We start from the raw sequence: 288,358 nt of genomic DNA, 5'->3' as shown, positions 1-288,358 counted from the left end.
ATTGAGTTATTCTGATGTGTTTAGCTCCGACGATTTGGACTTGGGACGCACCTCGTTGCTTTACCATCATATTGACACAGGGGACGCTGCCCCTATTCGGTTGAACTCGCATCGGATGAGTCCGGCGGAGCGAGATCAGGTTCGAGGGGCAGTGGATGACATGTTGGCTGCGGACATAATATCTCCATCTAACAGCCCATGGGGCGCACCTGTTGTTTTGGTTAAAAAGGATGGCAAATTGCGATTTCGTGTCGACTTTCGAAAATTGAATAAAGTGTCTGTGGCAGATGCGTACCCCCTGCCGCGTATGGACGACTCCCTCGATGCCTTGTCGGGGGCGAAGTTCTTTTCAACGCTAGATCTCTCTTCGGGATTCTGGCAGCTTCCCCTTGACGAGCCCTCGCGGGAGAAGACTGCTTTCCGTACGCCGCAGGGGTTATTCCAATGTAATTGTCTTCCGATGGGGCTGAATGCTGCCCCTGCCACATTTCAAAGGTTGATGGAGTTGGTGTTAACGGGGTTGCAGTGGGAGACATGTCTGATATATTTAGATGATATTATCGTCTTCAGCCGCACATTTGATGAGCATTTACTGCGGTTGGAGGCGGTGTTCGCCAGGATGCGTTCCGCAAATTTGAAATTTAAGCCTAAGAAATGTCACCTACTGCAACGGTCCGTGCGCTATTTGGGGCATATCGTAAGTGCGGACGGGGTGGCCACGGATCCGGACAAGACAGCATGCGTCCGTGACTGGCCAACCCCGGCCACGGTGGGGGATGTACGTCGCTTTTTGGGGTTTGCCTCATACTATCGGAGGTTTGTTCCGGATTTCGCGACGATCGCGAGGCCCTTGCACCTCCTTATGGGTAAAGGAAGGAAATTTGCTTGGGGACCGCCGGAAGAGGCGGCGTTTCAGGGCCTGCGCGATCGACTGGCTGCGGCACCGACGTTAGATTATCCGGATTTCGATCACCCCTTCATTCTGGATACGGATGCGAGTGACACGGGCATTGGGGCCATGTTGTCTCAATCAAAAGGTGGTGTGGAACGCGTGGTGGCGTATGGTAGCCGGGTTTTGTCTCCCGCAGAAACTCGCTACTGCGACACACACAGGGAACTTTTGGCTATTGTTTTCTTTCTCCGCCAATTTCGACCGTATCTCTACGGTCGTTCGTTTATTGTTCGCACGGATCATGCGGCCTTGCAGTATGCTCTTAAGATGGACCAGCCATCCGGCCAGTTGGCACGGTGGTTGGACACGCTGCAAGAATTTTCCTTCCAAATTCACCATCGGAAGGGGGTGCGTCACGCGAATGCGGACGCGCTTTCTAGGTTGCCGCAGCGATCCCCTTGCGCGTGCGCGTCGGGGACGCATAGATGTGCGCCGATTCAGCAACCCCCTCAGCCTGTTGCGTTGGCGGTCGACGTGCCAGAAGCTCCAAAGGAGCCGGGACCGGCTGATGGGATTCTGAATCTTCCAAGGGCTGTGTGGATTCGGGAACAAATGTTGGATGGTTCATTGGTCTCGTTACGAAATCGGACTGCGAAGAAGAGTAGGGGACTGGGTACGGGGGTATGCCAGAAACCGCTCTCCGCGATGGTCTGCTGATGTGGAGGGAAGGGTTACAGGAACGCTGGCATCTGGTTGTACCGGCATCCTTGCGGTACGAGTTGATTAGGACTCTGCATGGGGACACACTTTTACATCTGGGGGTGCAGAAGACCCTATTGATGCTGCAGCGAGACTATTTTTGGCACAGCATGACAACGGATGTCGTCGGTCACGTTCGCGCGTGTCCCGATTGTGCCCGGCGAAAACCACCTAAACAACCATATGTGCCGCCCATACAGTCTATTCAGGTGTCTAGAGTTAACGAATTGGTGGCGTTGGACATTTTGGGACCCTTCCCGCCATCCGCTAAGGGAAATAAATACTTGCTAGTTGGGGTAGAGTACCTCTCCCGCTGGCCGATGGCCTGGCCTTTGCCTGACCAGTCAGCGGCGTCTATCACAGACGCCTTTCTATTCGGGTACGTTATGGACAAGGGGGCGCCGGAGAGGCTCCTCACAGACCAAGGCTGTAATTTTTCTTCTAAATTGTTGGGGGAGGTGTGCGCGGCTCTTGGAACTAAAAAGATACGGACATCTCCCTACCATCCGCAAACGGATGGTATGGTCGAACGGGTAAATCGGACATTGTCCGCCATGTTGTGTCACACCGTGAGTGAAAAACAATCGGATTGGGATTTGCATATCCCTGGGGTACTTTCGGCATACCGAATGATGCCGCATGTGGCTACAGGATATTCGCCGTTTTTCCTTATGTACGGTCGCGAGAACGTGCCGCCAATGGATGTGCAGTTGGGAACTGGAGTGAGGGGACCTGTTAAGCCTCTTCCTGATTACATTCGGGATACCGTTCGCCGGGTTACTGAGGCACGGGAGGGGGCCCGCATGGCTACTGCCAAAGCCCAGGCCCGGAACGAGCGGTGTGCTCGATGCTCGAAGGGGGAGTGCCCCTGGAAGGTGGGGGACATGGCCTGGCTCCATTTCCCGCAGGTGCGGCCAGGTACCTCTCCTAAATTACACAAACCATGGCAAGGGCCGGTCCGCCTCATCGAGGTTCCCAACCCACAGTCTGCGCGTGTTCGGTTTGGATCTCGGCGTTGGTTCGTTCACACGTCGCGCTTGAAACCATATGTGGCCCCTCGAGACGATGCGTCATCTCCCGATGTTGCCTTGCCGGGGTCTGTGGCTGCCGACTCATCCTTGCCTGTGCCTGTTGACCTTGCAAGAGAGCCTGTCGTGCCTTTTACAGACAAGCCGGCCGTGACATTGCTGGAGACAGGAGACTCTGCTCGGGGTGTGCCTACCACGGCTGCGGGGACTCCGAGCCCCGCCGCCCTTCCGACCCCGTCGCAGACACGATCGCGACGCACCCCCGACGCTGGGCCTTCAGGGACACGGGACCGGGACGATGACGGGCCTCCAATAGCGACAGGAGGACTTCATCCTGTCGCTCCTAAAACCTCGTCACGTTCCCGGTCTGCAGGAGGGCCGCCGCCCGTCCGGGACGGACCGGCGACCCGAACGCACTCAAAGTCCCTTACATTTCGTTAAATTTTACTGTTGTGTTTTGTTGTTGTTATATTTATTGTATGCTTCGTTGTCCTTGAATGTGTGATGGTTGTGTTAGCTCGCATTACTTGTCTCGTTATTGTTCAGCCGAGGTCGGCTGGATTTTCTCTACGGGGGAGGGTGGTGTAATGCGGGCGTAAACGGCTTCGCGGATATGACGTCATGGGGGGAGGAGTTAAGTCACGTGTGAGAGAGGGGTGAGGTCTTAAGGGAGAGATACCGGAAGAGACGGGGGAGTGTGGGAGATAGAGTTACAGTGAGGCCACGCAGGGCGGAGGTCGAGGAGTGGCGAGATCGCCACACACACGGAGAGTAAGACTTGGCACCGTCGGCCAGCGGTGACCAAGCACGGAGGAACGACGGGCAGCGGTGGAGCTGCAGTGAGGGCAGCGGTGGAGCTGCAGTGAGGGCAGCGGTGGAGCTGCAGTGAGGGCAGCCGGAGGACTGCACAGGGGATCTGCAGTGGAGCTGCAGAGGTGTGGAGGCTACGGGTGCGAGGGCAGCTATGGAGCTGCCAAGGGGAGAGCTCTGAGCGAGGGCCATGTGGGAAAAGTGTAAGAACCCGAATAAAGGACAACGGAGACAGACCCAGGATCGAGTCCTTTATTACACCTATATAGCCTCTTGTTACAGCAGCCCTTTTGTCCACTTCAGCAATTGTTTTTCTTGCTGTGGTTGTCCCACCTGATGACGGACGCTTGTGTTACGCCCGAAACGTCGTGATTTTATTCATTTTATTTTATACCTACGTGACTTTACCGAAAGAATCGAAGAGTATGGATCCCTGCAGTCACGAAAACTTCAAATCTAGATTGAACCACAATGCAGTGTTAGCCCTCGTCGATGGGGGATTTTACATACGTTGTAGCTAGTCTGAAACTGCACTGTCCCACTACCGAGGAGTGTTTCTGCACTCACTTTGCTCTCTTGTACAGTTCAGGAGCAGTGGGCCTCTTTGACGTAAGTCACCTGACTGCACTGTCCTTTTGTATTTTAGGCATCGTTCACATGCTGGAGTTGTCTTCTACAAAGCACAACATTCAATATGGCGAAAAATTATTGAATCCTTAGAATTCAGTGAATATGCCAGATAGTCAAACGCCCTAAAGGTTTTATAACGAAATGTACAACAGCTAACATTTTGATGTGGGGTTAAGGGGATATAGCTCAGCATTAATCAGAATCTTTATTTGCCCTGCAAAAATCCGATGAACTATGAATATCTTTTTTCACAGATGTTCAGCAACAGCTGCTCTATGATTATTTTAAGTACTCAAAATCGTGTGATAGTAATTTTGCCAGGATTGGCAATAAAACGAACCATCTCAGAAGAATTCCCTCATCAAAACTCTACTCCACAGAGCTCGATGTATTTCTGACCATCACCACCGAGCCAGTGAACTGGAACACGTACACCAAGACCTCAAGATGAATGGATATTCAGACTACATAATCCGTAAAGCTATCACCCAACTGTTGGGAAAGAACCATCTGAGGAACTAATAAAAACCATCACCTTGCCAAACATAGCAGGGGTCACCAAAAAGATTTTCAATATTATGAGCAAACACAAGATCCGGGTTAGATTCAACACAGTACATAACATTCGTGATCTGATCCCATCTATGAAGGATGTGATACCTGACATGCAATACCCCGGCGTCTACAAACTAAGCTGTGTCTGCGGCAGTAGTTACATTGGGAAAACTAAGCGACATGTCTCGGACCGTGTTCGTGAACATAAGGCAGATCTGAAACACGGTAGGATCAATACCTCAGCCGTGGCTGATCATTGTTTTAATGCTGTGGGCACACACGAAATAGATTTTTCCAAGACGAAGGTACTTTGCAAACCCACTGGCTATCAGCAAAGATTCGTTCATGATGCCCTCCAGATATATAAACACGGACACAATTTCAACCGAGAAGATGGGTACAAACTGAGCAATCATTGCAAGGAAGTTATTAACCAGTTTAAGTCATAACTGGCTGTGATGTTCAGTAGTTATTTTCAACTCTCTGGTGTTACATTAACAGCAGGGGCGGTTTCTTCATTAGGGCGATTGGGCGACGCACCACCAATCTCATTCAATCACAGTTACGCTAGGCGTTACTGTGCCTCTGGATATAGTCCAATCAGCGTCATGTCACGTTCTGTGGAGTACCGCCTCTTTTTGGGCGATTTCACTCCGGCTGAGAATCGCCCAGAGTGTTCCCATAGACTTACATTCAAAGATGTTTTTTTTCGAACGGCAGGCGCTGCAATGCATTCTCTATGGCTTCCGGGAGGGCTCGCACTAACGTGCTTACGTCATCATACGTAAGCACGTTTCAGTCAACAATATTATTTGTCGCCACCTAGTGGAATCTTTAATAAAAGAAACTGAGTGGATTGTAATAATAGTGAGTATAGAAACAAACAAGATGTATTGTAAGAGTCACTTTATTTTTCATTAATATTAAAGAAGTGAAGTTGCCTTTACATGCTTAAGCTGTTAATTTATCCATTGCATGGGTGGACCTTATCCTTATCAATCATCCAGATATTTGCCCCCCCTGAGAGATTTTGCAGGAGCCGCCACTGATTAACAGGTTCAATGTCTTTACATTAACAGGTTAAATGTCTCACTGGCACAGCCACCGTTGCTCGTTTTCCTTGACGTGGCGGTGGCTCTACGATCTTACATTGACATGCTACCTCTCACCATACAATGGCCACCTCCGCAACTTCGTCGTCCTGGAGGTAGCTCAGCTCTCCGATTTTACATTTACTGTGCATGCAAATTTCTTCACTAGCCCCGCCCACTACGCTTATGACCCTTGGGCTACACCCATCTCAAACCTTTATAACATCCTGCCTCAGCAGCTCTCTCGCTATTTTTTCGCCTGATGACGATTTCTTGTGTTGCGATCGAAACGTCGTGATATTTTTATTATTTTTTCTATCTACATGGCTTTACCGAAAGACCCAAAGAATATTTAATATCACCCCTCTACTAATGAGCTTTGTAGATTCTTGCTTTCCAGTAGAATTTCTTCGAGCATATCCCTGCATAGCTTTAATCTAGGCATGAAAAGTGTGGATTTTTTAGAAAGAGTATTTGTTGAAGCTGAGCGAGGTTTTTCCTCCTCTTTTTTGCCTAAGACTAACTGTCTCTATATTACGCGTAAGACATGTTTCATGTTTTTATATACAGTGATACCTCGGTTCACGTACGCTTCTGTTCACGAACAACTCGGTTCACGAACATAAAAGTTCATAAAAATATGCTCCGGTTCACGAACTCCGCTTCGGTTCACGAACAGGAGCCGCGGCCATTTTAATGCTATTTCCAGGCTGTCACATGGTCGTGACTTCCTGTAGGAAGATCGTGGAGAGAAGAAGAGACACATAAAGAAGTACTGTGAGTACTGTGAATACACTTTCAGTGACTTTTTGCTTTTTGGTGTGCTTTTTAGCACATACAATACTGTACTGTACTACTGTACTGTACAATACTGTACTTACTGTATTGTACAGTTCACCCGTTTGAGTGCTTACTGAAGTCATCTCAAGCAAGGTTAGTGTTCTCTCTTTATACATTACTATACTGTACAGTACTAATGTGTATTGTAATTTGTTTCATATTTTTGTGCTTCAAAAACCAAAAAAAAAGGTCAGAACGGATTAACCGGATTTACATTGAACCCTATGGGAAAATGTGCCTCGGTTCATGACCAATTCGGTTCGCGACCAGAGTCAGTTCACGAATTAAGTTCGTGAACTGAGGTATCACTGTATATGCAGAATATTTTCTCATTTTCAGAGGCTCTGTGTGATACTCTTAGTTCTTTCGGTAAAGTCACGTAAGTAAAGAAAGTAATAATAAATAAATATAAAATAAAAGATAAAAAAATAAAAAAAAATCACCACGTTTCGATTGCAACACAAGCAATCAAAACGTCGTGATTTAATTGTATTTAATTTTATTTTATGTTTATTTATTATGATTTTCTTTACCAACACAAGCAATCAAAACATCGTGATTTAATTATATTTATTTTTATCTTTTATTTTATTTTTATTTATTATTATTTTCTTTACCTGCGTGACTTTACCGATAAAACCAAGAGTATGGATCCTTGCAGTCACGAAAGACTTCAAATCTAGCTCTGTGTGATGTGCTTGTCTTGTTTGTTTGTACATTATCTTGAGATGCAGCTGCATTGAGACACTACGAGATTAAACCGAAGTGCATTGTATCATATTATTAGGTGCATAAGGATCGAATGAGCTGATATTTCATTTATGAATCATGGGACATTCTGATTGCAAAAGTTTTGGAAATCAACATAGTATTATAATAACTAAATTAGAATAGTTTTAGTGAAAGGCAATGGGATTTCATTCAAAGAAGATTTTTTTCGGTAATTAACACAAAATAGCAAATTACCCGAGCTAACTTTTATCAACTACTAGCAGAAGTACCCGGCGTTGCCCGGGTGAAAAATATATTTCTTAATAACCTTACATATATACACAGATACTAAGGTATTGTCAAAGCCCGGTGGGCTTTGACAATACCTTTCACCACTCACCACTGACAACTCACCACTCACCAAACTCCCTCACCAATCTCCCTCACCCTCACCACTCACCCTCACCACTCACCCTCACCACTCACCAATCACCAATCACCATTAACCCTCACCACTCACTCTCACCATTCACCATGACCATTCAGCCTCACCACTCACTCTCACCATTCACCCTGACCACTCACCCTCACCACTCACCCTCTCCCTCACCACTCACGCTTACCACTCACCCTCACCACCACCACTCACCCTCACCACTCACGCTCACCACTCACTCTCTCCCTCTCCACTCACCCTCACCACTCACCCTCACTACTCACTAATCACCCTCACCACTCACCACTCATCCTCACTACTTACTACTCACCTTCACCACTCACCTTCACCACTGACCCTCACCACTCACCCTCACCACTCATCCCCACCACTAACCCCTAACCGCTCACCCTCACTACTCACCATCACCACTTACCTTCACCACTCACCACTCATCCTCACCACTCACCATCACCATAAACCCTAACCACTCACCCTCACACTAACCCTCACGACTCACCCTCACCACTTACCCTCACCACTCACCCTTACTACTCACCACTCAACGTCACCACTCTTCGTCACCACTCACCTTCACCACTCACCCCTCACCATCACCACTCACCCTCACCACTCACCATCACAACTCACCGTCACTACTCACCATCACCACTCACCCTCACCACTCACCCTCACCACTAACTCTGACCCCTCACCACTGACCACTCACCTTCCCCACTCACCCTTTCTACTCACCACCCAACCTCACCACTAACCCTCACCCCTGACCACTCACCCTCCCCACTCACCACTCACCCTTCCTACTCACCACTCAACCTCACCACTGACCACTAACCACTCACCCTTACCCTCACCACTCACCCTCACCACTAACTCTGACCCCTCACCACTGACCACTCACCTTCCCCACTCACCCTTCCTACTCCCCACCCAACCTCACCACTAACCCTCACCCCTGACCACTCACCCTCCCCACTCACCACTCACCCTTCCTACTCACCACTCAACCTCACCACTGACCACTCACCACTCACCCTTACCCTCACCACTCACTCTCACCACTCACCCTTACTATTCACCACTCACCCTCACCACTCACGCTCACCACTCACTCTCTCCCTCTCCACTCACCCTCACCACTCACCCTCACTAATCACCCTCACCACTCACCACTCATCCTCACTACTTACTACTCACCTTCACCACTCACCTTCACCACTGACCCTCACCACTCACCCTCACCACTCATCCCCACCACTAACCCCTAACCGCTCACCCTCACTACTCACCATCACCACTTACCTTCACCACTCACCACTCATCCTCACCACTCACCATCACCATAAACCCTAACCACTCACCCTCACACTAACCCTCACGACTCACCCTCACCACTTACCCTCACCACTCACCCTTACTACTCACCACTCAACGTCACCACTCTTCGTCACCACTCACCTTCACCACTCAACCCTCACCATCACCACTCACCCTCACCACTCACCATCACAACTCACCGTCACTACTCACCATCACCACTCACCCTCACCACTCACCCTCACCACTAACTCTGACCCCTCACCACTGACCACTCACCACTCACCCTTACCCTCACCACTCACTCTCACCACTCACCCTTACTATTCACCACACACCCTCACCACTCACCCTCAACATCAACACTCACCCTCACCACTCACCCTCACCACTCACTCTCACCACACCCTCAGCACTCACCCTCCCCACTCACCCTCACCACACACCCTCACCACTTAACCTCACCACTCAACCTCACCACTCACCCTCACCACTCACCCTCACCATTCACCCTCAACACTCACCATAACCCCTCTCCCTCACCACTCTCCCTCACCACTCACCGTCACCACTCACCACTCACCCTCACCACTCACCACTCACCATCACCAATCACTCTCACCACTAACCCTGACCCCTCACCACTGACCACTCACCACTCACCCTCACCACTGTCCCTCACCATCACCACTCACCCTAACAACTCACCACTCAACCTCACCACTCTTCGTCATCACTCACCCTCACCACTCACCCCTCACCCTCACCACTCACCCTCACCACTCACCCCTCACCATCACCACTCACCCTCACCACTCTCCCTCACCACTCACCACTCACTCTCACCATTCACCCTCACCACTCACCCTCACCACTCACCCTCACCACTCAACCTCACCACTCAACCTCACCCTCACTACTCACCATTCATCCTGACCAATCACCACTGACCAATCACCACTCACCACTCTCCACTAACCCTCACCACTCAACCGCACCACTCACCCTCAAAACTAACGAATCACTCACCACTCACCCTCACCACTCAGCACTCACCCTCACCACTCACCCTCACCACTCACCCTCACCACTCACGCTCACCACTCACCACTCACCCATCACCACTCACAACTGCCACTCACCCTCACAACAACCACTCACCCTCACCGCTCACCACTCACCCTCACCACTTACCCTGACCACTCACCCTCACCACTAACCCTCACCACTCACCCTTACCACTCACCCTCACCACTAACCCTCACCATCACCACTCACCCTGACCACTCACCCTCACCACTCACCCTCTCCCTCACCACTCACGCTTACCACTCACCCTCACCACCACCACTCACCCTCACCACTCACGCTCACCACTCACTCTCTCCCTCTCCACTCACCCTCACCACTCACCCTCACAACTCACTAATCACCCTCACCACTCACCACTCATCCTCACTACTTACTACTCACCTTCACCACTCACCTTCACCACTGACCCTCACCACTCATCCCCACCACTCACCCCTAACCACTCACCCTCACTACTCACCATCACCACTTACCCTCACCACTCACCATTCACCACTCACCCTCACCACTCACCCTCACCACTCACCCTCAATACTCACCGACACCACTAACACTCACCACTCACCACTCATCCTCACCACTCACCATCACCATAAACCCTAACCACTCACCCTCACACTAACCCTCACCACTCACCCTCACCACTTACCCTCACCACTCACCCTTACTACTCACCACTCAACGGCACCACTCTTCGTCACCACTCACCTTCACCACTCACCCTCACCACTAACTCTGACCCCTCACCACTGACCACTCACCTTCCCCACTCACCCTTCCTACTCACCACTCAACCTCACCACTAACCCTCACCCCTGACCACTCACCCTCCCCACTCACCACTCACCCTTCCTACTCACCACTCAACCTCACCACTGACCACTCATCACTCACCCTTACCCTCACCACTCACTCTCACCACTCACCCTTACTATTCACCACACACCCTCACCACTCACCCTCAACATCAACACTCACCCTCACCACTCACCCTCACCACTCACTCTCACCACACCCTCAGCACTCACCCTCCCCACTCACCCTCACCACACACCCTCACCACTTAACCTCACCACTCAACCTCACCACTCACCCTCACCACTCACCCTCACCATTCACCCTCAACACTCACCCTAACCCCTCTCCCTCACCACTCTCCCTCACCACTCACCGTCACCACTCACCCTCACCACTCACCCTGACCACTCACCCTCACCACTAACCCTCACCACTCACCCTTACCACTCACCCTTACCACTAACCCTCACCATCACCACTCACCCTTACTACTCACCACTCAACCTCACCACTCTTCGTCACCACTCACCCTCACCACTCACCCCTCACCACTCACCCCTCACCCTCACCACTCACCCTCACCACTCACCCCTCACCATCACCACTCACCCTCACCACTCTCCCTCACCACTCACTCTCACCATTCACCCTCACCATTCAGCCTCACCACTCACCCTCACCACTCACCGTCACAACCACCACTCACCCTCACCACTCACCCTCACCACTCAACCTCACCACTCAACCTCACCCCCACTACTCACCATTCATCCTGACCAATAACCACTGACCAATCACCACTCACCCCTCACCACTCACCCCTCACCCTCACCACTCACCCTCACCACTCACCCCTCACCACTCACCCTCACCACTCTCCCTCACCACTCACCACTCACTCTCACCATTCACCCTCACCATTCAGCCTCACCACTCACCGTCACAACCACCACTCACCCTCACCACTAACCCTCACCACTCAACCTCACTACTCACCCTCAAAACTAACGACTCTCTCACCACTCACCCTCACCACTCACCCTCACCACTCACGCTCATCACTCACCACTCACCCATCACCACTCACAACTGCCACTCACCCTCACCACAACCACTCACCCTCACCGCTCACCACTCACCCTGACCACTCACCCTCACCATTCACCCTCAACACTCACCCTATCCCATCTCCCTCACCACTCTCCCTCACCACTCACCGTCACCACTCACCACTCACCCTCACCACTCACCCCTCACCATCACCACTCACCCTCACCACTAACCCTGACCCCTCACCACTGACCACTCACCACTCACCCTCACCACTCACACTCACCACTCACCCCTCACCATCACCACTCACCCTCACCACTCTCCCTCACCACCCACCACTCGCTCTCACCATTCACCCTCACCACTTACCCTCACCACTCAACCTCACCACTCAACCTCACCCTCACTACTCACCATTCATCCTGACCAATCACCACTGACCAATCACCACTCACCACTCTCCACTAACCCTCACCACTCAACCTCACCACTGACCCTCAAAACTAACCACTCTCTCACCACTCACCCTCACCACTCAGCACTCACCCTCACCACTCACCCTCACCACTCACGCTCACCACTCACCCATCAGCACTCACAACTGCCACTCACCCTCACAACAACCACTCACCCTCACCGCTCACCACTCACCCTCACCACTCACCCTCACCACTCACCCTGACCACTCACCCTCACCACTAACCCTCACCACTCACCCTCACCACTCACCCTCACCACTAACCCTCACCATCACCACTCACCCTTACTACTCACCACTCACCCTCACCACTCACCCTCACCACTCACCCTCACCACTCAACCTCACCACTCAACCTCACCCTCACTACTCACCATTCATCCTGACCAATCACCACTGACCAATCACCACTCACCACTCTCCACTAACCCTCACCACTCAACCTCACCACTGACCCTCAAAACTAACCACTCTCTCACCACTCACCCTCACCACTCAGCACTCACCCTCACCACTCACCCTCACCACTCACGCTCATCACTCACCACTCACCACTCACCCATCACCACTCACAACTGCCACTCACCCTCACCACAACCACTCACCCTCACCGCTCACCACTCACCCTCACCACTCACCCTCACCATTCACCCTCAACACTCACCCTATCCCCTCTCCCTCACCACTCTCCCTCACCACTCACCGTCACCACTCACCACTCACCCTCACCACTCACCCCTCACCATCACCACTCACCCTCACCACTAACCCTGACCCCTCACCACTGACCACTCACCCTCACCACTCACCCTCACCACTCACCCCTCACCATCACTACTCACCCTCACCACTCTCCCTCACCACCCACCACTCACTCTCACCATTCACCCTCACCACTTACCCTCACCACTCAACCTCACCACTCAACCTCACCCTCACTACTCACCATTCATCCTGACCAATCACCACTGACCAATCACCACTCACCACTCTCCACTAACCCTCACCACTCAACCTCACCACTGACCCTCAAAACTAACCACTCTCTCACCACTCAGCACTCACCACTCACCCTCACCACTCACGCTCACCACTCACGCTCACCACTCACCACTCACCCATCACCACTCACAACTGCCACTCACCCTCACAACAACCACTCACCCTCACCGCTCACCACTCACCCTCACCACTCACCCTCACCACTCACCCTGACCACTCACCCTCACCACTAACCCTCACCACTCACCCTTACCACTCACCCTCACCACTAACCCTCACCATCACCACTCACCCTTACTACTCACCACTCAACCTCACCACTCTTCGTCACCACTCACCCTCACCCCTCACCACTCTCCCTGACCACTCACTCTCACCATTCACCCTCACCATGCAGCCTCACCACTCACCCTCACGACTCACCCTCACCACTCCCCACTCTCCCTCACCACTCACTCTCACCATTCAACTCACCATTCAGCCTCACCACTCACCACTCACCGTCACAACCACCACTCACCCTCACCACTCACCCTCACCACTAACCAATCTCTCACCCCTCACCACTCACCCTCACCACTCACAACAACCACTCACCCTCACCGCTCACCACTCACCCTCACCACTCACCCTCACCACTCACCCTGACCACTCACCCTCACCACTAACCCTCACCACTCACCCTTACCACTCACCCTCACCACTAACCCTCACCATCACCACTCACCCTTACTACTCACCACTCAACCTCACCACTCTTCGTCACCACTCACCCTCACCCCTCACCACTCTCCCTGACCACTCACTCTCACCATTCACCCTCACCATGCAGCCTCACCACTCACCCTCACGACTCACCCTCACCACTCCCCACTCTCCCTCACCACTCACTCTCACCATTCAACTCACCATTCAGCCTCACCACTCACCACTCACCGTCACAACCACCACTCACCCTCACCACTCACCCTCACCACTAACCAATCTCTCACCCCTCACCACTCACCCTCACCACTCACAACAACCACTCACGCTCACCGCTCACCCTCACAACTCACCACTCACCCTCACCACTCACTAATCACCACTCACAATCGCCACTCACAACCGCCACTCACCCTCACCACTCACCCTCACCACTCACCCTCACTACTCATCCTCACCAATCACACCCTCACCATTATATTTTTGCCCCAGTCAACGCCGGATATTTCCCATTCGTAGCAGTTTATATCAACTCTATAACCAACTTATATTAAACGGGAACAGCGCGATCCTAAAGTAATCTACAACCTTCGATTAGTCCTTTGTGCGATTCAAAGAATCGATTCCTGGCATGTTGGGGGTTTACATTTTGAATGACAGAGTTTTATTTTCATTGGTATGTTATGTTTTAATGTTTTCAGGAGTTTTTAATTACATTTTTGCCCCGGTCAACGCCGGATATTTCCCGTTTGTAGCAGTTTATATTGACTATAACCAACTTATAGTAAACGGGAATCGTCCGATTCTAAAGGAATCTACAACCTTCGATTCCTTTGCACGATTCAGAGAATCGATTCTTGGCGCGTCGGGTTTAAAAGTAATTACACAGTTGTATTTTCATTGGTATGTAATGTTTTAAAGTTTTCAGAAGATTTTAAATGTATTTTCCCCCCGGGCAACGCTGGGTATATCGAGTTTATACCACAAAGTCGTCGCTTGACACGTGTGGGGTGTCGAGGCCTAGTACCGTGCAGAGCCTCTTGCCTCGCCTAGATTGCCCACCCGGCTGAGGCTGGGTACTGGGGCCGTTACCCCCCCCCCCCCCGCGCTACAATAATACTGTCTAATCGCTATAATTTTATTATCTACCGACCCTATAATAGTAATTGCACACATTGGGGTGGGGGGGGAGTGAAGAGGACGTGAAACTTTGATGAATTTACCTCAGAGTCGCGTGTTAATGCATGCGCATATTTTTAACGGGAATTAAAAATGGCGACCACCCCGCAGCGAAGGCGTTGCTACCCGTTGCCAGGGGCAACCGCCGTGGTCCGCGCCGGTCGGCAATAGTAAATAAATAAATAAAGAATTACATAAAAAAATTAAGAGAAATTGCACTAAGTTTATAGACGAAAAATCGGAAATGCCTAAATTTACCGGGGGGCCGGGGGCGTGCCCACCTGCAAAATTTAATCTCGGCGAACCCCACGGTCCGAGAGCTACATCCCCCACAAGGGAGCGTACGCAGACGGACGGACAGACAGACAGACAAAAAATGAATTATATAGGTTAGATGTAATGCATAATGTTAGTGGCGTGAGCATTAGTAGCAAACGGCATTACAAGTTACATCGTGCCATCGTTGTAGAAAAAAGCAGACGGAATAAAGAGCTCAAGAAAATGTGCTAAATTGCAATCAGGATGTAATCTTCATTGGACAAAAACAAGCGGTAATATAAATCCTCAGTGAGGTCATTCACTCATGTTTACAGGAGGTGAGGAAGTGGTAAAATTTATTTAAATTACACCAATTCCCATATGTTGTAGATCGTAGATATGCGTGTCTTGTATAAGGTTCACTCGCCTGAGTGCTGGTGCGTTCTATTTAAACGCCGAGAGCTGAAATAAAACAAAGGCTGCAGGAAACGTCAATGTTCAGATGGAGCTGGATATGTTGTACCTGTGAAAGGACCTTAACCACTGCAGCAATGACCTTGCCAGACCCTGCGTCTTGGCTGCAGTAACAATCGCAAATAAAGGAAAGATGTTACCCCCAAGCAGTGCTCATAAAAGCCCCACTCTTGACCAAGACATAAGTCCACACTGGTTGAATTGGTTCTGTATCGCGGTAACGTTGTACTTGTTGCACAAAGGTAGGGGGCAACGTGTAATGGTCACGTTTGTTGTGGGGAATGACAGCGCAGATTACTGAAGGGGGAAAAAACAGTGACGAAAATACTTCTGCCTGAACGTATGATGTATTACGATTAATAATTTGATTATTATTTATCAGATTAAAATGCAATTCAGATATCCATTACATGGTACTTTGGTTAATGTGTCCGTAAATCATAATATTTGTGTTTAAAAAAACGACACCTTGCTGTGTGAACTAAGTAATGTGCGACATACATCACTGGCGAGGTATGCGGCCCCCCATCCATAAACCTACGCGGATTACACATCACAAAAATCCATACTGGATCTATATAGAATGCAGACATTTTGCGCTCAAGTTATTTTGGACACAAAAGCGTACGCACATTGTGACTTCAGTGGCAGTAAATGTTGAATAAAAACTTAATAAATACTTGCCATATAAAACTCAACATTGTGACCAAGTTCTATGGTGTAAATGTGAATTCATACCGACGCAATACAAAATCGAATGATATTGGCAATCTTTTTTTAGCATAATCTTGAAAATGGAATCCTTCAGATGGTGTTCCTGGAAATTACCCGATTGTACATTGTGATATTACCAACAGGCTGACATGATTGCAATCAGTCAGCATGTTATGAGAGCCTCACTTGATATTAGCGTCAGGGAACGAAAAGGATGCATGGTTTTTAAGAGGTAGCGTTATTATTGTCGACCAATTGGCAGTAACCTCTATAGGTAAATAATGCATCTGAAAATAACTCGTAATGCCATTGTGTCCCTTATCTGCATGACACGGTTTAAATGTACATGACTGAAGCTGCTACAGCAGAAGGGCAGAGGTTGAATAGAACGGAATGTGCAGCCAAAAAAAGGTTCTATGGTGTTGCAATTGATGGATTTATCAACAATGGACCAGGAGACATGTTTCAACAGTGATAACCATATGCGAGGTTCTGCAAGATGTGAGATTAGGTTTGGGCGTCTTACGTTTTTAACCGTTGTAGTATATTCCGTATAAATATTTTAGCAAGGCAATACAAAGTGTATTCATATAGCGTCAAGATGTGACTGCATGTCAGCACGCTGTCCAGAATCGGCGTGAATATATTGTTGAAAAAGGACAGGAAAGAGTACATTATTGAGCCTGGATTTGAATAGGGGCAGGGAGTCAATTGCACGGATGACTGTGGGGTTGGGATATGCAGACTATGGAGGCATCAGAGAAGAATGAGTGACCTCAATTGAGTAAATGTTGACTGGCAGCTTTGACAATAAGCCTCTGGTTACCGGAGTAGAGAGTAAACGGAGGGGAGTAGAGTGAGATGCGATAGGTAAGGGTCAGCCCATGGAGGAATTTGAAAACAGCGATGGTGATGTTGAAGTTGATCGAGGATTGGAATGAGAATTAGTGGAGGGATATGAGAGTGATATGCTAGGATTTATGGTGTGGGTGAGAAGTCTGGGAGCAGCATTTGAGATCAACTGGAGTTTAGAGATAAGGGGTTTGAGGAAGCCATAGAGGAGAGAGTTGCACGAGGGCGAGTCGGGGTGTGGTGAAAAAATGAATGAGTCTTGGCAGCAGCCACTGTAATGAGATGGCTGCTATGGGAGATGGTGCACGAATGGAAACATGAGATTGTGCTGAGTTGAGATGTGTGGGAAGAGCATGAGGTGTCAATGGCAACTCCACAGTTTCACACAGTCTAAGACACCACATTCGGTATATGTATATATTGTTGACAGCACTGAAATACTGTACTAAGCAACAGAGGGCACCTAATACATTGCATATTCCTGTGCACAAAACAAAATGCCTTTGTGTCGTTTCCTCCATTTATGTGGAATGTTATATACTTCGTTCGCATTGTATTGTGCTAAAGGAAGAAATAATAAAGTAAAGTAACCCCCCCCCCTCTTTGTAAAAGCCAGTTTATTTCGTGTTGATGCATCTGCATCGGAAGTAAATGGTGACATTTGCAACAAAACGGCAGAATGTAGCTACATTTTTAAACAATAAGATCCATAAATAACTCATGAGTGTCGATGGAGCAGGAGAATGTTAAGCAGAAGCCCACTAAGATATATGGAAGTAGGATTGTATATATTATTCAGTTAGGCATGTTGTCAGTACATATAACATGCCATATATTGGGATGCAGAAAATGTCTGATAATTGGACACGGGAGACCCTTCCAAAGGAAACTAAGCAGAACCTTTGTCACCATGAAGTTGTCAATTTACGCACATGATGTCACGGTATTTCGGTTGTAAACATCTAATTGAAATGCCAGAATTGAATTGCAGCAGTGCATTCGAACCTCTAAATATATCCGGCAGCACTATTGATATGCGTACTGGAAAAGGTTGCACTGTGCGCAATGAGTACATATACGCTCTGGGCTCAATTTCCCAATGAATATTTTACGGGTTACCAGTTTATTGGAGTAAGCACGCGGGTATTAGCAGCAACCATATTATGGAGATGTATACTGGATGTGGAGTGCCAGGCACGGACATCTATTCTGAGTAGCCTGCGTGTACAGGCCCAGCTGAAATGAAGCCCTGTGTCCCCCTGCTACAAAACCCCTTGCATCACCGCGTTGACAAGATCAATGCAGCTCAGGAATCTCAAAATCAATCACCCAAGCGCCACACATTAAAAACAAATGCACGAAGTGTAATTAAGCGTTAAACTACCAAAAGCACCTTCAAAAAACACTCTGTGATGTACATATGCTTTAATTGATAGAAAATATTACGGTAATTTTATAAAGTAAGTCCCTCGACTGTGAATTGACAAACTATTGTGCTCTATGTATTTACCACTCTGTATGCAATAGAGTGCATTGGCAAAATGGGACCTTTTTGCAGGTATCAAAGTATGAAAAAATAAGAATAGGTTTTACCCTTTCTGGCGATAGAACATGTGTTAAGATCTCCAAACACCAAATAGACACTTTTTGCAAGGAATGAAGTCTGCACTAACCACACGTAATTGTGGTGAATATGCAAACAAACATGCTCTGATATTATATGGGCATTGTCTTTGAAGCTGATTGGCCTACACCAGGGAGTATATTACGTAAGTATCTAAATGCCAAATTGGAAAAAAACAGAGCCACTAAAATAATTACACATCTCCGCAGTTTTTGAAAATTTACTCGTGTTATAATTAATTTAAACGTACACAAACTTACAAAGTTACTGGGAAAAAAGGGAAGAAAAAAAATCCAGCGATATATTTCAGGCACTGGCCAGAGTTAAATAATTTGTCTCAGGAAAGTGCACATCATTCATCACACCATCCAAAATAACCAAATAGCAAATCTGGAGAGCCATGACAAGGTAAAATATACAGTCCAAAACTGTGAATCTTTAACGGCTAAAAATACACTTGCACGCCAGACAAATAATCATTTTAGCAAAGCCCAACCTGTATGTTCTCAAACTGTTGAAGCGGATCAACTGCATCCCACTATTAAACATACTGCGGTAAAAAAGTAAAGGAATACAAATATATTTCAGCGATTTTTTCTTTTTTTACGTTGTACAATATTTAGCCTCGAGTACATCACCTAGGACCTCATCCGATACCGCCGTCTGGCTCCATTCGGGCACGTTGCTCGCCTCTAATCAGACGCTTCTGGCTCACCTTGTGGCCCTGCGGTCGAGTGTTGAAAATAGATCCGGAACAAAAGCCAACCCGTCCGTGGGCTCACCACCCAAGAGGACGTCCACGCTCTCGCTGGTGCTCACCGATTAGCGCGCCCGATGATGCTGACCCATGCCCGTCCAAGAGGCCTGTCTGGGGACGATGGATCGTCACACCTGGAGGAACATTAGACATGGCTTGGTGACTACTACTACGACTACTCCTGTGACATCACCACCTCACACTTCAAAACTCAGGCGTAATCGTGTTTGGCATAAAGTAGACTACGGTACGTGTGGTTCGGTGATTACATTTGTAATTATTTCACAGTGCTGCAATCGGTGCAGAAACATACAGGAAGCCAGGTTTAAATTGCATGGGTCACTAAATTAAACAACCATTACATTAATGCTTGTGTTATTATGCTAGAGTTTGAGCGCAGTAAATGTAACTCTACGCCTAAAATAAGTATTAGAGAACAAAGTCCCCATGCAAAATTGTGAAGAATGAATAAACATTTATTGGATCTTGGTACACTGAGCTTTTTGGAATTGCAGCGAGGGCTCCTTTGAATTTAGTTAAAATGTTCTCAAGATGTTGCAGTTGTATGGCAGCATGTTCACACTTGCGGAACGGGTTTTCCCAATCAACACACACCAATCGCATGTGGCCTCGATATGAACGTATCTGCAAGTGTGTGAACATCTTTTTTTTTAATATATGATCCAGTGACAATGTTATGCTTGGCTGAGAGCATAGTTACAGTTGTGTTTGTGAACAAGTTGTGTAAATCTATATATTTTATTTGATACATATTTAAAACTGGTTAAAAATATCAAGACAAGGGAGCACATATTGCAAACGACTTTAAGAAGACCTGAAAAAACATATCACACAAAACGGCTTGTTTTATTACAAGGCTGTTATGTAACTAGCATGCATTATTAGGCTTCTGAAATGCATTTTTAATAATGGCACGTTGCGTAGCAGCAAAATTGGCTGCTAATTCAAGTCAAAACATGGCTGCATTCAGAAAATAAAATGCATGTGAATGAGCAAAACCGGCATCCAGACTGCTCTATTTAGGCGTCGTGAGCAGTGCACCTCATTGAACGATCTCAGTGTTCTTCCTGATCCCAAAAACAACACGTGTTCCTTTCCACGTATCAGCAACGTTGACTTTGTGTGTTTTTTTCTCGTGACCAATGAGGCTGAGGCCATCAAACTCACTGCGTGTCACAATTGTCACAGACAACGGGGAACATTGGAACAACGTTCATTCCCCCCCCCCTACTTGTTTGCCTCTGGCGGCTTAACCCCGGGATCACAGAGGCGCTAGCTCAATACCCTAACATCACTATTAGTCCCCTGAGCCACTCAAATGGCTTGTGTCAACACCTTCTCTCCACACAGATTACAGCTTTATCAAATAATAACAAAAGCAGCGTCCTTAATTGTAGTATGTACTGCAGTTTATATTTCATTTGAGAGTATTTTCATACCCTGATTCTAGTGCACTGATGCTGCATATATATACGTGCACACGTATACATTCTACCAATGCATGTGCACAACTTACAATTTGCTTACACAGCATGTACTTATGGGACTGTGGTGTCTGGGGGGGGGGCTAGGGCTTTGATATAATCGAGTAGCCCACATCATATGAAACATTGCGATTTAGAACATTAACTCATTCCAAAATTCTGATTAATTCCACACGTAAAAAAAATAAATCTATCAGGATTAGTCAGTCGGTCCAGCATGGTTTGGATCGGATAGACTGCCCATAGTCTAACGGCTGCTGGAAAAATGTCTCCCCATGCTGATGCTGTCACTCACGATTTTTCAGTGCCACGATCTGTCTTGCTCACGCATGCCAGACGACCTCATTCCACCATGCCGTGGATGTCCACCTTGGGTTTGTTTTCTTCTTCAGGTGCCATTCCATCACTAATGTGATTCATCAGCCGTAATCCCATGTGTTCTGCCAAAGCCCACTTTTTTCTCAGCAGTCAATATGATGTCTATAATTTGGGTTTGTTCTACGACCCATGTGTTTTTTTCCTCATTCTATCTCACATTGTAATTCCCAGCATGCATCTCTTCATGATTATATGTATACTTTTCAACTTTTCTTCCACGGTATTTGTCCGGCAATTCATGTCCTGGAAGGTGACATGCACATATTGACAACTTTTTGAAGGTGCACTGTTCGGATGCTTTCATTACCAACTGTGCATTTTCAAAAGTTCTTGCTCACGTCTATACTTCATCATTTTTGCACCTCCGATTAGTACGGTTGGCTACATACGATGCGAAACAAATTTAACATAGATGTATTTTGATCCTAGTCTGCTTTCAGGAAGTGTCCTAGATGTATAAACATACGTGAATTCTGCCATATTCCACTTTTGACCCTTCCATAATTAAATTTTATTCAGCCAACCTGTTTGGAATTAATTTAGCTTCGATCATATTTATATTTAGCCCCATTTTACAGTCTTCTTTTCTTTGTAGTTATTTTAGCGTGGCACGAGGTTATATAGTAGGCCTCGGCAGTAGGAATCCATACTCTTTGGTTCTTTCGGAAAGTCACGTAGGTAGAAAAATAATAGATCACGACGTTTCGATCGCAACACAAGCAATCGTCATCAGGTGGGACAACCACAGCAAGAAAAAACTGCTGAAGTAGGCGAGATATCTGCCGTGGCACGAGGTTATATAGGCCTCGGCAGTAGGGGGGGGGGGGAGATAAGGGGGGGGGGGGGGGCAGAAAGTGGACCCCGCAGCAGCACCCGGGTCACTGGAGTAAACTTCCACTTTCTGCCCCACTTCTCTCTCCTCCCCTGCAGCAGACCTCTCCAGTGCTGCCGCGGTGGCCCACTTTACTCCAGCTGCTGCAGGGTCCACTTTCTGCCCCGCCCCCTCTCTTCCCCCGCCCCCTCTCTTCCCCCGCCCCCTCTCTTCCCCCGCCCCCTCTCTCCCCCCCGCCCCCTCTCCCCCCCCCCTACTGCCGAGGCCTATATAACCTCGTGCCACGGCAGATCTCTCGCCTACTTCAGCAGTTTTTTCTCGCCGTGGTTGTCCCACCTGATGACGATTGCTTGTGTTGCGATTGAAACGTCGTGATCTATTATTTTTCTACCTACGTGACTTTACCGAAAGAACTAAAGAGTAATAATAACTTTGTTCTGAATCGTAATAAATAATACATTTAATTAAATATATAGACATGCCAATTTCCCTTAAATATCTTCTAAAGTTGCTGTCAAAAGGACGGTGCTTCAATGCTGTGTACATGCAATGGAGAGACGCCACTCGGGAAACCCGTGCTACGTGACCATTGCGTTGCGATATATACAAAATAAAAGTGGTATGTACAGAATGCATTATGTTTTAATCACGTTCTCACGTCTTGTGTATACTGTGCGTAGAATGTGCTTTTATTTCAATACCGTACCTTGGACAGACTGCTTGCAATGATATGATTATACCCCACAAAACACGAAACCCAGCTTGTCAGTTGTGATTTAACATTGCATGTATAAGTTCAGTGAACAAAAAGCGTAAGTATTGATTTCTGGAAAACAGCCACTGCATGTCTGAAAGGCAGGAAGTGTGCTTTGGCTTTATCAAATAGGCTTTAAAGAAAATAATGTATTGCTTTAACGGCATAATGATATAACGGGTGGCTCAGATGATGATATAAAATATGGTTTATTTTTCTGTCTGATGCTATTTTAATTGGTTCATAAGGGTTGGCCTTGTTCTGCAGTCCATCCATCTGCCTCTGCAGATGATCCAATCTACATATCACATGCTGTCAAATTAACGAATTCATCACGATTGATTCAGAACATAGTGCATTTCTCTTTGGCGCCCAATCCTTTTTGAAATGGGCGTATTGTTATGTTCATAGACTGCGACATGAAAGAAAAAAGGAAATTAGAGTTGACGGTTCTAACTTGAGCGTCTAAAACAAGCAGCGTTTATTTTGGGAACTTACAATTTTTGACTTTAGAACACTCATCCCTTAAACATTTCCTTGGCACCTTTTGGCGATTCGTGACGGGCTGTCATAGTCATTAAAGTGGTTGCTTCAACAAGCCTGCGGGTTGCCTCACTCTCCGCACCCTGAGTTTGGCATCGCTCGGCGGTTGGGTTTTTTGCGACGACTTGCCAATTCGTGCCCGGCGAAAATCATCCATTAGCAAGGTGCTGGAAGCAGTCAACGTCGCTTCAAATATTTGTCAAACATCGGCAGCTTATCCCAGCAGCCACTACTGGTGTGCCGTAGCGAGCGTCACAAGCTGCTAATGGAACCTCAAAGGAGTGCAGCGGCTCCCTCCTGGTAGGATATCACAAGTCACCTTCTTGCTTTATTAAATGCAATTCGCCACCCGCGTGGCAGCATCTGTCGACCAATTGTTATATCCATCCTGTTGCACCAATCCGCCATAGCATAGCGCAATGACGACGTGCGTTCATTGCCTGCCATCTGCCGAAGTGCGACGGATCGTAATGAGTGTACACTGACGGCAACTTGAGATCACCTCGACAATGCAAAACAAGTAAAGTTTTACCCGTGCGCTTTTGCGTAAAAAGCACATGTAATGGATTTGAAATGAATACCTTTTTTCGTACTTGTAATGACCCTGATGTTTGAGTAAGTTGTGACAGATCACTCAAATCACAATTGAAAGTGCGTGAGTTGAGATTATGGTCGGGGGCTGACTCAACCCATAATTCCTCTGTTAATAGCGGTTATATAGAAAGAATGGCCCTATCATAAGTTGGGGTGCCATGGTTACGAGATATTAACTACCTTGCCTGGTATACAGAAAACAAGGGGTTCGATCCTGACCCTGACACCTGCACATTTGAGGTTTGCATGTTCTCCCTGTGGTTGCCTGGATTTTTCTCCGGGTCCTCTGTTTTTTTCCTCCACATTTAGAAACATGCATTGAGGTCACTTCTGAAAAAAAAGAGCTATATAGCTCAGTGAGCCTTACATAATAAAATAAATAAACAAACAAGTAAATGTGTACCACTATTTCAGACACCTTAACATAAATGAGCCTGGCTCAAAGCTTATTTGGGCCTGATTTGTGCAGTCACGTCACTTTATAAGCAATATATTTTGGCGAGGAAATCAACCCCAATGCACATTTTGCTATTTACGTGGGAACAATTCCACGGGAAAAAAAACCGGCATGCCCATTCTGCGCCACTCACGGCCACCGCAATTGCGGAACGACCCAAAGTGGGCAGGGTTGAGTGAGGGTGCAATTAGTCGATGACGGCGGAAAGTTTCCGCATATAGCGGAAAACCCTCTTTTGCCGTCGTGTGGACTTGCGTCAATAACACGATGGATGTTGCTTGTGGTGGTACTTAGAGTGACCTTTTCCACCATAATTCAGGCACGTGGAGCTCATCACCTCCACACCACAACATTTCTTCTGCATTTAAGCGTAATATTTAGAGGTCCGTGCTACGTGGCAGAACGGAGGAACCGGTGAAGATCAAGGTTACAGTGATGATGAAGGCAAAGAAGATGGGACTGATCTCCATAAGCATGATGATGATGCCATTGATGACTGTGATGACAGTGATAATCATATCATTCGATATATTAATGCTGCTGATAAAATTGATTTCGAGGACGATTTTAATAATGATAATGTTCCTGTTACTGACGTTGCTGCTACTGCTTGGAATGACAATGACTGGAGATCTGTAAAAAAAAGAGCTTCATAGCTCATCGGATTCCTCCAAGATGAATAGATTCTCATTCTGATGACGAGAATGATGATGCTAATGAGGCTAACACTGGAATTCCACATACGTATTAAAATCAACTCTCCATATAAAGTCTGCTCCTCTGACTTTGCATTGAGATTCATTGCATGGCATCTTTGCACGCATATCAAACCATGTCACAATTTGGATTTTTTTTCTCTTCCATAGAAGAAATATTCCCCACGTGATGAGAAAATGTATTATACCGCATATATGGCCAAAGTCCGGTACCGGTATATTTATTTCAGCTATAGATGTGCGTAGCATAGATGCAGTGTAATGTTTACAGCGTCTTCCTGCTGATGTTGCAAAAAAATGTACTCCATTTGCAAATACTGCATGAGCTGCATTTGAATGTAAAGGCGCAGTCCTGCAATGTCTCGCTCGCGCCACTGTTGGCAAAAGGGCGTCCACTCGAGGGAGCTCAGGAGAGCCCCGAAAGACTGAATTTTCGCCTCCTTTTTTACGCTGGTCAAACATCTCGGAAGAGATGGGAGTACCCATACTTTACCCCACCACACATGGCCTGCCGATTGAGTTGGGCACGGAGATTTTAGAATCGTGCCCATTCATTCAACTGCTTTAATATAACTCACGTAATAAAAGTAAAGCTGAATCCTGTACTTCAGGCACTCTGTCTTTAAACAATGAACAAATGAAATGGTTTGCTCGTTGATGACCCTTGAAGATGATAGTTTGTTCATTTTTTTAAAGCGAATAGTTTCTGGAATAAAGTAAATTGTTTAAAAGCAAAGCCCACTATCAACATTTTGAAGGCAGCGCACTGGATCCCATAGTGCACGCCGTCTTTGACGAGAGGGAATGCAAAATACCTGGAACTCAAAGCCGCTATCACACACACACACTGTGGACCCTTGGGGAGCACTGCAGAAAGGAGGCCAAAAAGGAGTGAGTGGTTCACTCGAGTTGACAGTTGCTTCAACACAGCAAAGCTGCGTAAACGAGAAGCCAAATCTTGGCGGCGCGTAAGCGTAACTCAGGAATTATTGAGACCTTGGTACAACATCTGCGGCAATATACCACCGATTAATTTGTCTTTTGGGGATAACGTGTTATACGGATATAACTGCTAACTTCGGGATGCGGTGGCACCTTAATGCAAATGTGATTGTGTCCACTGCGCCTTGATGTCACGGGGTGATTAATCACCACGAGTCATGGCTCCCCACCCCCCAAAGAAGGACATCGCTGGTAAACAAACCGTGCGCACGTTTTAATCACGCAGTTGTACATTTCAATAGGAATACTCTTTAATGTCTCTTGGAATAAAATACAGCATATCCAAAGCCGACAGTAAATGCTTGAACACACATACCGTCAGTAAAAACACAAAAACAAGACTGTATCCTATTAACACGGAAGAAAAATCATGCATATGCATGGGTTATGTGACACTTTCCAACATGCATTTGTCCTTGAAATGTTGTTTATGATAATTAATATATACTACGTGCAATAAAATACGGGTGAGAGGCATGTACGTTAATGAAACAAACGCAACAAAAATTTGAAAGCTCAAAAACAAAACTGAGATAAATGCTTTGAAATACATTGAGAGACGGGGAAATTGCAGGTTCATGACATCGTTCAAACTGGTCAGTACGTCTGCTTTGGTAAGACACGTAGCTAGAAAAAGGATGATGGCCAATAGTCAAGAATAACGATGGAGTGCCAGCCAAGGAGATGGAATGCGTTCAAGAGGACACCGACAAAGGAGATGGAGCAGTCAAATTAGCCGAGAGATGGTGACTGCTCGGGGAGGCATTCAACCAGCAGTGGATTAATCATGGCTGTTGATGCTGAATAACTTTGGTGTTCGAGCCAGATGACGAGATGACCTCGCAGGACAGACGATGCTGCAAGATGACATCACCAACTTTTGGTTAACCTGTTGATACATTTGCAATTTGTCTCTAGGGTAAGCCCCAATTAGCAAGACAACTATCTCATAAAATGGAACTAATATTGGCTCATCTTTACTCCCATTTACTGACGTACAAACATACGGACGGAACTAGTCCTCAAAATTTTCAACCGGCGTTGGAAAGCATTAACAAGGGAAGAACATTTCTGCATTCGCATAGAATTTGTCACATTTTCCAACATGGATTTATCCTCCGAAGTATGATATCAGTGATAATAATGATAGCGCTCGGACCAGGCATCCATAGGCCACGCTGAAACTCCGGGATTCGGACAGTGGATAATCCTTTGATCAATTTGTTTGGTTTCATACTGGATATGGCCCTAAAACAAACACAACGTCAGACTCAAGTTTCGTGCGTATTTAATACTTTTAAGAGAGATATCAGACAGACGGACAAAGTGAATGCATTAAAACGTTTAACCTAAATTGCAAAGCATTGAAAATATGGGCAGATTAAAAACAATTAAAAAATGTTTTCTTAGTCTCTTCCACACATAACTGTGTTTTAAAAAAGCTATCCAGGCATACATTGCAAAGAAGATTTGATGTGAAACGTACATGTAACCTTTAATATTCATCACAATAAATGTTATATTGCCCTAGATATCATTGCAATTTATACAACCCACTCAGAAGCATAATTGAAACTTAAATGCCATTTTAAGACCGAAATGGATGACAACATGAAAACAAATTTATGCAAAGTGCAGGTCTGATTTAGATCATGAGTTTAAAGAGTTAATATCTAAATTCCTGAATGTGTTATTATATGTGAACAAAAAAAACCAAGCCTTTCCTACTATCTGTGTACATACTGAATTATGCATTTTATAATGGACTCCTTTAAAACCTATGCCAAATACATAAGCATATACAGTACATCCTGACTATTCTCCTGAAAATGTTTGGCTAAACCAAAGCGCACATCCTAAACCAACTCTTTAGGAAAATTCTGACCCCACACTGATTCCATTATATTGTCAATGATGTTTCAGTGGCAATCTTTTCAAGATGGTGTGCAGAGGAGCTATGACTTGACATGTAATGAGGGAGCTGAGGTTAATAACATTGGAAGAAATGTCATCATGGTGCATTACAGATGTTTATGATCCAAAAAATGCTGTCCATTTTTGCGTCACCCGAAGCCTACCTGTAAAGGCCTAAAAAATAATATAGTAATGTTATATGATAAAGTGTAATCACAACGTTAGTTTTTATTTCTTTATTTAGATTGTATAACTGTCATAATTTAATCCCTCAGAAGAGTTCTGGGAGGAGATAAAATCTCATCAAAATCTCTCTTTGCATCACGATATTCTTCTGTAGCAAAGGCAGGGTCAGGTCATAATTTCTGTTTTCAATTTTTTTTTTCTTGCACCTTGGAAAATTGAAAATCTGCAGCCACAATTGATGTGCATACAGGTCGAACCAATATGGTATTTTATGCATCGTTCTCATCTCCGAAACGCCACAGTAACTAAAGCATGCGAGAGTGGCATGTAGGAATACATAATTTTAAGGTCTACATTCACCGACTGGGCAAGTCAGTCACTGCAAGACTATAATGACATAGGGGCACGAAGTCAGTGTAACATGGCCAAGTTGTTCCTCCATTTAAATGGAAACACCAGAATGTAAATGCATATTGGTGACATTACCAAAACCCCATCTTACAAAGTGAAGAGGCTTCCTGCAGGGTTATTGCACGTTGTACATATTCTACGGTTGCAGAATCAAACTATGGTGGAGTACGTTACATTTTGCGATGCTTCAACAGTAAAGCTATGCATATAATTGCCATCGTCAAAGAGAACAAAGACACGGCTGGTACAATATGATCTTGGAATACGGAGAGGAAGCTACCAGTGCTGTTTATACTTGGCTGTGTATCTTTGCAATGAATTCAGTATCCGATCCACAGAACACATTATCTATAAAAGACTGTTCATGCAAAATATGTATCATTGGCATGATAAACACAATGTGTGTTAATCATTGTAATCCCATGACCCTACACACTTTAAAATGGCACTGTATTGTGTATCAGCACTGCAATAGAGCATTTTGTGTGGATATACAAATAAGTAGTAAAAATGTTTCGATAGAATTGATAAACACCTTCAGCTGGTCTCCTTAGCTCAAGAGCTTCTTAATACAACCTTAAGCGACTGATTTCATAACCATTTATACATGTTGCAAATCAAAAAGGAACAAGAAAACCTTTAAAGAAGATTTAATCTAATCCACTGGGCATCAATGTGTTGATTAATATCTACTTTTATGCTTTTGCATCCAAGGGCTTATTAAAGAATTGAAATTTAATTGATATTCACAATTTATGGAAATTATATGCGACTGTTAAATTAGACTTAGGGAGAGAAACAACCTCGTACAACAGACAAAATAGAAACAAACAAACATACATATGAGATGATAAATATGGAACCAAAAAATCACTATTGAATTGAATTACAATCCCAAAACAGGGCATTTCATTTCATTGTTTGGGTGGTAAAGCATTTCACATCTACCCAATCAGTTGACAAGCATTGATTCTCATATATTTTTATTACACGCTTTTAACTCACTCCGTCTGTTGTCGTATCCTCAAACAATATTCTAACTCAATTTTACCCCCTTCCCAATGTGCTATCGACTGCAAACTTGGTATACTTATGTAATACTGATGACAGGACTATATTCTATCATTCAAATTTTAAAATATATATTTTTAAACATTTTACATGCTTATATTTAACTCACTCTGTCGGTTGTATCCTCAAATATTGTAGCTCAATTGCAATCGTCTTCCCAATGTCGTATCGACTGCAAACTTGGTATAGGTATGTCATACTGATGAAAATACTATATTCTATCATTGCAAATTAAAAAAAATATTTTTAAACAATCTTTTTTACGGCTCTAATTGTCCACGCTCAACTCACGTTGCCTGTAAATCACCACGTGGTCCCTTACATCACGGCAAGCTTCGGGGAGCCACGCCGAGGGGCGGGGGATATGGAAGGAGGGGAGGGGCGATGGGGGAAGGGGGCAGGGGGAGGGGCAGCTCGGACAGTACATTTCATTAAAGCGTGTTTTTTTTAAGTATTTTAAATATGTTACTAGCATAAGTACCCGGCATTGCCCGGGTGAAAAATATATTTCTTAATAACCTTACATATATCCACAGATGGGCTGCTACCCCTGCCCCCCCCAGCCACGATCTCCTGGGCCGCTGTGCAGTACTATGTACGGCCTATAGTGTGGTGGGGTGTCGAGGCCTAGTACCGTGCAGAGCCTCCGGCCTCGCCTAAATTGTTCACCCGGCTGAGGCTGGGTACAGGGGCCGTTACCCCCCCCCCCCGCGCTACAATAATACTGTCTAATCGCTATAATTTTATTATCTACCGACCCTATAATAGTAATTGCACACATTGTGGTGGGGGGGGAGTGAAGAGGACGTGAAACTTTGATGAATTTACCTCAGAGTCGCGTGTTAATGCTTGCGCATATTTTTAACGGAAATTAAAAATGGCGTCCACCCCGCAGCGAATGCGTCGCTACCCATTGCCAGGGGCAACCGCCGTCCAATGAAACTGCGTATGGTCCGGCGACACACAGACAGACAGACACACACACAGACAGACAGACACACAGACAGACAGACGGACAGACAGACAGATTTGCGATTTTATATATATAGATTATTGTTAAAATACATGTGACGCGTATGCAGAGTGTGCACATTGTATACATATGATGAACACACCTGGATTCGCCAGAAGAAAAAAAAACTTAGAGCAAGCATTTCCACTTGCACCAAATGAACAGATGTTGCGTGTGTAAATGTATTGCACAATTTACACAAGAATGGGTGATACTGGCTGATGTGACAAGATGGGCTGTGCATGAATCCTGTGGCCTTTAGGCCCTAAGCCCTGCATCCATATGCCACCCTTAAAAAAAGCTGAACATTCATTTGAAATGTTATTATTTAAAAGGAACTTGTAGCATGTGATAGAACATACACTCACTTTCCCACATATTCATATTACTCGTTTAGATAATTTAAGCCAAATGTATAATTTTCGGCAGGTGCCAAAAAAGAAAGCCTCACTATGCCAACATATGACCTATTTTACATCTAGTGAAATTAATAAAAATTAAATTCCATCTGGTTGCAACCTATTTTACGCAAGATCGTGGTCAGGCATATACAAACACATTTCTTCAGATCATGGGATTAAAGTTCCACGTGATCATTGTGGAGTCAGAATTCGACACCTCATCAACATTAAATTAATTCCATTTAGGAATTGATTAATTATTCTCTTAGTTTTTTCGGTAAAGTCACGTAGGTAAAAAAATGAAATAAAAATTAATAAAAATAAAATAATGAAAATCACGACGTTTCGGAGGCAACACAAGTCTCCGTCATCAGGTGGGACCGTCACAGCCATATTTGCTGTATCAAGTGATTAATTATAATTAATTATAATTTTATTTAACAATAACGTATAACATACAAACTGAAAAAAGTGTGATTCGTACACGCGATCCAATGCATGTATCTTGAGCTTATATATATTTTTTTATCAATGTATATTTCCACCAATAATATTAACACTGCTAAGAGTCACCCATCTCAGTTGGTTTATGTTAACATTACTTTATAGGAATAGTAAAAAGAGGAGCGTTGGGCCGAGTGGTTCAAAGGTCACAGCACCATGCTCGCACAGCTGAGATCATGGGATTTAATCTGGGCAGCCACCCATATTCAAGTGTAGCAACTTAAATATTTCAGCCTGATAAGGTAACAAAACAATGGTTACATTAAATTTAGTTTTTCATTTTTACTTGGCTAAATTCCAGATATGAGAATTAAATATATATGTTTGACTGTCATGCTACAACAAATTAATAGCAGAGTGTGGTTGGAAAGTGGGGCCACTACTGTGTGAAGGATAAACAGGCCAAACGAATTCCTTTTTGGAGAAATCCTGCAAAAAAAATCTCCTCTAGAGCCATTTTCGATGGGAAACAGAGCAGCAATATATTAAGGGATTTTCCGCATAACTTCTTCATCTCATCACATGATGTCAACAACATAAATGGAATAAATGGGGGGGGGGGGAGACCAAAAACAGATGATGATAATGATGATGAAGAAGGAAAAGAAGTAAGAAAAATAATTATTAGAAAGGTAGATAACCGCATGGATGAACTTATATTGTACACCATTATTCACTACAAGCCTATAATACTTCACCGAACTGCACCCTTTAATGGTCACTCTGAGCAGAGTAAATAATGCAATGTTTAAATTATTGTGGGAAAGCCAACTAAACGCTTTTGCTATTACTTAAGGTTTCAAAACAGCTGCAGGCAAAACAACTCTAAACTATCATTTGATAGTTTAATCTTATCTGGAGTTGTATGCAAAATCGTGAGTTGATGGGAAAATGAGGTCTGACCATTTGGAAATCCTGTCTTGAAATAATATCCTGGTGATCACACCCAGTAATTCTCAATTATAAATACTGCCCAAATAGATCCCACCTGCTTGCATTTGTTTTCTTTAAGAAAGATCAAATTTGACTTGACAAAAATGTACTGTAGTCTGCCAGTGAACCGTTCTCTTTATAAATGGCAAAATAATACTGCATAACATTCTGTAATAAGCGTTTCAATTATCCATACTGGTGGGAATATTTCTTAAACCACGATAATCATAATTTCCAGCACTTGGCAGCTTCTAGTGTAACAGATGGGGAGCTCTGTCTTTATGGCTGGACATCTGCAGCTTATAGTGCCTGCCATTTGCATGCAAACGCCACGGTCCATTGCCATGCTGTTGCATCCTCAGGCATATCCATGGAAAGTCTCCAAAGTATATAGTTTCAATTGGGAGTTTGCAGCACCGCAACGAGCATTAATTCGCTATGCGAGAACGTGTGATTAAAAGCATTCCTCTGGGATTCCTGTGTCACTGTCGTCATTCCCTGATGGAATGCATCAACCCGCAGGAGCTCTTAAAGTACTTGCCTTTTAGAGCGTGTTTAATTGCACCCAACTCACCTCCACTCAAACATTTCCTTCTACTTCCAAAATCGCCACACTCGTCTAAAGGTTGCCTTCATGTTAATAAGCCAAGATCAATTAAAGTTTCAGAATTGCTCCTCGGTGACCCTGTGAGGACTGGTCTGAAAATAAATTAACCGTGAAGTTATATTAGTTTACCGACATGTGTCCATCCTCACTTAACCGTGCCCGTTTGTAAATGACATGCTCGCCCTCCGTCCCGACACGTCTCCATTCATTGTGTTGAGCACTACGTGCAGTCTTTGATCACCGCTCCTCCTCCCTCCCGACACGTGTCCATTCATTGTGTTCAGCACTATGTGTAGTCTTTGATCACCGCTCCTCCTCCCTCCCGATACGTTTCCATTCATTGGCTACCACAGCCTGATAAGCTCTCCACCCCCCCTCTCCACCTCCGTTCAACTTGCTTATAAGGGATTACATCTTGAATCATTGCTTCACTTGATGCAGCTAATTCGGCTGTGACGGTCCCACCTGATGACGGAGACTTGTGTTGCCTCCGAAACGTCGTGAATTTTATTTTTGTTTTGTTTTATTTTACTTTCATTAATTTTAATGTTTTTACCTACGTGACTTTACCGAAAAAAAAAACCTGAGAACTATTAAGGGGTGTTAGCACCGTTTGTCAACAACATTAACATTTAATTCTCACCATATATTTTTTTTAAATTAAGTTTATGTTCCTTCATTTGTTTTCCACTACATCTTATCTTAAAGGAATTCATATACTGCCTTACAAAGAATTAACAACGGTACATATGAATGCAATGGTGGAGATGATGAGGTGAATGAAATAGATGAGAGGAAGCAATGGGCAAATCTGTAACCAAAAAATGTGGTGCTGCGTGCAAGTTTTAAATAATGGCACCGTGAATATGGCAGTTAAACAAAAACCACACTGCTACAAACATTTGGTACTTGATGCTGCTCAGAAGAGGGGGGGGGGAATGTGTAGGTCTTGAAATCCATGAGGAGAATTGTAAGGTTATAATAAAAATGGGTGCCTGGCCTCGGAGACCAGCCTTTAATTTAACTGCAGAGGGGAAAAAACATTTGAAAGATATACCAACAGTGATGGCAGTTGAGTACGCTACCTCTCTGAGATTAGGCAAGTGGTAGCAAATACAAGGTGAGTGTACAGAGCGAAATGATCGATATACAGTATCAATTAGTGGATCTTTCAGTTGAAATGTGGTTAATTCATTACGTTAAAAAAAACTTCTAAATAAGCGACGCGAAATACATATGAATGAACAAAAGCACCCTGTTGTTTGTAAAGGTCAGTAAAAAAAAGCATCAATGCTAATTACAATATCTTATGTTAGATACATTCACGGACTCAAAGTAAATACATCGACAAAATGATTAACGTCTTTGAGTGGGTTCGAGTATATGAATAAGTGTAACATCTGCTAAATATATCTAAAAATAACATTGTACATTTGTAATCCTGCAAATCTCCCAGAGGTAAGCTTTGTGCTACATATAAAATCTGTAATCTATAAACGTAAACGTTTCCATTTAGATGCCAGATACTTTTTTTCCTGTACTGCTCCACAATTTAGACTGAAAACTATTGCTCAAGTGTTATGAGCTCAAGCAACAGATGTTTCCATTGTCTCTGCTATGCTAGTGTGGAGATCCAGAAACAGCTAGTATTCCATCTTGCTAGGTATTCTGTTTGTAATACATTGTTTCAAGTGCTGCAGTCAACATTGCGAACACAGTTATTGAGGTTAAAAGGCAACAAACTAATGCCTGATGGATATTCATAATCACAAATCAGTGCTGAAACATGTCAACAAAGTGATATATCTTGCTTATGCTGCAAATGTATCTGTCCATCACTTGCAAACCCACGCATTGGTATTGAGATCTTGCTTTTAACTCCAGGCAGTCTATCATCCGTGATTAAAACAAGTTCTTAAGGCTAGCAAGTTGATGCTCTCAGCCTGACCACTCATGACTGTACAAAGATAAAAACAATAACAATAGATATGCTACTGATTTAGCTAATTTTCAAATCTAAAAATCACAAATATCGTTTGTACTGTCGTGCGACAATCTCACTGCAAAGCCAATGAGAAAGTTTTCCCCCTCCCGTGTAAAGGAGCAAAAAGGCCAATTGGAGGATCGTTGTTAGAACTGCTTCGAAAATATCTTCAATGGCTCATTCTTTCACACATGGGAGATGCTGTTGTGTGATATTACCAAATGGATTATTTGTATCAAAACATGATGCCAATCGTACATCGGGAATACAAATGGGGGGGGGAGATGAATACTATAACTATTCAAAATATTGAAATAATATAAAAGCATTACATGCAATATTATAAAAAATATTGTACCTTTGAAATTGCCCCATTCAATCTAACGTACAGATGTATATATGATGTGTATTTGATGATCGTTTGCCAGAAAAAAATATATGTTATGCTCCCTCATGTACCCAACGCCTTGCTGCTATATTCAATACATACAATTTCACTTGTTTGGTTAATTCTCAAGAAGGCCAAAGTAGGTGACTCCCTGAGGTAATGATTTATTTTTGGGGTGTGGAGGAATTTTAAAAGCAAACCATGCATGCAAAAATCATTATTTTCTATACATACTATATGTAGTAATTTTATGCAAAGGAAAACCCACGGATATTAATTCAATTCACAAAAGCTCAGCATTCGATTCACACACATTTAGACTGTTGCATCAATTTTGGATAATATCAGTGATTGAGATGGCGTTGATGTAATGATAACTTGATCTGTAGCAATGCATATCAAAACAACATTCTTTTTTACTCTATTAACGATTGAAACAGGAAGACTTATTCACAAGTCTGACAAATCGCCTGATTGTATTTACCAGTGGAAACATCGTACTCAAATTGTAAAGGTTGTGGGTGTGCTCAAGTAGTAACTAATTGGTACGTTTTGTGTACGTGACACACCTTACTAATTGGCTCTGTTGGGTGGTGGTGGGTTAGCGACACATTAATATTTACGCGATCTAATCCAAAAAAAGTAACATTATTGTGAATGTTGGTCGTGAAAGCCTACGTGTTAAACATTATTCTGTCACCTATAACTTAATAAAAACAAATGAACACACTTGACAGTAAATGTTTAAAGAGAGTTTCCACGATGAGAATTCTTTAAACAAATACAGTAACGCTGTTGAAAAAAAAATGTGTTGCTAAGGTTTAGGCATATTCCAAGCCCCCCCCCACCCTCTGTGGCAAAGGGTAAAATGCTTCACAGCTTTCCCTGAGGGTTCTGCCACATTTCACAGCCATTAGCAGAGATCAGTGAAGGGCTTGAGCACCCAATTTCCCAGAAAAGCCCTGTGGCTTGGCTCTCGGCCGTTGTGGTATTACAGCCACATTAAGCATCTGGAACAGGCAAAATAATACCAGGCTACCTCTTGGGAGGGAAGTGGGTGTTGGGGGGGTAGTTCGAGAGGGTCACTGGTATCGCCATTACGTTATGTGATTACGGCATTATCCATACATTAGCAGGGATAACAACAAACGCAAGCGTTTAACTCCTGGCTCTTAAGTTATTACCGTCACATTAAAGAGACCAAGAAGCAACATACTGCTGGCATCTTGTGCCTGAACGCCCAGGCGGCCGCTGGGTTCAATTTGCCGCGTCAATGCTCCTATCATTTTTTCTGTTAGGAGCTACCACTCAGCGTGGCAGACAAGGTTTATAGGGAACGCGAGCTTTACAGCTTCCAGTATGGGAGCTGGGAGATGAAAATGGCAGACTGGGGAGCCTTGGACAAATTTTTAAATGAGATGTTAGAAAGATTTAAAATAGCGTGGGCCGCTTTATGGTCTGGATCAATTTCCCAATAGCTAAAGATTTTAGACTAAGAACATGGAGTATAAAATAACTATATGCCGGACATAAAAGGATACATGCTTGTGGTTTTGAGACCCTTCAGATATTTGAATTTAATGATAAAACGTCCTTTTGTCAAATTCGGAAGAGTTTCTCAATTCGATCAAGGACATTGTGGTCATAATCTTCATTGCCGATGCCTTAGCTAATGGAAAATTCCAGAATCCTATTTCGGGATCCGGCTTAATTTACTAATAGTGACACGCACCTTATTGACCCTAAAAGGATAGATAGGCCTAGTCTCTCCCCAACTGGGATTTGAACCTGTAACCTGATTGCAAGTGAAGCATTCTAATATGTCCGAAATAAGATAAATATAGAGTCTGTACAAGTATAGACACACATATATACACACACAATATGTGGTTATGAAAGAAAAGTGCACTTCTCTTTTTGATATGGAAGCATGCAATTCCAATTTTGTGCGCTGAACAAATGTGTCCTGTGCGTTTAAGCGAGGCGAGACAATGCGTCAAAAAGTGCAGCTGTTTATCAAAGCTCTACAGAGCAACTCTATAGGACATAGCACCCAGTGGGACCCAGTACAGTGGACACAAGAGCGGCAAGTAATAACTATTGGATCAGGAGGATCATAGGCAGGCAAAGATATGAAGGCAGGGCTAAGGAAAGCACGGCTCTCGGCCTGTGGCCTCTTCCCAGTGGCATGTTTTGTCAAATAATGCAGCCTACGGTTTTTGATTTTTGTTTTGTTAAGTGGAAAAAAGCTGCACATATTTCAGTATTTATCCTTTACACGCATAATCGACCTAACAGTGTCCTTGTGTAGTTATGCACTGATTAGATACAGGGTGATGACCAACCTGGCCCCAATGTTGTGGAAGGTGTTGTATGGAAATTGCAGTGACACTGCAAGTCTGGCTACCTAATCTGGCCACATGCATGCAGTCACGAATGGCCAGATTCAAATTGTTGCTCGCAAAAACCGGCGTGAGTCTTTTGGCTCGGCGATTTTTTTTCTCTCATCTCCATTCAAGGTGACAACATAGGTTAAATGTGAATTGTGCTAGGCATATGAAGTGGGCTTGCCAACTCTATTGATCCACTCCAGAATGTGTTTTGTTTCCCTCCATGACAAATACGTACTGTCTTCTTGTTCTTCTTCGTACGGCCGCTGCTCCCCACGTTGCTATGGGTTCAGCTGAACTGGTCCCGCTCCTCCACTGATGGCCGTCAAAGGCCCCCTCCCTCTGCACCCTTCCTTCTCATCCCAGCCACTTTCCAAAGTCCCCTTTCATGTTGTCCTTCCATCTCGTCGTTGTTATTGCTCCCCTACCTACAATCTATCGTGAATGCGGCACGTGATGTACATCTTAATTGTTTATTACAATTAGACCAAAGTAGCTATTCAAAAAGAAAACATTCACATGTGAATAACTCCTGCTTAAACAAGCATTGGGGTGGTTCTTAAACCAGTGTTTACATCTCTGAGACGTGGTGAAGCTTCTAATTTTATTACAGAAATTATTATCTAAAAATTATTATCTAATCACTCTTAGCTGAGCCAACCCCTCGCAATAATTTAAACTCAACCCTTCTAATTTAGATTTAAGTAATCAAACCACGTGCATTAACGATATCAACGTCACGAAATGACATGGCCTGAGAGGAATTCTCCATTCAGAAACTCTTGTAACTAACAGTGTAGTGCACTAAGTCTGGGAACAGCCCTGTTAAACCATATTTTCGTTTATCTTCGAACTGGAACAAGACAACGTTATACATTAAATACGTAAATTGAATAGATATAAATTATTATATAAATTAGTTTTATATATTGATGTATAACTATACTGAGACCATTAATTCGTAGTGCACGGGAACCCAGTTTAATCAACGGTAACTGCCCAGATTTCCATCCAGGATCTCAGGAGTACAAGCTTGGTGCTTTAACATGGCATTTGTTCGCAGCGACTCCAGGCCACTGCCACAGTCCTCTGGCAGGAAGAACACCACTGGTCAGCAATGGTTTGGTAAAAGGGAGGCCCAGGATTGGTCCAATTGTCATTTAGCCACAGCTATTACCGATTATCGGCAATTGTTCTCATTAATATATATTTAAATGCAGCAATTTAATTAATGTTCAAACAATTGTTTATTGGACAGGAATAGCTTAAGTTTCATGGGGGGCCTGGGACTGTTAGAGTTTGAGGAACCTCTCTTGCTATTTTCAGTTCCTTCCCTTGAGCGTTTTACCACCCACCCATGGCCCAATGTCAAACACTCGAATTATCTCCCCTGAAGAATGCAGTTCTGGTTTTTAGATGTAATTTACGAATAGGAAAGCTAAATCAAAATGAAAATGAGCCAGTTGTAATTGTAATTTTGCCAGATAACTCAGTAGTAGCATGCATAGTGATGGATTTAATGATCAAATTACTGTAACTATTAGATTTATCATAGTGCTGCAGTATTGTATTTCAACCATTACAAAGCGATGTATATAGGGATGCCTCAAAATGCGAGGCACGAGGCTGCAGCTTCGAAAGCCACTGGGTTAATCCGGCCTAGTATAAGACTACTACTGTGTACCTCCATCTACATGCACTGTACACCTGAAGCTGAAAAAAGCAATATATTGCTGGCTTTAAGAAGTGTATCACTATTATAAGTGATGGATGAGCCTACACAAACTGTCTTTTTTTACAGATTGCCAAAAAGAAAGAAAGTTTTACATTAAAACTGAATTCATTTCCATAATTATGTATGCATATACTACCCAACCATGGTTTAGCTAAGACCTTCGGAAGAAAAAGGATTGAATTGAAGCACTTTATATTGTATATTATATGGAATTTAATGTGATTGACAAGACGACTTTGTCAAGTACGTATGTTGAACTTCTTTCGCATCGTACATAGCCAACCGTGATAATCGAAGGTGCGGGGGAAGGACAACAAACTAAACACAAAAAACAGATATACGTTTTCAATCTAGTACTGTCCTGTTTACCTGAACCCATTCACCACATTAGCTACCATATAATTATTTACATGATTTGGGTGTTATACGTTGACACATGTTACGCCACTTCGTTGAGCTATCATTTGTAGCCAGGTCGCTTCTGAAAAAGAACCTAACAACTCAGTGGGCTTTACTTGTTAAAATAAAAAATAGTTTAGTTTTATTTGTATTTTTGGGGGATTTGCTTACAGTGAGGGAAAAAGTATTTGATCCCCTGCTGATTTTGTACGTTTGCCCACTGACAAAGAAATGATTAGTCTATAATTTTAATGGTAGGTTTATTTGAACAGTGAGAGACAGAATAACAACAACAACAAAATCCAGAAAAACGCATGTCAAATATGTTATAAATTTATTTGCAATTTAATGAGGGAAATAAGTATTTGACCCCTCTGCAAAACATGACTTAGTACTTGGTGGCAAAACCCTTGTTGGCAATCACAGAGGTCAGACGTTTCTTGTAGTTGGCCACCAGGTTTGCACACATCTCAGGAGGGATTTTGTCCCACTCCTCTTTGCAGATCTTCTCCAGGTCATTAAGGTTTCGAGGCTGACGTTTGACAACTCGAACCTTCAGCTCCCTCCACAGATTTTCTATGAGATTAAGGTCTGGAGACTGACTAGGCCACTCCAGGACCTTAATGTGCTTCTTCTTGAGCCACTCCTTTGTTGCCTTGGCCGTGTGTTTTGGGTCATTGTCATTCTGGAATACCCATCCACGACCCATTTTCAATGCCCTGGTTGAGGGAAGGTGGTTCTCACCCAAGATTTGACAGTATATGGCTCCGTCCATCGTCCCTTTGATGCGGTGAAGTTGTCCTGACCCCTTAACAGAAAAACACCCCCAAAGCATAATGTTTCCACCTTCATGTTTGACGGTGGGGATGGTGTTCTTGGGGTCATAGGCAGCATTCCTCCTCCTCCAAACACGGCGAGTTGAGTTGATGCCAAAGAGCTCCATTTTGGTCTCATCTGACCACAACACTTTCACCCAGTTGTCCTCTGAATCATTCAGATGTTCATTGGCAAACTTCAGACGGGCATGTATATGTGCTTTCTTGAGCAGGGGGGCCTTGCGGGCGCTGCAGGTTTTCAGCTGCCTTGAGATCATTGACAAGATCCTCCCGTGTAGTTCTGGGCTGATTCCTCACTGTTCTCATGATCATTGCAACTCCACGAGGTGAGATCTTGCATGGAGCCCCAGGCCGAGGGAGATTGACAGTTCTTTTGTGTTTCTTCCATTTGCGAATAATCGCACCAACTGTTGTCACCTTCTCACCAAGCTGCTTGGCGATGGTCTTGTAGCCCATTCCAGCCTTGTGTAGGTCTACAATCTTGTCCCTGACATCCTTGGAGAGCTCTTTGATTGATTTCTTCTGTGAACAGGTGTCCTTTATACAGGTAACAAGCTGAGATTAGGAGCACTCCCTTTAAGAGTGTGCTCCTAATCTCAGCTCGTTACCTGTATAAAAGACACCTGGGAGCCAGAAATCTTTCTGATTGAGAGGGGGTCAAATACTTATTTCCCTCATTAAAATGCAAATCAATTTATAACATTTTTAACATGAGTTTTTCTGGATTTTGTTGTTGTTATTCTGTCACTCACTGTTCAAATAAACCTACCATTAAAATTATAGACTGATCATTTATTTGTCAGTGGGCAAACGTACAAAATCAGCAGGGGTTCAAATACTTTTTTCCCTCACTGTACCTTTCCTAGACTATGCATTCCTATCATGTTTTTGTATTATTTGTTGTTGTAACTTTATGACCCTCCTGAAAATCCTCCAGAATAAATAAATATTATGATTCTGAATATTGAGGTCATAGGACGCCTAGTTGCACCGAGAGCATTTCTCCTTTATTGTCAGCCAAGTTCAATCTACTGTTGGATGAAGTCCTCCCCAATATGTCAGCATATCTAATTGTCTGGCAATGCAATAGCTCCTACTGCATTTTGCCTGAAATACCTGGTGCTGGAATGCCTGAAAATAAACTCTGCCACAGAGTTCATTGTATTTGACTATAAGCCATGGTATTTGATTTTCATTTGCGACACAGATCTGCATAAATAAAACGTGGGAAAAAAGTATTGGTCAATTCAGTTTCGCCGACGACATAGTCAGATGTAACAACCAATGGACATTAACTAGAGGACATGTTTGAGGAACTTACAAAATAAGGCTGAAAATGTTGAGCTCATGATACATTTGAGAGATATCAGTGTCACAAAAGAAAGTTCGCTGAACAAAACAAAGTAATTGTTGGACCCCTCCAACAATTGTAAACCAAAGTGGAATACCTCGGGTAATAATTGAAGGTCGCTTGGGATAAAAAAAGATGATGAGGAAAGTGCTTATGGAAAAAAAATTTCTATAATGAAAAGCAAAATACTTATGTGCAAGAAGAAAGTTATACAATTTGAGTATATTACCCTCTGGCATCAATGAATAAGCATGGAAATACGAATACTTGGACCTGCACTCAGAGAAATAAATAGGTTCACATGAATTAGAGAACATACGAAGGTTAATGTTGCTGACCCACCCATACTGGACATCTTTGAAAAAAAGCTGCATAGCTTATCGGATTCCTCCAGTCTAACTAAAGATTCTAATTCCGATTCTGATGACATCGTTCAAAATGTCGCAAAAAGTAAGTTGGCTTTGGCAGGACATGTGACTGTAGGTGAAAGCCAATGGACAAAACTGGTGATGGAGTAGCAGCCAAAGGATAAATGCAACAGAAAGGATGACCACTGCAGAGATGGGGCATTGAAATTACCTCATGTGTAGGAGTGATATGGGTTGTGTTACAATGTAAGACCATGAGGAATAAAGACTCTGTAGACAGGCCTCTTTCCAGTAATAGATCGACTGTGGCTCGTGATAATTAAGACAGGCCATGAAAACATCACTTTTGCATTTGCTGAGTAACTTTACCATACCTGAGTACTAAAATGCTCGCCAAAAGGCAAGAGGTTAGAGTGATTCGCTCACAATTGGTTGAGTATCGACTCTGCAGGGTATGAGAATAAGTACCACGTTACATCATGGGACCTCCTTTGCAAGTACCAAAATATGAGAATAGGTTTTCCCCTTTTTTGCTGGCAACAAAACAGGTGTTAAGATGTTAAAACAACCAAACTGAAACCTTTTACAAGGAATCATGGCTGCATTAACCACAATACTTGTGGTCAGAATGCAAACAAAAAACACTCTGATAATATATGCATTATATTTCGATTTAAAGCTTTCGTGACTGCAGGGATTCATCTTCTTGGTTCTTTCGATAAAGTCACGTAGAAGGGAAATAATAAAATAATAAAAATAAACCAATTAAATAATTCTCACGACGTTTCGGCCACAACGCAAGCAGCCATCCTCAGGTGAAGAACAGGTCAGACGCTGTCTTTCCGACAGACCTGTTCTTCACCTGAGGACGGCTGCTTGCGTTGTGGCCGAAACGTCGTGAGAATTATTTAATTACGTTTTATTTTTATTATTTTATTATTTCCCTTCTACGTGACTTTATCGAAAGAACCAAGAAGATGAATCCCTGCAGTCACGAAAGCTTTAAATCGAAATATAATGCCTATATTATCAGAGTATGTTTCTTGTTTGCATTCTGACCACAAGTATTGTGGTTAATGCAGACATGATTCCTTGTAAAAGGTTTCAGTTTGGTTGTTTTAACATCTTAACACCTGTTTTGTTGCCAGCAAAAAAGGGGAAAACCTATTCTCATATTTTGGTATATATGCATTGTCTTTGAAACTGATTGGTCCACACCAGAGACAGCTTTCTTCGTCTCAAAAGGTGTTAGACCAGAGGACGTGCTCTGGACGTTGTAGTAACTCAACAGTGGTCATGGCCCTAGTAATAGTGGCTCCTGTTCAAAGGAATGTGGAACTTCATGTTTGATTCAGCAGTGAGACACTGACTTTTTAACTTGACAGAAAAAACAAAGAGGATTGTTATTTATTCATTCACGTTTTATACTCTGCTAAGTAATATTCAGTGGCGCAATTGGGCATTCATTATTAAGGGTACGCTTTCAATGAGCAGGGGTTTGAAGGATTCAGAGTATGTCTCAGGGGTGTTTTGTTATAAAAAAAATATAGTACGGATAGTTGTATATTTATTTGTACACACCTGTAGCAAGGGAATTAGGAAGGCACATCTAGCCAAACACCAACTCTGGAATGTATTTATCATATGCATATGGCTGGTATTTAAACAAGTAATCAATTCCCCGTTTAATATTAATTGGAATAGCGGCGGGGTACTCTGCAACATAACCTGTTTCAGTACTCAAGACGGTAATGTAACTGATTACATGATAGATATTTAAATGTATCCCTAATGTGTCATATATTGCTGCCGATCATTTAATTCCCCTGAGAAAATGCAAGATGCATATTCAATTTCTGCATGCCTTAAATGATATTAACTTGACTATTTAACATTTTACGCGCATTCAATTATTGAAACTATTACAGAATTTGTTTTACCTGAAAACCAATGTATTGTAAAGAGTAATCATAATCATCAGCCATGTTTTATCCACAGCCGGAAATTAAATGTCCTGTTCTGTAATAATCCGATTCAAAAAGTACATTAAAGTAGTCCTGGTATTTCGGGATGTATGTTTCCAGTCCAATTTTACTCCATCAGGATGCAAATCCAACTCCAAACTGATTAGATCCACGATTCCACAGCCATAATTAAACTAAATGAAAAATCCTATTTATTAATTATTTTACCAGGTAAAACCAACTGAGATAAATAGCTCTTTTTCAGAAGCAACCTGGCCACAAATGTTAGCTCAACAATGTGGCTTATCATGTGGAAATTTACAGCAGCATTACTCTTTGGTTCTTTCGGTAAAGCAGCATGTTTCTAAATGTGGATGGAAAAACCAGAGTACCCGGAGAAAATCCACACAACGACGGGGAGAACATTGAAACTCCAAATATACAGGCATCAGTCTGGATCGAAAACACGACTACCTACATACCAGGCGAGGGAGTTGACATCTCGCCACCACACAATAGCCATGGTTGGTTGGCCTGGATCACATTTTAATTTTGTAGAAATGCATTTCGCAATACCGTAAGACTTAAATAACAATACCAACAATATCAGCCACAATCTTGATTTGAAGCCACATTTAAGTTGACAAAATTATAAAGTAGGTTTACTATTAAACATTCCTTGCTTCTCAGTATATCTACCAGACCTTTAACTTTGCATTGACTAAAATAATGTTTTATACACGTGTAAAACAATGCATTTGAGAATTGACCATTTGCAATGAATAGAAACATGTATGTGATCGCATCATCGAAACCCTGCAGCCACTATCGATTAAATATGGTAAAAAATCAAATTCAATCAAGTTAAAAGCTGTTATTGATTTGGTCACATTCCGATCCATGCTCAGTTGATCCAATTATCTGATCTGATTCCAAATTGAATCAATGATACACCCACATGGTTTATGTAATGCGTGTCATTACAGTATCCAGCATTGGGTGTCAAGATCCACGGAAGAAAGTGAATCAACCATGCTCTCGGCAAAAGAGACACTTTGAACAAATATAAACCAACATAACCAGCCAGGGGCACATAAAAGACAACTTTGATTACAGAGTGTTATGCAAACAAAGACGAACAAGCAAGCATGAAAGTTACTCGTTTGTCCCCTGGAGAGATGCGTGTAATCAAAAGTGCACCATCTGCTTGCTTGCAGATGTTAAACTCCCACACCTTTCACTCGAGCCAGCCAATGCTGCAGTATGAGATGATCAAATTGAATTTTGAAATTTCAATGTGAATACTTAATATACCTCCAAATGCAGCTGTCTCATTGTAAACGTAGTAAATTTCCATCGAGGGAATCACACACACACACTGCTATATATGTATGATAGGCAAAGAGGATGCGGTATATGAATGGCAATGTCACAGAATATAACACACATTTTAAATATGCACATACACACACCACAAATGAAGTGCAGATCAGAAACAAAGATCCCCGTATAGCCAGAACAGACTGTTGTTAGCGAGGAGTATCTATGAAGGCCGGCACAGCACACGAGGGGGTGGGTGGCCAACACCATGCCCGACCGCCTTTGTCTCCCTAGTGGGGATGTTTAAACACCACACCAGGTTTAAGGCAGAGTCGACCTAGGGGAGGCCCAGGACCGGTTCAGATAATCGTCACTGGTGTTGGCCGCGAGCGAGAATCGTACTCGGGTCGCCGGGTTCATAGCGCAGTGCGCTAACCGCTACACTACCGCTCCCCACCCAGACACATGCACTCATAAGTCTTTGGTAGGAAACCAATTGAAACTTCTAAAATGGTTATTTGGTGTAAATGTGGTTGAGAATTGTAATCCCGCTTATTCACAAAGGCAGTCATTAATGCACATGCCCCTACAATTTTTTTTTTCTCATGCGTGGCACTCAAACGCACAGTGGTGGATTGATGGGAGATGATGGAGAAGCAATTTTGGGAAGATGATCGGCTCAGGGGGCGACGCATACAGCACTTCGTAGGTGACTAATGCGTTGCTTTGCAAGGTTACATTGTTCGCTCCTTTACGGCCTGACATTCGGATATACAAAATCTAGTTCTGTGGGTGTGCTAAGACGATAGGATGTGGTTCGTTTTGCACCCCCGAGGTAAAATGCTAGGTTTGTAATTTTGCATGTTTGCAGGTAATAGTTTTTTTTTTATGAACCCGACATTATCACGACTTAACATCACACATGATAGTTTATCTGATTAAAAAATATATAATAAGTATTTGTCCTGACATTTTCTGCTTGTAATATAGATATTCAACTGGGTAGCAGCACTGTGGTTAGAGTGATGGACTTTCAATCAGAAGGTTTGGAGTTGTCAGGAGACTGCTCAAGACTGTTAACTCATCAGTACCCCTCCGTTGGGAGTCAACAGTGTTTGTTGCACAGCAAGACTGTGCCACACCACAACAATGTGTCATTTTTTCACCACTGGGTCTGGGCAACTAACGGAGATGATCATTGTTTCACACTCATTTTAGCAAGGAGGTTATTTGACTTAAATCAAAAACTCTACAGACAACAAGTAATTATATACGTAAAAAAAAACACAACAGGAACGGGAAATTGAGGTGTCGCCGTACAGCTTGCATACGATGTGCTAAAGTAATTCTAGATTTGAAGCTTTCGTGACTGCAAGGATTCATATTCTTAGGTTTTTTCGGTAAAGTCACGTAGGTAAAACATAAAAATAGCCTCCGAAACGTCGTGATTTTTATTTTACTTTTATTAATTTTAATGTTTTACCTACGTGACTTTACCGAAAAAACCTAAGAATATGCTAAAGTAATGTTAATAATTACAACATTGCACATATTTAGACAAGTTATTTGTTGTATGCAATGAGTTAAAGTGACCACATGTTAAGTGAGAATGCCATTGTTTCCCTGTTCTCCGAGTCCCTCTACGCACGGTGAATGCTCGATAGCCGCACACACCGTGACTGGCAGTTACAGCCCGGAGCGATGACGCCGTCTGTGACTTTACACTCATTAACATGTAACACGACCAGTGAAGGATAGGTTGCTTCAGCTGGGTTAAAAAACGCACTCTCAGGGTCCCTCAGGAGGCAGAATGCAGTGATTGCATGGGTTAGAGGCCTGAAACCTGCTGCAGGGCATGGATAAATGATCAGCATTTCAATTTTCTCTTCGACATAAGGAAGATTAGCCAGGCCAGAGGAACAAATGAACATTCCGAAACAAATTACAATGCACACGGCTGTATAAATTATTTAGTTTCTGTTAATATGTGCCAATATCGGTCCAACATCTGTATGAATCAAGGCCAAATTAAATGGCTCTTAATGTGGTTTGAAATGGCTGCAAGGTAGTGCACGCTATGCAAGATAAGTACTGAATGGTGCTACAGTAAAGGCTACTTAACATTGTGCCAGTGGAATCCTAAGCAGACGTGACTATTTCAAAGTAGACAAGACATTAAAATGACATTGCCCAACATTCTTGGAGATGTTAGTTCAATGGCACCATTCGTTTTCCATGGGATATTGCAGACAATTGTCGCTTTGGCAAAAAGCCTCAAACCACCACAGGGCATGGGAATGGCATTCCGAGGCATCATAGTTTTTGTGATATTATTTATTTACTTGCCTGGAAAGATGCTTCCAGATAGCCAATTGTAGCTGCTTAGATCACAATCACGAAAGCACCCTACATGATTTATTTTCTCGTGGATAATTTGGTCATGATGTTGTTATGGCTTTTTACTTATTCAAAGAATGTAGCAAGCAGACAGCTCACTTACAAATATCGCTCCAGTCATATATTCCTAGGTGGACTGTGACTGAACATGCGATTGAAAGGATGAACATTGAGAGACAGATATAAGCGTAGAACCTTTACATATTTGTCTGTTTATCTTTTTACCAGGTAAGGCCCACTGAGCTCTTTTTCAGAAGCGACCTGGCCACAAATGATAGCTAAACGAAGAGGCTCATCATGCATGTGGACATTTCTAGCAGCCACATACTCTAAATGCATGTTTCTAAATGTGGAGGGGAAAACCAAAGGAACCGGAGAAAAATACATCTGACCATGGGGAGAACACCGAAACTCCAAATATGCACACGCGCCAGGGTCGGGATGGAACCCACGACCACTTGTATACCAGACGAGGTAGTTAACATCTCACCACCGTGGCACTCTATCACCCATACAATATAAGGAGTAATATTAAAAATTGCAAGTGTTTTTTAGTAACTTGAGAGACAATTTAATTAGAGATGAAGATGGGCTTTGCCACTTATGCCATGTGTAATAGAAGGAATTGTTATATCTGCATGACCTGAGTTTTCAGTGTTTCACGGTTCCACTTTGCACCAAATCATGAACTACACAGAGCAACCTAATGGCTCTCAATGGAAGAAGTGTAAAATTATATTTCGGATATAAAGCCAAAACAATTGAGTGCTGAGCGATATTATTATACATATATTGTAACGCATATTTTCTTCAATAGGCAATTTAATACCACGAAAATGACATCGTTTAATGCATTGTAACCATTAGAGGTAGTATTGAAGCATTTTTGAATTATATAACAAGTGATTTTAATCTATATAATGAAAGACTATAGCAATTTGATTATCCACAATAATGAAATCGTGCTGTATGGTGTTTTTCTCGAGGTCAGTCGGTCACTTTCAGGTCTTCTGCATCAGGTGGGCTTACTGATTGGCCGTGTCGGGTGGTGGAGGGTTACAACACATTTATAAATAACGCGATCTAAATCCAAAAACGTTGATTATGAATATTGGTCGCGAAAGCCTACGTGTTAAACTGAGGTGGGCTTCTCTGCAGCGTTCTACCACGTGATGCAAGGAAATGTTGAATGAGATTTAGATAATCCCCACTAATGGAACGATTTTAATTAACTTACATAAATGGAAAGAAGAGGACTGAGAGAAAAGCAGGGACACTGTAACTGCTCCCAAGGTTGTACGATTTGTGCGTGTGTGTTTTAAACAGCTACGCAAGTGCATTGATCCATTTTTGCCAGTATGATACTCGCAAAAAGGTCCCATTTTGGAGCTGCTCACCCCGAACTATAAATGCCCTGATAGTGCATTGTTTTTGTACTCTTCGCCTTTTGCGTTCTCTGGTCAGACACTCACCTCAAGTGTGTGTGGCTAATGCAGACTTGATTCCTTGCAAAAGGTTTCTATTTCTCTCTGTGTATCTTTGTGATATATGTCTGCTTATATGTCTGTCTATAGTTTTCTGGTTAGATTTTTGTTGCTATTTCTTTTATACCTGATGATTATTGCTTGTGTTGCAATCGAAACGTCGTAGTATGCTATTATTTAATTGATTATTTTATCTTTATACGTGACTTTACCGAACGAACCAAATAATAATTTCTATTTGGTGTTGAGCATCTTAACACCTCCTGTTTAATTACCAGAAATGGTCAAACCTATTCTTATTTTTTTTTATGCATTTATATCCCTTTTGCAATTAATTTTAAAAAAGTGTTTTTTAAGATAATATTATTGCACGTTTGACCCCCATTACTATACGTTTGTGAGAACAACGTAAAGTGATTATAAAAGGTTCCACTTAACCACTTAACTATGCATGTTTTGTTTTATGAAGCAGTTCTTGAACATTATGTGGTTTGTGCGGGTGAGTTGAGTAAGTTTAATTTCGAATTCCTCGATTTACAATTGTGCACATTCCCTTTCCAGAATCATTTTTCAAATAAAGGGTCACAGTTATCTCCATGGTTTTGCTGATTGGGAATTTTCAAACCTTTGACCTACCTTTGCGTTGACGTCAAAAGACCAGGGTTCGATTCACCAGACGAGTCCCTATAATATGTAGACAGGGTTAAACCCAGAAGGTTGTTTGAACTCAATTATTCTATGCAGCTTCTGCTTCTTCAGCTACCCAGCCAATGCCATGGATGCTCGAGCAGCTGGGGAGTGGGCCCATGGAGGGGGCTATGTGGCAATACATCACCAACCCACCATAAGCAACGTGGTATATGTAAACCCTGCTAAATTACATTAATCCAGCCAGTACTTACATGTGAGTATTTCAGTTCATGACTAAGTCTTAAAACTATCCTCTTTGGTTCTTTCGGTAAAGTCACGTGAATTTATTATTATAAAAGGGTAAAAACCTACTATTATATTTTGCCACTGGTAAAAGAGATCTCATAGTGTAAATGCTTACCCCGAGCTCTCAATACTCTGATATTGCACTGTGTTTGAGTTGTACGCCTTTGGTGTCATCTGGCCCTACTGGTACCAATGGGGACTAGGCTCTAAAGAAAGCCGTCTCGGGTGTGGGCCAATCAACTTCAAGGACAGTGCATATTATCATCCTTATCAGAGTTGCTTCTTTTTGTTTGCTTTTTTGACTACTTGTGTTGTGGTCATTGCAAACATGATGCCTTGAATAAAGGTGTCAGTTTTGTACCAGTTAAAAGGGTAAAAACCTACTATTATTATTTATTTGTTTTTATTTTCACCTACGTAACTTTTCCGAAAGAACCAAATAGTATGGATCTTTGCAGTCACGATAACTTCAAATCTAGAGTCTTAAAACTAGTAAAACACTATATATATTTTTTATATCAGCACAACATATTCGTGATTTATATTTTGAAAATTTTACTGCCACAGCTCTTAGTCCTTGCTAAAAATATGGATATATAATCCAGACAGAGATAAATAAAATACCTAATTTTATCTTGTTTCATCCAAATTATACTAATGAACAATTTTAAATACGATCGATTCTAACGACCAATAAAAAGATTATGTACTGAACAAAATATAGGGTTTCTTGGGGGTTAGATTGCGTAAAGAGTATGGATGATATTGGTCACGAAAGTATGGGGTGGTGGGTGTGGATTGGTGAGGATACGCTACCTGACAGCGCGAACAGCAATCATGCAGGCAGCCACCTGACTACACAATACTCCAGTGACAGTGACCATAGTAAAAGCTGCTATATTCAATAACTTCAACAATAATACCACTATTCCTCCAGAAGTTGATTGCAAGTTACATTTTACCATGGCCTAAGAGGACATGCGAACCACTGACAAAGTACGAGGCAGCATCAAGCGTATTGTTTCAGGAGGGAGGGGAAAATTATGAAATGTGTCCTCATTTTAAATAATGGTCTAACTGCGTCGGAAAGTGCAACGAATATAGTATGTAAACAGAGCTTTGCTAAAAACATGGACAAAATAATAATATCAGTCATTGAAGCATAGTTATGTTTGGCATTCACAGTCGCATTCACAGTGACACTGTGGAGGTGAACTCGAGTTTATAAAAAAAAAAGATTATAGGTTTACATCCCCTAGCCTCTTGATAGATTAAGGCCAATTAAAGGCAAAAATGCTTCAGTGCTCTCCACCTGCGCAAGAATTTCAGAAGCGTGGCTTCTTTTGATAGTTGTTTCATTGAAAAGTAATCTAGGTCATAGGGCCTCTGGGAAATTCAATGTATGTTCACTATATTAGGTTAATGACTTTCCATTTGACTACAAAAGACAAAGACCACCCATAGAGTTTTAACAGACTTTTGGGGCAAATGCTGTTAGCGAGCACCTGTCAAGGGCGTCATGACACACGAGGGGGTGGGTGGTCAACACCAAGCCCAGCCGCCTTTGTCTTCTAAGTGGTGATGTATACACATCACACCAGGTACTCATTTTAGGCTGAGTTAACCTGGGGGAGGCCCAGGACCAGTTCAGATCATCGTCACTGGTGTTGACCAAGAACGGGAATCGAACTCGGATTCGTAGCGCAGCGCGCTCATTGCAAACACACAAAATGTGTATCTGTTAAAGCTTCTACTCTTACAGAGACAATTAAATGTTGACAAATTGGAGGTTATTTGGTACCAAAACGATCACTGAAGATATGCCGCAATGATATTTCCTGATATTACATTCGGAAAAATTCTATTGAACTAAAATTCTAAAATCTGATTTTATTCTATAATTTTAGTGGCTCTAAATCAGAAAATATTATTTTCCATAACGAAAAAATGGTTGTGTGTACATTAGTAACATTTGTATTGAATGCTTTGACCGTGTAAGATTGTCTGTGCAAGGCTACAGGCACGATGCATGAATTTTCACGGAAAGTGACAGGCTCACAGAACCTCAATGTGCACATTCTATGCAGGCACTATCTACGAATGCTACTTACCACATTCGTTTACAATCACCTGATATCTGATTTATTCCCCACGTATCAAACCCACCTTTTATTAAAACCCCCTTCAAACGCAAACTATTAATCACATTTTTTTGCTGCACGATGCAGTTGTTGCTGCGAGCATGCTGGATGCCGTTGGTTTGTGTCGGCTCAATTCTCAGTTCTCAGTTATAGTCTAAAGGTCAGCCCTGACAAGTGAAGGTACAGACATTTTTTTTGCATATAACAGCCACTTTCATGTTCGCACTGGGGGACTCTTTTTCTATGCGAAATATTCTGTAGATCAAGAGCTGGTGCTCATAACCACGGTATCGTTTCCTCTCCCACCCACGCCATAGCCCCCTCGTGAAGCTGCTGTTGCAAGGACACTCCTTTGCCCTTCACACATTTATTTCAGAGAACAGACAAATATAGAAACATGAGTTTGTGGATGATTCAAAGACGGCACAAACTGTCCAATATTCATATATAGGTTTCATTAAAAGTTGTGTTTAGTACTGCGTCAGCAAAATGTCTATTGTCTGTAGAAAAATAGGCACTAGAAGTTTTGTAAATATGTAGCTTAAAACAAACTCATTTAGCAAATGAAAGCACTGTATTTGCCTTGGCTATGAGCTTTTGTTAAATTTTACCCTCATAAAAATTTTAAACGTGGCAATGATGATAGTAGTAAAGGCATACTACTCTGTGGTTAAGAATTAACTTGGGCTAGGGTAGTTAAAAGTTAATTTCAAATGGGTAAGCGATCTGTAATGGATGCCATCAAACCGTGATGAATTCACAATTCCTTTGTCACATACATACCTTTAATTAGTAATTTGCAAATAATTTAAACTATTAAAAAAATATGATTTCAATATTTAATTCTACTTGTTTTTACGTTGGTTTTGTTTTTTATATAAGTGACAATATTTTAAGAAGATGACCGATGAAGCTTTGAAAGTGGCTCTGAAAAACGTTACTTTCAGAGATATGAAACAAATCAGTCCTAAAACAGTATAAAGAAAGTAATTCTGACAAAGTAATCATTCATTTAACAGCACACACCTGCAGCATAGCTTTAGAAGCAGGGGTCACGCTTTGTGAGACTCCAAAACCTGCCTGACCACAAGATACCGCAGGACATGGTAGTTCAGCAAATGGGTGTCTAACATAGCTTGTGCATACCTCTGAAACAGTAGAACATGCACGTTCTCCATAGCGTTGACACGACTTGCTTGGAGTCAATACCGCGGCTAAACTTCCCCGATATGGAAGCTCCGGGCAAAAATCTGGCAAGCAAGTGCAAGGGGCCAATCCATCTAACGTGCGAGTTGAGTGCAGACAGGTTTTCTCGTTGTTGGTGAGCGCAGTGGTCCCGCTGGTAGTGTAATGGAGAGACGTCTCAGCGGAGTGGCCCTTTCGTTGCAGCAAGCCATGACCATCTGCTGGGGACAGATGCTTGCTGATCCTCAAAGGACGCTAATGAAACATGTTTGAGAGGCAGAAAAAAAGAGAGAGACCCAATCCCCAAAAAAATTTTCTCTAATTTCCCTCAAACGCTGGACATGAATTGTTTTTTTAATGTTTTGTCGTTTTTTTAATCAGTATGTGGATTTGCTTGATTGTAATATTGTATTTGTTATCTTTGTTATACGAAGTTTATTCTGCAGCAGCAGGAGCACGTTGTTTTCTTTTTACCAACAACACCACGTGTGTATAAATCAACAAATTACATTTCTTAACCTCTTTTAAGTAGATAAAACGTAATGCATATATTTGTGAAATAAAGCACTGTGGTGAAATTGAAATATCAAGTGTCCTACGTGATAATATCAGCTCTAATGATACACTTAAAGCGTTACTGAAATAGTGGCCACTCATTAATGCCATCCAATAATGGGTTGAACAGTGTTAAAAAAAACAATTCGAGCTAATTACGAGATGTCATGGTGATGTGGTGACATAGTTAGATGCAAAGCAAATGGCCAGTATTTTAATGGTTCCTAAAAACCAAAGGAATGACATGTCCATTGATGAGCTCTGCATTATGTCTCAGGAGACTTTACGCAGCGTAATAATTTAAGTCAATGATTTTGCAAGGTTGGCCAGATCTCCAGAACATCAAAGGACCATCCCTGGGGTCACTTTAAACAAAGAGAATAACAAACCATGGCAGGCCAGACAACACCGAGAAGAACTTGTTAAGATGTATTTGAGAGATTGCTTATTGCTTCTGAGTGACCTTGAGTTGCAATTCAGTCGTGATGATGAAAGGTCGTTTTGTGTATTGATGTATGATGTTGTTGGCGCTTTAACGAGATGCTTGACATTAACTTTGTTTTTGACATTCATTTTGAGAGTAATTTAACAGTATATGCAATGGGATATAACTGGACATAAATTACCTGTAAACTGCTTTTATCTTTTTAAGTCATCCACATCGTTATTCATCACGCATCATCCTTTAGCAGGGAAGCAATGTAACTTAAACTCATATTATTCCCTGGAGTAGATAAACCCATAGCTTGATGATCACAACAGCTATTCTTTGAAAGCAGCCCATCCTGCGCATCAAAAAGCAAATATTATTTCATTCTGTAATGGTTCCGTTAGCCTCGAAAAGGTCTCGCAGCGTCAGCAAATTCCATCGCTATACATTATATCTTACATCGGCACTTCCAAAGCAAACAATGGCTCCGGCACTATAAATGAGAATGCATTAGACATTGTGGAAATATTCACTGTAAACATTACTCCTGCCAAGGATTGTGATGTGCTATGAGCATCTGCAGCTGATTAACCTCTGCAAACATTGAGGACATTTTGGGATGTGAACTGCTGAGTTGATGGAAACTGTTGACAACTTCACATTTTTCACAACTTGACCCTACATGTTAGACTCGCTTCACTCTCAGAGACTGCAAAACACATTTGCTGCACAGTTATATAAATACATGCAGAGCGTAACGTTAATTACTCTAAGCATTGCTAGATATTCTTGGTTATTTCGGTAAAGTCACGTAGAAAGGAAATAAAATAATAATAAAAATAAGATTGCTAGATAGCATATTGTGAGCATTTTTGCAAAAAAAAAAGCTTAATTAGTGGCTGTTAACAAACCCGTTAAGGCTTGATGTGATATTAACAAGCGCATAACAGTTACGCGTTTGTTAAATGTGTATTGCCGATATCTGAAATAGAGCATTGCCAACGTATTAATTGGAAATTGTGGCTTGCAAGTCCACGGCATGAAGAAGGCAATGATCCCACGCTGTTATCACACTACTGGAAACCCTGCTTCTTCTGTCAGGCCTGGTCATGCATCCCTACGGGTTCATTTGAGTGCACGCTAGATATCATGGCAGAGCACAGCACAGCACGACATTGGCCAAGAGCCGCATTTGTAAAGTCTTTGGGCGTCTTGCGCCAGAAGGCATTCGCGGATAGCATGATAACAGCTCGGCGTGCCGATGGTGGGACGCAAATGCCCTAATGGGAAAAAAACAAAGTGAAATGGTGACAACCCCTGTAACATTGCACACCCTTCTGCGGCCACGCCATTAATCATTCAGCTGTTACCCCATCCACACCATCATCACCATCACCACTGCTAGCTGCCACGCTCTCCACCAGCTCATCTGTCACGACCGGCAGCACAATGGCACACACATCACAATGTTAGCGCTGTGGTCCTCTCACCTAAACGTGCGATGGGCAAAGGCGTTCACGCTGTCAGTTTGCCATGCTCAGACTGAATATTAAGAGTCGTCCGCACGATGCGTCATCGCCGGTGCCGGAGTGAGAGGCTTTAAGTGCGACCAGCGTTCAAAGCATCATATCGTCTTTGCATTAACTGCTCAATCACGCCATCGTGAAAATTGTGTGCGCGCACAGCATTGCAATGGCGTGATACGGGGGGGGGGGGGTGGTGAGCTCCATGTTTTGTCTCTCCCAGTGTACTTTGTGCACGACTGTACTAACATCTCATTATAATATCCATTCTGTCTACTTACGCAGTAGCAACGTACAATATAATAGCAAGGCAATGCCAGGATCTGCCCTGAGTAGGGTGCAGTGGTTCTCTCTTTCTCACGATTCAATGAATTGTTGTGATTCGGGGAAAAGATTTGTTTGAAGAAACAATATTTATTTAGTTTACATTGTGGGGAATGAAGCCTAATTCAATGGTTGGTTGACGTCGTGTGAACCCATCATATACAATACACTACTGTATATACGAAACGAAACTCATGCATTTTTACACGCTTTTATTTAACCTCACTCTGTCTGTTGTTGTTGTCGTATCCTCAAATCTTGTAACTAAATATTAACCCACTTCCCAATGTGGTATCAACTGCAAAATTCGTATACTTATGTCTTACTGATGGCAATACTATATTCTATCATAAAAAAATAAAAGAAAAATATGTTTAAACATTATTTTTATACGCTTTCTATTAACTCACTCTGTTGTTGTCGTATCCTCAAATCTTGTAACTCAATTTTAACCCACTTCCCAATGTGGTATCGACAGCAAACTTCGTATACTTATATCATACTGATGACAATACTATATTCTATCATTAAAAATAAAATTAAAACATTTAAATCTCTTTTTCATACGTTATGTTTCGTCTTGGGTCTAATTGTCCACGCTCAACTGACGTTGGCTGTAAATCACCACGGTCTCTTACGTTATGGCAAGCCTCGGAGTCACTTCTTGGAGTCGTGGAGTTCTGCCATTACGAGTACGGGTACATTTCATTAAAGCGTGTGTAAAATAAAGTTTTTTTAATATTACTTATTACCACGAGATCTAATGCATGTATTGTGACCTTAGGAATTGATATCGATTAAAGGATGCGTCATTACACTCCCAGTGACGATTGCCAGGGTTCTTAATTCAAGTAGGTCATGCTTATAATGCGCTCTCATAGCAACTGATAGTTCTGTGTAGAGGCAGTGCGATGGCTTAAGCAAACGAATCAACACCGTAGGGCCCCAACAAACTCGATTGGGCCCGGGATTCATGGGGAAATAGGGGTGTGGACCAAATATCAGCTCAAGCTCATATTGTTATAAAAAAAAGATCTCAAGTCTAATAAAACTGCAAAAAATTTGATTTTATATAAGAATATGTATATAGACGTCATTAGTTCAGAATTGTGATATAATACGAGTTGCAACTTGCCCAGAATAAAATGTTTGGAATCACGTGACACATACAAAATACAATTCTGTTTTAGGCCCCCATTGACAATAGCACCACCGCTGTTTTGTGTTTCTTTAATGGTGCAGGCATTCACACGCTGAGTACAGACCCTTTGCTCTGGTAGGGAATGGCATTTGAGATGCAGGGGGAAAAAACACACTCCATGGAAGGTATAGCTGATCGGCATTTCAATACTATAAAAAAAGCACACATTACTAAGATCAAAACTATTATTTGTGTTTCAGCTAATTATGCAAATTGCTAATTCATAAAATGAAACAAGCAATTAAGCAGAAAGCAGAATACTAATATTTTTACATAATATCGTTAGCGGTATTTAATTGAGAAATCGATGTTAATTTTCAAATGGAACATTATGCTTTAAGTAAAACAAAAAATACAATTGCATTGGCTAATTGGTGTACATTCTCAGGTATCATAGTTGCAGTTACATCAAACAATATCAACCTCAATTATTATATAAAACATTTGAAATGATAACTGTATAGAAGGAAAAAAACCCTGTTTTAAAAATTACGTATTGTACTAAAATCATTAACTCATTGGATATCCATTTGAAGCCCTCATTGTTATATTACTCCGAGCATTGATATTAATTTTAAATATGAATGTATTACTACCTTATTAAATCTACTTAATTGAATACCCTGAACATGGGAGTCGTGTGTAATACATTTGCACATCAGGATGAGAGCCACATTTAATAAGATGCATTTATGTGGACAAACAGACCATTAGCTTCCTAACATACATACAAAAAACTCTAAACAAAGAGCATAAAAAAACATTTTAGACATTTTAAATGCAAACGAACAACACTTGCCAGCTATATTTAGGAATATATTCTGCCACTGCCCACACAATACTATCAACCAGATCCTAGAAAAGACCAATGTGTTTCAAATATCATTGTGATTTATTATGGAAATTCCTTGATACAGTATAAACTAAAGCAGTATATCCAAGATTTTTTTAAATATAAGGCCTTCGAAACAAAATATCATATATCAATACAGTTTACAAAGAAGTAACCTCACTAGGGTTATAACCTGCAACGTTATTTGTTTTTTGCTCCAGAAAACAGATCAGAGTAATAAAAGGCATAGACGTAAATTGAGAAATAATCATTCATCTCAGATTTGTTGACAAGTTATTAATCATAGCAACCAATGCAGATGTATTACAAGAAAATATTCAAGCATTGCACAGAGAGATTTCAACGTTATGTTCAAGATAAAAATGAATAAAGAAAAAAGCAGCATAGCACAAGTTTGCTAAATGAAGTAAAACTGTAATTTGGACACGAATGGATATACCTGGGGCAATTGTTGAAGATCTATTGCGATCAAAATTATTACATTAATAGACCGAAAAATATCAGGATGGAGTGCTTTTGGAAAAGTCCACTTTAAAATTATAGGCGGCATACTGATATGCCTTAATAAGAATGTTTTCAATCAGTGCATACCACCAGCTGTGGCATAGATATGAAATATGGACGTTGAAAAAGACATGAACAAAAGCTGAAAAGTGCAAGTTGGGTTTGATGCATGCCCAAGATTACATCATTATGAAGGAAGATAAATCAATGCACACACACAACACGTCGGAGTCTTAAAACCTAGGTTTTTGTAGCTAATACAAAAGTCCACATTTGTTTTTGAGTTAGGCCACGTGGTAGTTTTATGTCAAAATGATTGTCATTAACCCTCCAACATATGACAAAGATATTATTTGTACGGTATGTGTTAAATGTATAAGTTCCTGTTGAATTCAGCCATGGGAATTCTTAAGCCATGGGTGATCTTTATTGGTGAAAATTTGATCATTACAAAGTGGAGACATTGTTGCCTGTTAAACAGTGCACTCGGGAAAGCCACACGTCCATCGAATGTATTATGGCCAAGGCACAAGAATAATAGTGGAATGACAGACAAAGAATAGAAGGTTAACACGTAGGCTTTCGCGACCAATATTATTAATAATAAACGTTTTTGGGTTAGATCGCGTTATTTATAAATCATTGCACCTGATGAGTTCAATGATGACGTCAACCTGCTGCTGCTCTATTTAAGACCGGGAGCAAGAGCAGAGCCTCACCATTCTGGCGAATTGCCCGATGATGCTGGATGCAATTACCAGCAAAACGTCGTACTCAAAAATTTGTAAATGTTGTGGTTTCACTCGTCAACACACCGGTGACACTTTTTTGTTGTTGCTGATTGGCCGCGTCGGGTGGTGGAGGGTTACGACACATTTATAAATAACGTTATCTAACCCAAAAACGTTTATTATGAATAAAGAATAGAAGGTACCACTGAGGACAACCACTGTGGAGATGTAGCAACTAGGTCAGTTCATAAATGCAGGAGGAGCAAAAGAGATTGTGACATTCCAGAACCGTGGGGGTTGGTGATGGAATCGAGAGGCTTTCATACGTGAGTTAATAGACGATGTATGATGAAGCATGATGACGACGATGATGTAGAATAACACAGTGAGTGAACGTGATGCCAGAAGGAATGAGATGTGTTTAAAATAACCCAAAAAGTCAATAGTTGTTTCAAGGTGCTTCAGCTTAGAGTGGCGAAACGGCCAAGTGGGCAGACCCTTCTCCACCGACAAAAAAATGTATGTGAAGTCGGAGGCTGAATCACTGCAGCTGCTCTTTAATTTCCACTGGGAACTACCCAAATGTGACACTTCCAATAAAACTGGTATTAAAGACGCTGTGATAATAATCATCTCCAAGACTAAGTCATTGCATGGCGTTCTCGCAATCTAAACTCCTCCCAAAAAGTGTATGTCCTCATGTAATTACAGCTTTTCAGGTCTCTCTTGCAAAATAGATCATGAATTTCAATGGATTCTCAGCGAGAAAAACGTTATTTACGTTTAAAAAAAGATTTTTCGTTGAAGCGACGTAATGATTTGACCAACTCTGCGTGGTTAAGAGCCCTTCACCACACGATACAGCCAAACAAATTAATTGCCACATTTCCAAGCATTTCATGAGGCAATTATTATTATTTCAGCTCACTCGTAAGTTGAAGAACAATCCTCCCGACAAAATTTAGCAATATTATATTGTTTTGTTTGCGTTAACTCAAACATCATCAGTTCTTGGAATCAGGAAATCAGAACAACAATGCTATGAAGTCAGAATTTAATGTTAATATACTTCCTTATTGCTGTAAACAGCACATTCCCCCTCATGAACTCAAGATGCCATTGATAGTTTTGAACCTTCATTGACAGTGCTCGCATTATTCATTGTGCATACTCAAGAAAAGAAAAACAAACCATCAATAGATCCGCTTTTATTTTGTTTCAGCTTGAACAGTATTGCCTTATTACAGTACTGTACTGATATATATATAATGCACTATCTTGTACTCACAGCCAATATCCATTGCAAAATGTATATTTACAATCCGTTTCCATTATGGAAGATGATCTTGCAATTGATTAAGTAATTAATTTACTATCAAAAGTGCAAATAGCCAGCAATTGCCAATGATACTTTTGATTGCCAGACTTTTTGGGAGGGTTTTGAAAAACACTTTGAAAATCCCACTATCTCCGAATGTTGTCCAAGGTATGAGGTGAATCAGTCACCCACAGTTCAATGAACTTAATTTTACACCTGATCAATTTTCTTTGGCAAGGATAAAAAAACTTTTAGAATTGTCAAAGCAGCATCATTGTGAGGAAAGTTATTGGAAGAGAATCTGCACTTCTCATGCTATGTCAATAGTTATATTTTGCCAAAGCAAAGCAAGACGGCCATTATTTAGATAAAAGTGTTTTGGGCACAGGAATCATCTCTCTACCAATAAGCATTAATATCTCAGAGATAAAAAAGACACTGCAGAATTATCACTGTATTGTTTGCGTGTAGTGATGGATGAGTGACCAACACGGGCATTAATATCGTTGCAAGTAAAAACCCATTTTTATTCTTGATTGCTATGACAGCTATTATGTTTCCTGGAAGGCCGAATAGCAAACACTTATTGTGTGGCCCTTTTAGTTTTACATATTCCAGTTAAATTTCGATTTAAAGCTTTCGTGACTGCAGGGATTCATCTTCTTGGTTCTTTCGGTAAAGTCACGTAGAAGGGAAGTAATAAAATAATACAAATAAAACATAATAAAATAATTCTCACGACGTTTCGGCCACAACGCAAGCAGCCGTCTTCAGGTGGAGAACAGGTCTGTCAAGTAGACAGAGTCTGAATGGCACGCTCCAGGCTTGGAGCGACTATTTATGCTGGGATGGAGGGGCGAAGAGCGTCTTGACAAAATAATTTGCATATCAAGAGGAATTTAGCATATTTATGGAAAATGCAGATATGCGATTAGTACTACTTGTGAAATGCGTAGGAGGTTTGGCGAGGGGTTTAAAGTCATTATGCCCGTGCATTATGCAGGATTAGCAGTATCAAAAGGAGGGAGTAAGGTTAGAATTAATAAAGGGAAGGAATGTTAATAAAATGGCGCCGCAGCAACTAATATATTTATTTACTATACCTTATCATTTTACACTATGTATTATTCTACCCGCCCAACTGTATACCACACTGCTGTATATTCACTATACAATTACGATACTATATATTACCTCATACATTGTATTAAACATTACACTTTAATACTATTTATTATTATACAATATGCTATACACTATACCATTGACCGTCGCGTAATAAGGTACTAAGAGAAAGCAACGAAATATGTCAATGGGAGAATTGACATATTTCGTTACTATTTATAATAATAAATAGTATTAAAGTGTAATGTTTAATACAATGTATAAGGTAATATATAGTATCGTAATTGTATAGTGAATATACAGCAGTGTGGTATACAGTTGGGTGGGTAGAATAATACAAAGTGTAATATTACAATGTATAGTCTCAAAACATATTAGTTGCTGCGGCGCCATATTATTAACATTCTTTCCCTTTATGAATTCTAACCTTACTCCCTCCCTTTGATACTGCTAATCCTGCATAATGCATGGGCATAATGACTTTAAACCCCTCGCCAACCTCCTACGTATCTCACAAGCAGTACTAATCGCATATCTGCATTTCCCATAAATATGCTAAATTCCTCTTGATAAGCAAATTATTTTGTCAAGACGCTCTTCGCCCCTCCATCCCAGCATAAATAGTCGCTCCAAGCCTGGAGCGTGCCATTCAGACTCTGTCTACTTGACAGACCTGTTCTCCACCTGAAGACGGCTGCTTGCGTTGTGGCCGAAACGTCGTGAGAATTATTTTATTATGTTTTATTTTTATTATTTTATTACTTCCCTTCTACGTGACTTTACCGAAAGAACCAAGAAGATATTCCAGTTGTTTGGATTTTCCTGTCATGTTAATATGTCCCACTACACATGCAAACATTCCTTCGTATAAATTGTAAGCAGGTAGATTTATGGCCCTGACCTCTGCAGAGATATCAAAACATAGTCAATTTGTAAAGATGTCACATTGCACCGGAATGACACTCCCATATCCAAGGCATCTATGGAAATAGAAAAATAATAAGAACAATCTGCCACAATCACAGTGTTGGCTTCCTTTGAAACTATGCTACCTCTATACACCGTAATGATGCTGCCCTGTACGAAGATTTTGATATAAATAAATCCCACTGAGGTATATGGAGCCAGATGGTTGAATCGACCCAGCTTGCCTCTGATTCATCTGGGATGACAGTGCAGACTTGGGTCAAACTGGGATGGCATTGCAAAGAATTATGTTCACCCCAACTTAATATTGGGGGTCTGCCCAGACATGCACACACTTATTTCTCTCTCTCTCAGACACATACAATGCAACAGTGGCATTGCAGTATGGAGATTGGATCAACGTTACAGATTAAACTGGACGTGTCTTTATAGCAGCTTTTCAACATCTCAGTCAGGGGTTGGCTAAGCCCATCATTATTTAGACTGGAGATGATAATCTTAAGTAACCACCATGCAGAAAGTCAACCGTGATCGTACTTTGGAGATACTGTTGTATATAAATTGAAGGTGGAATTTTAATTTCTGGTTTATGGGTTGTGGAAAAATCATTTCCCAATACTTCTTTGAATTCAGGGACACTTTACTTTGGCACTCTGACATGACAATCTTAGAAATTATCTTTCATTTGTTCTTTATAATCGCTCCATGATGATAATTTAACGTTGGATTTATTGCTTTTAATAGAAGTCAGGTTAAAGTCAAACAATAATTACTCTGCGTGGGAGTTTAAATCTAGTTCAAGATTTTATATAATGCATGTGCAGTATGCAGAAAATAATTATATTTAGAATTTGGCACTGGCACTCATATTGGCAAAGGATATTAATGCTAGAGCATTAATAGATCATGCTCTTTCAAATGTCACCCTTGTGAATAATATAGGGAGTCAGGTGGGAAAGCTGCATAGATTTCAAGAGCAATGATTTATAAGGATAAAAAAGATGAGGTCAGTTTTTTAACCCACTTCAGCTCTCCAATACCTCAACACATTTCTGCAGCTACCCAAGGGCACAATGCAGTCCCTAGCTGCCCTTAATTAAAAATATTCAATCAACCAAGATAATTCAAGGATGATGCTTTAACGCTGCACTTAATTGCAAGCTTTGCATTAATACATAAATTGAATTTATGTGACAATATGTCTTCCTGATATACTAATAAGCACTTAATTCACCACCAGTAACGTTGTCGGCGCTGCATGGGCAATTCTTAACGGAAAGGAAATGCTGCAGAGCAATATCATAATCTGAACTTGCTAAATGTTTTAACCGATTTGACTCCTTCATAAGGGATTATGAGAAAGGCCAGTGCATGTGCTCTGTGACCTCTTGAGTGGTGATGGAGTTTAAGAAATACGCTGTTTGTGAGCACAGCACTTGGGGCTTCATTACCGCATTGCATCCCGTAAAGTTTGGTCCTGAATTTTCAAGTCGTAATATTGGACATTCCTTTACATAATAATTTGGCAACATTCCAAGCAGTTTACATTAACGATCAGTGCTGTCTGCAGTATAACACATTTCAGTGTATTCAGGCCAGAGTATCAAGGAAATCTGATTTTTATTATCCACATTCCCATGAACTTGCTGCAGCAATTATCACTAGAACTGTTAAAATTGTATCCTCACATCATTACAACTTTTTTTTCGATTTAAAGCTTTCGTGACTGCAGGGATTCATCTTCTTGGTTCTTTCGGTAAAGTCACGTAGAAGGGAAATAATAAAATGATAAAAATAAAACAATAGAATACAATTCTCACGACGTTTCGGCCACAACGCAAGCAGCTATCCTCAGGTGAAGAACAGGTCTGTTGGAAAGACAGCGTCTGAATGAACTCATTCATGAACTCATTCAGACGCTGAACTCATTCAGACGCTGTCTTTCCGACAGAGCTGTTCTTCACCTGAGGACGGCTGCTTGCGTTGTGGCCGAAACGTCGTGAGAATTGTATAATAATAATAATAAAATGATACAAATTAAACATAATAAAATACAATTCTCACGACGTTTCGGCCACAACGCAAGCAGCCGTCCTCAGGTGAAGAACAGGTCTGTCGGAAAGACAGCGTCTGAATGAGTTTAGCGTCTGAATGAGTTCATTCAGACGCTGTCTTTCCAACAGACCTGTTCTTCACCTGAGGACAGCTGCTTGCGTTGTGGCCGAAACGTCGTGAGAATTGTATTCTATTATGTTTTATTTTTATCATTTTATTATTTCCCTTCTACGTGACTTTTCCGAAAAAACCAAGAAGATCATTACAACTCTCATGGTGGCGAGAAGCATCTGCTTAACACATGACCAGTCACAAATGAAATAGCCTAAGGCAAGTCTACAAAATTAAAACTCTCGTGACATTGTTTTAGAAAGAGCTAACATACATTACACTTTATACCAAGTAAATATTTATTTTATGTGAATAAAAACAAATTCTACATTTGATAATATAATTTTGTAACTATATTTAAATGATAAAATTTGACATCCTTCAAATTGCAATAGTCATTATTAATTCTGCTACATGTTGCTTTATAAATGTTAAGATTAACTCAAGTGAAAGCTCGTAGGCGTCCATATCTAGCAAGGTGGAACTGTGGGGTTTAGAGCGCTTAAATTAAACTCGGAAGCGTCCAAGTAAAAAATTACGTCGGAGAGTCATATCAGCCCATCATCCCGTAAATGAGTTTATAACATCTAACCTATATAATTCATTTTTTGTCTGTCCGTCCGTCCGTCCATCTGTCTGCGTACGCTCCCTACCGGGGGATTTAGCTCTCGGACCGTGGGGTTCGGCGAGATTAAATTTTGCAGGTGGGCACGCCCCCGGCCCCGCGGTAAACTTAGGCCTTTCCGATTTTTCGTCTCTAAACTTTAAATCGGACCGATTATCGATTTAGTGCAATATATCTTTATTTATTTATTTAACGCTTTATTTATTTATTTACTCTTGCCGGCCGGCGCGGACCACGGCGGTTGCCCCTGGCAACGGATAGCAACGCGTTCGCTGCGGGGTGGACGCCATTTTGAATTACCATTAAAAATATGTGCACGCATTAACACGCGACTGAGGTAAATTCATCAAAGTTTCACGTCCTCTTCACTCCCCCCCCCACCCCAATGTGTGCAGTTACTATTATAGGGTCGGTAGATAACAAAATTATAGCGATTAGACAGTATTATTGTAGCGCAGGGGTGGGGGGGGTTAACGGCCCCAGTACCCAGCCTCAGCCGGATGGGCAATCTAGGCGAGGCCGGAGGCTCTGCACGGTACTAGGCCTCGACACGCAAGTCTGTCAGGCGTCGACTTTGTGGTATAAACTCGATATACCCAGCGTTGCCCGGGGGAAAAATACATTTAAAATCTTCTGAAAACTTTAAAACATGACATCCCAATGGAAATACAACTGTGTAATTAAAACTCTAAACCCGACCGCGCCAAGAATCGATTCTCTGAATCGCGAAAAGGGATCGAAGGTTGTAGATTCATTTATAATCGCCTTATTTCCGTTTAATATTAGTTGGTTATAGAGTTGATATAAACTGCTACGAATGGGAAATATCCGGCGTTGACCGGGGCTAAAATATAATTAAAAACTCCTGAAAACTTTAAAACATAACATAAGAATGAAAATAAAACTCTGTAATTAAAAATGGAAACCTCCTATGCGCCAGGAATCGATTCTTTGAATCGCGCAAAGGAATCATCGAAGGTTGTAGATTCCTTTAGGATCGCCCTTAACATGTGGTGAGGGGGAGAGTGGTGAGGGGGAGAGTGGTGAGGGGGAGAGTGGTGAGGGAGAGAGTGGTGAGGGGGAGAGTGGTGAGGGGGAGAGTGGTGGTGGTGTGGGTGAGTGGTGAGGGTGAGTGGTGAGGGTGAGTGGTGAGGGTGAGTGGTGATGGGTGAGGGTGAGTGGGGAGGGTGAGTGGCGGTTGCTAGTGGTGATTAGTGAGGGGTGAGTGGTGAGGGTTAGTGGTGAGCATGAGTGGTGAGGGTGAGTGTTGAGCGTGAGTGGTGAGGGTGAGTGGTTATTGTTGAGGGTGTGATTGGTGAGGATGAGTGGTGAGTAGTGAGGGTGAGTGGTGAGGGTGAGTGGTGAGGGTGAGTGGCGGTTGTGAGTGGTGATTAGTGAGGGGTGAGTGGTGAGGGTGAGCGTGAGTGGTTAGGGTGAGTGGTGAGGGTGAGCAGTGAGGGTGAGCAGTGAGGGTGAGTGGTGATTGGTGAGGGTGTGATTGGTGAGGATGAGTGGTGAGTGGTCAGGGTGAGTGGTGAGGGTGAGTGGTGAGCGGTGAGGGTGAGTGTTGAGGGTGAGTGGTGAGTGGTTAGGGTGAGTAGTGAGGGTGAGTGGTGAGCGTGAGTGGTGAGTGGTGAGCGTGACTGGTGAGGGAGAGTGGTGAGGGAGAGTGGTGAGGGAGAGTGGTGAGGGAGAGTGGTGAGGGAGAGTGGTGAGGGTGAGTAGTGAGTGGTGAGGGTGAGTGGTCATTGGTGAGGGTGAGTGGTGAGGGTGAGTGGGGAGGGTGAGTGCCGGTTGTTAGTGGTGATTAGTGAGGGGTGAGTGGTGAGGGTGAGCGTGAGTGGTGAGGTTGAGTGGTGAGCAGTGAGGGTGAGTGGTGATTGGTGAGGGTGTGATTGGTGAGGATGAGTGGTGAGGGTGAGTAGCGAGGGTGAGTGGTTGTTGTGAGGGTGAGTGGTTGTTGTGAGGGTGCATGGTGAGGGTGAGTGGTAAGAGTGAGTGGTGAGGGTGAGTGACGGTTGTGAGAGGTAATTAGTGAGTGGTGAGGGTGAGTGGTGAGGGTTAGTGATGAGGGTGAGTGGTGGTTGTGAGTGGTGATTAGTGAGGGGTGAGTGGTGAGGGTGAGCGTGAGTGGTGAGGGTGAGTGGTGAGGGTGAGCGGTGAGGGTGAGCAGTGAGGGTGAGTGGTGATTGGTGAGGATGTGATTGGTGAGGATGAGTGGTGAGTGGTCAGGGTGAGTGGTGAGCGGTGAGGGTGAGTGTTGAGGGTGAGTGGTGAGCGGTGAGGGTGAGTGTTGAGGGTGAGTGGTGAGTAGTGAGGGTGAGTGGTGAGCGTGACTGGTGAGTGGTGAGAGTGAGTGGTGAGGGAGAGTGGTGAGGGAAAGTGGTGAGGGTGAATGGTGAGGGTGAGTGGTGAGGGTGAATGGTGAGGGTGAGTGGTGAGGGTGAGTGGTGATTGGTGAGGGTGAGTGGTGAGGGTGAGTGGGGAGGGTGAGTGGCAGTTGTGAGTGGTGATTAGTGAGAGGTGAGTGGTGAGGGTGAGCGTGAGTGGTGAGGGTGAGGTTGAGTGGTGAGCGGTGAGGGTGTGCAGTGAGGGTGAGTGGTGATTGGTGAGGGTGCGATTGGTGAGGATGAGTAGTGAGGGTGAGTGGTTGTTGTGAGGGTGAGTGGTGAGGGTGAGTGATGAGGGTGAGGGGTAAGAGTGAGTGGTGAGGGTGAGTGACGGTTGTGAGAGGTGATTAGTGAGTGGTGAGGGTGAGTGGTGAGGGTTGGTGGTGAGCATGAGTGGTGAGGGTGAGTGTTGAGCGTGAGTGGTGAGGGTGAGTGGTGATTGTTGAGGGTGTGATTGGTGAGGATGAGTGGTGAGTGGTCAGGGTGAGTGGTGAGGGTGAGTGGTGAGGGTGAGTGGTGAGAGGTGAGGGTGAGTGTTGAGGGTGAGTGGTGAGTAGTGAGGGTGAGTGGTGAGCGTGACTGGTGAGTGGTGAGGGAGAGTGGTGAGGGAGAGTGGTGAGGGTGAATGGTGAGGGTGAGTGGTGAGTGGTGAGGGTGAGTGGCAAGTGGTGAGGGTGAGTGGTGATTGGTGAGGGTGTGATTGGTGAGGATTAGTGGTGAGTGGTGAGGGTGAGTAGTGAGGGTGAGTGCTGAGCGGTGAGGGTGAGTGGTTGTTGTGAGGGTGAGTGGTGAGTGTTGAGAGTGAGTGGTGAGGGTGAGTTGTGAGGGTGAGTGGTGATTGTTGAGGGTGTGAATGGTGAGGATGAGTGGTGAGTAGTGAGGGTGAGTTGTGACGGTGAGTGGTGAGGGTGAGTGTTGAGGGTGAGTGGTGAGTGGTGAGGGTGAGTGGCGGTTATGAGTGGTGATTAGTGAGGGGTGAGTGGTGAGGGTGAGCGTGAGTGGTGAGGGTGAGCAGTGCGGGTGAGTGGTGATTGGTGAGGGTGTGATTGGTGAGGATGAGTGGTGAGTGGTCAGGGTGAGTAGTGAGGGTGAGTGGTTGTTGTGAGGGTGAGTGGTGAGGATGAGTGGTGAGGGTGAGTGGCGGTTGTGAGCGGTGAGGGGTGAGTGGTGAGGTTGAGTGGTGAGGGTTAGTGGAGAGTGGTGAGTGGTGATTGGTCAGTGGTGATTGGTGAGGATGAATGGTGAGTAGTGAGTGTGAAGTTGAGTGGTGAGGGTGAGTGGTGGTTGTGACGGTGAGTGGTGAGGGTGAGTGGTGAGGGTGAGTGGTGAGGCTGAATGGTAAGGGTGAATGGTGAGAGTGAGTGGTGAGTGGTGAGGGAGAGTGGTGAGTGAGAGTGGTGAGGGTTAGTGGTGAGGGTTAGTGGTGAGAGTGAGTGGTGAGGGTGAGTGGTGATTGGTGAGTGGTGAGGGTGAGTGGTGAGGGAGATTGGTGAGGGAGGTTGGTGAGTGGTGAGTTGTGAGGGTGAATGGTGAATAGTGAGTGGGAGTGGTGAGTGGTGAGGATGAGTGGTAAGGGTGAGTTGTGAGTGGTGAATGGTGAGGGTGAATGATGAGTACAGTCAATATGCACTGCTGTTATCATACCAGGTAACACCACCACAATATGTACTCCTCTCATCATAGCAGATACCACCACAGCAGTATGCACTGCTGTAATAGCAGGTTCCACCACAATATGCACTGCTGTCATCATAACAGGTACCAACACAGCAGTATGCACTGCTGTAGTGATAGCAGGTACGACCTCAGTCGGTATACACTGCTGTAGCGATAGTAGATACTGCTATCGAGTTGGTAGATACCGCTATAGTAAATACTAAAACAGTCAGTATATACCGCTACAGTCAGTCAATACTGCTACAGTCAGTATATACTACTATACAGTCAGTACATACTACCACGGTGAGTAGCTACTAGAGTCAGTAGATAGTTAGATACTATTATAGAGTGAGTAGATACTGCTATAGATTTTGTAGTTACTACTATAGTCAGTGGATACAACTATAGAGTCAGCAGATACTATCCAGTTAGTCGTTACGAGTATATAGTCGGTAGATACTACTGTAGGCCCAGTAAATACTACTATGGTCAGTAGTTATTACAGTCACTAAATACTACTACACAGTCAGTAGCTACTACTGGCTCAGTAGATACTACGGTACAGTCAGTAGATACTACTACAGAGTCAATAGATACCACTTCCTCTGTTGTATGTAAGGTGTTGTTAGTATATATACCTACGAGGGGTAAAGATATTTTTTGAGGGGGGGGGAGACCGCAATTTTCGGAAACCTTTTGACATCAACTATTTACCCCACACTTTCTACAACTTTTTGGACTTGTGAAAGCCTCTTATATATTTGTTGGTGGAGAAATGTACAAACAGCCCACCGGGCTTTGACAATACCTTAGTATCTATGTATATATATGTAAGGTTTTTAAGAAATATATTTTTCACCCGGGCAAAGCCGGGTACTTCCGCTAGTAAGTAATAATTTCGTGAAAGCCATAAAAAATTGTTATTTGACTTTTATTTTAGTGTCAAGGCATAGGTGAAAGGAAATAATCCACTCTGATAATAACACTGCAGTGTTGATTCCCAACATCATCATCATCATCATTCCAAAGCTGCTTGAATTTTAGCAATGAAATTCCCTGGATTCATTGATCTTTGATAGCCCCAGGAACGGAGGCTACCTGAGAATACCTGTCACTGTAGGCTTTGGCTGTGAGGTGACTCGGAGATGGAAGTACAACACGGGACTCGAGGTGAAGCTATCTGTGTGGAGCTTTGAGTGTTACCCTCGTACCGCCTTACATGTGTGTGAGTTTTTTTTCCGGGTTACTCAGGTTTGCACCCTCATGGCAAAACGTATTACTGGCCAAACATCCCATTTCAGGTTCCTTCTGAAAAGGAGACCCTTGGACTCATTAAAGTTTCCTTAAATAAAGGGGCTTTACGATCATCATTGTGTCTGGCTCAAGACCTGTAACTCCCCAAGAAACTCAGCCGCAGCTTGCTTTGATCTTACGTGTTCCTATCGAAAATGTGATACATTTGTTAGGCCATGCTCAACAGCAGACAGCTGATACATTTTTGTTAGAACAGAAAATACTACGTTGTAAAAAAATCCCCGTACATTTATTGTCCTATTTATGCACTGGTTTGATACCGTGAGCAAAGTGGCACCATCCATCTCCCGAAGCAAGTTAGCGCTTCCAGTAATGAATGCGCATTTAACCGTGTGCCTTCTCACCGTCAAGAGCAGATCTACTGCAGCAAACACAGATAATTGAATGATGGATAGTTTCATTTCGCAAATCATGGTGAGATATCTATTATTATGCAGCCAAGATGTAATTTTACGCATATATGCGCAGAAAAAGTTGTATTTTACACAGTTGTGCTTCGTTCATGTCACGTCAATGGTTCTAGGCTTCATTCTCTTGCTACAATTAGCAACTCTTTGATATCAGTTGCGTCTTTTAGAGTACACAGTATAACTAATTTTTTTTGGTGTTTAAATGTATGTTGGGAGGGTCGTTATGTAATTAATATCCACGTGGCATACGTTATTAAACTAATTGTGTAAGATATCATAGACAATTCTTTTCATGCCAATTTAAAAAGCATTCTTATTGTTAACAGCTCTTTGTTAATCCACTGCAGGATGAAGGCCTCCCCACCCTGTGTTGCTCATGAGGGTTGATTGACCATAACGTCATCGCGCTGTTTAGTGTGTTGCTGACGGAGGAACCCAGGATTGGTTCGGATGTCGGTTATTAGCCGTGGCCAGGAATCAAAACGAAGTAGCTCTGCTCGTAGTACAGTGCGTGAGCCACCTGCACCACCTCTCCACCCCATATAAATAGTAATTTACACAAAACTAACTTTACATGGAATCACATTCACGATGTGTTTTGCCAGAATTTACTGCGTCAAATTGAGCCTTGACTGCAAATGACTGCACCTGACATGCGGCGTGCCATGAAGCAATGCCAAATGATGGCAAATCACCTTTGCTGACCCAGACAGTGGTCTGTGCAGAATACAAGTAAAAGTAGGTGCTTTTAGGCAGGCTTTGGGGAGATTGCAAAGGTAATGGCAAGCTGTTCGCAGAGCTTTCTCACCCACCCACACTCACCCTTGACCCCAACCTCTTGGTAACAAGGACTGCCTGCAAATGTATGTATTCTGACTGCCATAAGTTGGTTTGCGAGCCCCTGCTGTAGTGGATTGCAACTCAATTCTCCACTGGGAAAATGGGATCCAGATCCTCCGTGCGCTCAGTCGCTCTGCTTTAATTGACGACCCATTATCCGTTAGTGCTGTGCTCAGCGATACGGGGGTAAGAAATCTGAGTGTCTCGTAATGCCTGCAGTGGTCATCTTGCCCAGTGGCTAAATCTTTCTCACCGCTTTATGTGCAACAGGCAACAGCAAATGAGATGTGCTCGCCCTGACATAAATGCAGCCAGCCAGCCAGCTAGCCGGGCTTAAAATATTCCAAAAGCACCTGATATCCGTTTAAAAAAAATATCTACTAAAAAGGGATGACGGCAGTTGGTCAGGCAATATTGCAGAATGGCGACCATGAAGGGAACACGACAGCACTCACACGGAGGAGAGGGAGCGATGAAATTGGCTTGCGTGCAGGTGCTAGGTGGAATATTGCATCACAGGATCGTGAGAGGTGGCGAAGCCCTGGGGAAGTCTTCATCGAGCAGTGGATTGCACATGGCTTGCGGCAGAGGTGTGGACTCGAGTCATGTGACTTGGACTCGAGTCAGACTCGAGTCATGAATTTGATGACTTGCGACTCGACTTGGACTTGCATAACAATGACTTTGTCCCACCTCTGAGATGTGGACTCGAGTCATGTGACTTGGACTCGAGTCAGACTCGAGTCATGAATTTGATGACTTGCGACTCGACTTGGACTTGCATAACAATGACTTTGTCCCACCTCTGGCTTGCGGTGATAATGCAAACAATTGTGGAGATGCTGGTGTGCGTGCAGATTATTTGAAGGACGGGTTATATGTTATTGGAGAAAGTACTTTGGAAAAACGTGTTTTCTTGAAGTTTAATGAAATCAATATATTTTACAAAAAGCGCCATTTACACTAGGCGTAAGGAAAATATTACAAAGTGAAAGAGCATAACAAGTATATATAAAAGGGCATAGTTCACATCTCAGCAATTGGTGCAATTTCAGCTGTTTATGTTGAAAACTACGGGCGTAGGCACGTAACAACCGACATGACAGAGTTCCTACAAAAAAAACCACGGAGCTCTTTAATTTGCAGATGCAGTTAGCAGCGTTGCCACTAAATTGGGCAAGGCTGAAGCAAATATGCAGCTCAAATCTTGGAGGAATTTGCGCTCGCCAACAACAATGAAGCACACGGAGGGGGAGAGAGAGAGTCGCGCGCGCCTCCGTGGACACCACGCGGTGCCCCGTGGACACCACGCGGTGCCCCGTGGACACCACGCGGTGCCCCGTGGACACCACGTGGTGTGTGCCCTGTGGACACCACGCGGTGCCGTGCCCCGTGGACACCACGCGGTGTGTGCCCTGTGGACACCACGCGGTGCCGTGCCCCGTGAACACCACGTGATGTGGTGGCCCGTGGACACCACGTGATGTGGTGCCCCGTGGACACCGCGCGGCGTGGCGCCCCGTGGACACCACGTGGTGTGTGCCCTGTGGACACCGCGCGGTGCCGTGCCCCGTGGACACCACGTGGTGTGGTGCTCCGTGGACACCACGTGGTGTGTGCCCTGTGGACACAGCCGCCCCCCGAACTGCACACACAACCCCCACTCGTCTTGCCCCCCCCCATCCCGACGTGTCAAGAGGCTTACAAACCTTTTATGGTGGGCCAAGTAGATGCATTAACGGTCCAAATTAATTTACTACAATGAAATGGTATGGCCTGTGCTGTTATATAACAGTCCAAAAAAAGACTGCATTCCTGCCGGATTAAAATTCAATGTTGATATTTGATGCACTAATTTTTGCTGTCATCAATCATGAACTGCTTCGAGTTGCTTGGGGGTCTTCGCTGTTGTTTATTCTGCTTGTGCCGAGCGCTGGCCCTAATAGGTGCTACGGGCTGCTGCATTTTGAGGATTGAATCTGGTGGTCAGAAACAGTTTGGTGTGTGATCAGAATATCTAATATAAGAGTTGTGCCCCGTGGAGTGAAAGTTTATTATTATAATTGCAACGAGTAGAGAACCCGTTGACACAGCAACGATTGCACAATTTGTATAATATTAGGGGGAAAGGCAATATAAAACAACGAAGCTATCATTGGGCATATGTTTTACAGCGGTTATCCATATACTCAATATGTCAAAAGGTGGTATGTACTGTATATAACCCCCCCCCCCCCCCAAAAATCTACTGACTTTAAAAACATAAATGCGTTGGTGGGAGTCAAACGTTATAATACATCTTATAACAATACATGCTTGCAGAGTTACAGTTAATTGATTCTTGACATAACCATCATGGTCAATAAAATCCAAAAGGAATGATTGATCATATTATTATTATCTTCCAATAATGGCAACGGGGGTAGAAACGGGAGGCTAAATACGAGGAGCTCCATTACCCAGCTAATGACTACATCCTTGCCCGCTGCAGTCCACTTTCTCTATTTCAGCCTTGAGTGAGGCCTATGAGCACACCATCAAAGGACTCCAAATCAAGAGCTTCCAATCGTTTAATTTGTAGCAGATTGTTATAAATTATAAGTCAAAATAGCCAAGCGTGCCACGTTCTTTTATACAATCGCGCCTTGAGATGGTGGCTGCGTTCAGATGCAATACAAATCATAACCGTATTGTAATTGTGATAGTCACTCGTTACTGCACTCAGATTGTAATGTAATGAAATGGAAAAGGCAAATGAATAGACACCGTACTTGAGTAAAATTCGCAGTGTGGCTATGTAGCAAAATCACAATGAAGACAAAGTTCACTCTAAAATACGTTCAAAATTGTGTGTTCGCCAACATCGTCGTGGGCTATGGCTTATCTCCTACTAGATGACAGGCTTCCCCACCGCCACCATAATTCGTGGCGTGACGATAACACAATCCACCTCAAGTCTGCACACGAGCATGTCTCGTCACTCCATCTCCGCAAGTGGAGTCCCCTCAGGTGTATTCTCACCTTTGGCTGTAATTCTACCAGCAGTCTAGTCCATTGACCAAAGTCCTCTCGATTAAAGTGTCTGGCCCAAGCGCACTAACTGGCCATAAGAATCAATATCTAAGGTGCGTGTGAATTACTTTATCCGTGCGTTTATGTTATTGTCTCTTAATTGTATTATCAAAGAATGCATCTCTCCATGCTTCCTTTTCCGATCTTCCGATTTTTTTGAAATTTATTTGTCAGTGTCCATGTTTCTGAACCGTACGTTGATTATTTAAACACATACACACACAAAGATTCCCCGTCCAACCTATTAGACCGTTATGGCAAAATACCACAACTGTGTTGTGGCCAGGACCATGCTTTGCCACCAGTATCTCTCCATGTTTACACACTGCACTAGATACTCATTTAAGGCTCACATGACCTAGGGGAGGCTGAGAACCAGTTTATATATCAACCACCATTAATGTGATGATGACCTGGAATAGAACTCAGGTTTGTACAGCAGTATGCAAACCCCTATGACACAACTCCCCTACAATATACAAAACAAAGGCGCATATTCCCCATATAACCTTTAAAAGAATGTTGAGGCAAGTGCTTTTATTTCCGTACTAATGATGGACGGCATTTGGTACATTAGGGGGTGGGTGGCCAACAACATGCCTGGCCGCCTTTGTCTCCACAGTGCTCATGTTTACAAATCGACTGAGAAAATGCACAGGACCTATTCAGATATTCGCCACTGTTTTCGGCCCTGAATGGAAATCGAACTCGGGTTCGCCAGGTTGGTAGTGCAGTGCAGCGCTAACTACTGCATTACCATTCCCCACACAATGTATATATACAATGCATCCAGACATATGCAATGTGACAGCTTCCAAATAATGTTCTTCACTTTGGCCCTCTTGTTAAATCCATTTGTCTCTGGCCACATTACTGATGAGGTGCGGTTCGTATAAACTCCGTTTCACGTGAAATCAACCTACAGCTGTATCGCTTAGGGTGTGCAACCCCGTGCGTTTATTGGCGGTCAAGTGCTATAACACTTGTGTGTGCAATACTGATCGCGTGTACGCTTGCTCCGTGTGGCAGCATCACATTCATTCTGATTACGAACTGGGTACACACTTTAACACTCCGTCTCCTTCCCAGTAACACAATCACATTTGTGACACTCACTTGCTGTCAATCTCCCTCAACAAAAGCGCCATATTCTCTACCCGTATTCACAACATGTTGTCCTCAATGACAAAAGGTGGAGGCTTGATATTATTTGTTCGTTTAAAATAATATGGGTATTCATTGGGGGTGGGGGGTGGGGGGGGTGTTTTAACCATATTTCACCGCACAGGTTCCTGTGGATTGGTTAAAGGGGTTGATGGTGATGACCAGCACTGGTCCCAATATGACCACTGATGCTGGCCGTGATCATGAATTGAACTAAGGTCGTTGGATTAATAGCGCAGTGCACTCACAACTTTTCCACCTTTCACCACCAATATATTTTAATAAGTTGTAATATAGAGACACTTAAAGAGTTGGTGTTTGAAGAGCTTATGGCCACGTCTAATTTGGTATATTTTTTCATTGATTAATATCATAAAAAAAATAATATCACGGGTACGTCTAAATATACTCAAATACGTCTCGGGTTAACATGCCAGGACACCTGGAGATACTGTAAAACTATGATTGTATATAAACACACGTAATCTTATAACAACAAAATAGGATACTGTGTATATTTTATTGCATTATATATACACTTCATGTGCATGGGTGTCTGTGCATATTATATACACATTCTTCAATACATGTCTCAGGTCATTAATTTTCCAAGAGCATATTCCTGCAGGGACAGAAATAATATCTCAAACAAACAAGATAAAAATGAAACCCTTCATTTTGCAATTGTTCAAAGCAGACAGCTCAACGGCAAATGTCAGTTCCACAGACGAGCGCTTGTGCACGGCTGCATACACCTTCACATAATGTCAGCGTGTCTCTGAAATGCGTTGCTTTTTAACTTGTATTCTCCATGTATTTCCTAACCCCCCCCCGCGCTCCTCCCAAATAGCACACTGAGAAATTAATAATTTTACATGTACTCTGCACTAACCTATATTGTATACAATAACAATTTAATACAATTCCAAGTAGGATAGTGATACGAATTACACACTATTTTCAGGACAAATTGTTAATGAACCCATGCATTTTGCTGTACTGAATTGTTAATGCAATAATTATATCTTTACCGTATTACTATGGTTCTAAATATATTGTGAATTATTTAATATGATATGGTACAGTTGTGCATATGGAGGCCGCTCTAGCATATACCAAGCATAAAATGTCACGTCACACTTTTTTTTCAGCTGCTGGCACTGACAACTCAGAACTCAATTATATTCACAATTTGTGGCCTGCTTTAATGCATCTGAAAAGCACGTTTATAAATGTGTTTAAACATATAACCAAAGGAGTTCTCACTTTTTAATGTGTTTTTTTCAATGTCTTTGCATGCCTTTCATCAATTGCAGGTGTCAGTGTTCATTTTCTAAAATTACTCTCGGTCGTAATTGCATTTTATTGCCGCACAATTCATAACAGAACCAGGTCGACATCTGGCCAAACGTAATTGACTATGTTTCGCTATCATCGTTGAATACTTCGGGAGTTTCAAGTTGATATAAATAAGAGAAACGCTGATGGTATCTACACACACAGTTGACTAATAATGTCCTTCTCATGATGTACAACAGCTGCTACGCTGCATTAAATATCCACATCTAGGATCTAATAAACTGCACGAAACCAAATTAGTTTCATTGCGTATAACATGGGCAAATATAACCGCGAATAGACAGCCAATTCAGTCATGACTATAAAACGAGACGTTGTAAATACAAATGTAACACAGAGTTCTGTATTAAGGATACATGTCTAGGGTAGAGTATTATAAAAACCACCCTTATTCCGTTTTTAAGCAGTATGTACACAATTATCATAACTCTCTATCACGGCTGGGTGCTCCAGATGGTGATAGCATTGCTTTGCTTCAGAGACACTTTGTGTATTCAAAGCGGTATTTCATTTTGTATAGTTTATGCGCACAGTGTGATAACCAACAGGAATTCAAGGGGGCAAGGATTGAAAAATGCCAGAGTGAGGCTGGGTGAGACCTTGAATTAAAAGTCTGGGTAACTTAGACCTAGAGGGTAACGCTATAGTGCCTCAGGTCACGAGCAGCTACGATCCATCTCACTTCCACATGTTGTCCGCATTTCATCAATCCATTTCCCAGATGGTTCTCCGGAATCGAGATTACGCCAACGTTGCGCGATTTTTTTGGTTGTCGTGGACTCTTCGAATGCCTTGTCCTATCCAAGTTCACGTTGCTTTTCTTCGGAGGGAATGCGATGTCCCTCTCACCTTGATTTGTTGTCAAAAACAATTGTCTTCTTCAGAAATAAATCTGAGAAATGTTGTCTTCTGCATACACCCACTCGCCTCGATACAAATGTTTTTTTAAGTGTTCATTTTTTTAAATATATAAAATAAGGTTCTCACTTTTGTTCTTGTAGACTGTGTGCATTTCCTGCACCTCCGATTAGCATGGTTGGCTACATACTGTGCGAAAAAATGTCAACATACGTTTGTCTGTATTTCATATTGGTTGATGATGAACAGATTTAGTAAAAGTAAAGTGCAAATGTGATATCTTGGATTGTGGTGAGATGTGACTCTAGTTACTTTCAGCAACACATGCATCTCTGCATCTTCACCTTGTGTGGTGGCTTCTCTGCTGCGACCCTCGTTATATCCTCCCAAGATAATTACTCCGGTAAAACACCCTTAGACAGAACGTGTCAGACATGAATACGACTAAGTGATACTGTACTTGATAAAGGACATTATATTTTAATCACAAAAGATTTTATTAAGTCACATATTGCATTGTTTACAATACAGTAACTACCTGAATAGAATGTTGCTCACAAATACTTTGACATGGTACAAATCTTATTGACTTAATTGCTGCAGTGTATTACTTTAATTAATGAATAATCAAATAAGCAGATTGATGGAAGTTAAAATCACTGACCATTTGTTATTAAATGGGGCATGCAATATCAGTTTGGTTATCTTGTCATGTTTACTAGCTAGATTCCTGAAACATATCTGGTTTTCAATGCATGAACCATGCTTTCAAATATGTAAACAAGAAAAGAAAAGTTGGGCATGAAAATACAGGAGTCCTGTTAAAATATTTCAGACTTATTTTCGTGAACATAACTTAACCATATTGAAATGCAAGCAATGCCGTCTCATCTGATTATTTACCCCCCTGAAAAGCACTATCACAAGGGCTTTTAAATATCAATAGACATAATCCATGGACATAATTTGACAAATATTCTATACAAGATGTGAAACATGCCACCCTGCACAGGAAGTAGTTCTATAAAAATGTGAACATCTGTTTTTCTACGTTCAAATGTATTAGTAGTAAACTGATAAAACAAATGTAAAGCAATTAGATGATAACAAGGTCGCAAAATCCTTATAGATGTAATGAGATAGTGACATATACTGGTTGGAAAAGGGAAGCACGGGTACAGGCACCACTATAAACATTATTCAATCCCCAAGGGAGAGGTATCTGGGCCAAAGGTGAAGGGCGGGGCTGGCCGAGAAACTCCGAGAACCGGCTAGAAAGTTCCACGAGAGGGCGTGGCCGGAGGCGGAGCCTAGCCGCCTCTGCGGAAATATAAGTGGAGGCGGAGGAGGAGTCGGGGTCGGTGTGTGGAGTCTTGGGTCCGGACTGCGTCGTTCCTCGCCGTCATCTCTATCTGTCGTTTGGCCACGTGGCAGATCTTCTGCGGAGTTCCACCGCCCTTACCGGCACGCCGTCAGCCAGCGGCAAGGCCGGGAGTGGACGGGTGGAGCCCCGCCATGTGATCAACGTGTGTGTAGTCTGTAACAACGTTAATATCCAAAGTGTGTTTTCGGAAGAGGGAGAAGATAATGTTGGCCTGTGCTGTGCCCAATTGTGAAATAAAGAAGAGTTCCCTCTACACGATGTGTCGTGGAAGTCGCGCATTACATATATTACACACCATGTCCATTGTTGCTGTGTTATAATGTGAAAAGAAACACTTTTTCTTTATTTAAAGTGACGAAATTAGTTTCATTATATTGCTTTTTTTGGGCATTTCAATCTGGTGTATAACTCCTCTTTTCTACGATTCTATTATCTGCAATGCTTATTAACCACGGCAGCTGTAGGTAGGCTTCGGCAAGGTAACTTTTCCCATTAAGTCTTTACAGAATGGCATTATATGAATCGTGATTGTGAATAAGAGTAGTTCTATGGTAAAAACATTATCAGTGGGGTTATTCACAGTGGTTTTTTTTAATGTACCGCACAGAAACACACAAACACATTCCTGCGGAGGGAGCTGATAGGAACGTTGGGATACTCGGTCAATGGCCATGGTCAACGGGTTTGTGGTGTATTCCGCAAATATGCCCGACTGTGAGGGTGGGCACAAGCCGGCGTGAGTAGGTTAAACGTTGAGTTTTATAAGGGCACCACGGGGTGACCAGCCCCTCCCCACCCAGCCCCACCCCTCCCACCCCCCACCCAGCCCTACCCTCCCCACCCAGCCCCTCCCCACCCAGCCCCTCCCCACCCTCCCCACCCAGCCTCTCCCCACCCTCCCCTCCCCACCCAGCCCCACCCCTCCCACCCAGCCCTACCCTCCCCACCCAGCCCCTCCCCACCCTCCCCTCACCACCCAGCCCCTCCCTCCCTACCCAGCCTCTCCCCACCCTCCCCTCTCCACCCAGCCCCACCCTTCCCATTTTTGGATTCACGACGGACGGACGGACACAATAATCCCCTGTGGGCTGGTGTAACCAGGAGGTTCCTACCAGTAAAATGGAAACACATAGACAGAGATAGAGGCACACACATAGAGACCGATATGCACAGACAAGGAGATACACAGAGACGCAGACACGGAGACACAGGGAGATACACAATGATTGGTAACTCACAATCATCAGTTCTTGCAGAGCAAGATTTCACAATATCATAATTGAAAGAAAGAGTCGTAAAACTAGTAACGGAGTCCTGGTAAATTCCTAAAACAAAAACATTTACCCAGAGCGCTTTCCACACAATAATTGGCTTACATCGCATCTCATCTCAAACATTTGTAAGGACATCCCACAGCGGCAGCTGTCCCTGTATGGCACAAGTTAACTCTGCACCTAGGCTGCAATTAGGTATTCGTCTGCAAGAAGGGGACAATGTTTGCTTTGTGTACTCCGAAGCGAGCAATTTGCAGGTAATTTTGTGAAAATTGGCGAATATGGAGCATGACACGTACAGCAGCTAGCACGATATTTTATTGTTAATGCACCCACAGGAATAGCCATATCTCTGCAACAAGTGCCGAAAGTGTTACCGCTGGCCCATGTCACCACTTAAAAGGAACCTACCTCACGTTATCAATCAGAGTAATATTGCCCGCTACGACACGGATCGCTAACATTAACACTGACAAAGAAAATGTAACAACAAAAAACTGACAAATTATGACAAAAAAAGCAGTGAGAGGTCCATGTTGGGAATGACAGTCTGCGGTAGAAAGAAGAACACACGGATGTTAGTCAGAAAACAAATGCAAATTAGAGGGACACCCTGTCGACCAAGTGGGCTTAGGCAGGACAAATCACTGTAAAGGATGACGGCGAAAGGATGAGATTGGAGATGGAATGACAGCCAAAAGAGATAGCACGCAGGAGAGAACGGCCTCCGTGGAGATGGACAAATGCGATTAGCTCACGTGTACGGCGCTGGAGCGAGATGGATTGCGTCAAAAAATCTGGGAGGTCGTGTGCAAGACGTTCGCTACGTACAATTGTTCGGCAAATTTTCTGCACAGTTACGCAACTTCTGAAATGTTCTGTCATTGTAACGTCCAATAAAAAGTCAACGAGGGAAATGGTATAATCTCCATATATATAAAAGGCAAAGTTGTGATTATGTGTCTGTTCAAAATGTTGAGCTTACTTCCCGACATGCAACAAACTTAAAATTTGCCATGTGCGTACTTTTCAGACTGTGCACCATACTCGAACCCGGCGACCCGAGTTCGATTCCTGCTCACGGCCACCACCGGTGACGATTATTTCAACCGGTCCTGGGCCTCCCCTAGGTCGACTCAGCTTCAAACGAGTAACTGGTGTGGTGTGTGAACATCGCCACTAGGGAGACAAAGGCGGCCCGGCGTGGTGAATCCAAGTCCCGGGCGAAGCCGGGTAGTGAAGCTAGTAAGTTAATAACGAAGGCTGCTAAGGTGCGCGCATGATGAATATGTGCAGAAGCTTTGCACGAGTACCTTAATCCATGTATGGTCATTATCTTACCATAATATAAATTTAATATGCTAATGTATACAAAACTAATTAATACACCATTGAGATACACTGTATCACTAATCAACTGTAATGGAAGAATAAATGTACTTTCAAGTGTAGCCATTCTGCTGTCTAACCTATCAGTTAACTTACAATTTCCCCGTTATCAGGTAATTGCAAGGGTACGTACGTAGCACACACACACACATGGGTTAATCATGTTTTGAATTATTCGAAATAGATTCGTATTGCTCCTCTCGCAAATTGTTTGTATCATACAGTAACAGAGAAAATAAAAAACCCCACACAAGTAAAATGGGTGTGCAAATGCATTTTCTTTAAAGGCACGTCTTGCACTCGAATGGGGAAGATACATTATCATTACAATTATTTTGGAAATAAATTGTTTTTTTTTATTGACAAATACAAAAATAAAAGTGCGTACATATTCGTATGGTCACCTCGTGTTATCAAGCCTTTACAGCCGCCCCAATTCACTCTCATTCAAGGAGCGGTGGATGGGTGGGAGGGCGAAACAAACCAATGACAGCACCAGGACAACATGCGAGCAGCATTGTTTTACATATTCAAGAGCTCTCATCGCCATTTAATATCAGACGACCATCACAGCCTCACAGTTGCTGTAGCAAGACAATGCACTTGTGTGTTTTTCAATGCAACATTGGTGAAACGGTTATTTGTTGCACTTAAAACAAGCTCCACATTGTTTTTGTCTGACAATGGTCGTCTCATTAAGGTAATTAATTCACAAACACATTCCATCCTCAGTGTCACCACCAAAGGACATTTATTTAACCAGACCGTGAATAAAAGCCTCGCCCCACCCCCCTCTGGAAAAATACCCACTTGCTTCATATCGCCACAAACAAATAAACATAGCATCCATGCAGTATAATGTGATGTGCACGCACGACTGCACGTGTTTACATTGGCTCAGTATTGTAACAACGGTACTGAGATGCAAACTGAATGTACAGTATACTCTACCCGACGGCATTCAATATTCGACCGTGAATGTGTAGCTTATAATTTCAGGTTTGTGCTACGTTTATGGCTCACAACATTACCCGGAGATTGCAAAACACATTAACGAAGTTTAAATCTCTCGTTAACCAGTACACTCTCAACACTCTTGTAAAATGCTGGAACAGATAAAGCAAATTCCAGCAGCTAAGATTTTATTTGAGATAATTTTGTTAAAAATAAGGCCTGAGTAAACCCTATTTGTTGTTGTTTATATTTTGATTTGTTTGCTTGGGATTTGATAAATATCGCAAAGCTATGAAGTGTGCAATGGACTAGCTGTCAGCATTTTCCAGAAATCATGGATGTGAATCCGTGCCAGATTTGGCAGGACTTGTTATGAAAATCAGCAAGGGTCCCTACCCACTAGTTGGCTCTACTACAGTCATTTGTGCACATTTGGGGTCTGGTGTTCAGTTAATGGAGGGTAGGGGTCACAGCCCTGTGATCTTGTAAATCTCTTTTGAGAATTATGAGAAGAGGGTTACGCCCCAACTTCACTCTGGACAAGAGTAGCTGCGGATTTTGGCCTGTTTTGATGAGTTGAAAAAGGAAATTAGTTGGTTTGTCTAGTCCAGTCACAAATCTGTTGCAGGCAATTTTTAAGGCGAGGTCAGAGGCAGCACCCACTGGACCTCTCTTTACCTCTGAAGACACCTTCCTGTTGGAACCTCTGGCAACGTGTCCTTTAGAATCACTGATGCTGGAAACGGCGTTCTTGGTCGCCATTACCACGGCCAGGAGTATTGAGGAAATCCACTCAATGGTGGAGTCATCCACTCACGGTCATTCCACAAAGATAAGGGTGGTGTTGAGAGCATCGTCAAGGTTTACTCTCGGTAGCAGAATCCAGATTTCACATAAAATCATAAAATGACGTTGACCTTTTTGTGTCAGAGGAGCAGAGGTGCCTGCCAATTATGGACTTGGTTTGCTGTTCGAATTTTTATTCAGAGCAAAACCGGGGATTGGAGAAGATTTGAGCGGCAGTTTGTGCTCCATAGAATGCTTGCCGCTGTTAGAAAACCAGCTGCAAACCCAGCATTGATATGTATCATACTGTATATTGTTTTATTTATAAATACACAAACAACTGAGACTTGTTTGCATTACAATGTTGTATACACGTCTAGAAAAATAAATAAGAGAAACCATTTTGACAATTATTCAGGGAGGGCAAATAAAAGAGAAACCTTACACATTGGAGTGTTTTTTTATCCCTGGGGAGGTTTCATAATCCCAGCTGAGTCACTGTTTATTCTGAGCGTAGTCATAGCTGTAGTAGAATTTACCTGCAGAAAGCAGTGTGATATAGGGATTGGCAAAACATGTCATCGATGATTTATTTAGTGAAAGATACTAGGATTCCCCGGGCTGGTATGTAAAGGTTGGTACCATCTGTCATGCAGAAGTTGAGGTTACTGCTATCTGAAAGCAATGCTGAAACCTGCCAAGCATGTGTAGCACTAATTCAGCTTCCATCGCCGACCTATGGACACTAATTACCATCTTGTTTTGACACCAAGAGCCACTCTACAGCCTAACATCGGCTCATGTAAACACGCTGTGGTGTATAAACACACACACGCCAATAAGATATGTATCCACTACCCTGGTGAATTGTGCACAACAAAAACAAATAAATAAGGGGGCTTGTTAAATGGCCAATATCAAATAACGTTTGTGGACCTTATCCATGGCATCAGGACATCCAGTACCAAACCTTTTCAATGGGCCACAATGCTGATTTGACTCCGTGAAAAATCAACACAACCTGAGGTTTTACATTTTTAAAGCATGAATCAGAAACACCAGCAGTCGATGGTCCTTTAAGATTATTCGGAATTTTTTTTTTTAATTACTTGCGTTGAGTTTTTAAAAATATCATTGCATATATTTTTATAATCTTTTTATATTACTTGGTTTTTTCAGTAAAGTCACACATATAGACGTGGCTTTACCGAAAGAACCAAAGAATATGAATTACTGCAGTCACAAAATTTTTAAGTCAATATTTTGCATGTATTTTTGTTCAATAAAAATAATGCATTATGCCAATACTTTCATGAAAATGCAATCTAAAAATATTCTCAAACTTGAATAAAATGAAAAATATATTCCATTATAAATCAAGCTACAATACTGTATTTGTTCTGTTGTTGGATTGAAATCATACCATTGTTCTAAATTATTGCATGTGTATGAGATGCCCTGTAAGACTGAAACAGGTAGACTTATTCGTAACTCTGGCTTATCGCCTGATGAAGCTCGTTGTAATCACTAGAGAAACGTCGTACTCGAATTGTAATTGTTGTGGGTTTACTCTCAAACACACTGGTGTGCTGAAGTAGTAACTAATTGGCAAGGTTTATTTACATTACAAACCTTACTAATTGGGTGTGTCGGGTGATAGTGGGTTTAACGACACACTTATAATTACGTGATCTAACGCAAAAAAATATCTTAATTTTGGATAATATTTGTCAAGAAAGCCTACATGTTAAACTGACCTAAGGAAAGTTTACAAGTTATAATGGTCTAATCTAGATTTGAAGTTTTCGTGACTGCAGGGATCCATAAAATAAATTAAATCACGACGTTTCGGGTGCATCACAAGCGTCCGTCATCAGGTAGGACAACCACAGTAAGAAACAATGGCTGAAGTGGGCAAAAGGGCTGCTGTAACAAGAGGCTATATAGGTAAGAGAGGGGGGAGGAGCCACTATTGTTTTATTTTTGTTATTGTATTATTTCCTTTCTACGTGACTTTACCGAAAGAACCAAGAATATAACCCCCACAGGTCTATCTAAATCCTGTGACTCAAAACAAACGGGTCCTCCGGTGTTTCTCTCCACATTTAGAAACATGCGTTTAGACTATTTAGATTATATTGCTCTTATAAATGTCCAAATGATAAGCCACTTCGTTGAGCTATTAATTGTGGCAAGGTCACTTTTGAAAAATAAGTTAATAGCTCAGTGGGCTTTGTTTGGCAGGATGGGGATGGTTTAGTTGTATTTGTATGTGTTTAGGTGATTTGTTTACCTTTCTTGTACTTTGCACTCCTATCATGTTTTTGAGGTGTTGTTGTTATAACGTTCTTACCCTCCCCGACTGGACATCTGTAACACATTCCTGAGGAGGGAGCTGGTAGGAACGTTGGGTTGCTCGGTCAATGGCCAGGGTCAACGGCGGCGTGGTGTATTCCGCAAATATGCCCGACTGTGAGTGCGGGCACAAGCCGGCGTGAGTCGGTTAAACGAGTTTTATAAGGGCACCACGGGGTGACCAGCCCCTCCCCACCCAGCCCCACCCCTCCCACCCCCCACCCAGCCCCACCCTCCCCACCCAGCCCCTCCCCACCCTCCCCACCCAGCCCCTCCCCACCCTCCCTTCCCCACCCAGCCCCTCTCTGCACGACGGACGGACACAATAATCCCCTGTGGGCTGGTGGAACCAGGAGGTCCCTACCAGAAAAAAAGCCTTATAGCTCATAAGATTCCTCCAGTATAAATAAATACTCCGATTTTGGACAGGAATTGCAAAAGACTGCTGCGATTGTGTGGCCACTTGTCCAGTACCCAGTGCACATCTTCAAACAATTACAATAATGTGGGAGACCACGTTTAAAGTATCATAAATGTTTCCAAGAAAGTGTGGTGCCCATGTTTGGTATAGCATTGTGAAAAAATACCATGAGGTCATTCATTTGGAATCATTGCTCTAATTTACTTCAGATGTGACTCCTCGGGCCTCAGTCCCTTGAAGGCTCTATGGCTGATCTACAATTATTTGGTGTAGTAATATCGGAAGGGATTTTTTTTATTTGTAACTAAGTGTCTTGTGGAAACTAATAATAGTCAATACAATACTATATACCATAAAGACTCATCGCTGTATTACTGTCAAATGCAATTAAAATACCATATGGTATTATGTGTCGTACTTATGTAACTTTCTGTGCTTTAAAAACACCTAGAATTGGACCACAATGACGTAATTGACACCGATGAAAAAGGCAAGTGAGATTGAGCAGATCACACCACTAAGCAATGACAGCCAATGGTAAAGAATAATGACAGAGGAAGGAATAAAAAAATTGTTAGAGAGGCCGTCTACCGGGGAGATAAAGTGATGAAATCAGCTCATGTTGCGCAGGTGCTAGGTGGTTTAATATGTCGCAAGATCACGAGAGATAGCGAAGGCTTGAGAGAAGGCCTCATCCAACGGTGCATTGATTGTGGCTCATAATAATCATAATCAGACCATAGTTTGGGCTGTAATTTGGCAAAGAAAATCTAACTGTTCCATAAATGTCCCCAACAACAGGCAAGCTCATATGAGGAGTACTGTAATATAACATGGGGATTTCATTTTAGTAGGCTGCAATAAATGTTGCATATAGAAAAATCATTGCCATGCAATGACTATTAATAATTAATTGCATCAGATGTCACATACATCACATTGGGAGGATGTTTCTATGAAGACACTGTGGGAATCAATGCATGACAATTTTAATGGCTTGCGATAGCTGTTTCCGTTATGGCAAAGACATTGGCATGCCTTATTCTCATTTATAGCTGTCAGCTTAACAACATTAAAATAATTACAAATGAATAAAAACTAAATGTTAATTTGAAAACTTTAAACTTGCATATATAATGCATTATTTGATGAACCCACAGACAATGATTTCTTATGAGTTAGCAAAATCATCCCAACCAGTGGCAACGTTATAGTTCATGGTCCAGCACCAACCAAATAGATAATTATTGGGCCATACAGCCAATCTTATTTCACTCAGAACAGGTTTGCATAACTTTACCCCAGAAGGCATTATGTAACCAAGACCAAATATGCCACCAGATAACGTTTGTCATAGACTGGGATATGGGTTTATGTCTATACGATGGGTTCCACAGGATTGGAAGGATGCCCTGATGGTCCCCATTTTTAAGAAGGGGCACCACACTAATTGCATAACTTCTGCAGCATCTCCCTCTTTAGTGTGCCGGGAAAGGTCCTAGCCAGGATTATTCAACATCGCCTTGTCAGACACGCTGAGGAGAGGCTTGCAGAGCCCCAGTGTAGTTTCAGACCAGGGTAGTCCTACACAGATGCCATATTCTCTGTCTGCTACAGCAGAGGTATAGGGAATTCCAAAATGGCCTACATCTCTGCTTTATTGATCTGGTCAAGGCCTATGATACCATCGGCAAGGTCTCTAGGTTATTCTTTGTGCTTTCCGAGTTTCGGATCCGCTGCTCACAATCATAATGGGTAGGACCTTCATGATAGTGGGTAGGTCTGGTTAAAACCGCGTGGCCGGGATTCAGACCAATTTTCTGTTCACTTTGGGGTGTGGCAGGGAAGGTGTCTGGTGCCTTCACTCTTTAACATCTGCTTTAACCGCATAGTTCGAGAACCTTTCAATGGCTGTACTAGTGGAATTTATTTATGGTACAGATACAATGGAAAATCTGATCAATGTCTGGGTGTGGTTAACGGATGGCTCCCTATTGGTCAGCCATGTTATTTATGTATGCTGTTGATCTGCTCACTCTGAGGAGTCGGAGACACTACTGCCGAATCTGGATCATGCTGCTTAGAGAAGAGGACTTACCATCAGCTACACAAAAACAAAACACCTGCCTGAGCATTTGATGTCATCAAATATTCCACCTCTTCTACCCACTCCCCATGAATGATGGGGCAGTTGTGGAGAAACTAGAGATGTGTTTGTACCTTAGCAGTGTGCTAATGACTAGCTCTGGTTTGGAAGTGACCTGCTCCCTCACTCCATATGAAGCTTCACATCTTCTCAGCCACAGTTGTGACCTCTCTGATTATACAACGTTGAACCCTTTAAAAAGGAACATCTACGCCAGTTTGAAACATTCAGGCTGGCCTGCCTATGATCCATCCGGGGTTTAACTAGACTTGATTGTGCAAGGTGCTCGTAGGCCTTCATGAGCTCCTCCGGCGAGCGAGACTGCATTGGCTGGGTCAAGTGGCCCGCATGCTTAGTCACCGAATGCCCAAGCAGCTTCTGTTTGGCTGGACAGAGGGTGCTAAATGAGTGTGGCATGGGCTAGAAAAGAGATGGATTGATGTGGTACAGAAGGTCGTGGAGCTGATTGGACTTTTCGATGTCTGGTACCAGCAGTGTCAAGATCGGCCTCTGTGGAGGAGGCCCGTGAAGGGCGCTACTGGGCAGTTGGAGGCAGTCGTTCTCCAACAACAATGGAAGACAGAGGAGTGACATTCAGGACAACGAGTGCAGGGTGGTTAAAATACAGCAGATTGGCACAGTGGGGAGCACAGGTGGTGCATCTCCTAGTCATCTGTCAGTCAACCTATAACATCTGAGCATGTCCCATGGCATCCTGCCAGCAAGCCTTTGACACGTCACGTGGCCTCAACGTGCACCTAGGCCGACACAAGTGCCGTGGTGATACCATCACCACCACTTAGTGGCCAACGGCGGTTGGTATGGCTTCGTATACTTGTGAGTATAGACATGAGTAGGATTAAGGAGACTATAAACTGGTCCATAAAGAGCTTTACACCTGTAGTGGAGCATGTCTATAATGTCGAGGCTTGGGAGGTTACGATTGTGGATCATGTGTATCTATGCGACCTTTTTGCCAATATCCAAAATGATGACAAATAAGAATAGGTTTTGCCCTTTCGAGCAGGTGTTAAGATGCTCAAATGCCAAAGAGATACCCTTTTCAAGGCATCGAGTCTGCATTAACCAAACATACTTGTGGCAAAACATTAAAACAAATATGCTCTTAGGTTTTTTTGTGTGGCAAAAAAACATTAAAACAAATATGCTCTGATAATATATGCATATGAATATATAAGAGTAAAATCTATTCTTATTTTTCATCATTTTGGATACTGGCAAAAGGGTCCCATAAATATAACTGCTCGACCCGAGATATCCGAGCTATGAGTGTTCTGAAACTGGCATTGTCTTTGTACTGTTCATCATTTGGCATTCTATGGTCTAACATTGGTGAGGTTAGGCCATAAAGTAGGCTGTCTCTGGTGTAGACCAATCAGTTTCGACGAGAATGTATGTATTATCAGAGCATGTTTGTTTAGCATGTTTTGCCACAAGTCCGTGTGGTTAATGTAGACTTGATGCCTTGCAAAATGTTTCTATTTGGTGTTTGAACATCTTAATATGTATTTTATCACCAGACAAAGTAACACCTCTTCTTATTGTTCATAATTTTGGATCGTGTGTGTCTGCATGGTGAACTGCAGCACGAGACAGCACAGCCAATGAAAGTGTTCATTAAAAGGAAAAGTTACGTTTCACCACTTATACATAACGCCAATTACTCCCTCAGCAAAGCCTTGCCCTAGTCTCAGGACTTGTTTTCACCAGGGCCCTGCATTGAGACATTTGGCCAATACCATTCATGAGTGTTTGACATTATGGAATTAAGTACCTGGAGAAAACCCATAAATACTGTACAAGGGATTGATTCGGCACTGTCAATTCCTGGGCCACCTTGCAGCCTCATTCCTTATAACATCTGCCAAGGGCTGGTGGTCATCCATACACGTGTAAATCGGGCTCCACTTTGCACGGTTTCAGAGATCTGATATGACGAGGTGAATTTATGGCAATTTGGTGATGTGTAAAATACATTTTGTACACTATGCTGGATGCTGACATAATTGACGAGTGTGAAGAATATTATTCTCTCATGCAAGTCTTGAAACTCAATGATACTTTCATGGCATTATTAAATTGGTATGTTTTTTTATAGAAATAAAGTTTATGCCAATTAATTTCTAGACCTGTCTTTATTATGGAGATCATCAATACTGCAGTGCCTTTTTGTGAAGGGTCAATCGTGTTGTTGCTTAATTTCACAAGATATATCACGACAGCTCAATATATGAACAAGAGATATCATACGAAAAATTTGCTTCACAATTTCTCGGAGTCCATTAGAAAATATAGTTTTAAAGATAGTTTTAAATTGCAACATTAACAGTTACTAATAAATGAAAGAAGAGTTTTACCATTACTAAAAACAAAGGAAAACGTTGATAACTCATGCAAAAAGGATGTTTATTAAAGCAATTGTGGAATATGGCTTTTACCCCTGGGAATAAAGTTACATCCTAGTAATGGTCTCGAATTCAAATCTTTTCAAATAAAGTTCACATGTTTAAAGCGCGATAAATCATAACTCGACACAGCACGTCTCTTTACACCCTCAGAACCTAGTTTGAGTGTAGGACACGCATTAAACCCCTCTCCACCTCTACCCATGTTTCTTTACAAGCCTCTGGTTTGAACTGTTAGAACCTGGACACTCACGAAGGGCCACAGAGCCATGAGGGGGAAAAAAGCGATTATGACCTTTTGGCATGTTCTATTCATTCAGGAGGATATGCCAGCTCCGAGTCCAGAGATGCAGCTCATTACTGATTAACACGCCACCTTTACCCCCTGCTAAAAACATGTTGTGTCTTTGAATTATTAATATGAACCATAAAAGATATTTTTTTTATCCCGCGTTCCATTCAACTTTTGAAACACGACTTTTTTTTTAAATCTAAAATAAAATATCCATTTCCAACAGCGCACACTTATAATAGTGTGTACGGATGTCGAGCATCTCCATAGTTAAGTACATTTTTATATTTGTCTGAATTTGCCGTGTGGTTTCATACTGTGCCCACCGTGTGGTACTCAACGAGATGAATAAATGAGTGGGCTCTGGAATGGGAATTTAACTTGGGTAATATCGTGACTGGCGGCCTTTGTTGCTTTGCGAGCCACGCTATTTTGTGGCCTTTGTTTTGCACGCGCGCGTGTAAATGCGGGCTGTTATTACCGAATTCAAAATTACGTTTAATGAGACGCCTATATATCTCAGTATCTTTCCCTGTACAGTATACAGTAGCTTAATTTGTACCTGGTAATGTTAGTTTTCTATCCCCTTTCAAAGACAAGCACATTGCACAATGATAATCGTGTTATGCATCACTGGGGAGAAATATATTGTGGACTTTCCAAAAATTGCCATTAAGTGCATTGTCACTACTCACTTAGTGCACTTACTTCATGAGCATTTCAAAGTCTTAGAGCAAATGCAATCGCTCTAATAAAATAAAAAAAAACGTGTTCAAAGTTTAAACAATGCTAAGCACTGAATTTAAATGACAGCAGAAACATGGCTGATAGATTGCTAACGTGGCAAAGGTCTCGTGTACCTCAGAGAAGGGAATGGTCGGTCCTCTTGGCGTTACTCTGAAATGCTATTGCGTTGTAATTTATATCACAATATATTATTTAGATCGCAATGCTTGCTGTGGTGTCAGCAGTGGATGAACAAGGCTGCCAGACCTTTCAGTCCTGTTGGCACTGTAACAGCACACCTTCATGAATTCATTTATGAACCGATAAATAATTTACCCAGCAAACCTTCAAATTGCCATATACTGATTAATAGTTTTACTAACCTTTCTGAAGCAATCTCCTCCACTTTTGGAAAAAAAGCTTAATATTCCGCGGTTGCTGCGAAACATGTTTGGGTACGAGAAATTGTGAACTGGGACATCACAAAATGCCCCTGGCTTGTTACGAGCTTTCTTAATTGTGTTCAGAAGTAATAACCGTGCGAAGGTGAAGTCGTGGATGTAACTCCATGCAGACTTCTCGTTTTTAAGAGAAGTTGGCGATAAAGACGCCGTGTATTATGGAGGGCTAAATTGCATTGGTTGCGCCGATACACGGCGCAATTAATTGTAACAATAAAGTTAACTTGTTCTTTTATTGTTGTTTCACTTTCCCTTCATAAGTCATTCCTTTCACCCGTACCATAAAGCAAACACGTGTGTTGCAGCTTACACCGATGCATTCTTGTTAAAACTCTTGGGACGAATGTTGTCCTGTCTCTGTTTTTATTCTCAAACCAATTAAGCCATCACCAACAACATATGAATGAGGGGAGAGCAGTGCGGCAGTTCTATTCGCTGTTAAGGAATGCTGAGATGCAGTGAGGACGAATTAATCTTAAAGGGCATCATCACGCTATTACAGCTCAATTTCAAAGTTGTTCACGTTACCAGCTTACAGGAAATTGTATTTATCTTTGTGGTAAATTAAAGAATGTTTAAAAGTTGTGCATGAACACGAAAAAAGGTATTAAGCCGCAAAGAGGAGCCATGTAGCCAATCACATGCCCCATCGAATCGGGTTTTCTAAACAAATCACAAGGTAATGGGAAACTAATGATACATATGATCACTCCTATTATAGCATTTCATTGCTAGATGACCATGTTTATCCTGAACCGTTGTAGTTTTCAAATGCAGGCTAAATTAAATCCATGTGCATAGCTATTCTCACCAGGACCAGGCTCTGTTGGTTCATTCATTTTCCCTTTAAAGCAAAAGTGATGTTGGTATCAGAAGTTTTTAAAACAGATGTGCATTAAAATAGCACCATTGTCTCCAGGCAATATTGCTATGCACTACAAATGCAGTTTGTTTTCTTTCCCTCCATTTTAACTTACACATGTTTGTATCATGAATGCACCAAACTTTATCAGTAAAAACAACTTGCACGTGCCCTAATGGGGAACTTGTAAATGATTCTGGTTCTAATAACAATATTAAAGAGCACAATTTGTATTGCTAGACACAAATGTTGGATCGTGAACCGAGGTGTGGAGCCAAAGCTTCAAGTGCCTCTTTCATCCTGAACTTGTAAAACTGGATGGGGTAAGCCCTGAGCTGTTGCTTGAAGGTGGATGGTGCTTGAGAGGATTCCAGATGACCGGTGCAGCTAAGGAGAAAGCCACTCAGCCAGGACAGTCCTGGCTCTGAGTACGGCGATCATACGTTTAGATGTGGTCAATGGGACGCAGTGATTTGCTGTGGTCAGTGGAGTGAGAATGGTGCAGAGGTATGGCCGGAGACTTTGAAAGAGATCGTTCATGGGGGAGCCAATGCAAAGTTTTGGTGACATCATGGAGGCCATATTGCGGTCACTAATCCGCAAGGTGGTACGTGACAGGTGGTTTGTAAGCCGCTGTAATTTGCTGAAGTATGTTTTCTGATGTCCGAGTATGGATTGTGTTGCAATAATCAAGGCGAGTGCTGACAATGCTACAAACCAGAGTGTATTCAGTGGCAGTGGTCAGTATTGGGCGAATGTGCCCCAAGGCCCTGAGATGGCAGTGGCCTGCCTTTACAACGGTGTTGAGGACCACGCCTCTGATTTGCACGGTTGGCTACGTACGGTGCGAAAAAAATTCGACATATACATACATACAGCACGTGGTTGTCAAGTGGGAATGTAGAGTTCAAGGTGTTAGAGGATTTTCAAGTGATTTTGGAGACTGATGGTGGAGCGAGCGGCGAGTTTTTTTTGAGGAAGCGACGCGGTGATTAGTCTGCTTCCTGGATGCTTTGAGAAAATGGGGCTAAGGTATTTTTGGGAGTTTCATTGGAAGTGATTTAACCAATACCAATGCTGTGAGGTTGGAGGTACAATGGCAGTGGTTGAGTTGAGTTATGAACGTGGATTTTAAAAGTACATATCCTCGAACAAGTGCACTGTAGAATGAGACCTGTGTGGTGGTTTATGATTGAATCAAAACGTACTGCGAATTGGTTCCATTGTAATGCTGATTAATTTACTTGTGTTACCCACGGTGAATAACACGTCCTTGTGGGTTGCAATGGTTAACCGGATGTCATTCGTCAAAATAAAATGTCCTATTATGTTTAGGGTTTTGGGGTTATAAAGGTTGTCCCATTACACAAAACACGCGCACAATTATTTGTAATAACATTACCGCAGTCGGTCTATTTCGAGGTAAGGCCCATTGAGCTCAAAATCTCTTTTCCGATGATGACCCAGCAAAAAAAATGGCTGATACGGCAGCAAGTGCATTACATGTAGAGGGAGCGCTTACAAAGGTTACCATAGAACAAAAAGCACGATCATTTTATATTTATTGAATGCAGTATTGTGATATTTTGAACTGCAAATTGTAATTTATCTTTAGTTCAGATGCACTTATTGTTTCCCTGAATTATCAATAAGGTTGCGTGCCGACATACTTGGCATGTACATGTAGCAGAACTATTTACATTTTACGTAAAATGCAAATTCAACACCATTTGATGACATTTAAACATAAAGCAGGTCATAAATTAAGTTCTCCCTGAAATAATTCCATGTTGATCTACATAGTCCATCTGCAATACCACTGGCTCAGATGCTAAAAGGGTATTTTCTAGTGCTATTTTATTATATCTTTACATTCTATTCAATGACATTACATTAATGTCAGTTCTCGGTTTCCTTTGTGCAGGAAGCAAAAATGTGTTGCTTTCATTAAGTACGCACTTAGAGGCAAAGCCACAGCGATCAAATTAAACCCGAGCACTTCCATGACAGATCGATATAAGCAATATGCATAATCATTTGAAAGAATGCATTATTAATGAAAGTTGAAACACTCGATACGAGAGCATAACGTTATTCACGCAACCTTGACATAAACGACGCTTGCCCTCTTCTGGATAATAGTTTTACTGCAGTTGCAAAAAAATCTGTCATGAGCAACCTTGAACAATAAGTGAGCTGCGCTACAAACCTTCTACAGCTTATCTTGGATTGGATGTTAAAATCTGACCCTGCTCTTCATTGTTGCAGTTTATGCATCAACTATCATTTCCAACCATTGTCCAGTCACTGTGAAACACTCCTCTACTCTAAAACCTAACAGCAAACCAACATGCTCAATTTGATGTTTACAAAGACACATCATAATGGTTCACATCATTTCCAGTCTCGCTTACCTTTGCATTACTGCTCATATTGCAACTGCGTGGCTCAGCTGTCAATGACATTGTAAATCTACAGTCCCAACTTTTGCACTGTGTAAAGCAATGAGAGCCTTCCAAATATGGTATCAAAGTCAATCACTCCCCCCTCCATCTCATATCAACTATAACATTCATAAACATTCTCTTTGGTTCTTTCGGTAAAGTCACATAGGACGACAAAAGAATAGATCACGACGTTTCGATCGCAACGCAAGCGACTATCTTCAGGTCCTCTCACCTGAAGACGGTTGCTTGCGTTGCCATCGAAACGTCGTGATCCATTATTTTGTCTACCTATATGACTTTACCGAAAGAACCAAAGAGTATGGATTCCCGCAGTCACGAAAGCTTTAAATCAAGATTAATAATCATGTCAAGTGCAAATGCATGATAATGTCATCACGTCTACAGTAGGTGGCTATCATCTTTTGCCAAACCAGTCTCCATCAACTTCTGCAAGACGTTTCCATCAATATCATATCAATCTGGGTTTGCATTCTTGATGAGTAGGATACAGCCAACTTATTTTGCTCGAGTCTTTCATAGGACTGACCTACTGATGGACTGACCATCTTAACTTCATTACAGTAAAACTTCTTATTCAAGGTCAAATTGGAGAGTGATAAGTAGTGGCAGATCCTATAATCCACATTTATCCATTCCAAAAAAAGACTCATTTTATCTACACATAAAAGTGCGGATACAAAGACAAATACAGGAGGATGCATTTGCCACAACTTCCACGCAACTCATGTATCTATTTTCTAAGTTGACGACGAGCTGAGTTTAGTACCAGCACACATGTCCACAATTATAATTTGACACCCTCTATTCTGGTCCACTGCAAGGCTCAATTCTGTCCTGATAAGATGTATTTTTCTCTCCATTAAATCACTTATTTTCTTATACTTACTATCTGATCCATACTTTTTTTACGACATCACTCTTCACTCAATACGCTCATTCAAGTCACAAAAGCAGAAACAATATTCACCAACTTCACACTGACCAACGTTGTGACATATGGCTGTCAAATAACATTCTGGAGAGACACGGCATAGTAGTGAATTGACAACAGGCTAAATATAGCCTGTTAAATATAATTTATATAAATATTATTACAGTATTTATCATCTAAATGAAGTTTTACATTTATGCAGTACTCTATTGTGTTGAATTTATTATAGAATGGGTAGGATGGGAGATGAGAATTTTCATGAATTGCCGCAACAACCTTTACCAGTTGTTTGGCGCACACGCACACAATGTCAGCATGTGCATTTCCTGGACAAACAACTACGGAAAAGAAACTGCTCCAAAATCTCCAGTCACTCTTGAGTATGTCAACATTGCCAACACTCAAGACTACCTCTTTTCTGATGACGAGTAGAGCACTCATAGCCAAAGATCACTGATAGCCGATTAGTGGATTTGAATTTCCTTTCACCATTCCGTTCCCTCTTTATACAAATTCCGATTGGTTTAAATATAGAGTAGGGAATTAGGTTTTTTCGGTAAAGCCACGTAGGTAGAAATATATAAAAAATAATAATAATAATAGAAATAAAATAATAAATCACGACGTTTCGGAGGCAACACAAGTCTCCGTCACAGCTAAATTTACTGTATCAAGTGACGGTCCCACCTGATGACGGAGACTTGTGTTGCCTCTGAAACGTCGTGATTTATTATTTTTTTTACCTACGTGACTTTACCGAAAAAACCTAAGAGTATGAATCCTTGCAGTCACGAAAGCTTCAAATCTAGAATAGGGAATTGCACTTCTAACATTGCCATTTTGGCACAGAAACTGCTCTTTTTGTACATATACATATTCGTATTCAATAGATTCTGGTCACACAATGGCTCATTATTGCCAGACTGCGCCTATTTGAAAGAAGAAAATAGTTGTGAAGATGCTTGCACGCTTTAGAAGCAATGATAATAGTCACATGAGTGAATCAAACATCCCTGCATGGGCCTGTGAATAAACAGATAAACACCATCAAACAAGTGCAATTGCCTTTGGAGAGAAGCCATCGACATCCCATATGGAACTCATTCTTGGAATGTTTTTTTCACCTCTGCCCATTGTGAAAAGGAAATGAGAAAAATGAGGACCAGCTTTTAGCGAGATAAAAATTCAGGATTGTCTGCAAACTTATTTTTTATTAAAATTAAATCCAGCTCTGTACATTACTGTCAAGCAGGGCTGGATTAATTGTGAAGGGGCCTTGGGGTTGTATTTACTTTTGGGGGACCCCTCTTTGTATTACAGTATAGTAATCCATTTCTTCTCTTTGCCGTTGGACCACCATCCATGCGTGATGCCAAACACGCCATTGTTATTTAACTTGGATAGTTTATAAAATGTGATATGAAACATAAAATTTAAAGTAAAAAAATAACAAAACCATTTTACTTTCACCACACATTTGGTACTGTAGTAATATCGGTGTTACTTTAACAAATTATCTGCAGGACATAGCATAGTGCTACAGTATTGCATAGCAACCATTCTAAATCAATATGTATTTATGGGGGCCCTGAAATTCTGAGGCCCTAGGCTGTAAGCCCCTTAAAGCCCCTCTGTTAAATCCGGACATTGTCATTATGGCTCATCACATACTAATTCCAGTTTCTCCGTGACATAAAGCTACTTCAAATAAATATCTTAAACTGGCGACATGTAAAACACATTGCTTATGACAAATCATATGCAGGAGTATACTATTTTGCAATGAATACCTGGATTAAGACCTCGCGACACGATGCCGCTCATGACAGTTGAATGACCACACTTCCACGCTGGCCAGTGTTGGTTGGTGAAGGCAAGGGGTTAGGAACAGCTCAGACAGCAAATTCCACTGGTGTTAGCAGTGTCCAGGGATTTAACTCAGACGGCCAGATTTATATCGCATGGCAACCAACCACTGCCCCCCACTCCCTGCATCCCGTTATACGTACATATGTGTGGACATATTGCATACGTGTCTACAGTAGACTCGATTATCCGCGTGCGGTTTACCCGGCGTCTACAAACTAAGCTGTATCTGCGGCAGTAGTTACATTGGGGAAACTAAGAGACATGTCTCGGACCGTGTTCGTGAACATGAGCCAGATCTGAAACTCGGTAGGACCAATACCTCGGCCGTGGCTGATCATTGTTCCAATGTGGTGGGCTTACACGAAATTAATTTCTCTAAGACGAAGGTACTTTGCAAGCCCACTGGCTATCAACAAAGATTCGTTCATGAAGCCATCTATATATATAGACACAGACACAATTTCAACCAAGAAGATGGGTACAAACTGAGCAATCATTGGAAGTACGTTATGATGTTCCCATCCTACCACATTCCGATGTTAGTTGTCCCCTACGCCCATTTCAAACTTACACTTTCACAGTCAATTCGTGCGACGACCCCTTGGTTGCGGCGCTGCAATCTCCATTAACATGCTAATCTCTCTTTAACATGCTAATTTTCACCTGGCAGCCCTTTTATTGGTGGAAAACTAACCACCGTCGGGTTGGCTGTCCACCACGTACATTATCATTGGCTGCTGACATTTGGGCTGTGCCCATTTCAAACCCTTATAAACAGTTTGCCTTGGACGCAAACCCCCCTTTTCCTGAAGACGACCGCTTTTCTTGCGATCGAAACGTCGTAATTTTTTGTTATTTTCTTTGAACCTATCTACGTGATTTTACCAAAAGACCCAAGAATATTCTTGAAAATGTGTATTACAAGTCATGTGCTTCAACGTGCTGTGATTAATCCGAAATTCACGTGATCGCCTCTACAGTACAGTAGTCGCATACCTTTCCAACAGTGGGCGGAGTTTGATTGATGTTGATTGGCGTGGCACTGCTGCTGTCCACTTAGTGGGCCTCATCTTCTGCACGGGAGCAGGAAAGTGTCATCACTGAGCATGTGCATCGACCGGTGTTGATAGTAATCGTTATAAATTGAAATAGTTACAATCAAAATTGTAGTTATGCTTCATTTTGAGTGGTTCATCCGATAATTTATTTCGTGAGTTTTAATTGAGGAAACTGTCCGATGGCAGAGAAATGTAAGCGTGTTTTTTTTTACTTTAAACCAGAAACTAGATACTATATGTAATTTTCAAACATGTTTAAGTGAGTGTGTTTTGTATGGACTTTTGTATTACAAACAAAATCAATAAAAAAAATACTGCAAATTTTTTGTTCATTAACAAACTAAATTTTCTTCACTTAAATATAATGTATACCTACTGTAGTGATTTTTGGCACAGATCCTCAGAAAATTCATATTTTTGGATTATCCGTCATTAGCGTGGATAATCAAGTGTACTGTATTTATATGGATGCATGGTATTGAATATGTACAGTATGCATGCATATGTGCACACCCCTATAAACGCAGTGACGTGGGTTTGATTCCTGAACAAGATGCATATTTAGCAAGCGTGTTATCTAAGCATTTCAAGTATCATCTGAGCCTGCAAAGTTCCCATTAAAAATACTCTTTAAGGTCTACCAAATCTGTTGTACGACACATGTAAATACAGAATGTGGGGTTCCATTATATTAACTTAATTGCTGGTACTTGTGTAATTTTCAGAATACAATAACGCAACAGAAGGCATACAAAAGACAGTGCTGTAATTCATGAACATTTGCTGATGTGGCAAATTAAGTGGCAGAGAACTTCACCTTGCGAAATAACAAGCTTCCACCCCATATATATGTATTATTACATTTCCTGTGGGAATATATGCATGTAATATTGTTGCAATATTTCATGGCATCCAATTAAACCGTCAAGAATTTTAGAAATTGCACGTTAACATTTTGCAAAATCACTCTTATTACACACGGTCTATTACTTAATTTAGCAATTATGTATCATGACTCTTACCGTAAATATACATTTATAAAGCAGCTTGTGTGCCTCAAGATATTCCCAAGGCTGACATGACATTAAAAACGGTCTTGTTCTATCTTGTTTGACCACTCATGAATAGCTGGAGCCAAAACACTTATGTTGTCTTACCCTACAAGCTGCACCAATATTCTAACAGCTGGTAGTCGAGTTGCCCCTCAATACTCGACTCATCACATCCTACAAAGACTGCAGTGACTATTTAAGCCACTTCACTTAAACACCTCGCCCCCTTAAGCTGAAGTTGAGTACGACTCTGCTCCGACTCGCGTCGCATTCTAATAGCTCTGGAGAGAAGTGGCGGCGAGTGGTTTCCTAAAGTGCTGTACCATACCAATTCTCACGGACTCTGAAATTGTGAGAATTGGTACTCTCACCGTGGTGACACACCGAGTCGCATGTCACTGGCTATGCTCCAGAGATATGTTCTTGTGAAAAGCTCGTAACAACAAAACTATATTAACGTTGTGCATCTTCATCGCCATAATCTCGGAATTATGTAATTCTAGACCATTAAGGGACATATTAACGCGTTGAATTTCGCGACCTATATTATCCTCAAAAGTTTTTTTTGGGTGAGATCGCGTGAATATACATGTGTTCTTTAACCCGCCACCACCAGACACAGCCTATTAGTAAGGTTTGTCATGTAAACAAAACATGTCAATTAGTTACGAGTTCGGTGTAAATGTGGGTTTTCTCTCCAACATATAGATTTACACGATCAAACCCAATAAAACCTATATTATCAATTGAGGGACATTTTCTTTACCTTTTATAGAAAGCCAGAAGATGACCACGACCATGATTCCACCCAAACCAAACCTCCCACTTCCATTTTATCAATGCAATGGAGTTTACTCGAGAGCAAGACCTGCCTGTGTTAGGCCTTCACCAACAATGTGCACCACTAATGATAAACCCACATTCCGGCCTATGCACCGAGAATAACTCATAATTGGGGTTGTCAATGTCACGCCATGATGGTATTTCATATTAACCACATGGCACATAAACTGTATAATATGTTACATGTGTAGGGTTTTTATAAGTACTGTACACTAAAATAAAATTTTGGATTTAACAGTAAACACCAATTGTGTTTACAACTTCAGTACATAATATACTGCATTAGCTTACCTACAGCAATTTACTATGACCTGAATGTCCTTCAAGCCATGTATTCCTCAATTAGACAGTAACTCAATTGTAACGATGCAATTATTTCATAATAAGTAACACCATCAATTCTGATTTAAAGGGTGTCAAAAAGTAAATAGTAATTTCCCCATGCCTTCCGCACACAAATTACCAAACACAGGAACTTGCAGTAGTGTGTATTTTTTTTAAGAAATGCAATTTAATTACAAAACATGCCAACCCATCAATAAAGCACAGATATCAGATGCAATGCAATACTGCAGTCAGAACAAAGTCATACAGTAGAGCAATGTAATGCCTTTGCTTCAACTTCAGGATTCATAAACCGGTCAGAAATACAGATACAAAATATAGGCCAATACAACATTTATAACCATTCCAACACAGTAAGTACTTACCAAAGCAAGTATAACCCACCCTCTAAAACAGCCAATACTGCATTACATTTCATAATACGCACTTACAAGGTATACAGCTCCCAAAAATGGAGCAGCGTGAGCGGTTGTCTTGATATTCATTGGCTTTCAAAAACACCAGATACGAGAGAACCCCTCCTGTAGCAGCCTCTGTACGATAGATACAATACTTCGTTGCAGTGGGACCACCACAAATGACCATATGTAATGGATACTCGCAATGTGTATTGTATATAAGAATCACTTGTAAGGGTAGGGGTCACAAAACTGGATGTTATAACAGCCATGTGTTGGCTTAGGGTTGTATCGGAGCACGCCAAGCTGTTAATAATGAGCCTATTTCTCCCATTAGGATGAAGGGATATGTCAATTGTAATTGCAAAGAGCACGGAAACAATGTGCCTTCAAATAATTATCCACCGGTCGGTCCAGTTTTTTTACATTACGATTCAATTACAGTTGTAACCACGATTTCCCACCAATTGTAATCCATTAAGTGGCCTTCATGTGGGACGTACAGGGTGCTTTGATTGATGCCGATTCATCAATTTACACAGGCTATTATTTACACATTTTAATTCGGCATGTAATTACAGCAACACGTTGATCTTATTTTCCGTTGATATTTGAAACCCATTGGACCCACGCACGTGGTGTTTGTGTTTTGGCACCAACACTCGAGCTACTGCAGTGCACGTAACTGTGTGAACACAAAATGGCGTCTTTTCCCACACGATAAGTGAATTCCGTACATTTCAAATGGGAGCAGCATGCTCATAAAACCCCACAGCTGTTGGTGTACTATTTAAAGCACACGTTTGTTGACACTGATTCTGTACATGTGGCAACAATGGGTTCAAATACATGCGGCGTTGATTCTCTGTTTAGGATTTAAATTACAAAATAAGTGGCATCGACGACAATGTGACCGCGCGACTGAAACAGCCAACACAGAATGTAGGCGATCCTGAGATGCGGACTTTGTAATTTATATGATTGCAAGGAATATGCAGTTACCAATAACTGGATGACAGACCTTCAGTTTGTCTTACTCTGTATGTGATAGCCGAACGGCCTGTATACAGACGTTAACAAGAGTGGCCAGAGAGGTAAGACAACTACAATACACATGTCGCCAATGTTCAGTATTCATAATTAACTTACAAGTACAGTATCATGTACAATCACAATGGAGGATAACACCTACGGAGATTTAATTTAGTGAATGCTTTAACTTAATTCAGAAGAGTTCTCAATTGAAATGTTCGAAAAAAATGTGTAAGAACGAGAGGTGTGATATTATAGATGCAAATATAGATCCACTTGTGTTCTCCAGGTAGGTTTGTTCACAATTTTATATATTCGACAAATTAAAGCCAAAGTTGTTGACATCATGCTTTATATACTGTTAATAGCTCAGTGTGCATGCAACCTTTGATTATACTTGACTCTAATTTGGTTGTGTTCACATAATATGGTTGCAAACATTTGTGTTTATAGCTGTTCGTGACAGGACAAAACAATTCCATAGTCGAGTATCGTGTTTTGGGAATTGACTGGTTTAATGTAGCAGATGACATGAACCAATCCCAATAAAACCAGACGTGAAACCAACAAAATCTGAAAAATAACCATAATGTGAATGATTAAAGTCAATACTTATAAACACATATACTGTATCTTTAGTTTTTTTGGCTTTTTAATGCATTTCCTTAATGTGTTTTTTTGAAAGACAAAATATAATTATGAAAGGGCAAATATTGCTTTCATCCCTTTATTTATTTTGATAGCACTGTGTACCTAATTGATTATATTACACAACCGTGTCAAACCTTCTCTTCCATTGCCGTTGCCCTTTGATTTGATAACGCTCATGTGTGGGCACGCTCAGTAAAACTTTACATCATTCTCATCTGAGCGCTGGCTGTCAGTCTGGACCTTGCACAAACACGCTTTTTCGATAACATCCTTTACTCACTACTTCGGTTGCTTCCTTTGGAAGGTGCGGTGCAAGCAAACGCACCAGGTTGGTGTATTTTTTTGGGGGGAGGTAACATTGATCGAGCTCCGAGGCTCAAGTTGTTATACGAAGGAATGCCTCTTTGATCTTGTGAATGCCCCTGTCTCCATGCAGAGGCTGGAAGTTTGTCGAGTTCTCCGATGCCAGAGCCTGGATGTCAGCGAGGCCAAAATAGACAATCCTTTCCCTGAGCCAAGCCTGCAGCTCATACTCATGCCGAAACGGATAAGGGCTCTCCTGAAGGATGCGAATCCCACTCACCGTCTCTGAAATTGATCTGCACACACAAAAAAAACACGGTACAATGTACACACAAGCAATGCTGTCATAAATACGGTCAAATTCCGTTTCTGTGACCTGATTATATGTGAATTGTTTATTGGGGGTCAGCAAAATATGGTTCTTTCTTCCAAATATCTGGGGTCCAGACCACGGTTTAGCAGAATTAATCATCAGATTATTTTAATTATCCACAGTCAGGACCACGGATACATGGAGTTATTTGGAAAATTCTCCTAATATCTGGGGTTATCCGTGGTCAGGCCCTTTCACCAGTACTGCCTGGGCATGGTTGCACCTTCACATGCTTTTCTAAAAATAACACTACAATCACCACGACATTTTTTATGTAATTATGAGGTAAATGACCACAGGGCAAGCTAATTAATCCCCACTTGCCTGATTTTGCTCCACTTGTACAGGCCGCTAGCCATGGTGAAGGCACCGATCTCCAGCTGCTGCACGTGCATGGCAAAGATGCGAGCGCAAGGAATTGTGGGGTTTTTCACGTGGCACCCCTCCTCCATCAGACACATGCCATCGCGCTTGAGAAACATCTGACAAGAGAATAAAGAATATAATGAATTGGAGATATCATAACCAGTGGGATTGCCGTGCGGTGCGTGTGTTTGATTAAAATCATTTTATACATCAGTAGAATATTCATGGATGCACTTTACACGTACAATACATTAAAGAGCACGAAATTTATATGAAATTAAGTGTCTACCTTGACATCATTCAGTTGGTTCATAATGTTTGCCACCTTTGGTGGAACGTGCTTCCATACCTGTAGGCACAACAAATTACTTAGGAAATTGCTTAATTCACATGAGAAAGTACATTTTTAAATAAAGATAGGTCATAAATAGAATTAATAATGAAACCAGTTATCCCAAAGGACATATACACAACAAAATTAAATTGACTTTCAATAATGTTTTATTCAAGTTGCTTTACATAAGATATAGTTATATTATTTTGGTTATTACTAATCAGTATGTTTATACTGTGGTAGCTAGGCAACATGATTTCTAAAATCAATTCTTATCAACTTAAATGTAATCACCATTGAACGGATATATTGCTTAATTAATGTATCTATAATGTGCAATTATACGGGGGCATCTATTAAATATGGGTTCTTATTCTAGTATTGAATTAATTAAGAACTTGTTAAAATATTCACATCTGCAAATTAAGGTTCTATTTATCAAATGGAAACCGGAAGAATGGCATAGCCTATGTTAAAAGGTCATTCGAAATTAATGACCAGACCTTTCAAGAATATATATGTGTATGTGTGCGTGTACGAAAAGGACATTTATTACATACTGGCAATTGTCTGACTATGATGTTCTCCATGCCTTGCAGTATCTGCATGCCAGTGGAAAAGTTTCGAATGTCACAGCAATGTTTGGCCACCCACAGCAGCTTGGAGAGCACTGCCAGCTGACTCTGCAAAACAAAATGAACCAACACAGTTCAGCACCCAGTGCCCAAACATTAAAATGCCAGAACAACGATGGTGGAATGCCAAGTCGGACCCTCGTCTGTCAGCCTGTGCTACGTGATCCGAGAAATGTGCTCATCACAGAGAGTGGCTGCTCGTGGAGTTATGCCAATGTTCTCCACATGTTGCTCATTTACACGCACCGTGTGGGGTAAAATAAAAAGGCATTTTCTAAAAATCCATCAAACCATGGCTTTATAATATTTGACACAAACACCTGGATTGTAGGAAATGAGACTGGAAAAAAAATCTACAACTTTGAAGAAGATAGCCTTGAGGTTCAGTTTGAGCACTTCCGGGATAAATAAAGACATTGTAATGCCATTGCACAGGAACCTCACCAACGCAAATTCCCTTCTTACTTTCTTCACCAATAATGGATTTCCTCACCAATTACATCCTAGTTGTGTAGGGGACAGGGTAACCTTTCATCATTGCCTCTGCATGCTTGGATGCTATGCGCGAATAGGAATATATAAGCCTCCATCCGGCGTGTGCGTATATATTTCATGGAAGGAACCTCAAGGGACATAGCATGTGCGAACCAGGTGTGAGACGTTCATTGTGAAGTGCGTCGCGTTTTAATAGCATCTTGTCCAGGGACATTGAAAGCACAGTGGTGCATGTGTAGTGATGTTAAATGGATCACTACGGCGCGTAGCGCCAAGTGCCGTAGAAATGGGGACAGAGGCTAACACACCGTGCAGTACCATCCAGTGGGCCACTAGGGGCATGGTACTCGGTGCGAGCAGAAGAAAGCCTGATGAGTCCTACTGACAGAGTAGGGGATAACAGCCTCCGCCAATGCCGCAGGTAATCATCACAGAGTCGGTCACTGGGGGAGTGTGGTGGGGGCGGCTGGCAGTGGGGGGGGGCATGTGAGGACCAGTCACCCCGGCACCGGGTTAAGCACGTGCGTGATGGTCCGGGGTGAGGAATGTGGGCCAAGGGTGAACGAGGGGACACGGGAAGAGTAGCTGAGAAACGTCTGGAGCGTTCACGAAGGAGGCGTGGTTAAGGGCGGAGCCAGAGAGGGAACAGGTGCGGTGTCGCCTGGTACTGTCGGGAATATTCCAGAGGTAGGCGGGGCTGAGGGTGGAGCCAGGTTGCGCCGGGAAGGATAAAAGGGGAGCTCCGATCACATATCGAGGCTGTCTGCAGGTGAAGAGGAACTCAAGTGCTCCGGCTACGTCTTCGTCTCCATCTTCGACATCGTGGGTCAGACAGCACGTTGGCTGCTCTGACCCGGTTATAGTTATCCCGTATGCGAGAGGAATAGGTGTCTTATGGTCCCGTGTGTAACAACAGTGAGAGATAGGTGTATTTAGTCATGTGTGTAATGGTGTTACGTAAATGTAGGATAAACGTTGCCTCCAAAATAGTGCCTCTGAATGACTCACTACACATGCATTGCAGTCACAATTACCGTAGTGTTAAGCCTCTTGTCTCTTGCTGGTAAACAAATGTTTTAAGATTTATGTATGTATTTTTTAAATGGCTAAATAATATAATGTCATGATCTATATCTCACAGTTCCGAAGAATTCAGGCCCTAGTGGAAATCACAAATAGTGTTGGTCTCAGCTACTGGTGGTGCGGGAACTATGTGTACATGTTTAAGCACAATGCACTCTCAACCTGCAATTTGAGTTTGATTTCTGGCCATGGGTAACATCAGCGGTGACTTATAGCTGAACTATTTCTGGGCTCCCACTCCCCACAGCTTTACCAACTTGTACCAATCAGCCTGACAAAGTCGGGACAAACAGCGCCCACGAGTGATACAGACCGTGGAGGCCTTCAGCAGCGGAATGGACAAAGCACTGTTAATTATTTATTTTCCAATGCCCATCCTGAAGTTGCTTCAGGAAACATTTGGAAAAATTTCACAGCTATATAAAGACAGACGTTTGTAGACACATTTATATGACAATTAACAATATATGTGTATGCTATATTTCAATGATATATTTAAGGGGGTTTAGAAAATATAGCATTGGCGGCAATGAGCTACATGGTTGTATGATGTACAGAATTGTTGGATATATTCATGTAAGTACATTCTTGGCACTCAATTACCAACGCTGCATACAAAACTACATAGCTGTTATCATAATGTAACACATCCATGAGGGTATGTTGATTTGTGCATTGTATTGAAGCAATTACCACGTCTCTCCTTCTACATTTATTTAAATCATTTCAACAGACCACCAGACTGAACATAAGAAATCACCAATCCCTCAGAAACAAATATCAAAAGATAACAGTTGCCTACTGGGCATTTGCGACGTGTAAAAAACAACGTGCACATTTTCATATGCAAGTACATGTGTTTTTTTCACGCATTGAGTAAAACTAAATGAGCCCTGTCACACTCAAAGGTGATCCGCAAAGGCCGGAAACAGCCATTACCTTGGCACCATCGCAGGTGACAATCTCAGCAGAGATCCACGTGCTGACTGTGTCGGAGTGCTCGATGAGACGAGTGATGGGATGATCGTTTGTGCACTCCGGCAGGAACAGACTTGGTGGGTCTGTGGAGGCAGGTTCTGCCGTGGGTCTGAAAAACACGAACACCCAATAGCGGAGGGATTCAGCCCCGTAGCGTTCGGAGGCCTTGGGTGGAAGATATAACGATTCAATTGCCCGATTAAAAAACGTGGAGGTTTCACGGCGATCTGCTGCTCTACTGCCGATGCAATGATCTGGCTCAAACATCTCAATGTAAAATTATATTTATTACTCTACACCAACATCAGCTCTATAAAGAAGGGGGGCTGGAGGGAGCTGAGCACCCCCCTCCCCTTCTGTAAGCTCAATCACCCTCTCCTCCTCCTTATTAATTCATATACTGAAGTCAAAGATGACTGCGTTCTACATATTGTAATTACTTCACGCACACACTGCCTAATCGGCTTAGGTAACCTTATTTTGATTTGCAAGCTTCATTTGATATTAAACGTCTGTTATACAAACTGTCTGACATACTCGGTGGGGTCTGGACAAATTGGAAACATTTGTACAAATAAGCGATGGGCCCATCGTAGCCTTTCCTAATATGCACGAGGGATTGAGAGCTTCGTGTATTATAGCCTTTAACACATTCTTTAACGTTCATTTAACAGTGACTGTCATGGCCCCCCTTCATTTTTTTGTATGCCCCCCCCCCCCGCCACTCTAAATGTGGTTGGAGGAAATATCAACAATGTTGGAAAACTGACTTTTGACAGAGGAAATGTTGTTAAGGATTGGGAGTCATTGAATTAAGAATAAGGGCTACAACTTGTACTGTAATTTATGGTTTGAATTAGATTTCATTTTAAGGCGAACACACCGCTCAGTCTCACTTGCTGTACAAGACACACACCTGACACAGATCCCATTTTCTCCCACACTGTTAGAGATAACTGCTGCTCGTGATCGCTTATTATGACCCGAATGGCTCAGGTGTGGGATATAGTGACAGAATGATGGCCAGGTGCCATCATCTCTCAAGTGCTGGTGTTAACATACTGCGAAACCAATTCAATTTTGGCCAAGTAAACCCAGGGGAGGCCCAGCATGGTCATAGATACCACTTTCCCGTGATATTTTGCCAGTTGAAGATGAAGCCTGGCTGACAGGGGTTCAAGCATATTCGATAAGCACATAGACAAATACATTCAAGACTAGAGGAATACACACATTCAAGACTGGAGGTATACAAACTAACCCATCATAAAGGAATGCAGAGACCACAGTCTCAATGAGTGCAATGAGACCTATGATAATAATAATAATTTATGTGGGCATTATGGTTCGGGTCATCAACCAGGGTTAGGAATGTTTAAAATAATCCTGCTGAGCTAGCATATGTGTTCTCTCACCCAATTGAAAAGGTTTACATATGGCAACACCATAAAATCTGTGATTTACTGCAGCCTGTTGTCGTTCTTTATGACGTTATTCTCCACCGTAAGCTAGCACATGCTGTAACTCACACTAACAAGTCTAGAGGTGGTCGTAATTATTTGGTCATCCACTGATGAAAACATTACCATGTGAGCCACACTGCATTTGCAGTGTCCGGAGATTTCTCCTCCGTGGTTATTTGGCCATTGTAAAGCCACTTATAGTAGAAAATGTACATATTCCTAACGTATAAAATAAATAGATTTACAGCCCTATGTCAATCCATTGCTGGATAAAGGCCATCCGATTCAATGTCGGTTTATGGGGATTGTGCTGAGCATAGTTCACCATGCTAGTCAGTGTGGATTGATGAAGCCCAGGACTGGGTCATATATTACTTGACACTGATTTTAGCCACGACCAAGCATATATCTCAGGTTGCTGGGTTCATAGCACAGTGCACTGACCACTGTGCCACCTCTTCCCCTTCTGTATACATAATGTGGTCCTCCCAAAACATGTGGATGTATTAGATGCTATTTGGTCTATGCGTGTATACTATAATTACATTTCGTATTGATTAGAAGTGTTTCATAATTTATAAAAATACAAATTTAGAATGATTTTTTAAATTTAATTTGTAGGGTGTTTAGAAGTTATAAATACTGATGAATGAGTGTCACATTGAATAATTAACCAATCTTAAACATCAACTTGAGTACTTTTACTATATGCTGTAAATAGCAATTCTTATAACCAGTTAAGAAGTTTGTGAAATAGCTATCTAGCCAATGGCAGAGCCAGGATTTTCAGGTAGGGGGGGGGCAACCCCTCCAGCAATGAAAAATTAAAGGAGTTGTTAGTAAGTAAGGACTTGTCCCTTGCTTTTTATTCGACGCGTGTGTGCCGATGGCACAGCCATCGATCGAGGGTCGAATTCGAACTGTGTGTGATCGGCATCGCGCTCGCTGAAGGTATGCCTTCAGGGAAGTCGTGTACTGTATACGCAACTGTGCACAATTATGTGAGTCACTTATAACTGCTTTGCTCCATTGGAACCTCATTTGCGAGTAAAAAATATGAGAATTGTTTTTTTACCCTTTTATCTGGCAACAAAACTGACACAAGGAGTCATGTTTGCATAGACCACAATACCTGCAGTCATAATGCAAACAAAAAACATAACTCTGATAATGTATGCACTGTCCTTGAAGTTGATTGGTCCACACCCGAGACAGCTTTTTGTTTGCATTATGACTGCAGGTATTGTGGTCTATGCAAACATGACTCCTTGTAAAAAAAGGTGTCAGTTTTGTTGCCAGATAAAAGGGTAAAAAACCAATTATAAACTGCTTTGCTGTTACTTATTGCCAATTATGGACTCAGACTATTGTCCTATCATCTGATAGTCCCTGGCACGTAATAATAAGCTACACAGTGGTAGTGGGGGTCGCAAAATGCCAATTTATTACTAATAAACCCCAATGATCCGATCGAAATGAGGGATTTCTATCGGATCGTTGGGGGTGCGTGCCACCCCACCCCCCCCCCGACTGGCTCCGCCAGTGTATCTAGCCATGTGTCATATTTTTGATTACCTTCATATGGATGTATAAAAAAAAATTATTCAGCCAGAAATATGGAATTTGGGAATGTTGGATGCTCATATTGACGTGCAGTGGGACACGTTGGAAACAAGATGTTCTGACCTTAAAGGCCCTGTTTCTTTCAGCCCAAGAGCACGCGTGTTCATGAAGTCAACCGGATGGCATTGGAGAAAGAGCTCCTGAACAAGAAGAGTGGGGACATTTGCAATGGATTATTGACATTAAAAATGTACCTTAAAAATACAGTGAACGTAAATAACAACAATTATGGCACGACTACTTGGAAGGCAATTTGTTCATAAAATGTTAATAATTAAAAGCCCGTTGTCAATCCAATGCTTAATGAAGGCCTCCCCACACCATGCGGGTCATGAGGTTGCTTGACCATACTTCACCACACTGGTCAGTGCGGGTGGTGGAGGGTTACGACACATTTATCAATAACGCGATCTAACCCAAAAACCTTTATTATGAATAATATTGGTCGCGAAAGCCGACGTGTTAAACTGCTTAAGGGAAGCCCAGGACCAGTTCAGATATCCCTCACCACTGATGTTAGCCATGGTCGCGAATCGAACATAGGTCTCCAAGGTCATAAAGGAGTGCAGCAACCACCACATCATGGCTGCATCGCTGGTTCATGTGTACATAATATAAAACATTTCTTATCAGGGCCAAGTGAATTGAACATTTGGACACGTTTCATAATATAATCAACAGCTTCTGCGATACACAAACAAGTACTGTAAAATAGGTGTATTAAATTTAGTCTGTTGTAACATTGCTGCTGGAGGGTAACGTTAATGTCAATTCTTTTACCATCGGATCTGTTTCAAAATAAATGACAAGTCTAATTTAATTGAGATGTTTTGATGTAATTATCTAAACCCATGTCTCCTTTGAAAAACATACATTTTATACATGTTTTGGATTACAAGTTACTGCAGTACAATATGTGATTCATGAATATTGGAAGACAAGATTAATTATTTGAATTTAAACCATAGCACTCTGCTTGAAATAATTTCCCGGTAATATTGTTTTTTAAAGTTGGTTAAGGTGGCCAGCTATCGCAAAGGTCAGAGCTTGAGTGTATGGGTTCAAATCTGGGCAAACATCTCTGATTAAACTGGCTTCTCAAATGCATTTAGTTACAGTTTGAGCCCCATCACCAAGCAGAGCACATAAAACAAACCCATCATATTAATTTTAAGTTATGAACCGTGGACTGCTCCTGCAGACGGGGTGGTGCACTGATTGGTTATATGTACTTCATTTTGTGACAATTGGGACAAGTTTGGTGAATTAGACAAAACTTTTTTTTTCAGAAGTAATTTGCCTCCGTGTAAGAATATGCTTTATTCAGGCGAGGCTTGCCGAGGCCCGATACTGTTTTTGAGGTATGTGCTGCATTTGGATGTTTGCAGCCAATTCCATTTTTAAAGGTTGTTTTTTGCATGTGGGATAAAAGCAGAGCACTCGGATAAACCCCATGCATACAAGATAATAACACTCTAGGTAGGAAAAAAACCCACTTGCTGAACTGACATGAACTTTGCCATTTAACCCTGGATAGTGATTCAGTATGATTGAAAAATGATGACGTTGCTATATTGACAATACATTATTTGTAGTTTTTTTAAAATAAACCATTAGTTTTTTCATGCAGAATAATCTTTGGTTTCACCTGCTGCATCAAGGAGAGCTGCTGAGCCAGCTGCAGCGCTGTCACCTCGCGATGACTGAACAAGGTCTTGTCTGCTGCCACGACGCGGCACGTTGGGACGTACAGCCATGGGTCAGCAGGGCCCGCCAGAGATTTCCAGCCCTTCCCCTTGTCCCTCTCCCATTCCCGCTCCTTCGCAATGGCCCTCTCCCTTTCAAGACCTCTCTCCCGCGTGCCTATCGATGGCGATCCGCCGTCTGGCCTTCCGGCCCTTCTGCCCAGTGGAAGGCGTTTGAGGGGAGAACTCTGTGAAAATGTATGTTTACATATATACATGAATAAGCAGACAGGACATGTACAGGGGTTCTCAACAGGATAAACACGAAGCTGACACATTTTAGGCTGACACAAGTTAAAGTCTTGTAGAACTTTAAATGTGTTGGGTGAAGAAAATAATATCCTCGAACATAAACATTGTGTTTATGATGATGATGATGGAGAATAAAAAGTGCAAACAAATGTGGGTTTTGTTCAGGTGGACCAGGGGACACTACCGGACATTGTGATTACTGGACAACTGGGAAACAGAGCTTCATAGCTCATCGGGGTTTTGCAAGATAAATAAAGATTCTGTTTCTGCTTAAACACGTATAGCATTCAGCCATCTCTGCTGACGGTCTGAATTCAAATCCAAGTTTCATCCACTCAAGATTACAATGAACTCTCAAGTGCAGTAATTTCAACAATAAACTCAACACCAGTTTAGACTAGAAGGGTCTTTTCAGCCGTGCGTGGCCTGTTAAAACAACCTCAGTTGGGATGCCTGATGTTATAAATAACAACACTTCATGAACAGTGAGACCTATTAAACCTGTGGTATACCTAATTTGTACAAAATATAGTATGCACTGCCATGCTGGATTGTATTCATAAACGGCATTTTCATGCACATTTAGGCAATCCATCTGCATTTGTAGAAACTGCCAAGCACGTCCAAAATGTTGACTTTTGAGTCAAAATCAGGACAGGGTTTACCTGCTTAAAGAATTTAAGCAAATATATATATGTTCAAAAGCACCATATAATATTATTTGTCATTTATGTGTCGACATAGTTTTGTAGTGTCAGGGGAATATTATATGATGCTATGCTGGCTCCATTAATTTATATAGTACATGCCTTCGTAAATTAATATGATCTGAGTGGCACAATTATGACATAGAGCAATTCATAATAAAAATTCCGCCCCCCAAAAATAAAAAAATAAATCCATTGAGCCAAATACACGTGTTAGCAAAAAATTGAGTTTTGACAACATTGGGTAGAAATAAATGTCCAAATGACTTTACAATCTGCCAACTGTTTATATCACTCCCAAAAAAAAAAAGACGTGAAACATCAGAAAATAATTTCTGCCAAACATAAATCAGGCCACGTTTTTCTCAACTGAATAACTTCACCCCTTTACCTTTTTGCTTGCATCTTCCATGGGCTGCACTGGAATTCTGTCAGATTTGATGAACAGGGGCCCCTCTTCCACGCCCACGGGTTCAGTGATCGGGGCCAGAGGGCCAACCGCACGATTCGGGCTTACCCCACTCTCGTGCAAGCGCAGCAGAGCCAGCAGCCGCTCTGCACGCTGCTCCTCTACCCAGAGCTGCCCCAGGTAGACGGAGGTGGATAGAGACAAACAAAAATTTACACACATACCGCAGATGCCAGTAAACATGGTGGGTGCCAAGGGACGCTGTGTGGGTAGTTGTTTTGATTAAAAGTATTGAGTTAACGATGCCCATTTCACCTAGATGATCGTATTAGGTGTGTTTAAGGGAAACGCGAAAACGCGTAATAGGTGGAGCCGCGAGAAGGCTACCATCTCCCAGGAGACACTTTCATTGGAGACCCAAACATTGCACCTCCTGGCTTTGATATTCTGGTATAACCATCAACCGCATCATCTCCTTCATTATGAATATAAAATTAAAGACGTGCTACCGTGCGAGTGTGGCCATGCAACCCAAACTATGGACCATATCATAAACCACTGCAGTCCGCGCTCCTTCAAAGGAGGAATAGCAAAACGACACAAACTCTCGCCTGAAGCCCTCTCGAGGCAAGCAGACCCCAGCAATGGCATTGAGAGCCTGAACACCATATTGTCACACGCAAGAATAGAATATAATGAAAACACTACACATATGCAGTGCCTCGCAGACAATTACGATTAATTTGCACAATAGTTCCTCACTGAATCTCAAGACTCTTTTTCAGGAGGGTCCTGTTTTTAATCTGTGGCCAATTTATCATTGAGTATTTTGCACTTTGGAGGAAATGTAAGTAGCTAAAAACATACATACTAATTCACAGCCCTTTGGCATTCTACCCCTGCCCATGCTGTGTTGGTAATGGTGTTGTTTGATCATAATTCACTGTGCCAGTCAATGGCGGTACCACTGTTTAAAAGCCATATCAAAGTCCTACAGCTCGGGTGCCTGGCACACGAGCTGATGAATGTGTAATCAACCAACACCACTTGGACAGCAATGGATTGCAGGCGTGCACCATCGCAACGTTGATTAGACAAAGACTTTGTCTGTGTTGCAGCTTATAGGACATTGCAGCTAGCCAAAGGGCATGCCATTTTTATTTTTTTAAATGTTTCATTGTGTAAATGTGCAGTTGAGAGCATGCACTCCTTCATTAATATTACAAGTAAAACGAGCTTACTTTCTTCTGGATGAAAGTCTTGAGAAGCTGCCTCATTTCAGGGTTGGATTTGAAGTCGATGTTGTAACAGTCTCCCACCCAGAGACTAAGAATGTCCAGGCTCCGGATGCGAATGCTGGCGACCTCCCGAGGCTGATTGACTGCCCCGCTGGGAAAACATGAATTGGAGTTATGTCAAATGCATTTACATGGAATTAGTAGTTAATTGAATAGGCTGTATGAAATGGCTGAGGTAAAAGACCCACTGGCTTAAAGAGCCAATTGTTTTCGCAATTGTTTCGGTCTAATTACAGTTATCTCATCTATGCAACACTTCAGCCAAGTGTGCTCTGCATTATTAATCCTGTACAATCGTGGTCGAAAACATTTAAGTCGCAAGAAATAAACAAGTCGGTGGCACAAGATGGCATACAATCGTTTAAATAATAGTACTATGATATATTTAGTGTGCAAAATAGCCCCATCATGTACAGATTTTGTCAAAAATATCAAGAAATGTCCTTCCACCCATGCGTTAACCCGGTTAGATGGTGGTGCACATTTGTGCGTAGAGCTACCAAGATTTTATGGATGCCATACACTATACTCATAATTATCGTAACTGTGCCATTATTTATCTCGAAAAGACTTCCTGAGCTTCAAGACCTTACTAAAGAGTCCTGCACTGGGATGTTTGGCCTATTCCTTTTTTATGAACGGTTTTCACGTGCAAAGAAACAAGCATAGCTAAAACACAAGCATAGATGGGAATGACACTTAGAAGTGTGCACAGGTTGATCAATGACAATTGCTGTACTGCCATCTCTTGGCCACGTTACAGCGCAGTATCAGCAGCAACGTAAAATCTGCATTTCTTACCAACCCCGTCATTAAAGTCAAGGATTACAAGCTGTGCCTACACATTGGGCAAAATCCATTCTAAAACTTCTTACTGAACAACGAATTCTGCAGGTCTGAGTGACACCTCCGATTAGCACGGTTGGCTACGTACGGTGCGAAAGAAGTTAAACATGCGTACACACATATGTTAAAGGGACGGCCAATACAAACCCAGTTGAGGATACAAGTAACAACTGGCCGGTAGGGTAGTGCAAAAGATGGAATCTTATCGCAAGCCTGTCAGCCTGTCTGACGTGAGCTGAGAAATGTGCTAATCATGGAGAGTGACTGCTCGTGTATTTATGCCAATGTTCTCCACATGTTGCTCATTAACACGTGTTTGGGGCAGAAAGAAAAGCATTTCCTAAAAATGTATTCAACCATGGCTCTATAATATTTTACACAAAGACCTGGATCGCAGGAAATGAGACTGGAAAAAAAGTCTACAACTGAATCCTGAAGTGCTGAGAAGATTGAGTGGATATAACCACACAATTTTGATAACTTTGCATATCAAGGGTTGCATAATAGCAATAACCATGTGACAGCTAAATGTAATATAATTGTGCCTACGGGCAAGAGTATTGTACACATGTGCTGCAGATTTAAGCAAATCCTATTGGCTGTAATAACATGTCTAGTCACATCACGTACAAATGTGTTCCAATCACTTGGCTCTCTAATCAAAAACATGCTCTACAGAGCCACATGCATTGCAAAAGCCAAGTGAAGTGCAGGCTAATGTGTGTCACACATTCAATCCAGAAGCTGCTGTAAAGCAAACATTTACAATCATTTCAAGTGGACGTTTTTGTCAATTGCAGTTCTTTGGTAGGCATGTGGCCTTAACTTGCGTGCATGCTGGCAGCAGTGTTAGGGCGTGATGCTGTTACACACTTCAGCGATGACAGCTGGTGCTTATAGTTGATAGATGAGGTTATTTATCCTGTTATAATAATACCATTGAAAGCATCGAGCCAGAATATTCCATTCCATACAAATCCTGCCTTCAAAGTTTAACCATGGGATGTGAATGATGTGCACTTGTACAACTTTGCCTGAAGGGGGCAGTCAAACACTATTATGAAACAAAACTATGCTATACTCTTTGGTTCTTTCGGTAAAGTCACGTAGGTATAAAATAAAATAAATCACGACGTTTCGGGCGCAACACAAGCGTCCATCATCAGGTGGGAAAGCATGCTTTATTTTATTTTATACCTACGTGACTTTACCGAAAGAACCAAAGAATATGGATTCCTGCAGTCACGGTGTTTCGACATACACATCCTTTAAAAAATCATTTTTCTAAAGTATAACATTTATAATGGTAAGTAGTCACTTTCCAGTGCTCATATGTGGTTAATGTCTTTACAAAAGTAAATATATGTTTTTATTGTGGATCTACTCGGGTCCTCTGAAAAAGATAGACAAGGAACTATTCAACAAAATTAACAGAACATTATACAAATTATTTGTCGCAGAAGAAACTATCACACTCCTTGATTTTACTTACACATTCCTATAATAATAATTAGAAGAAAGGTAATACAATTTCCAAAATCATATCTTGAGCAGTGTCCAATGTACTGTACTGTATGTTTGTGAAACATGAGAAATATAAATTTACATTTAAATATGGTGAAGTTAATCTCAGCTGCACAACTATTGTGATACATTTTTGAATAGCGTAATGTTAAACTCCAGTGTATATAAAAAAACATGCGTATTAAACAGAAAATTGCACTGCAACCACTGCCATTGTGGGTGGAACAATTAACTTCCTCGGCGATTCTGTGAATTGTAAAAGACTCAGGATCGAAATTATTTTTGCTTTACTTTGCCGTAAATAATAGTGCCTCCGGTGGCTACAGGAGTAACGTGAACCCATTACTTTTAAAATGCATTAATCTCAACTCCAGTACTGTGATCAATGCTTTACACGCCTGATTTGATCCAGTTATCCTGAGCATGAGAATTGACATGAATACATGAAATTAATGCATCGTTCCATCCCTATCAGGCAGACAAAATATGCTTTTCGTGAATGAGAGCATTCTAAATGGATCTACATTGCAACAGACCTGCATGTGGCTTCCAGACGCTCCAACAGGAACTGTAGCAGGTGGCTGGGCACGCAGAAGTAGCGGAAAGTGTACAAGAAGTGATGGATGAATCCGTCCACTGCAGCGAAGCTGTCAACAGTGCAAAGTGTGGGTCAATTAATCAATGTTCATTTGCATTCCAACTGGCAGTCGTGTACTTTCTACATTGCTTGGAGAAAAACAATGAACCTCGCTTTGTCACTCGGTATGGAATGTGGCTCGAAAAAAAAAGTACAATATTTTTTCTTTGTGTGTACACGTGTGTGTACTTTGTTAGTGGGGAGTGGTGGCACAATGATTGCTGCTACAATCCTAAGAATGTGGAATCGATTCTTGACTTTGCAAATCATTGGGTGATTGCGTCTAAACATGCCATAGGTCTCCTCTTGGTGAACTTCGTCTGAAATGAGTGTGAATGTCAGCACTTGTGAAATAAACAAAAAGTCTTTGATCATGTCACTTGCCACCGGCCATATCATCTTGTTTACCGTTCTGAGGCACATGGATTCAAAAGCGAGGGTCCTCTGGCAGTGGGCAGTTCTATTGCTGGAATATGATCTACTGGGTTGTCAGAATGGATGTGTTGGAAGTCTGCTTTGTTTTTGTTGACCAATCCAACGTGTGGTATAGCACGGCGAAGGAAATCTGCCATAGTTCCATGATATCACAATATAAGACAAATTCCCCCATGTAGCCTTCACAGGCTGTTGGGGCAGGTTCTGCGAGTGAACACCTATTAAGGCCAGCATGGCACATGAGGGATGGTGTGGCCAGAAACACGCACAGCTAACCTTTGTCTTCCCAGTGCTGACTTTTACACACCGCACCAGGTACTCGTATAAGGCTGAGTCGGCCTAGAGGATGCGCAGGACTGGTTCAGATATTTGCCACCGATATTGGTCATGAGCGGGAATCAAATTTGTATCGTCAGGTTCGTAGCACAACATTCTAATCACTACGCTACCACATCCCATACCTACACACTGCAGGCGTCTGGAACACATGCTGTCAGATGCGCCTCTGCGGCCGTTTGGAACGTTCTTCCTTCCAATATTAGGAAGCCACTGGAGCTATCCACTTTTAGACCTAAATTGAAAATATTTTTTTTTGAACTGCATTTTGTGTGGAGTTTATTGTCCTTCCCCTGCACATCCGATTAGCTCGGTTGGCTATGTGCGGTGCGAAAGCAGTTCAACATACATGCATGTGTGTGTATGCATGTGTGCCTGGTGGGACAGTCATCGAGTAACCAAACCATCGAACTAGTGATGAGGGGAACTCCATTGACAGCTGTGAGCCAGTGGTGGAAATTCCACATAACCTTGGCAGGCCACAAACTCTCCAAAGACCACCAGCAGAAATTAATTTGATTGACTACAGACAGATGATGAACATGATGATATGATATTATTGATGCTGATGATCATGTTAATACAGTAAAGGACATGATTATTATGTTGTTGCTGTTGCAACTGCTGCCACGGATAATACAAAATGATAGAGCATGATGACGCTAAATTATTGCATGTGTCTGTGCATATGTGTTGCCTCTCTTTGTATGTGTGAATGTGCGGTTATGGACTTCACATGACATTCGGTAGAGGTGAGTACTGCTTGTGACGCTGCAGTGGCTCCATCTCTGGGAAAGTCAGGAAAGCAAGCGTATGCAGGACTGTCTTCTGTTGTCTCACGCCACCACGTGGTAGCAGAGTGGATGTGGAGGATAGTTGGCAGCTAACAGTAAACCAACCTCTTTGGTTCTTTCGGTAGTCACGTAGGTACCGAAAGAACCAAAGAGTATGGATCCCTGCAGTCACGAAAACTTCAAATCTAGAATAAACCAACCCCAGATATTAAAATGTCACGAATTGAGGCTCAGAATACAGGATGTTTGGCTTGTTTTTACTGCATCACATCCACTGATTCGTTTGTCCCACTAGCTTAATTGAACAGTATACAATGTACATAGAAATTACCTGAATTGTAAATTGTATATTTCCTCAAGGTTTACATGTGCATTGTGCCGGTGAGAATCAAAGTAAAATTCATGAAATGATGCAAGGCCACTACTAGAGGGAGCTCCAAAGAGGGTATTGGGCCTACTCATCCATGATAACGGTGCTTGGCCTGAAATTCTGGTCAAACTAAACAAATTATATTGATATTTTATGCACGTGTGTTTGAGAATTATTAGAACAATATTTAAATACGGTACGTGAGATGTTGACTATTTTGTAAAATGTTGTCATAAAGATTCTCTATGTATATACTAATTTAAGCATTTTTTAAACATATTTTTTATATTAAAATATCATGTACGATTTACGACATACATAGAATACTATTCAGTTATGTCAATAACAGACCTATTAATATGGCAGGGAGAGTATTCTGTAAGAATAACAATCACCTCATTAGTTTTGGTGAAATGCAACATGCACTCAACACTCTAGAGCCTTCAAATTATCAAAGAACATTTTTTTTCATTTCTATAATTTTGTTAGAACTGGTTCAATAATGTGTTTTTTATTGCAATATTCATCTTCAATGTTTTTCAAGATGATTTAGTTACATGCAATTGTTTCTAGCGTGCCATCATTCTCATCCTGTCCTATTTATTGCATCTCACTCATGTCAATTCGTCTCATTAGGGGGCCTCAATTCCACCAGTGTGACCCTCAGGCATTCCCTGAAGTCTACAAGCAATGAGACTTCCTCTTCGCAAGCCGTGCAATAAAGGCCGCTTCCTCCATCTAGTTACAATGACATGTTTTGCTTGAGGCGAAATATTAAATGCGTAATGCAATATTATAGTGCTGCAGTGAAAATATGTTTCAAATGCTGGCAGCAATATTCTTTGTTGTGGTTGAGCACAAAACTTACAAAGCTCTCGATGAGGCCCGATGGTTTTAAAATCTATAATACCATGTGTTGTGTACTTACTATATTCTTAGGTTTTTTCGGTAAAGTCACGTAGGTAAAACATCAAAATTAATGAAAATAAAATAAAAACAAAAATCACGACGTTTCGGAGGCAACACAAGTCTCCGTCATTTTATAAAAAAGATACAGTATTCTCAATATGCTTTTGTCAGGATATGGCTTTAAAATCAAACTCTTGTGTAGCATGGTGATATGAGCAATTGGCGATGTGATTGGCAGTGCAGAAAAATCCACTGTTGTGTTTGTGTTCTGTGCTCCTGTGTCTATGAACCCAGCTTCATCCAGGTGGTTCTGTATGGTAAAAAAATAACCCCCACGACTCACGAAGCAGGGGAATGCTCTTACCCAGCATTGGATTAAAATACGCATAACCATACTTTTTGGTTCTTTCGGTAAAGTCACGTAGGTAGAAAAATAATAGATCACGACGTTTCGATAGCAACACAAGCAATCGTTATCAGGTGGGACAACCACAGCAAGAAAAAGCTGCTGTGGTTGTCCCACCTGATGATGATTGCTTGTGTTGCGATAGAAACGTCGTGATCTATTATTTTTCTACCTACATGACTTTACCGAAAGAACCATAGATTATTGATTCCTGCAGTCACGAAAGCTTCAAATCAAGATACGCATAACCACTCCAGACAATTTAAATACCTGTAATTCTCCGCTTTTTACAGTATTACGAGTTAACTCTTTTTTCCCCACTGATATGAATATACTTTTTTTTTTGTAACGAGGCAACTCTACCGTCAGTAGTACCTGGAGTAGAGGTAGCACATGAGGGCGTGTGGCGTCCCGGCCTGCAACGTAGGACGAGAAGCCGCCTGGCCTGCATGGGCCGGCTGGAATACAAGCTCCGGGCTAGGGGGAGCCGGTTGCAGGCACAGCGGTGCAGGGGCTCGCCAGCCCAGGAAGGCCCTCAACAGAGAGATCTCCAGGCCCCATTCGTCGGCGAACAGCAACTGCAGAGGTTTGGCACGGGATGCGGTGATACGGCTCGTCATGTTAATGTGCGAGCCACCTGCTCGCCTTGGTGTGTCAACTACGACTCATTGTCGCGATGTACGTTCATCTATAACGACGCGACCTCTTCGTGTGATGCATGATAAATGCGGCGACTCCTATAATGTCGTTACATTCGTTACCTGTACGTGCTCTCGTTGTATTATATATTTTTCAAAAATGCACTCACTGCCTACGGGACACTGTATTCATTTAGAAATAAATGCTTGTGACCGTGCATCAACAGTTATTACAAAAGCTTAACACAGATGTCAATAACACTGAGCTAAAAGGAAATATATATTGTATATAATAGATGATGTTTAGGGTAATTTGATCTCTGGAAAGAATGGCTATTGCCAAACATGTTGCCTCATTCTAGATTTGAAGCTTTCGTGACTGCAAGGATTCATATTCTTAGGTTTTTTCTGTAAAGTCACGTAGGTAAAAAATGAAAATTAATAAAAGTAAAATAAAAATAAAAATATTTTTTATTACTAATTTTAATTTTAATTTTTTACCTACGTGACTTTACCGAAACAACCTAAGAATATGTTGCCCCATATATATTCCTTTCAGGGCAGTGCTTTTGATGAACAATTCGAATGTTTGTATTCGTTTAACAATTTAAGGCATTTCCCTTGAAACTAAAGCACAATTTATTAAGGCCAATTGGCCAATATTGTTTCGTTTTTACTCTTAACAGAACATAATATTAAATTGCATCTATGTAAGAATACACAAGTGTATGTATCGTTATCTGCAATCTATTTTTACCCAAAAAACAGAACTGTAGCTTAAGGATATATTTTTAAAGAAATAACATTTCGAGAGCAACTCGTTTTTTAAGTAAATAAAAAAATATTTTTGGGTAATTAATGAAGCACGGTATTAATGCAGATGTAGATCAAGGGTCAGTCATAATATCCAGAAGTCCTATTTTAAATGTAAATTGTACGTTAAAATTTAAATTGTTTTTCTTTTACACTTTACTTTTTGCACAGACTTCAAACTTTCTCTCTGCTAGGCTGCGATTGATTTATGGATCGTACCTCAATGTATCTTTTTGTGGTTTGCAGGAATTCAATCTTCTCTCTCATTTCTTTTACTTGCTCTTTTAACTTCGAAAGCACACCTTTCGTTTCTGCGCATAAATCAACAAGAGAGGGATGCTCAGAGTAGCTGTTTCAACAGTTTTAACATTTCACAACGTGGCTGGGTGGTTCATGCACCATTACCTATGTACTGAGTTAGCACAGCTTCAATCATGGGCTCGTATAATTTTTAAAAGCATGGTGGATGAGCAAAACGCCTAAAACACCAAGAGACCTGGAACAAACAGCACTATTTAAAATATAATAGACAAGAGTTATCATATTCTAAAGATTATGATGCACATTTCCTCTATTTATTTTAAAGCAAAAGTTGAGTGTGTGTATACACGTGTGACCATATTTATATAGCTTTAATGACACCAGGCACATGTTTGGAGTGCATCTGAATTTCTGGAACGTCAAATACTACAGAGAATATGGTCACGTGTTTCCTGTAATTGATCAAGGTTGTTAGAATGTCGTATAATATATGAAGGGAATTCCAAAGTTGAGCAGTGTGAGGAAGGAAGCAGAGAAAGAAGTGATTTTAGCTGGAGTAGGGTGGATAGTATGGATGAGATTAAAAAAAAAACAGTTTAACACGTAGGCTTTCGCGACCAATATTATTCATAATCAACGTTTTTGGGTTTAGATCGCGTTATTTATAAATGTGTCGTAACCCTCCACCACCCGACACGGCCAATCAGTAAAAAAAAGTGTCACGTTGACAAAAGACAAATAGTTCACTGCTTTAGCCCACCGGTGTGTTGAAGCGTGAAACCACAACAATTTACAATTTGAGTACGACGTTTCGCTGGTAATTGCATCCAGCATCATTGGGCAATTCGCCAGAATTGCCCGATGACGCCAGAATTGCCCGATGATGCTGGATGCAATTACCAGCGAAACGTCGTACTCAAATTGTAAATTGTTGTGGTTTCACGCTTCAACACACCGGTGGGCTAAAGCAGTGAACTATTTGTCTTTTGTCAACGTGACACTTTTTTTTACTGATTGGCCGTGTTGGGTGGTGGAGGGTTACGACACATTTATAAATAACGCGATCTAAACCCAAAAACGTTGATTATGAATAAAAAAAACAGTTTGGAAGACCAAGTGAAAGTTGAAAGAGTAAAATGTATAAGTTTGTGGGAACTGGAACCGTTGTCTGATGCTATATTTAATATTTAACAAGGTTCTCATGGTAAGAAAGTAGGAGTTATCTGGTTAGTCACAAAATAACTACAAATAAGAAGGTGAAAATCCTGTAAACTTGGTATTGTATTACTTAAATCCCTTAAATAGCCACCTTAAAAATGGATGACCAACATGCAGCAACCACTTTCCACCGAGGCAGGAAGGAAAGGCTGATTAATATTGTACAATGCCTCCTGAAGTGATTTAGTATGCTTTCAATAAATCCAAAATTGGTTTCATTTTTCCAGAACTATTAGATGGCTTGGAAGTGAAATTTAATGCAATGCTGACATGAGGGTGCCTGGTGATCAAATTAAAAAAAAATGGAAATGTTTTATTGTTTTTGTTCATAAGTGATTTTTCAAATACAGCCAGTTCAAAGGTACATACCCATTCACTGACTACTGATTTCTGCAACTTGGATAATTCATAGCAAGCTCATATCTCCCCACATATCACCCAAAAGGGCAGAATAACTTATATACATTTTCTTAAACTCACTTAAATATTACCCAGTGCACCATTCACCCTTTTCCATTTTGCTTTCAGACTGAATTAAATTTTTATATAAATAGCACGTACGTATTTCATCAAACAGGCCATTTGATACACATTCCGGAAAAGCTGTTATGGCCCTTGCCATTATTGATCAGTGCATGATTACTTTTGTCATCGTACTGAACATTAAAATGAAAACAATAGGGAAGGCATATGGGGATAGATTTTGGTATCATTTAAAAGCATTGGGATATTAGATATGATGTAGGGTGTCATCAAAATCTGCTCCTTGCAAACTTGTTGACACTGAAGATAGCCTGATTGCCACATGTCTATCGTATCGTGTTAATCATCATCAATTCTCAATGACCATCATTGGTACCACGTGCAACATATCCTGAATGTTAGCACCCAAGTTCTGAAAACGTTAAGGAAAAATACACAATTTACTATTTCAACAAAAATATAAACATGCAAAATATGCAAAGGAAGTAATAAAAAAACTGGTCAGATATAATGAACACCATGAAATACGTACTTGATAATGTTGGTCTTGGTATACAATGTATGACAGCAATATGACCTTGCCAAGCATACAATGTGCTATACAAAGACATACTAAATGTATAAACACAACAATACATGCAAATGCATGATATGTTAAATACCGGTACGTAAAACATGTGCGTGCCTGGTTTCGTGCTAAAACCTGAGCCTGGAATTGATTTTGAGTTTGAGCAGAGATGCTAATTTTCTAGTTTTTCTATAAGCCCACAATGCTGTCTTTATGCTTGCCGCACACCAGAATACTAAACTCGCTCTGTTTCTCAAAACACTTTGACCCAGTATGACCCTGTCTTCATGCCACTGAAAGGGTTAACAGTTATCAAGGGGCTTTTGTGAGGGAGAGAGCAGCCACCCACCTTTGCTGGCTTGACCTTGTTGGCTCAGCTTGTGAATCAGAGCTCTCGACTTTCTTAGATTCTTCCCTTCCAGCATAATCTGCTGATCCACCTCCTAGATACACATCACAAAACAAATATTGTTAAAGCCGAGGAACGTAAAAGCCAAAGGTGCAGCCCTGCAATTACCTGTTCATGGCACTTTTTGGCAGAAGGGCCTCTACAAGAGGGTATTTTGTGTTATGCTGGCCAGACATTGTTTGAAGAGGTGGGAGTGCCCACAATTTACCCCACAACACGTGACCTGCCGATCGACTGCCATGTAGCCATGTATACTGCCGGGTTAACAGAGGGAGGGGGCATTAAGAGATTTGCCCTTTGTTTAAACTGGCTTTCCGGGAGATCACATTGAAGTGATAACCCCTGGAATGCCAAGGCCAGTGTGCTAACCCTTACATCGAGGCAACATCCAATTGTGAGCTCTGTACTGTAATAATGTATATGTTTCCCTGGGAAAGCCTTACTAAGTCGAGACTTATTTTAGAGTATTTAGAATTTGGGAGAAATATGTAGTATGCAGAGCAAACCCACAATCTCTACTACACAAGTAGACTTCTGGAACCTTTTTTATGCCCTGCCACATTGCCTAGCAGAAGAGTTTTGCGTGTAGGTTCCATACAGTATATGCATGATATACAAAATCCTGCATTCAAAGTCATTGCAATTTAGGCATATACTACCACATGGCAGTATGTTATATATTTTGTGGCTTTTATGAAATAAAATAGTGTGCATGTGCTGCTTCAATATATTTGCTTCAATATATATATGCCTAAAAGCAATTGTTTTGCCAATTAAAATGTTTTCAAACCATGCATTTTAACTTATTCTGGTCAAACAATATTGAAGGTAAGGCATTGGGAATGCAGTACATGCATTTTTTTCATCATTTGCACTATTTATAGTTTGACTTACATAACTGTGAGGACAAACATCACACAAACATATACAGCACTACAGCACTGTGACACTTTTCCATTAAAGTGAACTTCACCTACAAAATACGACTGATGTAATTCACTTTTTTCCCTGAGCAAAAGTTTATTGACATAAACATATAACAAATTGAAAAAAATCAGAAAGCATGCCACCATTCGTATACCCCTTATATTTGCAAAATGAAGTCATCCAGTATTTGATGTGAAAGAATAAAATATTTTCTCAGGAATAGCTTTAACGTGTCTGCAAGCCTGTGTCCATGCACTTGCATTTAGCTAAGTTACACAATAAACTTTCAACGATTCACGTAAACAGGTCATCTCCACACGACTATTTACAAAGGGGCCACGTTTCCACGCTGACCAACGTCCACCACACGTGACAATGCTCATGGAATAACTGTGCTGTATCCATTTACATTGCTGGGTGGACAGAAGATTTAAGAAACGTGCCCACTGCGATAAAACGTATAACACGAAAATATCTACAAAGTCCCATAACACGCATTGCATGCCTGGTTTCACACGCGACTCCCGCGCACCAGCCTCAGAGACATCGTACCTGCAGCTTGGATTCGAGGTTAATGTCGCTGCTACGTCGTGCCCTCTGCTGATGGACGCAATCTTTGACGTCGTTGCTGAAGAATCCCGCTCCGTACCTGAGGCTCTCCCAGGCCAGGAGAGGTTTCTTGAGCTGCTGAGACCCCTCGGGACATCCCCGCATCTGCGCGAGACCACCCAGTGTGCCCTCCCCACCTGCTGCCATGGCCGCACGGCTCTGAGTTGGGCCCTCACTTGCAACCGATCCAGCCATGGAAGGGGCACTTTTTATTCTTCGGCTAATGGCTCTTCTCGGTGGAACCCTTGATCTCTCGCTTCTTACCGATTGGCTCAGTGTATTGCCACCTGCACGATCTTGTTGCTCTGTAGGTGCATGCAGCAATGCATACATCGCATTAAAAAAAAAAATTGTGAACAGTTATATGTAATAATTAGAAGAATCAATGTCATCATCCCATTGTGTACATCTCAATGTCCCCTGAGGCAAGGGATTCTCAGTGGCAGCACCCCATGTGTGGCACAAGGTGAACGCAGCACCAACCCACATGGGAGCATTAGTCTGCCAGTAGGGGGAGATGTTGCTATTTGATTTTCCCAAATAAGGCATTTAAATAACGACAGCATGACAATCTCAAAATAACTACTCTGTTTTCAATTGTTTTACCTTTTACACAAACGTTGAATATTTTGTGATAGATTTAAAAACAAAATACAATTTTACTGTATCTAGAATTAATCGATACATATATATTCTTTGAAAGTTTAAACAATATGACAGTATATTACAAAGTTAGCTTTTTTGTTTAAGTAAGAATTGGGTCACAAAACAACATAAAGCAGCATGTGCTAAAGGGCAGAACAAAACGGTACGTTGCCAAAATACTTAGCAACACGAACAGAAGCATACATTCGTAAACTAAACATAAAACATCTGGAAAAACAGTAAATATACCAGATCTTACCCCAACCAACCTCTATGGCATTTTTTTACCAAGCCACGATGTAACACAATTTGTATCCGCTGCCAGTTGCAGACAACGGGGGCAACCCAGGAGAATGAGCGACCTCCCACGGAGCAAAGGTTGACTGGGAGCATTTGTTGCGTAATATAATTGTCGCCGTTTAATGGTCTCTATTTTTGGGTATAATTAAACATTCAAATGAAAAAAAAAATCCAAAATAGAACGTTATACCTACATTTTCATTAGAACGTAGAAATGCACCATTTTAATTTGCATCGTTGTGACAGTTTAGGAAGTTTCTGTTCTATCTGCACCGTCTTGGCTAATATAATCGCTGCTCTTTACATAACCAGTTCAGAACAAACTGCTTTGAAGAGTACATTTTCTAAGATAGACTACGATTACAAGAGTCAAATAATTGTTTTTAAATTTTATTTGTAGTTAATGTCATTTAGATGTGGATTTGTAGTTAGTTCAGATGACCCAAGTTCGATTCTCGGTTGCATCTGATATACGTGTCAAAGTATATCGCAATGACCAGGGTGGTGAAGTATGATCAGACAATACCGACCATGTGACGTAGGGAAATCGTCATCCAGCAGTGGATTCACAAATGTCCTTTAATAAAAATGTATGCATTACTTCATCTATAAAATTTGATTGACCTTAACCATAGCACTAATAAATATTCACAACTGCCCCACACCCATTTGAGCATTTGAGTAGGAAGAATACCAGACTTTGTCATTAGATGAGGGACATTAGACAAGCATATAATGGCCAACTCTTGTAAATGATGATACCGGCTCATTACAGCACCCTTCATTACAGACTAAGTGCATTAACAATTCCCAACAGAACTTAACCGTGCAACAGTAGCAATTGAATCATTGACTCGGAACAAAGTGGCCCCAAGTGGCAAGCTTGCCGATCATCAGTCTATCCGGTGGCCCCGATAATGCAGACTGGCAGTGCTGAGTGAAATGGCTCACCCCTGTCTGTGGAGGCACCGGCCTTGTGCAAGTCATGCGGGGGGCCTGTCTTGCGTTCTGTCTGCGGGGTCACCCTGGGCGAGGCTTTGGGATTGCCGGCTTGTGCGTCGGTCGGCTTCCTCACAGGTGTCACTTGGGCCAACGCGTGATTGGATTTCCCTTTGAATGAGCACACGGCAACATACCACGTGGCAATTTTTTTACGTATGCTCCTGAACATGTGTCCAAATAACTCAACGCGTTCGTCAATAACGCCGTGGCATTTTAAGAGAAAATAAATATGTATATATAACACGTGATGTTTTGGGAAAATAGGTGAGTGGGGGAATTTCCTGAAACGTCACCTATTATATATTTTTTCACATAAGGCAGTGTTACTGGCAAGCTTATTGAGTTTTTGTTACTTGTGCTTGTGCACCACTGCCAATGTAGTTTCAGCAAATAACCTGGACATATGTGCGTGCAAACTGCATACACATACACAGTGTAGATGTGACAAAGGTGCAGCACCGCAATTTCATACACCCGCCACTGCCGGCGCGAGGGTCTGCACGAGAGGAAGCTCTAGGGAGCACCTCGTGAGGGTATTTCAGACATCTTAGAAGTGGTGGGATTGCTCACACTTTACTCCACCACACGTGACATGCCGATCGACTGTGGTGTAGCCATTAACATCACTGGGTTAAGAGGGGCAGAAGATTTTAAGAAACTCGTCTATTGTTTCAACAGCCTCGCCAGGAGATCAAACCGGAAACCTCTGGATTGCAAATCCTGTATCCCGAATATGGTGATTTTATTACATATGCTACTGAATATACATTTATGCAAGCTGCATAAATATATCTAGTGTATTTAGGAAGTTTAATTACTGGAGTAATGACTTTTGATAAGATTCGTTTTTATTTTTTGACGATTCTTTTTTAAATTAACTTATATGAAGTGATATTGTATTAAATATTATTTGCAGCCCCTTGTAAATCCACTGTTTAATGATTTTTGTCATAAGGGTGGTTTGCCCATACTTCTTCGCACTGGTCAGTGTGGGTTGGTGGGGTGGAGGTTCGGGAATCCGTTTGTCTATCGTGTTAGCCACGGCCAGAAAGTAAACTCGAGTCTCTGGATTCAGAGCATGGTGTGCTAACCAGTGTGTCACCACTCCGCCCATTAAGAGATATGTGGTGAAATTATCAGGCTTTCACAGTACAGTGTATACATATGTAGAGGAGTAGTGGATGACGTCGTGTCACCCTGGGGGAGATAATGGATGACGTCAGGTCACGCTGGGATATAAGCTGGGACCGGTGACGTGATCGGGGTCGTCATCAGGGGCCGGGAACGAGAGCGGTCGAGAGTCGGGACCCAGGGTAGGGGGAAATTAGCACCAGGCAAGGGCGGCTACTTCACTCGGCCGACCGAGTTGGCAGATCCCTTGGTCGGTGCTGAGGGAAGAGCCCGAATAGCCTGGGTAGGTGCTAGTGACCTCCCAGTACCCTTTCCCTGGGGAGAAATATACCAGTCGTCCACTGTTCGACGTAAGCAACTATCAAGTTCCTAGGCATAAGCCCCTAATAAACCTTGGCATCAGCCCTTATCGAAGAACTGCGTCAGCATCGTCATTTGCACCACAACACATATATAAACAACATTGTACCTTCGGGTTCACTCAGCTGAGAGTGTTCCACCATTGGGTGACTTGCATCCTTACTCCGAACTGGCTGGTAGCTCACAGAGGAAGGCACGTAACGGCTTGGGAATGTTTCTCTCTCCACCATGCCCCTTATCACATTCTCGTCGTCTCTGCTATCATCACCATCAGCCTCATCGTCATCCAACGCATCTCCATCTTCACTGGAGGTCGCAGAGAGCGGCGCCGATAGTTGGACGTCGTCATGGGAGTCGCTGCTAAAATTGGAGAGACGCACACGTTTTAATTGGGCCCTCCAGTTAAGTCACGTGGTAGAAATTTACGAGGCCATGCACATTATCCACCTGGCGCCAATCCTGGGCAAAACTTTACAGCAGTTTACGCAGCATTGGCATCTACTGCATCCCCACGAGAGGATTCTATGATATCTGTAAAGAGCCCACAGAGAAAACATCTGCTCTCAAATGTTCGCAAGCAATCAATTATTTAAAAAGGCATTTCATTGAGATGTTAGTCAACACACCCATCATCGTTATCGTCTATGATACAAAATTCACTTCACAGGTATCAAGCGCACAGGCTAAGGAGCATGTTTGTGGATGTGAGAGCACTTTGAACCAGTGATGGTTTTGAAAATGCATTACATATACATCTGCTGTGAGAACGTTATATAAAATCAACACAGAAATATAAACGAGGGCAGCATAAATTGAGTTGTGCCATCATCAAAATGGTAATGTGAAAAAATCAACCGGTAACAATTTTTGTGTGGATATTAGATGAAGTCATAAACACTCATGCCATATAATATTGGTTGAAAACTTTTAGAACTGAATGCTTTTGTGCTTGCTGTGACAAGCAACGAAAAAGCAATTCTCACTGAAAAGATAATGTATTGCAACAATGTGGCGGTACAAAGTAGAAGCGTTTATTTAGATGGACATCTCTGCAAACAGAGAAGATTGGCACCTATTGAGCACAGAAATTAATGTTGGACACATGGATGCATCTTGGAGGAAAGATATCTTGGAGGACTACCATGAAGATTCTTTCAAATGTTTACGTATATTTTTTGACTCTTTACAACAATATAATAGAATGAATACGAGTTTTGGACATTTGGTATTTGAACCAAGGATATAACAGAAGTGCTGTTTCACAGACGAGTATAGTCTGCCAGTAAGGAGGAAGACGATGTTGTTATGTGGTATTACCAAATTAAAAAAATTGCGAGCAATTTCGCAAGAGTGCTACATTTGGATCATGACATGGGTACACATGGCCTGATCAAACAGTATCACAGGCCCTGCGAACGATGCGACGCGTATCAAAAGTCAACACCATTCGCCAGGGCGGCCACTGGCGGTGTGTATCAATAGTCAACACCATGCACCAGGGTGGCCACTGGCCGTGCGTATCAATAGTCAACACCATTCACCAGTGCGGCTACTAGGGCTGAACTGTGCACCTTTGCAACGAGCTACAAAATTGCACTTCTACATTGCCTTTTATGTCAGGCAATGAAAAAGTAGCCGCCTACCAGCTCTTGTTTTTAACAACGGTTGCAATGTCCTTCTGAGACTCACTTTATCACTTGTGTCACGTGCAATTACTCTCTTGTAAAAGCTGTCAAAAATATCCATGTTTTACAAACAGCTTGTTCAGTATGACATCGTTAAGTCCACACCGTAATATATGTACGAGCATGTGAATTGACTGGTAAAAGGGAATGTGATTTTAAGGGAACATTACGTGAACATTTAATCATCTTTGCTATCTAATCTAAAATGGCAAGAAAGGACATGATTGCAGCTTGTACTTTAATACAAAAGGGAGCATTAAACCAATGCAGTCATAACAGAGAATGTAAAATGTGAACTTCTTTTTTACAAGTTACAGTACTGTAACCTTTTTCTGACACCTCTGCACCGTTACGTCTTAATTAGCTGTACCTGTCAGGAGTAGGAGGCGGCTGCCCGCTCACGGCCTCGTAGAGGTTTTCCAAAAGTGTCTCATCCCAGTAAAGGTCGCTGAATTTCTCTGAAACTGCACTGCAGAAGGTCGGAAACTTGAGACCCTTCATCGACATGATGTACTCAGCTGTCAACACAGAACCGGCAGAAATGACAGGAAAAGTAAGCATCCCAGCATGCATTGCACACGTGAATCAATAATCGAGTTAAACAGGTTATAGGAATTTGAAGTAGGGGAAGGCAATATAACGGTACATTGTACGATATTATATCCATGATGATTGCTTTGTCCGTTTTTTAAAATATTCCTTTTTCGTGATTATCGTCGTTCAATTTAATCTTAAGTATTTTATTTCCTTACAAAATACTCAGGAACTAACAAACTCGAGTAAAGTTGTAAATAATTTACTATTATCCATTACATTGTTGCGACATGTCTTTTGGAGTAACTGAGGACATGACATTTATTATACATCATGATATCAGGAGTAATTTATTATTTTTGTGCAACTGACAGTGAGCACATTTTCGGAGTTACATATTGTGACGATTAGAATAACTTATTTAAAGCTTTTGTTTGTTGAACTGCAATTTAAGAACTATGAAGGATAATAGTAATATAATATGAAGGCTTACTTATATCTAATGGTATAATTATAGCAAGGCATAACAATAATATAATTAAAAAACTGTACAACTAGGTGATTGGAAAACTGATATCGCGATGATAGTCATATAAAAAAAATATATGGAATTATATTCCATTGTCAAAAATTATATCGCCACAGCCCTAGTCATGAGCTAGTGAGCATGGCTCACTCCCTTGGAATTCATTTACATTTTAATAATTTAAGTAGTCAGCCTCATGAGATGCAAAAACATTTTTTACAAGGAACATTGGGATGATCATGAAAGAATGACACTTAACGAGATAATGGGAAATATTAAAGTTTGAATTTGGAATGAACTAAATTTGCACACACGCACACGAGTAAAATAAAATTCAAAGTTTCACTAAGTCCTCTCCCTCTACACTAACACAACGATAAATGTTATAGCCATTAACAGACTGTTGGCGCAAATTCGATGTGTGAACACCCATCATGGCCAGCATGGAGCATGAGGGGTGTTATGGCCAGACCCATACCATGCCACCTTTGTCTTCCTCGCGATATTTACACACCAGGTACTACTTTAAGGCTGAGGCGACCTAAGGGAGGCCCAGGACCAGTTCAGAAATCACTCGCCACTGATTTTAGCTGTTGCCAAGTTCAGAGTGCAGTGTGCTGAAAAATGCACTTCCATTCCCCATTACACAAATAAAATATACGTACTTTCCGCACCTCCAATTAGCACGGTGGGCTACATACGGTGTGAAGTTCAACATAGATAGATGTGCGCACGCATACAAAGAGATTATGTGGTCAGCACAATGCTTGGCCATCTTTCTCTCCGTTGCTGGCGTTCACACATTGCACCGGTAATCATTTTTAGCTAGTTGCCTTGGAGGAGCCCCAGGTCACATTAAAGATTGCAAGGAGCAATGCTCGTGTGCAACATAGGCAGGAATTGAGGGCCACCTGTATGGAACTGAAACAAAGTAACCAACTCGGTTGCACTAGGACTCATTGTAGCCCCACACATTCTGTCAATTCATCGTCATAAATGTATATATATGTATGAGGAGTGGTGTGGCTAGCACCACAGTCGGCCACCAGGTATTAAAATAATGACAATAGGAAATCATATGTGAATTCAACATGTACAGCCACAGTGAAGGAACAGTGATTGACAGGCACACTCATTAAAACAAAGGCCTCAGCAACTCGGCAAAATAAGCAGGTGGCTAACAATTCTTCAATGGGGCAATTTCACACTTAAATGTTTCCTGTCCAATATATTACATGAGTGAGGCAACTTAGTTTTTACCTGTACCCCTTGAACTATGGGCAAACTAAAATGTTTGCAATGGCTGGTATATGTATATGATAAAAAGTCTTTATCAAATAATTGGAAAATGCTATTTGATAATTCCTGTAAAATGTGTTTCACAGCTCACATTTGAACATTTCATAATTATAATCTAATTGTCTGCATTTTTGGCAGGACATATTTGTAGGTTTAAAGTTAGTACAGCGGCAGTGGAAGTGTTAAAACTATAAAGGTCACATTATGACTTGTGCGCTGAAGTCACGATCGGCAGGACGCACGTTCAAATCCCAGTCAGAAGATAACCGAGTCTATTGTCCCACTGACATGAACAAAATGAGTGCTACACTGTGGTAAGTAAGCAGTGGACATCCGATGAATAGACGACCCTTGGTCGTGGGAATGTAGACTTTCCATCACTGGCTCACGGCCACCAAGAGAGATGGGTACTGCCTCATTGCACGTTCACGTTTGAGAGGGGAGAATTTGACTTTGAGTTTCTATTCACAATTCTGAATGCTGCAGCCACATCACTGCATGCATGCAAAGAGTAAGAATGCATTATTGAGTTAAACAACACGTAAAAAAATTATGCAGTGGGCACCACGCTGATACTAGTTTCCTGAATACGCACACCATGAGGAGACACCTCAGGGTTCACTCACCCACAGCCAGATCCTCTACCCCATTCTCCATGTAGCCATCGAAGGCAAACTCCTCACGGATCAGAAGGTTAACTCTTCGCAGCGGGCCGCTAATGTCCGCCTCCGGTCCAGAGCACCACGGCGAGGCTTTCTGCAGGAAAGCTGGCGAGGACAGCGCTGACGACGGCAAACTAAGGCCCTCCGAGTTGACGGACGTCGGTGTGCCCTGCGACGACGAATTCGACACACCCCGGCTAATTATGTGGGGCGCTGTGAGCTCCAGGGGAGCGCAAAACAGCGAGTCGGGCTTTCTTTCCGCATGAGTGTGCACGGAGATGGCGACTGCTGCCTGGTTGGAACTCTTTATGTCAATCTGCGCGGGCCATTTGAAGAGTACTGAAGGCACGCTATGAGCCGGATGCGACTGTGTTTGACTGGGCAGGATGACAGGAACGAGTGTGAAGAGCCCCGTGATTGGATCCTGTTGGAGCATAAAATTGGGCACTTGGGTGCCTGCGGCCAGGATCTGGTCCAAGCTGAAGCTGGCGTTCGAATTGGGGGACGAGGAATCCGTTGCGCTATCACTGGAGTCAGAGTGCAGCATCTTCTTGTTGCCGGAGGAGGCGTCCGCACTTTGCTTTGTGGAATCAGGTGACCCGCTATCGGGCGAGACGGTGGCGCTCAAGGTGTCACCTCGGCAATTTGCGTCTGCCGCGGCAGAGCCCAGCGAGTTCCCCGTGCCATCCTCTGCCTCGCCAGTGGCAATTCCCGATTGCCTCTTAGTGACTTCTTTGTTTACAGTTTTTATCGCCTGTTTATCTCCTGAGATTTTTGCAACACATCCTTCAGGGCTCCTGCAATACCAGATGTAAACGTGCATGAGTTAATTGCCGGTTTTTAATATGTTTTGCATATTACACAAAAGCTTTGCAGAATACTGCTATTTACACATACAGTACTTTGATTATATGTGTAAACACATGTACAATTTAATTTTATAATTCTAAATAAAGTGGCTGAATAGCTGCCAAACTGTATACAGCCAGGCAAACAGTAAATTGTCCTGGAAGAAAAACATAGGCATCGAGTAATTTCTACTGAAATTTGTCTTCATAATAACCTTAAATAATTCTAAATTTTCCTGATGACGACCGCTTATGCAGCGATAGAAAAGTCGTAGTTTTTTGTTATTTTGTTATTTTCTTTGAACTTATCAACGTGACATTACCGAAAGGCCCAAAGAATAATTATAATATTCTGCCAGTAGAGGGTGGTAATGCCGTTAACGATATTTCCAATTTTGTCAATGTTGGTGCGAGCGACGTGCAAAATCGGCCGTCTGTGATTCGCGCCGGGCAGTTTGCTCACCTGGTCGCTTCCCGGCGGAGGACGATTGGCTTGAAGTGCGTGGCAGTGGACGTGAAGGCCGTGGGAAGCTTGCCAGGGCTACCCTCGTTGGGGACGGGACCCTTCACAGCCGTCAGCCTCGCCTCGGCTGAGATCGGGACGAAGCCTTGGATGAGAAAACGCTGTGCTCAGCATCGGGGTAACTCAAACCAGCGTCGGCACTCAGCAGAGCAGCTTCCTCTATTACTGGTAAGAACCACCTGGTTCCACTTTCCCACAGGGGATTATTGTGTCCGTCCGTCCGTCGTGCATCCAAAAATGGGAGGGGTGGGGCTGGGTGGAGAGGGGAGGGTGGGGAGGGGCTGGGTGGGGAGGGGCTGGTCACCCCGTGGTGCCCTTATAAAACTCAACGTTTAACCTACTCACGCCGGCTTGTGCCCGCCCTCACAGTCGGGCATATTTGCGGAATACACCACGCCGCCGTTGACCCTGGCCATTGACCGAGCAACCCAACGTTCCTACCAGCTCCCTCCGCAGGAATATGTTTAAAAGGGCTTCTCATTTTCGCCACGAATGGAAAAAAAAGCGGAATGGCAGAAATGTTGCTCTGTCGACATCTGCTTTTTGTTTACAAACAAAATAGTAGACATGATTTCTGATGACCTATTGGATGACAAGGCTGTCGATTTTGAATAAATGAATGGATTAAAACCTATTTTTATAAAAGGTTGAAAACCCATAGGGAGAAATGTTTTGATATGCGTACCAATGCAAATGTGAATAATTAAAGAGATTACGCAACCGTTCAAATAAAAAAAAGCCAAGAAACATTTGAAAAATGCAAATTACAACCTGATTTTGTCGGTGATGTTTTGGTAATGAGCTGCATATTTTCTGTGGCGGGCTTCTTTGTATTGGTGTCGGCGGTGTGCTTGGTACATTCAGCCACACTCTGTGTTGGCATTTGGGGCAGTGACTTCTGAGCCTCTGCTGCACATTGTTTCTGAAACAAGATAATTATTATTTTTACTTCAAGTGAATTAATCTGAAATATCAACTGGTATTTCCTTGCATAGAAAACAAAAAAGGGCAAGACACATTAACACAGTAATGCAATAACTATTCTGATGGTGCAACTGATGATACATGATTTCATAAAAGAAAATAATCCAGTGCTGGGGAAATTAAATGTCACATTCGTTGCTTAAGTAAAATTATTCGCATACATCAGATAAGAAAAGTACAGAGGTTTTACAGCGCACCATATAATTTCAGGCCAAGATAAGAACAAAAAATACATATCTTAAATTACCTTTAAGCAAAATGCATGATTATATGGTTACTTTATATCCATTTAAAGACGTGTTTTTAGGTAAAAAGTAAAAACGCTTAAAGGTTAAATCTGATAAAGGCCTCCCCAAGCCGTTACGCCATCTCTCAGGGTCTAGCAATGAACAATTACCATGTCATCAGCAAATCTGATATTAAATATTCCCTCCATTTATATTTCTCTAATACAATTTGTTGAGAAAACATCGCTGCGAATAACTTTGGTGAAAGCAGAGTTTTCATTGTCTGACTTCCCTTCTCATATGTATTTGTCACTTTCTTATTGCAATCTCAGGAGAGATGGGGAGTTGACAGTACGCATAGAGGAGTGGGATTCCTCGTCTCTCCAGAAATGAAATATAGAGTTCTGTGTTTCAAGAGCACATCAGATATAGTCGCCCAGCCAACATTAAAGCTATTAGACCACTCTGAGTTAAAGATATGCCAAATGTTTCTCATCCTCAACATCAAAAGAATATTGCTCAAATATGAAAAAGGAGCACGTATTTGTTATATTAAGAGTGCATCACCGAGTTATTCATCAGGTCAATACATACTCAGTATCAAAAGTAGTCTTTCAATAAAAAAAACACAATTATGCTTTTGAGAATGAGTACACAGCCATTCCATTATTTAGACAAGTGCCTAGGGTAAAGGAAAATGATAAAGGAGGCTTGAAAATTTAGCTTTTTAAACATTCTGCTGAACAACAAAACAACCACAAGGCTGCCAGAGATGAAATTACACAATATTTCAGCGGGTTTTTTTTTCCCCGCGGGGGAACTAGCTATCGACTTTGGCCCGTTGTTGTTGTCCTTTTCATGAGAACAAAAACAGAAACAAAATCTGGTGAAGGATCCCAATAAAAGCTTTCACCAGGGCTTTCTGCATGAGCAATTAATACATAATAAAAGGTTACAGTATGATAAGCACAAGCTGTAATTTTAGATTTTTTAAGATTAAGCCAATTTTGTTTTATATCTATACAGTATATAATTATTACAAGTAGAGTAGACAACTGACATATGGGGCCTGCCGCAAGGGTGATTTCACAGTTACAAGGGAATTATTGGAAAATGGGAAAAGTCTTCTAAACTAAACTATTTTAATTTAAAGCTTTCGTGAATGCAGGGATTCATATTCTTGGTTCTTTCAGTAAAGTCACGTAGAAGGGAAAAAATATATATAAAACAATAAAATTCTCACGACCAAGTCGCTGTCCGTGGTGCTAACGTTAAAAAAAACGCCACTTTTTTCAAATTTTCTTGCCGTGGTTTTCACACCTGATGATTGCTTGTGTTGCAATCGAAACGTCGTGAGAATTTTAATGTTTTATATATATTATTATTTTATTGTTTCCCTTCTACGTGATTTTACCGAAAGAACCAAGAATATAAACTATTTTAATTTTACCAAGTAAAGCCGACTGAGCTATATAGCTCTTTTTCAGAAGCGACCTGGCCACAAGTGATTGCCCAAATAAGTGGTGTATCACGTGGAAAGGTATTGCAGCCAAATACTTTAAACGCACGTTAATTCTCAATGTTGAGTGATAAACCGGAGGACCTGGAGAAAAATTCACGCGACCGCGGAGGAGAACATGCAAACTCCAAATATACAGCAGGCGTCAGGGTCGGGATCAAACCAAAGACCTCCTGCATACCAGGCGAGGTAGTTAACATCTCGCCACCGTGGCACCCCTTCACCCATCAGCGGGAAGATACAGACTGATGCTGATGACAATAACACAATGCTTTCTGTACCTGGGTTTGCAGTGTCCGACTGCGCAAAAAAGCACACGTCTCACGGGACGATATCCCTCGCTTATCCTGATAGTCGCTGGATGCCTGGGAATGGGAACACAATGCAATGCTAAAATACTCCCATAACAAGAAACACGTAAATTTCATGACCGTTGCATTACAAGCAAAGGTGTCAGATTATATTATTTACAAGGAAACATTGAGGCGCAGAATTGGCATGGTATTAAATAACGAAGCATATTTTATTGCAATTATACATTTCATGAGTATGTGATACAGTATAGCTCAGTACTTGATTGTTTTCATGTAGTGTACTGTTATACTGTAAATATTGTTTGACACTCAGAAAACATGATGAGCATTTAAAATATTACAGTACTCTTATAAACTTACAAAGGAATGTCTGATGAAATAACATTTTCAGATCAACATGCAGTATACGAAACAATGCAGACACGCTCTCACGCAAAGTTAAGGATCGCCCGTATAGCCTTAACAGACTGTTGGGGCAATGTCCCGTCTCTTAGCCAAGCTAACAAGTGCTGTAATTGTGCACCTATTATGGCTCACACTGTACAGCAGAAGGACACAGTGATGCCGATATCACCTTTGACTCCTCATCGCTGGTGTTGACATCCACTACCATGCAGGCACCCGTGTCTACTATGACAACATAGGACAGACCCTCACACACGCTAACAGAACTGCCACTTAATTGTAGGTGGCGAGCATGTGCATGCCACGAATGCAGTCAACACGTGCTAGCATCTAGACCATTTGATCACTAAGCACACACCGAGCACACATACACACGGGCGACAAAGGGCACACGGCTCTCTTGTTCAGCCTCATGGACCAGAGGGGCAAGTACGGATTGTGAGTAGCTACCAAGGGTGCACAGGCAAAGTGGGGTGGTATGTAGGCCCAGCACAATGCCCATGCCACATTCGTTTCTCCAGTTACTAAAGTTTACACATTGCAACCGGTACACCGAGTACGTTATGAGCCTTGAAATAAAAAAAAAACGAAGAAAGCCACTGCTGAATCCAAAGTAAGAAGACGACAAATTGCCTTAAGTGATGCAATTTAAATTGTATAAATGAAGTGGCCCCTATGCTAAGGTGACTTGTGGCTGAGGGGACCCTATGGGGTCACGTTCAGGGCAGGTTCAGCACACAAAACATCATCCAATCACGCACCCTCCCTCCCACGCCACACAGAGGCACAATATGTCGAAAGGTGTAGAACTTGGCACCTTTAGGATATGGGCCAGCGAGGGCCTGTCCTGGGGTTGATTTTTGGCCATGCTCAACAACAGCTGCTTGAAGGGCCCGCTCAGCTTCAGCTTCTGACAGGCAGCCAAGTTGCACTTGGCCGCAGACCACAGAGTAGCAGCCAAGCCATACACACAAGACTGCATACGAAAGAGATGGCAGGGCACTTTAGCTACAACGTGGTTCTTTATAGCATTTTAATATGTCCTGCTGTTATATATAAATTATAAACTATACCTCAAACACAGTCGTCGTAGACTAAGTCCGCCGCAAAGCCTTTCAGCTTTCAAGTTGTTTGGCGTAGATGCATTCTGTTACGGCCCACTGCAACAAGCGCCAGTGGGTGTGCAGGAGTGTGTTTTAATGACAAGTTCTGTGAACCTCTGCCATTTAATATCCAAAATAAGTAATTGGGTAAAAGACACGGTGAGTGAACCGTGTGTAAACATATGTTCTGCTCAGTTCACTCTCAACATTTGCCATAAAGTTAAAGGAGGGAATTAGCTTACCTCTTTGTCAGTGCTCGTTCACCCCGAGAATGACGTCACGAAAGCCCACAGGGATATCCAAGCAACGAGCTTAAACAAATCGAAGCCAAGTAAGGGGGTGTTTTTATTACCTTTTCGGAAAGCAGCCCGTTGTCCTGTAACTCGGGAGCGAGATAGAAGGCTTGCACATTTCCTGCGTTGAATACAAAGCGATCAATGACTCCATCACACCGTGTGCAGTAAAACAAAAACAAAGAGGGCGTTGAGAACAGCGGTTCCCAGACCGTGGGGGTACGCGGGACATCAGAATCATAATATTTATACTGGAGGAATCCGATGAACTATAAAGCTCCTTTTCACAGATGTCCAGTAGGGGCGGGTAAGAATGTTACAACAACAAACAGTACACAGACACAAAGTGCAAGAAAGGTAAACAAATCGCCCAAACACGAACAAATAAAACTGAACCATCCCCATCCTACCAGGCAAAGCCCACTGAGGTATTAACTTATTTTTCAGAAACGACAGGGCTCAAGAAAGTGGCTCGTTATTCGGACATTTATAGCACCAAAATAATCTAAATCTCAATGCATCTCAAGGGGGTATTGCGAGAAATATTAAGGAATGACGGTGATCATGGGACCGAGGAGTGTTGCTCAGCGCATGTGCATGAGCATTCCTAAAGCTATAAACTAAATAATTTTTACGTTACTAGGTAAGGCCTACTAATCTATATTTTTGAAGCGACCTGGCCACAAATACTGGAAACACGTTTCTAAATTTGGAGGGAAAAACCAGAATACCCGGAGAAAAATGCACGCAACTACGGGGAGAACATGCAAACTCCAAATATACAGGTGTCAGGGTCGGGATCGAACCCACGCCCTCTTGCATACCAGACGAGACAGTTAACATCTCGCCACCGCAACGCCCTTACATGAAGTCGGTTACATGGAATTTGGCGAACCCGTGCACTCAGGCGTCTCCGTTTTAGATGTGTTCTGCGAGTGCTCTCTCTCTCTTTCTCTCATGTTTCATCATATTCATGTTTACATGTATTTTACACATACACTAAAAATATTTAAGTCTGTCAGAACACCTTTTCAGCCTTCTCCCCTCTGCTTCGTAGTGACTAAGCTTAAACGGTTCAGTAGCATTTTTGTTGTTTTATGAAAGTGCAAATTATTAATTATACATTTCTAGTTATTTGCTATTATGTTATTACGTGTCAAACAAATGTCATGCTGGTGGGGGGGGATACATGAAGAGTGGGTGTAGGAGGAGAGTTGATAGGACCAATTTGGGGGTACACGGAGAGCTTATTGGGCTAGTGGGGGGTACGCGGAGAGTTGATATGACCAGTGGGGGGTATGGAGAGAGGTAATTGGGTTAGGAGAGGGGTAAGCGGAGAGTTGAGAGATCTGGTGGGGGGTGAAAGGTTACGAACAATTGGTTTCGATCATGGGGGGAGAGTCGAGGATAATTTACACGGAACCCACCTGGTGGAGGGCAAAAGGTGGCAGTCCCCTGCGTTTGTATGAGCAGTGTGTCCACGGATACGTAGACTGTTTAAAAAGTGTTCGGGAGAGGAAGAAAAGCACATTCGTATAGTGAAGTTATTATTCAATCACTGCCATTATTTCTCAACATGTGTGCCAATAATTGAACCAATAAATGCTATGGACGGGGATTAACATGTTTACCGATTGCCCATTTCAGACTGCTAACGCACACTATTTATGTTTTGTCACTAACTCCACCGGGCAGAACATGGTCAATATGCCTACATGTGCATTGTGCCTCGTACTTGAAGCTTTAGAGATAATGTCTGCTCTATATTGGGTTTCGGCTTAAAATAACAAGCACGTTTGTCACGTGGACAAATTGATTTTACAACAGGGTAAAATACATTAATTGAGGTGTTAATGTCCACTTGTTAACAATCAAAAAGGTGGTTCCACACACGCATGTTACTCTCCATTTGATATTAATAACACTTTACCAAAGTATTGACATCTCCATTGAATTTCAAGAGTGTTTTCAAGATTGGCCCTGCCCAGTAAACATGCGATATTTGGTGAACGTTGGTCCAACATTATCTGCCGTTCGGCCAAACATGTTAACTAGGTGCTCGGGATGTTGTGTTATTGCTTTTAGTAAGATCTTAGAAGCTTAGCATCGTTGAGCTAGATAGTGCTTGTATGGATGACACACCATGTGCAAGACCCAGGTGCTATAGGCGTTGTGCAGTAGAGAGCAGTGCAGCAAAATCCATCGTTCCGCACTCCTCTCTGACCTTCACCAACTCCCACTGCCTAGTGCGGTGAAGTCTGGTCCTATAATTCCTCACGCCCCGCAATGTAAGGGGAGACCCTCATCCAGCAGTGAACTCGCAATCGGGCTGCACGTGTGTCAAGGCCGTAGCCATGGAGTCAACATTGGGGGGGACCAAATCTTCCAGGGGGTCTGGGGGTCCTCCCCCAGGAAAAAAAAATCTAAATTTGAAACGAATTTCCTGCCTAAAATATTACAAAATTCACTAACACATAGGATGGACTCTTTTTTTTTACAATAATGTCTAAGCGTGTCTTGTATTACATTGCTCTGTTTTTTCTTTTTTACCTTTTCTTGTTTCATTGTATGTAATGGCAGAGATTAGGGATTAATAAGTTACAACCATAACCACAATCATATAAACAGAAATCTATTTTATAGCAATATATTGGGGGGACATTTTTAGCACATTTGAATAAATATTATAATTACGGCCCTGACGTGTATCACTGATGAGCGCTGCACCATCAAACAACTCCTGATGCCATCGAATGAATTACCGAACTCAACACACACACACACACGCGTGTTCATATTTGGTCAGTGGCTTTTCAAATGCCATCCGAAAGAGAGACTGCCACAATGAAGGAAAACTAGACGACGTGAAATGTCCATCAGATCCCGGCTTAGGTCGTTAAGCAGGGCTGCCTCACCTGGTAACTGCTTGCTTCCCTGCAGGGTCAAGGTCGCCTCCCGGCAAACACACCACAGCAGCTGTTCCCCGAGCGGCTTGCCCCATGCGGCCAGCACAGCTCCCAGAGACACCTCCTTGCCACCGCGGGCAACGAATTCCATGCACGGAGATGGACAAAGAAATATCAGCGACGACGACGACACATTTCATTACACGGGCACTGGCCCGATGAGGGTGTTACGACTACTCGCAGTGCGGTGGCGTGTGTGTGGTGTGTGAACACAGCACTGCATTGTGCAGCATGTGCAGGCAAAAAGACACAATCAAGATAGCATCGTCCTGCTCTGCGTAAAGTGAAAACTGGTCATGCATCAACAGGCCCAGATGTAATTGTACTCCCGTTTGCTTAATGCGCTAAAAAAAAAAGCCAGACTCTTCACGCCCACAATACACCCACGCGCAAACTAGCGCGCACACACACCATCTCACTAGAACTTGTTCTGCTATTCGCATACATGAAGGTCAAATACCATCACAAGAGTGTCAACATTGCGCTGTGCTGCTGATGATTGCTCTACCATGGGGTAAATGAGTGACGTCGTGGCTAGTGCATTGGGGATATAAACCTGGCTAGCTGGGTTTGATTTCCAGCCGTGGTGAACATCGGTGGCAAGTGGAGTCACCAAACCACAACAACGAATGTGGGGGAGGATGATCCCATGACGGGCATGGTGTGGATTAACAGAGGACTGTAAATTACTGTTACGTAATGCGTTCTTTGGTGATACTGCTGCATTGGAAGTGGTGCACAAGCACAAAAAAACCTTCACATTCTTGGTTCTTTCGGTAAAGTCACGTAGAAGTGAAATAATAAAATAAAAATAAATAAAACATAATCAGATAAAATTCTCACGACGCTGCCAAGCTTAGCAGTGCTAATTAGGACGCTGTCTTTCCGACAGCCCTGTTCTTCACCTGAGGACGGCTACTTGCGTTGTGGCCGAAACGTCGTGAGAATTTTATCTGATTATGTTTTATTTTTATTATTTTATTATTTCCCTTCTACGTGACTTTCCCGAAAGAACCAAGAATATGAATCCATGCAGTCACGAAAGCTTTAAATCGAAATAAAAACCCTCACAGTAGAGGGCAGTATAGTCATGTATCCACTGAAGCCCATTTAACAATGGTGCTTATTAATAATTTAAAACAGTTGCAACCTTTGTCATTGCGAAATGAAACACAATGTTTTCAATGAGCCTGCTAAATTAAATGCATTTACACATTTCACAACCTCAATCTTCATTCTTTTCTCACTGAGTTTGCCACGCAACTATGTATTTGCCTCTCCATACGTAGTTGCTCTTTTGCCTTTTCTCTGATCACCACTGTTGTGAAATCCCTCATGTACAGGAATTCAATATGTCAACCAGTTCATCAGTGGCGGTGCTCGGCTCTAAATTGAGCTGGCAACAGTCTGCCTTAGCTGACATGCACAAGGTGGATTCATAAAAAAAACTGGAATGCACTGCCAGTGGATTAATAATCAGCACTTTCTGACACAGAGAACCCATCATTGACTCAGGAAAAAAAGACCCTATAGACTCACAGAGAACCAAAAGATTCACACAGAAACATGTAGATTCACAGAGACCCATAGACTTATTTACGTAGAGGACGCATTGACCCACATAGAGACCCACTGATAAACGCTTTCTCCATTAGACAGGATTGCTAGAAGAACCAGTCTGGTGGAGCCCGCCACCGCCACCACCAATCACCACGCTGCCTTTCAATGGTCAATTAGTCCAGCTGGACGTGTCACCTGAGACTTGGAGCCCCGACTGCTACTCATGTAACTCGCCTTACCACTTTGTCGCATCTCTCGTAACCCTCTCCTGCTAATCTCTGAACACATTACCCACGTTTTTTCTCACTTAATTACAATTTGCAATTTCCAAATTCTAGTGCAAACAGCTTTATCTTCCCCAGTGATTTAGGTTAACGAATAGACCGCAAACTTTAGTCAGAAACTTTCAATAAGGAAACTTTCTCACTATTTTTTTACTCGAAGCCTATTCACCATTAGCAGCACGATGTGGTCAACACCTAAAGAATGGCTCTTAAATCCCAGCACATGGCCTGTCAAGAAAGAACAAACCAATTTCAATGAGTTGCTTCAAAGGGGCTGACGAAATAAAATAGCTGCCTTACCCCATGTACCAGTGCACATCCAAAAACACTACGGCTCACCAAGCTACCGTCATGATTTTAATGGTGTATTTGGGAATACGCAGTGTGTGGGAGTCTGAGGAGTGTGCATGCTGCCATTGGTGGGGGGGTCTTTGTTTATTACCATGAAAGCGAAGCTCCATTACACAATAGCAACTCCCACGTGGAAATGGGAAAGAGCCATGCAGATCTGCGTTATCTCCCGCTGCTATGTAAGCACCTTGGTATTAATCACACAATGCCAGGCTCGCCACCACAAATTTAGTGAGGGGTATCGTATTGTGGAATGCTTTAGAGGCGTGGGCTCACCAAAGGACTGTCAAACTCGGAGTGCATGGAAATGAACGGGCCAGTGGAGCACAACAGGGTTTCAATAATTCATTCCGAGGATGGATTTGAACTTGAGGCCCCAGAGATTCCAGGCCCCGAGCCCTGATAATGGAGCTTTATCCCACTGAGCTACCAAAGCCACTTGAAGATAAGGGGGGTTGTAGACCCAATTAAAAAAGTTATTGACTGAAGTATGATGCAAACACACACATACACCGACATGCCAACACAAACAAACAAGAAAGACAGAAATGAATGGATGGCAAATAAGGTGGAGAGCTCTTGATTTGATTGCATGTGAATGGCCATATGTACCTCGATGCTCTCTCTGCGTCTTTGCAATTGTGAATTATTGACAGCGTCGGCGTTTCTCGTCGCGGAGCCACTGCCAATGCGGTCATCTCCTTTCCCAGCTCGCAGCGTGGGATCGCTGTCCTCCAGCCGCCGCTTGTCCACCAGCGTTGGCCAGTACGTCAGCTGCCCGCCCACCCGGAGGTTGCGCTGTCTCACAGGGCTGCTCCTGGTCAGCCGGTCGGCCCTCTCGCCGTCGTACGGCGAATCCAACGACCGGCAGCGCTTCACAATCCTGGTGGCCGCCGTGCCGGACGTGCGCGTCGCCCCCTGGCCATCGGCGGCCGATCCCGATGCTTTGTCCGAGTCGGCGACGGACCGAAAGCTCTCGCTCACCTGCTCGTCGAGCGAGTGTACTTTGAACAAGTGCCTCGCGGCGGGTTTCATCGTCAATTCATCCGGCGCGGCGGCACGGCTTGATTTTGTGCCTCGGGCGCAAAAGTCGACGGCAAAGTTCTCCTTGCCGTCAAGTGCGGACGCATGAACGAGACTCTGCTGCTGCTGCTGCATTTTCGGGAATGCTTCGACGGGGATTTTGGGCAGAAGCCGCCGTTTGACCGGAGAACAAATTGTGGCTCCAGCCTCCACGTGTGGCTGTGCCCCTTCAGACAATGGAACGAGATCAAACAACCCCAACAACTCTTTACAGTGACGTTTGCTGCACTCTGGCTTGCCGTCCTCTTTGTTCTTCTGAGGACCCGTCTCACCCTGCGGTTTAGCGCTGGGATCCTGCAGATTCCCCCTGTCATCCTTGTCTGCCTTCGCTTTGGCAGGTACTGCGTTGTGAACCATTCTATCAAAGCTGAGGTCTTCTGTGCTGGACGATCCGTCGGCTGGGTTCCTTTCATTGAATGTCAAACGCCAGGAGTCTCCACCACTATCTGTTGTAAAAAGACCAGCAAGGGTTAATTCAAATTCATGTATTCATTCAATCAGTTCAAAATTATGGATTTTATTTTAAATAGTCACGAACAATGTCAAAACAACATCAGCCGTGCTCAATGTATCGACCTTTGTCAAACTTCCTGAAGACCTGCAGCAACGTAGCTAATAAGAAAAGTTATATTCTACATTATTGATTTGCGCTGCGATTGCTGGACAAAACTAGCAAGGAAATGACAACTAAGGAAAATAAATAAGGGATTACATTAATAAGCAAACACAATCTCATCACCCTCAACATTAACACTGCCTTATAACAAGAAACATAAAGACGGTCAAATAATATATAGTTCTTCGGAGGCCACAGCCCAAAACCTTAATACAATACATGGATTTTTCTTAAATGGCAGTTTTAATGTCAAAGGTGGCGATATTTTTTGTTTACAGGCGCACAAAGGGAATTCGGAAAATTTAAAAAGGGTGCATAAGGACGTGGGAATGAATCATATTACATCTGCATATGCTAGACACAAAGACATTGTCCCAGAGAGGAGGCCTTCACGCAACAGAGGACTGAGATTATTCGATGAGTCGGGCAAGTGCACAAGTGCTATTTGCGATAACTTTATTCCAACTCATCAATAATGTGGGTGGGTAGCAGGCAGTAGGTGACAAGCCCCAAGGATCCTGTTGCGCTGGGCACGGCTAATAGCAGCCACGGCATGAGCAATGAACGTTGCTCCGTACCCCGTGCTCTAACCAGGTGCACAGAGATTGTGAAGTTGCACATCTCAGCACGAAATCCAACAAAAATATGAATTCGCCGCAGACTTTTCACCATGCACAGTTTGTCTTGTCAAACACAATGAGGCTTTACTGAGCTAGCAACCACTGTGCTTGCAATGCACGAGCACAGAGGCGTGGTATATGCTTTGAGTCAGCTGCTGTTAGAGAAATAATTGCATAATGCAATGTTCTATCGTCTGTTAAGGCACTGGCACTGACAATCCAATGTACTGCTTTCAGAGTAATGCCGTGCTGTGCCAGACCGTTGCGAAAAACATAGAACCCATGACTGCTGTCACAAGTAAGATCAACTGCTCCGCAGTTGCGTGCGTATGATGTTACACTCTCAAATAAAGATTACGTTGATAAATTGATAACATTTTCTTGGAGAGACGTATGCGTGTTTCTACTAGAGTCGGAAAAATAACTTCCTTGCGTACGCATTGTAGATGGCTCTTACTCATAATACCAGATCACCCAGTCGTGCTGTTTTAGCAGGCCATGCCTATTGGGGGACTACGTGTTAGCTTGGCGTGGTCTGGGACTGTTTTGTTGTTATTCTTAGGTTTTTTCGGTAAAGTCACGTAGGTAAAACATCAAAATTAATGAAAATAAAATAAAATAAAAACAAAAATCACGACGTTTCGGAGGCAACAGCTAATTCGGCTGTGACGGTCCCACCTGATGACGGAGACTTGTGTTGCCTCCGAAACGTCGTGATTTTTGTTTTTATCTTATTTTATTTTCATTAATTTTGATGTTTTACCTACGTGACTTTACCGAAAAAACCTAAGAATATGATTCCTTGCAGTCACGAAAGCTTCAAATCTAGAATGTTTTGTTGTTGTTTTTGCATAATCTTGATAGATCGGACTTTTTAAATAAATGTATAGATTATGCATTCATTTCTTAATTTTAGTCACATGCTTACCATTTTTCTCTTTTTGCACTCTTATCGTGTTGTTGTATTGTTTGCTGTTGTAACTTGCTGACCCACCCATCCTGGATATCTGTGAAAAAGAGCTTCAGAGCTCATCGGATTTCTCCTCCAGTCTAAATAAAAAAAAATCTGATTCGGATGAGACTTACAGATGTCTATATCAGTCCAACTTGTTGAGACAAAATTGGTCCTGAGAAATATGAATGGGAATAGGCTTTAGAATTAATCGAGCCGGTTACCCATGTTTTTTTAAATTAAATATTAATGACGTTAAATTCAGTTGTAGAAAAATTATACTGGGGATCTATCAAGCGAAAAGAGAGACAGCGCTTGTAAAAATACACCTCGTCAGGAATCATTATGTGACAAAAGTGATCAAATAATCTCGTGTGCGGGTGCCAGGTGAATTGTGAGAGATCGTTGTGACTTGGGGAGACCTTCATCCAGCAGTCAATTGACCATGGCCGATGATGCTGATTGAATAGTTCGACCAATTAACTCTCATGTCACGTATTCGCGACTGTATACAGTGAGGGAAAAAAGTATTTGATTCCCTGCTGATTTTGTACGTTTGCCCACTGACAAAGAAATGATCAGTCTATAATTTTAATGATATGTTTATTTGAACAGTGAGGCTGTGTGCTTTTTCTAAGAACCATCCACAACTAGGCTGATACATCACCCCCCCACGTGTGTTGAACCTTGCATTGAGTGGCGTCAGCGTTAAGTGTAACATGGGACACGGCATGGCCTTCGCTGCAGAAGAGGTGGTCAGTGCTGAGTCACCGGAGGCCGTGTTGATGGACTCGATGGACAGGACCCGGCGTCCCGTGGCTGAGAGGTGGCGGCAAACGCTGGCGGACGACTCGCCCTGCAGCCGTGACTGGCAAAGCCTCAGCACCATCTGCAGGGCCACATCAACGGATAAGGGGTGGTGATGGTAATGGCGATCAGTGTGCACCCCATTCATCTCTGCATTATGTGCACCATTAGATTTTCTTTGTAGCTGGCCAGCCAAAGCCTGAGGATTAATGAAATGTGTGCCTAAGCAGAAATAACACTGCTATGTTTGCCTTCAGAGTACATTTGACTCAACTGGCCATACATTTGTAGAACTGGCTGTGACGTCGTCTCCCGTGTGTAAAGGCAGCTGACAGGTAGGCATGTAAGGATTTATACCCATACATTCACGCAATTTGTGTTCGCGAATTAATCCAGAATTTCATAATTTTTTGTATATTTTTCTATCTAATTTATACAGTTTCTCATTTTGTGTCTCATTGGCAGGATTTTTAGTTTCTTTAGCCTACCATGTGACATGGGTATATTTTTTTGCATGCATTGAATGAATCAATTCCCAAATGCATAATTCAATGTGTATATTAAGAGCATAGTAATCAATGTTATCGATAAATCGACACATGACGAACAGATAGATAATCCAACCTACAGTCAGAAGACTGTGATTTAAAATTCTGTTCAGGAGTAAGCTGACCATCACCCTATCTGGTTCGATAAAATTAGTAATGCTATGTGGTGTTGAAAAAAATTACTATATATACACTATAACCACCATATGAATGTGGATTATTCATCACTGGCCTAAAGTTGCCAGTGGATATGGCCACCATCCCATTTTTCTCTTTTGAGCATGGAGATACTTGAACCTTATTTGCATATTGGCACCATGAAAAGGTTATTATAATTTAAATATCAGAGCTGCACCATGCCCATGACACCCAGAATAACGATAAACCTATATGTGGCCACTGTTAAAGCTATTCCACTGGCACGTCCAAGCCAGCACGGGGTCCTCACGGTACAGGTTGTTTCCCACTGGAAATTTGCCAAATAAAGCCACAACAAAACTTGGGATCACAGGCCTCACAAGACATCTGAATGTGGCTCATGTGACGTCAGTCATTACATTGTGAGGACAGGGGCAGCCACGGTGCCCAAATGTTAACTGCTTTGTTTGGTATAGAGGCGAGATTGCATGGATATTTTCTCCGGGTCCTCCGGTTTTTCTCGCCACATTTAGAAACGTGCGCTTAGAGTATTTGGCTGCGACCAATGTCCACGTGATAAGCCACTTCATTGAGCTATCATTTGTGGCGAGATTGCTTCTGAAAAGGAGCTATATAGCTGAGTGGGCCTTACCTGGTGAAATAAAAAAGTTTCAAATAGTTGTACCTCCATGCGTCCCCACTTGTTCATTACATGTGACGTCAGCGGCACGGCAACGCTCTGCTTCTGCAGTGGGAAAAAAAAGTCTGGCATGGCTGTGCAGTGGAAACGAGGAACGTGTGCAGTTGAATACCTCGATATCTGGCCTGGAGTCTGGGTCGTCGAGTTGCATCTTCTCCAGCAGGGCTCTCAGCTCAGCGCTCATCTCCATGCTGAGCTCCGGCTCCACCACATACTCAACGGCGGCAAGCAGGGTCATTCCCAGCGAGTAGATGTGAGCCTGTTAAGGACGCATGCATTTAAATCGTCTTACGACCAAATCAACCTCAATGCACACGATGTCATCAGATTGCCAAAGGTAAGCAGGTTAGTACCTTGGAATATCCAATCATGCATTGGTGCTCGATCGTTAAATAAAATTGGCCTGACATTTCAATGCAAGACATTGCAGTCTCAGTGAGGTTTTCTTGGATGATTAAAGGGTATTATTATTGTTCTCTGGTTCTTTCGGTAAAGTCACGTGGATAGAAAAAATCATGAAAGAAAACACGACGTTTCGGTCGCAACGCAAGCGTCCGTCTTCAGGTGAGAAAATGATCTGCTGTTGTGGCTTTATATAGGCACGGAAGGGGGGGGGGGGGAGTTCTCTCGAGTCGCGGCTGTAGGAGTTCACGGGGGAGAGGGAGGTTTGTGGCGTGCAGGGAAGGAAGGGGGCTGTTACAGGGGGGAGAGGGCTTGTGGCGTCCAGGGACGGGTGGGGCTGGAGAAATTATCAAGTAAAGGAGATGGAGATCGAATTAGTAATCGTACGACGACAACCGGGTGGGTGAGTGAAAATCATAGCAGTTAAAACTTGGCGCGGTTTATCACATCCTTCCAATGAATGCTCAATCTGAATCCATCTTCTCGATTAAACTCGTGAACTCCTACAGCCACGACTCGAAAGAACCCCCCCCTTCACCCCCCTATATAAAGCCACAACAGCAGATCATTTTCTCACCTGAAGACGGACGCTTGTGTTGCAGCCAAAACGTCGTGTTTTCTTTCATTATTTTTTCTATCCACGTGACTTTACCGAAAGAACCAGAGAGTATGGATTCCTGCAGTCACGGAAGCTTCAAATCAAGACGGTATTATTATTATTTTCATTGTAATTGTAAATTCTGTGGTGGAGTTTACACTGCTCATTCTAAGCCAAATGGGAACACCTTAAGTGTCCTCTATCAGTCACAACATTTACTAATTTAATCAGTCAGTTAGATCTTCCCCAGTGCATATTGACCAAAGGTTGTGAGTTCAAATCTCAGTCAAGGACTCTACGCCGCTCAACATCCATCTCTAGGATCCACACAATGAACACCACAGTCAGCAGTGGCCATCATAAAGGAAGACTACCACCTGCCACAGTAATGTGGAAATGATACTGCTGGATAAGAACCAGCAGGGGCGGTTTCTTCATTAGGGCGATTGGGCAACACACTACCAAAGTGTGAAAGGGACTTTTTCAATCACATTCACAATCTCATTCAACCACATAGTTACGCTAGCCGTCACTGTGCCTCTGGATATAGTCCAATCAGCGTCATGTCACGTTCTGTGGAGTACTGCCTCTTTTTGGGCGATTTCACTCTGGCTGAGAATCGCCCAGAGTGTTCCCATAGACTTACATTCAAATATGTTTTTTTTCGAACCGCAGGCACTGCAATGCATTCTCTATGAGTTCCGGGAGGGCTCGCACTAACGTGCTTACGTCATCATACGTATCCTTAACTTGTGCAGCGATTGGTGGGAACAAACATCGCTGTCGGACGGAAGCCTTGTATGTCCAAAACTGTTACTTTTCAGGAAACGAAAGAAAACCTGTTTTTTCCCCAAAATAATTTCCTAGCTCTTTTAATGCTTTTCATTGGTTAAATACTTGTAAAACACATTGACAAATGTAAAGGCTGACCAATAGCATACATTTTTGAAAAAATATGGAGATATAAAATATGGATTCTGCCTGATACATTGTTGCTGTCGGGATGGAAACCTTGTATCTCCATATTTATATTATAATAAATAATTTATTTTATAACTAAAATAAATGTATTTATTTTGTCAGGTCTGCGACACAATCTTGGTCCACACCAAAGAAAGGTTCTCCTTTACCGACCACCTTGTAAGTGCCACGCTGCTACAAGGAGAGATGTTTCAACAGCATGGCCATACATTCCCTGTTGAGGCTCTGAACATCACTGTCAGGGCATACCCTATGTTAAATAAGGCGAAGCTGAAAACTGAACTGTTTCTCATTTATGAGACTCCAGAATTCAAGGGCTGCTGTGGTGCACTGGCGCTGTCCCAGGATTTGCTGAAGTACAACCTCCAGGATACTTTTTCAGAGACTGTTGCTCTGTTGAAGATCCTCATAACCACTCCCATGACAACTGCTGAAGCTGAGAGGTGTTTCTCAACCTTAAAGAGAATCAAGACATTCCTGAGAAATGTAATGGGACAGGAACGTCTGAATGCACTGGCTATGCTTTCCATGGAGAGGGAACTAGTCAGGAACATGCCTGCTTTCAATGAGAGAGTAATTCATCACTTTGCTACTTTGAAAGAGAGAAGAGCAAAATTTCAGTATAAGTAAGCAGTGTAATAATAGTGAGTATAGAAGATGTATTCTAAGAGTCACTTTATTTTTCAGTAATATTAAAGTAGTGAAGTTGCCTTTACATGCTTGAGCTGTTAATTTATTCATTGCATGGGTGGACCTTATCCTTATCAATCATCCAAACATTTGCCCCCCCTGACAGATTTTGCAGGAGCCGCCACTGAGAACCAGTAACAGAGATGATGACTGGCTCTAACTCATTCCCGTTTATTTTCGAGATATAAAACTGGACAATTCGCTCGTTTATTGTTAATCAACCAACGGTGCTCATTGCAACGCCAAGCCATCATGCAAAGTGGTATTGTCAAGGCAACCGTCTTTTACAATATGTGATGACGGCTCATGATATATACAGAGAGAGAGAGGGCACTTAAAACATATCTGGTAAACCAGCAGTATTTTTTTGGGAAGCTTGACTCTGCTCGTGAGCCCAGGAAAGCATTGGAGTGTGTGTTTAAGCAAATGCTGCTCGTTCACATGAGTATGTAAGGCCAATACACTTCTTTGTATGTGGAGGTACAGAACAGAAAGTCATTTATTTCATTAATCTACTGCAGTTATTGCCAAAAACAAGACTGCTTAAATAATGAGAATGTAAATAGAAATAAAACTGAAATACATTTAATTAAATAATAAAGGAACTTCAGTTTAACACGTAGGCTTTCGCGACCAATATTGTTCATAATCAACGATTTTTGGGTTTAGATTGCGTTATTTATAAATGTGTCGTAACCCTCCACCACCCGACACGGCCAATCAGTAAAAAAGTGTCACGTTGACAAAAGACAAATAGTTCACTGCTTTAGCCCACCGGTGTGTTGAAGCGTGAAACCACAACATTTACAATTTGAGTACGACGTTTCGCTGGTAATTGCATCCAGCAATTACCAGCGAAACGTCGTACTCAAATTGCAAATGTGGTGGTTTCACGCTTCAACACACCGGTGGGCTAAAGCAGTGAACTATTTGTCTTTTGTCAACGTGACACTTTTTTACTGATTGGCCGTGTCGGGTGGTGGAGGGTTACGACACATTTTTAAATAACGCGATCTAAACCCAAAAATCGTTGATTATGAATAAAGGAACTTGTCAGTATAGAATTGTTGAAACCTTAGTCACTGACGTCTAAAGGTTTTTCTCATTAAAAAGGAATTGGTCAAACATCCTGGAGCAGGATCCTTCTGAAAAACATGATTTACTGCATATTACTGTAATTAAATAAAATGTGCTAAATATCACCACTTGTAATAAAATGTCTTCAAACTGCACAACCACAGTCTGACCACAATGCAATTCACGTGGCTTGTACAAACACACCCTTCTCAGTTCCAGGTTTTTTAAATCCCAAGCATCTAAACCAAAATCAACAACCAAATCACTGCACAATATAGGAACTGTAATTTTGGTGATTGCCTCTTGAGATAGCGGGAGTGAGAATGTGGAGTGAGTTGAGGATTTATTTCTCAGAGTAAATTAGGGAATGCGAATAATCAAATAAAAAAAGTTGTAATAGTGAGATTGTGGCCACCTATGCTGGTGTCGGTTAAATGTCCACGAACTCGAGACATTTGTCTTTCTTTCACACTGCAGGGCAACCACAGCCCTGGTTTAATTCCCACAATAGTGACTTGCAAAGACTCCTCGGATATCATGTGAATTTTCCAAAACACAAACACATTTTACCGCAGGGCATGTAGTTCTTTGACCATTATACATCAGTTGGAAAGGTAATATTTACAATAAACGTACTCTAATACAAAAATGTACCGTAACATTTACCCAAGAAATCCTCAATTGAGCATAACGACTCCTTGAGGAGGCGCTACAACCAATCGCTTGCTGCAGTCTATTCGATTGTGGGCAGAAATCAATGGCATCCAACGGAGACCCACGAACATGCAGGGGCAATACTCAATCTCCCCACACATTGGTCAGCATCCTACTTGCTGTACTAGGCACATGAACTAGTCTCTGTGCGATCTGCTGAATTAGAGGCGCGTTTGTGCGCTATACAGTATTCATCGTTAACACACATATCAAGTGTACATTGCGAAACAGATTAAGTAGACTGCCCTCGTGATTCATCCAGGTTTCCGACCTGCTAGTCACATACAATAAAGTAATGTTTCAAACGATAAAACATTCACTGGGAATTGTTCTCACACGCTTGTCAGTTGCATAGATCGGGCACTTGTATTGGTGTGTTCTATTATAAACTTAAAATGTGCTCAGAATTGCCCGTATTAAATCGTAAACACGAGTATAACTTACTGTGGCGGGACCGAAAGGTTATACAAATATTGCGACTAAAAAGCTGTCGTTTAACCACGACGTCTTATTCTATGGCGGCGGTTTAAATACAACGACTCAGAAGAAAAAAAACCCACAAGCAATAAAGCAGCATTGGGAAATCCATTAAGCAAACAACTCAACGTGTCCCAACCTGCCAGTGGACATTTACAACTTCACTATTCATTCCCCACGACTCGGCGCTAATGAAGCGGGCGTGTTTCTTGATTGCTGTCCCACACGCTCAAAGCCCTGACCTGTAGTGAGAGGTCCCCACGGTAGCGCACACACAAACACACATAACACGAAGGTCATCTAACGTCTGTAAATTGGCATTTATTGCTGCATGTTAAATGTATTGCATCACTTGTGCATAACATTACGGGCAAAAGTTTACAAACAAAGGGTGTGATCTGTCAAGGGTTTTTATTCGCTTTTATTTGTTAATGGTGTGTTAAGTGTTGTTTTTTTAATATTTATAAAGGGGCTGAGGCCTTGTTATTTGTAGAACAACTCTTGACCCTTATTTTTGGGTAGACTGAGGTTCCCACCCGCTTCGTGTTGTGTCTATTTTGACACGTTCTAGGCATACGTGAAACAGTCAGTTCACTTTTATTCATGATTCCCTGCCCCTTTCTCTTTCTCCGTCAACGAATTCAACAGCTTCCTGTTCCTCCAAAATCATTTCGCGTTCGTGGGTGAGTGAGCAGCGCCAGCGGCAGTGTATCGATGAGCACGCTGCACTATGAACCCAGCGGCCCAAGTTCCATTCCCCCTCATGGCCAACACCAATAACGATGATCTGAACTGGTCCTGGGCCTCCCCTAGGTAGACTCAGCCTCAAATGAGTACCTGGTGCAGTGTGTAAACATCACCACTGGGGAGACAAAGGTAGCCGCGCGTGGTGCTGGCCACCCACGCCCTCATGTGCCGTGCCGGCCTTCATAGGTGCTCGCAAACAGTACTTGCCCGAACAGTCTGTTAAGGCTATACAGGGGATCTTAGTTTTTGTCGCTGGGTTAACACAGCAAATGAGCATATCAAGTGTTGCACAAATTGTTATGACATTTGGTGTGTGTCTTGGGTTTCATGGCAGTAGTGCTGGATCGGTACTGGGCAGGTCCTGGATCGGTACTTTTGATAAAGCAAAGATAACTTTTCAATTTTTGTTCCTTCCATTTCTTCCCAAATGATTTTCAAAGTTTGAATTTTGGGCGTCTCGTCACGAGACACGTTTACAACTCTCCCAGCGAGCAGTGCACCACCCCCACAGAAAGAGAACGAACATGAAAGGTGACAACACAGAACTGTTTACGTTGTCAACTCAATGGACCTTTGATCGATGGGCACAATCTCTGTGTGTCCTATAACTAAAATGTGTAAATATTCGGACTGCAATAAGCTGAACAAAACATTAACATGATGGGGTTTTTGCCAACTCATTGGTGAATGGGCTGAGACCATCAACCTGCTACATTTGAGAACCCTGTTAACGATATGGATGGCTGCCCAGATCTAAGCCCAGCAGTGCCAAATGAACGCCGACACAATATTAGCCCACTGAGCTACCCTGGCCCCACACCACCTCAAATAAACACGCACATATCATCACAATATCCAGTCTCACACCACCACTAGTTAATATCACATCACCGGCTGGCCATTCTCATGCATTGAGTGCTATGTAAGGGTGGTGTGGCCATAAATCGTCATGGGTTTGCTTTGTCTCATATAACAGAACGAATCTAACTATCCCTTTACGTTACTAACTATATATAACACTGTATATACATTTTTCTTGGGGAGAATAATTGTGCCAGAAGCTAGGAAATGCTATTAAATTGTGTGAAGCGATGTGTTTTACACTCTTGCTCAAAAAACGTCGGCTTATTTTGTGCCTAGGCTTAGATCTCTGAGCGTGAAATCATTTGCATACCATCATCATCGTGCAGTCTGTCCCCAAGGACGATAACCTCTCTTGCATCGGGAGTCAGTAATCTTTTGTAATCTCAGGTGGCTGTCGTGTTTTGATTCCTGTGAGTCTGCTTGTGACTAGCAAGACCAGCGGCGTTTGAACGACACAGTAACCACTTCTAACCCGCGTCTGCTGGCTTGTTGTTTCTCCGTGTCTTCCAGGAGCTGTCTCTCAAGCAACTGAGTAGCTTCAACCAAGGCTGTTTCTCCAAGACTGTCTGTTTTTGGAGAGATTTTCCGATGAATCAACAGAAATTCTACATCTTCTCAAATTTGAGTGAAGTACATCCTCTAAGCACAAGCACTGACCTCCTCTGCTTCTAGAGCCCCTCGTACAATTGAGCGTAGAGCAATGGTTTTGGGAGTCTGTTTTCTCCCATTCTGAGTATGTGTCCAGCCCAGAGAAGTTGGGTAATGGTGACCATAGTTGCCACATAAGTCATTCCAGCTCTAGCAAGGACCTCGGTATTAGTAAGTCTGTCCTGCCATTTGTTCCCCATAAGACTTCTCAAACATATTTGCTGGAGGTTGGTGAGTTGTTGTAAGTGGCAATGGTAAGCAGTCCGAGTTTCAGATCTATGAAGGAGAGCACTTACTACACATGCCCTATAAACACTGCACTCTGTTCTTAAGGTGATGCCTGGTTTGTCCCATAGACGCTCTCGAAGGCAACCGAAAGTGGATGAGGCTCTGCTTTTTCTATTTTTGACCTCTTGGCCCAGACTACCATCACTTGCCACTGTAGTTCCCAGATATGTAAACTTGCTGATTGAGTTAAGTTGGTGTTGGTCAATTTGGATCCTTGCTCCAGCTTCACTGCTCCCAGGAGCCAGTTGATGCATTACCTCGGTTTTCTTGAGGCTCACATTGAGACCAAATTCTCTGGCTGAATTGAAAAAGGAGCTGACTAGCAGTTGTTGGCCAACTTCAGTGTGGTCAACCATGGCACAGTCATCTGCATACTGAAGTTCACGTACTATGACCTCCCTGATGAGAGTATTTGCTCGTAACCCTGACATGTTTTGAAGCCCACCATCTGTGTGGGAGTTGATCGTTGCTCCTGCGTTTAGGTCCTTCATTCAGGTGCTTTATTGTGCCACCGTTTATTTTCAATTTCTCTTGGTTTCTTCTGTTTGAGATGCCGATTTCCTCGCACGGGTTTGATGGCCTTGAAGTTGAGTGTTATGAGCTGAAGTTCTTACATCCAGAAGCTCCTGGATCTGTGGGTCATTCTCATCAAACCAGACCTTGTGTCTTCTATTTGAAATTCCAAGGACGTTTGTTGAGACATTATAGACGGTGTCCTTGAAACTAGTCCAACGAAGTTTAATGTCTTTGCTTTAGTGGTTTAGGTTTATCAGAGATTGCCCAATATTCAGTTGCAAGGAGAGTTGGACCTCTTCAACCTTCAGTTTGTTTAGGTTTAATTTCTTTGGAAGAAGTGGCACAGTCTCACACTTTGGAGTGTTATATGAAGGTTTGTCTTTGACCTTACAAGACAGTGGTCAGTGTCACCAATCGCACCTCTCATTACTCACGTAATGTAGATGTATCGTAAGTCACTTTGTCGAGTCATGATATAATCTATGAAGTGCTGATGTTTTGACCTAGGGTGCATCCAGGTTGTTATGAGATGGTGTGGAAGGTGATATAAAGTTTTAGATATTGAGAGGCCATGCATTGAGCACAGTCCCAGGAGTTGACTATTGCAATTAGTCATGCCCACACCATGCCTTCCAATGATTCCAGGCCAGGTGTCATGGTCAGTCCCTACCCTGACATTGAAGTTGCCTAGCAAGATGATTTCATAATTTCTGTGACTGGAGGATAATATTTGGCCAAGTTCATGATAAAACTTTGACTTTATCGTTTCAGGGTTATTTAAGGTTGGACCATAAGCCGAGACTACTGTGATGTGTCTATTGGCCTTCATAGGAAGGGAGAAGTACCAGGAGTCTAATTGAAATCCCCTTGGGAAGTGATGTCAACTTTCTGACAAAGGGAATTCTTCATGGCAAAACTTACCCCTGCAACACGTCTTTCTCCTTCGGGTCTTCCTGACCAGAAGAAGGCGTATCCTCCCAGGTCTTCCGTGAGTTGTTTTTCTCAAGAAAAATGTGTCTCAGAGAGAGCAGCGATGTCTTTGCCATAGCGATTGAGCTCCCGTGCAATAAGTGCAGTCTTTCGTTTTGGTCTGGGGAAAACTTCTCGATCAATTAGGGTGTGGATGTTCCAGGTTCAAATTACTAATTTCTGTCGGAGTTTATACTTTTGCTTTTCTACTGCTGCATTGGATACCCACCAGCCACAGCTAGCTGATCAGGTACTCTTTGGAGTGAACATTTTTAAAGGCAACTTTTCTAGGCTCCTCCACGGATTGGGGTGGGCAGTACCTTCCTAAATTGGGCTGCCCAGTTACTTGGGGTACTGCCCTGCAGATCAGTCACTCCTATTGATACTGCACGACCCATCTCCCCATGTGGATGTGTTGCTACAGCTCCCAGGCCGTCAGGCCTGCTGCTTCGCTCCTTATTCCTCGCTACAGGACTTTAGTTGAAGGATGGTGGAAAGGTATTGACACCATATATATGCAAGAGACACATGCGCGTGGAATGATTGAAGTGGTTGGGGACTTGTGCATTTTCCTCACACACTCTCTCTGCTTGCTCACCAGTATCCAGTGGCATGGAATTAACCCATGATGGCTGGTGGTGGGTTTGCTGCGGGTTTTTATTTATTAGGAGTTCCTTCTCCTAGATGGGTTGCCTTCCATGGCAAAAGAGATCCATCTGCCCTCTCACCGAGGTTGTAGATGCTGTTGGCTACTTAATTGAATTAGCTCATCTGCCTTTGAAGTAATCTCCTCCATCAGGGTCCCACTACCCAAACTAAGCGTTCACCCACCCTAAGCCATTGGCATTTCTTGTGGGGGCCGGGCTAATTGACCGCCGTCCGGCACTCAGCATTGACCAGTTGATGCATACAAGCATCAAACGAAGTGACGGCATGGTTGAGACAAGTTCACATGTGGAAGTGAATTGATGGTTAGTAACCCTGGATTCAGAGGGATGGTGACGGCATGTGGAAGCCATCATCCAGCAGTGGATAGACAATGTCTGACGATGAATGATCAACTCATTTCGCAAGTCCGTCATGAATAGCTGTTGCCTAAGACCCTTTACAATTAATATCTCGAGGGCCATGGATGTCTGCCAAGTAAACTGCAGCAGCACAAGAAATCCCGCGCTGCTGCGTGCGCTGTAATCAGCATCTTAATGGGCTGTCTGGTTATTGGCCACACACACGTAATAGTGTGGTGCACAACAATGAGGACCTCCAAGCGTGCAAAGCTTGGCTGGAAAATGCCCATAAGTGATCACATTTTAAAAGCAGCAGATTGTGACAATTCCCTCTGCAAAAAGTGTACCTAAATCAAACAATTACATTTATTACACAGTCATGTGCTGAAGAAGACACTCCTTTTACAGCATATTAGGAAACACATTTTTATTATTTATTTTTTTCCACAAGAGCCTAATTTATTCCTACAATACTGCATTGAGCAGCAGTGACAGATTATATTATCATTGCATTCTGAACACACACAGACATATTTCTATTTTTTTAAAGGATAGATAACAGGCGGAGGCGGAGATGGGGCACTGACCCAATTTTTGCATAACAAAGCCATAACACAAAATAGCAACGCAATTATGGATGCACACGGACGCCTGTTTATAAATCGTGGAGAAGGCTCATGAAGAATGCTTCTGGTCAATTGGAGACAATTGCTCCCCGAACAACAACAGAGAGCAGAGGAGCGACTTTTCCAAAAGTGAACAGACCTAAAAGGCAGAAAGTTGGCACAGTGGGGAGCACTGGTAGTGCATCTGCCAGTTATCTCAGTCAATAAACCCATAACACCTGGGTCTCTCGTGTGACCTCGTGCCAGCGAGCCTTTGACACTTCACGTGGCCTCAAGGTGCACCTAGTCTGGCTCAAGCACGACAGTAATGTCACTATAGTGGTGAATGGAGGCTGTTGTTTAAAAAGTGTTCCCGCACACACCACCGTGAAGTGAGAACATCCCAGGACACTCAACATGTCTTATTAAGCATATTTATACAACACCATGCATAATCGGTTGCTGGACAAGGGCCTCTCCACACTACCGTAACATCCGATACCTGTTGTTAATGCCTTCAAAAATCCAAATCGTTTATCAGCTCAAATGAGCTGAAGGCAGTCCTAGTTTCCATCAGCAGCCCTCAACTCGGAGTGGAATTTTCATATTCCTATGGCAGGGGCCAATCTCTTTGTTCGACAATCAATGTTGACGCCCCACAAAGTGTAAATCGGCGCATTATCCTGTTGCGTTGAGTTGAACTCTGAACAATGATGTGACCTCTGTCTTCCTACCGTGAGTCCAGCACTCTGCCACAATTGCACCTGGCTAGATATAGCTATTGGAAAGTGTTAGTCGTCATATGTTATTGTTAATCATGGTGTGGAAGCTGTACATATGCTGGTATGTCTGCACTACTTAAGTGTGTGATGCCACCTCCTTGTATGCACAGTTTGTATGTTGAACTTCTTTGTATTGTATGTAGCCAATCGTGATAGTCAGAGGTGCGGATCCTTATGTCAAGGCGATCCTTATGTCAAGGCAAGGAGAGAATTAATCAAGAAATATGTGGTAATGTCTTTTATTAATTGTAAAAGTGAACAGAAGGTCTGCGTCCCATTTGACCAAAATCCAATTATCCACAACACATTGGTAGTGGCAAAATATTAGATGTTGGTGCCAGCTGAGAAAATGGACTTGGTTTATGGGATTCGTTATTACCACTCTCTAAGCACCTCCAGGGGCCCGCCAGGATATTTAAGGCTTTAATCATATACCAGCAACATTAGGTCTCAATATAAAGATCCACATTTACTTTCTGTTATTCATATTTATACAGCATATATAATTACAAGATTAATGTAACATTGAAAATGTGTCTTCCTATCCATGTGTTGCAAACGGCGATACACCTTGTTGGCATTTATCCGGATTGTATTGAATGTTTGTATACATTTATGTGATACATTACATGATTGCTCAATTGAGTAGTTAAACATCTGCTGCATGTAATGCTCTGGATTTTGTGAGAGAGAAAAAAACACTTCCAGTAATTGCCAGTTATTTTAGCTTGCACAAAAAGAGACAATTAGAATTAAGGTATGCTAGAGAAATTATGTTGGCACACATTTATAAAGCGAATGAGTATGTTTAACTACATATAATACACATCATCATTTTTTCTAAATTTGAGAATTTCAGTGTATTAACTGGTAAATTAAGCATGAAATATGGCTCTTAAATTATAAATATGGCTTTTAAATGATATAAATCTCTACAAACAGTTCAGAGAGGACCACACTGTGCTATTAACGTTACTATCAGAAAAAATAAATATGAGCACACGTGCACGAACAATGACAGATCCTGACTGTAGGCTTACAGATTGCTGCAGTAAGTGCTGGCAGTGAGTAATGGTTAATGCCAGTGCAGCACCCAGGAAGTTGGTGTGGCTAACACCATGTCTGGTCACCGACGTTTTTCTCCACAGATCTGCTGTTCATGCTCAATTCTGGTGAGCTCAACCAAGGCATTCTCAGCTGAGGCTTGAATGTCAAATACCAATGGTGTCATGCACAACCAGGCATCTAACATGGGGTTGCTGGTTATGTTCATGCATTCTGATGATCAACGGACACGACCCACAATATTTAATATCTGTGCACCTTTGGAACCTCCTTTGCCAGTAGCAAAATATAATTGTTTTTTTACCCTTTTATCTGACAACAAAACTGACACCTTTTTTTTTACAAAGAGTCATGTTTGCATTGACCACAATACCTGCGGTCGGAATGCAAGCAAAAAACACAACTCTGATAATGTATGCACTGTCCTTGCATTCCGACCGCAGGTATTGTGGTCAATGCAAACATGACTCCTTGTAAAAAAAAGTGTCAGTTTTGTTGCCAGATAAAAGGGTAAAAAAACAATTATCATCTGTGTACCTGTCTATAACAGAATTTGTCTCCTCTAACATGTAAATGTGCCTTAAATTCCACAGTGTGTAACAAATCACAAATTGCATCACAGCTTATATCACATTTCGTGGATTTGTGCATCCCAGGCTAGATCATGCTGAACAGCATGGTGCGCTCTTGCTATCATTGTACTGTGACTCGATTATATCATCCACAGCTAATTAGTGCCAGTGGCAATACCACATCTCACTAAATTTATCTTAATAACGTATGTCACGAGCTCAGATTTGCAGTAGAAAGACTAATTCATAGATGAGTGTTTTAAAATAAAGCATTTATACAAATGTGACATTTGACGCACGTATATATAAACCCAGTTAAAATTTTCTTTTAAATGTGAATTAATAGTACACCTGACCAAATCAAATGTTGATTCAAGTAGCAGAGGTCGGCATAGACTATTAAAACAGTCATTAGCAATAGCTATAATTGTCTAGCTATATATGTTTCTATACATATCAGGAAAATTAAATTAGAAAATGCGTGACATCTTACAAAATAATTAAACATTGCCTCCATTTATGAATTTTCATTTTGAATCAGGAAGCCTTTTACAGGCATGGTTTCAAGATAGCGTAGCTAAATGCTACACGTTGTCTGGTTTACAAATAAATACAAATCTCGACTATTTTTTATTGAGGATGGTAACCAAACCAATTGTGATACATAGCAGTCTCATTATCGGACGTTCCGGTGTTAAATTCCAATGCACGTGAGTGGCACGCTCGAAGTAGCCATGTGCACAGATATTTATAGACGGTGACATTTTCTGCGTCACGTAAACATAAGGCTCTTGGCTCTCTCCTGCACGGCCTTTCAGCCGGGAGTTTTGCACACTACCCTGCTGCATGCATTAAACCTCTGCGACACAGAAAAGTGGTATCATGCAAAGCACTCAAAAGCGGCAATTTTACCCATTGCCGAAACAAATATATGTTTAACCTTAAAAATAAACTGAAAATCAAAGGTACTGTATATTGTTCCATAAAAAAGAGAATTTGAATTGCCATTCAGCAGTCACAATCTGGGCACCAATTACATGAAAAATGTTTCCTGATATATCTTGTGTATTTCTATATTCAATAATTTAGAGATAAAATCAAGACTGTAAATATCATATCATACATATAGATTATTGTGACCGACTGTGTGCGTGAATTTGTTCTATAACGTATAGAAAGCTTAATTTTCGTTCCAGTACCAGTAAGTGAATATTAAGATAATATTTTTTCAACTGCATGTTTGAATAACACAACATCTCTGCTACCTTGTACCTCGTGTCTGTTCACGAGTCCTTGTTCAGCCCAGAAGATGAACACAAAAGTTAGCAGTCTTTTGAAATACGTGGTCAACCAGGTTAGTGTCTAACTGTGTTGTTGGATGACTGGTTTGCATCGCATTATGTTTCTAAGGTTTGTCTCCGTGCAGTTTGCTGTTCTCTGTGCTCTGTGTGTGATGTCCCTCTGTGTGTTCCCTCGCTATGTGTTTTGCACCATTTCCCCCTGATGATGAGCGCTTGTGTTGCGTTAGAAACGTCGTGATTAATTTTAATTACATTTTATTTGTGATTTATTTAAATTTTATTTGTGATTTATTTAAATTGTATTTTATTTCTACATACGTGACTTTATCGAAAGAAACAATGAGTATAGTAATTTCTGCAGTCACGAAAGCTTCAATTCTAGATAAACAAAACATATTTTGGTAAATAAAGTATGGGGAAATGTCATTGTATCACACACAATAACAGTCTGCCTTAAGAAAATAAGAGGCATTTTAATGCTACACCGTACGTGCAACAACAATATTATGCCACCTTTCATTCAAATGCATTGCGACAAGCAAAACATTGATAACAGCCTAAACCTGTAAAGCCGCAGCAATGTACATTCAAATGTTTTCGTATTTATATATACGGCTTCCAAGTATTCCCAGCCACAGCTCTCATATGCATTAAGTGTCCAACTGTTATTCCCTGTATGTCTCTGGCTTCTATATTTATATGATACTAGTTCATGAAGTTTGTCTTCGCCAGGAAAACATTTTAATTAAATGATAATGAACCTATGATTTTTTTTACTATTTTTATCTACAATCAGACACTAGCAACTACTCCAAACATGTGTATTTTCCACAAAACTTCTTATAATTAAAGTCGTACCCATCGGAAACCACTCAATTTAAAGATGCTGTTCTTTTTTATTGGAAATAACACAAATAAATGAACTTATACTCTATAAGGGGAAGCTCATATCTTTTACCGTTTTCGAATTATTCAGATTTGAACATGATACAATATGTATTTTTTTCATTCAATACCACTTGAATCCAAAATATAAAAAAATCAAAAGATAAAACAATGGTTCTCGCCTTATGTAATGAGACAACTTCCGAGACGCGACTTGTAGAGGGTTTCTTATTTATTTCTTAATACTTTAATGACAGGGTTACAGAGTAACATAAGCGCTGACTGACTTATAGCTTAGCCATCCATACTGCGACATCGGCGACGTACAATTATATAGCTGGCTGACTATATAGTGACGACGGCGATGAAGACTGTATAGCTGGCTGGCTTTGCAGCAACGACGACGAAAAGATGGCAGCGATGACAGCGACGACAGCCCCGCCCTTGGCCATGCCCCTCTCCTGGAACGCTCTCGCGGGTTCCAGGAGCTTCCAGTTCGATCCCCTCTTTGACCCTTGGCCCAGTTACGCCCCCCACCCCTGTTGGCCACTCGCATGTGTCGTTCTATACTGCACCCATACCCATAGTTAGCCCCCATGGCCACCATATGGCATACTGTCATTACAATTGTATTTGCTGTTTAACGCTCTATCAAATGAAAAAAACTCAATCTTATTATTTGAACTGTTTCTGAATGACACGCGCAAACATGTTTATGGGGCGCTTAAAATCGAGAGATTTGGGGGTGCCTTAAAATGAAAAATCTAGGATTTTCAGATGAAATTTTCCTGTTGTTTGTGTCCTAAAAGCTACCTATGTACCAAATTTCAGCTTTCTACCTCGTCGGGAAGTACCCAAGAGGTTTTTGAGACAGATATATTAAGGGCTTTATTTATTTATTTAGATGAAGAAGGGCCATTGTGGCAGAAACACCACCTATTTTATGTTTTACATTTAATTAATTAATTAATGTCGAGTTTTTAAATAAGTTTATTATTATTTTTTATGAATAACCACATACAGTATTTCAGCCCAGAGAATGGATTTCTCAGGAATGGTCGGGTTGCCAAAGCATCCAACTTCATGGCAACTGGTAAAACGTCATATTTCTATCACTATATAAACATGAAATTTCAACGCTCTACACAAGCTGTTAGGTTGCTTGCCGAATAATAGTATTCTGTCTATAAAAACAATCGAAGGATTACCACAGTATCTTTGATATAAGCAAACAGCTTTCATGTGGGAGTTTGGTAGGGCATAGATGTATTTTTACACAAGCCAGACAAATGACATGATATTTGATGTTGATCTCAAACTGATGAGCTGATTTTCTCCCCATAGTAGTAAATTAACACCTTTTTGATTGCAGATAGTGCAATGATTCATTTTAATTAGGAAATGTTTTATTCATTGATTGGAACTGTTTTTTTTTACTTGTGTTATGTTTCACATATTCAAGCCTACAACTTGCACTTTAATTGTGTTTAAATGTCATATCATTAGCGATTTATAAGTGTTAAAATATACACTCCACGAACATTTTTCTTATGCTATTTGATGATGTGCCTCACACTCAGATTCGTTCTACTTTACAGTTCATACCTGTCGCAAGGAAATTTCAAATACTTGTCAACTTATTCCAAAGTGGCAAACTCAAAACTTAATACCATGACCAACATGAACTCATAGGCCTCTATTAAACTATCCATATGTAGGCTGTGCAGAATGGAATGTTCCATTTTAGTGAAATTACCTGCCTTGCAGCCAATGGCTGAAATTAATTAGAATTCCTTCCTAATTACACACTATACAAATGTAAAATAATTAATTCCATATACATTTAAGTAATAATAATTTAAGAAATGCACTAATGTTCATTAAATACTTGTCGTAAAAAAGCATGCATTTCAAATTACAAAACAACATTTCATGGCAAAATAATTTAACCTAACCTAATATGTAATCTCACACATCGCTTACCCATTCTCCGCACACTGATTTTCAAGATGCCAAAATATTGATTTGAAGCTTTCGTGACTGCAGGAATCCATACTTTTTGGTTCCTTAGGTAAAGTCACATGGGTAGAAAATTAATAGATCACGAGAACTGCTGTGTTTGTCTCACCTGATGACGGTTGCTTGTGTTGCGATCGAAACGTCGTGATCTATTAATTTTCTATCTACGTGACTTTACCGAAAGAACCAAAGAGGATGCCAAAATATGTGAAAAGCACACAGCCTTTGTGCATATGCAAAAAAAAAACATCAGCATTTCCTGAAAAAGTGCATTGTGGTCCTCTTGTCTGTGGTCATCATCAAACTAACTTTGAGCAGATGCAACCAAGTGACAGCAGTGATGCAGTGATAGACAACTGTGCATCGGTTTATAATTGGATGAAACTGACATTGCTGTCAATCTGTCACGTCTGCTCAAATGTATTTTATGTTGACCTAATATGAGACAACAACAACAATGCAATTTTTCAGGGAAATGCTGATGGGTTTGTTTTGCATGTGCACAACGGCTGTGTGCATTTTTATACATTTTTGTGCCCGGTTTTAAACTTATGATGTTCCAACCTGCACTATTATTCTGTAATGATTTCTCATCATTTACAGATATGATCTGACTTTGCATGCCTGAAAGTACTGCAAGTTAATGATGGCCTTGGCGTCTGCTCAGAACCAGGTTGGAAAACTTACCTTGAATGTGTTTCCTGTCTCGTCAAACTCAGGAGGTATGAAGGCTCCTTCTGGGTCATCTGTCATTGGAGAGAAAATATTGCATTTTTCATTCCATTCATAATACTCACAGAACAACAAAGGGACATGAGTGTACGCGTAATTAAATTAACTATTTGCACATGATGCATGACATATTTAAAATACGATGTATTTGTTTTCTATCATAATGCTGGTATTAGTTTACGTTTGAAATCTGGATGCTGATAACCACATTGAAGTTAAAAGGATCTAAAATTAAACTCTTGCACCTCTTTCCTGAGCATAAAAATATATATTTTGGTTTAATACATTAATATCACAGCTTTTAAAAACAAATCAAATCACTTAAGTTTGTTTTCCCACTTTGTGATATTGCAAACCTAATTCATGCAGTTCTGTACAATTTAAAAATATCAATACAAGCACCAATCGATACGCCATTACTTTACATGGCACGTTAAATTAGCGTACAATAGAGGTCTCGTGTCATCTGTAGCAAAGAATAGCATTGGTGACAAGGGTACGCAATATTAGCATTTTGATTTAGAGATCAAATACATTCTACAAGTCCTTTGCACACGACTCATGAAGCTGGAGGCCAAGGTTACATCAATGCCAGCTGTATATAAAATAAGAAAAAAACACACACGTATTTGAAAAAGCTACCTCGGGGATGTTTAGCTCTTAAGCACAGTATCCTGCCAGGTTGCTCGTCCAATTTCTATAACCCTTTCAACCTCTCGGCCCCTTCCCAGCTGCCCTCGTCTCGTTTCTCACCTCCTTACCCACACCTGTCTGGTTATATGCCTTCACTCTGCGTCCCCTGCAATTTCGCCGCACATAAGATTCATCAGCCTCTTTTTCACAGTGCAGATAATGCACAATTATATGGTTTCATACCTCGGTGAACTTGAAAACCGAATATGACTAGAGCTGTAATGGTGTTGAAAATTATATGTTATTATAAATTCTGGCTAGTTTGCACCATAGGTTTGTTTGCAAAAGTATTGTATCTATAATGCAGTTTAATTAATGGTGTTACTGTACATATCAAATGTATACCGCATAAAAATCAGAAGTATAAATGAAAGGGAGAAATTCTACTTCATTACACTGGCCTCAGATGTTCAGGCCTCGGTGCATTGACACTTTTATACCAATCAATAAATCAATTTTTTAATCAGTCATGGGTTCAATTGTAGTGAAAGAGGGAAAAGAGCATTCCATTGAGGGAGCCCGCATTTCAATAGCAAGACTCAGACATCAAGTGCTCAGCAAAATACCATTGCGATGCTTCCTCTACTGTTCTCTGTTAATCTAGCACCAGTCATTTATACGAACAAATGCTGTGTACTCTTTGGTTCTTTCGATAAAGTCACGTAGGTATAAAATATCATAAATCACGACGTTTCGATCGCCACACAAGCGGTCGTCTTCAGGCGGAAAAATATAATCCAGCAGTGGAACTGCTGAACTAGCGAGAGAGCTGTTACAGTTAATGTTGTATTGTTAATTGACCACGTAGCGGCAGTGACGTCACCACGGTGCTTGTGCCATATGAAGTGTCTAAAGCTTACTATCAGGTCATAGAGGAGATGCAGATGTTATGGTCAAATGATTGAGGTGACTAACAAATGCAATGCCAGCATGCTATATGGTGCCCACCAACTGTGTTGTAGCTGTCTGATATTCTGCTCATTGTTGTGAGCATTGCGTCCATTGCTGCTGGAGGGCAGCTGCCACCAACTCCCCAACAGCATCTTTCACAAGCGTCATCCACAGTGGCTACTCTTCACACAATTAGTACCAGCTTCCGATAAACCTACTCAACTCCCAGTACTCTTTGTCCACATCAGTCCACGTCTTCTATAGCCAATGCCATGCCTGTTTATTTCACTCTATCCAGCCAAACCGAAGCCACTTGGGTATGTGGTGGCTGGGCATGCCGGTGACATGGTCCAGCAAATGCGTCCTCGCCCACCAGGAAAGTCCACTAATGGGACCCTGTTTAGATCTTACAAGAATCTGTGAGATCTTTATACAACCCAGCCGTATATACCCAGGGTGGATCATGGGCAGGCCAGCTTAAATGTTTTAAGACAATCCACGTACAGGGTCCACTTTTCACAAATATAGCTGAGAAGAAGCACAGATTCATGTGAAAGCAACAGGTGAAGCAGCTCCGACACAGCACTACACGGCCACAATTAATCACAAATAACAAAGTGTTCATTTCACACACACAACTTTAAAAAAAATGTTTTGCATGATTCTTGAATCATAACCCACCAAAAAAGCTGCCTTTTAAAATAAGTGTAGTGAGTTGATGTTCTAAGCCCGGTCACCAATGACGGCACAACACCACACATTCTATTAAAACATCGGTTTCTGCATTTAATTAAGCTAAATTCCAGCTGTGAGATATAAAAAAATATCACGCGGCAATCTCATGTCCGAATATGTGCGAAAATGCACCCTCTACTGTGCAAAGGACAACGATAACCCCAACTATCTCGGTGATTTCACGGAGAAATCCTGCGATATAATCTCTCCCCGCAGCTGTCATCTGATACGCGCGGTGTGCACCAGTGCCCCGCAAGATTTTTCAATGGATTTGTTCCTGTCATGACAAGATGTCAATACGGTAATTGAAATAAATTGGAGGGAAAAAGACGTAGATTTAAAAATATATATATGGAAAAAAAATGATTGTACCGTAGCATATAAGTTGAGCTTCTACACACGACTCAAATTACGTTGGTTAGAACTCCCTTTTATAGAATCTAGCTCTCACAACTTTCCCGACTGTGCGGTCCATAGCACATTTAATTACACACACTACGCATAGATGTTCTGTAATTGGAATTGGCATTAAGGACTGTTGAATCAATTTCACTGCACTGTTTAATTACACACTGATTAAGCCTGACACCAGGCTGGGTGTTACTTAAGGTACAACCTTTGACTCATTATCAGTCTTCTTTGAGACAAACACTATCATCAACACTGATCAATGCTTCTCAGTCTGGGAAATAAGAACATTATGATCTGTATCTACAAGATGGGAATTTAATGCTATTTTATATCCTGCATCAATGTAAACATATGGAAACATGGTTCAGCAACTGCATGGCACAAATTCTTCATATTTTGACAATTACCAATCTCTTGTTTCAGCATGGAGATAACATACCATAAATTCTGGAATTTGCATGATAATGTAATAACTGTCAGCATAATCGAGCACTAACAACACCATCAGCAATTCATACATGGTAAGGTTTCTGACCTACAGTATCTGTGCATTTTCATCATCATGCTATTCTTGATCAGCGATGTATGCATATCTTTTAAACTAAATAAATGCATTTTATGTTAATAAAAAACTACTCCCTGTACCACCACACCCGAGTCAGGTAATAGCTACACAGTTGGGAGTTTTGTGCACTAGATGATAAATGCATTTGTTACATCGTATTTAATGTTCTTATTGCAATGGAATTGGAATACAGCCGATAGAGTACAAACATGTAGGACAAATTGTGCCCCAATAAAATAAGCATCATATGGTTATATGAATCCCCTTCAGCAGATGCGAGTTACCCTGTGGGATAACAAGCCCGAGGCAGTGCTACCAATGGTACTGCTTCTAAAATGAACTCTGCCGAGGCTTGACCCATTTTATATCTCATTCAATGCCAAGTGTGAAATGAACACAACTTTAAATGGTGTTCCACTTTTTCTATGCATTAGCTCCCATCAGTGGCTTGGTTGACTCGCAACGGGTAGTAGGTATGTGCTATAATCAAAAGGTCCTAAGTGGTCACTTTAAAGGGAAGATTAAATAGATATCCGATAAATGGCAGGCGAGCTTATGAAATGAGTCTCAAGTAGCAGATTATATTGAATAAAACTATTGTACGGTATTCTGTCATTATTTACGAACTTTCCATCCGCGATTTTGGCTATCCGCGAATTGCATCTGGAACTCTACACGACTGCATCGAGGGAGAGAAAGAAAGTGATAAGATAAAGTGTTGAGATTAAGCGATTAGAGCTAAAGTGATAAAATAAAGAAATGTGTTATTATTATAATTTTTATATATTGAATAGCTCACTTGTCTATTTATTGAAGGTAATTATTTAATAAAATCTGTTTTCGTGAGCAAATACAATTTCCCGCGAAATCTGCTATTCACATGCATCTCCAGAACGTATCCCTCTCAAATAACGAGGGAATACCGTACTTCGATATATTATATTGTAGTCTTTTTCACCAAAACAAAAAAACCAAGTGCATGACTTCACGTCACAAACCAACACGCACACACTCGTTAAAAACAGCACCCCAGCACACTGTATAATCACAACATAATGTCTTTAATACTATTAAAAAATCTTTCCGCATTTCAAAAATGGTTATGCATTTAAATTCCGTGTGTGTCCTACTTTTGAGAACGGCTCAGTTTACGGGGTAGCGTTGCTGTTACCCGTAGGCTCGTTATCCAATTTCCACCCTCGCGATTGTATGAATTGTCATGGTGGTACTGGGTCACGATTCTATTCAAGAATAGCATTTTTTTTACCCCATTCCGTTGAATGTCTGTCTAGTGGCTGCAGGCATAATGTAAAAAATTGCGTAAATCTTTTAAAAGGCAAAATAATTCATTCCTACATGCACGATGTGATTGCATGTATGACGAGTGTAAGAGTCGATGTTAATCAATCAATGAATGCATCGTTACATGCTCAATAGCTAAGGTCCACTTGGTCCATCCAATGTAAGAGTCGATGTTAATCAATGAATGAATGCATCGTTACATGCTCAATAGTTAAGGTCCACTTGGTCCATCCAGTGTAAGAGTCGATGTTAATCAATGAATGAATGCATCGTTACATGCTCAATAACTAAATTCCACTTAGTCTATCGTTTTTGTACGAGTCGGTAAAGTATTACAAGATGGTGAAACATTGCTCAACATCCAGCACACTTTAACATTATCTCGCAATGGCGAGATGATATTTCCCTCGCCTGATATCGAGGAGGTCGTTAGTTCGATCCCAACCCTGACACCTGTTGTATATTTAAAGTTGGAATATTGTCCCCGTAGTCGCGCGGATATTTATCCGGGTCCTCCGGGATTTGCCTCACATTTTGAAAGATGCGTTTAGAGTATTTGGGTCCTATACATTTTCACGTGATAAGCCACTTCGTTGAGCTATCGTTTGTGGCCAGGTCACTTCTGAAGAGAGCTTTCCAGATCAGTGGGCCTTGCCTGGTAAAATTAAAATAGTTTATAGTTTAGTTTACCACTATATCAGGGGTGTTGCCATGGTGTAATAGCACACAGGACTTGCAGTCCAAAAGTCACCAGTTTCTTTTTTCTCCTGGCATGGCAGTTCAAACAATGGGCATGTTTATTAAAACGTACAGTATTGTATAAATGGATACTACCACAGTCAGTCGTTGGGCAGGGTGCATGTGATGCGCTAATATGTGCATGCTCCTACCAGCATTAAAGAGTAGGCCAAATACCACCTATAGGGTTTCTCCAGAGTTCTCTTTATGGGATGCCATTCTGCCAGTAGTGCCGTGTGCAGGCAATTGCATGGGATGCACCTTTACCTATACAAGATATCAGCTTTCCTACTAACACTGAGGCGCATGCAAACTTCATTGCCTTCCTCAGAGTGCATATGAGGTCAGCCACTCAATTAGCAATGTTTTCATTAAAATGTTGAAAAACATACTACATATGTGTGAATGTCGCATCAAAGCGCACATGAATAAAACATGTTTTGAAATAAGCAATGCTGACTCGGTGATGAGATTACCAACTGTGATAAATGAGCATTTCATTGTTAAGATGGCCAAAATGTCATCATATCATTAATGTAACGTTTTGCTTAAACATTTTCCAACTACCGATTTGCGTGATTGCCATCTACAATGTATGAGCGTGTGAATTAAATTACATTTCGCTTGCACTGAATTTTAACGAACAAAATGGAACATAAAAACGTATAAATTCCCAACAAAGCATGGAGAGATGCATACATTGAGAGACAGAGAACATGAGGATCAGAAAGCATTTGCAGGATAATGAATTAATTAAAACTGTTAAGAAAAGTGGATTTGGGCAGGATACATCGACAGCCGATGGTAAAAAAAACAAGGGCCAGCAACCAAAGGCATTTTTTGAGGTATTTCGAAAAAAATGCCTCGTTGAGGCAGTGAGGCATTTTTTTCGAAATCGGTAAAAACCCTCAATATTTCCAGAGCCGCCAATGCACGTGAGCACGAGACGGTGGTCCTTTATAAATCACGTCGTGACACAGGCCTGAAAGAGCCGCATGCGGCTCCGGATTCACAGGTTGCCGACCCCTGGTCAACAAATAACGGCAGTGACACAGGGACGGATTAAGGCATGGGGGCTTTAGGGGCTACAGCCCAGGGGCCTCCGCCAGCTGGAGGGGCCTCCAGAGATGAGTGAAAAGTAATTTCATTTGTGAATGCTGAATTTTATTTGTTGTTAGCCTTGTAAAAATAAATTACAATTTTCTTTAACTTTATTTTCTTTTTGAAAATATTACTGGGGGCCTCACAAAATCTTCATCCGGCCCTGCAGTGACACGTATCCAGCGAGGGGCAGGAGCGATGAAGTCCGCTCGTGTGCAGGTTGAGGTGGACTGTTACAACGCAGGATGTGAGGGATGGTGACAGCTTGGGAGAGATCTTCATCCAGCGGATGGGCCAGGGCTAATGATGATGATGATGCACCGCTGAATTTACCAACTGAAGTGTAAAAAATACAATTGTACACTTAATTTCGTCCGGTTAGTTTGTTTACTCTAAAACACTTCCCAAGACGCACGGGTGTGCAAAGCGATAACAACACAACACCTGCGGTACCCGTGACTCCTTTTGCTTTGATCGTGTTAGGGGAACCTAACACGGCGCAATGCAGACGAGCGGCGAGTACTTTGGCGGCGTGAACCTCTCCGGGGCCTCACCGCTGAGCTGCTCCATGAAGCACACGTTGCCGTGCGTGTTGAAAGCGAGCGTGTCGGGAGTGATGCACAGGTTCCTGAAGAGCTCCGTGTGCCCGATGCTGCGCAGGGCAAGGCAGCATTCTAGACACACGGCCCACAGCTCGGTCTCGGCCAAGCAGCTGTCCCGCAGCGACAAGATGTCCGCAAGAGACACGTTCTCCTGTGCACGCGAGATGGCAGAGGTTGGACGTAAACATGAATTACCATCAGCGGCATCGTTTTCTTCGTCGTCGTTTTCGTCGTCATCATCATCATGAATCAATCGGAGTCACCATCTAAAACTGAGTTACACGTACAGGACTACAAACGTCAGAAACATGGATAGTGAACGAATAACAACATGTTCAAATTAACAAATCAGTCTGGAATTGTTTTAAATGACACATTTTCTTCACTTCTCTTTACTCTAATTAATACACATTTTGTTTCTCAGATTGAGTTCATCAATGAAAGACATGGTTGCAATTACTTTAGATTTTATTCTATTCAATAACACGTTTTTTGGGGGCGTTTTCTGAGCTATTGATTTACGTTGTTGTATGTTACCTATTACAGTTAGTCGATTGGCAGTTTGCATGTGATGGCATAAATTGTGGTCACTCCTAACCTCTTCAAATATATTTGGGCAGTGTCGAAGAGTAGGCCAAAAATACCCAAACAGTTGCAAATCACAGTTGCAGGTAATAGTTTCAGGTCACAGTTGCAAATGTGCTTGTATTTGACGAGCATGAGTTTGAGAGCATTTCTTGACAGTAAATTCACCACATTGAAAGAGGACGCAAGGGATCCATTTATAGACGCCCCACTGAATTCTAACGCTCGACTTTATTCCCTGTCGACAAGTGATTGAATGCAGGTATTGTGAAAGCGATGGCTTCATATTTTACAGAGGAACAGAGATCGCCCGTAAGGTGGTAGCAGGCATCAGGAGAGTGTTAAAATATTAAACAAGTGTATTAACTCAAAAAAGAATCATGAGTGCCATTGTGGTGAATAAAAATTATAACATAAATAGGACAATATAAGTCTGCTTATTTTGTTAAGTGAATTATGATTTGTAGATGTGTACAGGCTTTCGAATAAAATTTACTTTTCTCTTTATACAGTAATCTCTGCTTATTATATTAGAATGGGCATCTATAAATAAATCACCCTGTACACATTTAAGTGCTCATGTATAGTAATGCTAATTAGATATCACATATCCACTTTTGTATCCACATTTTACATTCAGACATTTGACGTCTTGCGTTTTTGCTTGTGAAAGCCATAAATTATAAACAGACCAGTAGGACAGTGAATGCCAAGAGTTTTAAATTAAGGCCACCTGCAGGTATTGCCTCTGCTGACCATTTAAGCAAGGTTCAGACAGCTGTCTCTGCCTCGTGTATACTGGACATAATTAGCCATCCAAGCATATTAATCCAGTGCCTCACACTTTTCAAAGGCTTCATTCGCGACCAATGTTAGTGTAATGACGACTTGACACACTTCTCTTGAGATGGCACTTCATTGAAGACGCGTTCACTTGACACCAGGCGGAGATCCCCACTGCAACAGCCCCGAGTCTCCCACGCATCCCCCCCTTATATACCAACCGAGGTCACGGCCCCCCTTCTTGATCATTCTCGTTGACTCTGGACGCTCGCTCCACCAGCAGATTCTACCATCCTCTTCAGTCACCTGACCACGCTCCCTTCTCCATCATTCCCGTAGCCACCAGTCCCTTCGCACTCACAACTGATACCCCTGTCATTACCTCCCGTGGCCACGAGCGCGTTTGCACTGTTGGCTGATTTCCCTATCATTACATCCCGTGGCCAACAGTCCCCTCACACCGCATGCAGGCTCTATTGTCATTACATTAGGATTCATAATTGATGTTTGGGTCAGAGCGCATTAGTACAATGCAAATGTTGCATCCTACACCCTCCATCTGACACAGACAAATATGTAAAGTGGTCACTGGAACAAAAGCACCACTTTTTTTTGTATCGATTCAGCACACTGGTATGTCGAAGAGCAATCAAGAATATTTAACAACTTCGACATTCATCATTATACCATTGATAAAAAGCACAATACATACGGTGCAAAAGAAGTTCAACATACATACAATAGGCCAAGCAACAGGTACCGCAACACCCATCTATTGTAATTAAGTTATTTTTAAAATATTCTACATGCATATGCAATCAATGCATGCAATTTAAAAGTTGTGAAATTTCAATTGGTTTCCAGATTCTACAAACAGGATTTACATGCATAGCTCAGCTCCACATAAATAGTTTACTGCTTTATATAACTTAATCTGGCAAGTTGAGATAAATTTGTTAATTTTATTAATGCAGAATATGAATCCATGTTTTGCATTCCTAACCATATGCTGCTCTGTACAGTTATAAAACCCAGCAACCAACATATGACTCCAGATAGACATCAAAACAGATGTATCTGGGAACCTTAACACAAGTCATCACCATGATCATCAGCCATAATCAATCGACGGATGGATGAAGGCCCCTCCCCACACTATTGCCGTCTCTCAGGGTCCATATAGCACCTGCAAACGAGGTGATTTCATCCCTCCATCTCCACAGGGGATGAAACCTCGGTTGCCTTCCATCCTTTGGCTGATATTGTCATTGTTCTTATCCACTGGCCATCATTCCTTTTGGCAACACGTCCTGCCCAAATCCACTTACTTTTTGCAACAATCAAAATTTTGTCTTAGACCTGTGTATGTTCTGTAATCCAGGTGTACCTATTTATATTTCAGTGTAATCCCAAGCATACATCTCTCTATGCTTCTTTTCATAACTGTCCATCCTCCTTTTCATCACTGCCCATGTTTCTGATATATAAGTTGTAGCAGGTAATACACATTTATTAAAAACATTCTTCTTTAGATCGTTTTTTTTTTATTTTGATTCACATAAACCAGTTCAGCTTTCCTGAAACGCTTCAACCCACTCACTCATCGGTTTCTAACTGAGGCATCATTTCACGATTGTGGTATTTTATTATTTTGTCAACAATTTAATAACGAAACTGCTCATTTTGTTCCATCAATTGGTCCTACTTCTGGACCGTCTGGTCCAGGAGTGTTCCCTGTGTTTCATGCTACTAAGGGCATCGTTTACTTATTTAAGTGTGAAATCTGGAGCTTCCTGCTCTTCAAATGAGAGACGGTCTTATTCTTACTCGACTATATGATGTTTTTGCTATTAAGGTCTACGTAAAATTCGTCTACTAATTTTAACATTTTATTTATCTATGAGGTACGTTCTACCTTTCTCCCTCTGTGCCACCACTAGTGAATTGCCAATCACCAACCTAATTTTTTCTGCCTTCATGCTCCCATTGCTCACTATGGCATATTCAATCATGTTTCTGTTGTGTTCCCTGATTTCTATTCCCATTTTTTCCCTGAATAGTTTGACAGCGAGTTTTGCGTATTCCATTATTTATTTTGTTATAGCTCACCTTTTCCTCAACGTGTATTTTGTGATTTCAGACGATTTGCTCGTTACCTTCTCTAACCTTTCGCACCACTTTAAATGCACTCTCCATTAATGACAGTTAATTCATTATCTAAAGTAATTTCTTTCCTCTAGGAATATCAATCTTTTGGGAAAATCGAGTACAAAATTCCCCTATATTTTTGTCAACCGTTTTGGTTTTACCCGTAATTAGAATTCCCTCTCTTTGACTATTTTGAAGGATAAACCTGCTTTGTGCCAGTCTGTGATCACTTATTGTGTTGAATGTATTGAGGACATAGACATCTCTTAATATAGGAATGAAAATATAAATCCCCCGTCTACCATGCAAAGACCATTCCTAGCGCTATTTGCATGTCAGACATACAATATAATACCTTAATTAAAAATGAGAGCCAGGGAGCTGAAGTATTTAAGACTCTACAAAATTTCAATCAACCATGACCATTACATTATTAAAATAGAAATCTGAGATGGCCAAATTCCTTTGTAAGGGCACCGCATACCTGAACGCAATGAATCACCAAATACTGTATATAGTGCAATCGCATCATTTATTTACATGCTTTACTATATATGCTGTCGTTATGTACTTTATTTTAAATAGCCCCTGCGATCATCACCATCATAATTGCCATCATCAGTATCAACTCCAGTGTATTTGATTTCAGAGGGTGCAAAGTTCACACACGAAGTATCGAGTTTAATTTTGTTGACAAAAGAAGCGATACCCTTTCTGGCGTAAATGGAGGTGTTAAGATGTACAAACGCAAAATAGATACAAATTACAAGGCATCTTATCGACACAACCACAAGCGCTTGAGGCAAAAAAAATCTGTAAACAAAATGTAACTGCTGAAAAAGTTACAACTTCTCAAACCTGAGCGAGTATGTTTTTATTGTCCTTGTTCTGCTCTCAGCATTTGGTCTGGCACTGGTAAAACATAAAGGAGGCCGTCTCTGTTGCAGTTTCAAGGACATTGCAGACATTCTCTAAGCATATTGGTTTGTGTTTTCGCACAAGTATGCGTGGTTGATGCAGACTTGATGCCTTGGAATTGGTGTCTATTTGGTGTCCGAACATCTTAACACCTCCTGAATAAAGCCCTTTTTCTATTATTTACTCGTTTTGATACCGGCAAAAAGGTCCATAGTTACTTAATTTAGTTTTTTGTATGTATGTACTGTGTATTGAACTGACTTCGCACCATAAATAGCCAACCGTTCTAATCAGAGGTGTGGCGGAAGGACAGCAAACTAAACATAAAAATCAGTAAAAAAATTAGTTTTCAATATAGATTTGAAAGTGCATAGTTTCAGTGGCTTCCTAATATCGGAAGGAAGAGCGTTCCAGACGGCTACAGAGGCGCATCTGACAGCACGCAAAGCAGTGACTGTCTTTAATACACCATGTTCGCATTTTTGTAGCTTTTTATGGCTGAATCAGCTACGACAGCAATACTGTTTTATATCCATACTAGCGGAAGTACCCGGCTTTGCCCGGGTGAAAAATATATTTCTTAAAAACCTTACATATATATACACAGATACTAAGGTATTGTCAAAGCCCGGTGGGTTGTTTGTACATTTCTCCACCAACAAATATATAAGAGGCTTTCACAAGTCCAAAAAGTTGTAGAAAGTGTGGGGTAAATAGTTGATGTCGAAAGGTTTCCGAAAATTGTGGTCTCCCCCCCCCCCCCCTCAAAAAATATCTTTACCCCTCGTAGGTATATATACTAACAACACCTTACATACAACAGAGGAAGTGGTATCTATTGACTATGTAGTAGTATCTACTGACTGTACCGTAGTATCTACTGAGCCAGTAGTAGCTACTGACTGTGTAGTAGTATTTAGTGACTGTAATAATTACTGACCATAGTAGTATTTACCAGAGGTGTGGACTCGAGTCATGTGACTTGGACTCGAGTCAGACTCGAGTCATGAATTTGATGACTTGCGACTCGACTTGGACTTGCATAACAATGACTTTGTCCCACCTATGAGATGTGGACTCGAGTCATGTGACTTGGACTCGAGTCAGACTCGAGTCATGAATTTGATGACTTGCGACTCGACTTGGACTTGCATAACAATGACTTTGTCCCACCTCTGGTATTTACTGGGCCTACAGTAGTATCTACCGACTATATACTCGTAACGACTAACTGTATAGTATCTGCTGACTCTATAGTTGTATCCACTGACTATAGTAGTAACTACAAAATCTATAGCAGTATCTACTCACTCTATAATAGTATCTACTGACTCTAGTAGCTACTCACCGTGGTAGTATGTACTGACTGTATAGTAGTATATACCAGAGGTGGGACAAAGTCATTGTTATGCAAGTCCAAGTCGAGTCGCAAGTCATCAAATTCATGACTCGAGTCTGACTCGAGTCCAAGTCACATGACTCGAGTCCACATCTCATAGGTGGGACAAAGTCATTGTTATGCAAGTCCAAGTCGAGTCGCAAGTCATCAAATTCATGACTCGAGTCTGACTCGAGTCCAAGTCACATGACTCGAGTCCACACCTCTGGTATATACTGACTGTAGCAGTATTGACTGACTGTAGCGGTATATACTGACTGTTTTAGTATTTACTATAGCGGTATCTACCAACTCGATAGCAGTATCTACTATCGCTACAGCAGTGTATACCGACTGAGGTCGTACCTGCTATCACTACAGCAGTGCATACTGCTGTGTTGGTACCTGTGAAGTATTGGAAAATGACGGCAGGAAACTCCTTGACGGGAACACACTTCTTTTATTAAATCTTGACTTGTAACAATACAACGCGTGGCCTCTCTTCTTCACAATGCGCTTCTCTTGACTCTGGATTCTGTGCTGCTGGCTCTCTGTGCCTCGTGTAGACTCCGCGCCTCGGCTACACTCCTCTCTCGCCTCGTGTAGACTCTGCGCCTCTGCTACACTCTCCACTCGCCTCGTGTAGACTTTGCATCTCTCTCTCTGGCTACACCGTACGCATACTCGGCTCGTGTAGACCTTCCTCTCTCTCTGGCTACACCGTATGCATACTCGGCTCGTGTAGACCGTTCTCTCTCGCTGGCTACACACTATACATTACTCAGCTCGTGTAGACCGTTCTCTCTCGCTGGCTACACACTATACATTACTCAGCTCGTGTAGACCGTTCTCTCTCGCTGGCTACACACTATACATTACTCAGCTCGTGTAGACCGTTCTCTCTCGCTGGCTACACACTTATACCTTACTCTCCTCTACTCTCCATTACTCTCCATTACTCTCCTCTCCGGGCTCTATCTCTGCACCTTCGTCTTCATTCTTAGATGGTTCCACTTCTGCCCCTGCTCCTCTGTGCATCACCTTATATACCCCTTCTTCCCGGGAGGCGGAGCGGATGCGGACCTCAACGTCGGCACCGCTCCTCAGTTACCCAATCCCCACGCGCTATCCCTACGATCCGGTTCCGCTCAGCGCGTGTTTCCACTCCCCGACCAATCACACCGCGCTGCTACCCGATCACTCCCTCTGGGCGCGTCACCGGCACACAGCCAATCAGCAGCACTACCCCCACCCGCGCACTGACGCCTGCTCCTCCCCGTCAGCGCGCGTCACCACACACACACCCGTACATACGCGCTGGCACACGACATATACACCCAGCGCGTATCACCACTACATCACCCCCTCCCACATAGCTCGCAGCCGGCCCGGCTGCTAACAACAACCAACCGCGACGATAAAACGACAACCAACAAAAAAAACCCCGTAACCCCCCGAGTGTGCCCCGTAACATAACACAACAACAACAACAACAAGAATAACTATGTACAGATTGACAATGAACCCGAAAAGTCAACAATAACACGATACGAGCAAATTCGAAACGAACGCGCCCCACGTCCCTGCGACTACACGCAGTGACGAGGCGCTCCAACTGCACCGACTCCTCACGAGGCAGGTCATGCAAAGTAGCACGACCTGGCGCGAGTCCGTCTGGCTGGTCCATCGTATGGGGCGGGACACTGACGACCGTCCGGCGGTTCCGGCTGCTCCAGACGGCGCGGAACGGGCCTGAAAGGGCCGGCCCCGCCGCGGAGATCCGGCCGCCGGTGATCGGCAGCTGTCAGTTCCGAGACACCGGGGATTGTAGAGATGACTTGGGCTCTCGGTCGTCGTCCAGCCGAGCTCCCATGGCGCGCTGCCGCGGAGCGCGGCACCCGGACGCCACGTGGCCCCGGAGGCCGCAGTTATAGCACGTGACGAGGGTCGGAGTAGATCTTGATTGCTCCGACTTTCGGCCCGATCGCAGAGGCGACCGGGCCCCCGGCCTCCAGTCCCCTGGTCGTCCCGTGGCGAACGCCTCCTCTCGTGGGCTGACGACTTGGGGTTCGGCGACCACCAAACCCGGGGCTGCGACGACAGCAGCGTTGCAACCAACGCCTTGCTTCCGTTGTAGGGCCTCGTGCGCTTGAATACTCGTGGCGACTCTCAAAGAAGAAATATCAATCTCGTCAGCTGCGTTGATAGGGACCCCCAGGTCCTGCGCCAACTTGAGCAGCTGCTCCAAAACCATCGCGTCTTGGCCCTCCTTGTCCATCCGAGGGAACGCAGCATCAGCAAGAGCCAGCAACGCCGTGCGATAGGCCAGCGCGGTCTCCGTGGCCGCTTTCCGTCTTGCGTAGAACTGATGGCGGCACGTAGAGAGAGGCCCGTAGACCCTGGCCAACAAACCCAGTGCATCCTTCAGCGTGGAGCGGTCCGACTTCCGTGCAGCCCTGAAGGCCGCGAGCGCATCGTCGTCCAGCATGGCGGGCAATGCCCGCAGCGCCGTAGCATCGGACCACGCTGACATCTCTTGATGCGCCAAAAACCTTCGCTGAAATTGGCCCCAGTCTCCGCCTTCCGCCTTGAAGGCTGACAACGTGGGCAGGCGCTGCTGAAAAATGAAGTCATCCGCCTCGTGGTTCCTCTCCGCCTGTCCGTCGGTGTCTAAGATGGCGGCTCCAGCAGCAGACGTAAGATGGCGGACCCCCTCGCGCGCTGATGACGTCGATGCGCGCGCTTGGGAACCCACCACCACGTGGCGCTCGCCGTTCCCGCCAAAAGTAGGCCCAGGCGCAATGGCGGGAATCCCCCATTCGTTTTGGCGGGAATCTGCGGGGCGACCTTGTAAAATGTCCCCCAGCGTCCCCGCTCCTCCCGACGAGCTGATCTCCGCCAAGATGGACGCGGCGGCGAGCAGCAGCTCCGCCAGTCGGGAGTGCGCCTCACGAAGCCCGGCGTCTGTCCCCGGTCGCTCGGCCGGCGCCGTCGACGGACCCTGCAGCGTGGGCAAGTCCTCTTCCTCACCCCCCGCCACCAGCGGCCCCGAGTCGTCCAGGTCTTCCTCGCGGTCAATCCCGTGGGTCCTACGGGTCTTCCTCGTCTCCATACTTGGAAGCCCGTTTCACTTCTGACGCCAGATGAAGTATTGGAAAATGACGGCAGGAAACTCCTTGACGGGAACACACTTCTTTTATTAAATCTTGACTTGTAACAATACAACGCGTGGCCTCTCTTCTTCACAATGCGCTTCTCTTGACTCTGGATTCTGTGCTGCTGGCTCTCTGTGCCTCGTGTAGACTCCGCGCCTCGGCTACACTCCTCTCTCGCCTCGTGTAGACTCTGCGCCTCTGCTACACTCTCCACTCGCCTCGTGTAGACTTTGCATCTCTCTCTCTGGCTACACCGTACGCATACTCGGCTCGTGTAGACCTTCCTCTCTCTCTGGCTACACCGTATGCATACTCGGCTCGTGTAGACCGTTCTCTCTCGCTGGCTACACACTATACATTACTCAGCTCGTGTAGACCGTTCTCTCTCGCTGGCTACACACTATACATTACTCAGCTCGTGTAGACCGTTCTCTCTCGCTGGCTACACACTATACATTACTCAGCTCGTGTAGACCGTTCTCTCTCGCTGGCTACACACTTATACCTTACTCTCCTCTACTCTCCATTACTCTCCATTACTCTCCTCTCCGGGCTCTATCTCTGCACCTTCGTCTTCATTCTTAGATGGTTCCACTTCTGCCCCTGCTCCTCTGTGCATCACCTTATATACCCCTTCTTCCCGGGAGGCGGAGCGGATGCGGACCTCAACGTCGGCACCGCTCCTCAGTTACCCAATCCCCACGCGCTATCCCTACGATCCGGTTCCGCTCAGCGCGTGTTTCCACTCCCCGACCAATCACACCGCGCTGCTACCCGATCACTCCCTCTGGGCGCGTCACCGGCACACAGCCAATCAGCAGCACTACCCCCACCCGCGCACTGACGCCTGCTCCTCCCCGTCAGCGCGCGTCACCACACACACACCCGTACATACGCGCTGGCACACGACATATACACCCAGCGCGTATCACCACTACACCTGTTATGATGACAGCAGTGCACATTGTGGTGGAACCTGCTATGATTACAGCAGTGCATACTGCTGTGGTGGTATCTGCTATGATAAGAGGAGTACATATTGTGGTGGTGGTACCTGGTATGATAACAGCAGTAGATACCGAGTGTGGTGGCACCTGCTATGACGACAGCAGTACATACTGTGGTGGTACCTGCTATGATGACAGCAGTACATTCTGTGGTGGTGGTACCTGCTATGATTACAGCAGTGCATATTGACTGTACTCATCATTCACCCTCACCATTCACCACTCACAACTCACCCTTACCACTCATCCTCACCACTCACCACTCCCACTCACTATTCACCATTCACCCTCACAACTCACCACTCACCAATCTCCCTCACCAATCTCCCTCACCAATCTCCCTCACCACTCACCCTCACCACTAACCCTCACCACTAACCCTCACCACTCTCCCTCACCACTCTCCCTCACCACTCTCCCTCACCCCTCACTCTCACCATTCACCCTCACCATTCAGCCTCACCACTCACCCTCACCACTCACCATCACAACCACCACTCACCCTCACCACACAACCTCACCCTCACTACTCACCATTCATCCTCACCAATCACCACTGACCAATCACCACTCACCACTCTACACTAACCCTCACCACTCAACCTCACCACTCACCCTCAAAACTAACCACTCTCTCATCACTCACCCTCACCACTCAGCACTCACCCTCACCACTCACCCTCACCACTCACGCTCACCACTCACCCCTCACCCCTCACCACTCACAACCGCCACTCACCCTCACCACTCACGCTCACCACTCACCCTCACAACAACCACTCACCCTCACCGCTCACCACTCACCCTGACCACTCACCACTCATCCTCACCAATCACACCCTCACCAATCACCACTCACCCGCACTGCTCACCCTCACCACTCACCGCTCACCCTCACCACTCACTAATCACCACTCATAACCGCCACTCACCCTCACCACTCACCCTCACCACTCACCCTCACTACTCACCACTCATCCTCACCAATCACACCCTCAACAATCACCACTCACCCTCACCACTCACGCTCACCACTCACCCTCACCACTCACTCTCACCACTCACCCCTCACTAATCACCACTCACAACCGCCACTCACCCTCCCCACTCACCCTCACTACTCACCACTCATCCTCACCAATCACACCCTCACCAATCACCACTCACCCTCACCACTTGCCACCCACCCTCACCACTCACCATTCACCCTCACCATTCACCCTCACCACTCTCCCTCACCACTCTCCCTCACCACTCACCAGTCATGCTCACCACTCACCATCACTACTCACCACTCACCCTCAACACTCACCCTCACCGCTCACCACTCACCCTCACCACTCACCCTGACCACTCACCACTCATCCTCACCAATCACACCCTCACCAATCACCACTCACCCTCACTGCTCACCCTCACTGCTCACCCTCACCACTCACCCTCACCACTCACGCTCACCCTCACCACTCACCCCTCACTAATCACCACTCACAACCGCCACTCACCCTCACCACTCACTCTTACCACTCACCCTCACAACAACCACTCACCCTCACTACTCACCCTCACCACTTATCCTCACCAATCACCACTCACCCTCACCACTCATCCTCACCAATCACCACTCACCCTCACCACTCACCCTCACCACTCACTACTCACCCTCACCACTCACCCTCACCATTCACCCTCACCACTCACCCTCACCCTCACCACTCACCCTCACCATTCACCCTCACCACTCTCCCTCACCACTCTCCCTCACCACTTTCCCTCACCACTCACCCTCACCACTAACCAGTCACACTCACCACTCACCCTCACTACTCACCACTCACCCTCAACACTCACCCTCGCCGCTCACCACTCACCCTCACCACTCACCCTGACCACTCACCACTCATCCTCACCAATCACACCCTCACCAATCACCACTCACCCTCACTGCTCACCCTCACTGCTCACCCTCACCACTCACCCTCATCACTCACGCTCACCACTCACCCTCACCACTCACCCCTCACTAATCACCACTCACAACCGCCACTCACCCTCACCACTCACCCTCACCACTCACCACTCATTCTCACCAATCACACCCTCAACAATCACCACTCACCCTCACCACTCACCCTCACCAATCACACCCTCACCACTCACCCTCACCAATCACCACTCTCCCTCACCAATCACCACTCTCCCTCACCACTCTCCCTCACCACTCTCCCTCACCACTCTTCCTCAACACTCACCCTCACCAGTCACGCTCACCACTCACGCTCACCACTCATCCTCACTACTCACCCTAACCACTCACCACTCACCCTCAACACTTACCCTCACCACCACCACTCACCCTATTCCCGTTTTAAAAACTTACTTACGTGTCGCCAAGTATGCTTGAGGGTGATTGGTGATTGGTGAGGGAGAGTGGTGAGGGTAAGTAGTGAGGAATAGTGGTGAGGGTGAGTTGTGAGGGTAAGTGGTGAGGGTGAGTGTGAGTGGTGAGTGGTCAGTGATAGTGAGTGGTGAGTGATAGTGAGTGTTGAGGGTGAGTGGTGATGGTGAGTGAGGGAGAGTGGTGAGGTAGAGTGGTGAAGGTGTAAATATTTTTACCTATGATGACAGCAGTACATGCTGACGTTTTGTATGTTAAATGTAAAAGCTAAATGTGTGAATGTGTGTGGGAAATGTTAAGCAAACGTGGCATGAATAAGGCGATTCTAAAGGAATCTACAACCTTCAATGATTCATTTGCACGATTCAAAGAATCGATTCCTGGCGCGTAAGAGGTTTCCATATTTAATTACAGAGTTTTATTTTCATTGGTATGTTATGTTTTAAAGTTTTCAGGAGTTTTTAATTATATTTTTGCCCCGGTCAACGCCAGATATTTCCCATTTGTAGCAGTTTACATCGACTCTATAACAAACTTATATTTAACAGGAACAGGGCGATTATAAATGAATCTACAACCTTCGATTCCTTTTCGCGATTCAGAGAATCGATTCTTGGCGCGGTCGGGTTTAGAATTTTAATTACACAGTTGTATTTTCATTGGTATGTTATGTTTTAAAGTTTTCAGAAGATTTTAAATGTATTTTTCCCCCGGGCAACGCTGGGTATATCGAGTTTATACCACAAAGTCGTCACCTGACACGTGTGGGGTGTCGAGGCCTAGTACCGTGCAGAGCCTCCGGCCTCGCCTAGATTGCCCACTCGGCTGAGGCTGGGTACTGGGGCCGTTACCCCCCCCCCCCCCCCGCGCTACAATAATACTGTCTAATCGCTATAATTTTATTATCTACCGACCCTATAATAGTAATTGCACACATTGGGGTGGGGGGGGGATTGAAGAGGACGTGAAACTTTGATGAATTTACCTCAGAGTCGCGTGTTAATGCGTGCGCATATTTTTTACGGGAATTAAAAATGGCGTCCACCCCGCAGCGACAGCTTTGCTGCCCGTTGCCAGGGGCCAACCGCCCGTTGCCAGGGGCAACCGCCTTATCGTATGCGCAACGGCGTGCTTCCTTACATGCTGGTCGGCAATAGTAAATAAATAAATAAAGAGAAATCGCACTAAATAGATAATCGGTCCGATTTAAAGTTTAGAGACAAAAAATCGGAAATGCCTAAGTTTACCGCGGGGCCGGGGGCGTGCCCACTTGCAAAATTTAATCTCGGCGAACCCCACGGTCCGAGAGCTACATCCCCCGGAAGAGAGCGTACGCAGACGGACAGACGGACGGACAGACAGACAGACAGACAAAAAATGAATTATATAGGTTAGATAGTAGTAGCGGTAAATATGTGCAAACCAATTGCTCAACCCAGATATAAAATCTAGGCTCTACATGTTGACGTCGGAATTGGCCTGCATCAACCCTCTTAGCCACAGAGCCACCCTATTAATTTTAAATTTTAAATAATTTTCCTGATATGAGTCATGGGCATTGCAATGCTGTAAATCATGCAGTCTTTAATTCACAGCAGGAAAGTACATACTCCAGCAGTGAAAGTAAAGCAGAGTTTAATGTATTATTTTTTCTCCAATTATATTCCAATTATGCCATTGGCATCTTGTCATTAGACAAAGAAATTCCATCCAAAACTTTGGAGCTAGCAGAGCATCACCCTGTGGTGGAAAATTGCCTCGTAAAATTATATCACAGAACTGCTCCTGTAGTCACTTCAACAGACCAATTTATTCCAAAAAGTACAACACCGTTTAATGCCCTTAGGATATTGTTTGTTGCAAGCCTATCAAACCATGAATTCCATATACACGAGAAGCCTTTTCAAATCACAGGAGGCTGAAATCCACATTTGAACCCATTGTCTCAGCAGTGCTCCTGAGTCCTGAGCCATCTGCCACCTCAAAAACTAAACAGCTCTTAAGAATCGTATATAGTCCATAACATGGGTGCACTGTGGAATACTTAAAACGTTCCACTTGGTAATTGATATTTATGAATGGTGTGCAATAAATATATACACAAACACAAGCGTCAATTCCCAAGTCAAAATGTCACTACTGTATATACAACACAGGTAAAAAAGAAAAATCTGGTATTTCACCTTTTATGCGACGTGCATATGGTATAATCAAGTGCAAGACTCAAGACAAATCCATTAATGTTCAATTTTTACATTACATGATTTAGTAACCTCGGATTTATCCAAAAGATAGCCCTAGTTTTAGAAACAGAAATGATCATTTACATTTTACTGAAACAAAATATACAAGTATCGATGCACTTTCAATACACTACTGCTCATGGAGAGGTGTCCCAGTGGTTAGTACTATATTCCATTAAAAACCTGGTCATCTGAGTTGGATTTGTGGCCATGGCTAACATCCCAGTAGTTCGTGATACATAAACTGGTCCTGAGCCCCCTGCCTTGACCAACCAGCTTTGACCACTGAGATGATGCATGGTCAAAACCACCCGAGACTGTCACAGCGTGGGGAGATCTTAATCCAGGATTTACTTAACAAAGAGCTGTAAAAATATCATTGACATTTTGTAGTCTATAATTATATGCCGTATTGACATTGATACAGCATATTCATTTCCTAACCTCAACAATGCACCACGCCACCGATTAAAGTCCCAAACTGGCTTCTGGGATTGCGCCGCTATCACCATCCTTGTATCTCACCCCAACAGAGTGGAATAATGCGGATGTCCTGAATAAACACCTCACTCAAACATCACACATACTGGCGTTCACATTCCTCCTCGAAGACACGGGTGTAAACCATCCACCGCATCACAACATCAAAAGGCCGCCACATATATAGCCTTCGTGAATGGAAGATTAAATGCAAGCCACCGTGTGACTGTGGCCATGCAACACAAACGATGAACCACGTGTAAAAAACCTACACTCCTTGAATGGAGGAATATCCAAAACTACACAAACTCTGTCTTGAAGCCCTCTTCGTGGCTAGCAGACCTCGATATTGGCAGTGAGCTCCTTGCGCCTATTACCATTACACAAGAAGATAATTTATTTCCCAAATGAGTATACTGTATTTAACGGAAGAAAGGAATACCAAGTAAATAAACCACAATTTTCAATAGAAATAGCTTCATAACACTTCACTGCAGTGTAATGATTTCTGCTGAAATTCCATGAATGTTAAGCTTCGCAATGGAAGGAAACATATTTTACAGTTGTTTTCATAATACATGATTATATTTTCAAGCGGCTATGTAAGGTCAAATTTAAAAGGAATACTGTACAGCTGTTCGTGATTCATTATGAATAGCATGTAAGGACAAACACAATGTATTCATTTTTCTTCTATCCATCCTCAGACATGTCAAATGTCATTCTCTGTTCCAATGTTACATTTAGATAGATAAACACACACACACACACGCACGCACCCTCTCTCATGCGTGCAGACATATTATACTTGCGGGAAGTACCCGGCGTTGCCCAGGAGAAAAAGACAGACACACACATCGACTTACACACACTTACAAAGACATTGACCCATACACACAAACACATCCACTTACACACATATGGACTCACACACACATAGCGACTTTAGATATACACACACATAGAGTTACACACACATATGGACGTACACACATACAGCAACTCACACACTAACATCGACTCACACACACATACATAGACTCACACGCACATTGACCTACACACACACATGGACTTACACACACATCGACTAACACACACACATACATTGACTCACATACATATTGCCCTACACACACTCATCGACTCGCACACACATAGACTTACTCACACACATCGACTCACACACACATATGGACTTACACACACATATGAACTTACACACATCGACGTACACACACAAATTGACTGACACACATAGACACACAAACACACATCGACTCACACACGCACATAGAACCACACACACACATCGAGTGACATGCAGACACACTGACGTACACACACACAGCGACTCTCACACACACATGGACTGACACACACACATGGACTGACACATACACTTGGACTTACACACACACACACATCGACGTACACACACACATTGACTTACACACACACATGGAGCCACACTCACATATGGACATTCACACACACATACATCAGCTCACACACATCAATTTAGGCGCACACACAATGTATTTTTTATTTTAACTTACACACACAGATCGACTCACAAACACACATGGACCTACACACACACACACAAAGAAATGGACTTACACATTCACATGGAGCCATGCACACACATCGACTAACACACACACACATCGATTCACACACACACACATAGACTCACACACACATCAACTCACACACACACATGGACTGACACACACAAATGGACTAAAACACACACATAAATATAACCAAAATGTACTAACTACATTTTAAAATATAAGTTGTCTACACACACAGACCACGCACACACATTGACTAACAAACACAAATCAACTGACACGCACATATCGATTCACACACACATTAATGGACTCACACTCACACATGGACTTAGACACACACATTATTAAAAAATTTAGTAACCCAATTGTTAAATGAGTTGTGTACACACACACACCACGCAGACACATTCACTAAAACACACACATGGACCGTCACACAGACATATCAACTCACGCAAACACACATCTACTCGCACACACATGTCGACTGATACACACACACGGACGTAGACACACACATCGTGGCAGACACACACATGGACTCACACGCACACAAAGACTTATACACAATTATAAACATATAAATAATTGCCAAGTACATTTAGAAATATTAGTTGTCAGCACACAAACAAAAATATTGTAATATTTGAAAGGTTATTATTCAAATAATAGGTATCTATATACATGAGTTTCGCGAAAGAAGCAAGGAATTGAAATATTAGTTTTCTGCACACAAACATTACTAATGTAATATTTTCAAGGTGATTATTTAAATAATAGGTTTCTATCAACGTGAGTTGAGCAAAAGAAGCAAGAAAATTGTAATTAACATTGCCGTGGTGAGGCCTAGTCCCGTGCAGAGCCCCCGGCCTCGCTAAGATTGACCAGCAGGCCGAGGTTGCACCTTGGCAAGCTGGGGGCTGGGCCGCTACCCCGCCCCCCCCCACACCATCCCCCCACCCACGCTACAATAATACTATCTAAGCGCTATAATATTAATATCTACGGACTCTACAGTAGTAACTGCATGCATCGGGGTGGGAGGGGGGGAAACAGCACACTGTGAATAATTTACCTGAGCGTTGTGTTTTTATAGCATTTTGAATGCGAAATAAAATTTCCCCCTCACCCCCACTGAACGCGTGTAACTTGGCAGGGGCCATGGTATGGTGGAAGCCCGCGTAATAAATAAATAAATAGATTTGCACGGAATCGCTCATTTTACTAATTTAAAGTTGACGGATGGGAAAAAGGAATCGCGCTTGCTCACCACGGGCCTTGCAGCGTGGTACTTGGCTATTTTTTTTTTTACATAAACACCACCGTTTGAGAGCCATATCATTTGCAAGCGTGCGAACACACAGACAGACAAAAATGACATTTATATATAAGACTAGCGGGAAGTACCTGATGTTGCACGGGTAAAAAAGACAGACACATCGACTTACACAGACATCGACCCACACACACAAACACATCGAGCCACACTCACAAACATCGACTCACACAAGCACATACATAGATTCACACACACATCGACCTACACGCAAAACATATAGACCTACACACACACATATTGACTAACACACACACACATGGACTTACACACACAGATATCGACTTACACACACACATTTTAACTTTTAGAGCAGGTTGGCATCAAATGGGTAACTTTGGCACAAACCAAATAACGCCATCAAGGTGAAATATTGTGGAGCCAGGGCCTGTTGTTGGTCATTTCCTTCAGTGAAGTAGATGCATTGACCATTTTCCAGTTGAACTGGCAAATGGACGACTGTGGGGGAACAGTCATGGATGGGGGAGCCAAGAATTATCCAAATGGACTTATTGCTGCTGATGTATCTTCCTTGGACAAAAAGTTTAACCTCATCCACACTTTGCCCCGCTTTTTGTGAGGCAAAGACAGGCATGTCAGAGCCGTTGTTGATGCATTTGCAAACATATTTGATGGCTTGCACAGAATTGCAGAATTCCACATTAATGTGGGCCTCGAAGATCTTGCCCAAAAGAGGGCAGTAGGGAACAATCCACTTGTTGTCAACCTTCATTTCAGAGTTAGTGGCAGGTCTGAGTGTTGTTTCAAATCCACCATGCTCAGTATTTCTGCAATTATATAGAGGATAGCCATCATGGCCTGACTGAGTGTCTTGGTAAACTTGCGGTGTTGCATACATGGCGAAATTGGATTGAACTGCCACATGGGCCATGGACCATTTGCTTGCAGACCACATTAAATAGGGCAGGGTCTTGATGGGGGTCAGGTAGCTCAGCACTGACAAATGTGTCAATGTCACTTGCATGAATTATTTCTGTCATCCATAGCAAAATGTTTTTGCTATGGATGACGTTTTTGCTACTCAATGGTGTGCAAGTTACATCTTGTCTTTCCAAAGACGCCGCCTTCGTTAGTCATTATACGCCTCATAAGGTTATAAACGTTGAGTTTAAAGAGATCAGGCCTGCCATCTTGGCTGATGTACGTCATGGCATCCTGAGTCTTCTCATGCATGTTCCTTGGTCCAACTGTAAAGGGTGAAGGCAAAATAACTCATCTGCCCACATTCTGAGCGTTTGCATCTCCGTCGGTATTGATAGCGTCCCTGAGATGAGCATACTGGTCTACACGCAGGCGTTTTTGATTCAGTTGAATGTAAAGAAGGCGCTCACTCTCAATTTTGGCATACTCATCGACAACATACTGCTGAAAGACGTTGGCGCACCGTAATATGTGGTTTCATTCTTCTCTGTCTATGATCATGAAGGAATATAAGTGTTTAGAGGAGACAGTTTTGTGAGGATGTCTTTGTTCTGTAGCTTTGATAATTTGAGGAATCTGGACGTGGTACCTATCTTGGCCTTGCCACAGTCAAATGGAGTATTGTAGGGCATCATATGCTCTGTCTCAGGAAATCTTTGATGGTGTTGTCTTGGTATCGAAGCACAATGGCTCTCTTACCATGTTCCTCACCCACCGTAAGAACAGCAACCTCAACACAAGTTGGGGCATTGAACCTCCCTGTGTGCTCCCCGCTTGGGTCGAAAGAAAAGGTGCAGTATGGCAAATTTAAAATGGTTCATTTTCCCACCAATGTAACAAAATGATAGACAAAATGTAATCAGCTGTCGCTAAGAAAGTCCAACGTATTTAGCAGTATAACATATAAATCAGCATTGCAGTACCTCATATCAGTAAATAGCGTGACGTGAGCAAACGAAACAATAAAAATGCATTGAAGAAAGAAGATAAAATATGTCTACATTAAAGAGCAGCAGTGCATACACTTAAGTTAAGAAGCAGGCTACAGTCTAGAATATAGACTGCCAGTACGCTGACTCAATTACATAAGCATTGCTACAGTCGACATAATACGCTGGCAATACGGTCAGCAGCTTAAAAAGCAGGCTACAGTCTACATGAAAGACTGGCAGTACACGGAACGAAGTAAAGAAACAGGCAACAGATTATAGGCTGGCATACACTTACTCTGCCCAATAGCAATATTTGCAGTGTAGATAATAAACTGCCAGTGCACTGACTTTAATTAATAAGCAGGAAACAGGCCACATTACAGACTGCCAATACACTGGCGCAGCTTCATAAAACACACATTAATATTTAACAACTTCATTTTTAAATATTAGTTGTCAGCACACAAACATTATTAATTAAATATTTCCAAACCTTTTTTTTATAATAATAGTTTTCTATGTACGTGTGTGTGTTCGCACACTTGTGAAGGATTTGTCTCTCAAACGGTGGGGTTTACGTAAAAAAAAATTAGCCGGGTATCACGCCATAAGCCCCGCGGTGGGCAAGCGCTAAAAAATTTTCACGTCTCTCAACTTCTAATTAGTTAAATTAGCGATTTAGTGCGATTTCTCTTCATTTATTTATTTTTAACGCACGCTCGACAATACCAACTCACACGCCAAGTGACACGCGTTCAGTGGGGGTGAGGGGGAAATTTTATTTTGCGTTAAAAATGCTATACAAAAACACAAAATGCTCAGGTAAATTCTTAACAGTGTCATGTCCTCCCCCCCACCGCGTGCAGTTACTACTATACAGTCGGTAGATGCTACCACTATAGGCCGCACATATTACTGCAGAGTGGGCAGGGGGATTGTGGCTGGGGGGGGGGGTGCCACCTCGGCTGGCTAGGCAATCTAGGTGAGACCGGGCGCTCTGCATGGCACTAGGCCTCACCACGGCAATGTTAAGTTATTTTTTTATTGCTTCTTTTGCTAAACTCAAGTTGATAAATACCTCTTCTTTAAATAATCACCTTGCAAGTATTACATTAATAATGTTTGTGTGCAGACAACTAATATTAATATGTATTGCTTCTTTCGCTAAAATCACGTAAATACAAACCTATTATTTTAATTATCACCTTGAAAATATAAAAAATATTTTTTTTGTGTGCTGACAACTAATATTTCTAAATTTACTTGCTGAATATTAATCTAATTACTATTGTGTATAAGTCCTTGTGTGCGTGTGAGTCCATGTGCGTGTCTGCTACGACGTTAGTGTGTGTGTACGTCTGTGTCCATATGTGTGTGTGCATGTTAAATGAAAAATGTTTGTGTGTTGACAACTGATATTTCTAAATTAGACAAAACCTGTGGATTTCATGTCCAGTGTGCCGACCATTCCACTACATCAGCAAAAATTACAATAAGATATGTATATACTTGGTGATGCTGTGTTGGTAGTGGTGTTAAAGCACAAATAAAAAAAATCTCAACACATTCGTTATTAACACTGTCAAAAATCATAAATGATGTATGTGATATGAAGAAGATCCATTGCCCGAAATTGTCGCCTGGTATATAGTTTCCATTTAAGGCAGTGTTAATGATGAACGCGTTATTACATAAAATCTTGACTTAAAAGTTTTGTGACTGCAGGAATTCATATTCTTTAGGTCTTTCGGTAAAGTCACGTAGATCGGTTCAAAGAAAATAACAATAAACTATGACGTTTCGATCACAACACAAGCAGTCGTCATCAGGAAAAGGTGGGTAGCTTCTCAAGGCAAACTGTTTACAACGGTTTAAAATGGGCATAGCCCAAATGTCAGCAGCATGGGTGGGGCAGCTAATGCTAATGGGCTATGCCCATTTTAAACCTTTATAAACAGATGGCGACCGCTTGTGTTGTGATCGAAACGTCGTAGTTTTTTGTTATTATCTTTGAACCTATGTACGTGACTTTACCGAAAGACCCAACGAATATGAATTCCTAAGTCGTGAGAATAATACTAATTTCACAAATTACCCTCTTAAACGCTCCTACACTGTACATTGGATGCATGCAGAGCTTATATAGTTTTTAGATACAAATAAGGTTAAATTAATAATTAATTAATCAATTGCTAGCATATGTAGATGCTCACCCCGAGCTCTCATTACTCTGATAGTGCATTGTCTTTGGGCTTTAGGCCTTCTGGCGTCCTCTGGTCTAACACCGTTTGAGACGAGGATCAAAAGAAAGCCATCTCTGGTGTGGACCAATCATACTCTTAGTTTTTTCGGTAAAGTCACGTAGGTAAAAAATGAAATGAAAATTAATAAAAATAAAATAATAAAAATCACGACGTTTCGGAGGCAACACAAGTCTCCGTCATCAGGTGGGACCGTCACAGCCAGATTTGCTCTATCAAGTGAGGCAAAGATTCCAAGATGCAAGTTCTTAAATATAAGTTAAGGGGGAGGAGAGGGGGGGAGCTGATCAGAATGTGGTAGCCAATGAATGGAACGTATTGGGAGGGGGGGCGGGGCTAAAAGAGAGCACGAGGTGTACGTAGACGTGGACGTGTTTGTGCGCAAGCCCCTGTTGGTGCACATGATAATGTGGACCAATCAGTTTCAAAGACAATGCATATATTATCAGAGCATGTTTTTTGTTTGCATTCTGACCACAAGCATTATGGTTAATGCAGACATGATTCCTTGTAAAAGTTTGCAGTTTTGTGTTTTAGCATCTTAACACCTGTTTTGTTGCCAGAAAAAATGGGGAAACCCTATTATCATAATATTAATTGTCAAGCTCAAAGGCATGCATCAAATGTTTTGTATAAGAATCAATGTTTATTATATTTGTATTGTGTTATTTTATGGGTTCATGATACCCATGCAACCACGACATGTTCAATAACATTCATAAAATATTAATGTTTTAATTAAATCACAAACCAGTGTCATGAATATTCATCTAACTGCTGCGGGCAGGGGTTCAAAACACTCCTGGTTACGGTTTCAAATGTCATTTAGGGACTGACTCCACTCATCATCCCTCATCGGTTGCACATTGGCAGTGGTCATCCTTACGGACAGACAGATACATGTGAAGCGAAAAAAGTGGAAATTTTCATCACCGCCTCAGTCACCAACAGATGTGCGCACTGCTCCACTGCTCATTTAAGCAGAGAGACACTGACGCTTTGACAGCTAACACAGCTTCTCACGAATTGTACATGCAAGAGAACACAAAGCGAAGTATCGTGACTAACAATGCAACACGGCAAGATCTGGCAGTGCAACTGTGGGTTGATTTTCAGAAGTGAGAATTTGATGGAAAACAGGATTACATATTTGGGAGCGCCCTGCCATTCATGGCATTTTTGAGTTGATGTTATGAAACCTTATCGCTTTGTCATTTTCCGTAAAAAAAAACCGTTAAGTTAATTTCTCAACAATCCTTCTACCGCTGTCGATTTATTTTTATTTTATATTAGAGACAGCATATAAAAGGGTGTAAGGTCTCCCCTGAAGTTAGCGACATGGTCCTATGACCTCATAAGATAATATCTTTTTACAAACTAGTTAGGTTTTACATGACAACTCAAAGTGTATGTGTCTAGTCACTGCATGTTCATTTTAACACGATCTCGTTCCGATTTATGTATGTGTACATCATCAAAACTAAACCGGAAGAAAAAACTAAAATATAAATTACTTTGTTGGTACCGAGGCTCCCACAAGGCCATGCAGGGGGGGCGTATGGAACAGTTTGGCACAACTATCATAGAGCGCGGTCATGTCGCTACAGTTCTCTGCGGTAAGTACAATGTCTTTAAAAACAACGCGCTATACCTCTTTAAATAAAATTAATTAACGAAGTCGCAATAATCGAGCTTCTAAAATTGTTCATCTCAGGATTTTTTTCATTGCTTAAAGTAAATAACTTGCATGTACGCAAATTTGCATTGCTCCTCCAACCAATCAATTTAATTAAGGTGAAGTGGTGCCAGGTGCAATATCATTGTAAATAACTATTAAGGCCTGGTTGCTTGCATGGGTGAAGCATGTTATCCAATTTTCAAAAACCTCAATCACTCGGACCATTTTTTCTCACATAACCAGGAGGGAGAGCAATACATCATCCTGGCAGCTCAAAAGCCGTGAATCTAATAAGGCCAGTATCCTCGGTATTAAGCTTCACAGGGAGGCATTCCTCGCCAATCACTGATATAGGCCAATTTGAGTGCCTGTATTTAATCTTACAATACAAACATGTGGGGAAATGTTTTCATTAGTTTATGTGAGTTTACTGAATAATACTTTGTTAAAGGGATACCAGCATATGGACAGCCATATTTTTCAATTTTCCTTCACATGTAATCACCATCACCAGTTGTGATCTGTCCACTGCTGGATGAAGGTCTCCCCAACTTGTCACCATCTCTCACGGTCTTGCAACGGAACAATCCACGCAGCACCTACACGCAAGCTGAGTTAAGGACTCCATCTCTCCCCGGTGGACGTCCTCTCGGACGCGTTCCATTCCTTGGCTGCCACTCCATCATTATTCATGACCATCAGCCATCATCCATCCTCGCTATGTGCCCTGCCCGAGGCCATTTGATTTTCTTAACAGTCAATATGATGTCCGTAACTTGTGTACGTTTTATAAACACGGGCTAATCACAACACTTCATCTCAGTACCAGTTGTCCTCTTGGAGCTACTATTCGATCACCTGCCTTGTCCATGGGCCATAATTCTCTCCGGCAATGTGTTCTTGTAAGGCTTTCATAATCAATATGGGTCTGATTTACATTTGTTCCCTGATAGATGTGTTCATCTTGTTGCCTCTCAGTGTAAATTCCAATCATTATTCTTTTGCACACCTTTAAACTTTCATCCAATTCTTTCATCAGTATCCATCAGTCCACGTCTCTGATGCACATGTAGGACTCGTACAAGGGTTGTCTTTCTCTCCTCTTTATTTTCCTCTTAGAGTCCACCTTCGCCGCGCCACCGCTCCGCGTCTCGGCGCGGCCTCGCTCCGCTCCGCGTCTCTGCTGCGCCACCGCTCTGCATCTCTCCGTGCCCTCAACTCCGCGTCGCTCCGCGTCGCTCCGCGTCTCTCTACTCACTATCCCTACGCTCGTCGTCTCTACGGTTTCTCCTACTCTGCATCCTTCCGATGCATGGCTACCCTGGTTGCTCACTGCGTTCTCGCTACCACTGTCTCTCTGTGCTTTACTCTACCAACACTGTCTCTCTGTGCTTTACTCTACCAACACTGTCTTTCTATGCTTTACTCTACCAACACTGTCTCTCTACACTTTACTCTACTATCACTTGCTCTGCGACTCTCCGGGCACCGTTACTGCAGCTCCATCCACGATGCCGACTCTTACAGGACTCCCTTCTCTCCGTTGCACTCTGGCTTATATCCTCACACCAATTAATCTACCTAATTATCTCTAACCCCCCCCCCTGTGTTACGTGGCCTTGTTTTCGCCGCCGGAGTGACGCCAGCTAATGTCCAATTACCTTTCCAGCCAATCACTGGCCTGTGTCCTCCCGGCTACCCTGACACCTGTTTCAACCCTTAACGACCCACTTCACCTAAAGTCACAACAACAACCATTACCTCACATCACCCCACTGTACTGTGCTTTCTTGCATAGCAACAGAGGCGGGGGATGTGTGGCGCGCTATACTCAAGCCCTACACACATATCATATGTCCATGTTATAAAACACATCGCATATTTATATGTAAGGAGAGTTTTGAAGATTAGTCAAAATCACAATGATGAATTAAGATAATGTGGACGAGAGCAGGTCGGAGTGACTTTGTAAAGAAAGGCAACATACCAATAATGTTTTACTCAGTGTATATTACCTACTATGACATGGATCAAATGTAGTACACATCAATGAAAAAAATGAAGAATATAATTTGGGGAGGTTGACATTATGGCTATGAAAACACTTCTAAAAGCTGCTTCCGTGTTAATTTGTTGAGACGGAAAATTAATGTAATGCCAAATCATTAAATTAATTTAAAGTAAACAAATCACAGTGCCTGGGTTCAATATATTTTTAAGCTGATAGAAAAAGAATACTAGTGGTGACATCGCCATGGTGTTTACGCCCAGCTAGGTATACTCAAGACCACTTGATGGGCAAAGTTGAATAACAGGTCACAGGAGACTCAAATAGTCTAGCTTCGCTAACAAGCGATGTTTTGGACCCCTGCTGTTTTTCTCATTGCCGTGAGCATTGTTCTCCTGCCTCCCATTGTTGCTGGAAGACAGCTGCTACCAACTGCCCAATCGCATATTCCATAAGTCTCCTCCGCACAGACTGTTCTTGACACCACTGATAGCAGTTGTAAGTAAGTCCATTCAGGTTTAAGTCCTCCTGAACTCAACAAGTTAATATAGTTATCATGCCCATGATACACCAATCTAGCTCTCCCTGTGATCCAAACAGGCCATCTTGGGTATGCGATGCCTGTGCAGGTGGGCTACAAGACCTAGCCAAAACATCTTAACCTGCCAGAGCAGCCGACTGAGAAGATTCTGTCCAAGCTTTCAAGTGTCTATGAGCTCCTCACACATTTTAACCTAAATAAGCACAAGGGTAGATCTTAGGCAGGCTCGCCTGCATGTTTCAACCTGGCACAGATGCCCTCGTCAAGTGGGAGCACATGTTACCACCATGGAGCTTTGATTTGGAGTGAGCCCCGTGTCACCAAAGCAGTCAACCACAGGTGCACTGCCCAGTTACAGAATCTCCTCCACCCTCTGCACAACCACCTCGATTCTTATGGAAATAAGGGAGGGTGGAGTTCTCAAAGACACGAAGCACTTGGACAGCAGAATTTTCATTTATTCTCTTCAATGGTGCCATCGGAGGTGGAACTTCATGTAATTTTAATTTATTAAAGAGTGCTTTGTGATTGCAGACTACTCGGACAGTTTCCATCTGTACAGAAAACCTGTGGCCATCACTCATCATTGCATTGCCATCAGGTCCCTTAACCTTGGAGAGGAAGTTGTGACAATCCTCATTCTCAGGCATGGGGTGTTGGAATCTGTGAGAAGGAATTGCTAAAATCTGTCAGGTAGTTGGGATACATCCTCCGTTAGCCAGGGTTTCTGGGGGAGTTTGGAGCAGCAATGTAAAAGCAACCACATAAGTCAGCCCTAAACCTCTCCCGCTTCTCTTTGGCATCAAGAGAACATGTCTATTAAAGTGTTGAATGGGGCCCTAGGTGGATGCATACTCCCACAGCTGAAGAACACCAGGAAAATCTTGCAAATTATCAGCCTATGGTCAGTAGACAAATTAACTGCATGGTAGCAATACCAAGTAATTATATGGTAGGTTCTGGTACCAAGGGCATGGGCTTACATATACTGGTCAGTCATTACATATTCCAGGACCTGGCATACACTCATGATTGTGTTGATTCAATTATTACAGAACAGTATGCTGCTAAATACAAGCCCATGGGCTGCACACAAATCCAGCAGCCTCCTAATGTTATTGTTGAGTTAATCTGACCCATACCTTCCAAACACGCCTTCGCAAGTGTTACCGAATAAAATGACTTCATCCTGAGGGACCACTTTACAGACAGGCGGTTGTATAACAGCAGATACTTACCCCTGCTAACCAATACATACGTACACACACACCATTACATATTGTTAGGTATGTGTATGAACAACATTCTGTAACAAACCGCTAGGGAATACATTTCTTGTTACTTAAAAATATCACTATTTTTTTTTAAACAACTGCAGCATAATTAAATGTAAATACACTATACACAATTGAAATGGTTTTAATTATATAAAGTTGAACACTGGCAGCATCAGAATTTGGAGTACAGTAATTATGGTATTTTAATGGTTACAATTGCCTTCCAACATATTTTTCCAGTGAATGCTAGCCTTTCATTCATTAGCAATATAACCCAAGGCAGTCATGGGTTTAAAAAGCAAGTAACTACATGTTTGTCTTATCAAGTATTTCTCTTCATACGGTGCGTACACACACCACCATTGTTGTCCTGTGATCAGCATGTTAAGTCGAAATGTTTGAATCAATGTGAAGATGCTGTTGTTGCCATTACATCTCACCATAGCTTCCTTCCCGAATGGCAAGGAAACATGCCACATTGTTTGCAACTTGACTTTCAAGCGCTGCTCTTACGGTGTCGCACCATCTGGCTTTGGGACATCCCCTTGATCATTGACCTCCGGGTGCCACTCCAATGCTGGTCTCAGCAACCTGGCCCTCCTCCAACCCGCACATTCATCCCACCTATTGCAAACTCCTCTTCCTAATTACATCCACATAATTTTATTGCCACATTCAGTTCCAAACTTTCAAGGTGCCTACCCCATCCTTCCATTACATTCTAGCGTCCTCTTCGTGAATGTACGTTCAAAAGCCAGGAGTGAAACACACATGCAATGTGTTATTTAATACTGTTGTAATGCGAGCAAGGACAGGGTCACATGAGTGTGGGCGGAGTCAGGGTCACGTGCGGAGGAGGAGGAGTCAGGGTCACATGAGGGGGAGGATATAAGGGGAGAACCGGAAGGAGATCGGGAGTGGAGACAGAATAGAGAAGGGAGAGGCCACGCGGAGAGCTGGCGAGGAGTGGCGCGAGTGCCACGAGGCAGGAGTCACGGCACCGTCGGCCAGCAGTGTTCGTGGAGCAGCGGGGGTGTCTGCAGAGTGTGTGGGAGCACACGGAGCAGCAGGGTGGCTGCTGGGTGCGCGGGGAGCACACGGAGCAGCAAGGGGGCTGTAGAGGGTGCGGAGCATACGAGCAGCGGGGTGGCTGCAGAGAGAGAGAGTGAGCGGGAGCGGAAGACTCAGACGACGTGCGGAGGCACGAGGCGGAGAAGGTGCGGGTCGGAGCGGAGACATCGCGGGGTGCGAGCAGACGGTGCGGGTCAGAGCGGAGACATCGCGGGGTGCGAGCAAGAACCCAATAAAGGACATGGAGAACATTACACTGGGGTCAGAAGTGAGACATGTCGAAACACCTCAGAAGAAAGGCTATACCTGCACCATCTTCTGTGCCAGCTTCTGGTGGCGCTACCAACAATGGAAGGCGGAGGCGAGACAGTGACGGGCGACGCGCCGAGAGTGCAGAATATCGCCGGCGCAGCGGGACCGTCTCCGGGGGTAGGCGCCGAGGAAGGGTGGCGACACGTGGTGGCTCAACTTGAGTCGCTCAAGGCTGTTTTAACTCAGCTTTGCACCCTGGTGACGCCCACGACGAGTCCGGGGAGCCCGAGCAGAGGGCAGCCGAGTGGGGCCTTGTCGTCGCTTCCAGCCTTCTCCGCCACGCGGCACGGGACCGCCATCTTGGGCGTGGTCGGGGAAGAACGGCGGGAAGACGCCATCTTGCCGCCTCCGACGCGGGAGGACGCCATCTTGGGAGTGGTCGGAGACGAACGACGGGGAGCCGCCATTTTGAACACGTTGCAACGTGACGCTATCTTGTCGCTACCGCATGGGACATCTTCGGCGAATGAAGGCGGCGTGGGGACCCGCAGCCAGCGTCTAACGACGGTGAAAGAGTTCTCCATTGGTGGAGATTGGAGCGCATTCGCCTGCCGTTTTCAAGCGGCAGTACGATCCGCTAAATGGACTGATGCTGAGGCTTTGGAGGTCTTGCCAACGGTTCTTGACGACGAGGCCGTCCGGTTCTTTCGCTCCATCAAAGCCGCTAAGAAGACGACGCTACAGGGGGTCTTTGAGGAAATGGCGGAGGCGTACGAGCCCCCAGACGAAGCACACCGCAGGTTCGTGCAGCGGCAATGGGCACCTGAAGAATCGCCGGTGGCATTCCGGGGCGCGGTGATCGAGTTAGCAATGGCCGCATATCCAGAGACTGAGCCCGATTTGTTGGAACCCCTGATACTGGGCAAAATGTTGGAGTTATCCCGGGATTTGGGCATCCCCATGCCCGTGTGCGGCCACAATAAGTTGATGTCCCGGACGGCGGCCAAGTGCCTGGATGCCCAATTCAATCTTCGCTGATGGAAACAGGTGACGGCGTGGACGAGGAGCCCTACAGTCGATGGCGGTGCAACAGGAGGGGTCCCGAAGGAGGCCGTCTATGTTCGCGATGAGAGGGGTCCTGACGGGCTGACGGCGGCATCGACCCAGTGGCCGACTCGGGAGAGAGCGGGATTGCGACCTGGGCCGCCGGCGCGGGAGCGACAAGACAGAGGGGGTGCTGCACGGCGAGCCGATCTGGCATGTTTCCGCTGCGGCCGTAAAGGCCACTTCGCCAGGGAATGCTGGGCTCGCGTTCGACCGCCGCCCCAGCAGGAGGCCTCGGTTACGGACGCAACGGGGAAGGACCACCCATGACAGGCAAGTCGGCACGCATCAGACACCCGGCAAGGCCTGTCACCTCATGCATCACCATCGATACGCGGGCCGGGTGCCATTACTGACGGGGGGGGTGTTCGGTGGTCAGCATCGCTCGCTGACGCAGTGGCGCAAATTGGCACGAAGAGTAGTTGCGGCCGCTACGGGCTCGTCGACTGTGCCGGGGTCGATCCAAGGGATCGACGTGCGCATTTTGGTTGACTCGGGAGCGTCAGCGACCATTATCCCTGACGTGATATTTCACCTCTTGTCCATTCCGCCGGGGCACGTGAGACCGGTTTACGACTCGTGCATAGCGGCGAACGGGGGTAGTATGGGCATTGTGGGTCAGGTGGATGCCAATATATCGGTTGGGGGTGTTTCGGCTACTGGGACAGTGTTGATTTCCAGGTCCCTCGCGGTGCCCTGTTTGTTGGGAACCAATTTCCTAGCCAAGATGCCAATTCAAATAAGGGTGGATCATAATTGTATTGAACTGCCGGGCGGTCGGCGTGTTTCATTCTTGCCGTCACCCTGGGGCCGGACAGCTCCTGACCGTCAGGTGCAGGCGCTGTCCGAGGTATCGGTCGATATTCCGCCTGGCTCGCAGATGCTTATTCCGCTGCGGTATCGGAAACCGGTGCCGGGAATCCAAGGGGCGGCGGGTGTTTTGTTATCACCGTCCGCGGCTGTAACGGGTTGCTTGACGCTGGTGGGGGCACAGACGATTGTCCGGCCGGGTCAACCTCCGTTTTTACAGGTGTAGTGGTGATACGCGCTGGGTGTATACGTTGTGTGCCAGCGCGTATGTACGGGTGTGTGTGTGGTGACGCGCGCTGACGGGGAGGAGCAGGCGTCAGTGCGCGGGTGGGGGTAGTGCTGCTGATTGGCTGTGTGCCGGTGATGCGCTGAGAGGGAGTGATCGGGGGGCAGCGCGGTGTGATTGGTCGGGGAGTGGAAACACGCGCTGGGGGGAAAACGGATCGTAGAGATAGCGCGTGGTGATTGGGTAACTGAGGAGCGGTGCCGACGTTGAGGTCCGCATCCGCTCCGTCTCCCGGGAGGAAGAGATATATAAGGTGATGCACAGAGGAGTAGAGGGCAGAAGTGGAACCATCTAAGAATGAAGACGAAGGTGCAGAGATAGAGCCCGGAGAGGAGAGTAATGGAGAGGAGAGGAGAGTAATGGAGAGTAGAGGAGAGTAAGGTATAAGTGTGTAGCCAGAGAGAGAGAACGGTCTACACGAGCTGAGTGATGTATAGTGTGTAGCCAGAGAGAGAGAAAGGTCTACACGAGCTGAGCGATGTATAGTGTGTAGCCAGAGAGAGAGAAAGGTCTACACGAGCCGAGTATGCATACGGTGTAGCCAGAGAGAGAGAAAGGTCTACACGAGCCGAGTATGCATACGGTGTAGCCAGAGAGAGATGTAAAGTCTACACGAGACGAGTAAAGAGTGTAGCAAAGGCGTAAGGTCTACACACGACGAGTGAAGAGTGTAGCAGAGGCGCAGAGTCTACACGAGACGAGAGAAGAGTGTAGCCGAGGCGCGGAGTCTACACGAGGCACAGAGAGCCAGCAGCACAGAATCTACGAGAGTCAAGAGAAGCGTAGGGCGGAGAGAAGAGGTCACGAGTTGTACCGTTGTATGGTGACCGCATTGTGAAGAAGAGAGGCCACGCGTTGTATCGTTACAAGTCAAGATTTAATAAAAGAAGTGTGTTCCCGTCAAGGAGTTTCCTGCCGTCATTTTCCAATACTTCACAGGTATTAAATGGGAGCGCGGAAAATGTTGTTGTACCGGCCGGAACGGTTTTGGCTCACACTAAAACTGCCTTCACGAGCCATGGCGATCATGACCGTCGGGGCCTCATAGGGGGGGTATCGGTCTCGATGTCACAGGATGATCGATGGATTGCCGAATTGTGCCGTGAGAATACGTCTTTGACGGCGGACCAGAGGTCCGCGCTCCGCGCACTGTTGGGAAGGTATTCCGACGTCTTTAGTGCGGACGATTTCGATTTGGGTCGCACCTCCTTGCTTTCCCACCACATTGATACGGGGGATGCCGCTCCGATTCGGATGAACCCGCATCGGTTGAGTCTGCTGGAGCAGGATCACATTCGCGGCGCAGTGGAGGAGATGCTGGCCGCCGACATTATTTCCCCGTCAAATAGCCCGTGGGGCGCGCCGGTGATCCTTGTGAAAAAAAAGGATGGGAAGCTGCGGTTTTGTGTGGATTTTTGCAAATTAAATAAGGTGTCGGTTGCGGATGCGTACCCCCTGCCGCGTATGGACGATTCCCTCGATGCCTTGTCTGGGGCGAATTTTTTTTCTACTCTTGATCTCTCATCGGGATTCTGGCAACTTCCCCTAGACAAGTCCTCGAGGGAAAAGACGGCCTTCCGGACGCCGCAGGGATTATTTCAATTTAATTGTCTTCCCATGGGCCTAAACGCCGCCCCCGCAACATTTCAGCAGCTGATGGAGCTCGTGTTGACGGGTCTGCAGTGGGAGACGTGCCTGATATATTTAGACGATGTTATCGTTTTCAGCCGCACGTTTGAGGAATATTTGCGGAGGTTGGACACTGTGTTTGCCAGAATGCGTACGGCCAATTTGAAATTTAAGCCCAAAAAGTGGCACCTCTTACAACGATCCGTGCGCTATTTGGGCCACATTGTTAGTTCCGACGGGGTCGCCACTGACCCGGAGAAGACGGCGTGCATCCGTAACTGGCCGACTCCGGCCTCAGTGGGCGACGTGCGTCGGTTCGTTGGGTTCGCTTCATATTACCGCCGGTTCGTTCCTAACTTTGCCACGATCGCGAGGCCGTTGCACCTCCTTACGGCTAAAGGCCGGAGATTCAGCTGGGGACCAACGGAAGAGGCGGTGTTTCAGGGCCTGCGCGATCGTTTGGCGTCAGCACCAACGTTGGACTATCCAGATTTCACTCGACATTTTATTCTGGATACTAACGGTAGTGACACCGGGATTGGGGCTGTTCTCTCCCAGTCTAAGAACGGCGTTGAACGCGTGGTTGCGTACGGTAGTCGCATGTTGTCTCCTGCGGAGACCCGTTACTGCGTTACTCGCCGCAAACTTTTGGCCATTGTACATTTTCTTTGCCAATATCGGCCGTATTTGTACGGCCGTACGTTTATTGTGCGCACGGACCATGCGGCTTTGCAATATGCCCTGCGGTTCGACCAACCGTCTGACCAATTGGCACGATGGTTGGAGACTCTGCAGAAATTTTCGTTCGATATTCAATATCGGAAGGGCACGCGTCACGCGAACGCGGACGCACTCTCCAGATTGCCGCAGGGGTTCCCTTGCGCTTGCGCTTCGGGCACGAACAGATGTACGCGGGTTCAGCAACCCCCTTTGCCTGTTGTGTCCGCTGTAGAAGGGCTCGAGATTCCCGTATGCCCGGTACCAGCTGAGGTGGCCGAGGATCCCGTGTGTCCGGGACCGGCTGATGGCGTTTTGAACCTGCCACGTTCGGTATGGCTTCGCGAGCAATTGCTCGATGAGTCGCTAGGAACCATGCGGAGTCGGGCTGCAAAGGGGACGGGGGGCCCGCTGTCCGGTGGGACGCCGGGAGCCGCTCTCCGGGATGGGTTGCTAATGTGGAAAGAAGGGTTGCACGATCGCTGGCGCCTGGTGGTGCCGTCGTCGTTACGGTACGAGTTGGTTCGGACTCTGCACTCCGAGACGTTGTTACATCTCGGGGTGCAGAAAACCTTGTTAACATTGCAGCAGGGCTACTTCTGGCACGGCATGACGACTGATGTCGTCGGGCACATTCGGGCGTATCCCGACTGTGCCCGGCGGAAGCTGCCTAAACACCCATATGTTCCACCAGTGCAGTCCATACAGGTGTCCCGGATTAACGAGTTGGTGGCGTTGGATATTTTGGGGCCTTTCCCGCTGTCCGCTCGGGGGAATACATTTTTGCTGGTCGGGGTGGAATATCTCTCCCGCTGGGCTATGGCTTGGCCCTTGCCCGACCAGTCGGCGGCGTCTATCACGGACGCGTTCCTGTTCGGATACGTAATGGACAAAGGGGCGCCGGAAAGGTTGCTCACAAACCAAGGGCGGAATTTTTCTTCTAAATTATTGGCTGAGGTGTGCGCTGCACTGGGGACCAAGAAAGTTCGAACGTCTCCCTACCACCCTCAAATGGACGGCATGGTGGAACGGCTTAATCGGACCTGTCGGCTATGCTGTCACACGGTTAGCGAAAAACAGGCTGATTGGGATTTGCACATCCCTGGAGTGCTCTCTGCATACAGGATGACGCCTCATGCGTCGACGGGGTACTCACCTTTTTTTTTAATGTACGGCTGTGAGAATGTGCCGCCGATGGACGTGCAGCTGGGTACGGGGGCGAAGGGTCCTGTTAAGCCTCTTCCGGAGTACATTCGGGACGCCGTTCGTCGCGTGGCGGAGGCACGGGAGGGGGCCAGATTGGCTACGGCTAAGACCCAGGCCCGGAACGAACGTTGTGCTCGGCGCTCGGATGGGGAATCCCCCTGGCGAGTGGGGGATATGGCCTGGCTGCACTGCCCGCAGGTGCGGGTGGGGACCTCCCCTAAGTTGCACAAACCATGGCATGGGCTGGTTGTGCTTATCGAGGTGCCTAGTCCGCAGTCCGCGCGTGTTCGTTTCAGATCGCGGCACTGGTACGTACACACATCTCGATTGAAACCCTACGTGGCCCCACGGCCGGATGCGTCATCTCCTAAAGTTGCCTTGCCGGTGTCTGTTGCGTCCGACGCGCCACTGACTTTGCCTGTTCAACCTGCAAGAGCGCCTGTCGTGCCTTCTACAGACGGACCAGCCGTGACACGGATGGAGACAGTGAGTTCTGCTCCGGGTGGGCCTACCACGGCGACGGGGACACTTGGCCCCGCCGCCCCTCCAACCCCGCCGCGGACGCATTTGCTGGAGACCCCGGCGCCGGGTCTCCCGGGGGTACGGGACTCTGACATTGGCGGGACTAAAATCCTGTCGCGGTCACGGTCTATGCGAGGGCCGCCACCCGTTCAGGACGGGCCGGCGACCCGCACGCGTTCCAAGTACCTATTTATTGTGTTGTTGTTGTTGTTGTTGTTATAATCTCCATTGTCTTGTTAGGCCTGTTGCTGGACTTTTGCTCGCATTATTTTGCTCTGTTGCAGCCGGGGACGGCTGGGTTTTTCTACACGGGCGGGGGGGGTCATGTAATGCGAGCAAGGACAGGGTCACGTGAGTGTGGGCGGAATCAGGGTCACGTGCGGAGGAGGAGGAGTCAGGGTCACGTGAGGGGGAGGATATAAGGGGAGAACCGGAAGGAGATCGGGAGTGGAGACAGAAGAGAGAAGGGAGAGGCCACGCGGAGAGCTGGCGAGGAGTGGCGTGAGTGCCACGAGGCAGGAGTCACGGCACCATCGGCCAGCAGTGTTCGTGGAGCAGCGGGGGTGTCTGCAGAGTGTGCGGGAGCACACGGAGCAGCAGGGTGGCTGCTGGGTGCGCGGGGAGCACACGGAGCAGCAAGGGGGCTGTAGAGTGTGCGGAGCATACGAGCAGTGGGGTGGCTGCAGAGAGAGAGAGTGAGCGGGAGCGGAGGACTCAGACGACGTGCGGAGGCACGAGGCGGAGAAGGTGCAGGTCGGAGCGGAGACATCGCGGGGTACGAGCAAGAACCCAATAAAGGACACGGAGAACAACATCGGCTGAGAGTCCTTCATTACACTGTGTAGAGAATGATACGAAAACAATCATACATGTCACGATATATGTAATGTAATGAATTACATTTGTTTTAGAAAATGCACACCATAATTTTGATATGTACATTGTACTGTATTTTATAGTTGCAAATATGATGGTGCAGTACATCATGAGCGTTTAGCTTTTATTTCACCCTCTTAATCAGTGAAGAAATGTCATTGCAGGTACTATGCACTGATTGAACATGTCCTATTCACACTCATTGCTAGTCTCGTTATCATCATCAAGTTCAATTTTCCATAACCGTAACTTATAGTGCTACAAGTTAAAGGGCTGCACAGCACATTGCACAAACACAACTGCATTGTCAGGCTGAGCAAAATGTGGCGTGAAGCTGTAAAGGATGACCATCATAAGCAGAGCACACAAAAAACCTCGCATCACTCTGGATACACGACAGTGACCAAAGAAATGTCCGTGAAATTCCAGTGCAGCCATGAAGCATTGATTGCCCCAAGAGGCTGTCATGAAATAAATGAAAGTCCTGGCAATTGAGGGCTGCTTTGCAGTCCAATGTGAAGGTAATTCCACTACATCATATTATAGGCTGCTCCTCGTCTGAAAGCGAAATTGTGGCCCTGATATCTGTAATCAATGGGTTGTGGTGACGAATATGTTCACCGCTCTACCCTCCTGGTTACTCTCTGGCAGTTAGACTCCAAAGGATTAAACGTGCACTTCGTTTTGAATATAGAATGTATAAATAAAAGATTTAAGCCATATTTGAGTGCCGTCGTATTTTATTTATATTTTATACCACCAAGTATAAAATAAAGATGTATTCACCAATGCATTTCAACATGAATATTAATGTGTGTGCATACACGTTAATACGTATGTCGACACAATATCGGGATAAAGTAAAATAATGATGTCGTTTAAACAAATACGAGAAAGATTTACAAATATGTGGTGCCATAAGAGCGTGATATAATGAGCGCAGATGTTTCCATCATATCCATTTACAGTTAAAATGTACGATTTAAATGCACGATTTCTCCATTCATCAGTTTATTTATGAGCAAAAATAAAAATACGGTATTCATGAAAAATCAACGGAGCCTTACGTCGAGTTGTTAATTATTTTGTTATTTAACAGTACACACGTGTGCCAATTTGTTGCGTGACTTATTTACATCGGGGGGGAAAGAGACCACGGCAATTCAAAGTGACACATGAATCATAAACACTGATCCAGATGTATTTTTGAGTTTTGGCACAAAGTAGCTTCATGTCAAAATTCTTGTCACTGGCATACAACTAATATGTGGCCTAACTCAGAAACAATTATGAACCATTGTATTGGCTACGAAAGCCTAGGTTTTAAATTCACCATAACTAGCAAATTGAATACAGTACTGTATTCTTATTGTGACCAAAATAACAAAATATTTTTTTTTTTTAAAGCTTTCGTGACTGCAGGGATTCATATTCTTGGTTCTTTCGGTAAAGTCACGTAGAAGGGAAATAATACAATAATACAAATATTAAACAATACAATTCTCACGACGTTTCAACTGCAACACAAGCAAGCATCATCAGGTGTGAAATCCACAATAAGAAAATTTCAAATTTTACCAAAAGAACCAAGAATATAAAAGAAAAAAACTTTAATTGATTTAAAATATTCTGGTAAGAATACATCAAATAAATACAGTCTGTTCTGCTATAACGCCGCGTGTTGTTTTCATAACATGAATTGGATACAACGCGATTAATGTATTTGGGAACACGTTTTTTACTACGCAGATGCGAATTGGATATAACGCGATTGAATGAACAAAAACTACGTCGTGCAAGTAGAAATAAGTGGTTGTACTGCTCCCACGGCGTAGCATCACACAAGGTGGGATGCTGCTGGATGCTTCTAGATGCTACCCACGTGCCTCAGTATTTTGCTCGGCCTGCGTACGCATCTCACGTGTTATCGTGGACTGTTCTTTACCCTATTATTTATTATAACGAGATTTTTCCATAACGCGGTGTTCTTCATGAATGCAACTACCGCGTTCTAGGAGAACAGACTGTAATTTGTTGCAAGGGGTAAAAACTACAAATCATCCGGAATGTACCTACTTGTAATATTTGCATAACTGCCAATTTGTGATTGATGAAGCACACAACAGTGCAGTTAGCATCCTCTATGTAATGGATGATCACCAATGTCATCAGCCAAGATCAAGCCAATGCATCATCGCCATCCACCATGGACTTGCGATACCACAATTCATCTCACTCCTCCACACAAGCGAATTACATCACTCCATTTTCGTCAGGGTTGTCCTCTCGGGAGTGTCCACTATTCTAGCCACTATTCCATCACCAGTATTGTCCATGGACCACAATACCCTCGAGCAATGTGTCCTTCCCAAGTCAACTCAATTTCCTTAATGGTCAATGTGATGTCTGATTTTCATTGGTTGCCTGATCCATGTGTTCCTATTTATGTGTCCGACTGTAATTCCAAGCATACATCTCTATTTTCTTTGTCAGTGTCCATGCGTCCAAAATCACCCCAACCTGCTCTCGCTTGCCTCTATAATCATTTTCATCCTGGTCTGTTTCCAAAAATTCCGCTCAACTGTATGTGTATACAATTATATATACTCTGTCGTGTTTCCAGTTGTCGTATTAGAAACACTGCAGAGTAGAAAGCCTGCGTGTCAAATTTACTTAAATAGTTTAAAGATGCGAGTGCAATAGTATCGTGAGTATTGAAAATTATTACGGTTAGAGCCTGAAGACACGTAAGAATAAAGTTAAGTTGCCAATTTATAAAAATAATGCAAAAAGATGGTGGCTTAGAGAGGCCTTCATCTAGCAATGTATTGATAATAGGTCAATGATGATCAAAGAATAAGAACCAATAAACCTATTTGCGGAAATATCACCAAATTACAGTATACTAAACTGCATCAAACAATCAAATGCCGTATTGGGTATTATAATCACACTTTGCTGAATCATTATGTGGAGCCTGCATGACGTTTGCACATCACCTTCAACTGATGCAAGTGTACCTAGCAATTGTAATGTAATATTACTTTTGCAACCTTTCCATTCTATTAAAACAGAATTTGAAAAGAATGTATGTTGCGTAGGCATGACAGTGGAAAAAAAAGACACTGGGGATTATTGAATGCCCCTTCCCCCCCCAAGAAAAAAAAATTACAGCTCATGTGTATGGATGAGGAGTGGAGGGGGGAGTGTATAGCACAATGGACGACAGGTTTGATACCAGGTCATACACAATGCTCCCGTCACTCCAATCACTCGCTCACGGACGGTCAGTCGCCTCTTTCTGTCAATTATTCTTCCACCCACTGTGATGACTCTAGCGGTGTGACTCTTTCGTCTCATCCATACTGTGTTCAACCCCCACACGGCAGGTGAAAATGCTTCTCTCTCTCGCACCGCTCGGTTTTGGAATTCCTTGCCATCGTCTCTCTTTCCAAGTTATTACAACATCGTGCGATTCAAGCAGAATGTTGCTGCAACTCTTATTTATTATATTTTCAAGAGTGCTGCTTGTTGCTGGCTGCTTGGCGTGCTGGTAGATTGGGCCTGTGGTGATTGGTGCCTAAAGTTAGCCTGGGTTCATCCCAGGACAAATTGGCCGGAATCGAGGACACCAGTGCGGTCAACATTGGTACCAATGAGAAATGAGACGAAAAGCAGCCAGGAGGTGTGTAGTGCTGCCCACAACCACTCAGTCAAATTCAGTGCTGGCCCTAGGAGATGCTCAGAGGAGAGTATAGGTGGGAATGGGTCCAAGGAGGATCGTAGACCCAGTGCAGTCGACATTGGTACCGATGACAAATGAGACAAACAAAAGCAGCTAGAGGGTGTGTAGTGCTGCCCACAACCACTCAGTCAAGTTCAGCGCTGGCCTTAAGAGATGCTCAGAGGAGAGGATAGGTGGGAATGGGTCCAAGGATGATCTTAAAGATGATCAGTGTGATAGTGAAATTTACCTGGGACTATAATGCAAGCCAGTGGACGTATTGGAGTATTGGGGGGGGGGAGGGTCATGTTTACTTGTGTGAGCAAGGAGTCTTAACGGTGACATTTTGGATCATCAGGTTTTGGTGATGAGTGGTTTGTGGAGGCTGTAGAGCAGACGGTTGCAGTAGTTGAGTCAGGATGTAAGTAATGCACTGGCAAGGGTCCTATCAGCGGCTGGGGGTAAGGACACGGCAGGTGTGGGAGATGTGCAGATCGATAAATGAGGTCCTGCGGAGTTGAGATGTGTGGGGAGAGAACGAGAGGCTCAGGGTCAATGAGCTCAACTGCATGGTTTTGCAGTTTGCCACAGCAACGTCAAGAGTTTGAGGAGGTGCATGCACAAGACAGGGGAGCTGCATACTTGTTGTGTGCATGGAGGGACATCCCAAGGCAACGTGTGCACCACGTCAAAATGTATATGCCAGGCATATATACAACTATATATATAATGTGCTATTGGTGCCATTTATTACATAATTGCCAAGAGTAAAACATAAAATGATTTTTTTATAACGATGTTCAATACATGCCCTCGTGTTATTTTAATGATACAGAACAAAATGTGTCCTATTATATATTAAATGTACTAAACATTATCGACTCTTGTAGTTAACTACAAAATGATGAGCGAAATCCATTTCCTTATCCGTTTACATCTTACATTTAATTCATGGTTCAATATTGTGTTGGAAATTAAATATGAAAATGCTTGTCAAGTCACACTTTTCACTGTCAGGCTTGTTTGCAATGCATATTTCAATTAGTATGCATAAAGACATGCTTTAAATTAATTGCATCAATCGCTTGGATGATTAGCGGTGAGGAACAAAATCTTTTTCACAAATCTATTTATGCGAGGGTCAGTGAATATTGCCGTTTCGCTGCGTCTAACTGTGCATTGAAATTCTACAATGCCCGTGTACCCTACACGAAGACAATAGACGCGGCCCACGAATCAACACGTCATCTTTGTTATCTCAAACGTTAAGGAGCCTGAGTATTCACATCTACCAGTGGGTTTCCATTGCGGGCAGATTGTCATATTTGCAGGCGTTGACAAATGGTGCTTTCTAATGTACGCAGATGAAAGCATGAGCGATAAGAGTTATGACCATAGGTTGTCACACAGCACTTAACAGAATGCAAAATGTTTTCGTAAGAGTTGTAGGACTTCCTTTCTGCATGTAGATGTTGTCTGTGCTGTTTACGATGGACATATACATGTTATGTTTATACAGCTCACCCTATGAACATATACTTTAAGCTTAGTTTCAGTGTATACGATATTTAGTGTGTACCAAGATTATACAAATCCAACGAACTAGTTTGACGGTGCTCTAAATAAATGTCGTTAAAATTCTGAAATGAAAAGTTTTCAGTTGTGCATGAGCTCATTGTCGCCTTACGTCCCATCGGGGATGATGACGAGTGAGTAAGTAATGATTCTCAGACATTTTGTCCAATAAATGATCCATTGTTGCCCATACTTTATTATCCAATGAGAAAAGGCAAGATCCTTCACTGGTTTAACAAACACAGAAAGTGATGTGCTGGGCGATTCATAGCTAAAACAACAAAGCACAGTTATGATGGTTCAGGCATTGCAGTAATATTTGGTTACCACTGTAGACTCATTCTTTAAAAATACAATGACCAACATAACCGCACTGCTTGTGCATTCTGCAGGAGCTAACATTAATCTTTTAACGACTCTTGGGATACGGGTCATATTGCAAATCCTATACAATTCAACAGCACTAAATGTTTAACCACGCTTGAGAAATGCCACCTCAGTGCTCTACTTTGAGATGGGCTGTACGAACGTCACAGTGCACACCATGTTGTCAGGGCACATATCACGGTTACAAGTGAAACTTCTTCAACTTTTAGTTAAGGGACCAAAGTGCTTTTATTAAGTTAATAATAAATAAAGAGAGTTTGTTGCATTTGATGGAGCCTTTTATTCAATAATGCCATTGGCTCAACTTTTTGTACGGTCAATTTAATTCATAATGTATTTTTAATACATATAGTATGTATATATTTGGCTCCGGGCACAGCAGTTCTTAAGTGCAACATTTAAAGTACTGTACAGATATAGTTGTTATGATGTTCAACACTTTTCTCAGCTATCATCCACACATATCTGGATACACCGAGCGAGGTGATTATTACACTGCAGTATTTTGAATGGTAAGGTTAAAAATGCGCGCACTTTCAGACAGCCGTCAATGTAATCTGCTTAAGTAAAATTTGAAGATTGCATACCTAGAAAGTTATATTCATCCCAAAAAAAGATCAACAGCTGATGAGAAAACATCGTCTATAAGCTGCGAATGTACAGCACAGCAAATATTTGAAGCGTGAAAGCGTGTGTACGGTCCTACGTATGTATGTTGAGCTTCTTTCGCACTGTACCGATCCAACCGTGTATGCGAGCACACACCTGTGCAGTGGCACGCTGTGTGCACGGTGCTATTACGCAAGCGCTGAATTGCATTGTCCTGACCAATGCACCCACTCTCATCGATGAGTTTTGGAGAGGGAAAAAAACACGCTTGGGACATGCCAGCTTAGACTGTCGCGCAACGCAGACGCACCACAAGCTGGTCAATGTTAGCCTCTAAAAGCATTTTCTTGTTGCGTCCTGTATGTCTTACTTCGGATGAGGTTGAAAACAGTTTGGCTACAAATGAGGTCCACTAATACGAAGGCTTTTGAAAATGCCGCTCAAGAAACTCATGCTCGTGTTTTTTTTGCAAAATGTGTTTTTTTTACAATAATTCCGTGAGCATTAGTTTTTATTACAATAAATATAAACCATTGTCAACCGAGCAATGCACTAAGTATTCCTGTGCCTGGGATACTTAGCAGCATTCGCATGAGGACATTTGGCAACGCTGCAGCATTGAAAACACATGCCACGAAACATTAATATTTTATCACACACCACTGTTTGACAAAGTTCCCAGCATCGTGAGACGATCTGGTTGTTAGCGCTGTAAAAAAATGAATCACTCGCATGACTGTTTTCTGAAATCTCAAAAATGCATTAACTTCACTTCATATCAATGTCACATTTCTCATGCTGCAATCACATTTATTGGCAAAAAAAGAATGGTAAAAAAACGCAAACCTATGCACAAGGCTGAATAAAAAGGTCCTACTGATATGAAAAGCAATTTAAATGAACAAGCAGTATTTGATTAGAAATTATTTTTGCAAAAAAAATTAATGGCAGGCACGCACATCCCGTGCAGTGCAATCTGATGCATTACTCTTGTAAATCTTATTATCATCACCCATTCAATTAAATTAGGCAGCACTGGAATTGTACAATGATAGCAAACCCGTGCAAACATGACATCAAAGAAATACATGGTGTGTAATGCACTCTGACATATGGCAATGCATATATATTTTTAGAAATTACTGCTTTGATATATTGACTGTTATTGACGTTCTAGATGCCCGTTGTAAAAATAAAACATATTTGTCACTATTATTTGCATAGTTTTATATAATCATAAAATGCATTGTATATGCATGCAGGCACATGACAACGGCACATATATCAGATAGATATTTGTTTCATGTTTTAAATTGATACATAAGCACAGTACAGCTTGTGCATATATAACGTATGCACACATATCCAGCGCTGTGCATCATGCATCAATTCGTCAGCACGCCCGCACACACATCTCTTGTTCTGCACACCTAACGCTGCACATCAATGAGCCAGCACACACGCATCTCACGCACGTGTCACCATCACCGGCGCATTCACCGATCTCTCTCACCTCGTCCTCCAGCACAGTGGGCAGTGGCTCATACTCGTAAAACTCCTCGTCCTCATCTTCATTGTAGCAGCGAGCCATGCCGGTCCCCTCCTAGGCGACTCTCTCTCGCTCTATCTCTCCAAAGAATCCTAAACAGGAACGGGAACGTACGTGGCAATGCTCGTTCGCTATGTTACCACAAACGTGTGCTAGGTGGTGGAGAGTACGGATGGTGGGTGAGTGGACGGGAAGGATGGTGAGTGAGTGGAGGGGATGTGCGTGCTGTGGTGCGGTGCGATGCGGGGTTATGGAAGGGGGGTGAGGACCTTAGAATAAAAAAATGCGCAGTCTCCTCCTACTAAAAGCCACCCCGATTTCGTTTAAATCTCCAAAAAAAATCATCGGTGGTTTACCCCGTTCACAAATGAGAAATTTGTCGTAAATGCAATATTTCCCCTTAAGCCACCACACACACACCCACCGCGTGGCATGAATAATGCAAAAGCAAATGCCACGGAAACACTAATCCCCCGTATTTTTGCTAGACGAGAGCCCATTGAGAGAAGCAACATGCATCTTTAACTGGACCCGGGATGAATGCATTGCTTTGTAACACGAAAGATACAATATTAATATATTAAAAGCAATACAATAAAGTAAACACAGCCAAGGCAACCAGTTCAATAATCTTAATGGTTGAACCCCTATAATGTTCGTAACGGGCCTGGCCCTGCATATTACAAACACTGCATTTGCATATTGAGCGGACAATATAGGCATCCAAAGTCAAATATTTTGCATGTGCCAGCATCCGACTCGAGTGCCATTGCAACTGGAAGAATATCGATACAATTAGAAATCCGCGTGTGCTCGCGTCAATGACACTGATCGATTGACCACGCGCACTACGAAGCAGCTCGGCTGCCAGCGATTTCGACGGCAAACGCCTCGACCGCCGGAATGATGCATGCAGCACGCACGTGTTTACGATGATGATGACGGTCATCGTCATGATAATCACTCTCACCGCTGCAGACCTTCCTATATTTGATCGTATCGCGGCTCTGCTACGCGAGGTAAGGTTAACCAATTGTTTTGTTGTTGTTCGCCTATCGGAATGCGTGGTAAATGACATCGAGCCGTGCTGCAATGACACACACACATATACATGGTTACCGCTTTAAGGAATTGCCGATGCGAGCTGGTTGTGTTGCTTCGCAGCGGGGAAGGAAGAGTACGAGGTTACGTGACGTCATAGTTCACATGCACGCGCGGCACAGACGCGTCCGCAATTCGACGCACATCGCGTGTACGATGCAGAAGATACACCGTGTGTCTAAACGCGAGTTGCGGTTGTATATATACATAGATACATACAGCCCCCAAGTGAAGGCACGGCGGCGTTTCCACACTTGCTCTGCCATTTACGCACTGCGAAAGCCTCGGCGCACATCGCAGTAGTACCATTATTACCATCAGCTCTCTCTCACCGTGCTTCCAAACGAATAGCAGGGGATCCAGCGGATGTTGCTAATTGAGGTCTTCGTTCATTGCGTAGACGACGATGTTGTTGTTGTTGTTGTCGTCGCAGTCGTCCTCGCATGCGTGTAACGCAACGCGTCTTCACGCGCACGGGGTGATTCCGTTCGTCTCGAAAGCCGCATCAGCTTGTTGCTACAAACAGCGTCTCTAAGGCTCCGGGCGGCATGACGTCACCCCCTTTTGCCTTTCCCTGGGATTGCCCATTCGCGTTCACAGACTCGCGAACAAAAGACAAAGGTCACCCGTGTAGCCCTTCCACAGCCTGTTGGGAGAGGCAAAGTGCTTGTTGGTGGCGAGCGACTATTTTTTAATTTAAGGTCGGCACGGCACAGGAGGGTAGCCAGCAAGCAGGGCTCGACCGCCTTGCACACAAACACAACAACAAAATGCGCACACGCACGCACGGAGACGATGCGATTGTAATGCATTGGCGTACACTAACCACAACAGAGGGGGAAGCCTTCACAATCGTTGCATAAATGCCGACGTCGTGTTTTTGTTGTTGTTTCATTTTAAATGAAACTTTGAATGCAACGTTGTCTTATTATTGCAATTGTGTGCAACATTCACTGCGCAGGTAACTACGTTAGAGGCAGTATATGTGTTGGCCTACTAGACATATCTCAGCTTTAACTTGAAGGTTTGGCAGTCCTCCAATGAAAAGTTATTTAAAATTATTGAGAATTGCGTTGGATGGCCGTATGCTTACAACCGCAGCATGAATACGATATATGTGTAGTGGTGATACGCGCTGGGGTAGCGATCAGGTGCCAGCGCGTTGTGACTGGATGTGTGGGTGGTGACGCGCGCTGACGGTGAGGGATCAGGGGTCAGCGCGGGATCGTGGGTTGTGTGGTGTTGATTGGCTGGGTGCCGGTGACGTGCTGGTGTGGGAGTGATTGAGTGGCAGCGCGGCGTGATTGGTTGGTGAGTGGAAACACGCGTTGGGGAAAAAGGATCGTACAGATAACGCGTTGTGATTGGTTCACTAACAAGCGATGCTCGCATCGAGATCCGCATCCGCTCCGTCTCCCGGGAGGAACGACTATATAAGGGGATGCGCACAGGCGCACGGGGAGAGTGTAACCAGCGAAGACTGAAGACGGGAAGAAGAGCCAGGGCCCTGCGGTACCTAGTCCCGCTGTCCTGCGAGGACCGGGACTCTGTGTAACCCAGAGGCGGGGGTAGTGTGAGCATGCGGTGTCAGCATGCCGAGTGTGTAGCCGGGGCCTAGAGTCTACACGAGACGAGTGATATGGGTGTAGCCAGAGGCGTAGGGTCTACACGAGACGAGTCTACACAAGAAGAGTCTACCCGAGACGAGTGATGTGTGTGTAGCCAGAGGCATAGAGTCTACACGAGAAGAGTCTACACGAGACGAGTGATGTGTGTGTAGCCAGAGGCAAAGGTCTACACGAGAAGAGTCTACACGAGACGAGTGATGTGTGTGTAGCCAGAGGCATAGGGTCTACATGAGGCGAGTCTACACGAGACGAGTGAGGCGTGTGTAGCTAGAGGCTTGGAGTCTACACGAGTTCAGTACGGTGTGTTATAAGAAGAGAAGAGGTTACGAGTTGTACCGGTGTCTGGTGACCGTACGCGGAAGAATAGAGACTACACGTTGTATCGAGATACGTGAAGATTTAATAAAAGAAGTGTGTTACCCGTCAAGGAGTTTCCTGCCGTCATTTCCAATACTTCAACTGGCGTCAGAAGTGAAACCGTCTTCCAAGCATGGATACGAGGAAGACCGTTCGGACCCACGGGAGTGACCGCGAGGACAACCTTGACGACCCGGGCCAGCTGCCGTCGGGGGGTGAGGACGAAGAATGGCCCACGCTGCAGGATCTGCCGGCGGCGCCGGAGGAGCGGCGGGGGACCGAGGCCGTGCTCCGGGAGGCGCACTCTCGTCTGGCGGAGCTGCTGCTCGCCGCCGCGTCCATCCTGGCGGAGATCAGCTCGTCGGCTGGAGCGGAGACGGCAGCGGACATTCTACAGGGTCGCCCTGCAGATTCCCGCCAAAATGACTTGGCGATTCCCGCCATTTCATCGGCGGCGACTTTTGGCGGGAACGGCGACCGCCACGTGGGTGCGGGTCTCCAAGCGCGCCATCTTACGTCATCGACGCGCGCTGCGGACCGCCATCAGGCGTCTGCCATTGGAGCCGCCATCTTACACTCCGACGGCGCGGCGGGAAGGAACCACGACGCGGAGGACGACTTCATTTTTCAACAGCGCCTCCCCGCATTGTCAGCCTTCAAGGCGGGGACTGGGGCCAGTTTCAGCGCAGATTTTTGGCGCATCAGGAGATGTCGGCCTGGTCCGATGCTACGGCGCTGCGGGCATTGCCTGCCATGTTGGACGACAACGCGCTCGCGGCCTTCATGTCAGCTCAGAGGTCGGACCGATTCACGCTTAAGGCAGCGCTGGGTCTCATGGCCAGGGTCTACGGACCTCCCTCGGCGTGCCACCATCATTTTTATGCGAGGCGGAAGGCGGACACGGAGACCGCGCTCGCCTATCGCACGGCGTTGCTGGCTCTCGCCGATGCTGCATTCCCTCGGATGGACGAGGAGGGCCAGGATGCGATGGTTTTGGAGCAGCTGCTTAAGTTGGCGCAGGACCTGGGGGTCCCCATCAACACGGCCGACGAGATCGACATTTCTTCCTTACGGGTCGCTACGAGTATACAAGCGCACGAGGCCCTTCAACGCAAACAGGGGGTCGTCTGCAACGCTGCTGTGGCCTCAACTCCGGGTCCGGTGATCACCGAACTACAAGTCGTCAGTCCGCGAGAGGAGGCGTTCACCGCGGGACAACCGGGGGACTGGAGGTCGGGGGGTCGGTCGCCTCTGCGATCGACCCGCAAGCTGGAGCAACCGAGATCACCGACGACCCTCATCACGTGCTACAACTGCGGCCTCCGGGGCCACGTGGCGTCCGGTTGCCGCGCGCCCCGTCAGCGCGCCATGGGATCTCGGCTGGACGACGACCAAGGCCCCAAGGCATCCCTACAAACCCCGGCAAGTCGCGGCACCTCACATGCTCGGCCCACACACTCGACACGCATGGGCCGTCGCGAAGCGACGGAAGAGGGCCGGATAGGGTTCGGGGATTCGGTACGGCGAGGGGGTTTCGGCCGGGACCGGAGAGACATTGAGTGGTCGGAGCTGGGACATAGAATTGTGGCTGCTTCAGCGGGTTCATCCGTCGTTGCGGGTTCTATTGATGGGGTAGAGGTCAGGGTATTGGTGGACACGGGGGCGTCGGCGACGATTATATCTGACCTCATTTATAACATTCTCCCCGTCCAGTGCCGTCCACTGCTCCCAGTGGATGTGCCGTTTTTCGCCGCAAATGGGGGATCGTTGGGCATTATCGGTCAGATTAGGGCGTCCATTTGCATTGGAGATATCAAATTGTCGGGACCCGTTTTTGTTTCGTCTTCTTTGGCGGTTCCTTGTCTATTGGGCACTGATTTTTTGGCTAAGACGCCCATTAAAATTCTAATCGATCAGCGTTGCATTGCACTACCTTCGGGTCGCCGCATTTCATTTTTGACGAGCCCTACTGAGATTCGGACGGCGTGCGCCACGATACAAGCATTGGCGACGCAGACCTTGCACGTGCCCCCGGGTTCACAGATGTTAATTCCCCTCCGGTTAAGGAAACCATGGGTAGAGGGGACTTCGGAACAAGGCATGCTTTTGGGTCCTTCTAACAGGGCTGTAGGAGGGGTCGATTTGTCGGTGGCTCACACTTTGGTTCGGGCGGACAAGGATCCGTTTGTGATGGTTTTAAACGCTGGATCGCGGCCAGCCGTCATTCAGCAGGGTACCGTGCTGGCTCACGCGGCGCGGGTTCCTGCGGAGGAACGGCTGGTTGCGCATGTTGATCCGAGCCCCACGCAGAATATTGAACCGAGAGAGGACCTTGAATGGGTCCATTCGCTGTGCGCGGGCTCAGACGATTTGTCAGGGGTGCAGTTGGGTGCGCTGCGCGAGTTACTAATGGAATTTTCTGATGTATTCAGCAAGCATAAATATGACATTGGGTGTACGGATTTGTTACGCCACCACATTGACACGGGCGATGCGGCACCGGTCAGGTTAAATCCCTTCCGGCTGAGTCCTGCCGAAAAGGAACATGTTCAGTCGGCCGTTAACGATATGCTTGAAGCCGACATTATTTCGCCTTCCTCCAGTCCGTGGGGAGCACCTATTGTGCTGGTTAAGAAGCAAGACGGCTCCTTGCGATTTTGCGTAGATTTCCGTCGCCTGAATAAGATCTCTGTGGCTGACGCGTATCCGCTCCCCAGGATGGACGAGTCCCTCGATGCATTGTCTGGTGCGCGATATTTTTCGACTCTTGATTTGTTATCGGGATTCTGGCAGTTGCCGCTCGACGAAGAGTCTAAACCTAAGACAGCATTTCGGACTCCAGGGGGCCTGTTCCAGTTTAACCGGTTACCCATGGGACTTCACTCCTCTCCAGCGACGTTTCAGTGCCTTATGGAGTTGGTTTTGTCAGGCTTGCAATGGGAGACGTGCTTGATTTACCTTGACGATGTCATTGTTTTCAGTAAAACATTTGAGGAACACCTCCAGCGATTGAGAGGGGTGTTCTTGCGAATGCGATCGGCTAAATTGAAATTTAAACCGGCCAAATGCCACCTTTTTCGTAAGTCCGTTAGATACTTGGGTCACATTGTCGACTCTTCGGGGATCTCTACCGATCCCGCAAAGACGGACTGTGTCAGTTCATGGCCGACACCCACGTCGGTTGCAGACGTGCGCAGTTTCATTGGGTTTGCTTCGTATTATCGCCGATTCATTGAGCACTTCGCCACTATTGCAAAACCCTTGCACGCTCTCACGGCGAAGGGTGTGAAGTTCAAATGGGGACCGGAAGAGGAGGCCGCGTTCTGCGCCCTCCGGGACGCCTTGGTGGGCGCCCCACCCTTGCGTTATCCGGATTTTGCGAGTCCCTTCTTGCTAGACACGGATGCTAGCAACACGGGCATTGGGGCGGTACTGTCCCAGGTCGTTGGGGGAGTCGAAAGGGTGGTCGCTTATGGTAGCAGGGTGTTGTCTCCGGCTGAGCAGCGCTACTGCGTCACCCGTCGTGAACTGCTTGCCATTGTTTTTTTTGTACAACAGTTCAGACCGTATCTCTATGGGCGTCACTTTACGGTCCGGACGGACCACGCGGCGCTACAGTATTCATTGAGGGTCGCCCAACCCTCGGGCCAATTGTCACGGTGGTTGGAAGTCCTCCAAGACTATCAGTTCACGACCACATACCGTAAGGGGTTGCGACACACAAATGCCGATGCCCTGTCGCGATTGTTGCCGTGTCAGAAATGTGCGTGTCTATCGGGATCGGCGCGCTGTAAACTGCCGGTTGTGGAAGATAAGGGGACATTGGCTGCGACTGCGGGCGCGCCAATCGGGGAGGTCCCCGCTACTTGTCAGGATCGGGACTCGCTGCTCTCATTGTCGCTGGGCGAGTGGGGCCGCCTCCAAATGGCGGACAGCTCCCTGCTAGCATTGCGCCGCAGGGTGGGTGGTCCTAAAGAGGACCAGGAGCGAACTGGCTCCTATGTACTTAAACAGGGCATGTTGATGAGATGGGACAGTTTGTCCCGGCGGCACGCGCTGGTGGTGCCTTCTGCTGTAAGGGGGAAAGTTGTTTTGGCCGCACACGAACGCCTCTTGCATTTGGGAGTAAACAAAACTCTTGCCCTGCTTCAGCGTGACTATTATTGGCCGGGAATGGGGAGTGACGTGGTGAATATTCTGAAGGGGTGCGTTGAGTGCGCCAGACGGAAACCACTGCCCGTGCTAGCTAATCCACCGCTGCAATCGATTCAGGTCTCGCGCACTAACGAGCTCGTTGCACTCGATATTTTGGGGCCTTTTCCAGTCACGCCTAGAGGGAATAAATACCTGTTGGTGGGGGTCGAATATTTCACCCGGTGGCCTATGGCGTGGCCTCTCGCCAACCAGTCGGCAGCGGCTGTGACGGACGCCTTTGTCCAGGGCTATGTCCTGGACAAGGGGGCTCCCGAACGCTTGCTGACCGACCAAGGTAAAAAATTTTCGAGTAAATTGTTGCAAGAGGTGTGCGATTTATTGGGTACTAAAAAGGTGCGTACCTCCCCGTACCACCCGCAGACAGACGGGATGGTGGAAAGACTTCACAAGACTTTGACTTCTATGCTGTGCCAGCAGGTGTGTGAGGCACATGTAGATTGGGACCTGCAGGTCCCGGGGGTCCTTGCCGCGTACAGAATGGCCCCCCATGCAGCGACAGGGTTTTCCCCATTCTATTTGATGTACGGTCGGGAAGCCGACCCGCCCATGGAAACGCAGCTTGGCCTGTCCGCTCCACGAACCAATTCTAAATTGGCGGAACATATTAAATTCAATATTCACAAGCTAACAGAGGCAAGGGAGGCCGCACGGCTTAATTCGCGGGCTCGCCAAATTGCTAACGAACGACTGCGGGCACGGAAGGTGTCCGTGCACGAATGGAAACCGGGTGACAGGGCCTGGCTGCATTGCCCTCTGGCGCCCTTGGCTACGTCGCCTAAATTGTTGAGGCCATGGCGGGGGCCCGTGGAGATCGTGCGCGTTGCACGGCCCCAGTGCGTTCAGATAAAATGGGGAAAACGACGGTGGTACGTCCACCCCTCCCGACTGAAACCGTTCTCGCCTCCATATGGCCTCCCATTGTGTCGTGAGGGCCGAGCATGTGACGTGACCGACGACCCAAAGGGGGAAATGTCTCTGCCTGATCCTCACATGTCTCCGCCTGATCTGCTTCCAGGTGTCTCGGAACTGACAGCTGCCGACCACCGGCGGCCGGATCTTCGCGGCGGGGCCGGGCCTTTCAGGCCCGTTCCACGCCGTCTAGAGCAGCCGGAGCCGCCTGACGGTCGTCAGTGTCCCGTCCCGTATGACGGACCAGCCAGATGGACTCGCGCCAGGTCGCGCTACTTTGTTTGACCTGCCACGTGAGGAGTCGAGGCAGTGGGAGCGCCTCGTCACTTCGTTAGTTGCAGAGACGCGGAGCGCGTTCGTTTTCTAGAAATCGCTTTTATTATGTTGTTCGTCAGGCTGTATATAGTTTTTTATATATAAGGTGTTGTGTGTGGTATTGTTAACTTTTCTCGCGGTTATTGTGTCAAATTGTACATAGGTTGCTGTTGTGTTGTTGTTGTGTTACGGGGCACACTGGGGGGGGGGGTTTGTTGTGTTAACGATGTGGGAGGTTGTTGGTTAGCAGCCGGGACGGCTGCAAGCTATGTGGGGGGGGGTGATGTAGTGGTGATACGCGCTGGGGTAGCGATCAGGTGCCAGCGCGTTGTGATTGGATGTGTGGGTGGTGACGCGCGCTGACGGTGAGGGATCAGGGGTCAGCGCGGGATCGTGGGTTGTGTGGTGTTGATTGGCTGGGTGCCGGTGACGTGCTGGTGTGGGAGTGATCGAGTGGCAGCGCGGCGTGATTGGTTGGTGAGTGGAAACACGCGTTGGGGAAAAAGGATCGTACAGATAACGCATTGTGATTGGTTCACTAACAAGCGATGCTCGCATCGAGGTCCGCATCCGCTCCGTCTCCCGGGAGGAACGACTATATAAGGGGATGCGCACAAGCGCACGGGGAGAGTGTAACCAGCGAAGACTGAAGACGGGAAGAAGAGCCAGGGCCCTGCGGTACCTAGTCCCGCTGTCCTGCGAGGACCGGGACTCTGTGTAACCCAGAGGCGGGGGTAGTGTGAGCATGCGGTGTCAGCATGCCGAGTGTGTAGCCGGGGCCTAGAGTCTACACGAGACGAGTGATATGGGTGTAGCCAGAGGCGTAGGGTCTACACGAGACGAGTCTACACAAGAAGAGTCTACCCGAGACGAGTGATGTGTGTGTAGCCAGAGGCATAGGGTCTACACGAGAAGAGTCTACACGAGACGAGTGATGTGTGTGTAGCCAGAGGCATAGGGTCTACACGAGGCGAGTCTACACGAGACGAGTGAGGCGTGTGTAGCTAGAGGCTTGGAGTCTACACGAGTTCAGTACGGTGTGTTATAAGAAGAGAAGAGGTTACGAGTTGTACCGGTGTCTGGTGACCGTACGCGGAAGAATAGAGACTACACGTTGTATCGAGATAAGTGAAGATTTAATAAAAGAAGTGTGTTACCCGTCAAGGAGTTTCCTGCCGTCATTTCCAATACTTCATATGTATATAGCATTACACGAAAATAATTAGGACAAAAAGCAAGCGAAGCTTCCAACAATAACAGCCTGACAATATGACTCTGAAAAAAAAACATTAAATATCGAATGGGATGTTAAAGCATTTCATTAATCAATACATATGTCCACAGGAAGCCCATTCGATGTATTCAAGCAGGCAATTAAGGAGTTCGCTTTGGTCAAAGTTGTGCAGGACAAACTATGCCCCAAAGAAGTTTGCCGTATGTTGAAGATTTGTTAGGGTTTGTTGTTTTCCCCAGTATATTTTACATGCAGCACATGATTTGTTTAGGCACCGAGAAATGCATACGTGTGCCTTGCTTTGCTTTTTATCATAGCCAATTCAGATTTTATTTTCATTTTTAAGCATATTACTTCAGTGAGTCCAATATTTTTTATATATATTTACAGCATATGTATGCTTGGACATTCTACATGCAATTGGACACATTTTAGCAGTGTGTCAATTGCCCGTATATTCATGGACTTCAAAATTACTGTTCCATATTCCTGAATAGGAAAATCATGTGCATTATTCAAAAACGTGTAACAGCCAGAGCGATATGGATTATTCTTATATCTTATTTGAACATGCAGTACGATGTCCTATTAATAATTCAGTTATTTGTCAATCCATTATAGGCTGAAGGCCTACCCACGTCATATCAGTCACGGTGGGGGCTTTTTCCTATACTTCACGCTGGTCAATGCAGGTTTGCTAAAGGGGGGGCAAGACAAATTCAGAAATTACTCATCAGTGGCGTTAGCCTTGACCAGGAATTGAGCTCAGGTTTGCCAAGTTCATAGCCCAGTGTGCAAACAATTATACGATCACTTCCTCCACAGTGCTATACTTTGTAGTATTTAAAAATGCAAAGTACCATATTTATTGTTGGTATGAAGTGCTGCTATGGTTAAGATATACACATCATAATGTATATTTCTATGTATTTTATTAAACATACCTTCCTGCATTGCGTATGTTCAATCGTGGAATTGTTTCTGAAATATTGTCTGACCTCCTTTGAAGATGGATTTGTGGACAGGATGGCTGAGGAATGCACCTTCATCATCTACATGAGACTGCCTCTTTCGCGAAAAAATTGCACAGCTAGCATTCCATACCATTTGATAAAAGGGAGTGCAAGGCAAAAGGCACTGAAAATTGCACTTGAAACACTTAGACGATAACAGGTGATCTCTGCTTGTGGCTGAATGGTCAGAATTACAGCTAAGCTGAAGGTGGCTTCTGATTGTACAAGCTACTGATAAAAAAACGTATAGAGCTTTCCCTTGCATGGTGAGTTTATCTGAATATAAATTACAACGTTTACGGCTGTTATTAAGCATATAGCCAACTTTAGAAAACAAATGCAATCTCGATTCAACGTCTTCATGAAACAAAACTTCAGCTAAAAAGACAAAACGAACCGAAAAAAACGGAATGTAAAATTGTTCTTTTCAATTCATGGAGGGAATAAGAAATCGATTCATGTTTGTTGCTCAATTCCGTTTTCAGTAAAAACAATAACGATTAACAAGCGCACCGCAACAATTGGAATAACTTATTTTCAACATTCTATTAATTTAACTATTCCTTACAAATATTGCAGTACGGTATCAATTAGAGCCACCTGATGTTGTACTATTCTCCCAATGTTGAAATGCTTACTTAAAAAGTCACTGGTCTCAAAATCAAACAATGCAAACATACTGCACATAGCACTATTCATATATGACAGCAGTATCACTGAACAGTGGGATCGCATTCATTGCATAGCATGATATTATGTGTCATGGTGAAATACAGGACCACCACAGATGGTCAAGGATAAAAAAAACATCGTTCCAGTATAGCATTTCAAATCACCAGTCACCAAAGAGTGGGTGATGAACTCCATAGGCAAGCAGCCTTTGCCTCCCGTTCTTTAGTAGAGTGCAACCACGACTGGTTATATTATTGAGCCACCGTTAGACAACGGCATGGAACGCAATCATTTTAAAAGCTTGAACCAAGGCAGCGAAATCTGCCATTCTTTTTGGTCAACGGGTATTGCTTATAGTGTGTGTGCGCGTATTAAAATGTTTCGCAGCCCTGTGGGTTCATGGTAAATCAAGGCAACAACAAAGATGGGACTGTGCCATCTGTCTCGAAAAGGGATATTATGTCGATACAAGATGTCGACTATGCACACCTCTGGAATTCAACACTATGCAATTTAGGGCATTCCGATGAGGATTTTAAGCAAATGCCACAGTGTTAACGTTGAAATTCAAGCCTCTTTTTAAATCACAGACCAGCTTTGTATTGTAGCAACATACTGGCATTTTATCTTGCACACTGATATACTGTAAAAGAAGACAGCTTGTGCATTCACATATTGTACATGTATTCATAAAGTAATTAATTATTGGCGTGAAGATGCATATACAGTACTTTATTCTGGAATGATTACGTTGCTTGGGAAGTATGAAGCATTTAGTCAACGTTTTAAATAAATAGCAAGCAAGGGTCTCGCACCTCGATTCCCACAGGAGGGAGTTTCACACTATTTATGTGGTGATCCTTACCTCCAGTGATGGATTATAGGTGTGCACTAGCACAGCTACACCACTGCTTGGCAATTATGTTTACACAACACCGACCTCATTATATTAACTGTAATATTGTTAGCAAAAAAAAACTGAATATTTACAATTTAATACAAACTTATTGAATAGCACTTTTCACAAAATCCTACATTTAATCCGCGTGTGTCACTTCATTCAGTAAGTTTATATCGTATCAACCCCAATGAGCTACGCAGCTCTTTTTCAATGGCAACCCAGCCAAAAACAGCTGATACATTCGCACCCACGTCACATGGGAAGGGAGGGTTTACAGGGGCTGCATAGAACAAAATCGGGGAAATATTATGGACATGTCTAATGCATTAGTCAGAATTATGTACAATGGAAGTCTAGCTAGCAATCCAAATTTACATGACACGAGTGAGTGGAATTGGCATATGGCATTTAAAATGGCATTTAAAAACAGCATGAATTATAACTGGATTCGCAATTCTAAATTGTCCTTTCCAAAAATAGCATTCTCATGGCCTTACTAATGGCATAAGTAAAATTGGGAAATGTGTTGCAGTAGGAGTCGTGGGAGCAATGACATCAATACAGACTCAGATGGTAAGGTCTGAAATATTGATCAAAGTGACCAATGCATTCCAGAATTTTGGCGCTGCAATTACAAAGGACAATAATCAGAGGCTTGTTTTAAACTTACAGCAAACTCGATGGATATTGAGCAGATTTAGATTCGATTACCATACTTTGAAAATGAAATATATATTTCTCCATGCCTCCAGAGTTCAAATGAGCTGTGAGATATAGGTGACATTGGTATATCCTAAAGGGCTAGTTAAAGACAAATCTTAGAATCAGAGTGCTATAAAAGAATTGAGCATATTGATGACAGTTACAAAGGCTGACCTGTACTATACATCAGAATAATCACAGAGTGTGGAAACACGGTAGCTTTAATAAAATCCAAACCAATTTGAACTTAACATCACCCTGCAGCAGAGGTGCAAGGCGGGCTTAAGGTTGTTATTTTTTTCCTCTAAAATTAACACGAAACAAAAAAATAAGTAGAGACGAGAGAGGGAACCCCGAGCAAAGCACGTTGATGAGCACTGCCTTCGAGCGCATGCACGGTTTACTAAATCCCATGCAACAGATATGTACTTGATGTACATAGAGTTTGAATTGTTAGTGCAAATATGTGCGTCAGTTGTATTTAAGCACAGTATTACACTCTCCAGTCTTAATACACGCTTAGAAGACGTCCCTATTAGTCTGTACTCCTATTAGTCTGTACTCCTAGTATGCGTGTTTTCATAACGCGAATTGTATATAAGGCGATGAATGTATTAGGAAACACAGTATTTTATAACACGGATGCAAATTCTATATAACGCAATTGAGTGAACAGAAACTACGTCGCTCGAGTAGGAATAAGCGGTTGTGTGGCAGCCACAGCGTAGCATGACACAAGGTAGGATGCTGCTGGATGCTTCTAGATGCTACCCACGTGCCTCAGTCTTTGTTCGGCCTGCGTACGCATCTCACGTGTCATCGTGGACTGTTCATTACCCTATATATTATTTTGCATAACGAGATTTTTCCATAACGCGGTGTTCTTCAGGAACGTAACTACCGCGTTATACGAGAACAGACTGTACAGTAATAGTATATAGCTTTGTGTGGTATGTGCTACTGCAAGCGGCTTGATTAGCCTACATTGTTCTAATAGGAGTGTTTTTTTGCTGTTTAATAAGCCCCCGTGTCCACTAAGACGCAAACGTCTACTCCCTGTATCGAACCAGGCACCGCCGTGGATCCCTCAGCCGCCACGACCACGCGACGCGCTAATTTCTTCCCTTGTGTCACCGAATTAGGCCAACCCCGTGTAACCGAACCCGATTGCATGGTGTCAACATACGAACCGTGCTGTGAACGAACGAGCTCCGTGTCATGAGATGCATGACGTTGCGAAATGGGCCGGGTGTCCGACGTGTACTGACTCGCCTGTGGGGGTGGAGGTTGAGCCGTCGGAGGGACAGCAGGAGCCGGAGCAGCAGCCGAAGTCGGAGATCGAGAGCGGCTTGCGTAGTGTCCCAGCCGGCCACATCGGTAGCAGATCACGGGCAGCCTTTGTGCCCCCCAATCCTCATGCTAACGTGGTCTCTTGAACTCTCAGCAACATGCAGTGTAGCCCCGTCTTCGATTCCACCGAGGAACTGCAACGGCGAAATCACCTTCAGAAGACGTATCACCAGGCAGAATCTCGACGAATTTAGTCGGCGACCAACCTTTCGGTTCCCCATCCCGATTAGGGTCACCCGTCCATACCGCCATTTGAGACCACCGCTGCAGGCTCCCGTGAGTGTGAAGACATCTGGCGGCCCATCGGGATGATTGTACATCATGGCCACACGCAGGCAAAACCACTGCCATGTCCCTCGCCAGAGCCAGCATATGGTCCATGACAAGCGAGTCACGGGCCTCAGGGTAGCCGGCCACAGCCAATGCCATCAGCGCACTATGGTAGGCGAGAGGTGACTCGGAACTCCCTCGCCTACGTTGCATAAACTTTCATCGTGTGTCGGAAGGTGGCTCGTAAACATCTGCCATCTCGGCATATGCACCTTGCAACGTTGCCTTCTTCTCTGGAGGGTTAGCCTGAAGACCGCCAGGGTGTCGTCATCTAATACAGTTGGTAGAGCGACCAGCGCCTCCTCCTCCGTCCAGCGTACTGAACGGAACGACGATTCAAACCTCCAAGTGAAGGCGCTCCAGTCGCCGCCGGCCGCGACTAATTCTTTGACATATGGAAGTCATTGGGTGCGATCGGCACCGCCTCATCCGACCTCAGCGGCGGTCCCCGCACCTTGCGCACCACACGGCCCGTCCAAAATGGCGGGCTCCGACCGCGCCCTTGCCGCATCGTCCGAAATGGTGGCATCCTACCGCGTGGCGTCCTCAGCGTGTGTAATGGTGGACGTCTCCTCAGTGCCTGTAATGGCGGACGTTGCCTCTGCAGGAGAACTCGCCGAGACTCCAGCCTCGGACCTCCGATCGCTACCTCCCAGCTATGCTTCAGGTGGACGCCCTGCCACCATAGACGTCGCGACGAGCGACACCAACTGAAGGAGCACCGTCCGCTGTGACTCTAGCTGCTCCTCCACCCTCCTACAACCGTCTTCGGCTCGCTGGGGCAGAGATGCCGCGGCTGCGCCGACCACCTCCGGTGCTGCGACCTCACCAGCCGTGGTTCCTGTGACCGGGACCACAGATCCCGGGGTCGGCAGGTCCTGGGTCCCCGCCTCATCATTGTCGGAAGACGCTACAGGTGGGTTCTTCTTCTTGAGATGTTTAGACATTTTTCGCAACTGGTAAAATTTATTCTATTGAAGGACCACTTCTGACTCCAATGTAATAAACGACTTCCACAATGATTGTTGCAAGAGTGCTTCTTTATTAACTGTAGTACTGCACAGCTCCTCTCCTTCCGACTCTGGGTAATTTCTCTTCTCACAACGCCATAGACGAGGCGTCTCTCTCCGGTCCACCAACGAAGATCTCTCCGCTCCCCCCGGTCTCGCCATTGGCTGGCGGCATGCCGGAGAGAGGAGGCGAGCTTCACTGGGGAACCCGCCACGTGGTTGGTGGCGAAGAGAGGCGATGACGAGCAGCGACGCAGTCCGGACCCCAGGCTCCCCACACCAACTTCAAATCCTCCCCTGCCCCTGCTTATATTTTCCCCGGCGGAGCTGGCTCCGCTTCTAGTCATGCCCCCTCGTGGAACCTTCCCGATGGTTCCCGAAGCATCTCTCTCGACTCCGCCCGTCACCTTTGGCCCAGATGTTATTTCCTCTTAGGATTGGATACCGATTACATAATAGTGCCTGCACCCAGTTACCCTCTAGCACCCACTGGATGGCGCTCTCTCATTACAGCTGTATGAAAAAACTAAATCTATGTGGGAACCTTGAATTTAAGCTTACTCGAGGCTGGCTTCATGAGGTTTTACTGTACTGTACTATATACACTTTTTATACAGGGTCATAATTATTTTCAGATGCACCCTACTCCGAGGTGTATTACATTTCTGCTTCTATCATAACAATTGCCAGATTCCAACCAATTCCATTATCCCAGTGGTGTTCATTGTTGGGCCTGGAAGCATCAGGAATATAAACTGTGCAGCCAGATACAGCCATTCATCATTTTCTTTTTAACTTATAAATGCCATTGTTTGTCTGTGTCTGTCTGTGTGTGTGCGGCCGAAACTTGTGAAGGATTCGGCTCGCAAACCGTGCGGTTTACGTTTAAAAAAAGTACCCAGGTACCACGCCATAAGCCCCGTGCTGAGCCAGCGCTATTCCGATTTAGCGACCATCACCTTTAAAGTAGTTTAATTAGCGATTTAGTGCTGCTTTCGGTTACTTCTTTATTACATAGCGCCTGCTCGACCCTACCAACTCGCACGCGTTCGGTGGGGGGAGGGCCCCTACCAAGTCACACGCGTTCGGTGGGGGTGAGGGGGGAATTATAATTTGGGTCAACACCATTTTAGGTAAGTCACACATTGCTCTAGCTGTGGCATCAACGGGAATTGCGTCAAATCTGCTTACTGGAAGAAGAACTGCCCATTCCACATTTAAGCTTCCATTGGATCCATCCCGACAAAAAAAACCCTGTTTGCAATATTGCAAAGGGGACAACCCTTGCACAAGTCCTGCTTAATTGTGAATTAATAGTGTGAGATGAATGCGCCATGTCCCACAAAAGTGTACCCAAACATGCAACAACACTTTCAAGATGCTATCTGGCTACGGGAGGGCCAATTTGGCTCCAAGGAATGATGCTGTTCACAGAATCAATTCCATTCTGTTGCACAAATTACCTGGAGAAAGCAAGTCCTACAAATCTATCGACACAGTGTTGGACCATGATCAAATTGTTCACTATTCAGTTGAATTCTTGAATTCTATGCAGCTCCCGGGTGTTCCTCCACACAACTTACTACAAAAAATTGGGGCACCTTTCTTGCTATTCAGACTAGGCTATGCAATGGCACAAGGTTAATTGTCAAACAATTACATTCAAATGTTATCGCAGCTACAATCATTACAGGCAATTCTAAAGGTGAAGACGTCTTTCTCCCTCACATACATAAAATCCCAAACGACACAGTCTTTGAATTTAGGAGGCTTCAATCCCCCATCCAGCTCAGCTTTGCAATGTCCATTAACAAGGCGCAAGGACAATACTCTTTGGTTCTTTCGGTAAAGTCACGTAGGTAGAAAAAATAATAGATCACGACGTTTCGATCGCAACACAAGCAATCGTCATTAGGTGGGACAACCATAGCAAGAAAAAACTGCTGAAGTAGGCGAGAGCTCTGCTGTGACACGAGGTTATACAGTGAGGGAAAAGAGTATTTGATCCCTTGCTGATTTTGTACGTTTGCCCACTGACAAAGAAATGATCAATCTATAATTTTAATAGTAGGTTTATTTGAACAGTGGGAGACAGAATAACAACAACAAAATCCAAAAAAACGCATGTCAAAAATGTAAAAAATTGATTTGATATTTAACGAGGGAAATAAGTATTTGACCCCCTCTCAATCAGAAAGGTTTCTGCCTCCCAGGTGTCTATTATACAGGTGTAATAAAAGACTCGACCACAGTATCTGGCTTGGTGTTCTTTATTCGGGTTCGTCTACTTTTCCCACACGGCTCTTTCCCTCTGAGACCCTTCGCTCGGCGCCGACGCTGCTGTCGCTCCCATAGCCGCTAGCAGCCTCGCTGCTGATCTCCTCGCGCAGCCTCTCCGGCTGCCCTCGCTGCAGCTCCACCACTGCTCTCTCTCTCCGAGCAGTCCCACTGCTGCCTCTTCGTGCAGCCTCGCTGGCTGCGCTCGCTGCAGCCTCGCCGCTGCTCCCTGGGTTGGTCACCGCTGGCCGACGGTGCCAATCCCCTCTCCGAGCGTGTGTGGCGATCTCGCCACTCCTCCCAGCCTTCGCCCTGCGTGGCCTCACCCTAGTCCAGTCTCCAACAACCTCCCTTCCTCTTCCGGTTTCTCCCCTTAAAGACCCGAACCCTTCTCCCACGTGACGTAATTCCTCCCCTCCGTGACGTCACATCCGTCGTTTACGCCCGCATTACACCACCCTCCCCCGTAGAGAAAACCCAGCCGACCTCGGCTGAACAAAACTACGAACAGTAATGCGGGCGAAACCGACCCTGACACACTAAAGGACACGAAGCATGCAATAATTATAACAGTAAGAACAACAACACAACATTATAATCAACGAAACGTAAGAGATTTAGAACGTGTGCGGGTCGCCGGCCCGTCCCGGACGGTCGGCGGCCCACCCGCAGAGCGGGAACGTGATGGGGTTTTAAAAGTGACAGGCCGCAATCCTCCTGTCGCTGTTGGAGGCCCACCAACGTCCCGTGTCCCCGAGGGCTCAGCCCCGGAGGTGTCCCGCAATTGTGCTTGCAGCGGGGTCGGAAGGGCTGCAGGGCTCGGAATTCCCGCCGTCCTGGCAGGCACCCCCGAGCAGGGCCCCCCGTCACCTGTGGTGTCACGGCCGGTCTGTCTGTAATAGGTACGACAGGCGCTCTTGCAAGATCAATGGACGCAGGCAGGGGAGAGTCGGCAGCAACAGACCCCGGCAAGGCAACGTCAGGAGATGACGCATCAGGTAGGGGAGCAACATATGGCTTCAAGCGCGACGTGTGAACAAACCAGCGACGAGATCCAATCCGAACACGTGCCGACTGCGGGTTGGGAACCTCGATGAGGCGGACGGTCCCTTGCCAAGGTTTATGCAATTTAGGAGAGGTTCCCGGCCGCACCTGCGGGCAATGGAGCCAGGCCAGGTCCCCAACCTTCCAAGGGCACTCCCCCTCGGAACGTCGAGCATACCGCTCGTTCCGGGCCTGGGCTTTGGCCGTAGCCACGCGGGCACCCTCCCGCGCCTCCGTGACCCGGCGAACGGTGTCCCGAATGTAATCTGGGAGTGGTTTACGAGGTCCCCTCACACCGGTTCCCAACTGCACATCCATCGGCGGCACGTTTTCCCGACCATACATAAGGTAAAACGGCGAATATCCTGTAGCCGCATGCGGCGTCATCCGGTACGCCGAAAGCACCCCAGGGATGTGCAAATCCCAATCTGATTGTTGTTCACTCACCGTGTGGCACAGCATGGCAGACAATGTCCGATTCAGCCGTTCGACCATACCATCTGTCTGCGGATGGTATGGGGATGTCCGTACTTTCTTAGTCCCAAGAGCCGCGCACACCTCCGCCAATAATTTAGAAGAAAAATTCCGGCCCTGGTCCGTGAGGAGTCTCTCCGGCGCACCCTTGTCCATAACGTACCCGAATAGAAAGGCCTCGGTAATAGCCGCGGCCGACTGGTCGGGCAACGGCCAGGCCATCGGCCAACGGGAGAGGTACTCGACCCCAACCAGCAAATATTTATTACCTCTCGCAGAGGGTGGGAAAGGTCCCAAAATGTCCAGTGCCACCAATTAATTAACCCGAGACACCTGAATAGACTGTAAAGGCGGGACATAAGGATGTTTAGGTGGCTTACGCCGGGCACAATCAGGGCACGCGCGTACGTGCCCGACGACATCTGTCGCCATGCCGTGCCAAAAGTAATGACGTTGCAACGTCAATAGGGTCTTTTGCACACCCAAATGTAAGAGCGTGTCACAATGGAGAGTCCTAATTGACTCGTATCGCAGGGACGCTGGCACAACCAAACGCCAGCGTTCCTGGAATCCTTCCCTCCACATGAGCAGACCATCCCGGAGAGCGGTTTCCGGCACCCCATCCGTACCCGGACCCCCACTCTCCACCCCAGACCGCTTCCGTAGGGACAACAACGACTCATCCATCATTTGTTCCCGAATCCACACAGACCGTGGCAGATTCAAAACCCCATCAGTCGGACCCGGTTCCATCGGAGCATCCGGCCTCTCTACGGCCAATGCAACCGGCTGAGGGGGGGATCGAATGGGCGTACACCTATGCGTCCCCGACGCGCATTTGCACGGGGAGCGCTGCGGCAATCTTGAAAGTGCGTCTGCGTTCGCATGGCGCACCCGCTTCCGATGGTGAATTTGGAAGGAAAATTCTTGCAGCGTGTCCAACCAACGCGCCAACTGGCCGGATGGCTGATCCATCTTAAGAGCATACTGCAAGGCCGCATGATCCGTACGCACAATAAAGGAACGACCGTACAGGTACGGTCGAAATTGGCGTAGAAAAAAAACAACAGCCAAAAGTTCCCTGCGAGTGACACAGTAGCGGGTTTCCGCGGGAGACAAAACCCGGCTACCATACGCCACTACGCACTCCACACCCCCTTTAGACTGAGACAACACCGCGCCAATACCTGTGTCACTCGCGTCCGTATCAAGAATGAAGGGGTGATCGAAATCGGGATAATCCAACGTCGGTGCCTTGGCCAATAGATCGCGCAGGCCCTGAAAGGCCGCCTCTTCCGGCGATCCCCAACCAAATTTTCGTCCTTTACCCGTAAGGAGGTGCAAGGGCCTCGCGATCATCGCAAAATTCGGAACAAATCTCCGATAATACGAGGCGAATCCCAAAAACCGACGTACATCCCCCACGGTGGCCGGAGTTGGCCAATCCCGGACGCACGCCGTTTTGTCCGGATCCGTGGCCACCCCCTCAGCACTCACGATATGCCCCAAATAACGGACGGACCGTTGCAGTAGGTGACATTTCTTTGGTTTGAATTTCAAATTCGCGGAACGCATCCTCGTGAACACCGCCTCCAACCGCCGTAAATGTTCATCAAATGTGCGGCTGAAGACGATAATATCGTCTAAATATATGAGACATGTCTCCCACTGCAACCCCGTCAAAACGAGCTCCATCAACCTTTGAAATGTGGCAGGGGCCGCATTCAGCCCCATCGGAAGACAATTTAATTGAAATAACCCCTGCGGCGTACGGAATGCGGTTTTCTCCCGTGAGGGCTCGTCAAGGGGAAGCTGCCAGAATCCCGAAGAGAGATCCAGCGTAGAAAAGAACTTAGCCCCCGACAAGGCATCGAGGGAGTCGTCCATACGCGGCAGGGGATACGCATCTGCCACCGATATTTTATTCAATTTCCGGAAATCAACACAAAATCGCAATTTGCCGTCCTTTTTCTTGACCAAAACCACAGGCGCGCCCCATGGGCTGTTAGATGGCGATATTATGTCCGCAGCCAACATGTCATCCACTGCCCCCCGAACGTGTTCTCGCTGGGCCGGACTCATCCGGTGCGAGTTCAACCGAATAGGGGCAGCGTCGCTTGTGTCAATATGATGGTAAAGCAACGAGGTGCGTCCCAAATCCAAATCATCGGAGCTAAACACATCCGAATACGTCAATAACAATTTACGAACCGCACAACGTTGTTCCACGGACAGGGAAGAATTTTCCTCACATAAGTCGGCAATCCAGCGATTATCCGAAGCTACTGGCTCGGAAACACCAGCAACCACACCCTGGCTGCGCAGGCAATCCTGAGCCGTAAATGCCGTAGTGGCATGTGCCACAACCGTACCAGCCGGGACACACACGTTTTCGGTACCCGCATTGAGCACCTGCAAAAACGATAATTGGTCCGGCCGGACGATGGTCTGCGCTCCAACCAGCGCCAAACCGGCCGTTATCGTGGCTGACGGTGACAACAAGACCCCAACCGCTCCTAGCCGATCAGGCAGGGGCTTCCGATACTGCAAGGGAATAAGCATCTGTGAGCCAGGTGGAATGTCAACAGATACAACGGATAGCACCTGCACCTGTGCGGCTGAAGCAGGTCGCCCCCAGGGCGACGGCAGAAACGAGATTTGACGGCCACCCGGCAATTCAATACAATTCTCATTAATTTTGATCAAAATGGGCATCTTAGCCAGAAAATCAGTGCCCAGTAAACAAGGAACTGCCAAAGATCTTGAAATTAACACAATTCCCGAGGCCGACACTTCCCCGATAGATATTTTAGCGTCCACCTGGCCCACAATGCCCATGCTACCCCCGTTCGCAGCGACGCACGACCCGTAAACCGGACGCACGGCCCCCGGTGGGATGCCCAACAGATGGAAAATGACATCCGATTTAATAGTCGCGGACGCTCCGGAATCAACCAAAATACGCACATCCACCCTTTGTATAGACCCCGGTACAGTGGACGAACCCGTAGCGGCCGCGACGACTCTCCGTGCCAATTTATGCCACTGCGTCACCGAGCGACAAGGCTCCGTCGATGGCCTCTCCTTAATAACAACATCCGGATCGCACGCCAACGGTGATGGGTGAGGTGCAAAGCCTTGCCGGGTGTCTGGTGCGCACCGACTTGCCTGTCTCGGAGGTTCCTTCCTTGGCGCGTCCGTTGACGAGGCCTCCTGCTGGGGCTGACCCGGGACGCGGGCCCAGCAGTCCCTGGCATAGTGGCCCTTACGCCCGCAGCGGAAGCAGTCAACGTCGTTGCGCCGTAGCGCAGGCCCTGCGTCCCGCCGGGCCCGTACCGGTGGTGCAGCGCGCGGGGCCGGCCCACCGCGGCCCGACCATGGACATGAGGCGGCCGTCAGCTCCTGAGGGCCCCCCCCATCTGGCACGTAGACCGCCTTCTTAGGGTCCCAACCCAAGGCGCCTCCCTCGACGATGGGCCCCCCCGTCCACGCCGCGACTTGCTTCCACCGTCGGAGGTTAAACTGTGCATCTAGACATTTTGCTGCCGCCCGGGAAGTGAGCTTCTCGTGCCCACACACAGGCATGGGAATCCCCAGATCCCGAGACAGCTCGAGCATCTTACCTAAGATGAGAGGCTCGAGCAGGTCAGGCTTCGTCTTCGGATATGCGGCCATAGCCAACTCCAGCACCGCACCCCTATATGCCACCGGCGATTCCTCGGGCGCTCGCTGCCGTTGAGCAAATCGGCGATGAGCATCATCAGGTGGCTCGTAAGCGTCCGCCATTTCGTCAAAAACTCCATGTAATGTTCTCTTCCTTTCGGCCGTTATGGAACGAAAGAATCTGACCGACTCGTCATCAAGAAGAGTCGGCAAAACTTCCAAAGCCTCAGCGTCGGTCCACCTAGCAGAACGTACCGCCGCCAAAAATCTGCAGGCGAAAGCGCTCCAATCGCCCCCGATGGAGAATTCCTTGACCGTAGTAAGATGCCGACTGCGACTCCGCAGCACGCCGTCCTCAAGCGATGGTTCATCCGGTGGTAGGTTCAAAATGGCGTCGAACCACGGCGTGGTTAAGATGGCGGCTTCCCGCCGCGGAGCACGCAAGATGGCGGCTTCGTGCCGCGTAGCTGATGGCGTCAACAGCGAAGGCAAGGCGGCGGCCTGTGGACCACCCTCGGCTCTCCCCATCGCCGTCCTCGGCGTGACGAGGTGACATAACTGCGCCAGGACGTCCTTGAGAGTCTCAAGTTGCTCCGCCATCTGTTGCCATCGGAAATCCGCGTCCGTTGGTGCTGACGGGCCCGCCACCGCGGCGACATCTTCAACTCCCGTTCCCGCACTCGCTTCAGCAGGGATCTCCTCCACCACCGCAGCTGAATCCATCGTTGGAGGAAGGTCGTCGTCGTCGGACGAAGAAGCAGATGCTGGCGTCGGAATATTCTTTTTTCTTACTTGCTTCGACATGCCGTTACACTTCCAACACCAGTGTAATAAAAGACTCGACCACGGTATCTGGCTTGGTGTCCTTTATTCGGGTTCGTCTACTTTTCCCACACGGCTCTTTCCCTCTGAGACCCTTCACTGGGCGCCGACGCTGCTGTCGCTCCCGTAGCCGCTAGCAGCCTCGCTGCTGATCTCCTCGCGCAGCCTCTCCGGCTGCCCTCGCTGCAGCTCCACCACTGCTCTCTCTCTACGAGCAGTCCCACTGCTGCCTCTTCGTGCAGCCTCGCTGGCTGCGCTCGCTGCAGCCTCGCCGCTGCTCCCTGGGTTGGTCACCGCTGGCCGACGGTGCCAATCCCCTCTCCGAGCGTGTGTGGCGATCTCGCCACTCCTCCCAGCCTTCGCCCTGCGTGGCCTCACCCTAGTCCAGTCTCCAACAACCTCCCTTCCTCTTCCGGTTTCTCCCCTTAAAGACCCGAACCCTTCTCCCACGTGACGTAACTCCTCCCCCCCGTGACGTCACATCCGGAAGGTCGTTTACGCCCGCATTACACAGGTAACGAGCTGAGATTAGGAGCACACTCTTAAAGGGAGTGCTGCTAATCTCAGCTTGTTACCTGTATAAAAGACACCTGTTCACAGAAGCAATCAATCAATCCGATTCCAAACTCTCTACCATGGCCAAGACCAAAGAGCTCTCCAAGGATGTCAGGGACAAGATTGTAGATCTACAAAGGCTGGAATGGGCTACAAGACCATCGCCAAGCAGCTTGGTGAGAAGGTGACAACAGTTGGTGTGATTATTCGCAAATGGAAGAAACAAAAAAGAACTGTCAATCTCCCTTGGCCTGGGGCTCCATGCAATATCTCACCCCGTGGAGTTGCAATGATCATGAGAACGGTGAGGAATCAGCCCAGAACTACACGGGAGGATCTTGTCAATGATCTCAAGGCAGCTGGGACCATAGTCACCAAGAAAACAGTTGATGACACACTACGCCGTGAAGGACTGAAATCCTACAGCGCCCGCAAGGTCCCCCTGCTCAAGAAAGCACATATACATGCCCGTCTGAAGTTTGCCGATGAACATCTGAATGATTCAGAGGACAACTGGGTGAAAGTGTTGTGGTCAGATGAGACCAAAATGGAGCTCTTTGGCATCAACTCGACTCACCGTGTTTGGAGGAGGAGGATTGCTGCCTATGACCCCAAGAACACCTTCCCCACCGTCAAACATGGAGGTGGAAACATTATGCTTTGGGGGTGTTTTTCTGCTAAGGGGACAGGACAACTTCACCGCATCAAAGGGACGATGGACGGGGCCATGTACCGTCAAATCTTGGGTGAGAACCTCCTTCCCTCAGCCAGGGCATTGAAAATGGGTCGTGGATGGGTATTCCAGCATGACAATGACCCAAAACACACGGCCAAGGCAACAAAGGAGTGGCTCAAGAAGAAGCACATTAAGGTCCTGGAGTGGCCTAGCCAGTCTCCAGACCTTAATTCCATAGAAAATCTGTGGAGGGAGCTGAAGGTTCGAATTGCCAAACATCAGCCTCGAAACCTTAATGACTTGGAGAAGATCTGCAAAGAGGAGTGCGACAAAATCCCTCCTGAGATGTGTGCAAACCTGGTGGCCAACTACAAGAAACGTCTGACCTCTGTGATTGCCAACAAGGGTTTTGCCACCAAGTACTAAGTCATGTTTTGCAGAGCGGTCAAATACTTATTTCCCTCATTCAAATGCAAATCAATTTATAACATTTTTGACATGCGTTTTTCTGGATTTTTTTTGTTGTTATTCTGTCTCTCACTGTTCAAATAAACCTACCATTAAAATTATAGACTGATAATTTCTTTGTCAGTGGGCAAACGTACAAAATCAGCAGGGGATCAAATTATTTTTTCCCTCACTGTATAGGCCTTGGCAGTAGGGGGGGAGAGAGAAGGGGGAGGAGGCAGGGCAGATCGGAGAGATGCGGAGAGAGAGAGAAAGACACACAGAGAGTCGGAAATAACAGCTGACATAGGCAGGTTGGATGGAAACATCACAGTCAGTTAAGACTTTACCTGGTTAATAACGTCCTTCCAATGATTGCTCAGTCTGTACCCATCTTCTTGGTTGAAGTTCTGTCTGTGTTTATATATCTGGATGGCTTCATGAACAAATCTCTGATAATAACCGGTGGGTTTTCAGAGTACCTTCTTCTTGGAAAAGTCAATTTCATGTGAGGCCACTGCTTTAAAACAATGATCAGCAACGGCAGAGGTATTGGTCCTACCGTGTTTTAGATCTGCCATGTGTTTGCGAACGCGGTCCGAGACATGTCGTTTCATTTCCCCAAGTAACTGCTGCCGCAGCCACAACTCAGTTTGTAGACACCCGGGTATTGCATATCAGGAATCACATCCTTTACAGATGGGATAAAATCACGGATTTTGTGTACTGTGTTGAAACGGACCAGGATCTTCTGTTTGTTTAAGATTTTGGAAATATTTTTGGTAACCCCTATGTATGGCAACGTTATGGTATTGGTTGGATCCTCAGATGGTTGTCTCCCCATGGCTGGGGAGACAGCTTTGCGGATTGTACGGTCAGAATATCCGTTCATCCTTAGGGCTAGGTGTACGTGCTCCAGCTCACTGGCTAGGTGATGCTGGTCGGAGATGCAATGGACCCTATGGTGTAGTGTTTTGATGAGGAAATTCTTCTGGGATGGATAGTGGTGGGAGTCAGACTTTAGATAGGCATGCGTGTGGGTGGCTTTCCTGTAGACAGAGTGTCCCATCGAGCCATCAGATCTCTTCTCGATCAAAACATCCAGGAATGGTAGCTTGCCATCCTTTTCCACTTCCATGGTGAATTTGATAGATGGGTGTATGGAATTGATGTGGTTGAGAAATTGGTTCAGCGCTGGCAAGCCATGTGGCCAGATAACGAACGTGTCATATACATATCTCTTCCACAAGGAAGGACGTAGGGTGGATGTCTGGATGGCATCTATATCAAATTTATCCATGAAAACATTCGCTACCACTGGTGATAAGGGAGAACCCATTGGGGTACCTTCAATTTGTTTGTAGAATGTACCATTCCAGGTGAAGTACGTATTGGTGAGGCAGTGTGTCTTACCAAAGTTGGTACATCTGGATTCAGTCCCTGTTGGACCAAGTCTTCAATGATTGCAATGGTATCAGGTACCTTGGTGAACAGGGAGACTACATTGAAACTGACAAGTAAATCATCTGGAGACAGTGAGATGTCCTTGATTAGAAAAACCAAGTGAGGTGAGTTAAGTACAGCTGCGGTGGTCTTGCCCGTGAAAGGAAGCAGGCTCTCAGACAGAAATCGGGCCAGTTTGTAGGTGGGTGAGTTAATGGTGGAGACGATAGGATGGAGCTGGGTACCTACTTTGTGGATCTTTGGAAGGCCATAAAATCTGGGTGGTCTTTTTTAATAAGAGGTTGAATTTAGCAATCAAGTTGACATTTAAGTAGCTGAAGAAACTGTCATGTTATCTACATGGACCCAATCAGATGTGGACATTTTATCTGTTTATTCTAAGTGTGATTGTAAGAGAATCTTGGCACGAGGCTATATAATATAAATTATAATTCCATAATATATTATATATAACCTCGTGCCATGGCAGATCTCTTCACCACTTCAGCACTTTTTTCTTGCTGTGGTTGTCCCACCTGATAACGATTGCTTGTGTTGCGATCGAAACGTCGTGATCTATTATTTTTTCTACTTACGTGACTTTACCGAAATAAACAAAGAGTATGGATTCCTGCGGTCATGAAAGCTTCAAACGCAAGGACAATCTTTGAAAGTGGTGGGACTGAATTTGTCAACTTTTCTCATGGGCAACTTTATGTTGGATGCTCTCGTGTAGGCAATGCCAAATATTTACATTACTTTGGACCAGCAGGCAACATCAGAAACATTGTTTACAAAGAGGCTCTTTGATAGGGGGTGCAGCTCAGCAAAAAGTGTCGGTTTCATTATTTTGGAGAGGCCCTTTTTTGTGTTTCATTACTTTGGAGAGGCTCTCGCTTTGGTTGGGGGCGCGATTCCCCTCCCACGTGTGCTGCTTTACCCCACGCCTGCTGCGGGGCAGTTCGGCTGTCGGCGGGTGCTCGCTGAAAGCACCCACACCTCACTGCCCTGCGCGGCCTTCACATCGCTTCCTTCCCGGGTCTCCTGCCTGCACCCACGCCTGCCGGCCACCATTTTAGCGTCCTGGCTGCCGGCGACTGTTCGTGATGGCGCTCACGCAGCGCACCTTCCTCGCCGTCCCACATCTCATCGCCCCATCCAAAAGTCTCCTGCCTGCCTCCATGCCTGCCAAGGGTCCTGTCGATGGTTTGGCTGCCAGCGGTTGTTTGCGGCACCGCATGCGCGCTGTGCTCATTTCGCCTCGGCCATTACCTGCCCTACCTCCATTCTCCCCATTTACCCCATTTATATTTTACAAATTATAGACCATCTGTGTTTCCTCAAGTGCCTTACTACAGTACAATTAAAAACTACAGTACTAAAAACTACAGTACAAATACATCTGTGTTTTTATACCATTACCCATATACTTATGACTCATCGCATTCAATACAAGACAAAGGTATATCATACAACTAAAGTATGACCTTCAGCTTTCATTACAGTGTGTTGATCTTCAAAGGTGCATTAACAATTGTTTGCATTTTCCCTCTTCCTTGGTTCTTTCCCTAACATGACGTACATAGAAAACTCATCTTTAAAAACTTAGTACATTTTAAAGTTCAAATGTGTGTATAAGTCTATGTATGTGTGTGAGTCCATATGTGTGTGGGTCGATGTGTTTGTGTGTGTGGGTCGATGTCTGTGTGTTTGTAAGTCGATGTGTGTGTGTGTCTTTTTCGCCCAGGCAATGCTGGGTACTTCCCGCTAGTGACCACATAAAATGTGACTGTCCCTGCAAAACAGCCCACTTCCTGTTCTATTAGCTCATTCATTTTATGATCCCTTAATATTATCTAACTTTTGTCATTAATAACAGCAGAAATCTTATTGAAGTTTCTGTGTGTATCAATGTGCAGTTGTGTAATGCAGATTTATGAGTGTTACATATCAATTCCTGATAGGTTTTTTTTTCCGTAATAGGAACTTGGTTTTTACATCTTTGGTTATTACATTGTCTTGTACGTTCACAGGAATAACACAGTAAGTGATATACGGGATAGTATGCAGTGCCTGGCTCGTCAATGGAAGGATGCAAGTTAAAATCCTAATCAGAAGTAAGCCTATTGTCCCTCCACGTTTTATATATATTTGTTGGTAGTGAACAGTGGGCACACAACTATGGGCAGACTAGCCTGGTTATGAGAAAAGTTAACCTCTGGTTCATACCTACCAAGGACAAATTATGGTCATAGCCAATTAAGAAACAACTCATTTTAGTTGTGTTGTAGATGGCAAATTTAGACGAATCTAACATTGCAGCATTTGAATCTTCTTTCTTACGGCCAGATGCAAAAGCAACAGTTTTTAAACGTTTTATTATAGTTGAATGCCAAGTTTTTTCAACCAATCCAAGGAGGCAGTATATTGTGTACGGATCGCAACGACACCACCAGGATGTGCATGGATGTTCGTCGGTGATGGGTTTAATGGTTTGGACTTTAGTAGTCGCAGTTTGGCGATTCATTGTCGTGGGGGAGAAAAGCTCGATGATTCCACAGTCGAGTCCTCAATGAGGTTTTTGTTTTCCACATTCATAGGCACCCATAATTCCTTCCAGCGAATGCTGATTTTATTTTCGGATGTTAGAGCCGAGGGGCACATCCAGAAAGGTTTCCTGGATTTCAGCCTGTGGTGTGGGTCTCTGCCCATGATATTGGCGTTACTCCCGGGTCGTCGCAGCATCACCTTGGATGGGGCTATGTTCGTCAGCAGAAAACGCCACGAAAGCGGAGTAAACTTGAGGGTACTGCATATAATACAAATTGCGGCGTTGATTACGGAAACCGATGACGTTTGAGTGAAAGCTGGCATTCCACACTGGAGTGCAATAGTTCACAGTGCAGTGGACCAGAGCTCCCACCTTTCTCTGACCTTCTCTGTTCTGTGTATCACAGTTTATCTAGATTTCTCACGTTGTCTTTGTTTCTATCTGTTTCTCAATTCATGTCTCCTGTTACTCTTTTCAATGTATCTCACCCACATCCCTCCCCCTATCTCTCTCCATGTTTCTCTCTGACCTCTCACCCTCGATATGGAGAGGCTCTTGCCTCTCCATATCCATCTTTCCCGCTGCTTGTCACGTTCCCTCACTCTCCTTTTTCCGTTTTGCTCTCTTTTTATTCTTTCCGTTTCATGCGCTTTCACTCTCTCCCTGACCCTCTCCTCTCCATCTGTTCATTAACTTAAACTAAACTATTTTTTTTTATTTTACCAGGTAAGGCCCGCTGAGCTATACATCTATTTTTACAGAAGCGACCTGGCCACAAATAATAGTTCAAAGAAGTGGCTTATCGTATGGAAATTAATAGCAGCCAAATACTCAAAAGGTATGTTTCTAAATGTGGAGAGAATACCTGGAGGACCCAGAGAAAAAACACATGACCACAGGGAGAACATGCAAACTCCAAATATACAGGCATCAGGGTTCGGATCGAAACCCTGACCTGTATACCAGGCGAGGTATTTAACATATCTCAACCGTGGCGCCCCTTCATCCTGTACCGTAATCCCTCGCCACTTCGCGGTTCAAGTTTCGCGGCCTCAGTGCATCGCGGATTTTTCTCAGAGGCTTTGTACATACCCACGGTTACTCAGACAAGGCACGTGATTGGTTCCCGGCGCGAGATCGACGAATGAGAGCACGAGTGGATGTATCCCGTGAGCTGATTGGCTGCGCATCATCGTTGTCATCGTCGTCGTCGTCATTACTGGAGTCAAGTCTCAAGATACTACTGTCATTGGTGAGTGTAGAACACCATAATACGTATCATATGAGAGAGAGAGAGTGAATGTATAATATTAAGGTTTTATAATTAAATATATTTAAGTAAAATATATATATATATATAAAGTATAAATATACATATTTTAAACATTCTGGTACCCACACACACATATACGGAAATTCCTAGGGGGCCAATCCTACTTCGCGGATTTTCACTTATCGCGAGGGGTTCCGGTCCCCATTAACCGCGATAAACGAGGGAACACTGTATATCCCACGCTCACTTCCCTCCTCTCTCCACCCTCACATTCCTTCTCTAACTCCTTTGCTCGCCTCCCTCCTTTCTTCTAATATAGTATGGCAGTATAAACATCTGATACCATCCATAATACAGGTTCTTTGGGTTAGATCGCGTAAATATATAAATGTGTCATTAAACCCGCTACCACCTGACACAGCCCATTAGTAAGGTTTGTCACGTAAACAGAACATGCAAATTCTTTACAAGTATAGTGGGTTCACTTGAGAGACACACTGATTCAGGAGGCAACACCATTTATTTTAAAACTACAATGGGGTAACTACGTAAAACACAACAGGTTAACTACACAAACGGGTCAGGTCCATCAGCACACTGCCTGACCAACGAGGCTGAGCACGAAGACCGAAGACCGAAGAGAAGACATAGCACGGCGGGTTCCATTCCAGCAAACAGCCCCGATGCAGCCCAGGGACCCCCCTTTTATGCCCCTCAGCACAGCCCCGCTTCGCCCTCGGACACGCCCCCTTCCAGAACCCACTAGAAGGTTCTGGGTCACCGTTCACTTGTCCCTTGCCTGGCTCCGCCCTTGGCCATGCGCCCTTCTGGAACTCACCAGAAGGTTTTTGGGCCCTATGACGTGTCCCCTCTGTAACCTTTGGCCTACATCCCATAACGCGCCCCTGCCGGCCAATCGGGCTACTACGTCCTCTATTGCCCCCTACTCTGCCAGCCCCAAAAACCTCTTCCATGACATCATATACTCTGCTGGCAGAGAGGGCTACCATACCCAGAATTCCTTTCTCTGTCGGTAGATGGCGCTAAGCGTCGTAGTGACCTTTTATATGTCACTACATCACCCCCCCCCTTTGTAAAACTCAGCCATCCCGGCTGATCACTATACCTCAAGCAACTGCCTCACAAATGTTTTAACAACAACAAAAAATAAGCAGCAACCGTCAACAAAACAATATGTACATAACCGAAGAGCACCCAAAAAAAAGATTTCCATGAACACATGACCAACGCAACCAACCAGACAATGTAGACCACCCAACACCCGTAATAATGTCACAACCCACGAGCACATGAAGAACCCAGTCCAACCAGCAGCACAATCCGGCTCGTGTGTGCGATCCCCAACGGCGTTGGGATAAATAAGATGGTGGGGAAAAGGGTAATTTAAAACGGACATGCTTTGAATGTGTTCTCGCCGCCGGGCCCCCAGGCAGGGTGGATGCGGTCTCCCCAGTGATCCCGGGGACGACTCGAAGACAGCCCCTCGGGCGCAGCCCCTCTTGGGAAGAAGACACGACAGGAGGAGAAGGAGCGGGTGCAAACCACTCCACACTCCTTGATAGGCATCCGGTCGGCACGACCGGTGGCTCTTGGGGCATCACACACTGGGATCCTGTGGGCAGGAGAACAGACATCTGCTGAGGCATGACCTCCATGGTTGCACGTCCCAGCTCATTGAACACATCAACCACCAGGCCTTTGGGTAGTGGAGATGAAAGGATCCCGAGAGGCGGAAAAGACGGCTTCAGCTGCGACGGGTGTATGTGTAGTGGTGATACGCGCTGGGTGTATATGTCGTGTGCCAGCGCGTATGTACGGGTGTGTGTGTGGTGACGCGCGCTGACGGGGAGGAGCAGGCGTCAGTGCGCGGGTGGGGGTAGTGCTGCTGATTGGCTGTGTGCCGGTGACGCGCCCAGAGGGAGTGATCGGGTAGCAGCGCGGTGTGATTGGTCGGGGAGTGGAAACACGCGCTGAGCGGAACCGGATCGTAGGGATAGCGCGTGGGGATTGGGTAACTGAGGAGCGGTGCCGACATTGAGGTCCGCATCCGCTCCGTCTCCCGGGAAGAAGAGGTATATAAGGTGATGCACAGAGGAGCAGGGGGCAGAAGTGGAACCATCTAAGAATGAAGACGAAGGTGCAGAGATAGAGCCCGGAGAGGAGAGTAAGGGAGAGTAGAGGAGAGTAATGGAGAGTAGAGGAGAGTAATGGAGAATAGAGGAGAGTAAGGTATAAGTGTGTAGCCAGCGAGAGAGAACGGTCTACACGAGCTGAGTAATGTATAGTGTGTAGCCAGCGAGAGAGAACGGTCTACACGAGCTGAGTAATGTATAGTGTGTAGCCAGCGAGAGAGAACGGTCTACACGAGCTGAGTAATGTATAGTGTGTAGCCAGAGAGAGAGAACGGTCTACACGAGGCGAGTGGAGAGTGTAGCAGAGGCGCAGAGTCTACACGAGGCGAGAGAAGAGTGTAGCCGAGGCGCGGAGTCTACACGAGGCACAGAGAGCCAGCAGCACAGAATCCAGAGAGTCAAGAGAAGCGTAGGGTGAAGAAGAAGAGGTCACGAGTTGTACCGTTGTATGGTGACCGCATTGTGAAGAAGAGAGGCCACGCGTTGTATTGTTACAAGTCAAGATTTAATAAAAGAAGTGTGTTCCCGTCAAGGAGTTTCCTGCCGTCATTTTCAAATACTTCATATGTACCAACGCCTGTGACCAAACTGGATCCGTACACACTGTGGCCTTATGACCTCGATCACCTCCACCGGGCCCTGCCACAGTCTATACAATTTAGGCGACGTGCCCACCGGTACCTTGGGGCAGTGCAACCAAGCCTTATCCCCGGTTTCCATTTGGTTCCAAATTCCCACAGCCCCGACAGCCTTTCATTAGCAGCTTGTCACCTGGCCAAATTCCCTCCAGACGCCTCCCTTGCGTCCAACAATCATTTGAGGGTAAGGCACATAAGGCTTAGTATAGCCATTTCCTTTTGTTCGTCTCCGTGTGCAATTGAGCATCTATGGCGGGTCCCGTTCTCTCTCGTACATAAGGAAAAACGGCGAGAACCCGGTAGAAGCGTGAGGAGCCATTCTATAGGCCGCGAGAACCCCCGGAACGTGCAAATCCCAATCGGACTGCGACTCATTAACTTATTGACACAATATAGATGTCAGCGTCCTATGCAACCATTCCACCATCCCACCAGTTTGGGGGTGGTAGGGCGAAGTCTGGACCTTCTTAGTACCCAACAAATCACGCAACAATTTTGATGAAAAATTTCGGCCCTGGTCTGTAAGGAGGCATTCCAGCGACCCCTTGTGCTTGGATGCAGCGTGCAACCTTGAGCGAAGACAAGTCGTCCTCTCCCGTGATGGGCAGAAAAATGTTCAATTCGTGTGCCAGCGTCAACGTACGCTCCAGCACTAGCGAGTCCAACCGTGCATGCTCCATCTTGGAATAGGCTACCTGCGCCAGCGACATCAGTGCACTGCGGAAGGCGAGCGGCGTCTCGGTTTCCCCCATCTCTGCATGGCGAACTTCTGTTGAACATTTGATGGCGGGTCGAAGATAGCCGCCATCTGGGTGAAGGCTTGCAGCAGCGTCACTCTGTCTGTGGGTGGGATGGTTTAGAACGCTGCCAGGGTGTCGTCGTGCAGGGTGGTCGGGAGCGCCCACAGCACCTCCACCTCGGTCCATCCTGCCAGGTCGCAAGTAGCAGTGAATCACCACTGGATCGCCGCCCAGTCGCCACCAGCGGGAACAAATTCCCTCATGAAGGGAAGTTGTTTCTTCAAGGCAGGCACCTCTCCCTGCGAGTTAGGCGGGAAATCCAATTTGGCAGGAGTCGCGTTCTCATCCGGCCAACATAATGGCGGCCGCTTGCATAGACTGCAGCTCCCCCTTTTCCCGAGCGCGGCAACCAGCAGTGGCAGGGCTGTCCACGCGCGGCTGCTGCACTCCGGCATCTTCCTCGGGCTGCTCCATGTCGAGCTCGGCCAACAGCGCTGCAGCTGCGTATAACAAGTCGGCAAGGCGCGCGTTGCGCATCCGGCGCTCTCCTCCTGAAGACGGCAGTGCAGAGACGTCCGTTTCCTCTCGCTGCTCCACTGGGAGAGCCGCCTCTTGAAGCTTCTCTGGGGTCGCAACACCTGGGGCTGTTTGAGGAACCACACCCCCGCTGTCTTCCTTGTCCGAAGACATGCGCTACTCTAGAGTCTCTCACAACTATTTTAGCACTTCTGATGCCAGATGTAGTGGGTTCACTTGAGAGAAAAACTGATTCAGGAGGCAACACCATTTATTTTACAACCACAACGCAGTAACTACATAAACCACAATGGGGTTACTACACAAACGGGTCAGGTGCATCGGCACACTGCCTGAGCCAAGCCACGATGTCGAGCACGAAGGCTGAAGACCGAAGAGTAGACGTAGCACGGCGGGTTCCATTCCAGCACCGGGACCCCCCTTTTATACCCCTCAGCGCGGCCCCGCTACCACCCTCGGACACGCCCCCTTCCAGAACCCACTAGAAGGTTCTGGGTCACCTTCCACGTGTCCCTTGCCTGGCTGCGCCCTTGGCCACGCCCCCTTCTGGAACTCACGAGAAGGTTTTTGGGCCCAATGACGTGTCCCCTCTTTCACCTTTGGCCTACATCTCATCACGCGCCCCTGCCGGTCAATCGGGCTACTGCATCCTCGATTGCCCCCGACTCTGCCAGCCCCATAAACCTCTTCCATGACATAATTTACTCTGCTGGCAGAGAGGGCTACCATACCCACTATTCCTCTCTCTTTCGGTAGATGGCGCTAAGTGCCGTAGTGACCCATTATATGTCACTACACAAGTACAGCACACCGGTGAGTTGGAGAGCCAAACCACAACATTTGGCTGTCGCCTGATGAAGCTAGTTGTAATTACTGGCGAAACGTCGTACGCAGATTGTAAATGTTGTGGCTTGGCTCTCCAACACACCGGTGTGCTGTACTAGTGACGAATTGGCATGTTCTGTTTATGTGACAAACCTTACTAATTGGCTGTGTCGGGTGGTGGCGGGTTTAACAACACGTTTAAATATTTACGCGATCTAACCCAATAAGCCCGTATTATGGATGATATTGGTCGCGAAAGCCTACGTGTTACATGATACCATGATAGAGTATCCCGCACATTTGCGCGGGGTGCACGTCTGGGGTTGGGAGGAGGGTTGTGTGACGTCAGCACGCACAAACACTGCTCGTGAGTGCAAAACTCACCCAGACAGGAATCCACCCAGGCCAGAAATGTGTTCTAATGCAGCGTGATTATGAAACTCATTACATGTTGTTGTGCAGTACCAATAGTTTTTAAATAAATACAGTATTAAATGTTTTTGTGGTTGTATTGACACTATAACTTTTTAATATTTTCGTAAAAAGTTTACTGGTTAATTGATTCATACTAAGGGAATCAGATAATTACAAAGCACGAAAATAAAAAAGTTAACCTCATTAGGTCTACTCTATTTATGGCAAATGCAAATCGCTGGATAACCTTGTATATTAAAATTGCACACCTTGGTATATTAAAACAGCTGGGTAATTATGGATGTATGTATTATAAACTATCAAAAAATTATTCTGAAATGTCACAACCAGAAAGTTTACAAATAGTACATGGCACAGGAGCCTAATAGGAAACAAAGTCAGTGTCAACTGGGACAACAAATGTATGTCACACAAATTACTTCGGGGGGAAAAAAGTACAAATTGCAAGATATCACACCACCCATAAAAAAAATAAGTGGACCTCACAGGGCATATTTTAGAAGGGATGACAATGTACAGCAGCAAAGACAGCAATGACAATACCAGATAAAGCCATGAATTGCGGGTACTGTGGCAAAGAATCAAATAGTCCTAGGTTATGGTGACACCATAGTTCCAGAGTTCCATTTTCATGTTCGACGAACTCAGTTATTTGACAAAAAAAAGTTGCGTTTAAAATTGATAGGGAAAATACAAATGGACACAGTGCATCCATCCTAAAATTTCATCCGACTCGTAGAACAGCATAAAACCGTGTGTGTATATATATATTTCTTCTAGATGAATGCATTTAAGACATAGTGAAAAGGTTTTAAATTTAAATATGTTATAACAGATGCATTTAATTACAAGCAATTCTCTTAAACGAATTTGCATAAAACGACATAAAAATCACTGCACACTGATGCCAGTGCTTGTCAACACTCAAGAATGCCTTGTTTGATCAATTTTCCTACTTTCAGTTCATGAGCTAGCATTTTAATTAAATGATGAACAACACTTACATTTTCCCTGTGCTTGTAAATATTAACTTTTCTTATATTTAGTCATATTACCATAGCACACTCTGATAATCTGAAATGTATAGTGCATTTGCAAACGTATTTGCTTAATAGCTTTGTCATGCTCGTTCGGTAGCTGTATTGGATTCCGGTTGCCGAACGAATACATTACAAGGTTGCACTTTCATGACAAAGTGCTTTCCACAAATTAACCACAATACCTTGATAACACTTTAACACAATGTTTGTTCCTGGTAGTAAATGTTATTTCGTAATTGCTTATGCCTAAAAAGTATAGAAAATGGCTATTATTCCCCAAAAATCTTAGCTTTTGTGACCAAAACAGTGGGAATTTGTGTCTTTTCGTTCAAATAAAGTCAGATAAAAACAACATATGAATCAAAATTAACATGTATTTATACTAAAGTAATACAAAAAATACTATAAAAGTGCGTAGTTTTTCGAGATTGTTCCTCCCCACAGAGAACGCGGTCCACTGTGGCCAGTCCTGCCTGTGGTAGTGCGCCTTGGTGTCGAAATCTTTTGTAGTCATATTTGTATTACTTTAGTATAAATACATGTACATGTTTTTTCATATGTTTTTTTCTGACGTTATGTGAACGAAAAGACACAAATTCGCCATTTTCTCATTGAATATAGGTAAATTTAAAAATATCACTGTCCTGGTCACAAAAACAAAGTTTGTGGGGAATAATAGCAATTTTCTTAACTTTTGAAGCCTAAGCAATTAGGAAAAAAAAAATGTTACACAGTGTAATCTCGTCAAGGAGTATAAACCATCACGCGAACTCTGGTCATCTTCGCACGAAGTGGCTTTTTACTTCCATCGAACAAAGACGGACCGTCTAGAATGCTCTTTCTTCCGATATTAGGAAGCCACTGGGGCTATGCACTTTTACATCTAGATTGAAGACATTTCTTTAGAACTGCTTTAAGTGTTTAGTTTGTTGTCTTTCCCCCTGACCTCCGATTAGCATGGTTGGCTATGTATAGTGCGAAAGAAGTTCATCATACATACATGCTATGTCATGGTTTCTATGAAATCGCTGAAGTATACAAACTACACAAACTACATCAATATGTATATCCCCTTTGTATCATTGCCCAATATGTAAATAGTTTGTGACAAAACTGCTTTCTTAATGTATATAGGTCATAACTAATTGGAACAACTCATTTTGGGTAGATTCCAATCCAATTATGATTCTGAACTGACTTGGTCCAATTCAATCTATGTGTCTCTAGATCCTATTGCTTATAGGAATCACTTTAATGTCTTGTATAATATATAACACATGTATTATTGTACTGATTACACTATAACTTAAGCCATGCATGACGACAGAAACGTATGTTAACATTTGTATTGTTATATCTTGACTTAAAGCTTTCGTGACTGCAGGAATTCATACTCTTTGAATCTTTCGGTAAAGTCACGTAGATAGAAAAAAAATCACATGCCTCAGCAGTCCGCCTGCTGTATTTTTTACAGTCCGCCTGCTGTATTTTTTCACCTGAAAACGATTGCTCGTGTTGCGGTCGAAACGTCGTGATTTTATTTTATTATTTGTCTTTCTACGTGACTTTACCGAAAGACCCAAAGAGTTCGTACGTAGTGTTATGTAAAAGCAAAGTTGAACGAGAACCTGTTTGTTTATATACGCTCCTCGGGCTGTCGATTCGGTAATTAAAATGTATTCTCGCACTCAACAATATACGCATAAAGTCACGTGTTTTTGGAACTAATTATCTACAAGCAATTATTTAAGTCGTTGTTTGGAAATCATTCACCCACTACTGATGAGGCTGCTCCGGTCCATAACGAGTTTAAAGTGTAAACTTGTATCGCACCATCCCGTAATCACTTCCTGAGTGGGAGATGGACGCCTTCATCGGGCCCACCTGCCAAATGTCTCATCGCACGTCTAATACCATCACTTCAGCCGTCATACGCTACAAGATCACTGTGTTTATTTTCCCGAGACATCTCTGACGATCTGGGGGTTGGTCGATGCCAATAAAGTTATTTTCCGACTCACTCTCCATGTTGCCTCCTCCATGTCAAATTGTCTGTACTCCTTGTTTGAAAAAAAAGAGGCATTCATTGTCTTCTTAATGTCCCCGCTGGCTACAATTTAATTTTCAGACTTGTCTCCAGTTCGACAAGGTTGGATTCGCCAGAGTCCGTGTGTTCTACGTAGCAGTTGTCACATTCATAAAAAAGTCACGTTCATAGCCAGTAATTCCTAGCCACATCATGCATCTTCATCTACCCTGTCGGTTACCAGGGATGGTTGAACCACAACTGCTGGGGGCCATGGTTCTTGTGAGACACGTGATGGTGTTCTTATACTGGTCAGTGTGGGTTGATGACGCCCGAAACTCGTGTTATCAAAAACATCTATAGAGTGCCTATGCAGTAGCGCTATCATCGTACAACCCAGGGTTTAATTTCTCAATTAATATTGTTTTGCGTACCTGGTAGAAGAGATTGCAAGTAACGATTGACCTGCACAGCCGAAGTGAGAGGTATATGGAATGTGGTGTGTTGGGTACAGACATATTTACCAGGTCACTCACCAGGAAAATGGTTTTAGCTGAAATTAAGCCCTGTTGTAGGCCGGGCTTAATGACCAAAATGTACCTGATCTCATCAGATGTCGGAAACTAAGCGAGTTTTTTTATGCCTGGATAGAGCTTGGATGAGTGATCTGCATGCATAAATCTGGTTTCATAGGCTGCTGCAAGACTACATTGTCAGCAGATGGCTGTGCAGAAAAATGCATTGTTGTATTATACCATGTAGCACCATCTATGCCCTAACCATTACTTATCCGTACTCACCGGAGTGGTAAAGTATGGTCAAATGACCCCCATTCGCCACGTGGTAATCCGTCATCCAGTAGTGGTTTAATACAAGGGCCGTTCACGTATGTCGCAGTGTAGCAGCACTCACCTGTCACCAAGCTGGCAGTTGGAACAGCAATATATAAACGCTTAACGACAGATAGGTCGTAAAGCTCACTGCTCAATCTGGCATAGCCCTAAATTAATTCGCTGTGTCCAATTGCATTCAGCAGCACCACTGTGTTAATTGAAACAAATTTATTGCAGCGTCACAAATGCAACAGTCTGGGTTCAATCGACATCAAAATGGTATCCAGAAAGCGGAGAGCCGTGAGAGACTAATACTACGTTACTTTGTGGTCCAGGTTGGTACACTTTGATATTCAAAAAGGTAAGTTATATTACAGAAATATAAACTATAAATGTATTATAGTATTTAAAAAATTACATTGTAGGTTTAAATTCATCATGTTATCATAATGTGTGAGTGCAAGATGAAATAAAGTTTGGCATGTTGAAACTATAAATGCCAATATAGTAGTGTACATAAAGACTTTTGATGACTAAAAGAGAGCCAAGGTTTTGGTACATGGTTTAGTATGCATCAAATTATTGACGGCAGACCTAACTTTACATTTCTGTTCCTCTGGGAAGATAAATTGTATTTCTTTAAAAAGAAATAACAAGAAAGATGCTATTTCCAAAATTGTTGCTAAATTATGTATACATCATGCATTATTATTACACTGTCTGCTTTATTGTTCTAGTTTACGTTCTTTCAATTATCCAAACTTAACAGCCAGTATCTTATTAAAAGAAAGTGAAATTCAATTTTATTAACAACAATACCCAAGGGAAAATCAACACTTTTTGTATTCATGTTCAAAACAGTGTCCACTTGAGGTTTAGCTGTATACTTTTAGATAAAAGTTGTACAGAGCATCTGATCCTATTTAACCCAAAACAACATTTTTTGCATCATTTCCGTACATTATTTACACACGTCTTGTGAAAACAGCAAGAAGGTAAATTAATGTAATAACTTGTATGTGCAAGCATAATTAACCTGGGAATATTTATTGTCTGCCACTACATATTAAGGAATATATAAATTTACACAGTGCTTTTATGAAGAAAAAAATGTTGACCATGAGCATTTACAGTTACTTAAGCAAAAAAAATGTCAAGTGTCATGAAAAAAATACTTGAACGTATTTATAAACGTACGGGCAATTCAACATTGCCACCTACAATTCGTTAGTGTTACTTGGGTTATTTTGAAGTGCTGCAATTTAAACAATACAGTGTGCACAAGAAAATGCACGAGTAATTTTCAATGGTGATCATTGTGTACTGTACTAGATGCATAATTACAAAAGTGTTATTTTTTACCACCATACAATGAATGTTTAAACTGAGGTTTCCACAACAATGCAGCTATTCCCTGGGTAAACGTACCATGACCATAAAGTACAATAAGATATGAGCAAATAACGCATGGGATTGTTAGGATAAAGCATGGTTTTTAGGATAAGCGTGATTTTGGTTACACAAGTACCCAAATGTTAGCCCAAGCTACAAGTACCATACACGAGTGTCACAACTTTGGTTCTTTAAGATTATGAAGTCAACATCATGTTACCAATTAATTTTGCCAGTGCTTGAAGAAATGAGTTACTGTATTCAATGAAAAAGTCTGTCTGTGACCATTGCAGAAGATAAACACTGCGACTAGGGCTGCCGCGAAATATAACTGCTCACGATAGAATATTACATTTCACGATATTGTGTTTTCTGCGATATCTGTTTCCCACAATAACTCTGCAATTGTATGTTACACTTTGATTGTATTCAACTGCAGTTCACTCAACATAAGCCTGCCACGAGTCTTGTAATCATGAGCAATTTGTAGCGCGTATAAACAACGGCTTCGATTTTGGTGTGGTAATTTTGTTGTTCTCAAATTCACGATCAAGGTGCGGCAAAGAGATAAAATCATTTACAAAAGCTGTCAGAATAAGTTGGGACACGACCCCATCGACCCCCAAAGTATGAGCGTTATGAAAGTAAAGAAAGGAAGAGCCTAATCTAATGTGCTTTTATAGACATGTCCGAGATTTGATGGACTCCATGCAAACTACTGTCGTGATTTCTGTGATCACCTTGACCTCCGTGCCAAAATCATAGCTTCTAAACGTACATCCCGCGCCAATGACATACAAAATAATTACACAGTTAAAACAATTACGAAAATGATCAGGCAAGTGTATTGTCGCCATGCTGTAAATCACTCCTGACATGTTTTTACTCAGCATTACTGTAATTTAATAGATATAAGCCAATTGTTTACAACTTTAACTATCGAGTTTGTCGTTTCGGAAAATATTTTTTTCTGGAAATAAAATATTTGTATGCAAATATAATTACCAATACAGTGACACAAAACGAATGATATCGTTATCATGCCTCATATCCTATGATAGATATATCGTAGTAACGCTATATCGCAACATCGCTAACGTTGACAATACTGTGACTTTATGAGCACACTGCTGGGATGTCACTGAGTGAGGACCGCAGATTGAGTTTTAAAAAAAGTGTCGAGGACTTAGTTTTGTTCATAGGAGGCCCAACTTTAAACAATTACAATGATTACCCAATGGGTCATTCAAATACATAGATTTGGAAATCATAAAGAACACAATTTAAGAGTCAAAGCAGCATCGTTTTTGTAATATAACAGAACACCTCATTTGTTGATGACATTAATTGATTGGCGTGTTAATGAATGCAACATTGCAGGGACTAAAGCGTCTCCCTCATCACATTCTATTGTCATACAAGGATACTTATGCCCCTTGTAAATGTTTCCTACCATAAACAATGATGAACAAATGTATACTGCTTTGCAGCTTGTATGTATGCATGTGTCGTGGTTTAACGCGCACCAAGGGGGGTAATTGTAAACACGCGTGGGTTGTGGACAGTGGGGTTGTATCGGGACAAGCTGGTGTTGCTGGGGGACAACGGCCGGACGGAGACGGCTCCTTAGGCAATTATGGGATGCAGGGCAGTGATTGGCTGGTTGTTGTCTGGGAATGGGAGCAGGTTGCGGTGGCGGGCGCGGGGCGTTGGGGGGACGCCGGTTATTTAATTGGAAATTAATAAGGACGATGATAAATACAGGGGCGTCAGAGTGAGACGGAGAGTTGTGCTGGGAGCTGGACAGAGACGGTCAGAGCAGAAGAAGAAGATATGAGAAAAAGTATAGGGTAGCAGTGGAGAAGACGAAGTATAGGGTAGCAGTAGAGACGGAGACGAGGAAGAGATGAGAGGTAGAATAGGGTAGCGGTGGAGCAGGGAAAGAAGAGGAGACGAGAGAACGGATAGGCTAGCAGTGGAACGGGAATGAGTGAGACAGAGAAGCCGAGAGAAAGCAACGGCTGGAGTGAGACGGAGAAGCCGAGGGAGAGCGAGACGATCAAAGCCAAGACGGGCGAAGCAGAGAGGAAAGTCGGGAGAGAGACGGAGAGAAAGAGGGAGGAACGGAGCGAGCGAGGCCGGCGGAGCGCGGCGAGTGAGCGGAGAACGCGCTGGAGAGTGGTGATGAAATGTGCTGAGTTTGATCAAATAAAGTGACAGAAAAAGAAGTTGTCCGCGTAAAGTTCAGCACTACACATATTAAAATTATTTCGCACCATACGTGGCCAACCGTGCTAATCGGAGGTGCAGATAGTGTTCCGCTCCTGTGCTCTGTGTATATGCTGGATATATCCAAAGATTATTATAGGGTATTTTGTCTTACAGGGTGTTTTTGCGCAAATTTATCCAGCCACATATTTCAGTCAAACGTAATAAGCATGTAAAGGTTCAATCTCCCAAGTAAATTATCACAATTTGGAATCACAATTAGATTGAATAGATTATCATGCCTCGTTTTTCCTCCCACCTCTTTTGTATTATCTATCCCTTTTTTGCTGTGACATTTGAACAGTTGAGTTCGACCATTGACATGCATACCATTTTCATATCATTTCCATAATCCAACAAAAAGTTACTTTTTCAAACGCGTGATTTAATGCACATACCAAATGTAAGAATACATTTCAATTGACGAATCTATTGATCATTGCATGACCAGTGAAGAATTCTTCAAACGTGAAGAAAATCCATATTTACTGCTGCTCTCCCTAACATAACTAAACAACCCCAGTAACATACACCAGTTCAATCTCAAAATATAGCAATTATTAATTTGACAGTACAGTAACATGAGAAATATATAGGATATATAACTCCTCTGTTGTTTTTGGGTTGTACCGCGTGTTGTTTAGCATGATATCCGACGTTTCGCTCCACGTGGTGGTGAGCTTGTTCAGTTCCTGAAGGGTAAAACATTGGACATTGTGCCGAACAATACGTGGTATAGCCCAAAAACACATTGGAGAGCTATATGGCAAAATCGCTAAATCCTAGTCATACATAACCTCTCTGAAGGATTTCAATTACTCATTATCGTGGTACATTAACAAATGTGCAACTGTGCAAAAGGTAAGTAAAAAAACTAGATTACTGTACTGCAATCATGCAAGTGCAAATCGTTGCAGAATACCACATGTAGATGCACTGGCCTTGCTGTTAGATACAATACAATAAAGGTGTCAGATCAAATCTTGACTTAAAGCTTTAGTGACTGCAGGAATTTTTGTTCTTTGGGTCTTTCGCTAAAGAAAATAAAAAATATAAAGAAAATAAAAAATATTTTATTTGAACCTATCTACATGACTTTACCGAAAGACCCAAAGAATAAAGTGTCAGATTGTTTTAGAATTAATTGCATTGATTAAGGTTTCTAAGCACAAGGAGAGACAGCCTCTGACTATCATTATTGATTTTTTTAAATGTATATTGTGGAATCCGAATGGGAGATAAAAAGCAAGCAGTTCCCGAAGCATACATAAGTAATATTATTGAATTTGTCATAAATACTAAATATTAAGAAGTAATGGATTTCAATTTTTTTCATTCTTATATTGCAAAAAAAAAATTTGCTGTAAATTATTTGATAAAGTAAACGTATCCACCACACTTACTATCGTTCGGCAACTGCGTTGGACTACTGCAGTCGTGGAACATTACCAAATGAAACTATTGTATCACTGTAATGCCACCTAGTGGTCAAGAATTTCAATGTCAATGATATTGTGAATTATTTTTAAAGTGTACATATTGCAACTGTGTTGCTGCACACATCATTGGTTGATTAATAAAATGAACGAAATTCACATACAAAATAACTCGGCTTACTTGCATAACTGATATCACACACAGCATACAGCAATCACATTCACTCACAATGACTTACAGTAGAAGGGATTATGTAAGACATGGATTTAGATTGTTGCACTCTGGTGTCACGGCGCTTTGTAGAAACCCGACAATTTATTTGGCATGTTAAGTACACCTTGGACAATTCATAACTGTATATCCACAATAACAAGTGAATGTACTGTCAGTGAATGCTTCGCTGCAGACATCATACGTAACATCAATGGGATTCAAGTCAACTCACATTGTTGCCGCTGCTGCCTATTTCTGCCGATGCATGCACTGAAAAAAAACAAGATGTTAACCCTATATTTTACATTGCATATGAGCATCATACGATCAACACCAATAAATTGTGTCCAATCAACCACCGTCGGTAATCCTTACATTGGCACTCATAATTGTTGATGCAATATATTTTACGGTACGGGTATTCTTCAAAAAGCACTTAATGGTCCTATTTTACATTTACATCCCTCTGAGATACAACCACCGCCGCCACCACCACCACCAACTCATACTCTAAGCAATATTTCATCTGCACAGGAGGTGGCAATAAAGAGCCATTCCAGGAGAGAGAAAAAATATCTTTGTCGACAGCAATCGTAACATCTACGGTATACCAAAAGGTTACATCCATTGATGACTATACATCTATGCAACATATATCTTTTTGGAGTGTCGCAGGGTGACGATGTGTTTGAAAAGCATATTTTATAGAGTGTTTACAGAACATTCAGCATCTGCAATATTTTGTTTCGACTGACAACCAATAAAATATTTCGCTTTTACAATACGTACTAAAAATATATACGTGGGTCCAGAGTTCTTTGCATTTTGAAATGTTTTCAGTGTTTGTGTCATTTTTTTTTGTATCGGCTCTTTCATTTTAAACGATATGATAATGTGCTCATACAGTTGTCTCAGTCCTCCAGGGTCCCGTTTTGACATTTGGGCAGGTGCCTGTGATTAATGGGACTGTGGCATTTAGCTCAATGTTATCAGCAGGCGATATCACATTGTGAACAGGAAAGTGGATGCCGTACGCCATGCAGAAAGCCTCCTGAGAGGCTGCCTGCACCACAGGTGCATCATCGTTCCCAGAGCCACTTTCCTGTGACCGACAGCAGAGTGAAAGTGTGGAAAATTCACTGTACTGCGCGCTGACGCCTCCCTCCGTCGTGATTTTTGGCACGTCATAAACCAAGTCGCCCGTGGAGCTTTGCCTGTTGGCCTGCAGACTGTTTTTTCTCCGACCCCTTGCGCAGTGTTTCCTCGGCAGAGTCCTGCTTGTGAGACAGTCAGCGCTCGCCTGCTCATTGATCTCACTCAGTCGCTCATCGATGCTTTTCTCCCTGCTCTGTGCGAACTGCACATTCGCCCTGGCAATGTTCTCCACTTGCAGGTTAGTCATCTTGCACTGGTGCTCCGTTGAGGCCAGGGGTATGCTGCTGATGGCGGCCACACTGTCGCTCACCAACGAAGGCGGGTTTCCGCTCACCACCACATACATATTCCCACCGCCCACGCTCGACAGCTGGCCATTAGTTATGAGCTTGCACTCTTGATCATGCTCCTCGCTCCGTGACGGTTGATGCGAGAGCTTGGAGGAGGAGGCGACCTCCGCCTGGGTCACGCCGCCACCTTTTCCTCCACAGCAGTGGCAGCAGCAGCAGCAGCGACCGAACCAGAGGTGCCACACGTCGTCGCGCTTGGCGCAGTGGTGCACCAACACGAACAGCCCCAGCGTGAGCACCGTGCCACCGAACAGGCAGCTGAATACCACGGACAGCAGCTGGTCGGAGTGCCACGCAGCCAGGGCGCCCAGCGTCCAGGAGATGGCATACAGCAGCAGCACGAGAGCCGTGCCCGCGAGCTGCTCGGGGAACGTGTGCTCGTTGGCGAGCGCCGGTGGCGGAGAGCCGGCGCAGCGGGACGCGCCTCCGTGGCCGCACTCGGGCCCGCCGTGGCTGGCCACGTGATGGTGGCAGCAGCGCGGGGGTGGGTGGACGATGATGATGTGGGGCGGTTGTCCAGCGGCCCCACGAGGGCCGGCCGGGTGCGCGTCCTTGAGCTCGTAGCGCTGCTGGCCAGGGCGGCGGTGCAGGCACACGGCCGTGCGGATGAGGTAGACGCACGTGGCCAGAACGACGAGTGCCGTGGGGCCGTAGAAAGCGGCGAGGCTCGCTTCCCATGCTACCCAGCAGCTTGGGGCGGGAGGGGGTAACACACACACGAGTACATGAAAATATTATTTAAACGATAACTCATTTTCCTAGATTCCCTTGCAATGCATTGCCCAGCATATAGGAAATCGCACAATCGTCAAGCATGCCTTGAAATTTGTTTGGCTGCAAAGGTGCATACATTTTTAGTCGCGGCCTCAAAGTGCTCCCTGTCACATCAGACAGCCACTTACGCATTCAATGTTGTGGCTTCGCACTTATTCTTTACGCTTTTAGTGTAGCACAATGCTGCCCAGTGGATAGCTTTTATGACCTTTAGTCTGAATATCTACGCAGCATGGGTAAAGTAGACAACAAAATGGAAAAAAACACACCTTTAAGCGTGTGTCATTATTTGTTGAAATCAAAGGCATGCATTTGCAATAACAGGTCTGGGAATTAAAGCCAATCGCATATATATGCGATATAGACTACATTGAATGGATTTGTGAATGTCAAGCTTTTGCATATATTACTTATCATATGCGGTGCTGTACATTGACAATTGGGACACTAAAATAATAAATATACCTATCAGGCAAAGATAGGGAACGAGTGTAAGGCCCATGTCATTACAATCCACATGGCTTGATTTATGTGTTGGTGGAAGGGCAGTTTCTCTTGAGATTTGGAAAAAAAAGAGAAAGATATTCATATTATGACTATGCCTATAAGCCTGCTTTTACAGAAGGAAAAACGGTGTCCGAAAATGTGTGAGAAGGGTCAGTCTGCGCTCAAGAGTAAATTGAACAAGCGCGATTAGGGTGCGTGAATTGTGCAATTGCACTGTCATGGACCCGTTCGGGCAGTTGCTAGTGAGGGAGAGAGGAAAGGATTGGTGATGGATGCTGTCATGGCATTTGCAGGCTTTCAGGAATTTCAGATCCGCTACCTTTTCATGGGAGAAGTAACTTTTTACTACGTGTGACTGATTTGCAGTGTCCATCACAGTTTAGTGGGCCAATTTTGTTCATTTTCCGTTGTGTGTATTGTTTATAGCGTCTTGTTTTTAACATTATACAGTAGAACCTCGGAGATCGAACGCACCAGAACTCGAACAAATCGGTGGTCGAACGATATTTCCGAACATTTTTTGCCCTGGAAACCGAACGAAATTCGGAGGTCGAACGGGCAATCACGACTTGACAGAACCTGTACGGCTGAGACGTGTATGGCCAGCGTGCATGACGCTTGCCCAGACAAAGGTTTTAGCGTATGATAACCTCTTTAGATAAGTTTTTAGTCAGAAAGAGCTCAAGTGACTCACAGTTAGTGGCAGAAAAGAGGCACAAAAGAGAAAGAACCCCAGAAGGGCAGTTACCCGACGTTATTATGGAAGAGGACTCCCCTTCCAAACAATGACACCACCACCTCCTCCTCCTCACCACCTTACACTCAAGCCATCAACTCTCCTTACTACAGGTAAAGTGAAGTTCAATGTTAATTTATTTCATTTATTCCATGTATTTATTCATTTATTAAATGTATTCATTGTGTTTCCTGTTTTTTTATGATTTTATGCATGTAATTACTGTAAACTTCGTGTAAAAATGCTTTATAATGAGAGATTTCTTGTGTCTTGAACCAATTAATGTAATTTACATTGATTCTCATGGGGAAAATTAATTCGGTGTTCGAACAAATCGGTGTTCGAATGGCCTTCTGGAACGAATTAAGTTCGATCTCCGAGGTACCACTGTATTTAATCTGCGATCACTTATTTACGGAGCAATGATCTCATACCACGTGTTCTGGTGCCCAGAGATGGACTGCATGGGAAGTGTGATATAAATAATACATGATGATGACAATGATTCCTCCATTATAGAAATGTGTGTGATTTTCCTATGACAGCATGAGATGGTGAGAATGCTCCCTGTTGTGCGAGTCTCCTGCCATGTGTGTAAAACTGGGGAGTTCTGTGAATTAGGTGCACGTTAGCCCCGTGGACAGCTGAGATAGAGCAGGTGGGCATTCCACCCAAGCAGAGAGGGGCCACCAATACCAAGAGCACGTTTTCTGTGCCACGATTTAGATTTTCAAAGGGAAGACATGGCTGCGTTTCTGATGCATAAAATGATTTTTTCATATAGCCTACTGTGGTGGCATATGACGTGGAGCAGCGGTGCAGTGGATAGCACGCTGCGTGATGAACCCAATGACCTGAATTTGATTGGAAGCCAAAGCTAACAGCAGTAGCGAGTGATAACCGAGCTCGTACTGGGTTTCTGCTTTACCAACCTGCACTACTGACATTCGTCATGCAGGGTGGGGTAACTAACTCCCATAGCCGACATGGCATGGAGGGAGTCCATCGAGCAGTGGATTGACAAAGGGCTGTAAATTATTATTATTATTACGGTATTATTTGTACATTTTAAAGAAAACGAAGTGGACATGGGTAGCACACGTCGCAGAAGGGTTGATGGCTAATGGATGAGACTGATGACAGATTGGCAGCTAAAGGAAGGCACACGCTCAACAGGATGACCATTGTAGAGATGAAGCGATGCAACGAGCTCATGTGCAGAAGCGAGATGGATTTATCCATGACAATACTGGAGGGATGGTAAGAGTATGGGTAGGCATTCATCCAGGAATGGCGAGAGCATGGCTGATGATGATTACATTTTGCACTTCTGAGACAGTAGTCATTTAACGATATATTAAATGAGTACACAAATACATGAATATATACATTCAACATTCATTGAGCCTGAAGAGGAGTTGCAGAGTTACACAGGTTAGATAAATAAAACAAATTACAAAACACATTGTCCATGTTTTGACAAATACGGTGTCGCAATAATTATCAACAAAGCACAGCTAAGTTTATTGCATAGCTTGAAAGTATGGAGTAACAGAACATTAGTGCGCTTTTCATGGCCTCATGATTGTTCATTAGTTTTGAGAAGTATAAAAGGGTCAGAGGATTTTAATGAACAGTAATGACCTATGTCCATGAATTATTAAAAAGGTTGGGTGCGTTAGCTCACACCGTGAAGGTGCTGGCACATTCTCAAAGACTAATCAGGATAATGTGAAGCAGCCAAAAAGACTCTGCATGTTATGGCATGAATTTTAAATACTCATCATACCCTCAAGCAGTTGAAACAAAAATATGTAAAAGTAAAAAAAACTTTATTCTTGTACAGTATTACCAACGTGCATGCTCAGATATTTAAAAAAATATATATATATCCATTTAGAGCTCCTCAACATGTTTTCTACGATTTAGTTGTTATTATCTATCTCCAAATGCACTAAGGGGAATGTTTGGTTGTGGCCACTTCAATACACTATGTATGCTTTGCTCTTGCAGTGCCCAAAGAAAAGAAATGTTAAATTACATACGAAATAGTTTTGACAAAACATAAAAGCACATTATCATTTGTTCAATTTATATTCGTATTCTAAATTACTTTTTTGTTAATTAAGACTACAATGTCAATAAACTTCATCTGAGTGTTTATCACAAATTAAGGAGACCTCCCGATTTTGCTTGCCTCAATGTCACGTGATTTATGCCCCACGTTTCATTCATCCCATGAGAATATATGACTTTCCCTTGCCAATAGGTCATTCCATTCCTTTAAAGAGGACACAAATCTCGAGGGTGGGTGACAAAATGAAGTTGTACACTATTGGGTTATATCCACCAGACGCTTTCCACCGGCAAGCAAGGGGCCATTGGAGTCACTGACCATGCAAGCTTTCATGAACGCATCATAACATATAGAAGCACAAGGAAAAAAAGTAAACAGAACAATACATACTATATACACATATACATTAACTGTTGTGTGTAGATCCAGCCAGATGACAGCATGGATATAGTACCCATGAATTCAAATCCTGGTTGAGGACCGCCAACTCCATCCATTTGGTACATTTTATGCTGGCTAATAAGCACTGTCTTATCTAATACTCATATAAAAGTGGGCGTTAAAAACTCTTTAATATAGCGTGTAATGTTAGGCCATTATGTGGCAGTGCAAAAGACTAAATCTAAAGTATTATAATTTCCCATATGTAAATTAACAGAAAATGTAATTAGGACTATCTTCTATCATAGTTACAAATCCTTTGAAAACTAGATATACTTTAATATATTTCTTGAAAATACTAATGAATGTGAAATACAATTACGTCTGTCTTTTTATAAGTTTTGAAAAGGTATTTGATTCAGTGGAAACTGAAGCCGTTACCAAGCCCTTGCAGACTAATGCATTAATGCAAAAAACAGAGACATTGTCATAACCATTTGCAAAGAAGGAGCTGCTACTTTCAGTTTGCACAAATAGAGCTTGAAAATATGAATCGGAAGGAGTTATGCAAGGAGATATGCTCTCACCAAGGTTGTTTTCAGCAAAATTGTACAATATCTCCCAAAAAATTTGATTGGAGTAATAAATGCTTAAACATAAAAGGATAAAGTTTTAGGCATCCTAGATCTTCTTTATTAAGTTCTAATTTTAAAAAGCAGTGAAAATGCACGAGGAGACATCATTGAAGAACTACACATAGGACGGCTGCACTTTTGGGCTTAAGATAAATGAGCAAAACAAGAAATAATGTCCAACAAACTTGTCCAACAAAATAAAATAACTCTTGGTTTTACACGACTTGTGAACACAACAGAATGTGTGTTCCCAGGACAGTTACGAAGGCAGACCGGGATCAAACTAAAAACGATAAACTATTTTTTTATTTTACTAGGTAAGGCCCACTGAGCTATGTAGCTCTTTTCAGAAGCGACCTGGCCACAAATGATAGCTCAACGAAGTGGTTTATCATGTGGAAATGTATAGTACCCAAATACTCTAAACGCATGTTTCTAAATGTGGAGGGAAAGGAGAGAATATGTAAACTCCAAATATACAAGTCAGGGTCAGGATCGAACCCACGACCGCCACTGTGATGCCCCCAAAGAGGAGGATGGAGTGACTTTGGAAAGTTGAGCATGCATTCCTACCAGCTATGACATGGATTAAAAACATGGACTATTAGAAAGAAAATGGAATGTATGTTCCAAAGTGGACAAAGAAGTAAGGAGAGATGCATGGCTGGAATTACATTTGGAGATTTTTAAAAAATGAACACACGTATTAGGGAACAAACAAATCAGAGGCTGACCCACTGCTAGATTGGATGATCGCCGATGGATGGGACTGGTAACAGAAAGGCATCCAAGAGGCCAACCACCATGGAGATAGAGCAATGAGATCAGTTAATGTGCAGCAGTGAGATGAAGGATGGAAATGGCGTGAGGAAGCCTTTATCCAGTAGTGGATAGACAATGGCTGCTGTGATGATTTTAATAAATTGGCTGTATATAATGGAATCGACATTTGCTTAGAGAGCATACACTGAATCATATAATGGATATCAGATTGCACAAATTAAAGGACATGCTGCATTCTGGATATTAATTTTGTGTCAATGAAAATTTGGGTTACTTCACAGAATTCACACATTCATCGCAGAAAAATCAAGCATTGGAACTTACTGTAAGCCTTGGCAAACAATTATTAATGAGAAATGCTTATGCAAATATTTCAAAGCCGCAGATCTAACCCACTGATAAAATGTATGATAATTTCACGGATTCTTAGTTTTGACGATTAACTTTTCCTTAAGCACCTATTTGTTAATTACAGTATTATCACAACATTATTTAGTACTACGTAATTGCAGAAAAATAAGCTGTGGATTGTGGCTGAGAATAAATTATCTCCAATTCCTTGCTTCAACTTGTTCAAATTGTGATTTATGGTTAGCGGGATATGGTCTGCCAAGGACGGGTAGATTGAGTGTTTTCCATTGAGCCAGACCACTGCCCACTGCTGCAAAATCATGTGACAGTGCAGAACCACTGAGACGCATTTGCAACTTGTCTGACATGCTGCATGGATACATAACCAGCACAGTTGTCTGCTAGATGTCAAGCAGACACATACACGTATACACACGCAAACATTTAAACACACACGAGGTTTTCAATAAGTTATACATGAAAAATAAAGAATTAGAATAACCCGTTCCTGCCTATGGTTAGGCCAGTGACAATGATTTATAAGGCAACCCGACATTTAATGAGGTTTTGGATTCTTGCAAGTATCTGTATTCAAGCGTTGACTTGTAAATATGTTTGCCATTTTAAATATGATGGACAATTTCACTTTGTATTAAATTCCATGTCTTTGAAGAATATTTACCTTTGAAATGTCAAAAATTCACCAAGACACTTTAAGAAAATTGTTCATATGAGCCTAGGCGGCTGCAGAGGCCAGGTGCTAAATAATACGTTTGAAATTACCATGCAGGTCAATGGTGTATTTCTTTGAACCTAAACACATATATTAAGGTTAAAGGATATCAATCTGGCGGAGTAACACAATGGTTTAAGAGCTCCATCCACAATCGGATTTGTATGAGTTTAAATCACTTTTCAACATTTCAGTTTGCCGAAAAAACAGATAAATTGGCATATTTGTGCGCATACCAACTTGATTTGATTGGCTACTGTCGCGTGGCAGAGGGTATCACTGAAAATTGGCATTGTACCTGCACGAATTAACTCAAAGAAAACTAATTATGAACAGATATCTGCTGTTCATAACTTTAGTTTTGCTCAACTTTGCAACCTTCTTTATTAAGTTCTAATATTCCTATAGTTCATTCTCAAAGAACTTTACAATGGCTATTTTGTTAGGAATGAATCAAATAAATTAACGTTTTCTCTATTTGTGTGCCTTTACTTCTCCAATCCAATCTTTAAAAAAATATATCTCGCAATGGCATTGTGAATAACTTTAGCAAAAGCACGTCAACTTGGCTAACATCCCTTCTAATACGTACTTTCGTGAATTCCTCACGTAATCTCAGTGTATCGGTAACATTTTAGTATTTTGACTTGCTTGGTTTGGCCCGCAATTGTCTTTGCTCTCTCTTTGGCTACGTTGACGTGCGGCTTACATTCCTCCAGTTTGTGGTCACTTCCTGTATTACATGGACTTTTCCACATCCATGTCCATATTATTGTTGTGTCGTCAAGGTTGCACACTCTAGCAGGTGCTCACCTCTCATTTCTTACTCCAATGCAATTAAAACTTACAATAAAACGTATGTAATAGTTGGCCTAAAATCAAGCAGGTGTGAACATGTTGAGATTTCGTATTTCTTTTGGCAGTTGCACAGCCATCGAGATGAAAATTGATCGAAACGGATTTGTACGCTATTTTTTAAATGTTGCGTTTTAACAATGACAATGGCACATACACATATTCCAGAGAATTATGTAAGTTTGTAGCAGATGACATATCTCCTGATGCGTTTGCCAGGTAGTTTCAGAAAATTAAGAGAAATTGCTCCGTGGCACGGCACTGATCACTCGGCTGGCCAATTGCCTCTTGAAAATAACATTCAAACAGGATTATGCACCGATCAACAGTAACATAAGAAAACAAATGGCCCGGTCATTACAATACATGATGTGTTACTTTAACATAAGCTTCGTATTAGGTTGTATGATTTTCAATTACCTACAAAGTAATTTACAAAAAATTGCTATAATGGTGGTGCGTCATAGGAATACATTTAATTCGTAATTACATGGTATAATGAGGCTCTTTCACAGAGGAGGATTGCGTTTGAAGGAGGTGGATTGCGTTTGGGGGAGGTGGAATGGTGTGCATGTAAATGTAAGATCGGAGAAATCTTGACAAACGAAGCTGTGGGGGTGGCCATTGTATTGTGAGAGATTAGCATGTATGTTCTATGTATGTTGAACTTCTTTCGTATCGTACGTAGCCAACCTTGCTAATCGGAGGTGCGTGAAAAGGGTGGAATGTGGGTCATGCAAAATACATTTTACGCCACTTAATTGTTGGTGCACTAACTTTTCACAATGTTATATAGAAACAGTATCAGCTCACCAAGAGAATATTACGGATGTTTGACAGTTGTCACCACCTTCATGCGTACACCTTGCCCATTGTACAGCAATAGGCAAGGAAATGCATACCTGCAGAAATGTGGTATATTTAATTGATTTAAATGATAAAACCCATTAAGTTTAAAATTGTTTATATTGATAGGTAGCACCCTCTCAACCAAGGAAATAACACCACACGTGGGATTGAAAATGTAAGCACCTCCTAATAAAAAGATCTAGCTCTGCTTGAAAACATTGAGATGGCCTTTGGTTAAAGGCCTTTGGTTAAAGGCCGTCTTGTGGAAGATTTTAAAGAAAGAGATACATCTATGTGGGCATATAAAGACAAATATTTCACTTTAGCCTTAACAGACTTGTTGGGGAAAGACCTGTTGATGAGTACGAATGAAGGGCACGGCACACGAGGGTGTGGGTAGACAGCACTTCGCCCGGCCGTTTTTTGTCTCCCTCGTGGCAATGCTTAAACATTGCACCAGGTACTCATTTGAGCCTGAGTTAATATAAGGGAGGCCTAGGACCGGTTCAGATAATTGTCACCGGTGTTGGCCGTGAGCGGGAATCAAACTCAGGTCGCCGGGTTCGTTTCGTAGCGCAGCGTGCTAACCGTTACATACGCTCTCTCTCACACACACAGATATACAAAAGATAACGATCCATATTGTGGCCAGACCGACTGTTGAGGCAAATTCTGGAATCAAACACCTGTTAAGGCCAACATGGCCAATAAAACGTTGGTATAGCCAGCACGACACGTGGTCACCTCTGTCTTCCCAGTGCCGCTGCTTAGACCCTGCCTCAAACGGCCATTTAAGGCTGAGTGGACCGAATTGAGGTGCAGGACAAGTTCTGATACCGCTTGTCACTGACAATCAAACTCAGATTGATAGGTTCACAGCACAATGTGCGAACCACTGCACCACTGCTCACCCCCCTTCTCCACAAAAAAAGAGACAAAGACCCTTGTGTATCCTCTTCAGGCAGATAGGGAAAGTGCTGTTAGTGAGCACCTATGAAGGCTGGAATGGCGTACGAGAAGATGGTATGGCCATAACTACACCTACTCTCCTTTGTCTCCTCATATGTGGTGTCACGACCGCGGAGCAACCCCGCAAGCGCCGCGACTCCCTCCCGCCCCCCGCACTAAACACACACCCACACTCAGCGCACCCACGTAGTGCCCTGGCGGGGGGTTGTCTGGCACATCGGGTTTTAATCCGAAGGGCCACTAGGGGGAGAGTCCCACAGTTTCCCGGTGCCAGGAGATTGGCTGACCCCCACAGGACAGGTTACATTACGGTGCCCCTAAATTGGCTTAAAATTGTATGGGCGCAAAAATAAAAGGTTCCCTGGGCCAAATGCAATGAGTTACTCACAACATTGGGGGGAGGACGGAGGGTGGAATATTAGGCGTAAAGAGCAAAACCGAAGGCTCAAACTACTGGGCACGGGAGAACAGTGGGTAAGGGGTGAAAAGAGCAAAAAACCGAAGGCTCGAACTAAGAAAACGATGGGTGGAGGCGTAACGGACGCTCCAGGTGAGGACGGGGCATCAGTTGTAAATCAAAAGGTGGTCGCGTGATTGGCTGCGCGACGCGACGTCCACCCCCGGGCCTTTTAAAGGTGGGAGCCCCGGGATGATTGGGGCAGTTGTCTACAACCTCCAGGCCGTCCAGACCAACTCCCTGTCCTGCCTCCTTGAGCCGCTCGCAGCATCCGTGTGATGCCAGCAAGTGCTGCTCCGAGGTGATGATAGGTGAGGTTTTCGCTCGTCCCTCTCCCTCCGCCTCTCACAACGTCCGTGCGACGCCGGGAGTACAGCTACGAAATATTCCTCCTCCGGGTAATGTGTATTGGTGCCATTAATAAACTTTCGTTTAGAACCTCGGTGTAGCGTCTGTGATCTGTGTGTCACGCGTCTGCTTAGAGAGACGGTGTGCCCGGCGTGAGCGCGAGTGCAGGGTGGCAGCGTGGGCGTGGTCTGAGTGATTTGAGCGTGTGCGTGAGGCGCGTGTACTGCCGCATATACGGCCGCCGTCGTTTGCGCGTGCTTGCGCTCGCATGCGTGTTTACACAGCGCGCTTTACGCAGCGCGTTTACACAGTAGAAATAGCGTTGACGGTGAGGCGTGCCCCATAGTCCCTGTGCATATTCATACCGCCGCCGTTTCTGTTGATTAGCGCTCGGCGTGTGTGGGATAACCTCAGCGGTGGTAAGCGCTCGCGTGCAGGGTGTTTACACAGTGTGCTTTACGCTGCCGGGTCCTCCGTGGGCCGTAGCGCTGGCCATTGGGGAAGCGCGCACCAAAAGATATTCATACAGCCGCCGTTTCTTTTCAGTTTACATTTGCATTAGCATTGCGGGCACGCGGATTAGGGCTTGACCACCCGGAGGGGCGCGTGCATATTCATACCGCCGCCGTCCCTTTTGGTCAGCGCCAGCTTTGTGAGAGAAAAACGCGCGTGCAGGGGCGCGTGCGTGCACGCCTCCGCGTTCGTTTGTGTGGTGGTGTGATTTGAACGTGTGGGAGATAACCCCCAGCGGTGGTAAGCCAGCCATTAGGATATGTCCCTCAGAGAGTGCGCTGGCGTGGGGAGGTCGATCACCCGATCGGCGGGGGCCCAGCGAGAGGCGGCCGACGAGGAGGAGGGGGGAGTGGAGCGGGTGGACGTCATGCCCCGCCCGCTCACAGGGAGCGGGGAGGCAGACGTCGGCCCCCACAGGGAAAGTGCTGTTGGTGAGCACCTATGAAGGCTGGAATGGCGTTTCCCCAGTGCTCATGTTTACACACACCGGGTACTCATCTAAGGCTGAGTCAACCTATGGGAGGACCAGAAACCTGTTCAGATAATCACCACTGTTAGCTGTGGCTGAGAATCAAACATGGACCAGATTGGTAGCGCATTGCGCGAATCGATACGATTCTTCTCTCGCCCTAGCACACATACATATTTTGCTACTTCACTGCAGGGATGTGCGGTCAGGGGAGGCAGGGGAGGCAGAGCCTCGCCTGTCATACTCCAATGAAAATAGCTGTTACGAAAAATATATATAATTAAATAAATATTCAGATTTTTCCACTGATCTGTGTTATAAATGTCATTTCTGTACGATTCCAATTATTGCTGAGCTCCGCTGCAAATACAGGAAGAGACAAGAGGTGAGGCAGCGACGCACTCAGCCTCCCCTCTGATTGCGCAACCCCTCAGTAACTGGAGGGAGCACGGGCAATAAGCGCATGCCTGTTACTATCTCAGTATGTCACCAATGTAATGTTTGTAGACCCCTTCATATCATGTCCTCGCCTTCCATACTCCAGGTAACTTATTTCACGTTTGTGTATAAAGATAATTAGGCTCGCTGGTCTCGTCATGAAACTGCAATGAAAAAGCACCAGGGGAGGCAGCTATCACATCTGCCTCACTGAGGGGGACGTGTCTAACACACACCCCTCAGTGAGGACACGCCCCCTCAGTGAGATCACGCCCCCTCCGTGAGGCAACGCCCACCTCAGTGTGTGAATCTGGCTCTGACACTAGCCAGTGCCTCCCCAGCCATTGACCTCGCCGCTGCATGCCGTTGTAGTATGGTGATTGAATAACCCATAGTTATTCTGCTTGCTCCAGGGCCATATATTTACGAGTTCAAACCCTTCACCCATCTTCTCTACGGCTGTGCAAAAGGAATGTAATAAAATCGCTTGCTGACCTTTGAACGGATGGCCATCAGTAATGGATGTTGTGGGCAGTTTATGTATTTGCTCGCCTGCAAACACGAAATATTTAACTTCTGGTGAAATCAGCTACGCTGCGCTGTTGTCACGAGCACATTAGTGCATTATAATAAGCAGCACAGCCTCTCCCACAAGTCATTCGCAAACAAAACCACTCTTAAATTCATCAGACCGCTACAGCAATTAAATTCAGGCCGTTGGGTTTGGAGCGCACTGTGCTAGCCACTGGGCTATCACTCACCACTCACAAACACACAATGACCCCACATGTAGTCTTAACAGACCTGTGGGGCAAGAGCTGTTTAGCAAGCACCGATGAAGGCTGTCGCAGCACACGAAAGGGTGGGTGGTCAGCACAACGCCCGGCCGACTTTGTCTCCATAGTGGCGATGTTTACACATAGCATCAGGTACTCGTTTAAGGCTGAGTCGACCTAGCGGAGGCCCAGGTAATCGCCGTGAGTGGGAATCGAACTCGGCTTGCCACGTCTGTAGCGTAGTGCGCTCACCACTTTTCCACCGCACATTAACATGGTACTTTCCTGCAGTGTAGCACTAAGTTAATAATAGCTGAGATCAAAGCACATGAATACAATGCAAGTGGCAGTGCTGACTTGTAACGAAGAGTGAAGCCTGTTACAATATATGTAAGTGCGTTTTATGACAGAAATAGCATCACTGTCATGTTATTTATCAAAACGACATTCTACAGCTCTCAGAGAATCACATTGATATGTCATATTATAATTATAATATTATAATATGACACATCAATTATTGCATTTTTTTTGATACAGTATTTAATTTTATCACTTGAGAACACCCGTTAATTAATTATAAATCACCTCTCTGATGAGTAAATAAAATATTTCACAACAGCAATTATACTGATTCAACCACATTTTTGTGATTATTATAATATAATTTTCTGCTTGTATGAGAAAAAAACCCTGCAGAAACCATAAATCATCGACATTCTTGCGATGCTGAAATTGTACACTGTTGGATTTATATATCTTCATTTCAGACTTTTTATTGCTTATTTTATAGTAGTTGTTGCGTGCACATGTCAGAGGTAATAGACGTAGCCTTTCCACTCGTGGCCATGTAATAACATTTCTCAAATACCAGGGCAGCATTGTTCTGGGTCACCTAACACTAACCATTTAGCCTTGGACAGCTGGAACCACAATTTTAAGCATGCACCATTATGTCATGATTACACACCTCTCATACATATCACATATGAAAATATATGTACCCACATTGTCTCAAATATTTCCATACTCATGAATTCCAATTAAAACGCCTGGAAATATATGCGCATGTATTGAGTCAAGCAAACTTTATAATTGGACCATCTTCACAGCAACTATCATACGCATAGCAGTAGATGACTGGACCAAAACATTCTGGCAATCATTTAATATGCACTACTCATTACTGTAACTGGCAATCAAAATTAGGCTTTGTTTTGGAGGCCTTTAAGAATTCATATTAACATTTAATGAACATTGCTCACATAGCTGCAGGGATATTGTCCAATATCATCAGATCTGAAATGATAAGCTTGAGACATCCTGAGTCATAACTGGATGCTCACCATCCAAGTAAATGCCAGAGTAATGTAGGAAGGAAAATCTGGACAGTTTGGTCCTTTTTTTTCAATTGCCACATTTATCATGGTACACTTGCGAAACACACTGTGATATCAAAGAGTGCAGTTTTTAAAGAGGCGTTCCATTTATCATTTGTGGCAATCTTCTATTAAAAAGCAACATCGTTAGCGCAGCACTGCAATTACATGCTCATGCCACTAATCGCCAAAGGCTTCTGCTAGAGGGAGCTTTTGAAAACCCCTTAAGAGGCTATTTGGCCTAAACTAATTTTTTTATTTTATTTTATCAGGTAAGGCCGACTGAGCTATATAGATTTTGCTCAGAAGCGACCTGACCACAAATGATAGCTCAACAAAGTGGCTTATCACGTGGAAATTCATAGCAGCCAAATAATCTAACTCATGTTTCTAAATGTGGAGGGAAAACCCGGAGGAACCGAAGAAAAATCCAAGTGACCATGGGGAGAGAGACATGCAAACTACAAAAATACAGGCATCAGGGCCACGCACATCCTGTGTACCAGGCGAGGTCGTTAACATCTCGCCGCTGTGGTCTACTCTTCCATGCTGGTCAAATGTCAGGGAATATGTTGGAGTAAACACGCTTTACCCCACCACATGAGACATCCTGATCTATTTACTGTGGCGTACCTATTTATAGTCCTGGGTGGACAGAGGCGGCTGGATTTAAGCAACTTGTACTATTCCTGGTTCTTTCCGTAAAGTCACGTAGAAGGGAAATAATAAAATAATAAAAATACAACAATACAATTTCTTGCTGTGGTTTTCACACCTGATGATGATTGCTTGTGTTGCAATCGAAATGTCGTGAGAATTTTATTGTTTTATTTTTATTATTTTATTATTTCCCTTCTACGTGACTTTACTGAAAGAACCAATAATATGAATCCCTGCAGTCACGAAAGATTTAAATCGAAATTGTACTATTCCTTCAACTACTTCTCTCGGAGATTGCATGTATGTCGGACTTCTCTCGCACCGTTCGTGGCCTACCGTGGTAATCAGAGATTGAACCAATGACCTCTGGATTGCACATCCAATGTGCTAACCGTTACAGCACGGCAGTATCGCAGTGTTTATTGTGCAGCTAAAATTCAAGTTGAAAATAATTATGTCCTTAAACAAGCATGGGGAGGTGCTCGTCTCAGTTGGTGGCCATGAAATAGTGGTTGGCAGTTCCACATTCCTTTGGTACAAGCCAGTACATCCATACAAAGCGGTACAATAAAACTACAGGTTAATACATTGATATCAATCACTACCAGAAAATGCTTCTTATATATATTCTTGCTAAATTGATATGCTGTTGAACAGTAAACAAAAACAAATATTGCCCCCTGATTCATAATGGAGGTTTTTTGAGTTTGATCGCATAAGTATAAATGTTGAACAGTAAACCCCACACCATTATACATTTTGTGGGGTGTACTCTCCAACTCAACATTATACATTTTGTGGGATGTACTCTCCAAATCACTGGTGTGCTGAATTAATAACTAATTGGCATGTTTGGTTTACGTGACAAACCTTACGAATTAGCTTTGCCGGGTGGTGGCGGGTTTAACAACACATTTACGCGATCTAACCCAAAAACATATATGATGGATGATATTGGTCGTGAAAGCCTACGTGTTAAACTGGTGGAGTAGAAGTCAAAGTGGGACAAACGCATTTAAATAAGGAAAGAATCATTGAGATGGAGCAACGATGAGATCAGCTCATGTACAGGAGCGAGATGGATTGTCACATAATGAGACTGTGAGGGATGGTGATGACGTGGAGAGGCATTCATGCAGCAGTGACTAGATCATAGCTGATGATGATGATGAGTGCGCCTGTTACGCTTTCATCGTGGCTGTTTGGATAATTTTCCTCTGATTATTATTTTATTGATCTTTCTGCCAGCACGTTAGCAAAGAGTCGCCAAGCTGCATTGGCTTCTGGTTGCCGAACGAATAGATGATGAGGTCGCACTTATTGCACATAAAAAAAACTTGACACAAATGAACCACAATACCTTGATGATCTCGTCAAGGAGCATAAACCATCACACGAACTTCTGTCATCCTCACAGCGCCTTTTGGCTGGCCACCAAACAAAGACGGTCACTTGCATTACACGCTTTCAGGTGCGCTTCTGTGGCCATATGGAACGCTCTTCCTTTTCGATATTAGGAAGCCACTGGCGCTATGCACTTTTACATCTTCTAGATTGAAAACTCATGTCTTTAGAACTGCTTTTGGTGTTTAGTTTGTTGTCCTTTTCCCCGCACCACTGATTATCACGATTGGCTACATACGATGTGAAAGAAGTTCAACATACAGGGTACATTTTCTTGTTTGATCGTGTGAAACCAACATCAACAAGTAATTGCACTAATTTCACACCTGCTGATTTGTGAGGGCCTTCTTTAAAAAAAAATGTATACAGAGATGTGTATAGTTCAATAGAGCAATGCTGTTTTCAAGATCATCAGAGACATGGCAGACAAAACCTTCAAGGGGACAGGACAGTGAATGCCTCTTCTAAATAACAGCGTATTGTGAGAAACTGCACATGACAGTATCACAAAGGGGACCCAATTGATTTTACCTCAAGCATACATGTTTTATAGACATCAAAAGGTAAAGATGTACCACAGCAATCGCTCTCTCACGCGACTGCTAGCAGAAGGGCTCTCGAGGGAGTATTTCTTAGCTTGCTCCTCCATGCTGGCCAGGAAATGTTCGAGGAGGTACCCACACTTTACCAACCACACGTGATCTGCTGATTGGTTGGATATAGGTGGGGGAGGGGGGCGTGAATTTAAGAAATGCGCACCATCGTTTCAACTTAACACCAGGGAATCGAATCAGCGACATTTGGATTGCACGTCCAGTGTGCCAACCTTTGCACCA

At 43.8% G+C, this 288,358-nt stretch overlaps 1 protein-coding gene and 1 long non-coding RNA gene across 2 annotated transcripts; one reads left to right on the top strand and one right to left on the bottom strand.

The window, feature by feature from the left end:
• The first annotated feature begins 104,301 nt into the window (after positions 1-104,301).
• Positions 104,302-109,181, top strand: LOC144717681 (uncharacterized). Its single transcript, XR_013585136.1, has 4 exons — positions 104,302-105,656; positions 106,682-106,866; positions 107,269-107,465; positions 108,221-109,181. It is a non-coding gene; the product is annotated as an uncharacterized LOC144717681 (long non-coding RNA).
• KNDC1 (kinase non-catalytic C-lobe domain containing 1) lies at positions 107,029-226,063 on the bottom strand. Its single transcript, XM_078593227.1, has 31 exons — positions 225,858-226,063; positions 224,389-224,516; positions 180,407-180,605; positions 173,372-173,430; positions 155,590-155,736; positions 154,056-154,173; positions 150,626-151,542; positions 147,768-147,882; positions 146,280-146,345; positions 144,912-144,973; positions 144,274-144,432; positions 143,019-143,102; positions 140,779-140,929; positions 139,948-140,092; positions 138,601-139,433; positions 135,986-136,133; positions 134,040-134,290; positions 132,389-132,547; positions 130,436-130,797; positions 128,897-128,990; positions 126,237-126,328; positions 124,942-125,144; positions 121,216-121,326; positions 118,253-118,400; positions 116,994-117,182; positions 115,547-115,831; positions 113,962-114,038; positions 110,774-110,921; positions 108,182-108,304; positions 107,577-107,636; positions 107,029-107,403 (listed from the first exon to the last, which is right to left on the bottom strand). Exons 2-31 carry the CDS (start codon positions 224,464-224,466, stop codon positions 107,227-107,229), a joined length of 5,760 nt encoding a protein of 1,919 aa, XP_078449353.1. The 5' UTR covers positions 224,467-224,516; positions 225,858-226,063; the 3' UTR covers positions 107,029-107,226.
• Between the last annotated feature and the right edge of the window lie 62,295 nt (positions 226,064-288,358).

Source organism: Lampetra planeri, chromosome 4 (assembly GCF_965212315.1).
Source record: "Lampetra planeri chromosome 4, kcLamPlan1.2.h2, whole genome shotgun sequence".
Lineage (NCBI taxonomy): Eukaryota > Metazoa > Chordata > Hyperoartia > Petromyzontiformes > Petromyzontidae > Lampetra > Lampetra planeri.
This window is presented reverse-complemented; position numbering and strand designations above follow the sequence as displayed.

Bases quoted from the DNA above. Each gene is read 5' to 3' on its own strand.
- KNDC1 (XM_078593227.1), bottom strand. From the start codon at position 224,466: ATGGCTCGCTGCTACAATGAAGATGAGGACGAGGAGTTTTACGAGTAT. The intron at 136,134-138,600 runs GTGAGTGAACCC...CTGTGTTGACAG, and splicing joins GGTAGAGGATCTGGCTGTGG to CTGAGTACATCATGTCGATG. The intron at 115,832-116,993 runs GTAAAGGGGTGA...ACATTTTCACAG, and splicing joins TGGAAGATGCAAGCAAAAAG to AGTTCTCCCCTCAAACGCCT.